The sequence below is a fragment of the Nothobranchius furzeri genome, chromosome 10, assembly GCF_043380555.1.
Source record: "Nothobranchius furzeri strain GRZ-AD chromosome 10, NfurGRZ-RIMD1, whole genome shotgun sequence".
Classification (NCBI taxonomy): domain Eukaryota; kingdom Metazoa; phylum Chordata; class Actinopteri; order Cyprinodontiformes; family Nothobranchiidae; genus Nothobranchius; species Nothobranchius furzeri.
The window spans coordinates 61,070,832-61,356,046 of NC_091750.1; the positions used below are offsets into that span (position 1 = coordinate 61,070,832).

The following is a 285,215-nucleotide window of genomic DNA, read 5'->3' on the forward strand; positions in this document are numbered from 1 at the left end:
AGTTCTTGATGGAGCAGATTTATTCCTTTTGACTAAATAAATGAACTTGCTTCCAGTTTAAACCAAGAATTAGTCCTTTTTTCAGTATTTGATACTTAAGGATGACTATGTGTTGTGTTGGCCCACTGAGGGAATGTGCCCATGTTGAACATGCTGTATCCCCAGGTGTTGATGCCTAAATTAATGCAGAGGATCCCGATGATGTTCAGCATGAAGCCGGTTTTCACCTAAAGAAACAGATCTGGTCAAAAAGGAGAATCCTGGGAACCAAGACTCACGTGGAAATGGTCTGCATGCACCTCACCATGTCTACGACTTTGAGGTTTCCAAAGGAGAAGGCGATGGCGTTGGGCGGTGTTGCCACGGGCAGCATGAACGCTAGAGAGGCAGCGATTGTGCAAGGCAGCATCACGTAAAGAGGGTGTATCTGGATAGCTGTGGCCTAAGACACCAAACGCAACATGTGAAAACTGTGTGTGTGTGTGTGTGTGTGTGTGTGTGTGTGTGTGTGTGTGTGTGTGTGTGTGTGTTGCACTGGATTTAGTTTACCATTGAACCCAGTATGGGTAGGAACAGCGTGGTGGTGGCCGTGTTGCTGGAGCATTCTGTGAAGGTCGCGACGAGCAGGGAGAGCAGAATCGAGATGGCAAATGGGGGAATACTCTGCAGGGGTGTCAAACTATTCCCCAGCCATTCGGACAACTTTGACTCCTTCAATCAGACAATAAAGTTTATGCATTTACTGAAAGTCCAGATATTTGAAAACCAGAATTATTAAACTTGATTTTAAAATCCGGGGAAGAGTTCACCTCACTGCCAGCAGCCAGAGCGAAGCCTCCTCCCAGGAGCAGGATGATGTTCCAGGGCATCCGCTCATGGACGACCTTCCAGTTCAGAAGAGTCGGAGGAGCCTTCACCACCTTTCCTGTGAGAGCCAGAAAAAAATATAAACATAAACGTTTTTGCATATTTTTTTAAAATGTATGGATTAAGATGAGGGAGTTCATGTTAATTGTCCCACCTGCCTCATTGTGTCCGTAGCTGCCGCATGTTGGCAGCCGTGAGGGGATGACGAAGAAAAGACTTGACATAAAGATGGCGACAGTTCCATCTGAAACAAACCTAAAAGACACATCTTTATGTAATTTAAATATAATAATTTAAATGAATCTGTCTAAAGGTGCATGAAGTAAGAATGACTACTGAATTTAGTTCTGAGCAACTGTTGCCAGTTGCAGATCAGAAAATTCTAGATGAAAGTCATGCAGAGTAAACACTACAGATAAATGCATTTCACTGCAATATTGAATTGTTGGCAAATGAAAAGGCAGCTTGAGATATTTTTAGAGCCAACAAAGTTAGCCTTGTTAGTTCAACATTAGCCTTCACGTAAAAATATGCCAGGGCTTCTCAAAGGAGTGGTTGCAGTGGTCTCTGGTAAGAATGAATGCCTTGTAAGTTTTACTAGGTGGTTTTAGCAGGTTTTAGTGTCTTATTTCTGGATATTTGGACATCTCTCTTTGATTGGATAATGCAATGTGACTTTACCTCTGACTTGCAACATGGATGTTTTATTTCCACAAATAGCACAAGCCTGGAGGAGCTTCTGCCATGTGGTGGTGGTGCTAATGCTAATGATTAGCTTAAACTAGCCAAGACATACTCTGCTGTCTCTCAGATGTTAAAACAATAACAGCCTTCCCTGTCGTGAGTCAAGATTGGTGAGTCCATGAATGCTAATTCACAGTGTGACACCACCTATCTTCTATCAGAAGCTAATGCAGGAGACAGGTGTAGGAGACTGTTTTCATGTTCAGATTTGGCAACCCTGCAGGCTCCCATATGATTGGCTCTAGAACCGGGAAGTATGGAGACGGGTCAGATTTTGAAGAAAGACCACATCCCTCTTCAGCTTTATTAAAAGGAGAAATGTTGGTAACCACACAGCCGACTGAGAAGGAAATCAGTTCCTTCTGAAAGGATTGAGATATTAGACTTTTTTGTGATGTCTTCACTGTAAAATTCTTACTTATTGCACCTTTAAGTATTTTGATCAGTCCCGTAATCATGAGGAATAAAAGCATTCATTTAAATGGAGCATGGTACAGAGTCAGATGAAGAAAAATACTGTAAGTTGATCATAATAAAACCTATGTACAGTCGAATGACAGAAAGACTTACGGGCCCTCCTTGTTGAAGAGCACCGTCGCCCAGCCGGGGATGAAGCCCGGCTCCCTGGTGAACCAAAGTATCACGAGCAGGACAAAGATGGTGAGAACAGCTCCCTCAGCAAACTTCATGCCGCCCAGCTTCCTGTACTCCGCTCTCATCACAGCGTAGGCCTCCTTCGCTCTATCACTGTTCACGCCGCAGCCGAAGGTCTTCTTCAGACTGACACAAAAAAAATCTCGTTTTCCACATCAGTAAAACAAAACAAAGCAAAAACAAACAAACATTTGAAACGTGCTGCTGATGTACAATTTTCTTACTTGAAGCCAAGAAACATGAACTGGAGCCAGAACCAGGAGATCACCAGCATAAGCACCATGTTGGGAAAAGCAAAGCCGAACCAGCTGGCAAAGTTGATGACATCGCCGTTTCCTGGGTAGAGCCTTGAGAGAGCAACATAAACTGTGAATAAAGGGGCAGATGTAAAAGTGTTTGCTCTGAGTTGATTATTGATGTCTTACTTGTCCATTTGACCCTTCAGGATGAGGTTAGGGGTTGTGCCGGTGAGTGTGGCCGTGCCTCCGATGCTAGCAGAGTAACACACACTCAGGCTCATCCCTTTAGTTAGGAGGTCATACTTGGCCTCCATAGCTTTCCTCCTGAGCTCCTGTGAGAACCCAAGATTCTCCTCATTCTCACCTGGAAGGCAGCACAAAAAAAGACTGTCAATAAAAATTGACATTTACATAAATTTAAGCTAACACTTTACTCACCGACACCATTTTCCTGCTGAAGTTTTTGGTCTAGCTTCTTTTCATCAGACACATCCTCCTTGCTTTCTCTCGTGTCCATCTCAAAAGCAAGGTTTACTGCTATTGCAGACTGGAGGTCTCGTTCTTCTGCTTGAGTCTCGGTTGCTTTCAGTTGCTGGAGGACGGCGTGAGCGATGGGCAGCATCATGGCCGTGGTGGCCGTGTTGCTGATCCACATGGACAGGAAGGATGACACGATCATGAATCCCATCATCAGCCTGTGAGAGAGGAGCAGAAAGGTTCAAACGGATAGAATCCTGCTGCCTATTGTTGCTTCAAATTTTACATTTCCCTTCTCTAATGCGGAAAGATGTCTCTCTTACAGGGATGGATGAACGCCAACCAGCAGCAGAACTCTGAGAGCGATGCGTTTATGAAGGTTCCAGTGCTCCACTGCGATGGCCACCAACAGGCCGCCGATGAACAGCATGTTTGAGTCTTTCAGGTACTCGATGCTGACCTGAAACACGTCGCATTTATTATTTTAATGTTACATGACCTGTGAACCTGGTCAAATTAATAATCCTACAAGCAATAAAAGTTAAAGCAATGAGTCAGCAGGTTTGTCTTAAACAATAAAAGCGATCAGACTCCAAATCAGATTAGGACTTCTAGTAGTCTGCTCTTCATCAGTCCAGACAGCACTGAGTTTCTTTAATTGTGTGTTTATCTCGGCTCTGCTGAGCTCTTGGACCTAAGGTTCAAAGATGTTCAATCTTTGTAATGAATCAAAAGGGTCAATTTTCACCATCGAATTGCACGCCAGAGCTGCAAAGTCAAGGTTTCGCCAGCTGGAGGATCCAGACGCACAAATCAACCCTCTGCTCACTTATTGTTCTTCAACACAGACATAAATAAACTGTCAAGGTCTCCCACTAAAGCCTTATCTCTCTGCTAAAAGTCAGACTGCTGGATTCCTCACTCTGAATAAAAGTGAATCCACACAAATTGTACAAGGCTTTACAGTTTATGGGTTAAATAATCATACGTGATGAATGAACAAGATGCTTAAATCAAATATTTGAATAACCTGTGCTTAAATCAATGAATTTGAAATGAATATTATTCTTACAATGATCCATTTATATCACAAATCACTATGTGTTTGATTTAACAAGTTAATCATTGTTTACACTCATACACATTACAATAAATAAATACGTTATTAAGGTTAAAAACATTTTTGTATCTGAAGGAAGGCGTGGCTTTCTGAGGAATGTTTTGGTAAAGCCTTCCAGACACGGCACATTCTGATTTGCCAGAATGGCCGGAAATCATGACAAAGTAGTTTAATAAAACAGGAATTACTTCCCGAGTAATTCAGTTTCTAGCAAAGTTCCGAACCGGCCAATTCGGAACAAGCATCCTTGAGAAATCTCTTTTGACATACAGTCAAAACCTGTTTGCACACTGCAAGCTGACACAGCCAGACGTCTCCCTACGAGCCACATCCACTTTGGATGCAAGCAAGCATTCCAGCTACTGTTGTGATCTGGAGACATCACATGACTGGACGGGTCGTATCGGAGTTCAATCTACGAAATCCCAGTGCCGTGAGGTCCACCCAACTTCTGACAGTCCAGATCTGCTGTGGGTCTCTGCCAGGGTTTGTAGACACAACAGATTGCGTCTGATGCTGTTTTATTTATAATCAGCTCTCTAGTTTATGGCGGACAACAAATTCTTTTACACCCAGATTTCACAATTTCTTTTCAGATACAAAGATTCTGATAAACATCTAGCTTACATCACACCACCTCACACATCACATTCCATCAACGCATGTCCAATGCATCACATCTCATTATTCATATCTTGTCACGTATAACCATTAGTTTAGAAAAGAATAAAATTCCTTTCAACTATATACTTGACTCTGTCTGAATTAATACAGTGTGTGTTTATGGTCCCTGAACAAGCAAAGAACCCTATGCTCTTCTGATTAAACATTCAAAGATCAATCAGGTTGATATTTCATATTTATATGGAATAGTCACATCTTATTGGTCATAATTAATTTGCAGTCATCACTCTATAAAGTGTATCTTATTAAATAATCGTTTGTCAGTTTATAACCTTTCCTGTTTGATCGTTGACGCCTGACACAAAGATATCCAAAAAAAGAAAAGAAAAAAAAAAAAGAAAAAAAAAAAAGGGACTTTACATCTCCAGCCTTCATGATGCCCATCATGGGGAAAAGTACGACTGGAAGCAGGGCGGTCACAGCCAGAGGCATGCACTCCGTGCACCAGAAAAGAGCCATGAGAATGATCACATAGCCGCATCTCGCCTCCTGTAAATACATACACACATATATATATATACACACCAGACACACACACACACACACACACACAGAGAGCTTGAGGTTATTACCGGTATTTAGGTCTCAGTTAATGGTGCCTTTTTAACTAAGACTTGGTTTTCCCACCAAATTTACACCACAATCATGACTGTAGAAATAATCAATGGACCCTCTGAACCATCACCTGATTTCTGAATAGCTTATTTAAAGCCCAAATGGCGGTTCCCCCAACCACCATCTTGGCTGCGTCATGTCTCGTCACTCCGGCAAAACACAACAATGGAGCTGAGAACAGGGCTGTGAGGGTGGGGGCAAATGACTGACACCCAACAAACTCTGAGATCACATAGCTATGAGCTAACCTAGCTAGCCAAAGCTAACGGTGGTTGGCAAGCACTTTGAGCACAAAAACTTCAGTTGAGTGACTCTCCCACCCTTTGCTGGAGCAAGCAAATGCTAGTGCTAGAACTGATGGCTAATTGGTCACATGTCAGTCAAAAAGACATGCCCCTTATTATTCATAATATCAAGCTTTAATTACATTTAAACAGATAAGTTACAAGAAAATTAACCCCCCTCCAACTTGTCATGACAATGAACTTGACCCATTTAAACCTAAATTTGACATTTTAACACCAGAGTCAATGGGAACTTCCTCCTTTCTGCAAGTTCGTCACATTTGCCTCACTTTAAGCAGGCAGAGTTTGCCGTGGATCACAATGCAAACATTTGTTTAAATAATCACCACTGAATTTCTTGTAGTTATCTGAGGTTATTTTGATCAACAGGCTTTCTGAAAGTCTTTTAACATGTTTTGAAGTTTTTTTTTTTACTTTGGACTTTGACAGTTTTATACGCCCATTTCCAGTTTGAATCTTGATTATGTTCAGGGAAATGTTTTATTTGCTTGTTAAGTCACTTAACTTTGAACCATGAATCATTCAGATATAAAAGGCTCCCAAATTCAAATAATGAACTAGTGACACAACAGAAATGAGCTTATTTGACTTGACTTTATGAAAATGAGAAACAACCTTTCAATTAGATTTTTTTTTTTTACAGATCATCACATACTGCTTTTCCTCCCAGCTGCGGACATTTTCTCTCTTTAGACATAACTTTTACTGCCATAAACATCAATATATGATGTCTGGTAGCTTTTTCAAACAGCGGCCAGCTCCAGATTTCACATCTGGTCCTGTCTGTTCCCTTTGCTGATTGGTTCTTTTTTCCGGGGTCCCATCTTTTTCTTTTTCTGATTGGATTTTTGTTTCTGTCAATTTTCGTAGTCGTTCTTGTTCGTCAACCAAAATGTCGGTCAATATTCATCATAATTTAGTCTTTATTGGCGTGTATACTTTTGTTTTCATTTTGTTTTAGTCCAAAAAGAAAGTATTTTTGTTTAGGATAAAATAAATATGATATAAAATGACATACGCTTGCCTTGCATTTTACTTTTCTTCATGGTGGCACAGGAGTTAAGTGCTTGCCCGTAATCGGAAGGTTGCAGGTTCCAGCCCCGCTCAGTCTGTCACTGTCGTTGTGTCCTTGGGCAAGACACTTAACCCACGTTGCCTGCTGGTGGTGGTCGGAGGGACCGGTGGCGCCTGTGCTCGGCAGCCTCGCCTCTGTCAGTGCGCCCCAGGGCAGCTGTGGCTACATTGTAGCTCATCACCACCAGTATATGAATGTGTTTGTGAATGGGTGAATGACTGATTGTGTTGTAAAGCGCCTTGGGGGGTTCCAGGACTCTGGAAGGCGCTATATCAAATACAGGCCATTTACCATTTACCATTAAATAGTCAAACACCTCTGTTTTCTTTAAAATTGCCCAACTGCTACTAGTTTTCACACCCTGCTCAGACACGTGTTTCCTGTGGTGAAATGTCCCTCCAACTTTTCTCCCGACATCTAAATACAGATCAAGTCTTACTTCAATTCCTCTTTACCTCCCGTTTTTATGTTGTTTTTCTTCCGTTTAAACAAAAAAAAAAACAAAAAAAAAAAACACAGTTCAAATTGGACCTGGCTTCCCCCAAACAAAGGCACAGAAGCAAAGACAGACATTTACCACAAAGTCCAAACTGTTTTCATGTCCTTCTGTCTTATCTGTCTTTCGCTAAAAGGCCATAAGACTTTGCACATGCAGATAGTAGCAACACTTGATCATAAAACAGATTGTTGTGCTCTTGTGTCATAAGATAGTATTTGATATCCCACAGTAAAAAAAACTCAAAAATCCCAACTAAACTTTCCACTTGTAAAGCCTGCTGGTGTTTGGGGAGTCTGCTTTGTGGCTTTCAATAGATAAAATAGTCATGTGCAGAAGTTTTAGACTTTTTCTTCTAAAGAGTGAAAAGTTCTATTTTTAGGTTAAAGTATATTGAAATGTGGCTGCTTTCATAACGTATAAAGAATATAAAGAATTAAGAAAAGTAGGCATTAACATCTATCTAACAGATTATACGTGGTCTGAAAAAGCAGTAAAAATCCAACCAAAGGGCTGGAACTAAAGCGGAAAGGTTCACTGTAAACAACGTGAACAGGTTGTTTATGTGCAACAGGCTGCTGGGAACAAAGTGCATAAATTGTAAAATAAATAAGTTCTCTTAAAGTTGTTTAAATTTAAGGAGTAATATACATTTACTTACACATAATGTATAGGAATAACTGCATTTAAGCGAATAGGTTTAGTGGAACCAGTTGACATAAATTGGTTAAGTTTATTCAACAATTCATATTTAGAGTGTGTAAGGTGATGAAGGAGCTATTCCACCGAAGGTTATTTACCCTCTCTCCTCAGATGTCTCTGACACAGAACGAATCTGCATGAGACTGCCTCAAGGTCATGCATCTGCTTCTAAAACTTCTCCTTTCCAGCTCAAGAGAAGAATGAAGACAAAGAACTCTTTCTATTTTTAACAAAGCTAATCAAACAAAGTGTTAGTCAATAATAAGATGTTAACCAATCTGTGAAATGACAATGTTATGATTAGTAAGTTTTAATAAGTAATATGACTTTAATCTAGCTGCACAAGACATCCTGATCCACGTAATGTAAACACATGTCACATTTTATCTTTCTCATCCAATCGGAACCTTCCTTTCTGAAGTGTGGCGTAGTCTCTGTGGTATTTATAAATCTGTCAAACTTTGATTCAACCATAAACCATAAATAAGACCGGTCTATTCATCGATTTTAGAAACACATTTTATATCTGAATTTTTCCTAGAAAGCTTCACAAACAAAAACCCATTTCTTTGAAAACGATCAGTTATTAAAATTAGCAGATAAAGTCCCAAAGCATTATGGACACATTAAATGATTATGAAAGGATTTAGCTCATAATCTTTAGCTCGTTAAACAAAAACAAATGAGTTTGATGTAAATTGTCTACGCTGTCATAAACTATTGAATCTTTACTTGCAGCATTTGCATAAATGATGCATTTTTTATCCTATTTTTGCTGAGTAAAGAATTTAAATCTGCAGTAATAATTTACATGACGGCATAATTAGAAAATAAAATAATTTTTAACCAGTTAAAGGGTTGTTTTCATTAATCTTTACTGCTTCTGCAAGCAGAACTGTCCATAATAAACACAACATTTTCTGAAAAGTTGTCCAGCTTTTTAAAAATTCCTCAATAAAATAAAAAGGATGAGTGATGCATTCCTTTTTTAGACCTTCAAATTTCTTTAAAAGTCAGAGAAAATATATATTTGTAGTGGACATAAACACAGAGCAACTATTTACACTAAAACTTGATTCCAACAGTTCAAACACACACACACACACACACACACACACACACACACACACACACACACACACACACACTCACCGAAGTAGGGAAGACCAGTGGCAGGGGGAGAAAAGCCAGAGGAGTGATGACGATGATTAGGTAGTTTCTGTGATACCACAACCACTTTATAAAGCTCCACATGATGCTCTCACAGCTAAAACCCCCTGATCAAAACAACCGCTGATCCAGATGACCACTGGTCCAGTATCAGGAGGAGGTGGAAGAAGACCTGGCAACAGATCTGCTCCTCAGGCGGCTGCTGGGCTGAAGAGGCTCACACAAATCTGATCTGGTGTCTAAATCTCCGTTAGCAGATCAAACATTAACTCAACCCCAAGGAGTCCGGCACAGAGTTGGGAGAAGGTGAGGAGAAGGATCAGCGCTGTGGGAAAGAAGGAGGAGCTGACAGGTGAGAAGGCTGATAGTTGAACAGGTTAATCAGGTGGAGGAGTCCAGCTCCTTCAGGTGAAACCATAGGTCGAGGGTTGGGGGTGGAGGGTTTCATGCGCACACACTACTTCTTGTAGTTTTTGTGCATTTTTTTTTTTTTTTTTTTTTTTTTTTTTTTTACAAATGTGTGACATCAAATCTTCTTTCTGGTTTGTGGCACTGAAAAACAAAGCTGAACATGTTATCCTGTGCAGAACTGAGCAATAAAACACAAAAAGTTTAATGAGAGCTTTAAAATGTTAGAAACCTAGTGGTTTAATTACAACATAACAGTCTGATTTTTAACAAACTTCTCCAACTCCAACAAGCTCTTGAAATGTAAAGCATTTCAAGCACGTTTGTTTTTGCTTCAAGCATTTTAGTCTCACTTTGGGTTACTAGTTAGCCCAGCCAACTCTTACTCAGCACAGACAAAGAAAAAGCCTGGTAGTGGTGTTACCCTGCCATCATCCTTGGGGCCAGCTCGACTCCACGTCATTCAATAAATAATAGTTAACTCAATTTTTTGCTAATTTGATGGGAAAAACTGAGCAAGAGTAACATTTTTATTGCTTAAAGAGCAAGTCACCCCCTACCAGAGTATCACTCCACTCCCACTTTCTGTTTGAAAAATGCAATAAATGCCTAGCAGACCAAGAGGGCGGAGCCGCTAACAAATACACATGCACACAGGCTCACAGCGGCATTGTGACAACATATGGTACCAGCTAACATTCTAGTGTACCTCTTAGCCAATAGCGATGTCAGATTTAAATTCAAATGCAGTGCAGAGTTTTCACATCTTAGGTGTGTTCTTGCTGTGTCTTTCTAAAACCATGCTTTCGTTCTTTTTTAAACACACACACACATGACAATGGCACAACGCTGACAGTTTTAGGCAGAAAATAAAAATTTTAACTAAAATGCACTAAAGTAAAAAACTATTAATTACACGTGTCTGCAGCACGCTTAGACACTCATTTATATAGTTTATCAGAAAAAAAAGTTGATTCGGGGGTGACTTGCTCTTTAATGTGTGTTTTAATCCTTTAAGCAGACAAAAGATTGTTTTAAAAATAGAAAATAAAATGGACAATTTTCTAATTAGTGGACTAAAAAGGTCTGCTTGTGTGGCACCCTGAACTAAAAAACACGCTTGTTATTTCATTAGTTAGGCCCCATCTCTAGATAATGTGGAGCATGTGCAGGAATGCATGGATCCTACAGGTCGGGCGGGGCAAGCCCATTTAGAGCTTTTAAAGTTAATGACAGCCAGGGAGGATAATGACAATGTTATGTGAGGCTCCAGGTAGCTCCTCCCCATGTCAGACGGCCAGAAGCATGGTGAGAAGTGTACAGGTCAGTCACAGGTACTGATCCCCCTCGCTTCAGTCATAAAACATCACCGTAATTAAAAATATAAATGATGTTAAACCACTGACTGAATATTTGTTCTGATCCTACAGACTTCCAGGCTCTCCTTTGGTCGTGACATCAACGAATCCAGGGGCGGATCTAGGATTTAACTGAGAATGGGGCCATAAAGGGGCCACGAAATTCATAGAAGAGCCAAGTATTAATCCAACATCTTTATACGAGATTTCATGCTGGAAATTCCTATTTGGCTCATTAGCGCCACTAATGTTTGGACTTGGATTTGCATCCACCTATTATCTTGCAAAGTGATAGGAAAGGGCCTCTTCAGGGGGCCAATCAGGTTTCAGCATGGAGCCAGTGCCCCTGTGGCTCCGCCCATAGAACTGCCAAATATGGGGGGTGGGGGGGTGGGTGGGGGGGGGGGGGGTCCTGTCTTGTCATCAAAAAGAAATGAAAAAATAAATCAAACAAGTAGTTTTTTATTGACTAATTTATCTGAAGCCAGATTATCAGTGTACTCTTTGAGTTTGGAAGGAATTTATTTTTCTTTTGGACATCCACAAATCTCACTGGCTACTTTTTAAAATTTAAGAACGTATTTCCTCTTTTAGATCAATAGTTATAAAACACAATTTCGACTATTTTAAGAAGCTAATAGAAAAAAATCTATTTTATGTTTTACTGTGTCCCGTTTAAAACAAAACACTCAAAGGTTTGATCGTTGCTGGAGTGTGGAAGCTGACCTCTTCTCACCAGCAGGGCAGCTGAGCTGTTTATTCATTAATAATTGCTGTAAAAATGTCAGACCGATAAAAAGCATGCGTTTTTAAAGAGCACATAATCGTTTAACCATCAGAAGTCTAGTTCTGACAAAAAAAGGGCAAAATGATTTTATTATAACATAAAGACGAACGAAAAAGCACGCCTTGACTTAAACTGTTTTAAACAATGCAGGACTCCATTTGGACGAGGGTCCTGTGTGTGTTTTTAGTTGTTTATTTATACCAGAGATCAATAAAATGATTACCTAACACTAAAACTGAGGTTCTTGTTGCTCTTTTTAGGGCTGCACGATATTAGGAAAACCTGCAATATGCAATAACAGTGATTAATATTGCGATGATGATAGTATTTGCGATAAATAAAAACAACTCAAGAACAAAAATAATTAAAACCAAAGAAATAAATAAATGACAAAAAATGATAAAAATGAGAAAAGCAAAAGATGTGAGGAAAGGGAAAAAGAAAACAAACAAGCAAAGGAAATCAGTGGATCTGGGAAAAGCGGAAAGAGCAGAGCAAAGCTAACTCAGGTGTTTGCTAACCCACCCACTTGGCCAAATGGGTGAAGAGCTCTATTTGATTTGTTAAAAAAAACATCATGCTTCCATTTGATGGACAAACATTTAAGCTAACCATTCATTGCAATATTTATCTGTTCTTTGCGATATGCATATTGTGCATTGCTGACATCGAGATAACGATATATTTGCGATATATTGTGCAGCCCTATACTCTTTCTTTTTTATTCTGACAAAAGCTTTAAACACAAAACCAGCAGCACATAACAGACACAGTTGTTTTTGCACGATTTCACCTAAACAGACAATGTTTGCTCTGTCAGGATGTTTCTGGGACAAACGGGACGGCGATCAAACATCCCAGCTTAATGATTATCACAGCTGAGCATCGACCAATCAGGAGAGGGGACGCCTGGTGGTCAGTAGATTCTAAAAATAAATATATTGATCGCTGATGCTGCAACAAAAAGTAAGGAACTTCAGTTATTCCAGCATTACTGAGTGGGACTGAACTGATTATAACATTTCTAGAATAGTTTAGTTTTTGTATAAAGGGGTTGGTTTGGTTGAGAACTAAAATGAAGCCAGCAGTGGTTCTGCTGGGCCTTGTCCTGCTGGTGGACACCACTTTTGGAGCAGAAGGTAAGTTTGTGAGGTGATTTTTTTTCCAGTTATTAAATATAGATGAAAAACCTCAGAACTAAGTTGGTTTGAATATTAAGATTGTGTTTTATGTGTTTTAAAAGGCATCAGTTTTATTTTTGTGTACATTTTTGCAAATACAGATATGAACTAGATTCATGTAAACTGTTATTAAAACAATTTCTTATTCTTTAGTGCAAATCAGAGTTTGTAAACTGATGTTGCACAGATCAAAGAAAAGCTCATTTACTGAAATAACATTGTTCTGAAATACTTTTGTTCCTTTTTAGCTATTTTACAGCAATATGCTGCAATATTTGTGCATTTATCTTCTGCAGTAGCTGTAGAATTTTTTTCACTTTGTAATAAAAAACTATCTTTGAACTTGAAAAATATTTAACTTTGAAAGGGTTTGAGTCTTTCCTGATATTTACCTTTGAATTGCTTCATTCTTTCCTTCCAAAGATACCATCCTCTTTCAGAATTGCACCAAATGCTTGCAAATTACACAAACTATTTAAAGTGTATTTATATCTAACAATCCAATAGGATTAAATACCAAGGAACACGAAATGAACCAACCTAGCGGTAGCCAGTGGGGCTCAATGAACAGAGGGGTGACGTGTGCTCGTTTTGGCTGATTGAAGACCAGACGCGCTGCTGTGTTCTGGACCATTTGAAGAGGTCTCGCAGTACAGGCTGGAAGATCAGTTAGAAGGGCTTTGCAGTAATCAAGGCGGGAGAGGACAGTGGATTGCACCAGGAGCTGGGTGGCATGTTGTGTTAGGTCTGCAAACTCTGCAAATGAAGTCAAAAGTTTTATTTTTGATGGACTTAAACTTTGATTGAAAGTCGTGTTTTTTGTTGCTCACTGGGTAAAGTCTGATCAGATGTGACCTCTGGCGCTGACACAAACAAACGGTTTCTACAGAATCCTGCGAGGGTCGCTGCGGCTCCTTTGACCCCCAGGTGAAATGCCAGTGTGATTCCATGTGTGTGTACTACGGAAGCTGCTGTTGGGACTTTTCCACCATCTGTCCCAAAAAAAGTCAGTATGGAATATTTTACTCATTCCTGTCCTGTTTTAAAAGACTTATTCAGTTGAGGTATCATCTTTGTTCTGCACAGTTTCTCGAGGAGACACGTTTGAGGAGGTGGAGGATGTGATGGACGTAGAGCCGAGTTCTAATACCACCCTCAAACCTACTGTCAACACTGTTGCACCGACGGCTCCTTCCCCTTCAGCACCACCACCTAGCACCACCCTTGGTTGGACTCCACCCACTGACCCAGATGCTGCCAGCTGCAGTGGTCGACCTTTTGATGCGTTTCTGCAGCTGAAGAACGGGTCCATCTATGCATTTAGAGGTAAGGGTGGAACTTCCAGAGTAAATTTGATTTCTCTTTTCTGTGTATTTGATGTTTGGAGATGATCTAAATGTGTTCAACACTGAATAAAAAAAAATCATATATCTGATTTAAATCACTCTAAACTCTGAGTTTTCATGCAGGCTAAACATGAAAATAGTCTCCTACACCTATCTCCTGCATTAGCTTCTGATGGAAAACAGACGATGAAACTCTAGGATTTGAAAAGCCTGACAGATCTACTTCACACTGTCACCTAAATTCATGGATTCACACATGTTTACTCGTGACAGGGAAGGCTGTTGTTGGTTTAGCGTCCAACAAACAGCAGAGAATGTCTTGGCTAGTAGAAGCTAACCGTTAGCATTAGCAACTCCACGACAGTGATGGAGTCGCGTTGCTGTCATCCAATCCGAGGCAAGAAGTCCAAATATCAGGAAATAAGACCTGCTGTCTGAAGCTCGGCTGTGATGTGGATCACTTCTAGTTCCTGGAAATAGTTCATCTGTGTTTTTTGCCCCCCAGCTTGCAAGGCATTCATTCCTACTAGCAACCACTGCAAATATGGTTAAACGAGTGCTCCACACCTTTAGAAGGACAGGTTTTCAGGAAAATCAATAGAAAGCAGACTGTTGTTAAGCTTGATCTAAAAAGTGAATTGATCTCATTTGCAAAGAGAATACACCTGGAATTTTTTTTTATTTTCATTTTTAAAAAGTTTTACAAATAAAACATTTAATTAAACCCAATTACTTTCTCTACAGGAGAATTTTTTTTCGAGTTAGATGACAAGTCTGTACTTCCCGGTTATCCTAAACTCATCCAGGATGTGTGGGGAATCTCCGGACCCATCAGTGCTGCGTTCACACGCATTAACTGCCAGGGAAAATCCTACATCTTTAAGGTGGGAAATTCATCCCCTCTGCAGTGAAAGTGTATGACTCCTCAGTTTAACGGGTACTGGCATTGTCCGTTTACACATTAATATCAGTGCAATATTCAGTATGTATTCAATACTTGTGCAATGCCTGGTGTATAATTTGTTCCTTTTGTTTTCTTAAGGGTAAAAGGTACTGGAGGTTTGACGGTGATGTTTTGGATGAGGACTATCCGAGAGACATTTCCATCGGATTCGAGGGCATTCCGGATGACGTGGATGCAGCGTTTGCTGTACCAGCTCCAAGTCACAGAGGAAAGGAGAAAGCCTACTTTTTTAAAGGTATTTGCTGAGGTTTTAATGGCAACATGTAGATTTGTGTTATTTTATTGCATAATAAAATCAGCGTTTATGGAAAAATCACAACAAAGTCAAATGATTTTTTTTTCTTGAAGTCTGGAGGTTTTTTTTCTCTAATTTTGTAAAATGTCCTCAGCTGTTTGTGTTCGTCTCTTCCTCCAGGAGACAAATATTACCAGTACGAGTTCAAGAACCAGCCGTCTCATGAGCAGTGCATTCAGATGACCAGATCCTCCCCGTCGGTGCTGTTCACCAGATACACAGACCTGTTCTGTGACCAGACCTTTGAGGATATTTTTACAGAGCTCTTTGGGGGTTCATGTAAGGCCCAGGTTTTTATTTCATTATTTTAAACCTGCGAATGTAAACATTTTCTTTCTCATCCTTCAGCTAGCAGTCATTCTACTGGCCACCGATTCATCAGCACTGACTGGTATGGCATCAGAGGCCCTGTAGACGCCACCATGGTGGGAAAAGTTTACATCAGCACCAAACCAACAGCATCACCCCCACTTGCAAGGAGAAGGAGCAAGCACAGAAAGAGGCCTAATAAAAGGCGAGGCTTTCATCGGAGAAGGTATAGCCGCCACGTGTTTGATGACTTGTGGCCCTACAGTAGCTGGTTTGACCTTAGCAACGAGTACAGCGACCTGATGGAAGAAACTGCCATGCAGGACCAGAGAAACTCCCCGGTCCAAAACGTTTACTTTTTCATCAGAGGTATGAAATCTTGTTTATTTTATCCAAACATCAGGCCGATTGTTCATTTTGTCTTGTTTTCTGTTTGTGACGGCAGATAAGTACTACAGGGTGGCTTTGCAGACAAAGCAAGTGGATGCTGCTGATCCCCCTTACCCAAGATCCATTGCAAAATACTGGCTGGGGTGTGAACATGAGGAGACACTTAATTCTTCCAGGGCAGAGAAATGATAGATCAGCTAAAGATAAAAAAAAACTCGTTCTAACTCTCAAATATGAGCTTCTAAGTATTGTAATAAAATGTTCTAATACATATTTTAGTTCATGATAAATGTTCCATAGGAAGATGTGCTACTTTCTACCTGTGAGTGATTTTGTTTAACACACATAACTGTGCATAAAGCTAAATAAACTTTCACTACCCTATATTACTCATGAGTAAATTTGTGTTGATCCGTTGAGTCAGACGAGCAGAGAAACGCGTGCTGCCCCCTGCTGGACAAAATAGAAGCAGTTTCCTACCTACAAAAGAAAATCCTGCTGGAAGTGTTGCTTTAGGCATCATGAGCGTTAACATAATTTTTATACAGTGTGCTCTACTTACACATTAAAATGAAGCAAAAAGGAAAATATAAAAGCACAATGGAACATCAAAAGGCACCGCTGGGATTCGAACCCAGGATCTCCTGTTTACTAGACAGGCGCTTTAACCAACTAAGCCACGGCGCCATATGTGAAAACGGCCTGAATTTGTTTATATATAAAAAGAAATACTACGCTCGAACGTTTTTTATTTTTTACATAGTATACAATAATTAGAAACATAGATACCTATATCTAACACCTTTTATGAATTAAACTTCAAAATCAACATTATAGCGAATTTATTAAATGACAGTTTTAGCTGAAAAGGTAATTATTCATTCCAGCACAAATGTCCAACTCTATCATGGGGTCGCCTAGTAAATCCTGGAGGCACACATCTGACAGATGATCCAGAGAGTCCTGGCTGTTGCTGAAGACGTAGTGGTCGAGCTGATTCTGGATCTCTCCGGACTTCGTGAGAGCTGCAGGAGCCCTGAGTTTGTCCTCGGGGAGCCACGCATCACGGGCGCATCCCAGGATAGCCTCCAGCTCCCTGCAATCCCAGTCATCGAGCTCCCTGTGCGGTGTGTGCACGTTTTCCTTAACACCGAAAGAGTCTGAGGTTAGGATGTAATTATCTTGGGACGCAGGCGGGGGCACAGGCGTGTACTGGGTGTCCAGGATGGATGAGAGTCTGGAGGACTGAGGTAGACTTGGAGCAGGGTATCCTGAAGGAGAAGAAAGTGCAGGAGATCTGCAGTGGGAAGTCGGAGTGAGGAGCGGACTGGAGCTAACTGCAGGAAGTCTTGGTTTCTTGCTCTTGAACTGGCGGGCTCGTCGATTTTGAAACCAAACCTGTTGAAAAGAAACGTTTACTTTTTTGTTCCACTAAACATCCAGTGGCTAATAATTCACCTGGAACACGACATACCTGAATTTTAGACTCCGGTAGACCAATTATGGAAGCGAGACGCTCCTTCATTTTTATATCGGGGTACTGTGTAGCAGAGAAGACCTTCTCCAGGTGGCTCAGCTGCGCCTTGGTGAAGGTGGTGCGCTTCCGGCGGCGCGACGTGCCCGAGCGGGTCCTGAAGGCACCATCATGGTGCGCTGCAAAGGGATAATGTTGTTTTAATTTTCTGGCTGATATTAAAAATATATTGAAATATATTGAAACCACATCTCTGAAATGATGCTGCCGCATTTCACTCACCTCTGCTGGACTCATGCTGTGCGTAATCATCGTCCTGCATCATGTATGGATGCACAGGCCAGTGCTGTCTTTGGTAGGTGGTCATCTCGGAAACAACACCAGCACATCCAGTAAAATCCAACCCACACTCCATCCTTCACAGAGCTGTAAAGCTGATCCCAGATGCGCCTTCTAGGCTCCATGACACGACACCCAAAGGTTTTATACTTTTTAACTCCGCCCTCCCAACACACCTTGAGTGTCCTTTATACCCGGTGGCTCCCTTTGGTGCATTATTGTTAATAGTTGTGAGATATCAGAACTTGTTCTGCAGGCGCAAACATAGATTAATGTATTTTTTCTCGGTTTTATATCGTTTATTTTCTATTGACATAAGTCTCAAATAACTGCAATATGTGCAAAATTTCTCATCTGAGATGTCACGTGAGGCCCTAGAATAAAACCTTGGCCTCAATGATTGTCATGGATGAGCAACGCCCACCAGACCACCAGGGTCATGACTCCAGATGACTGTCACATGACATTAGGACGACGCTCTGATACTTTGAATGAATGGACCCAAAAGAAATGTCGAAACCAGGTCACATGCCATCAGGACCAAATCCCTCACGTGACCTCTGTAATCCCAAAACGCAATCCGAAAGAAAATCATCAATATGGAGATTATATTTAGGTGAAGCAAATGTTTTATTCTGTTACTTTGTATTTACACTTGCAAAAACAGTCAATAAAGTTTGCCTAAAACAGTTTTTGTATTTCTGTAAATTTGGCTTTTAAAAAATTCCATCCACTAGATGGCAATGTTGCACCCTTGATCAACTCAAACTGAAAACGTTTGTTGTAAAGCAAACATGATAACTGGTGCAACTCTAATGTAGATTAGTGTTGTTAAAATAGATACTAATTCTGATTACACTTTAATTTATTAGAATACGTTTCTTCAGGTTTTTTTTATTTTAGGCTGTTTAGATCAAAGAACAAGCACAACAGGTTTCTATAGAAATTCATCGCAGATTTTCTTTGATTTTTTTTTCTCATTTTAGGACCCTAGTCAGAATGTGTAAATTTGTTCGAAATCTTTTGAAGTCCGCTCTCACCATGCATTTAAACCAGTATATATATTTTACATATTCTCTCTTGTTTTATTATTTTTATTATTATTTTGTTTTTTGGCAAATTTCTGTCACGATGAGAGGATGGTTTGGACCCAAAACGCAAATACCCAGGATGACACGAGGCAGGAGTTGATATAAAGAAAATCCTTTTATTTTAGGATGAGTCCAAATTAAAAATAAATCCAAAAAGGCAGGGAGCCAAAAACCAAAGATCCAGGAACAGGAGAAAAAGCTCACTTAGAGCACAGACTGGGAGCGAGACCGGAAACTTACACAGAACACCAAAACACCGCTGACAAACAACAATGGACGGACAAGACACTGAGACAAGACAGGGCTTAAATAAACTGGGGCATGATGGGAGGCAGATGAGTTGCAGGTGTGTGGGGAGAGGACCAGGTGAAAGCAATACTTAATCAGGGAGGGAACTCACATGACCTAAGAAAAAACCTAAAAACAAGAAAAGCTACTACGTAACTAATATTCTAAAGGGAAGGAGAACTACAAAGACTGGTGGGACAAAACATATAAAAGAAACTAATAAAATGAAAAGCTGAAACTATAAACACTGCAGAGGGATGACTGTCTGCAGAGGGGTGACTGGAGAAGACTAAAGGAACACAGGACCTGAGAGATATATTTGGAAGGCTGAAGACCAGGGGACAAATGAGGAACACTGACACATAAATGAGATGCAGACAAAGGACACATGAGGGCGCTATGAAACACAAAAGGAGAACCTGGAGTGGGAACTGGAGGGGCTGGGGAACAAAGGGACACAGAACATGACACTTTCTGTCTTTTTCATGATTGTTCTCCAATCTTCAGATGGTGACATCTTGGCTAACATCGAGAAAACTTCTCCAATATTAGATTCTGAGCTTTTGAAGACATTTTGCTGGTTTATTTAAGTATTTGATGGATTATTAGATAATTGTTCCACTATTTATGATAAAATCACCCATAATGTTGATTTTATAATTCTGGAGTCTTTTTCTGTCATCTCCATCGTAATCTGAGTAATTTACCATAAAACATGTTACACTTTGCTTTACATGTGAATAATTTCCGTCATCCATCGTAAACTGAGGTGTTTATACAGACACACACTAATCCACTTTGTCTACACACCACTAATGATGCTCTACAGTTTCTTACAACACCCTTCTGTTTAATGTACACACTGATTATAACCTCAAAGATATTTGTGCTTAATCTGATTCACAAGTGAACAAAGCAGGTTACCTCTCACCTTCAGACAGTTTTGTGAGGGTGTCTCTGAATAACTCCAGACACATCACTACTTAGATGGAAACTACTAAACAGGGCTAATTGCACCACAATCTAGCCTGATGCTAATTCAGCATTGGAAAGTGAAAGAAGAAACATCAATCTTTGTTTTTCTGTCAAGTATTTTTTGTGCACAAAATTACACAAAAATATTCAGACATTTATAAGTTTTCAGGATAATCAGTGTCATCAACGTACAGCTTTAAATTAATTTCTGTCACACTAATAAACAGGCCTATGCCTTGTAGTGGAACTCAGCAGGGAAATAGAATGACGATTTATAATTTTATTCTTTTTTTTAACAAATGTGGCAAAAATGAAAGTTTAAGACTCTGATCATGCTGTTAAACCTAGCCCTAACCCATCATGCTAATGCTAGGGTATTATAGCATTTACACATTTTCATAATGCTAATATATGTTTTCTTTTGCTATTTGTAAATATGTAGATAACCATGTAATGTAAAATACATTTTGCATAAACTACAATAACATTTTTGAAATGAGATTGGCATAACAGACTTGGGTATGTCAATCCTATCAGAGCTAATCTCTGCTTCTCCAAACGGAGACTGTTCAACAGGTAAGACATTGGTAATGAATATTTAATAGAAATTCGCTTGGAAATATCTAAAATGTCCCTTTAAAGTTAAGCGTAGCTGGCTAGGAGGGGAATATTTAAACTGGTGAACGCATCTGGACACAACACCCCTTGTGTGGGCGGGGTCTAACGGGGGAGAAGAAGGAGGACCGTTCCTGACCTGTTCCTCCGCTGTCAGTGTACAGCTCCTCCGCAGCGTTCAGTCTCACCATCCAGACGGATTTGGACCTGAAACATTTGTTTGAACTTATAAAGGTAGGACTCAAATAAACAGTTTTCATCTCTGTGGTTAGTTGTGCCTCCAAAAGTCCGGCAGACACTCATTCGGCTTCTCGGTGTAGCTTTAAAAACTAGCCGACACTGTTGTTAGCTTAAACAAAGCAACTTAATATTATCCAAACACAATACACAATGGCATAAAAGCAGCCCATCGTGGTTTATAAAACGTTGGGCGTGTGTAATTTAAAATAATTAAGATCCGCTATGACGCGAAGCGTCAGCCGGATGTCGATCTGCAGCTTTTAGCCCGACGTTATGAAGAGTTCATTGCACTCATATTACTGGAGTCCTTTTATGTCGCAAAACAAAGAAAAGTACGGAAAACAAAGCAGCATCTCGCTAGACCAGCTAAAGCAAATTAAATCGGCTTTAATGGTTTCATTTGGGCCTAGGGTTTAACTAAATAACTGGAAACTGTTCATTATTACACTTTAATACAGTTGATATAGATTTTTTATATTGATTTTTGACATATTTAATAGTTTACTATCCATGACTTATTAGAACAGTGTTAATTATTGTAACACCTTCCTCAGCAGTTACACACAGGATGAAGATACTACTTTCTTTTTTAAGCTCTGCACTTATGTTTTGGTGTTTTTGTGTACACTAAATACCTTTCCATCCTCCAGGCTGTTCCACGTGACCTTTAATGAAAGGCAGTGAAGTGTCTTTTTCTTTGCAGTCATACAAACAGTTGTTCAGCGTTTTCCTGTTGGACTCATGATGGACATTAATGATCACAAAGGCTTTCAGCTGCAGAAAACCTACAATGACTTCCTGTATGACCTTAAGATTGCACACTTGACCAAGCTCTTTATCTTTTTGTTCTCAGAGGGGAAAAATGCCCTTGAATTCTAATAATTTGTACAAGGTTGGTCCGACTGTTGGAATTTACGGATTCTACTTGTAGAAACATAATAAAAATGTCACTTTATTTGCATAAAGAGAAAATAGACGTGTTTATTTGTGTTTTAATTTGCATAAAGCTTTTTTATAATCTTCAAGAAATGCAAACTTCTCATCTTAAGCTGAGCTGATTTGTTGCAGATGGCAACTGTAATGATTAATTTTTATATCTGATTTTTTTTTCTTTTGCAGGAATTTGCACCATGCTGCTTGTGGCAGAACATAAAAGCTAACTTGTTCTGCTTCCAAAATCTTTTTAAAGCTATGTTTTGTTTTCATATAATATTTAAAGAAATAAGACAGAACAAATCCTCACGTTTTTTTTTTGTTTCCTTGATTGTGTACAGGATGTCTCGGGAGCAGCAGCTCGTGGCTCAAGCCAGGAAAGCCTTTGAGTCTGGCAGGTCCAGACCTCTGGAGTACCGGATCTACCAACTAAAGAACCTGAAGCGTTTATTCACAGAAAGGCAGAAGGAGATTGCAGATGCTATCAATAAAGACCTAAACAGGGTGAGTTTTAGGTCTAAATTGAAATATGTATAAAACAATCTATTGGATTTCCTTCATGAAAGATTTATTAAAATTTTTAATAATTTAATCCATAAAAATATGCTGAAGAATAAATAAATTAGGTAATTTTAAGCTGGAAATTGGTTAAAATCAAATCATACTCCTTCAGTACCTTCTATCCAGATGTAATGGTTAGCTTTAGCTAACAGCAGGTCCAACATTGCTGTCTCCATTCAGAGCGAAGTGGGAACTCAGATGTTTGAGACTCTGGGTCTGGAGGGAGAGATTAACCTGATCATCAGGAAGCTGAAGGAATGGGCGGCGCCGCGGCCCGTCGAGAAGAACCTGATGACGCTCTCGGACACCGTCTACATCCAGCCAGAGCCTCTGGGGGTGGTGCTGATCATCGGGGCCTGGAACTACCCCTGGGCCGTCACCATCCAGCCGCTCATCGGAGCCATCGCAGCCGGTACTATAGCCTTCTGTATCATCACGGGGGAAGGTCGAAGGTCAGGAAGTGATGCTTCATGCTTCAGGTTTTGAGGTCTTCTCCCCACCAAAGATATGTGATTCTTTAAAAATGGGCTCCATGTAAGAAATCCCACTGATATTTATTGTGCAAATTGAAGAAACCTGCTAGATTCAATAAGTTTTCTCGTCTCGTGATCAGAACAAATCCACTTTCTCTTAAGTATCTGGCTGCATGCTTCAGATTGTGATTAGTGGGTCAAAGGTCATGCTTGTAGCTTTATGCCACAGTCATTAGACATTGCACAGTAAAAATGTGTTTTTTGCACATTTCTGAAACGCAACATTCTCGTTCCTGGTGTTCCTGTAGACACAGATACCTCCAAATGTAAACGTTCACTCAATAACTCATCTGCAGAGAGATCAGAGAAAGATTAACTTCTGTTTTATCATGCGTGGTAAACATCAATCAATTGATCAGTACGTCCGACGTTCGGAAAGCGAAAAAGTTGGCAAACAAGGACACAGATAGATAAAATGTAGTTATAAAACATAAAGACAGTTTCATGTGTAGGTTGTCATATCTGCTCAGCTAGTAGGTTACAAGAGCCCATGGCATCAGAGTTTTAAGATTAAAAAGACTTCAGCTTCCTAACAGTTTCAGGTAAACAGTCGACGCGTCTAGATTCCCTAAAAGGCAGCTGGTGAGACTGGGGGTAAGGTAGGACCAGGAGAAGAACCTGGCAGCATGACCTTTACCACTGAAGAACATCAGAAACCTGACAAATCCAAGCCAGCTGATTCAGCGGGACTTCAGGGATTTAAAAAGGAGCACAAGGTTCATCGCTTTTGTCAGACACTGAGGCGAGCTGGGCTTTAGCAACTCCATTTGAGGGGAGGCGTTCACCTTTTGCAACAGGAGCATTTTCATCTGAAACAGTCATACAATATGCAATTCTTAAGTTCATTAGAGCTTTGAGGCTTGCCGTGGATGCTCTATTATTAAATCCTGCAGAGAACCAGGGGAACAAGGCCTGCAGCACGTGAAGCAAGCGTTTGCTCCTCGTGGACTTTGTGACTCCAGCTCAGTGTGCCAGAAGTCACCGATAAACTCTTGCATGCCACAGATCATAAATTAAAAGTGGAGGTCAGAAGTCAGTCTTCAGTTGTTTGGAAGTGGTAGATTTATAAGTTTTAGTGGTTTAGGCAGTTTGTTCGTTTTGGTGTTTATTTGTGAGGTTTTTATCAGAACAACATTATTTTTCTTATTTATCTCATTCGTATAACTAATGGTTTACGTCTTGCTGCTGATTCTGGTCTCATTTCATTCTCATTCTACTTGACGGGCTGCGCAGTGGCGCAGCGGTTAGAGCTGTTGCCTTGCAGCGAGAAGGTCCTGGATTCGCTTCCCAGCCTGGGATCTTTCTGCAAGGAGTTTGCATGTTCTCCCTGTGCATGCGTGGGTTCTCTCCGGGTCCTCCCGCTTCCTCCCACGGTCCAAAAACATGACTGTTAGGTTGATTGGTCTGTCTTAATTGTCCTTAGGTGTGATTGTGTGTGTGTGTGTGTGTGTGTGTGTGTGTGTGTGTGTGTGTGTGTGTGTGTGTGTGTGCATGGTTGTTTGTCCTGTGTGTCTCTGTGTTGCCCTGCGATGGGATGGCTCTCTGTCCAGGGTGTACCCCGCCTGATTGCCCGTCGACTGCTGGAGATAGGCCTTTGACATCATTTCTCACTCGATCCTCCTAAATAGACTCTCTTCTCTTGGTATCACTCACACCCCCCTCCGCTGGTTCCAGTCATATCTCACTGGCCACACTCAGTTCATTCAGTTAAAATCTTTTTTTTCAAACCATCCCCAGTCACCTCAGGTGTGCCCCAGGGCTCTGTCCTGGGTCCTCTTCTGTTTATAATCTATCTCCTACCCCTCGGGAATATCTTCCGTAAATTTGGCATACAATTCCATTGCTATGCGGATGACACCCAGCTCTACATGTCTAGTAAGCCCCAATCCACCCTTCCACCGTCCACCCTTACCCTCTGCCTCTCAGAAATTAAAAAATGGTTCACCTCCAACTTCCTTAAACTTAATGATAGTAAAACTGAACTTCTCCTGGGTGTCATCCTCGACAGCTCTCTCTCGTTTCAGGCTCATGTCAATAATATAACTCGGTCTGCATACTTTCACCTCCGATCCATAAATCATCTCCGCCCCTCCCTTACGTCTAACGCTACAGCCATCCTAGTCAATAGCCTTGTTACCTCCCGCCTTGATTACTGTAATTCGCTTCTGTATGGTCTCCCTAGCAAACTCACTCATAAACTCCAACTTGTTCAGAATTCAGCAGCACGTATTATTAGTAGAACTGACACTTTCCACCACATCACCCCGGTCCTCCAGCAGCTTCATTGGCTTCCCATAAAATTCAGGTCCATTTTCAAAATTCTACTCCATACATTCAAAGCCATCCATTCCATATCTCCTCCATACATTACCAGCCTCATTACCACTGCTACACCCTGCCATTCTCTCAGATCTTCCTCCTCCATCCATCTGGTAATTCCCTCATTCCACCTCAGCACCGTGGGTAGTAGGGCTTTCAGCTGCTCTGCTCCCCGTCTCTGGGACTCTCTCCCTCCTGACATTAGAAACACCGATAGCTTCAACCTCTTCAAAACCAAACTCAAAACCCATTTGTTCCCAACCGCTTACTGTTTGTGATTTAATCTGTTTTATTCTGTTTACTTGTCCTTTAGTTGTTTTATCTGTATTTTTATTGTGTACTGCGTTCCTTCTCCTGTAAAGTGACCGTGGGTGACCTGAAAGGCCCTTTTAAATAAAATGTATTATTATTATTATTATTATTAGCTGCTTTGTGTCAAAGTTTATCAAACAAATCTAAAAGCCCTTCTCTCCTCAGCAGCCACACATCACAGTGTTTTATTTAATAATCGCCTTCTCCTAAACGTGTTGCTCATCCGCCTGTGCAGGTAACGCGGCCGTGGTGAAGCCCTCGGAGGTCTGCGTTCACACGGCCAAGGTCATGGAAAACCTGCTGCCGCTTTACATCGACAAAGTAAGGAGGAAGCGTAACGCAACAGGTTTAATAAGTACCAGTGATTCGATAATAAAATGCACCATATAAAACAGATTTTATAGCTCATCCTGCAGTTTAAATGATCAATAATTAAATCAGTGACACTAATATCGCAATTCTCCACATTTATTAACAAGTCAGTCAACAGTCATACAGAAAACCTGCCATACACCCTGCTGAAGCCACACCTGCTACAGTTGGTATAAAACGATGAAAAAAATACAGAATATTATCTTTTTTTCGTAAAAAAAAAATAATAAAGAAGTTAAACAACTTTGATGCAGGAGCTAATTCCTCTAGAGAGCTGATTTTCCTCATGTTTTTGTTTAAATGATAACATTCAAATGATTTAGCAGTGACTTTTTATTTAGTAAATGGATCCTAAACCAAAATCTGATGGATTTCAGTGGATGAAACTATCTGAATCCTATATAATGCTTCAGTAAAATATCCAGTTGCACGTCATTTCAATGGCTTTTACACATCCTGTATCTTCACTTAGATGTCAGGGGACAGAACATATTTCATTACACAGAGGATAAAAAACTTTGCCAAAGGGAACTATTCTGGATCTACACTTTAAATAAACTTCAACCATTAGTGAGCTATTAAAAAATAATCAAACCACTAAGATTGTATTGTTTGTCTTATTTATTTAGACACAAGTCTGGTAATAAATCAGAGAAATGAGTTTATTTACACCAGTTTTGGATGTAAAGGCTTAACAGGCCGAGCTTTTTATGTTTCCTCTGTTACAAAAACAAAAGCAAGAAACCAAACTGTTCAGCTGATATTTTAGATGAAAACTTGAATCTGCTTCAGAGATATTTGACCCTTTTGCGTCGTTTAGGAGCTCTACCCCGTCGTGACCGGAGGAGTCCCAGAGACTCAGGAGCTGCTGCGACAGAGATTCGATCACATCTTCTACACCGGCAACAGCACGGTGGGCAAAATCATCATGGAGGCTGCAGCCAAACACCTGACGCCCGTCACTCTGGAGCTGGGCGGCAAAAGCCCCTGCTACATCGACAAGACTTGTGATTTAAGCATAGCCTGCAGGTTCTGAGACCCGTTTATGAGGACTCTTTCTGATTCCAGTTTGTTTACTGCCGCTGCTGCTAACCTTCATGCTGATGTGCAGACGCATCGCCTGGGGAAAATACACCAACTGTGGCCAGACCTGCATCGCCCCAGACTACATCCTCTGTGAGCCCAGCATTCAGGACCGGGTCATCGAGGAGGTCAAGAAGTCCATTAAGGTTCTGCAAACTTCACTCAGATTGGCCACAAACAGAAAGTCAGAAAGAGTTTTATTTTATATCCGGGGTTGTTTTCACAGGGGTTCTACACGGCGGACCCAAAGACGTGTCCTGACTATGGACGCATCATCAACCAGCGGCATTTCAAGCGGATCCTGACCCTCCTTGAGGACAGCACGGTAGCTGCAGGAGGAGAAAACGACGAGTCCGGCTGCTACATCGGTAAAAACATCTGCCAACCATTCGGCTTTTCACGCGAAAACCAGGCGCCATCTTGTTCAAAGCTTCTCGTTTTACGTTTAGCGCCGACGGTCCTGCGGGATGTGAAGCCTGAGGCGAAGGTGATGCAGGAGGAGATATTTGGACCTCTGCTCCCCATCCTGCCCATCAGCGGCCTGGATGAAGCCATCAAGTTCATCAACAAAGGAGAGAAACCTTTGGCTTTGTACGTCTTCTCCTCAGATGAGAAGGTGAGCAGACGGCACGCGTGCAGAGCCAACAGTTGGAGCCCATCCAGCGCTCAGATTCATGCTTTTTCTCTCTGAAGGTGATAAACAGAATGAGAGACGAGACCTCCAGTGGAGGATTTCTGGCCAACGACTGTCTTGTTCACTTTTCTATCAGCTCTCTGCCTTTCGGAGGAGTCGGTGAGTGCACAGAGACAGAACTGTAGTGTTATACTGCCCTCTAGTGTCAAAACCTGGCAAAAAATAAAAACGCTTCACTGTTTTTGGTTTTCGTATCATGCAGATAGAAGCAGGAGTCTTAAAGCCCGGACAAACCAAAGGTCACTTTCTATAAAACATCTTCTTTTCTCTGAACAGGAAACAGCGGTATGGGCTGCTACCACGGCAAGTTCAGCTTCGACCAGCTGAGCCACCTGCGTGGCTGTCTCGTCAAAAAGCTGAAGATGGAGGGGGTGAACAACATGCGCTATCCTCCTCACACACCCAAGAAGCTGGGCTGGGCTCGCTTCTTCATCCTGAAGACCGCCGATTTGGGCTGGGTGGGTCGGATGATGCTTCTGGCTGTTCTGGCGGCGGTGGCTGCTGTCGTGCTACAGGTGAGAGAGAAGGTCGTTTAACCAAATGGAGGAAAGGTCAGAGGAATAAAACAAAGTAATTAAGACTAACTGGCCTCTAAAACAAAGTAGGATCACATGTGTGTGATAGATGCGTGGGGAGTTAAGCAAAACAATAAAGAAGGTTAACTAAATGTGTTTATATCTTCCAGAAATACCTCCGGTGAACTTTCGGCACCACACGTCCAGTTTGTCGTCATCTTCGTTCGGCCTGACGGGAGGAAGAAGCCGTACTAATCCAACAATCACTCAAAAAAGTAAAATCAGCCTCTTCAGTATTCCAGAGGTGATCGTTGTCTGTTGCCTTAATCCATTAAATATTTCTGTATCTAGAGTGTCACGGAGCTGAGCGCAGGAAAAGAAACACTTTATTCTAACGCTCTTATACATTTCTACTCACACAGTTTTGTTGTGGTTAACCTGTTAGCTCAGGTTTACATAAGAAGCACGTTTCATACAAACCTAGAACCGTAGTTCTAATTAAGTGACTGAATCTGTTATTTCCTTTTAAAATTACTTTAGATTTTTATGTTGAAGGAACAATGAATGTTTACAAAAGAGGCTGCAGAGAGGATTTTAGATTTAGCCACCGCTCGTTTGAAACTTTTCATTTCTTCAGTCAGTTTTCCTCTTTTCCTCAAATTCATTTCAAAACCAAACATGATCATGTGAAGGATTTTGTTTTATAAATAATACTTTTGTGGTATTATGGAATGTTTAGTGTACGTTTAATCTAAGGTAAAAATATGTATTTTATCCTACCTTTAACATTTCAAAGTCTTGTAACTAATAATTATGTGTATGCATTTTTTAAATTATTAGCAAAAGAAATTAATTCCTAATTGTGTGAGTTTGTGCTTTTTTTCATTATCATATGTAATCATTTGGATTTTTTTCCATTGCCACCAAAATCTTCCCCTGAAGTATGAATTATTTTTCTTAATTAGTTTAAATCCAGATGTCTGAGGGACTATTTAAACACAGATGAGTTATTAATACGACCATTTTCATTTTGGGATGGATTGGATAAAGCTAATAGTTGCTTTTGAAAGCAAAGCTATAAAGAACATGAACTACATTGCAGTCCTGAGATGGTGGCAATGTTTATGGGAACTGAGACTTAAGAAAAAGCTCCGGTAAAAAAAAAAAATCTAACTGAAAACAATTCTGCACCACCAGACCAGGGGCACCCTAAGTGGGGGCCATGCCCCACCTCTGGAAAATCCCTTTAATAAATTACATTCATGCTGTCACAAACCATACTTCCATCTTTAATTAAAACATAAATGTTAAAGCCAAAAATACATTTAACAAATAATTCATTCAATTTGGGGTGGCACTGACCATCGGAGTCAAAAGTACTCATGTTGTTGGGCCTTTGGAGTGAAAGAGGTTATAGAGCGGGCAGAAGTGGACCGGCAATCTGAGTTCTGGAGAATCCAAGAACGACCGGTGTTCTACTCCAAGCCGGTGGATGAATGCACCCCCACCCTCCTCGCGGGTTGGAAATCCCCGTCGGAGATCGAGCTGACTGCAGCAGCGATCAGACTCCTCCAACCCGCTCGGTGTTTGCCAATGATCTATATTTCTGTTTGGATATATGTCCAGCTCCATCCTCCTGCCTGTCGGAGCATCAGGGGCGTGTCCAGGGGGTGGCCTGGGGTAGCACATGCCACCCTTGGAATCTAATTGGCCATCCCAGGTGCCACCACACTAATTTACCTTTAAATGGGCTTTTCATTGTCCACAAAAGGCTTGGAGGTAAAACAAAAAAAAGCATAACAATTGATGCCACCCATGCACAAAGTTGTGCCTCACCTGGGCCACCCCATTTTAAAAGATCTGGACACGCTACTGCAGTGCATTTAACCACTGGCTGTTCAGGTGCTGCTGCTGTCATTGCGGGAACGTGCAGTGTTGGATAAATCGTCTCTTTTTGTGTCTCCTCTGTGCTGCCGGGGCTGAATGCGCTGTGCTTCTCACGGCAGCGATGCACCTTTAGCGCAAAATGCGGACCTTCATGGAGCGCGTGTGCGACGTATCGGGAGTGGCTGCGCTGGCACTGTCTGTGGATGGCTGATGTTGGAGGGACAGATATTTTTTTAGAACTCGGAGATTTCGACTTATAAATGACCCGAAAAACTACCAGTGCGCACCGCCTAGAAAAAAAGTATTAAAAAAAAGGTATGCCGAGAGGTCAGAGAGTTTAAAGGGGCGGTGCATGTTGCTGCAAACCGAACCCACTTAAAGCACCGCTTTCAGTCCATATATTCAGAAGCATTCTGGTATAAATATATAATAATTTCCTGAACGGCATGCATACATACGTACATATATATATATATATATATATATATATATATATATATATATATATATATATATATATAATATATGTAACACTGGTTATTTTTTAACTAGGGGGGCAAAGACTTTTTCACACAGGGCAGTGTAGGTTTGGATTTTGTTCTCTCCCTAAATAATAAAAACCATCATTTCAAAACTGCATTTTGTGTTTACTTGTGTTATCTTTGACTAATTGTTAAATGTGTTTGATGATCAGAAACATTTTGTGTGACAAACATGCAAAAGAATAAGAAATCAGGAAGGGGGCAAATAGTTTTTCACACCACTGTTTATATGAGGGATGCACAGATATGAGTTTTTTGGGCTGATACCCAAGTCCGATATTAATATCAGAGTTATGGGCGATAACCAATATTTGCCAAGACCGATTTATGCTTCAGAAATCAGCTAATTTGTATAGACTGACATTATGCAAGCTGAATTTTTGAATATTTTGCTTTATTTCTATTAAGTGGAATTTGCACCACATTGTATACACACACATTTACACTTCTGAGATGATTACTATCATTGTCACAGGACTGAACAATGACACATCAACCCCCCCACCACCACCACCCCCCAATAAAAAACATACCGGCACACAAATGGAAACAAGATGAAAGAAATACTGGTTGTTTATGTCGTCCCAGTTTTACTTATCAGACCGATGCTGCACTGCACCAGGTGTCTGTATTTTCTGTTTCACAAGCTCCACGTGTGCTCAACGTCGGGTTTTTTATTTTATTTTTTTTTCTAGCACACACACATTCACACCCACCTTAATCTCCCACCTGACAGTCCCCATTCCACCCTCAAACGCTGCTCTCGTTGGCGGGTGAAGACGCCTGACATTTAGTCCACCAGGATCCTCTCTGCTGCTCCCAATCATGGGCTCCTCTCTCTACCTCCTGGCTTTGAGTATTCTGCTTTCTTTCTGCACAGGTAGGAAACACACAGACACACATTCTTGATCATTATTTTTATTTTTTTTAAGTGACAAGCATTGCTATAACAACTCATAAATGTGATTTATAATACATAAAAGTGACTTAAAACAACATAAAGGAAGAAGAAATGTTGTCAACCTGAAAAATAACAAAGAAAGACAGAACCACTGACAATAGCTCTAATTATGTCAAATTACTAATCAATAATCCACAAGGAAAAAAAAACCTGCAATGCTATTAAGGCTCTTTGTCCGGGACACATGGAAAACTCAAAAAAACCTTTAAGAATTATAAATCAAGCAGATTTTTAAGGGTTTACAATTATTTATGAGAAAATTACTTCTAAAAGTAATTATTTGCATGATAATATTTTTGTAAATTCACTATCAGAAAAAGAAATTATTAAAATGTCAGAATATATTTGTACATTAATGCCGTTTTCTGTGCCTCATTATGTGAAGGCCTGAGTGTAACACAGGTGTGTGAGCCAGGTGGAGTAAAGCCACCCTCCACCTGTGCATTGTTCTCACCTGGTGAGAACTGTTGTCCTCTTTCAAAGAACGGCATTGTGGGAAACAGCTGGGTTAATCTGGACTCCTGTATTAGCTAAATGGTTGGAGGGTCACGCACGTCAGCAACACAATGACTTCATCAGCACCTGATGGAGGAGCACGCTTAATGCCTCGTTCTGATCCACTTTACGCCAAACACAATCAGTGTCATCAACCGCTCCACCGCAGAGAGGAGAAACCTGTTTTACCTCACCGTCACAAATAAAGTACAAAATAAACTTCCTTAGCTCTATTTTACTTAAAAAAAAACACGCCAGTTTATTTCATTACCCGCTCGGGTAGCCCATGAAATCATCTGACATGTTTGAGATGTTTAGCTGAGTAAACCAACAAAGTAACTGAAGTATAACTGGAATTAATTTGATGCCTCTTTAATTTCTCTTGAGCTTTCTAAGAGTTTTATATCAAATTTAGCAGGAAAGGATTTATTTTTTAAGGTGTCGGACACTGGTTTTATCGACACATTAGCACCGGTCGCTAATAGGAATGAATGCCTTGTATGTCATTCTCGGGGGGCACAAACGCCGGTGCACCATTTCCAGGAAGTAGAAGTGAAGCTTAGCTTCAGGCGGAACGTTTTGTTGTCTTGTTTCCTGACTTCTCGCCTCAGACTAGATAGCAGCCACATGACTCTACCACTGACTTGCAACGTTGATGTTTTATCTCCATAAATAACACAAGCCTGGAGGGGTTCTGTTGAGTGGTGGAGTTGCTAATGCTAATGGTTAGCTTCTACTAGTTGAGATGTTCTCTGCTGTTTCCTGGACGCTTAACCAACAACAACCTTCCCGTTGTGAGTCAAGATGAGTGAATCCAAGGGACAGTGCGAGGTAGAACTGTCAGGCTTTTCAAATCCTAGATTTTCATCATCAATTTTCAATCAGAAGCTAACGCAGGAGACAGGAGTGGACTATTTTCATGTTCAGCCTGCATGAAAAACTCAGAGTGATTGATTAAAATCAGAAATCTGATTTAAAAAAATGTTTTGTCAGTGTTGAACACGTTGAGATTGTCTCCAAACCTCACAGCGACAGAAAAGAGAAATCAAATTACTCTGGTTCCATTCATACCTCTAAATGCATATGGCAGAAATGCATTGATGCAGAAACGCATCAAAAGGTCGACCACTGCAGTTGGCAGCATCAAGTGAATGATTATAATCAGAAATAATCATTTAAAAAATTAGGAGTTGGATCCAGCAGGATTGTACACTTACAGTAGAAGATGGAACCAAAGAAAAGTTGGAGGAAACTTTTTCATTAGCCATTTAGCTTTCCAGAATCAGCATTTTACCCCTTTTCCAATTTATTTATTCAGTATGTTTAAAGTTAAACACCCCAAAAAATATTAAATCAAACATAAAAACAAAACATACAATAAAGTGGACAAGCAAAAACGGGATGAACCCATAAAAACCCTGATGAGACCCAAATTGTGGAGCTTAACTAAAGCATAACAAGGACTTTGATTAATTCTCATTTATTAATTAAATTTGAATATTAATGTCATTTATATTAATGTTGAGACATAAAATGGGTTTTATGCATGCATGAATGTAGGTGATAAGAAAATCACGTATCAAGAGAGTTTGAATGTAATGATGCAGATTTTTTTTAGAGGGGCAAATAACATAAGATATGCTCTCTGCTCCTTTTCATTCACCTTGTTTGTGTTGACATGTATATTCAGATTATTTATTTCCTTTGGAATGAATTCAATGAAATAAATAAATAAAGTAAAGTGTGCTTTCCTCCAGCTGAGTGGTGTTACCGGAAGCAGAACCGTGATGACTCGTGTAAAGGTAAGGTCAAGTGAAAACGCCTCGCTGTGGTAGAAAGACAAAAGGAATGTAAGTGAGGAGTCACCTGGAATAGCCAGAGAGAAGAAAACATGTTTGTGTTTTTAAGACCCAAGCCGCTGGGCAGTACAGTTCCCCAGATGTGGAGGGTTACGCCAGTCCCCCATTAACATCATCACACAGAAAGTGCAGGTCGAAAGATCGCTGCCTCTCTTCGACTTCTTTGGACACACAGAGACCGTCAACATCACTGTGAAAAATAAAGGACATTCTGGTAATAAAAGCAAAAAAAATCTGATCTCTTCCACATCAAATCAGGTCTGACTGATTTTTGTCTCTTACAGCTCACTTCATCCTGCCGCAGTCGGTGTCTCTGGCTGGAGGAGGTCTGTCGGGTCACTACAGAGCTGCACAGTTTCACTTCCACTGGGGGGGGAGTGGCAGACCAGGATCAGAGCACACCATCGATGGAGAGAGGTTTCCTATGGAGGTACTGTTTGTAAAAACTTCTCCAAACGCACGGAGCAACAGGCACAAAACTCTAACCATTACAATCATTTATAGCATTTATTAAGTGTTTCCTATAAGAGAAGTTAACTAAAGTCCTCAAGTTTTCTCCTGCATATCTGATCCTTTCTGTTTTCTCAGCTGCACATTGTCCACATCAAGGAGCCGTACGACTCTCTGGCAGAAGCAGAACATGATACAGCTGGCATCGCTCTGCTCGCCTTCCTGTTTGAGGTACTGCACATTTCCAAAATCACAATTCCACTGCACAAACAGAATATAAATGATGGAGAAGGACTGTGCAGTCACATTTTATGATTTAGTGGAGGCTCGTCCACAGGGGGCAGCACTAGGGCACCGCCCTCCTTGATGTGAAGGGAGGAAAACATCTAAAAAGTAAATAAATAATACAACATGTATACATATTTGTTGTAAATGTGTCAGTTTTCTTAATTGTGCATGCAATGTGAACTATTTACACATTCTTTTTACCAGTTTTCTGTCATTAAAGAGCGAATTTCCTCCAACAAACTCGTTAATGCCACTCCCGGGGTGCTGGAAAAAGTTCCTCTGAATAGCAAATTATATTTGGTTGCTAGGGAGAACTGGAGAACTTTTGGCCAATCAGCATCACTGAATTACTGCCTCTGGGGCGCTAGGGGTCAGAACCCCTAGCTAGCATTCTAGGTGTTGGATCTTCTTTCCTTTCTCTCTCATTAGCCCTTTTTATACGACACATCAATGCCGGCAAATCAGCGTAATACTGCCACCGTGGTGTGTCTCACAAACACGCCGCGGCGGCATGGCGTTGTGGGAATTTTGTGGTATTTGTGCCACCACGCTTGGTAGTGATATTGTCACAATGCTGATCTTTGAATGCAGATTACGCCTTGGCACAATAGAGGGAGGTATCATGATCATGTGGGGAGTTGACAACTATAGTGTATGAGAGTAAACACGGGTGTAAGTTTCGCATTTGTGAACAGAATCAGCTGAGATGATAAAATGGGGCGATGCGGCGCCACATTACTGCCACGGTCTAATAAAACGACCTAAGGCTCCCTATCATTTGCATTGCGGCAAATTGGCGGCATTGTTTTGTAAAAGAGGTTAATCTCTCTCTCTCTCTATCAGTCACTCCCTCCCTCATCATACACACTGACTGTCGATTAAATCAGACCTGTGGCTGCTGCAGTAAAATGTGTTTATTTGTTGTTATTTTATGTGATTATAATGTTTAAAAAGGGACATCTAATCCAATTTCTTAGATTGTAATAGCACCACCTACTGGTGGAGTAGGGTATGACACGGTGAGGTGTGCAGGCTTTGGGTAGTTGAGACACAGAGACATGGACTGCAGTTGCTCTTCTTAAAGGCATACACCGTAGGATTGTTTACATTTTTGAGTATTATTTTCTAATTTATCCATAAATGTGATAGTTTTTCAGTAAAAGTGTTTATTTGGAGGAGAAAAATAGTATTTTTCCAACTGTTTAACTGATTAAATATAATGGACTGAGGAGGGAAACATTTTCACCCACGGCCCCACCGATACTTTTTTCACCAGCCAGCACTGGGTTTCTTTCTCACAGGAAACGGCAGATGATCATCCTCATTTGGACACAATAATAGCTGCTCTGGGCCGAGTGCCAAACAATGGTGAATGCACTGTTTTTATTTTGAAGAATCAGGAGGATGGCTTAAATAGTTTTGGATTTTTAATGAACAGTTCCTTCATTTTTTCTGGTGTCCTAATTTGATGCTGTGTGAAGGCAGCAGCACGGTGATCCTCGACTTCAGGCTCAGGGACATCATCCCAGCAGCTAGAGACCTTCACAGTTACTACCGCTACGTGGGCTCCATGACAACTCCAGGATGTGAGCAGGCTGTTGCCTGGACCGTGTTTCACACGATGCTGTCCATCAGTAGTCAACAGGTACCAATTATAGTTTCAGCTTTTATTTTGGTCAAAACGTAGGTCCAGCAAATGACTTCTAATTACAAAAGCAGTTTGTTTGATATGTTTAACACATTTAAGACCTTTTGTTTGCTTTTAAAGTTAAATCTTTAAGTAACTGATCAGTCTGAGTAAGTCAAACTCATTTTCTTTGTCCTCAACAGCTCAGTGCAATAGTTGAACAGTGTCGATTTTGGACAGGACAGCCCATGAGGGACCTCTACAGACCTACTCAGCCTCTGGATGGCAGAGTTGTGTACAGCTCAAAGTCCGCCACAGCTCAGAAGAGGGCCAATCACGTGTGGCTCGGTGCTCTCTCAGTGCTGCTCATGGCCATGCAATGCAGTTAATGCACTGCATGAGGAGGATTTCCGTGTGCAGTTGGCGTGTCATTGTAAAAACGCGAGAATTAGAGAAGAAAAAAACAAATAGGTGATTTTTATAAAGTTACATTGTGGAAAAAATGACATGCTGCCATTGCTGCTCACTCATCAGTATGAGAGAGTTGTATTAGTGATTAGAGAAGCTTAACCTGGTGTCAGAAAGTCTTCAGGCACTTATTTTACTTAACAATTCTACTTAAACAAAACCAAATAATCAAAGAAACACGTTACCAGAATCAACATCTGCAGCATTTATACCCATCTGGTGTCCCAGGTATCCTTGGTGTCATCTACACAAATCCCCTTCATTATATACAAACAGATGCAGATTAGAGGTTATGTTGTTGCCTAAAAATGCTAATAAAAGGATTACATAAGAATTTCACAGTTAAATAATCACAAAACACGTCTCAGTCATGTTGGAAAGAAAGTGACAAAGTAACACACTTCCTCAGCTGGCCGGGGGGTTGCCAGTTATTCTCCTTTTAAAAAGGCCAAAGAAGGATGTAGTCTTTGTTTTCAATCTGTCCCACCTCCACACTTCCTGGTTCCAGAGCCAATTATATGTAAGCCTGCAACGTTTCCAAGGCCCAGTCCCAACACTAGCACTTCCACACTTGCGCCCTTCAATTGCGTGATCCCGGCTAGGGGTGCGAGTGTGTAGGGTGTCCCGATTCATAAGTGCGGAAGTTGTTCACGTCCTTTTTGCACCTTTGATCCGCACTTCACTCAAGTCTGCATCGATGTGGACTTGGGTTCAAGTGTATTACCCACAATCCATTGCTGCAGGAGAAAAGGCTCGAGTGCCTTTGCTGAAAGTATCTATTTTCAAATGACAGTAGTTTATTTTAGGATGATTAATTGATGCTATAGAGCTCCGGACGTCACGTGACTCTCAGATCGTAGATGCCTGGACGTAATTTGGTGTGTGTGTGTGTGCGTGGGGGGGGGGGGGGGGGGGGGGGGGTGTCCTAAAACGGTTGCTATAAATGTTGAGATTGACCCTTTTAAATTTTTCCCAAATAATTGATAGTTTTTGTGGGAGCAGATGTAATTAGCACTTTCATCAAAAACTTCTTCCATCCTTGATAAAATAAATCATAAATAGGTTGGTTAAAAAAGAAAAGGCTGCTGTTTTTTTTCATATTTCAAGCTTTTAAGGGTTTTAATAGGGTCCACTACTGTAGCCACTGAAGTGTAGATATACATACGTTTGAGGGAAAATATGTTGTACTCTACCAGATTGACAACTTTTTCTCTGCTTCTCTGTTTCTTTGTTGCACTGATTTGTAATTTGTAATCTAGATATATGAATGCATGGAAGTCGTTTTTTGGGGGAAGGGGGGACATGCCCCTCCCACTTTTTGCAAAGTAAATGTTTGTCCCCTGCACTTTTTACCGTCCAAAAACAATAATATGTTATATTAAATAGACACTGGTTGAGCACTAGGACCAAGCGGAAAACAACCACTTGTGTTGAAGCCCGTTTCCCATTAGAACCGTCCATAAGCTCATCTATTGGCTCTGCTGATACTCGCTAGCGTGTGATTGGCCGTTCCTTCCACCTGTGCACTTGACAGTTCTGCATTTCTGACATTGCATAAAAGAGCTAGCCTAGTGAACTAGACCAAATTCTTGCTTTGCAAAGAATGGTGTAGGCATGCTCCATTGGAACCTCAGCAGCTCCTACCAGGACTCTGGCTAGCCAATTACAGCTCTCTAGAGGGGTTTCAAACACATAAAGAGCTGTGATTGGTCCATATTGGTGGGCCAATCATAGTGCTCTTTCTGCTTAGTGAACAAATCACAGAGCTTTATCCGCTTTGTGGACCAATCAGGGCACTCTATGTGCCTGGTGGGTGGGATGATGCAACAGAGTGAAACAAGAGTATGTCACATTCATTGTCCAATGGAATGCGGAGATCATTTGAAAGACAACGGTAGAACCCGCCCCACAACCGAGAGCCGTCAATGGAGCGTGGCCAGACTAAATAATACATTTATTTAGTCTGGCTTGCCAGGCTATAAAAGAGCCTCTATGCTGTATTTTTGCATACTTACTGTAAAGATCCCCCCCGCTCCTCATGCCGGTTGTCCCCCCCTTCTAAAGTCAAAACTATGTCCATGTATGAATGAGAGATAACATGTGAAGTATTAGAGTAACAGAATAAGAGCAAACACCAGAAGCCTGTTTCTTTGTAGAATGAAAAAGACACATTTTACATTAAAAGACATTATTCTATGAATTGCAGCTTTTTTATTTGCAACTTTAATTCTCCTAAATAGGACCTGATTGCATGTTTAGTCCTTTCTCACCGAAGAAATGCTCTTTTGTTCCTCTAAATGGCATGATGTTTGTTTACGTAGTTAAAATGGTTTGATTATGGATTATGTGGAGAGACAATCTGTGGATTATAAAAGAAGGAACATTGGTTTCATGGTGCAAATCATTCAAACTCAGCAGTAAAGTGTAACAGCAACTTTATTTTGTCACCTGCTGAACACTGATCAGACAGGACGGTTAAGCGAGACGGCACACATTTTTGAAAATCAAAGCCGTGTCTGGATGTAACAGTTTACTTTGACCTAAACCTGACAGCAGTAGCTGGGATTAAAGTCACTGTGTTTGCTTTGTCAGCCAGATCCTCAGGTGTTCCACCTGCGCAGCGACGCTACTCTTGGCTGTACCTCCGGGGGCTCTGTACTGCTCCACGCTGCTCCTGTAGTCCCACACTGAGGAAACGTCGCCTCCAAACAGAGGGCTAGAGCCAAAAAAACACAAAAAGGAAAAAAAAAAATTAGAGGCGATTCAAAATCCTGAGATCAGGGAGAAACTTTTGAATATCAAAAGTAAAATTAGATGCTACAACAGCTGACGGAAACATGAGAGTTCCACCTAACAGCAGTCAGGTCCTCCACAGTGAGCTGATTCAGGCTGATGTGTTGAGATTCAGCTGCAAACACAGCTTTACCAGAGACTCCATGAGCCTCTCTAAAGGGAACCTGCAATTAGAAAGCAGCGATGATTTCACATATTTGCTTCAGTCCCACACTTCCTGTTACACCTCTGGATCTATTTCTTTATTTCGGCGTCTGCTACACATGGATAGCCAGCGCCTCTAACTCACCCCCTTCCTCACAAGGTAGTAGGCCAGATCAGTGGCCAACATGTCGGGACTCAGGGCAGCTTCCATCACGCTCTGGTTGATCTAAAACACCAGGAATGAAACTGAGCTACTGATTCTAATGTTCCCTTAAAAAACAGAAATACAGACTATTTTTGTCAAAATACTTCAGCGTTTTTACTTTGACACAAGATTTTATTCCAGTAATCCTAACAATCTCATACTTCTGGTTTTCATTTTGATCATCAAACTAAACAAACAGGATATACAAATCCACGCATAAAACTATCAGTGATTTAGGTCTCTGACCTTAAGAGTGGACATGACTCCAGTTGTCACCTGCAGCACAGCCTGGACAGTATCGAAACAGTCAAACATGGCCTCCTTATCCTCCTGAACAGGAACGGAGAGGAGAAATAGAACAGAAAGTCAGGAATATTAGATTTCTTTTTTCATGATGTGAGATAACACACAGTGGAGGCGTCCTATCAAACCTGCAGGTCCTTGTTATAAGTGCTGGGCAGGCCTTTGAGTGTCATCATGAACCCCGAACACTAAAATATAAAATAATTAAATGTGAAATTATCATTAATATTATTGTTGTGATGGTAGGTATGAAGAAAAAATGTTTGTAACATTTTGCTGCTATAATTATGAGCTACCGTCGAGGTAAAAACGTTAAATTAGCCCTTTAATAAACATATGTTAAGCAGAAATACAACAAAAACTAGTCCTAAATCTTACTTTGCCAAAGACACGACCTGCTTTACTCCTGATCAGCTCCAGGCTGTCAGCGTTCTTCTTCTGAGGCATCAAACTGCTGCCTGTGCTACAAACAGATGAGACTAGCAGCGTCACACAGGAGGAAGAGCTTTATGAAGCACACAGAGCAACACACACCTCAGCATTACATTTAATACATAACTTATGAAATGAGCTATTTTTATTTCTGACTGTGTTGCTTTGCTCATCAAACTGAAAAGATGTTTATTGTGAAATAATAACCTGTTGGAATGAAGGCGACTTTGAAACAGATTTCCTTCTCAGCCAGCTGGGCGACTGCCAGTTTTTCTCCTTTTAAAGTAGTAACAGTTTAGCTTTTAAGCCGGGCGTACACTGTGCGGCTTTTTCACTCGTAGCACTCAGCTTCAGCTCAAACTGTACGACTTCCTCGCAGAGCAGATCTCACGAGTCGTGTGCTCACACTGTACGACCCAGTTCTCGCATGCGACCTGACTGCTCACACTGTACGTCTGGTAGCAACACGTCGGCCCTAAAAATGTGCTAAAAATAGCAGTTTTTACTCAACACGTCAGACTTTTTTGTCTTGCCTGTTGTCCTTCGGGAGTGCTGCTGGAGGACACACAGGGATTTATGGGGGTTAGATGAGGAAAACGAAATAAAGAAAGTGAATCTGTGTTTTGTGATCAGTTTAATTTGACATGAACACGACAAACACGCTTTCTTGACAATCTTTGTGAGTAAAAAAAACGTGTAGAAACAAAAACGAACAGCGTGTGTTATTAGGGAAATAGCGAGCGACCGGCGTTGATGCAGGATTGCGCGCGCATGCGCCGTGAGCGGTTCTGATACTTTTTTGGATCGTAGCTGCTCGCAGCTGCTCGCAGCGCCGCTTCAACAGTGCGATACCCTCACGAGGGACGAGCGAAATATTAAACGCACCAGAAGTCCCTGCGACCTCACGACTGCTGATCGGCGGCTGGTCACGTGGTGTTAATCGCCTCTCGTAACCCCCTGTACACTACACGACCGCTCGGCGCAAAACTCGCCCCGATATCGTGGCTTCTCGCACGACTGGAAAATCGGCTCAAAAAAGTGAAAAAGTCGCACAGTGTACGCCCGGCTTAACAGTGATCAGTTAGAAACTTGCTCAGTTTCATTTTTGACACCACTCTGCTGCCCTCTGCTGGCCAAAAACTGCACTTGATAGTTTTGTGGAGCGGGTAGGTGCCCTACAGAAATCTCGGACTGATGGTGACCTGACTTTTTTTACTGCTGGACTTGTAAGTATTAATATTTTATGTCCAACAGTGTGGATCCTTTTACTTTGTGGTTAATTTTAGCATAGTTGGTTCATGTTAGTGTTAGCTCATTGTTAGCACTAGCTACAGCAGGGTTGTTTTACGACAGTTGTTATTCCACTTTCAACCAGTAAGGCAGAGGAGCAGGAAACTTTAAAAAGGCCAAAGAGGGATCTAGGCCCAATCCCAATATTAGCACTGCACCCTGCGGTCTTCAGCAAAGTGCACGTGGAGAAAGTGTGCAGTAAGGCTTTGAGTGCGTGGTACACACGTGTGCAAATAATTGCCAAATTGAGATAGGGAGCATTGCTTAATCAACCGCAACACATGCTGGGATGCTGGTCACTCTGATACATTGGAAAATAAACCTTTATTAACAACTGTAGACAAATATATATATATTTGAAATAAATATATGTTAATTGCTGCTTTGTCTAAAAGTTTCAGAGCATCAACTAACTGTCTTAAAATGAACTACTTTCATTAGAAAATATATTTTTTCAGAAAAAGGCATTTGAGCCTTTTCTCATTCAGCAATGGATTGTGGGTAATACCGTTCGCTAAAGTCAGCATTGATGCACATGAAATGCAGATCAAGCGTGCAAGGGGGCGTGATCAACTTCCGCACTTGAGCATCGGGACAACCGACGCACTCATACCCCTGGTCGGGATCACGCAATTGAACAGCGTAAGTGTGGAAGTGTGAGTAATAGGATTGGGCCGTAGTGTTTAGTTACAATCTGTCCCGCCACCAGACTTCCTGATTCCAGAGCCAATCATATGCGAGCCCCCAAGGTTGTAAAGTCTGCGCCAGCAAACGCTGCTGTTTACACCAACCGGAAAAAAGCTAGAATGTTGTGGAAACGAATGGAAGCTAGTAAAAAGAGTGTCGCAGAAGCTACTTTTTCAATAACAAACAACTTGATGTTACAGTAAAACATTTTATCTACTCATCAACTTACTGTGTATGACTCATCATCACTTGTTATCTAGAACCTTCTGGCACTGATCCATAACTGGCAACCGTAGCTAAGCGTGGACTTATTGGTTTTGATACACAGACTGCAGTACCACAAACTGACCACAGGATGTCATTTATTATGCACCTTCAGTTGAGTTTATAATAAATCTTATTCTTGTTTTTCATCATTTTCTCTCGAGTAGTGGTCATGTGACCATGACCTTTGAAAGGACGACCCATCCACCTTTATAAAACACAATTCAGAGGCACAACAACAAAAAACCTTTACCTGTAGGCATCAGAGAGAGAAATGAAGGAGAACTCCTTGGTGCTGTACAGCATGAGGTCCTCGGCCATCTTACTGAGGTGGATCAAACACAAAGAAGCCCAGAACAAAAACTCCACTTAAAAACAAACAAGACATAGCTCAAATTAAAACACAAATAGAAAAGCACATCATGCATTTCATGATAATCTGAAATGTGTAATCTGCATACCAATAAAGTCTCTTTGGCCTGTGGCGTCCATGCTGTTCAGGCTGATGCCATCAAATCCTAACTCTATAGATCCAGTGAAGGATGAAAAAGTGCAGATTGTTAAAAATAATCTATGTCGTGAATTTAAAAATATTGCAGGTCAAATGCAAAAATAAAAACAAAACCTTTGCGTAAAAGCTCCCTATCGATGTCGAAGGGGGTTCCCGCGATGGCTCCGCTGAAAGAAACAGAAATACTTCTGGTTACTTAATCAGGTCCGTGTGAAAGCTGCACTCACACAAGCGGATTTATTATCAGTGAGTCGTGGAGGATGGCTGCTTATACTGAGCCAGGATTCTCTGGAGGTTTCTTCCTGTTAAAAGGGAGTTTTCCTCTCCACTGTCGCTTTTTGCTTGCTTAGTATGAGGATTGCTGTAAAGTCACTGACACTAGTCAGTGACTTGATGCAATTTGCTGGGTTCCTTATATAGGAAACATTATTTCTGATTGGCTTAATGAACTGACCTGAATTGGAATGTTTATTATGTGAAGTGCGTTGAGACGACTCTTGTCGTGATTTGGCGCTATAAACTTGAATAGAATTGAACTGAATTACAGCGCACCTGCCCAGAGGCAAGACGTTCACTCGCTTCTTGATCTCCAAAAGCCGCTCCACATCTCTGCTTAATGCAACAGCATGACTGACGAAAGAAAAACCCAAAAGACTGGCGTGAAAAACTCAGAAACATTAAAAAAAGTGATAAACTCTGTGGTTTTCATCACCTCAGAATCCAGTGGCTCCATCTGATTGGCTGAGCCCTCTGCATGTGAGTGTAACCAGGAAAAAGGACGTCAATCTCTCTGTGAGTCAAACACAAGACAGAAAATGAGACGAGAACTTGTGTTTTTATCCATCAGAGTGTGTTTAACACCTTACACTGCCGCCCGCTCCACCATGGTAGATATGAGCTGCAGGGAGTTGTCTGTGAGGGTTTTGATCGCATCTCGTAGCCACAACCTCATGTCAGTCACCACCTGATTAACCAAATAAAACAGCAAAGGCTCAAAACTCTATCAGCTGCTTGTTTAGTATCGCAGATACGAACCTGATCGTTCCTGCTCCTGCCCGTGTGCAGCTTCCCTGCAGGAGCTCTAATCAGCTCCTGCAAACACAAGTAGCATTTTTATAAAATAGTCAGTACACTAACTGCATGTTTTGCTCGTGAAACTCACTTTAAGTCTGCGTTCATTGGCAGTGTGAATGTCCTCATCTTCCGGTTTGATCAAAAAAACTCCTGTAGACCACTCCTCGAAAATCTGCAGGGTTATCAGGTTTATTTATTTCTTCAGTGCATTTGCTTTCCCTCACCAGCTGCACTGACACACATCAGGAAATAGAGGGCATGTTGAAAACTGGTTTGAATGGATCTGTAACTGGAGCTGCTGCAGCTGACACCTGTCATGTGATGCAACTATTGTGCATGACACACTCAGCAGGAAATAGGAATCCTCCGCCATGGCACATTTTCAGCTGTCGTGCATTAACCAGAGCCCACAGTGCACATAAACAAACTTCTGCAGCAGACCAACAAACAGAGCTTCAGATATTCCAGTTGTTTACTGAATACGCTCACCTGATCCATGCCAGTCAGGATTTGCTCCATTTCCTTTGTGCTGACCAGCTGAGCCTTTTCCAGAGCTTTCGCGTAGGCTTTGCTCCCTCGGATGTCAGCATCCCACATTCTCTGGTCAAAAGGGATGGAGGCGTTGAACTTCTTCATGATCGGATCTGTGTCTCCGGCAAAACGACCTCCCCAGAGTTTAGCCCCCTGTGACAAAAAACAGGAAAATAAATGAAAAAATGAGAATGAATAAGTTCAAACAAACACTACCCCGGGCGGTTTTTGGCTGCGCGTTTGTCGTCCGGTTGACGGCTAAAATCAAAACAACACCACTGAAACTAAACCCTATACCTCTGCGCCGGCCATGGTGATCGACAGGCGTTTCTATCTGGTGGTAAATTTAGTCCGAGTGGATTTTAGAAGCCGACAAGCAGCGAGAACGAAGCGGCGGTGGCAGGATTTCGCTTTTATCGGAGCAGAGACGTGAAAGCATCTTCTGTTGCTACGTGGTCCGTATCCGTATCCGGAAGTCTTTTGGTGTTGTGCAGAATAAAGCAACCCCGCCGTCAGAAGGTTCCCCAGCTAGTAAAAAGCAAGGTTTGGATTTTAAAATAGATAAAAATCAAAATAAACAGGTTAACTTTGGATTTCTAATCCGTAAGAACAAACTACTGTTATCAAACGCAAGTTCGTGTACTGAGATCCTGTTAACGACAGGGGGTACCTTTTTCGGCATAACACCAGCGGAAACTAATTTGGGTTTTTCCAAGTGTTTCTCTAATAAATCGTTATTTATTTAATTTCTTTTATTATTTATTTGTAGTGTTACTATTTTATCTAAATCTTTATCCTAACTGTTCTTTTTGTGTCTTATTGTTCTAGTAATGGTTTGTTTAGGTAGATCATTTCAAATATTTCTAGTAATTATTTACTCATTTTTGGAATGGTGTTTACAGAAAGATATTTTATACACGTTTCTGGACTCTTGCAATAACTTTTCTCAATAAACAATTGCCATTTTCATGTAGGCCTACTGTACAAAAGAAGGAAAGTTACAGACAGTGATCGTTTTGACAAATTTCTGAAGTTTTACATTAAAACACAAATAATTGTTAAAACACACTAAAAGGCCCACCAAAAACAAATTGTAATAGAAAAATGTGTATTATATGGAAGCCCAGTCCTGCCACTCAGATAAAAAAAAATATCTCAAAATTATGACTTAGCTATCTCATAATAATGAGATACTCTCATTATGACTTAGTCATAATAATGAGATACTATCTCATTATGACTTAGTCATAATAATGAGATACTATCTCATAATAATGAGATAGCTAAGTCATAATTGAGATACTGTCATAATAATGAGATACTATCTCAAAATGAGATAGCTAAGTCATAATAATGAGATAATACATTGTTTTTTTATCTGAGTGGCAGGAATGGGCTTCCATAGTATTATGTATTTACATTTTAATACTTTTTTTTGGTGGGGTGGGGGGACTAAAGTTTTCTTTTCAGAACGAGCTCTAAGCATTACGATAATAATAGTGTTTAAAAATGCTCTTGTAAATATTTTTCCCAATTTTGGTTCTTTAGTTTTCCCAACATTCAGAAACAAAGGAGAATTACATTTTTCTTGATCAAAAGTACGAAAATATCACTAAAAGCATAATAAAGCTCAGTTCCCAAGACAAAAAACAGTTCACAAAAACGTCAAATACCATTATTTATTGTTTGATACAATATCTATTTTCCTGAGAATGAGTCATAATAAACATTTTGGATGGATCGAATGAAAAATCTGAAAAAAATATTCACACAGAAATCATTTAAATTAAGCACCTGAACAGTGCTGTGATGCTAAAATACCCTGACTCTGTTTAGGTTTTAAATTCTCAAGAAAACCTTTTCAGAAAGTCCTGATATGTTTGTCTGTGAACAGATGCAGCAGGAACAAAATGACCACCAGGATGAATAAGGACTTGAGAATCCTGAAAGCAGGGGAGAAGCTCCCTACTCATGCTGTCAGGTATCACTTTGTCCTCCAGTCCAAACACATGCAGGGATGGGGTTTGAAGGGGAGTGTCGTAGAATCTTTGGTGCTCCTTGCAGGCGCTGCGGAAACCAGCAACAAGAACAGCAAAGCGGAAGCTGAACTCTGGTTCTAGTTTTTTCTCCTGAAGGGCGCAGAGCATAGCCACAAACGCTGCTCCCTGACTGAAGCCTAGGATGCCGTCAAATGGGCCTTGGACCTTCACTGCTTCCCTCACAGCTGCCACGCTCTCATCAAGGCCAAGACTCTCCTCACACTGCTGCTGAGCATTGAAACTCTTAGCCTGGATGTCAGAAAACCACCAGCCCCTCAGATCCTTGTCGCTTCCAGACCCCGAAACGGAATCGTTTTCTTTGTTTGGAACCTCTTGGGACACAGAAAAAGGGAGGGTTTATTATGATGGGTGAAATTATTAACAATCCAAAGAAAGACAACACAGACACAATAAAAATGTCACGTTTCTTTTTAACATTTTTTTTTTAGAAATAAAATTTCCAGCTTTAATCTGAATACAAACTCGTCATTATCACAGAAAACAGAAACCTTTCTAAATATATACTTAAAAGTTATTTTGGATTAGCTTCGTTCATCATTAGCTTGATACGCCTTTCAAAACTTTATGGAAAAATAACCTTTCACTGATACACAATTAGCCAATTTAACACTTTCGCAGGACTTTGGTTTCCTTGTCTTAAATGGAAAGTCATTTGTAGAACAAACGTTTTGCTTTTATTTTTTAGCTTTCCTATTCTAAAGGCCTACCTCCAGCGCTCTCTTGCTGCACAGACAGCGGTGCGTTCACATAAACCAGCTCCACTTGTTTCTTCAGAAGCTTCCTCAGAGCTCCGGTCTTTTCACCGAACGAGTTTCCGTTCTGACGGTAACCGTGAACACACAGAAGCCGGAGAGGAGCCATAAGCTAACTAAGGTAGTTTCCGCTGGATTTCAGGTGAATTTTACTGTTAAATTAAGACCAATAAATCGGTATCACGCAGATACAACTTGAACTAGTCAGTCTGATACGAAATGAATCCGACTACCAATGAAAGTGACTCGTTAAGTTCCTGAAATAGATGAAAAAGTCAAACTAAATATGAACCGGAAGTAATAGAAGTAGTTTCCGTAAATATTTTCAACATAAACTTACATACCGGTAAACAATATACGAAAATTAAGTAAATATGATTTAATTTACTCACACAACACCCAAAAAATATTCTGGCAAAATAACCAAATAAAACAATATTACCTTACATTAATGATATGTTATATCCATAAAATATGTGAGAAATTGAAATTTATTCAATCTGTTACTGAAAAGAAAAAAGAAGAAAGAGAAGTCTGACTTTTTTCACAAAATTATGACTTTTTTAAAATCAGAATTCTGACTTTATTGTCAGATTCCTTTGGAAGCCCATTCCCACCACTCAGATAAAAAAAATCTATATCTCATAATCATGACTTAGCTATCTCATTATAATGAAACACTATCTCATAATTATGACTTAATATGTCATTATTATGATTTAGTATCCCATAATTATGACTTACCTATCTCATTATTATGACTTAGTATCTCATAATTATGACTTAGTATATCATAATTATTAGTCAAATTCTAGGACTCAGCTGGCCTCCACGGACTTCTCAACCGGCAGCACACAACTTCTGGTCGCACCGAGTGGTCAGAATGGCTATTTGTACGCGTTTGCTGCAAGACCACAGGGCACAAAATGACTGCGACAGGCTCAGCAGGGCTTGAACCTGCAACCCTGCAATTACGGGGGCAGAAAATTACCTTTTCTGCTACTGTCATGCAGATTTCCACATGGATACAGTTTGTTTTGGTCCCCAACTCCTGGGGTCAATAAAAACAGTCTTTGATCATAGTTCAATTCTAAAAATGTTGGAAACACACACACACACACACACACACACACACACACACACACGGAGCTGACTGTCTCAGCTGTTATTTTCGTTAAGGAGTGTGCACGTACAGCATGCGCGCCTCGTGCACGAGCTTACTATTGAAGCTATGGTTACGCTTTTGGCCTGAGGGGGCAATCACGAGCATAAAAATTCAAAACTCCATAAAGTCCCTTCAATGAATCACCTAATTTTGCTCTTTTCAAATTTCTTTGTTATTTCTTTACGACTCATCCCAACTTACCCAAATTATGTGTCTACAATCCTTTTTATAAAGATGCTGGAATGCTAATAACAAAACCAGGTGTAAATAAAAACTTTGAAAACTTTCATAAGATGTTGACAAAAGATAAGATTAAAAAGTAAATATAAATACTTAGAAACTGTGACTTACAGCCGTCCACACGGGGGCAATGTTGGACCATGAGTAATGAATTTGTAGTAACAGGCTCAGCCGAGAAGGCTGAAGACCAAAACAATACAAATCCATCCAGATGGACAAATAATAAAAAAGTGGGCATGAAAAAAATCTGAATAAATTACCTTATAAAATAGTGACACATTTCCCAGATCAGCATGAAGAGAAGCAAAGGATCCAGTCGTTCAGAGGTCAGAGAGGTCAAAACGGCCTTTGAGCCAAGTCCTAGAGCTGATGAACTGTCTTGGTGTCATCTGCAGTGACATTATTACCAACCAATGTCCTTCTGCTGTGTGGTTCTTAACGTCTGTGGGCATGTAAAAGAAGACGAGTGTGACAAATGTCCTGTCTGCCCTGGATCCCCACCGTATCTGGCCACGTAGGGCAAACGTCTTTGTGCTTATTCACCAAGTTTAAAGTCAAGTGTAACCTTCTGTTCAAAGAGACATCACAGTTCTTATCAAGACAAGCGTGTGAGGCAAAGACACGGCGATAAGAGGCTGTTTTGTTGTCTCCATGTTGACAGCTGACAGATGTTATCATGGGTTAGGACACAGGTGACAGATGAGGCTGCAGAAGTTTTAGACCTGTCATTTTGTGTTGCAGAAAATCTCAGCATCCTGACGCGAGACACCATTATCTCTCTTTTGTTAAATATTGTCTCAGACAGCTTTCTGATATGGCGGCGATTCATGCATCCGCTGGATAAACCCGCTCCCCTGTCATCTAAAGCATGCAATAATAGCTGTTTGCGGGGAAAAGAGCTGCAGATGCACGGCAGCAGAAACCTCCTTCACTCACAAAATACTTAAATAAATATGTTTTTGGTTATTAGGAATGCAGTCTTTCCTACACGTGAGACTATTCGTTTTATTTAAGCAAACCACATTAAACTCATACAAGATGACTGTGTTTGCCTTTGTTTTCTTTTGACTTGCAGTGAAATTTGAGAGCAGTTATTTATTCTAAGCTCATGACTCATGATTCCAGCTGTTTAATGTTTTAAAAAGTTTGTTGAAGCAAAGGCATGTCAGATGTGCATTGTATTATTTATGTCACACTTTTTTTAATTAACTTACAGGGAAATTAGACAAAATAAAGTAACAAAAGCTAGTGAAACCCCCCTAAAAGAGAAATAATTTAATTATAGAGCTTCAACTGGGTTTAGCATAAATTGAACACGGAAATTTTATTGCTTGATGTGTCGATGTTTAGTTATTTTTTTATCATTTTAGTTGTTGTTTTTATTCTGTGCACCTTATTGTTTAATTTAGCATTTCCCCCTAACTTTTTCAGCTGATGGAACATCAACCACCGAAGCAGGCACATATGAAATCAGGTCAACAGTCCCTCATTTGTCTCCTCACAGTTCAAATTCTCATTTAATTTAGGTTTTTTCATCCTTTTTTCGTACACGATTGCTTATACCATTGCTGTAAGTGTTTTATAATTGTTATGATTCTCCAAGTGAAATGTTTTATTCTATATTTATTGTACAATAACCATATTCTGATGTAACACCCCCAGCAGGTCCCTGAGGTCCACTGACCAAATTCTACTGGTTGTGCAGCACCAGGCTAAAGACCAAAGGTGACAAATCATTTGCTGCTGTGATCCCCAGACTCTGGAACTCTCTCCCCCTGAGCCTGAGATCAGTGGACTCAGTGGTCTCCTTTAAAAAGCAGCTGAAGACTCATCTGTTCAAGCTGGCTTTTGCATGACCTACGTCACCACCTTCTCCTTGTTCTGTTCTTATTCTGCCTTTCCTGCGATCCACCGATTTTCCTCTTTGCTAATCATTCTTTCTCTGCCTTTCCTTACATATTTATTTTTCTCCATTTAAACACATTTTTAATCATTTTAGAAATCTTTTTACACTTGAATTTTTTTGTTTTGTTTTTGTGAAGCGCCTTGTGATTTTTATCTGGAGAGGTGCCGTATAAAAGATCGTCTTCTTCATCTTCTTTTAAATAAATGCTGGTTGTATGTAATGTGTTTTAGGTTTGTGATTCTAATGTTTTTCTCCACTATTTATTTCTATTCTCATTACTTTGTGACCAATAGCTGCAATACTCTATTATTAGAGAATATCACCTTGCTTGGTCTTAGGATGATTAATTAGAAGGTTCTAGGATTCTTTTAATTATTAAGGGATCGTCACACTTCACTTTGATTCAAGAACTAGTCAGTGTTTGCAAACAAATAAGAATCTATTTTACAAACAATTTTAAGCCTTGACAAATGGTTTAAACTATTATTTACTGTGAGTGGATGCGAACTAAGAGATGGGTGTCTGGAACTAGGTGTGACTATAGTATTTCAGAGTCAAAATCTCCGCATCTCAGAGAGAGGTGAGTTCTGGAAAATAAAAGAAATTGGTTTGCATCTGAGCTGTAAGCTGTTCTTATCAAACTGCACACAGACGCTATCACTGTGTTCTACGTACCCAAGTGGAGGCGCCCTTACGTATTTGAAACGTCGGGGGTTGGAGATCCCGAGTACAGAAGCCCATAGACTAACTCGACCAGGTCGGTCCAGGATTGCTAACACAGGTGGACTGGATGAAACCAAGCGTCTCAAAACCACTCTGAAGCAGTGTTGCAAAATCAGCTTTGTTCTGCAGGAAAAATCTTTCGTTGTTCTCGGCTTTGCAGGTGCAAAGGTTTAAGGGTTTTGACAGCGTGTCAAACTCCTTCCTTTGAGTTAGAGATCTGCTAAGAGGTGGCTGGCCTCCGCTTGCTCTCCGAACTCTCGTTCTGTCGGATGTTCGGACTGAACAGAGGAGAAGCAGAGCGGCTGGTTTATATAGCCTGCTGTTGATCTATTACCAAAGTTAGCAAGAATTCTCAGAACGCACACTCTGTGATGCAGAGCTGCTGGTCTGCGAAACAAGGTTAGTTTATGTGTAATGCTTCTTAATTTAGCCTTACGTCTTGTCTGGTGTGAGTGATCTAATCCAGTAACTTAGCATCACTGAACAGATTCATGAAACATTTCATCATTTATAATTATACATCGCAATATTTAGTGATTATTAATTGTAAGATCTTCTTTTCTTCAAGGATTATTCTGAAATATAAAATAATTACTTATATTATGAAATCTTCTTTTCCTCTGGGAATAAAAGTTTATCTAACAGAGTTCTGTGCAGAACCTTGGGGAAAGGAATGCTACCGTCATCTTTCATTATCTGATGAAGCTTCAGTTCAGCTGATGAAGTTATCTGATTAAAGAGCCTGCGTGCAGACATTCCATCTCCTGTCAGGGTAAAATACAGCAGAACGTGTGTAGCCAGGGTTATTTGCTCTGGCCGTGCATATTAACTGTGGGGTCTCAAAATCAGTCCATTTGGTGACGTTACATATTTCATAATTGTTGAAATATATAAAAACTTCACTTTCTCGCCATAAATGGCATCAGAACAGAGAGAGAGAGTGATTGCAGTAACCAAATTTGACCACTGGATGTCACTATTACTCCATTCTTACACACTGCACCTTTAAAATGAAATAGCTAATGAATAAAATCAGCTTTATAGTAAAATTCTTCATGGCTTCGTTCTTTCTTTTCCACTTATCTAAATTCAGGTAGCTGAGGTAACAGCTCCATGGGGGAAACCCAAACCTCCCTATTCCCAGTAAAACTCTCTAGCTCCTCTTGGGGGAACCTAGTGTGCTTCCAGGCTAGAGAGAACACATAATCCTTCCAGCAAGTTTTCTCCCAGTGGGAAACTGATGGAAAAAAATGTATGAAAAAATAAAGAGAACCACACACGTCTTTTTCAGAGACCTTGTCCACTTCAGCTGACTCCTTTTGATAGCTGTGCAAAGACCTAGTTTGGACGTACTACAGACGTGGTCTGGACCAACGGACTCAATATAGGCATGATCTGCACGTCCATGCGGTGTTGACTGTTTGCAGGGGGGAGTAGCAGCTCTGGGTTCCTCATGTTATCTCCAAGGCTGAGCCTGGTTGTCCCAGAGAGGACGTTTGTTTCACTTGTGTCTGGGATTTAGCTCATTCAGTCATGACTAAGCAAGGTCTGCAATTACAGACTAGTAATGTTTGTCATTTGGATAATAAATACAACAATACTACAAAAAGAATCACAAAAATGTGAGTTACACTTAGAAAAGAAACACGAAACAAAGTGATCATCAAGAGTTTAATTATGTACTTTAAACTACAGAAATAAAATCTACTAAGTTTTCATATTAAAATGGAATAAAGTTCAAAACAATTCTGACCTGGAAAATAATTTATATGTTTGTCCACAAAATTTAAAGTGCAGATGGAAAACCCACACCAACTATGAAACTCTAGTTTCATTTTCCACTTTAATGAGTTATTTAGATTTGAAGTCGAAAAGTGTGTCACAGAGCAGAATGAAACCCAAACACCTCATTTGTATTTATTCTAACTTGCTGTAACTCACTAAGTAAAGGGAAGCTCACTTTTTTACTCTTGCATTTAAAAACATAAGTTTGACAAGTTCCTTTGAACTTCCAAAGCTCCTGCCACTCCTAAATCTAAATTTCCACATCCTGTTAAAAAAATAGTATTTTTTAAAACTCACATAGGACACAACTGACCCTATTATGCTATTTATGTGATTTACCTCATTCTAAGAGCTCTATCACTTTAACAAGGCTAGTACTTTCATCATAACTGTGTTTTTTCTAAGGCTAGACTGCTACTTTTCATACTATAGTAATATTATGGTACTACCAGTGGCGTCCCAAGGGGTGGCTACTGCCCCCTGAAAAGTTACTGGCCACCCCACTGTCCACCACGAGCCAAAACTTCCTTCACTTGAAAAAATCCCATTTATGTTCACATCAACCATAAACGTACACAAATTTATATGCAATAAATAATGAATAAATTAATTAATTAATACAAAAAACAAAAACAAATGTTGATGTTGCTAAAAAAAAGCATAAATGCCAGTAGTTTTTTGGATGCTTTTGTTAATACAGCAACCGGTGAATTAATCTGTTCTAAAACAAAAAAAAAAAAAAAAAAAAACAACAATTAATTATAATTACAAATAATTGGTTCGGGCATATGATTAGGATGCCTCCTGGAAGCCTCCCTGGTGAGGTTTTCCGGGCCCGTCCAACCGGTAGGAGACCTAAAGGGAGACCCAGAACATGTTGGAGAGACTGCCTCTCGCCTCGCCAGGGAACGCCTTAGGATTCCCCTGGAAGAGCTGGCCCAAGTGGCTGGGGAGAGGGAAGTCTGGATCTCTTGACTTAGGCTGTTGCCCCCGCGACCCGACTCCAGATAAGCGAAAGAGAATGGATGGATGGATGAATAATTAAAACAGCTGAAATGCTTATTTTTCCCGAAATGTGTCAGTTTTTCAAATTTGAAGTAAATGTCTTAGATGCACGTGGGTTTTGACTGACATGAATGAACATGCAACTCAGCTAAATGCGACCAGAGTTAGCACAATGACCAGTTTTATGGGCCACCCTATAATTTTCACTGGCACCCCATGAACATTTTCTAGGGACACCACTGGGTGCTACAAGAAGTAAGGGCCTATCACAGAAAGTCAACTTTAAAGGGACACATAAGCAGGTTCTAGTAAAAACTTAACTTTTATATTGAATACATTATTGTAAAAATCCCTTTCACTCTGACGGATTACTTGTCCCACCAAATTAGTTCAACATTCGCAAATCCATAATTAGAATCACAGCCAGACAGGGCTTCAGAACTTCAGCTACGTTGTGTCACCTTAAATAACTCCTCTGTCCTTTGTCCTCTGGGTGCTAACAGTAAGTATGAATAGGCATTCGCTGTATGTATAAAGTGACAGATCATTGGACAGATTTCTCTCCCCTGCCGGCACCTGGAGTCCTGTGAGCGTCTACATGGGCTAGTGATCAGCCAGCTGGGACCTGGTTCTGAGACACGGATGACAAGTTGCTTAATTGCACGGTTTCAGGTCCTGCTTCAAGGCCGCTCCTGGATGACAGCCTATCTCCAGTCCTTCTTTCTTCTTTATCTTTCATTCTAAACATTTCCCTGTCCTTTTCTATTTATATAAAGTTGTTTTATATAGCTGTCACGTAGAGGCTATGCTAGTTAGACACACTGAAGTTCTTCTGTTGCTGAGAGAGCAGACGCACAAGTGCTGTTGTGTCATGATGCACATGCCAATTAGGGAGAGTTAGACAACACACCCGGGGGACAAGACTGCTGTTGACGTTCTCCTCCACTGATGAGGAGCCATGTGTCGGTCCCTGAGGGGGAGAAAAGAAGAAGGGAGCAAGGGAGAGTAAAAAGAGGGAGTGGTGATAAAAAGGTAGGAAAGAAGAACGAAAACAGGGAGTTCCCGTACTTAGGTGTAGCATGGCCCTTTGCTGTCATGGTGATTTATGGTTAACAGAAATATTATAATATTGCTGCTGCAAATCACAGAAAGAGGAAGAAGAGGTAAAGTGAGTAAGGAAGTTCAGGGTGTGTGTGCAGGTTGTGCTTGTGTGCTTTTATGACTAACAAATGAAACAGGAGGGCAAAATATTCATAAGACAACAACAGTTGTATTTATAGTGATATTAAGATGAACAAAAATACACAATGTCTCTGATTTACAAAGAGCACCTATACAGCCCCCTGTTGTTGCAGTCTCCCACATAAGAAGCATTAGTGTTTTAATGCATTTGATCTTTTACTTAAATCCAATGCTGTAAATGCAGAAACATCTTTAATGGATGTTTGTAGCGATGACTCAAGAGTGTCCTTTTTGCATTAGAGCTTAGTTTGTTTTATATACAAGATATAAAAAGTAGATGGGAATTGAAATACCATTTGTTCACCAAAAAACACAAAAAAAGCCAAGACCTCCTTGAAGGAATGCACATAACTCACCTCTTTTTAGATTTAAATGAAGGTCATAGTTGAGAAATGTCAATGTCAAAGTCATTTATTGTCATTTCTACCACATGTGCAAGACATACAGAGAAACGAAATTGAGTTTCAGTACACACAATTCAGAGATCAGACATACATGGACAAGACACATGACAAGAATTGGTGACTGCGGTCATTCGCAACATGAGTCGCGCTACCTTAATAGATGAAAAGGAATTACATGAGGATAGGTTGGTGGAGGGGAAAAGAAAGGCATACCAGAGTTACACCCGACAGGGCATAGCTGTACTATGCAAAAAGACACCTCAAACATATAAGCACAAACTTCAACATTCACAACATGAGACTCCGTTGGGGGGGGGGGGGGGGGGGGGGGCTGGGATCCTGTTTTTTCCAGGGCCAGCAGCCATGTGCGGCGCTCAGCCAGCTGTGTCCACAGGAGGGAGAGAGATCTTGGGAGGGGCGCAGAGCACATTCCTGCAGGTTGATGGCCTCGCTGTGAAGTCCACAATCTGGCGGCGGGAGGTAGAACGGGTTCCACAGCATCTGTCTGCATTCCTTCCTTCGTGGGGGATGATTATTTGCAGCTTCAGCTTCAAGGCTGCATGGCGTCAGATAAGGATAACAAGACTGTGTTTGGGTCAGGCAGAGATAATTTTCCCTCTGCCTTCAGTCTGTAACTGGTCATTCCAGTCCTTCAGTGAAGCCGATTCGGGTTATTAAACATCTCCACACCGTCCGGTGACCCTCTCCGAGATGACATCCATTTTGCGCACTAACACCGGTAACGCAGCTAAGACATTGTCCAGCTTACGATTCACCTCGAGTAACGTCCCAGTCTGTGAGGTCTCCGCCCGGACGGTGCCGTCCATGGGTGCGGGTCGCCCTCCAATCGCTCCCGTCATCCCAATTTTACGGAAAACCAGATATCCTCCCACTCCAATCAGAAGAAATCCAGTGATCAGCAGGCCAAATATCCACATATCTTTGACGTCCTCAATGGACAGCTGAGAGAGACAGATGACCTTCCACACCTTCCAGAAAAAGAGCATATATCCTGCTGCGTGTGTCCCGCCTCCTCCGTTCTCATCGTAGAAAAAATCGTATCAATCGCGTTGAATGATCAATTAGTTAAATCCATTTCTGAAAAACAGTGATTCCCAGAGGAAATGCAGAGAAACGCTCTGTAGACAAACAGGACAAAAAGAGCCTTGGGAAAAAAAGATAAGAGAGCAAAATATGGCATCATCAAGTACCTGGTCATATCTTAAAATAGTGTTATGCATATGCAGTAATACAAGATCTTATGTACACTATAAGTATGTGATGGGGAGACTCTCTTTTCTCCCCAACCATTACGTGAAACTTTAGGTCAACATCTGTGAATTAAAGTTTTAACCTTTTCTGTGTTTGCTGGAGTTGATTATCTTGGATCCTAAAGTTAATTAATTGTAGACAAACATCCCCTGGTTAAACTTTTAAAGTTTCATTAGTACATTGAGTGGTTCATGGAGGAGTTTGTTAACAGATAGATTTGAATCCAAAAGGATGAAGCCAAAGCCAGAAGCTAACATATGAAACAATGTGGAGCACCGTTTGGGAATTATTAATTCAACAAATTGAAATATCTACTCAGAGCCAGTTCAAGGTATGCAGGAGTTAAGTGCCTGCTTGGTGCCTCCACACCACCAGGGGGACCCCAAGAGCACCAAGATACCTTGAGAAAAAAAAGTTTTTATAACTTTAAATAATACAAACTTGTCATGATCATGCCCTGACCTCTGTGTTTTCCTGTCTCCCTGCAGCAGCAGTCATCTAGCTGATTAATTCCACCTGCTCAGTGCGAGATCGTCTGCTGCCCTGTTACATTTTCAATGCACAACAGCAATAACTTACAAAGAGAACAAAAAGGTTTTATAGTAAAGCTTATATTTACCCTTCAAAATAAAACATCTTTCTTTGCTCTACTGTGGAGTTAGACCAGGGGTCGGCAATCCGCGGCTCTGGAGCCGCATGCGGCTCTTCCATCCATCTGATGCGGCTCTCTCTGCTTGTAAAATAATGAATGGATATTTAAATAAAATGCTTTATATTTTACTGCATTAATTTTACATCTGTATGCCAATTCTAAATGTAAAGATTATCTGCGTAAACCTGAACAGTTCCAACCCGGTCTACTGTGAGACCGGGTAGACGCGTCACGCTTGTGTGTAATCATATCTGCGCTTTCTGAGCTGAAGAGGATGTGAGATTCTAGGATTCTCCTCAGACAGGCTCCTGGATGTGTTGCCACATTGGAGACAGGAACAAGCGCTATTCAGCCAAAGTTTCATAATCAGGGAACATTTTCTAAGTGACAAGACTCGCTTCAGTCGGAGGAATCTTCCTGCATGCGCTCTGGTTCCGCGACGCGCTCCAAGCCCCTCTCCACATCTTCAGCTCGCTGCGTACCTTATGTAGTACACGCTGACAGCGAGCTGCGCTGAGCAGTGTCCAGCTCAGATGTTCAGATGGGAATCTTTTCTTGAGTGATTTAGCTACATCTGCGATGTGCGTAACAAATAAAATGTCAGTTCGTCTGCATGCGTCGGGGTAATTCTTTCTATTCTTTCTCCGTCAAAATAAATAGTCAAATATGGGAACTATCCGGTCAACACAAGCCCTGCTTTTAACTGTTCTGTTTTCTTGTGAAAATTGTTGCAAAGAGATATAATTTAACTTGATTAACACCAGAGCCAGGCGCACCGCGCCGTCATCTCTGTCACTGTAAATGAGGGAAAAACAAAATGATCGGATCCTTTTCTGACCTTCCCCACCTACAAAGTTTAATTACAACAATCAAACGTGACAGAGCCTGGATTTGTATTCTGAACAGTCTAAACATGTTTTAAAAAGAAACGTATGACAAAAGTGGCACCTGCTCAGTAAAACCACCAACAGGGTGAAAAATATCAAAATATTGTAGGCAGAGACGGGCTACAACTTCTGGATCCATTTTATATAAATCATTTTATTAATTATCGTCTTATGAAAGATAACTTTGACGTACACGAGCGACCGGTACCGGCTGCTGTCACCTGTTGTGATTGGTTAAAGCAGCTCTCTGCTGTCTGAGGGTAGGCCCCGCCCACAACGCCGCAGCTGCTGTGGCTCCCAGTGTTTTCTTTACTGTGGGAAACGGGTAATAATGGCTCTTTGATGGGAACAGGTTGCCGACCCCTGAGTTGGACTGTCACCTAAAGGTCAAACCACCTGCCTGAGCTGCCTTCCTCTCAGCTGCTGCTCATATTTGCTACCAGCAGTCACACACGACTAATTCCTCTCATGTGCGACATCTATAGCTTTGCCTCCTGTCGTTACTGATAGATTATTGGTGATGAGCGAGGAGGAAGTTCGACGCACACATCTCCTGATAATGACATGCAAAGTTAGACAGTGGAGGGATGTGTGTTGCAGGAGGAGTGAAGCGAGATGAAATGAAAGAAGGAAGAGAAGAGATTAGCAACAGCTATTAGCGGCTTCCAAAGTTATCACACTCATTAGCTTTATCAGATCAGGCTTGATGGTTATAAAACAAAAGGAGAGGAAGACAAGCCTCCATCCTACTTTTTTCCTCCCTGCTGCTTTTCTTCCCCCAGTTTATTACAAAAAAAAAGATAAAACGGTGGGAAACCGTGCTGGAGTTTTATACAAAATAATAAAATAATATTTTCCTTCATCATTGAGGTGTTTTATTGGTCAGAGTGTCAGGTTCACACTGCTGAGGACTCTTCCCTACGGGAAACAGCTTCACGTGGTTCAGCAAGACTTTTCATTTGGTACTTGTTGTCATCCTGAACCACGATGAAGAAGAGTTCATTTTGCACAATGTAAAACAAAAGAAATCAGCCTCTCCAAATCCGAGACCATGGGCTTGAGTTGGAAAAGTGTAGAATCCCTTCTCCAGATCAGGGATGAGGTCCTGCCTCATCTGTGAGGCAGAACCACAGCCGCTACCTGGAGGCTGGGTTGTTGCTATCTGCTCCACACACTGCAGCAGGTGTATGGCAAGCCGTTGTAGCATGCAATTGACAAATGCTTCTATATTTGAATCAATTTAGACTGGATTATGTTGCCAACTCGTACATAAATATATACAGGTGCTGGCCAGTAAATTAGAATATCATCAAAAGGTTGAAAATATTTCAGTAATTCCATTCAAAACGTGAAACTTGTACATTATATTCATGCAATGCACACAGACCAATGTATTTCCGATGTTCATTACATTTAAATTTGATATTCATAAGTGACAACTAATGAAAACTCCAAATTTGGTATCTCAAAAAATTAGAATATTCTGAAAAGGCTGAATATAGAAGACACCTGCTGCCACTCTAATCAGCTGATTTACTCAAAACACCTGCAAAGGCCTTTAAAAGGTCCCTCAGTCTTGTTTTGAAGGCACCACAATCATGGGGAAGACTTCTGACTTAACAGCTGTCCAAAAGACAATCATTGACACCTTGCACAAGGAGGGCAAGACACAAAAGGTGATTGCTAAAGAAGCTGGCTGTTCGCAGAGCTCTGTGTCCAAGCACATTAACAGACAGGCGAAGGGACGGAAAAAATGTGGTAGAAAAAAGTGTACAAGCTCTAGGGATAACCGCACCCTGCAGAGAATTGTGACGACAAACCCATTCAAAAATGTGGGGGAGATCCACAAAGAGTGGACTGCAGCTGGAGTCAGCGCTTCAAGAACCACCACGAGGAGACTCATGAAAGACATGGGATTCAGGTGTCGCATTCCGTGTGTCAAGCCACTCTTGAACATGAAACAGCGCAAGAAGCGTCTCGCCTGGGCCAAGGACAAAAAGGACTGGACTGATGCTGAGTGGTCCAAAGTTATGTTTTCTGATGAAAGCAAGTTCTGCATTTCCTTTGGAAATCAAGGACCCAGAGTCTGGAGGAAGAGCGGAGAAGCACAGAATCCACGTTGCATGAGGTCCAGTGTAAAGTTTCCACCGTCAGTGATGGTGTGGGGTGCCATGTCATCTGCCGGTGTTGGCCCACTCTGTTTCCTGAGGTCCAGGGTCAATGCAGCCGTCTACCAGGAAGTTTTAGAGCACTTCATGCTTCCTGCTGCTGACCAACTTTATGGGGATGCAGACTTCACCTTTCAACAGGACTTGGCACCTGCACACAGTGCCAAAACCACCAGCACCTGGTTCAAGGACCATGGTATCCCTGTCCTTGATTGGCCAGCAAACTCGCCTGACCTTAACCCCATAGAAAATCTATGGGGTATTGTGAAGCGGAGGATGCAATACGCTAGACCCAACAATGCAGAGGAGCTGAAGACGACTATCAGAGCAACCTGGGCTCTCATAACACCTGAGCAGTGCCACAGACTGATCGAGTCCATGCCACGCCGCATTACTGCAGTTATTGAGGCAAAAGGAGCCCCGACTAAGTATTGAGTGCTATACATGCACATTCTTTTCATGTTCATTCTTTTCAGTTGGCCAACATTAGAGAAACAAACATTTTTTCATTGGCCTTTAGAATATTCTAATTTTCTGAGATACCAGATTTGATGTTTTCATTGGTTGTCACCTATAAATATCAAAATTAAACGTAATAAACATCGGAAATACATTGGTCTGTGTGCATTGCATGAATATAATGTACAAGTTTCACGTTTTGAATGGAATTACTGAAATATTTTCAACCTTTTGATGATATTCTAATTTACTGGCCAGCACCTGTATGCCACCATTTCATTGTTACCAGTAGAAACTAAACATTATTAGCATTTCTAGCAGCTTCATGAAATAATTACATTCTACTGATCAAATATGGATATATTTAGATATGTTATTTTGACTAGAATTACTGATAATAATACAAACATCAAATGTTAATGAAATTTAAGTCAAATTTTGTTCCATAATATATTTATTAGCTAGAAATTTCAGTTGGGAAAGAGGGAACCAGACAACACGAGTTTAATACATTTTGTAATTTTGTTGTTTTATTTTCACATTTTTAGCAGCAGACCAGTCTTGTTTCAATTGAAATGTTGTCAGATAGAATACTCGAGTAATATTCAATATAATACTCCAAATACTAAAATATTCAATTGCTCCAGCCCTCATCTATGGTCACAAGCTTTGGGTAGCAATAGAGTCTTGGATCTCCTTTAGAGATACAATGAGACGCTCAGGCATCTGGGAGGGGCTCAGAGTAGACCTGCTGCTCCTTCACATCGAGAGGAGCCAGTTGAGGTGGCTTAGACATTTGGTTAGGATGCCTACTATACGCTTCCCCGGTGAGGTTTTCTGGACACATCCAACCGGGAGGAGACCTAAAGGAAGACCCAGGACATGCTGGAGGGACTATGTTTCTCGTGTGGCCAGGGAACACCTTGGCATCCCCCCGGAGGAGCTGGCTTGAGTGGCTGAGGGGAGGAAAGTTTGACCTATTCTGCTTAGGCTGCTGCCCCCATGACTTGAACCTGGATACGCAGAAGACGATTGATGGACAGATGAAAAACTCACACCCAGTGGAATATTGCATTGATATCTTCACGTCGGATCATATAGACCTAACCTATGCATAAAACTATAAAATAAAACATTTGCTGTTAGGATCTTTCAGATGATAACTTTCATGAGTAAAACAATCAAAACACATTTTTAATAAACCTTTTCAGAATTTTTTAGTTGTGGTCTGAAAGTATAGGACTTTTTAAAACAGACTTTTCAGCAGTGAGTCTTGTTCTTGTCATTAGTGAGTTTGGTACAGAGAAGTGAAAATTATTTATTGTTAAGTCAACAGTTTCCAATATTCAGCAAAATTGTTCTTTCTAATCAACCTTAAAATGCATTATTTGTGTTGGATCTTCATGGCACAATAGAAGATAATCCCATTTTATTGCTAAGTGTATTTATTTGTAAAACACACTTATGTAACATGTTAATCATGTGGACGCTCATTCCCCCCCACCTCCTCCTTCAATATAATTGAGTGCTGTGATCATTCCTGTTTTGTAATTTTGTCAGTGAAGTGAGGAATCCAGAGCAGCTTTCTATTGGGAGAACGTTGCTGTGCACGGTGTGAATGCACACATGTAGCTGAATTGGTTTTCATGAATAATTTTAAATTTATCCAGCAGTGCAGAAAACACACTGGGACAAGCAAAAAAATGGAAAGGGAAGAAAGCTGGAAACAGAAGTGTTTGCTGGAATTAAGCTACATATGTTTTTACACTCCAATCCACTGGTTTTCATACTGGTGAGTTTTATTTCCCAGCAGTTACTACTAGATAAAATGTTCTTTCCAGAAAATGAGCGTATATTTGGCAAGAGATTTCTGTGCTCTGGTTTCCTCCCACAAACCTAAAGACATGCAAGTTTGAGTGAGTGAGTGAGCGAGTGAGTGAGTGGTTGTGTGCAGTGGTGCCCCCAAAATATTTTCATGGGGGACCAGTGAAAATTTTATGGGGGCACCAAATTGGTTCTTGTGGTGAGTCTAGAAGAATTTAGCCTTTAGCTGTGTGTATTGCATGTTGTTTCATTCTTTTGCCATTAAAACGATATGCAGCCAATTCATTAACCTAAAATCTTTGAAACGAATAAATTATTTTCAACGTTTATTGTTTTGGCATTTTAGAACAGTTTAATTAGCCTGTTCCCATCTGAACTTCTTCTTCTTCTGGCTCTTGGAGAGTACAGACACTTTTTTTCTCCTCTCCCTCCCTCCTCATCTCAAGGCTCTTTGTCCTGTCTTTGTGTGCACGGCGCTTTCTGCATTTTTTCTGGAAACTGGAAATTATTGCCCTTGAAGCCTGTGAGGCTGAAGTAAAACCTCCCCTCTCAGAAGAAATGTGGAATGCTACCGTCACTATGGAAACTCTTTCTCCCTATCCCAGCCTGGGCGGGACTGTGACCGGTGAAGGCTGTGGAACCGTATCTAGTAGTCAATGTGCCCTCTAACCCATTATCTTCCCCCCCCTGTCCAAACAAAGGTGATGAGCGCTGCTCCATGCGGCTGCACGCACTGAAGTGAGGAGAGTCCAAACCCTACCTCCCCACCTAGTGGACACTTATGTTGTGTATCGTCTGAAGTCTGTGTGCATATCTGTCTGAGGTGTTTTTTGCATAGCAGAGCTACCCTCTCTGTTGAGGGTAACTCTGAAGTGCCCTTTTTCCCCCTCCCCTCGACTCTATCCTCATATAAACCCTCTTGATCTACGTATTACGGTAGCGTGACACGGGCTGCGAATGACCACAGTCACCAATTCTTGTCATGTTTATTGTAGTGGAGGCAAATTGATATTTTATCTGTTATGACCATGAAGATGTAATATTCTATATAAATTGTAGTGGAATGAAATGTCTGTTTTCTGACCTAAAGGTCATGCCTGCTCTGCTCAAGCTGGGCAGACACAGTCTCCCTCAACAAACTAATCTCTCAAGGTCTCATGCCTCTCATTCTAAACTGTTTCACTTTCTTTCCAGCTCAAGACCAAGACAGAAGACTCTACTCTTCTTTTTAATAAATAATTAAACAACGTCTGTTAGTCCCAATAATAATGTGAGCCCAATGTAAATCAATCTGTGAAATGACAATGTTAATTACTTGAATTATAATACTGTAATCAGTAGTATTTGTATAATGGGCTCGACACACGGGAGGCAACAAACGACCGCGATCAGCGAAATTTGTCACAGTCGCTTTTATTACCTGACACAGGGGAGGCGATCCGTGGCAGCGGCCAGCGGATTTGCCGTCTACGCGTTCTGTTCCATGGCAAAATCTAAACTTCCGTTATTTTGTTTGGCTGTGTCAGGTTGGAGGGAATTAAGGTTATTTAAGCAGTTCAGAGTTTAAAAAAGTGGTAGATATGATGTTTCACAAGGTGCTGCTAGAGTTATGTGAAATCTTACTTCTGATTTTACTATATAAACAGAATAATAATCAACTTCTCCTTCATGTTTGCTCGGAGATGTGCGGAGCATCCTGTCTGCTCATTGGTCAGTGAATGAAACCTCCGTTGATTGGTCCTCGTCCGAGCGACAGCGATGAAAAGTTGAAAATATTTCAACTTTCTGAGATCGCGTCGCTGGGTCGCCTGTGCACGACATGTGCACAAGCGCAAAATTTCACATGCACGTTTTTCGCGTTTCGCTTAGTAGGAGGGAGACCCACGATTATCGCTTTGTCGTGCATGTCTCATTGAAAATGAATGGAGGAGAGGCGATGTCGCCTCCCGTGTGTCGAGCCCATAAGAATTATAACTTGGTACAGATGCACTAGACACTCCTCCTATGACACAAGTAATGTTAAGATCACATGACACATTCCTTGTGTCTCTCCAATCAGAGCTTTCCTTTCTGATGAGTGGCGTGGTCTGTGCGGTGTTTATACAAACCCCTTTTGGTTGTCAAATCGTGTTTCGACCATAAATCAAAACATCTAAATTATAAAACTAATCCCCATGTCACCCATAACTCAGTGTTCAAATGTTCTAGAGTTTTGAGCTGGCCACTTTTTAACCACAAAGAACCTTGACAAGCTGGATAATAAAACCTGTTGCAAGCTACACCTGAAGCAACGCTCCTTCAGAGTAAAGCTGAACTCACTGACCCTTCAGGGTCCCGCTGACATTGTCAACCACCTGTCGCTTACCTGGAGGCATTCCAAGACTAGTCTGTCGTACCGTATGCTGTTTCATAGGCTCCGGAACCAAGAGGGGGGTCAGAGGACCTGGCATTCTGGATCTAAAACGGAGGTCTCCGCCAAGGGTATGTAGAGCGGCAATATGGCATCTGAATGTGGTTTTGAAACTCCGACTGTAGTTTAGAGCAAAACATTTGCTCCCACACAGAATTAACGCTTCTCCGAAAACGAGAGTTCTGATAACAACATTCCACATCCATCTTGCCTCATTCACACCTAGATCCATTCATCACACAGAGTGTTTAGAGTTAGGTAGCCTTGTTTTAAATTGTTTAGAAATAAATCTTAAACTTTAAAACTCTCTCTCTCTCTCTCTCTCTCTCTCTCTCTCTCTCTCTCTCTCTCTCTCTCTCTCTCTCTCTCTCTCTCTCTCTCTCTCTCTCTCTCTCTCTTGTCTCTGGGTTAATACAAAGTGTTATCTAATCTCTGCAATAAAAAGTTCCGATCTTCTGGTAAAAGAAATTTTCCAAGATCCATCAGATTGATTTCAAATTTCCTATGGAATCTCACATTTTATGGTTCATTACGTAAGATGTAACTAACGAATCATTACAAAATATAAAATATTAACCTGCGAGGTTTTTATTGTAATTTATCAGAAGATTCTAGGATTTAATTCAGAAGATCTAGGTTCTTTGCTTTTTCAGTGATCAACCACACTTCGTGTTACTTCAAGAAAGAGTCAAGTATATAAAAGTAAGAATTTATTTTACAAACAATTTTAAACATGACAAATTGGTTAACTATTATTTACTGTGAATGGATGGAGCTAAAGCTAATGCCAGGAATCTATGTGTGAATGCGATATCAGTCAGAGCTTCCTTATCAAAATAAGCTGAGTTCTGGTGAAAAGAATTTGGTTTGCTTTAAGCTATAAGTGGTTATCATCAAAAGAACTTTCAGACGCAATCTGTCATGTCTACTTTACCCGTTTCAGAGAGAGACCCTCTTGGTGGATCTGAAGGTCACAGGGGTCGGCTGACCACTGGCACCGGAGGGCTGTAGAATACCGAGGTACCGATCTTCATTCCAGAGATGTCTCGGGTCACAACAGTCAGGATGGAACCATGCATCTGGGACTCTTAAGGAGTCTAACCCCAAAATTCCACTATCTCCGCTACGCTGCGCTCCGCTCCGGCATGAACTCCGCAGCAAAAACGGTCCCGTTGTAGTCAATCAGAGCTGTTCCACTACTGCAGCCGTGCGGCGCAGTGCGCCGCCCGCCGTTCCGCCATCCGGCAAAAATAGGATCGATTCTATTTTTGCCGGACGCCGGAGCACCTCCGCAGTCAATGGACAGAAATCACAACCGCCCAAGAGGAAAGGGAGCAAGCACAACTTCCGTTATTTCACAATAAATCGATAAACAAAAAGCGTTTTTTTTTTTGTTTCGTATGCACAGGTTTAACAACTTTTAACAACTATCAATGGCGGTTGAACTTTAAATGCACAAAAATAAGCCATAAATACAGTTTCCACTATCAAAGTAGTCACACTTTGTTGATCCAAACACTGCTGATCTCTCAACACAAATGATGGGCAGATTAAACAGTTCATTTCGATGCTTCTCCCACACAACAGGTGTTTGGATCTAACTTCCACGTTTATTGCTCGGACTGTATCGCAAGATCTCGAAAATCCTGCGCATGCCTGTTTGCGCACCTCAGGTCTCCACACCGGAGTGGAGCCGTTGTAGAGCGGGTACAGTATAATTTGAGTTCAGAAGCGAGTGGCTGCGGAGGGCGGGGGCGGAGCGGAGATAGTGGAATTTTGGGGTGACGATATCAGCTTTGTTCTGCAGGAACTGTTTGCTCATCAGCTTTGCAGGTGCAAAAAGGTTTTGACGACGTGTCAAAATCTTGGATGGTTGCAGAATTTTTGCTACAGATGGGACCTTGGGAAGAAAGTTGTTTATCTTTCAGATTTGCAGAACCTGAATCCCAGCTGGTGTGAAGGCTCATTTAAAGGGAGCACATGCAATGTTGTGTCTCCTTTCTGACCAGATGTTGAATAGATGATGAAAGGTCAGGCTGCACCTAAACTGACCATTGCTAGACGCTACAGTATCTACGTATGTCTGATCTCAGAATTGTGTGTACTGTAACTCTAATTTCCCTCTGGGATTAATAAAGTGTTTTTGAATTGAACTGAATTGAATTGAACAAAGCATCCACTAAAAGTATTAGTCTTTATACTTATTTTTGAAAGTGATGAGAATCAGCAATTTATTTATTCATTTATTTAATTAGTTTTACATCTGAGTCTTGAACAAAGAAGATGAATGAATGGTTGTAGTGAACATACTTTTTTAAATTAAAGTAAGGGAGGTCTTTCTGGGGTGTGGGGCTTTGGCCACGCCTGGCCACCCCTTTGGGGCGCCACTGGTTGTATGTATTTGTCTGCTCCTGGGATGGAGTGGAGTCGAGTCCAGGGTGCCCTATTAAATTAGCGATTAAAGATAACGAATGAGGGAGTCATAATTATGAAGATCAAGTCAAAGTCCAAAATATTTGTGAAGGACATAAAAAAATGCTAAAACTAAATGCTTTAAAGTAGTAGAATAAACAAACATAAATGACAATAAAACAGAGCAAGATTAAAAAAACAATAAAGCAAAACAGAAATTTAAACTGAGGTTTCAAAGAAAATATGTGCTGGAGGCATTTTTGAATAGATAAAACAAAACAACAACAACAAAAAAACTGTCTGCCTAATATTAGAAAGCTACTTTTTCTAAAAGTTTGAGAGCCATGACAGGAAAAGTCCTGTCTCCTCCTATAGCTAAATATATTTAACTCTGCCATACTGGCTGTCTTGTAATTTACTGTTTCAGTATTAGTATTTATTCTTTGTTATTTAATCTTCTTTCTGCAATCTAACAGCCTTTCTGAACAGAACAATGACCCAGAGACAGAAGCTACCACCAAAAAAAAGTGAAGTGGTCCTGGAGTCGAACGTTTCCTTTTTATTTTCCCATCGAGGCTCAACAACTCAATCATTTCTCTTTTTCTCTAGAAAGCACTCATTCACATGATCATCTGCCAACATTAGCAGCAGGGGCATATCCTTGACGACAACCTCTCGATCGATTGTAACGAAAAACTCGGGGAGGAAAAGAGGTGATGCAGAAAGTTAATCAGCATCTGTTTCAACAGTGATTCGCTCCCAGCAGAGGCCAAAAGTTTAGATCTTCTCCTTAACAAACTCAGAAAATCATGTCTACAAACATCTGAACTGTGTATAAATTCCTGATTTGAGTAAATTTACATTTTCAGTCTCTGATCTGCTCCTAAAGCGCTTTAAACACTTGTGTTGTTGTGATATTTTGAATTAAATTTGCTTTAGTTGTAGCCAGTACAACTGATGCCTGTGTTATCAGCCCAGGTGAAGGGGTGATTTCACATTTAGTTTTTTGAGTGACAAGAAATCTTCAGATACATATTATGGCTTCTTATTCTCAAATGCCAAAATAGCATAAAAAGGAGTCCAGAGGCATTTTTAGTCATGAGTCAAACGCCTGAAATTGTCACAAACAATTTTCTATAGAGGCTCCTTTTGAACTGGAATTGTCTGATTTAATTCTTCTAAGAGACAATGCAGCTGTCAGTGACAGGAACAGGGAGGAGGATGACAACAGAGAGGAACAGAAGGACTCCCATAAGCCTCGAGAGGGTTTGGGGTTGTTTTCCCGCTGGAGGTTATTCTCCACCGGATTCCATTAGGAAAGCTTTTTGTATTTATCTGTACTTACAATCCACTCTTGGCAGAAAACACAGTGTTGATTACATTAAACGTGATACTGATCTGATGCCAGTGCCTTTGGGCCAATACAACTGACAAAAAATAAAAGTAAAGACATTGTGGTTTTGGCTCGTTCGGCACTCCCCTCCTCACGCCTAACAACTTAAAGTCTGCACACACATTTGTGTGTTGTGATTTCTTCTTACTTCACATCTAGTTAACTCATCATAATGGCTCTTTATTCCCTCCTCGTCTGAAGGAGTGACTGATGAGATGGGGTTTGACTCTAAGCCCTTCCATGCGTTTTATGCTTATCAATGTTTGGGTAAAATTATTAAAACAACACATGTTCCATGTTATTCCAAATAACCAAATGTTCATGTTAAAGGCTGATAAGTGCTGATTTTAAGTGATGTGAGACAGAAATTCAAAACTATCAATATGGATATATATAAGAAAACAATGATCGTAGCATCTGCAACGTCCAGAAATGGTCAGTTTTAACCTACAGTACATATTGACCTACATACCACTGGTCATCTGCAGACATACATCCCATCTACTAAGTTGGATTTTACACTCTACCTTCCTACAAGCCCAGAAGGATACTGCAACCTTGTTGACATTTCAGGAGGAACACGATGTCAGCCTGTGTTCCCAAACAAAGCCTTATTTGATAACACCGCTGGAGTGCCCACTCTCTGAATAAAGTGAACGTTTTTATGAGATTAAATTAACAAATGCTATATGGACAATAATAATGTTCTGATTAATCTGTGCTTGAATTACTGAAATGAAATGAATGATTACATTGAATGACTTATATATGTGGTAATCAGCAGTGCTGATGTGACAAGGCAATCACCAACTGCACTCAAACACAAGGACAAATTAAAGTTAAGTTAAACTCACGACACACAGATATTTCTTTACCCCAAATCAGAGCATCCGGTATCTCAAGAAGGCGTGATGTTCTGAGGTTTTCTTGGTAATATCCCTTAATATGGCACACTCCAACTGGACAAGAATTCATAATATGAGAATATTAAAACAGAGCTCACGAGACGGTGATTCAGTTCTAGAGAATGCTCGGAACGGCCGTCCGGATCGAAACCTCTTTAACCCAGATCATTTTTGGCAAGCTGCCAAAACCCTGCTAAAAGCTGCCTACCGCTGACACAGCAAACGGTTTCCTGCAGAGCAAAGCTGATATTGTTCCGACTCCCTAAGAGTCCTTCTAGATGCAAACGGTTCCATCCATCTGTTGTGACCCGGAAAACATCTCTGGACTGGAGAGTCAGTGCTACGGTTTTCCTAAACCTCGGTGCCAGAGGTCATCCGACCTCTCTGAGCTTCGGATCCACGAAGAGGGTCTTCCAAAGGGTGAGGTAGACACACAGATAGCATCTGATGTCTTTTTGATAAGAATCAACTCCACAGCTTAACGTAAACCAAATTATTCCCCTTTACACCCAGAACTCAGTTCTTCTAGATACGAAAGTTCTGATAACATCATATTCACACATAGGCACCATACATCACATTCCATCCACCTAGATCCATCCATTCACAGTAATATTAGTTAACTTGTCATGTTTTTAATTGTTTGGAAAATAAATTCTTGCTTTTTAAACACCTGACTCTTTCCTTGAATCAACACGAAGTGTTCAACAATCCCTGAAAAAAAAAATCCTAGAATCTTCCGATTAAACATCCAAAGACCAAGCAGGTTGATATTCTGTATTTATATAGAGTATCACAGCTTATTGGTCATAAGTAGAGGTAATATATTAAGCTTTTAAAGCACTACATTTACCACTCTACACATCATTGTTGACTTTTTAATCTTCCATTGAGTTTTCTGAGTTTTAACCTCCACACCTATTTAAAGGCCAAGTCCACAAGACCAGTTTTCATTGTTCTTTTTCGAACACGATCTGTCACTCAGAGTTTAACATGCAGGCTGGATGTGAAAATAGTCTTCTACCCCAGTTTCCTGCATGAGATACAGATAAAAATTAGATGGGGAAATGCTCAAATTAGTAAAAGCTAGTGACATTAGCACATCATAGTGTGAAATTAGCACCCACGGACTCATTCAGCTTGACTCACATTGGGAAAGGCTGTTGTTGGGTTTAGCGAAGAACGTCTCGGCTAGTGAAAGCTAATCATTAGCATTAGCAACTTCACAACACAGCAGAACTCCTTCAGGCTTGTGTTATTTGTGGAGATAAAACATCCGTGTTGTCAAGCTGATTCAGTATAGTCCGAATATAAGAAAAAAACACTCAGCATTCAGCTGTTTTCTTCTCCTCTCTGCTTTGGCTTCTTGTTCCTGAAACAGGAGCGCCAGAGCTTTTGACTCATAAGGCATTCTGTTATTCTAGAGACCACTGCAAATGTGTTGAAAAATGAGTGAACTTGGTCCTTAAAAATCATAATTTGAGGTTAACTTGTGAATTCAAGTAGAAACAAACATGGGACAACAACATTTATTTGTAAAATGAATCTCTGAACAAGCAGCTGCAAGGTAATAACCACATGCATAAACAAATAACACCTGGAAGAAATATTTATGAAGGACAATGTACCGTTTTTTTTTACATGAATGAGGCAGTGCTCAAGGCCAGAACTGAACCTGAGGAAATTAGAGAAACTGCTAAAAAAAGGCCTAAATAAATCTAAAAAGAAACAAAACAAAAGAAAATATGAAAGAAATGAATTCAAAATACATAAACTAAACTGCAGCTATGTAATAATAAGACATTTGACTTAATTTTACCCCCTTAAGATGCCCCAGTTTTTGCAAATTCTGATTCTGCACAGCTTTTGTGTATAGTTTTTACCAGCATTTTAGCCACAAGCAAGAAGAAAGGAAACTTTCAAAAAGCCAAAGAACACCTGGAGAAAACTCAGCTAAACTCTGTAAGTCTGAGGTTAAAATGAAGGTTGTATTTTAATGGATTCCCTTTTCTATCATCAACACTTTTTATGTTAATGCTGATTTATTACTTTCAACAAATCCCAGTAATGATAGTCAGTGCAAAAATAAAAAGCCATTCAACCCCTTTTAGGATTCAGGTTTGCGGTGCGTGTGCCCCAGTTTGTTGTCTACAACCACTTAAAACCGCTGGTGCTTGTTTCAGTGTGTGGGCAGGAGTGTGTTTATCTCTATGTGCGCTCTCCAAGGTGAAGGCCAGTGGGCTCCCCCACAGGGACCAACAGACACATATTGCGCTGAAGCTCCAAAGTAAACACACCACTTGTCTTTGTCTCTCCATCTCGCTCCCTCTCCCTGTATCTCATTTTCCCAAACCCGCTTAAACAAGACGGACAGGTATAAAGTACAACAGGGAGAGAGAGATAAATGACGAGACGAGCCAAAGATAGGGATTGGGGAGATAAAATACCTCCTTCAGTTGGCGGGCAGTCTCAGAAGATCAAATGCGGTGTGTGGGAAGGCCTTAGCTAAAATGTAGTAAGGAAACTATTGAGCAGCTGCTTAACCATGCAAGGCGTGAAGCTGCAATAAAGACTTTTGTTATTAGTCTTTGGTGTAGTTGAGTTTTTTTTTTGGCTATTGCTACATGCAGGAAGTGACTGCAAGTACAGAAACTGAAGAGTAATTGAAGAACACACTCAGGCTGGAGTCCGCAGCGAGGACACAGTGAATTGTGGGCGAACGCAACTACAAATTTGCTGTGGTTAACAACACGGAGGTCGATAGGCCTCATCATGTTACCCTTCAGAAGCAAAAAGGGTGAGATGGGAGATGGACTGCTTGAGCTGGAGTGCTGAATTGGATAATACTGAATGTGTGTGTCTGTGTGCGCCGCTGCAAATAAAGGAAGTGGAAAAGATGGCCGAGCACACGGAGAGAACAGGGAGCAGACCTTTAGGATGAAAAGGTCGCCCAAATAGCTCCAATTTTCAGACTAATCAGAGAGGGATGGGTTGGACACTAATCGGCTGGTCAAGAAGGTTGTGAAAGGTCACTGAAAGGTTATGGAGGTCAAAATGGTCTGCCACAGATCACATGTCCATCATCTTTGGGTATGACCTATCTCTGGTAGATACGCAGCAGAATGAGACAGTGCATTTTGTCAAGATGCTAAATTTACTGAAGAAAGCCACAGCTGATAGGGACAAAAGATGAATTAGACTCTTAATAAGAAACAACTGATGAGGTGAGTCATTTAGACGACTGCAGGGATGTTAAAATGACAGGTGGAAAGGTGAGTGAAACTTTAAAAATGCTTGGGGGCAAATAGTCTTGAACGATTAAAATGCTATTAATCGAGATTAATTCATTACAAAGCCTCAGATGAATTAGATAAAAAGTCCCACCCTAAAGCAAATCATGATATGATATAATATTACATAACATTATATTATATTATCCATCCATTGTCTGAGCCCGCTACGTCCACGCAGGGTCACGGGGGGGCTGGTGCCTATCTCCAGCGGTCAACGGGCAATCAGGCTGGGTACACCCTGGACAGAGAGCCAGTCCATCGCAGGGCAACACAGAGACACACAGGACAAACAATCATGCACACACACACACACACACACACACACACACACACACACACACACACACACACACACACACACACACACACACACACACACACACACACACACACACACACACACACACACACACACACACCTAAGGACACTTTAGACAGACCAATTAACCTAACAGTCATGTTTTTGGACTGTGGGAGGAAACCAGAGTACCCGGAGAGAACCCACACATGCACAGGGAGAACATGCAAACTCCATGCAGAAAGAAGCAAACCCAGGACCTTCTTGCTGCAAGGCAACAGCTCTAACCACTGCGCCACTGCGCAGCCCCTATATTATATTATACTATATTATATTATATTATATTATATTATATTATATTATAACTGATCTCTATTTCTTTTTCTGCTTTTTTATCGCACCAAATCACAAGTCGTCTCAAGGCACTTCACAAAGTAAACATTCCATTACGGTTCAGTTCATTAAGCCATTCAGTAAATAGTTTCCAATATACGGAACCCAGAAAATTGCATCAAGTCACTGACAGGCGTCAGTTCTCATACTAAGCAGGCATGTGAGTATGTGATAAACATGCAGTTTTACACAGATGGCGTTGGAACGTACAAGAGTAAATGTAAAAGCTGATGGTTCTCAATCAGCAACTTTATTTATTATGTACAAATATGAGCCAGGCGTGTTCAAACACAATTTCAATCTCGGTAGGCTGCAGTGATCATAATAACAAAAGTACCTAAATCAGGCCAAAGATTTATATTGAAAAGGACCTTTAGAAAATTTAAAGAAAATGAATTTTTAGAGGACGTGAAAAATGTAGATTGGAAAAGAGTAACTCAGGAGTGTGACCCAAATAGTGCAGTGGAGGTTTTCAATCAGTTAATAGAAAAGCTTTTAGATAAACATGCTCCTATAAGGAAGCTAGCTGTAAGAAGTAGCTCGACCCCCTGGCTAGACCAAGAATTGAAGGAGTTTATGATTCAAAGAAACACAATTAAAGTGAACGGAATTAAATAAGGTGATACGGCATTGTGGAATAAATATCGCAAATTGAGAAATTATGTTACCAACCTAAATAAAAGTAAGAAGAGAATTTATTATCAAAATTAAATTAAAGAGGCAAAAATGGATAATGCATGTATATGGGGTACATTAAATTAACTATTGGGAAAGAAAGCTAAAACAATTCCACCATTTTTTAGAAGTCAGTGGGGTCTTTATTACAAAATCCAAACATATCGCCACACATTTAAGCAAAAATCTTTAAGGACAAAATTCAAAACTGGAAATCTTCTATGAACCAACGATAATGACATTTCATGTAGAATAATAAAAAGGATGATGAGGAGCAAAGGATGTACATTTAAATTAGAAAAAATTACTGATCAGACTGTTAAGAAAATTTTGCAAACAAGTAAAGATACTCAATCAGGCATTGATAATATTGAGGTGAGGCTCTTGAAGTTAGCAGCCGACTTTACTGTTTCCCCGGTTTCGTATGTAATTAATTTAAGTTTGGAGTAAAGTGTATTTCCTTCACAATGGAAAAAAGCAAAAATTATTCTGCTGGTTAAAAACAATAAAGAGCCATTTTCAGGTCAAAATAGTAGACCAGTCAGTTTATTACCTGCCTAAAGTAAAATCACGGAGAAGGTAGTTTATGAACAAATACAGAATTATTTCTTGGTGAATGGGTTAAATACAATATATCAACATGTACATAAAAGGGAGCAGTCTACCACCACGGCATTAACTCAGATCACAGATGATTGGTTGCAAGAAATTGACAATAAAAACCTAGTTGGTAATGTGCTGCTTGATTTAAGTGCAGCTTTTGATGTTTTAGACCATAATTTGCTTCATTAAAAATTAAGGTGTTATGGATTGGAATCTTCTTCTGTAAAATTGATTGAAAGTTATCTCTGTGATCGGGAGTATACAGTTTATTTTAATGGCAGCTAGTCTGAGGCTGAAAGGATGTGCTGTGGAGTGCCCCAAGGTAGTTATTTAGGATCTTTGTTGTTTTCCATTTTTATGAATGACTTGCCTATGGTGTTGGACCATGCCACCATGGCAATTTATGCGGATGATATTACATTATACGCACCCGCGAAAACAGCATTTCAACTTAATATTGTTCTAAATAAGGAACTAGAATCTGTTGGTAGATGGATCACAGCAAACAACTTGATAATGAACGCAAATAAGACTAAATCTAAATCTAAATCTAGACATTTTTTAAAAAGAATCCAATTTTAAGTTTGATCTTAGATGGTACTATTATTTAACAGGTTGATGAGTTTAAGTTATTGGGTGTTATTGTTGATAATAAACTATCTTGGGTGAATCATATTAACTATATTTTGAAAAAATAGGAAGAAGTATGGCTATTATTAGACACTGCAGGAAATTCATTCCATTTCAATTAATAAAGCTATTAGTTCAGTAATTGGTACTTTCTCATTTAGATTGTGCCTCTGTGGTTTGGTCCAACACCAATGAAAATAATCTAGATAAGTTACAAATTGCCCAAAACAAGGCTGTGCGCAGGGTATTGGGGAGTCCATACAGAACCAGCGTAAATCTGTTGCACAATAATTTGACCTGGCTAAGAGTAAGAGAGAGATTGGAGTTTTCATTAACAACATTTATTAGAAATAACATTACGACAAAAACCCCAGATGTAATTTATTGTACCTTGTCTTTTTTTGTGGATAAACACAATTATTCCACAAGACAAAGAATGCACGGACGATGTGTGTTACCTGCGTGCAGAACAAATATGCAGAAAACTGTGGTTTATCATGCAGTGGTGCTATGGAATGCACTACCAGGATTTCTGTTGAGGGGAAGTGATAAAAATGTTTTCAGAAAAAACTCCAAATAGTTTTATTTTCCCAAAGATAATGTCAAGCTAAACATCTTTGGAAGTGAGCTGTATTTCAAGGTTTAAGAATGTATTTTGGTATGTTTGGGCTTTTGAGAATTGAATTGTGATTTTTCTATACTGCAATTTTATGTTGAAATTAGTTGTGTGTGTGTGTGTGTGCGTGTGTGTGTGTGTGTGTGTGTGTGTGTGTGTGTGTGTGTGTGTGCGTGCGTGTGTGTGTGTGTGTGTGTATAGACATGTATGAACGATGTGCACAATACGTGTATGTATATAAAATGTAATGATTGTATGAGATGAGACGAGACCCCAGGAAGAATAGCGGCTGTATGTCAGCAGCTAATGGGGATCTAAACAAACAAACAAACAAACAAACAAACAAACATGTAGCAACAGTGGCGAGTAAAACTCCCTTTTAACCAAAAAAGAAAAATAACACCAGAGGATCCTGGCTCTGTATGAGCAGCCATCTCACACAACTTACTGGGGATTGAGAAGACAGATCAGACACACGCACACACCCACACCCGCACCTCCACACAAACAGATAACCCCCCACCCCCCCACAGAAAATAGAGAAAATAAAGGTAACAGCTAGCTGGAAATCATGCAATTAGAGAGAAGTGGTAGAATACAGTAGTAGAGTGTGAAAAGTGGTCAGTATGTCCTCCAGCAGTCTAAAGATATAGCAGCAAAACTACTGAGATAACTCTGGATAATCTAGCCTTTTAGATGGAGGCATGTTGGAGGCAGGGCAAGGGAGAGCCGACTTTACCGACTGTATTCTCAGCTGTGCATTCCACTTCCCTCTACACCCCCATCCAGATCTGGGATAACATCAGAATTGAACCATAGGCCCTATCAAATAAAAATGTTTCAAGCCCAGTCTCAAAAGTAGACAAGGTCTCTGCCTCACGGACTAAAGCTAGGAGCTGCTTCCACAAGAGAGGAGCCTGATAGCTAAAAGATCTGCCTCCCATCCTATTTTTAGACATTCTTGATATGGAACAATCAGATCACCTATGTATGATGGAGCTAGATTATTAAGAGTTTTATATGTGAGAAGGAGGATCTGAAAATCTATTCAGAATTTAACAGGCAGCCATTGTATGGAAGCTAATAAAGGAGAGATGTGAACTCCCCTTTTTATTATTCATACTTTATTATTCATACAGCTCTATACGGGAGTTGAGGTTTTATTCATTTTTCAGAGAAGTACTATAACTAGAGAAATACACAAATTATAGTTTATGGTTACTTAGTCAACACATCTGTTTGCTGATGTCATAATCAAATAAATTACATCTCAGCCTAACGTGCACTTATAGAAAAAAAATCTGCACACATTCATCAGCTGCTTTGTGTCCCCATTAACTGCACTCTAATTTGAAATGTTCAAAGAAACAACAAATCATTAATGCATTAAAATGAAAAGGAAGCCTCAGGCTTAATAAGATTAGAGAACCGACGTGACCGTAGGAGAATAAAAACACCAAAGGAAAATTACATCTGTTCTCAATATTTGTGTGCTTTCCCAAGCTCTCAGCATGAAGCCCTCTTAAGTCCAGCTCAGGGTTAATTTTCCCAAAAGTTTATGGCTGTTTGAACAAACGTAATCAATTTTTTCTGCATCTGAACTAAACACAAACGAACTGCATGCTCGAAAACAGCACATTTGCCAGTAATAACATTATTATTTTCCCGCTACAGTTATTTTCTCCTTGACACAAGTGTTGTTTGTCCACTTTAAGCTCATTTGGCTTTGAGGCACTTTTTCAAAACTGTCGAAAGGTTGATAGAAAGATTCAAGCGGCTCTGAAGTGTTATTTTGCAAAGAATAGAAGATTTATCATTTGCATTTAGAGACAGATAGTATTTCTGCCAGTTAGACGTTTATGCTCCACTGTTGAATGGTTTATTACGTGTGGGGGTACTTTATGTCCTCAGTGTTCCAATAGTTAACAAAACCACATATTTTATAAACATTTATTAAATATGCTATGGCTGCAAATAACAAAATATTGCAGGAAAAATGTGTTATTGGTAGTTAAAGGGGAACTAGGTAGTACTGGCCTAGCACCTTCTAGTGTCGGTTTGTAAAACCAAAAGCAAAACTCATCTCCTTGCTGTGTGTTTGTCTCGTTAACACATTAATCTACCGGCTGAATGTCTCCCCAGCCTTCATTAGTGTCTAGTGTCACACATATTTTTGTGCTCTAGGACACCGTTGAGCTTTTGTGTTGAGCATTAGTTTGTTATTATCATAATTCACCAACCACCTTTTACCATTTAAAAACATTAAAAGGATTACAAAAGCTGATGTTATTCACATAAAAATGTCCACAGATAAATACAACTGTTAGAAAACCAAAAGGATTCAATCAAACATTAGAAAATCACAGCAAACCTAATTTATGCCGTATGACAACAACAATATTGACATGTTTGTTTAGTCTGCGTGTGGAATTAGGAATTGAAATTATTTTTGAGCTTAACTGTCAATCGTGATTCACGTTTAGAGTTTAACCCTATTGCTTAATTGAGCTCTGTGATGTAACTGGAGTTTACAAAGTGTTTTGTTGGCTTGTTTGATCAGTGACAACAGGTGTGCTAAAGACCCAAGGTACCACGTCACGTCTCAGCCTGATAAATGAAAGTCTAATCAACACTTGTTACAGGTAGGCTGGTGCTCATGGGGGTTTCACCAGGTGGAGCCTGATAACAGCGTTAGCTAAGTACAGGTGAAGATAACAACCATACGTTGTGTTTCAGAGGCTAACATGGTGCTAAAAGGAAAACGTGTGAGAAAGAAAAATCTAACAGAAATTAGATGTTGCTTTATTGGTTTCGGATATGTTTATATCTGAAAAAAAAAATTCACTAAAACACCAATTCATTTTGTGTGCTTGTTTCTCTCTTTTTTTTGTATACTGATATGTGTTTCCAAATTTTAAATCTGCATAATTGATGTAATCTGAGGTTTGGTGGATTAGCAAACTCTGAAGTAAACTGAATGTTCAATATTTCCAGAAGGGCCTGATCCAAAGCTGTATGTTAGATTTTCAGAATTTTTTTAAAAGCCAGTTTTACTCATATTTTTATCACATTTGCAGTGCTCTCTGTAGTAGGAATAAATGCCTTGTAATTTGTGCTCTGGGGCGGAAAAAGCTTCGGTGAGCCTGTTTGAGGATGGACACGAGTGGATTTGGAATCTTATTTCCTCATTTGATCATCTCATTTCTGATTGGATAACAGTAACCTGACTCTACCACTGACTCTGTATGTGTTGCAATGTTGATATTTTATCTCCATAAATAACACAACTCTGGAGGTGTTCTGCTGTGTGGTGGAGTTGCTGATACTAACAGTTAGCTTCTACTAGCTGTGACGTTCTCTGGTGCTTCATCAACAACAACCTTCCCCGTCGCGAGCCATGATGGGAGAGTCCACGAATGTTAGGTGACAGTGTGATGTAGATCTGTGAGGCTTTTAAAACGTTTCACCGCCTATTTTCTATCAGAAGCTAATGCAGGAGATAGGTGTAGGAGCCCATTTCATGAGCAGCCTGCATGAAAAACTCAGAGTGACCCATTATAATTAGAAATAATAATTTTAAAAAGTTTTATTATTTTTTTTGTGTGAAGCTGCTCTTTAAACATTTCAACGTGATCTATTTGAGCCCATGCTGGAGCTGTGATAATAATTTAGACTGGGATTTTCTGTCTCCTGTGTAGAAAGGCATCTCCAGATGAATTCATGACCTCATTCTGCTGATAGTGTTCAGAGTTTAGATGGAATTTCATTTTATTACAGTTTGATTAAGCTTAAAACTATTATAAACTGGTAATGGATGGTGAAAGTAACCTAAATCATTTCAGTCCATTACAGCTTTAAATCTTGTTGCTAATGTTCCAGTTAAAATCCATTTAATCCAACCCATCTTAATTGTAATCTAATTTATTACGGGTTAAATAAATCTGAATTTACAAATGTCATTTTGCTGTAAACAAAGGTTTATTAGATCTATATTTACAGGTTGCGTTTCTTCACATCAGCTGAGAAAAGAGGGACTTGGGCTTTAAAATGAAGCTAAAATCAGCCACTATGTGAATAAAGTACTGTAATTTGACCATATTTTCCATTGAAACCGGTGGTTCTTCATGAATCAGCTAACCTCAGCCAAAGAGAACCAACCTGTTCCTGTGTGGTTCAGTCAGTGCTGATGTAACTCAGATTTCTTGGTTAAAACATTCGTCAGGGATTGTATATCAGCTTTATTATTATACTTGATATCTTTTATTCCTGGAAATGAAGGCTTAATCTAATATCACAGCTTATTTTTTTCTTGAGTCATTGGAGTAATTCTGCCAACCAGGTGTTCATAACAAATAATTTACTCATTAATCACACCTTGTTTCTTGAATTTGAAGGTGATCTTGCAAATTTTGACTGTTCAGTTCAGGCCAAATGAAATTTTTCTACCCAATTTAGCAGATTTACACAACACAGTCAGTCAGTCTTATTCTGCATTCGGGCCACACCTTTGCAACTTTGCTTTCTTATTCACAAGAAACAGCTGCGTTTTGAACCCTATTCCCCCATTAATGAACGATAATGCTATTAAACCTACTTAAATTTGAAGTTGAGAGACACTGAGCCAGGATGAGAGAAAACAAGAGGAAAGGTAAGAAGAGAAGGGCTTTAAATGGATTGTAATTGAAGGTTTCTGTAATATTGTTTAGAGACCACAGAGAAGAAATTGAATTCTGGGAAGAAAAAAAGTCCGGGGGGGGGGGGGGGGGGGATTTTATTATGAGGGCTTTTTCTATAATTGGACCATGAACATATCTTCCTGTCATACCAATAAAAGAGAAACTCTTTTGTAGAGACAGCGGGAGGAGAGAGAGATGCTGTGGCATTCATCAGACACATCTCACTGCGGGAGGGAGGGGGGGCTGAAGCCTCGGTGCTCTCCGGTAACGGAGACAGAAGACGGAACTGACTCATGCTTCAGACCTGCAGCTGAAAACCCGACAGGAGCACGGTGATCAGGACGTAACTGAACTTTTCTTTTTATTTGGGCTTTTGGACAACATATTTGTACGTGATTGAAATAAAGTCATGTATCTTGTTAATTCATAAACACCAGATGGCGATGAGCTGAAATCTTACTCCGAGTGTGTTGGGACGGGACCAGCTTATTTCCATCAATTTTTTGGTCTATTTCATTAAAAAAAAAATAAAAAGAGAGAGATTGCGGACAACTTCGTTGGCATTGGTGGATGATTTTGCTATTATTTTCACCAAACGGATCCTCTACTTCCTCCCCCATATCACCTCTGTTCTATTTTATTTTGGAGGGGACACCGATTTCTTTTACTGAGCAGAAATCAGCCACCGAGGGGACCAGAAGCAATCAAAACAACCGAATCCAGAGCTGCTCGGGACGCAGGATGCTACTTCAGCTCGGATAGACAGACGGTCCTCAGCCGCTGCCAGGATGTTCCGGAGAGGTGAGTAGGGTGTGTTTTGGAGCTTTGTAGCGCTCGAGCGAGAGTTCTCCCAAGTGTTTATTAAAATTTTTTGGGGGGTTATTAGTATTTTTTTAATTTTTGGATCAATTGTGTCAAACATGCCGCTGCCCTGTGAGAATTTAGCCTCCAACCAGCCGTCCTTTATCCGCTCCGGCTGCCTTAACACTGAAAAGGAGATTAAATATTTATTCACTTCATGTAAACTTATTCTTAAAATAGCGAGGCGCTGCCGCACTGCAGTTTGCACAGAGACTTGCTGTCCGCACGAGGAAGGCGGCGCGTGCAGCTCACACGAGCGCGTGAGTGGCGGAGATGTGAAAAAAATAGGGCGCGCGTGGATGAAACAGGCGATGAGAGAGAGGAGAGGGAAAGAAAAAAGTTCGTTATTTAAGTTATTTCAGTTTGTTTGCGCCATTTGGGAGATTCTGGTGTCCGCGCACAGATGTGGCTGTCGGTGTGCGCACGCGCGCGCTCTAGTTTGTGGTTAAATTGGCGTGACAGAAGGAGGAGATCAGCCTAGCAGCAGTAATAGCAGCAGAAGGGTATTTGGCCTCTGCTTTTAAAGAGAGTGTTGGGAGATGGTGCTCTCCCAGAGAGCCATGAGAGATTAAAACTATTGGAAGAGTAGCCCGAGGCACAGCGGCGCGCGCTCAAACCCTGCTGTTGACTCAGACACCCAGTCGTTTAATGGTGAGGAAAAAAAAGTTTTTACCACAATGACCTTGTCTTTGCACTTGGTTTGAAGGCAAATGGACAATATCAATTATAAAAGCCCCAAACACCCAAAATGTTCCGTCACCTAACTTCCAGGGGCGACTCTAGGATGTGACCTTTAGAGGTCCTCAGCCCCCAGCAGCTGATGGCACCCCTCTAAGTTCTATCCAGTTTGAATATAATATTTTTTTAAACAGCTGACCAGGCAAAAGGTAATTGTGAACTTTAATTAATCAGCAATTTAACTGGACATGTTTGTTAGTAATGATTAAAGAATGAGTCACAACAAATCCCTTAAACCCCTAAATTAATCTCTTTCCTATCAATGTGAAAACAAATGTTAAGTTTCACCTCATTATAATAAAATAAAAATAATAAAAATTAAGAAGATTAACTTTTATCAATCTAATGTACATAAAATTATGATAAACATGGGCCCCCCTCAGGGGTGGGCAGTTATTTTTCTTAAGGGGCCCCATAAGTAACTTTTATACTGTTATATCAAAGCATAAACGTGATGATGAACAGAAAATTTGTTTCATCTGCTGCTGATAGACAGTGGATGTAGTGGTTGCTTTCAAAATAAAAGCTTGTTTTAAAGTCAAAACATCATATTTGAAGAAATTTATGTTTAATTTTGGCATGCAATGATTCAAAGTTGACTGGTTTGTGGGCCATTTTGGCCTGTCATTATTGTTCCATCTTTGAAAACATTTTGCTTCTTTAATGCTAAATGGAGCCGGGTTGTAATTTAGGAGTGCCAAAGCTGCATCTAAAATGTCCTTAAACAGAATTATTTTAGGGTTACTTTCTGAAACATGATCAGCGTGTTATGAACACAGACAAGTAGAGTATTCAGGCTTATTTATTTTATCCAAATTTAGCACCAAGAGGTTTAGTGTGAAACTTTTGTCCCAAACTAACCAAATCAATGCTGGATTTTGATTAAAAGGAAAGATAAAGGGAGATGAAGCAGGTCTAATTACCTATGTCCCAAAATACTCCACTGATTAAGCAAATAAAGTAAAAATAAAAAAACAAGATGTATTTTTGTGGTATGGAGTGGTGACTCATCTGCCAACAACTCCTCCCTCCAAAAAAGCAGAGCAAAGAAAAAATACTGTAGGTATGCTAACGGCAGCTTGTCAGAGAACTGTTTTGTGGTGATTGTATAGAGCACGGTGGCTGAACCCACAGAACAAAAACCTTCTTTAATAGAGATACTGGAAGTCTGTCATTTGTCATTTCAGTGTGGCTCAAAGCAGAGCAGCGACACGCGAGTGCCCGTCCTGATCTTTAGCCTGCCCTGACGGCTCGTGTCAGGGCACAAGCTGGGCGATTTTCTCATTAGGAACAGGACATAATGGGCTTGACAAGGAGCTGATTAATGTTGTCATATATGTTTGTGTGTGTGTGTGTGTGTGTGTGTGTGTGTGTGTTTGCGAATGACAGCGGGGACTTGTGAGCTTCTGGGAGACATCCTTCTGTTTTAATCTTCCAGCAATTCTAGATGGATAGCACCCTCCCACCCGTACACCCGCACACACAGCAAAAATCACCCGGTGTTGAAGGCTTATGCGTTGCTTTGTTTCTCCTCCCACAAATGTGTCACTGTCAGTCACGATAATGGAATTCAGAGTAATTCAGCCTGAGATAGTTATCTTTATCTGCCACTTTTACCTGCAACATTTCAACACCAGCGAGATTAAACAAGAGCCAGAAAGTGGAGAGAAGGGGGATAAGTGTTTTTGTGTAATGAAAACTCTTTCTGTCATCGACTTCTTGTATGCTTCTTGTTCTTTCTCCATCTCTGTGCTCGGCCAGCTCCTCCTGCCAGCTCCAGAGAGGTCTGGCAGCCTGGTTTGGGTAGCTCCTGGAGCTCTGTTTCCAAACTTGTTTGGAGCTGGATTTGTTTCCCTCACTTGACTTTCCCCCCGTTTCCCAACATTAAAGATGTCTCTTTATTTACTGTTTTACATGATGACAATATCTGGGCAAAAGCAGCAAAAATTGCTTTATTAAATCTAAGGTTTAGTACATACAAGCATGATAACATGATCATAGCCAGGTTGTAAAATGAGGAATAATAACTTCATAATTTTTGAATTAAAAAGGTCAAAATGCAAACATCAGGGTCTTTACTAGCATTTAAATCCATATTTTAACCTTGTGTATGACGGCAAAGTCCTGTTGTTCTAAACAAGCCCAAATCATCATCATTCCAACTCCATGCTTCACAGCTCGGGTAGGTGTTCTGCGTTGCACCACCCCACTAGTCTTTGGATTCAGATCAAGTTTTATGCCTATCTTTGTTTCCAATTGCACTGTTGTGATTTTTTTATACCAGGAAATTCTTGGATTTTTCTTATTGTTGGTAACAATTTGAAATGTTTTCAACTGATTGCATTGTTTACTGTAGACCAATGGACTCCTTTGGAGATGGTTTCATGACCCTTCCTAGGGAGCTGAGCAGCAACATTTGTTTCATTGAGGTTATTGTTATCAGCAAATAGTCAAAAACTCGTCTTGATATAGGGAGCCTAAGACCCTTTCCGGTCGGTTCGTGGGTCCCCGGAAGAATGATAAAATGAATGCAAGTCAACGGGACTGAAAGAGCTGTTTTCTAATTTGCTTTGGGTTACGCCCTGGACCGCACATATGTTCTACTTCAATTTAAATGAAAAGGAATGATGTGTGTTTTGACCACGCCAGTCACGTACTTTGAGATTTATCAGCTTGTAGGGCTACACGATATTAGGAAAAGCTGCGATATTCGATAACAGTGCTTAATATTGCGATATCGATATTACTCACGATAAATGAACAAATACTAAAGTATGCAGTGTTGATGTCATCCGGCGTGTGATGTCTGCTCTGGGTTCAAAGCAAACAAAAACTAATGCATGAATTCCATTACAACATAACATTTTCATTGCAAAAATATGCAGCTGCACCTGCTACTGTATTAGCAGCAAAACAACAAACTGCATGCATGCAGTTTCTCAGTGACTTTAAAACATCCCCTCCACCATAAAAATTTTTCTGATGCTCCAAATACAGAAAAACATCCCTTACCAGGGTTATTTGAATAAATAAAAAAATCTGAAAATAAGTTTGAATGTTAAATAATAGTTAACATCACTTAAATGCAACAGCAAATTCTCTCATTGCTACTGAGCATTTTCTCCACTTATGTGGTTATGATATAAGGCCGTTGCTGTAATTGGGAAGTGAACTGTGATGGGCCAAACTAGGAGAATATTAAGATTTTCTGAGGGAAAGAAAAAAACAATTGTCTACCTTTCAGAAGAGGAACTGGCAAAAAAAAATTACATGGAAAATATGTGAAAACGTTTGTTTTTAACCCCAAATTGAACAAGTTTACCTAGATCTTAAAAAGCAGCTCAGATGATGAAACTGCAACTATGATTCTGATAACAAGCTAACAAATTGAACTAGCTCCTCTAAGATAACCGGCTAGCAGAGCTTCTGACTGACAGTTTATGTGCAGCAGCAAATCAACTATCCTGATTAAAAAGGTTATAAAAGCTCATAAATGAAAAATCACTTTGATGTGTGGGGGAACTTTTCCAGGCCCTCTTTAGCAGGGTGGGACTGGGAGGAGAGTGCTGTAGCCTTTTAACCATCACCACCTGGTGGAACACTAGCGACATGAAGGTGGGTTGGTTCACCGGCACGTATCGGAGTCAGTTCGGTAAAAATGATTAACGACACCGAGTGGACTCACGTTCACGTTTGAAAGCAGCGCTGATTCCAGAAACATCAGCACAAAGTGTGTTCGTTGCTCTGAGCCAGCATGACGAACAAGGGAACAGCGCCGCAAACTCTGTTCGGGTGTTGCTTTCCAAAAGAGTCTATGTAGGGGGCGGGCGTATTACGTGAACGGAACCATCTGATTGGCCACATATCAGAAGAGCTACATTTGATTGGTCAAATAATACTTCCGCGTAAAAAACAGAGCTGGTTTACAAAAAGCTGATGTATGACACAGATGGAAATGTTTGAACCAAAAATTTATCGCTGTTTTTGCCGTGTTTTGCGATGGGCCTATCGCACGTCCTGTTATCGCGATGACGCTAATTTTTCGATATATTGTGCAGCCCTATCAGCTTGTAAAAGTTCATAATTAGCATGACTACAAATCAGACGTCTTATATGACATCACCACATAATCCCCTCTCCCCTCCTCTTGCGTAGCTGCTACTTATCACATGGCCAGATTTATAGTGGTTACTACCTCCGGAATGAAGGATTTGAAGTTTGCTGAACATGCAGCCGTTGTTCCTCAGTTTTTCTCTGTCTGGTTTAGTGACGTCACTTTGGTGATGTGCATTTGTAGTCCTGGACTTATTTTTACACAAAACCTAAAATAATGTTCCCCCCATTCAAAAATAAGTGCTTTCTTGATATCAAAATGTGTCTTTAAAATTCACGGACATTATGTGAAATCCATGGCACATAACAAGCGGAATTAGAAAATTGCATTTTTCGACCCATTGACTTGCATTAATTTTTCCGTTAGTCCGAGGACCCATGGTCCAGAAGTAGATGGGCGTGACTTGGGCTCCCTATAACATGCTGATTATTAGTAAAGTAGAAGTTGATTTATTTAGCTCCTGTTAATGTTGTTTATTGCAATAGTTGCAGTCACTGCGTGTACTTCACATTTTACACACACAGTTATCCAGTTTTTTTTTTAATTAATGAAGTCACAAACAGTAATATGTCTAAGGTTGCATTCTCCTGATTTTTAAGAATGTGTAAGAACCTGATTATTTGTACTTCTACAATTGAAAGTGTGTGTGTTTTTATCAAGAATCTGGCGATACGATATATATCGTATTAAAGGTGAGATGATACGATATATTGCGATACTAAAAGTCAGACGACATTTGGAATTTAGAAAGACAACATTTAATTGGAAAACTCAGACCAGACGCTTCCGAGACACATCCAGTGTTATTGTGAAATCTCTTTGTTCCATTATAATGAAGACGGTAAAAATTTCTGCTAACAGTCAGAGTTTGAAAAGCACAAAACCCTAAAAATTACATTAAATGCTTGCATGTAAATTCTCAACACAACATTGTGCATCTAAATATTGATATAGTGTCATAACATGAAATATTGCAATAATTCAGTGTATCCATATTTTCTTGAATCCTTAATTGAAAGAGTGCATCTTTTTAGCACCATGACTGTATAATTTAACGTACTAGCACAACTGCATATCTACATTGCTTGATTATAAAAAGTCAGAACGTTATGTAAAAAACATTATTACTCGTGTAGCAACTCAACAAATTCTGGTAGTATTTGATTTAAAAGGCAAATGCTGAAATTTCATTTTTTTTAAATCATTTTCTTGAACCAGTACAGGGCCGTTGCTAGCTATTTTGGTGCCCTAAGCACAAAGGCTACGTGGTGCCCCCCCCCCCTCGCAGAAAAAACAACACAATAACACAGTATGTGCAAGCGCTTCGCCTTAAATTCTCTTTAATTCTCTTGTATGCACAAACTGCTTATTATTTCCAAAAAGTAGGATTGATATTTACATAATATAAAATACTCAACGCAGGAACTCCATATTGTTATTATTTAGAACTATGTAACAGGTCCGCACACCACAAGCACCGGTTGTGGCACATGTGTTTCTCCAATGTAATTTTCAGATGCTTTTTCAGATCCAGGACTCACTCTGCCTTCAGAAGTGCTGTCTGTGGGCTGTGCTCGGTCTGTAGGTGTGCTTGTACCTTGTAATGTTTATGTTTATTTATTTAGCAGATGCTTTTATCCAAAGCGACTTACAATTTATAACCTATAGGGCATGTTGTGGTCTCCTGGTCAGGGCTGGGTGATGTTGTAGAAGGTTCAGACGTGATGGCTGACAACTGATCTTGAGCTCTTGAACTGCTGGTGGATGGCTGATCTGAACTTTTGGCTTGAGCTCCTCCTTGAATGTACTTGTTCATTGAGCCTGCATTCAGACACAAAAAGATAATTTGTCATATTCATTCTATAATAAGATAAAAGTTTTAAACCATGGTAAAAATACTGCAATAGATTATTTATAAGTTTATATTGGCTTATAAATCACTGGCATGTGAATTTTCTTTTTTTTTCTAAATGACTTGGACATGTCTTTAACCCTCCCACTGTCTTTATGGGCGACCCTGCGAGGAAAGTGGACCATTGAGCAGGATTGATGGTTTATCCCTTGAGGTCCTTGTGGCAGGGGTGAGGTGGTGCCCTGCCACATGGACCCAAGGGATAAACCATCAACCCTGCTCAATGGTCAATTTTCCACGCGGGCTCACTCCCATTAGGACAGTGGGAGGGTTAAAACCACAACAACAAGAATTACTAAAAGCCTTTAATCTAAAAAAAGATGTTTGCGCCGTTGCCAGACGCCATTTTTGTCTAGCTAAAAAATTCCAGCATTTCACGGTGCAGTCGGCATTTCCACCTTTTTTCTGATTGGTTATTTTTGAGCTCGCTAGTCCTACCCCTCATGTGCCTTTCAGACTAGTTCTCCGTGTTGAATTAAACAGAGAACGAGTCTGGCAGGCAAGGCTAGATAGTTTTAGGAAAAACATCTAAAAGTTTGGAGAATTCAGCGCTAGAAGTCCAGAGTTGTACCCGTAAACTTCCACAAAACAAACCAAAGGATGTAAAACCTAAAAGAGTGACAGTTGCTCAGTTCTGAGTTTCTTTTTTCAATAACGACTAAGTCGTTTTATGAATATTTATTCACATTAGCATTTCAGATAATGATTTCCCTGGGAAGTTAATGTCACACTGAATCTTCCTCTTTGTTTATCACGTCTGTGCATTACATTTAAATGACGACTGTGACTCCGAGGTGCACAGATGTTGATCCAGTTACCTTTCACCACATGAATTATCTTTGCTTGATGTGCCTCCTACAGATTAGAGCCTTTAGCATCTGATCCGTGCAAGACTTGAGGACAAAAAAGGGAAATCATTTTGCAAAGATTTGATGTATGAAAGTCAACTAAATGAAAAAAAAAAAGGATATCTGTGAAATTGGATATGCGCTGATCACTTTGTACAATGAACCCAACAAACTGGAGTAGAGTTAGAAAGCTGTGAAACATGGAGCTTTGTCAATGGACTCAGTGCAGATGCGAGTCAGGTGACTCTATGTGTTTATGCGTTCATCTGCAACACGCTTCAGGAGTGAGTTATGTCACGTTTTACCCGTCTTGTTGCATTCTTTCTGGTTTCCCACATTTCTAACTCAATGGACTTAGATTATCTGTTATTATGAGTAACTCACGTGCCTTCAGTTTGATTCAGAAACTAAATTTTGCATTGTCAAAAGACAAACTGTTGTACTCAGGCAAAACTAATAGAATTATGGTAGGCTAATTTACACAAGATCTATGTGACTGCTGGTATTTTTATGGAAGGAAAATTGAATTTACAAAAGTTTGTTAGCAAATAAATAATAACTGAATGATCGTATAAAGAACTTTCAAGGCCCAGTGTGTGATATTTTTACCAGTTTACTATCAAATGCTGTGTTTCCAGTTCACAAACTCGTCCTTTCTCACTAATACTTCTCACCAACATCAATTCGAAATATTCCTCTCAACTTGAAATTATACATTTTCATATACATAAACTGAGGTCAACGCTCCATGGTCCCCCACCATCTTAAAATACAGTAGCTGTTTAGGGACATACAAGCTCCACGGTACCCATTTGGACTATGGCTGTAACCTGAAAGAACCAGCAGAGGCCAGCAGTGCGCCCTGGAAGCATGAAGTCTGCTAATTCAACTAAGAAATAGAAAAGAATAGCTACACCGTTGCTGTACTTGTTAGTTTGAATAACAAACTATTAAATCAAAAGACACACAAAATTTGTCAGTTCGTCATCATGTCCAACACAAGGAAGCTGCATATGTTCAGACCCCCGCCCGCTATTATCTGGACGCCAGCCTCCGATTAGTGTCTCTCATTCCCAAACTCACCTCAAGTTGTTCATTTGTTTTTTCCTAGTACCAGAACTCCCGACCCGGTCCTAACGTGTCCGTTCCAAAGTACTTCTACTCAAGTCTCAAATTCAAATAAAAAAAAAACTTTAATCATCCCCGAGGGGCAATTATTTCAGTACAGAAGAATTGGTACTGTGGTCATTCGCAACAAGAGTCACGCTACCGTTAATTAGATGAAAAGGGGATCACATGACAATAAATTGGGGGAGGGGAAAAAAGGCACACCAGAGTTACTCCCAGCAGGGCGTAGCTTTACTATGCAAAAAAAAAAACCCCGCCTCAAACATATAAGCACGAACATCAACAATTCACAACATGAGACACAGAGAGGAAGGCGGCGGGGGTGGGGGGTTCTGGGATCCTGTTTCCCCAGCGAGAGCAGCCCTATAGCGCTCAGCCACTGTAGCCACAGGTGGGAGGGAGATCTTGGGAGGAGCGCAGAGCACATTGACACCTGCAGGTTGATGACCTGTACCTGTACCTTTTGTGGCTGTGAAGGCAAATTTAGAGGTTACATAAGTCGCCATGTCTTTGTAAACAACTTGGAAGTGCTGCTAAGTCTAGGTACTTCTGCAAACCTACACTAGTAACATAATCACAGACTGACTGTGACCTGGCTTTGTTGCTACTGGACTTGTAAGAAATAATATTTTTTGTCCAACAGTGGGGGACTTTTTACTTTGTGGTTTATTCTAGTATTAGTGTTAGCTCGTTGTTGGCGCTAGCTATAGCAGGCTGCTGCAGGGCTGTTTACCACAGTTGGAATTCCACTTTTAACTAGTAGGGTGGAGGAGCAGGAAACTGGCTACTGTTGCTTTAAATGCTAAAGGCTTTTTCTTAACTCAGGTGTAAATTAACTTTAAATAAATTCAGACTTGGAAACTTTCTGGCAGAATTAAATTTCTACTGAGAGTCATCCAAATTAAATGTTTTAGATCTTACTCCACATCTGGATCGGTTTCATTTAATGTGTTTTTGAATCACACTGTCAGATCCGTGCCAGTGCATCTGATGGGGATGTGTCAAAAGACAAATGTCACATCCCTGCTTCCTCCCTCAGCGCTGACAGCTGCATTGGCACACATACATTACGCCTGCAGGCTGTTGTCAAATCTACAGTCAAACAAGCTGCTGTTGCTCTTTTGTGTTGCTCTGAGTGTGTTTACTGGCATCTACGAGCGCCTTGGTGGATGATAATAACATAAGGATTTGTGACAGAATATTTATGAGGGTCATGAAACACCAAATGGCGGAGTAATTGAGAGCTGAGATTGATCCAAATTTGCTCCTGCAGCACCGGCATCCCGAGGCAACGGACAGCTTTTACAAACTGAGAACTAATGCGGAAAATAAGGAACCTTGTGTAAAATCTGTGGACGTATCTCATCAGGGAACTTAATCCTCTGGATTTAGATGACTGATCTAGACTTCATTTGATAATCAATTATCTTTTATGTGAGTCAGATCAGAGAAAAGGTTGGAATGGATCACCACACACACACTCAGCTAGCGTCCATGTGCCGGCTGTGCATATCAATGACCTTTGCGACTGCTCCTCCTGCTTCATCTCAAGGTTACTCATTCTTTCCTCTGTCTGCTGAATCCCCGGCTCAGCACGCTCCACCTGCTTCATCCTGGCTTTTATTCAGTTGCACAACAGTTTTCAGCAAACCTGTGTTGCGTTCACAATAGATACAACACGTGTAAAAATGTTAACATAATTACGGGGACTTATGCGTTACGGCTCCAAGCCCTCGCAAACACCTTGGGGAAAAAAATTAATGAGCAGAACCTGTTTTGATGCTAAATAAACAAACTGAAAGTGCTACAAATGAAGTTGTACAGAGCTTGAAATGACATTTCATAATGGCCCTGTGGTGTTTCATTAATTTCCTGCCAAGAAACGTTTTATCTCACCTTTATTTTTACACGCAATAATGAGGGATCATATGAGGATTTTGTATTCCGTGAAATCTCCTAATTTGGTGTGTAATCTGTTACTCAGGGATTAGATTGTGTTATTAAGTGAATGCACAACAGTGCTGTCCAAAGTTTCCATTTGAGTTTGACGAGAGCAAAAGCCTGATCGGTTCTGACACAATTAGGACATTACTCATTGGACACACTGTGTGTTTTGAAGATTAGAGAAATGCTGTTGGGAATTATTTTTAGTTTAAACCATTTAATCCTAAAACAAAACCTATTTACCTTCATCTCCTGCAATTCAATAGTTTTTTGGTATTTTATAAAAACCTTTTTTTCACTTAGATTATTGTATTATTACCGGTAGATGTTTGGAAACATCTTGCAGTATGTTGGAAAATTATTAAAGGGATAGTTTTCATGTTTTTAAATCATTTTCCTGAGATGCGTTAAGTGACAGTGTGACATAGATCTGTCAGGATTTTCTAACCCTAAAGTTTCACCGTCATCAGAAGCTGATGCAGTCGACAGGTGTCAGAGACTATTTTCATGTTCAGCCTGCATGCTAAACTCACAGTAAATAATTATAATCAGAAATAATAATTAGAACATGGCTTTTCAGTGTTCAACACCTTAAAGAACCAACCCCTGCAAATGAGGTCAATCTAATACATTTAGACTCTAACATGATACCTCCTTATTTTCAGATTGAATGGCAGAAAACTTTTTATGTTTTCCATCCGTCTTTTTGCCCATTTATCCAATGCTGGGTTGCTATGGTAACAGGCCCACGAGGAAAACCTCGACATCCCCCTTCCCAGTGACACTCACCAGCTCCTCCTTAGGGATCCAAGACGTTCCCACGTCAGAGAGAATATATAATTCCTCATGAGAGTTCTTTGTAAATCCAGGTGGATCAGAGGGAGTGGAACGGGACGCCTGAACCACCTCTGCTGATTCAAGGAAGAGGAATAGTGGCTCTGCAGAGCTCCACATCTCATAACCATGGTCAGACCCATAAATCAAGAGTTTTTCCTTTTCATTCTGCTTTTTCCTCCACGCCCTCATTACTGCAAATGAAGCCTCTATTCCTCTGTCCATCTCTCACACCATCCTACCATCACTCATTAACATGACATCAAAATACTTAAACTCCTCTAGGCTAAAGTCACTCCTAGCCTCAGACTGAGGAGCTGATTTATGTCCCGTTTGCTTCTTTGTGCACACGGAAGGTCATGACTTAAAGACGCCAACAGAAACACGACATCTGCAGACAGCAGAGATGAAACCCTGTCCCCAGGCACCCCCAACAGGGCTGGAGACACAGGAGAGTATTAGAACACTACTGATTAATGAAGTGCCAAAAATACATGAAATAAGGATTTGTTTGGGACCTCTTACAGTGTATGACTCTTAGTTTGGTCTTATTTTGTTTAAACATTGTTTAAATGTTTATCATTTCTTCCAGGGTGGTGGTCCCCCCTATCTGGCCACACTCCTGAACAGACACTCCCCATCACGCGCTCTGCGCTCCTCTGACCAAGGCCTGCTCGCTGTCCCTCGTTCTAGGTGTCATACTCGTGGGGACCGGGCTTTCTCAGTCCTAGCACTGTCACTCTGGAACCAGTTGCCACCCTCAGTCAGGCTATCCTCATCTCTGCCAGTCTTTAAGAGTCGCCTAAAAACACACCTCCTCCGCTTGGCTTTTCCAGAACATGTTTGATTTTGGCCCTCTTTTATGTCAAATTTATTTCACAGTTTTCATTGGTACACTCTATCCATTGTTTTACACATTTGTCCTGTACCAGAATGTTTCACCTATTTTGTAATTTGTATTTTGTAATTTGAATTGCTTTTATTTTTGATTTATTCAATATATTTACCTTCAACTGAACCATGTTCAGCGCTTTGGGCTTCCTGACAGGGTTGCGGAAGGCGCTTTATAAATAAAGCTTTGATTGATTGATTGATATTTTATACCCTTTGATTCAATAGTTTGTTTAGGTTTTCCTCTTGTGTTGGTTTAGTTTCCTAAGTTTTGGGGAAGCTTTGTCTCAGTTCTTATTTTCCGTTATTTGCTTTAGAAGATCAGGATCTCTTTGCTTTCCAGATTCATCGTTAGTTTTGAAACCAGAATTTTCATTCCATCAAAGCGTTTCATCATTTTGTCCTTCGGCAGCCTCGCCTCCATCAGCGCGCTCCGGGGCAGCTGTGGCTACACTGTAGCTCATCCCCACCAGCGTGTGAATGCGTGGATGACTGATTGTGTTGTAAAGTGCCTTGGGGGGTTGTATAACCCTAAGAAGGCCAGCCTTGACTTCTCGCACAACCTTTAAATCTAAACTTATCAGGTTACAGTTGACTGCTGCTCCCAGAATGCTCTTATTTACACACTTTCACACACATATATTCACTTACCCAGCTCTCTTCACAGCTGCGCTTGAGCTCTTCTTCCACCCAATAAATCATCACCCAACATAAAAAAATAAAAAACTTTTGCAACACGCAACCTGGATCTGGAGACATATAAATTGAGTTTTTTTTTTGCCTGGATGGGGTTTGTATCCAGGCTGCATTTTGGAGAAATGCTCTTTTCATCACAATATGTGGAGCTCATTAGTGCATGTTTGGGTGGTTCAGGCTATGATTCTACCTTCTTTAACCAACAGATTTGTCTGATCTGCTGTTACCTTAGACTAGACTCATCCCTGTCATATAGCATCTACAGTTGCTGTTCTGTATACATACGGTTGACTAATTTGTGTTTGCCTCAAGAGCTGGCTGAACAGCCAGTAGGAAGATGCTGTGGGAATAGATTGCCCAATTAAATGAGACATCACCCCCTATCAGGAATCTTGCGGACGCCTTTGATTGCAGGTTCACTTAGCAACAGCTGGGGCAGGCTGTGCTTTTAGTGTGTGTGTGTGTGTGTGTGTGTGTGTGTGTGTGTGTGTGTGTGTGTGAGAGAGAGAGAGATAGAGTGAGAGAGGGAGAAGGTGAGAGAGAATTGGAGACAGAGAGATACAGAGAGAGAGAGAGAGAGAGAGAGAGAGTGAGAGAGAGAACTGGAGAAAGAGAGATACAGAGAGAGAGAGAGAGAGAGAGAGAGAGAGAGAGAGAGAGAGAGAGAGAGGGAGAAGGTGAGAGAGAGAATTGGAGAAAGAGAGATACAGAGAGAGAGAGAGAGAGGGAGAGAGAGAGAGAGAGGGTGAGAGAGAGAATTGGAGAAAGAGAGATACAGAGAGAGAGAGAGAGAGAGAGAGAGAGAGAGAGAGAGGGTGAGAGAGAGAATTGGAGAAAGAGAGATACAGAGAGAGAGAGAGAGAGAGAGAGAGAGAGAGAGAGAGAGAGAGAGAGAGAGAGAGAGAGAGAGAGGTGAGAGAGAGAATTGGAGAAAGAGAGATACAGAGAGAGAGAGAGGGTGAGAGAGAGATACAGAGAGAGAGAGAGAGAGAGAGAGAGAGAGAGAGAGAGAGAGAGAGAGAGAGGAGAGAGAGAGGGTGAGAGAGATTTGGAGAAAGAGAGATACAGAGAGAGAGAGAGAGAGAGGGAGAGGGTGAGAGAGAGAGGGTGAGAGAGAGAATTGGAGAAAGAGAGATACAGAGAGAGAGAGAGAGAGAGAGAAAGAAAGAGGGAGAGAAATATAAAGAAAGAAAGAAAGTGCGAGAAAAAAAAAAGAGAGATAGAAATAAAAAGAGAGCAAGAGAGGAGAGGGATAAAGAAAAAGAGAGAGAGGGAGTGTAGTGTGAGTCTGCATATATAAGCACAAAATTAATTTTTGATAAATAAGTTAAAATGTTTTTGATCATGTACTCCAACATGCATGCACTGTTGGGATTTTGTGTGTGTGTGTTTGTGTGTGTGCATGTGTGTGTGCGTGCGTGCGTGCGTGTGTGTGTGTGTGTGTGTGTGTGTGTGTGTGTGCGCACGCGCGCGTGCCTCAGGAATCTTTAGAGTAAATGTCAGAGCCGGTCCCCTAGAGAGGAGCTGTACCGTAGACCGAACAGATGCTGGTGTAGACGTGCAGAAGAAAATCAGAACGGAGCAAATAAAGTGTGAGACGCAGACAGAAAACAGTCGCAGGAAAGGAAGGGAGTGATTATTTGGAACCAGACTTCAGCTGGAGGGCAGAGGAATGCACTCTGAAGGAGGAAGAGAGCCAGTGGCAGGTGAAGATGGCGGAGCTGATGGGAGCTGATAGTGTGGGTGTGCGCTTCAATCTCTGCCTCTCCAGTTCAGGAACTTTGGTATTTTCTTGTCACCACAGGGGAAAGAGACAGTTGGATGAAGCAGTCGCTCGCAGCAGCATCCGCATCTGCTGATTAAAGTGAACGAGCCGCAGACATTTTTTGTCTGAAAAAGTGACGAGAGAGGATGGATTCAAATTTTATGTCTGTGTTCTGCTATAAAGGCAGCCTGGCTAAGGTTAAAAATAAAACTGGTGGCAGCTTGGCTGTTTAAAGTTTAAAAATACACTCACCGTCAGCTCGAGCTGGCTGAAAAACAAGTTACTGAATGCTGTCGTTGTTCTGGAAGTTCACTGAATGCAAACAGGTGAATAAAAGCTGCACTAATACCTGGTAGTTTGATCTACCTGCATGTAATCAAGCTTACTTAAAGGTGATTGGTCAATACTACTCAGGCAATTAGATTTTGAATATTGTAACATGCATAGATACATTAAGAAAGACATTAAAGACCAAGTTCCCTTGTTTTTTCATTGCATGTTCTGTTGTCTCTAGTGTGAATGAATGAATGTCTTGTGAGTCGATTTCTGTAGGGAAAAAAAGCTCTGGCGCTCCTGCTTCAGAAAATACAAGGAGAGGGGAGCAGAAGACAGCCGGATTTGGAGTCTTATTTACTAATATGTGGAAATCTCACCTCTGACTGGCTAACGACTCTACCACTGACTCTGTTTGCGTAGCAAAATTGATGTTTTATCTCCACAAACAACACAAGCCTGAAGGAGTTGTACTGTGTGGTAGGGCTCTCGCGGTTGAGGAATTCCCCCTGCGGTGATTCAGGGTGGCTTAATATTGCGGTGTGCGATATTATTGCAGCATTTTCTTTTTATTGCAATACTATCTAAACATAATGTTTACACATTTAAAAAAAGGTTAAAAATTGCCGTTCCTTCTTTTATAACACTTTACCGAATGCAGATCAAAGGGCAGTAACAACACAGATCGCAGTAACGTTTGTTTCTCCGACAGTCGGAGTCCGACTGAACTTAAAAACAACAAAATTCAGGAGAAGGTTAAACTTTTAAATGCAAATTTGGCTGCAGCATCTAACAAATAAGAAACAAGTCCCCATTTTGTTTAGTTGTTTAAAATCAAGCATAAAAAATTACATGTACCGGGCGCGGGGCACTATCATTTCACTTTCACACACACGAATGACGGTGCTTTATAGCTCGGTCACGTCCTTGTTACCCACAAGGAAAACCAGCATGTTAACCATATATGGTTTGAGAGAGGATCTGAGAGGGGTGGCAACATTTGCAGCAACACTGAAAACCCTCTCGGATGGTGCGCTCGTTGCACTAAAAGCTGCGAGTTGTGAAGCGCGTTCCATCCGCGAGCCGCATCACCGCGCGGAAAATGAATGCGTCAAGCATAAACCAAGCTTAAATCAGGCTTTACACACACGTACTTGCGTGCGACTCTGGCGAGCAAAGGGAATCTCTCCCGGTTGTTGCTCCACCATGTCAGGGGGGTTTCTTTAGGGTGGATGCATTCCTCCTGCAGGTAGCGAGTGAGCTCCAGCTCAGCTCAAACTCTCTTCGGGACGGTTGCAGAAGCAGTGCTTGTCCGGGACTTCAGCAGGTCTCCGAGCGTTTATTTATTTATTTATTTTTGCCGCTGCAGCTCTGTCTCGACCAAGGACTCTGGCTGCGCAGCAGCTGACGTACTGAAAACCAAAGTGCTCCCAAAGGAGCAAAGTAACGTTTCGTTTTGATACCAGTGCAGCCATCTTTCTCAACATGCATCATTGAGTTGAATCAAGTTCAGTAATCGCGGTGGCCCATGATGCAGCGCGGTGGGTTTCTTCATATTGCGATATTTCATTTTTGCGTTTACCGTGACAGCCCTACTGTGTGGTGGAGTTGTTAATGCTAACGGTTAGCTTCTACTAGCCGGGACGTTCTCAGCTGTTTCCTGGACACAAAACCAACAACCTTCCCCATTGTGAGTCAAGATGGGTGAGTCCATGAATGCTGAGTAACCCTGATGTAGATCTGCTGGGTAAAAAAAGGTACAAATAAAAATAAAACATTTCTACTTCCTGTCCTCTGTCCCTCCCCCGCCTCACATCTCCTCTCCTTCCATCTCTTCCCCTCAGTGGGAGACTCTGGCTTGCTCTGTACCTGTTGAATAATTGATGGATGTTTTTGGTTTTTGATAAGGCGTTTGGGGTCCGCAGCTCTCAGCAGGATGGGTTCGCTGCAGATCACACAGCTCGGCCCGTCCTTCTCGCCTCCCTGCTCTCCGCTCCGTCACCCTCTATTTTCTTTATCTTGTCTTACTCTGCTCCACATGCCAGTTATTCTGATATTCACCAAGCACATTCTCTCTAACATGTTTTCATGCACGTCTGTGCTGTAGCCAACAGCTCCAGCTCCAGGTTTCACTCCTGATAAGCCCGTTACTCATCTCCTTCGTCTGTTTACAAAGAACCACGTGAACATAAATAAATTAAGTATGCTGGATATTGTCATGGAAACAGAACTTGTGGAAACATAAATGAACAGTACAAGCTGTTTAACATGCTCAGATGAGCTGGATTCAGCACCCTCACTAGCTTTGTGGAAGCTGTTGCACAGATTTTGAGCCTCACTTCGGTTTTTGGTGCTTCTAAAGTTTTCAGTTTCACTGATTTGTCCGTGAAGACTTTGAGAGTTGTTGATTCACATGACTGGATTAAAGTTCGGCCTTATGAGGCGGGGAGTCGCTTGTTGATGGTTGGGGACAAATCTTGAGGTGTTCTGCTGAGAAAAAAGCTGGATCTGAAATCAGCATGTTGCAAACGCTGACGCCTGTGGCACACCGGAGCCGGGCCCGCCGCGCCTCCGTGCCATTTTAAATAGAAGCCATTATAGTTAATGAGAGTGGGCACACGGGGAGCGCCGCGTCACGTCGCGTCCCAGAAGTGCCGCGCCTAGGCCTATTTACAACGTTGTGGATTACTTTACAGCAGACATTGCGACGCGGAACGGCTTTACGGCACAAACTCAACCGCCGGCACAAACCCAGATGCAGTTTTGATAACTTTAAAGTACTATTGATCTTAAAATAACCAAATAAACAGCATACTTTCCCATTTTTCATAAATTTGAGTCCCACTAAACACGACAGCAAGTCTGATCACATACAAACAATAGAGTCACTTCCCGCTTTCTGTTCTCAAGTCCCACGCGATGTTGTGACTATCGCGCAACTTTCCAAGAAGCGCTCAGCGACGCGGCGTGTCCTGTGTGACCACTTGACTTCAAAATTTCGGGTGCGACACTGCAAGGCGCGTCCGGCTCGGGTGTGCCCCAGGCGTGAAACAGAAGGAAAAAAAACAAGGCAAATAAATCTATCTCGTACTCTCTTTTGAATTCACATCTTCCATCAACTTTTTGCAGCTTCGAATGACAAAGAGGTTTAAGATCTTGTGCCTGTGTCGGCTGTTGGAGTCCAGTGAACTCATAGTCATGTTCTAGAAACAAGTTAGAAAGGATCTGAGCTTTGTGACATGGTGCATTATCCTGCTGGACGTAGCCATCAGAACATGGTACACTTTGGTCATCAAAGTCGTGATATGGTCGGCAAAAATACTCAGGTAAGCTGTGGTGTTTAAACCTGTTTGAAACTGTGCCAGTGCTTTTAACTGGTGCGGGAGGGATAGCAGGGCCATTTTAATCTGTGAAGCACTTTGAGGTGCACTTTTGTAGGAAAGTGCTTTATAAATTAAGTTTGATTGATTGCTTGCTTGCTTGATTGATTGATTCAGAGTCATCAGGCCAGGAAACATGTTTTTTTCATATGGTCCAGATCTGGTGATCCTGTATGAACTGTAGCCTTGATTTCCTGTTCTTAGCTAACAGGAGTGACTCCTGGTGAGGTCTTCTGCAGCTGGAGTCCTCCTAGAACAGCCGATGTTGTTCAGAGATGATTTTCTGTTGACCTTGGTAGGAACCAGTGGTTATTTTAGCCGTTCCTCTCTATCATCCAGAACCAGTCCGCCCATTTTTTTCTGACCTTTGACATTAAAAAGACATTTCAGTCCATACAACTGACACTCACTGTTTTTCGCACTTTCTCTGTAAACCCCAGAGATGGTTGTGGGTGAAAATCCCTGGAATTTCTCAAACACTCACAGCAGCGCATCTAACGCCAACAGTGAAGTCTCTTAATGTGTGTGAATTTCACCGCATCAAGATACAAATACAATACACACTTATCCGTGAAATTCTGTGACTCCATCCATCTTATTCTGTCACTTCTCTAGTCACTTCTAATACGCCTGTGTCCTGATTTCAGTGAAGCAGGATGGGAGCTCAACTTTGATCCACCACTGATAAGACTCTGAGCCGACATCAGAGGTTTTTACGGAGCCAAGTTGGCATCTGTTTGGTGTTGTTGTCCAGTGCAACTCGAACCAGCAACACTTTTGTAAGTCTGCAGAATGTGTGTAAGGACACACACAACACTTTGTTTAAAGTGGATGGAATTTATGTTTTTAATAATTTTATTGTATTTTTTACCAAAACAGTCAAACTAATGTGTAAAACAGCTATGTAGGGGCTAGGGGTGGGAATTGATACGTTTTTATCAATATAAATGGCGTTGTTGATTCTGTCCATCAATCCAATTGCTTATCAATTCCAGAGTAGTTCAATAGGTGGCAAAAAACTAACTGCACACGGCTCCTGCATTATAACTGTCAGTGTCTTTATGATAAATAATCAGTTGCACCTGTATCGGATGGGATCATCTTTCCAAATGTCCACCTTTATGCTCCCTGTGAAGGCAGCCGTCTTCTGTTTGGTGCAGCGTTGCTGAACAGTAGCTTTTGTAGTAGTAGTAGTAAATCTCACCACAGGTCAGACCTTTGTCACTGGAGTCTGCTAGAGTGGAGGTGTGTATAGAAGGTAAATGATGCTAACATAGGCTGTGTTAGCTGATTGGTTACCTGCAGGATTAACAGGAGAGGACGTGCGAACGCCACCGTTGCTGCTGTGTTGAAATTCACTGGTCCGGAGCAAGTCAAAACCCATCAACAACTTGAAGTTATTGCATATTTTGTGCCAAAGTTACAAAGATGTTTTTTTTTTCAAATTGCTTCTTTTACTAATTTAGTGAATTCAATAAATGCTCAAATTTTACACGCACAAAAAAAAACTGCAGATGAGTTTACCACACTGAAACACCAGATTTAACACTAAAGCATTAAATTTTTAATACACGATCCATATCCTCCTTGGATTTAAAGCTCACACTGTGTGATCCATCCATGAAGTAAGCCTTTTTATCCAGTAACGTAATGGCTAAAAGTCGTTTTTCATGTATTATGGATGGTGTTTTGTCTGAACCACAGTAAATCTCAAACTCTGTGCTCCAGTATTCAGAAACGCATTAATTAATTAGCAAACATGCACAGAAACTAGGTTGAAACCTTTTCTCTTCAGCCAGTCCCTTAGCTCCTGATGCTTTCTGCTCCTTTCAGAGTTTCCTGTGCAGCAGAAAGTGCTCTGTGTCTGCACTGGCTCTCAACCAGAATGTGAGGGACTGAGGGAGACGGGTTAAAGAGGGAGAAGAGTTCATCAAGCCCCTGACAACAAGCCAATTCCTCCTGATTTACCACATCAATCCCCTTCTGTCCTGCTGTGTTACAACACACACACACGCACACACTCAGAAGCTGAGTTTTACCACGTTTTCTGTCTCACTCCGTACTGCAGTAAAGACAGCAGCAGCAGTAGCAGGTCTTACATAACTGCATCACTGCATTAACGAGCCCATCTGCTGTGTACTGGTGCTCACGCTTAGCTGTGGTGGTGTTTAAACGGTACCACCTAATAACCTGGTACCCCTCTTCTAAACTAAATCAGCCCAACCAGGGGAAACAGGACCAAATATCTCTTGATTGGTTTAATTCTTTAATTGTTTGGACACACCGTAATAACTGCAAGAGACTAGTTGATCAATAGCTGGTTGAACAAAGGGATGTTTCAGTCTTTATCACGCATTTTTCATAAATAGCTGGGAAAATGTTCACTCTGCAGGTAATTTTTAGGCTGAAATTTATATTTTAACAAGGTTTGTTCACAATAAATTAAAAAAAGTGCGCAAACTCCACCTGCCAAAATTGAAGTCAGCGCTACAACAATTGCAGTTCCCCCCTTATCCACTAGGAACTGGCACCAAAAAGGAGCATGTTGTCTTAATTCTCATTTAAACTGTGGGACGCAGGAGCCACCGCCAAGGACAAACAAAGACTGCAATGGGTAGTGCGCTCAGCGAAGAAAGTAATCGGATGCAGCCTTCCTTCCATACATGACCTGTACAACTCCAGGGTTCTGAGACGTGCAGGTCGGATAACAGCTGACCCCTCTCACCCTGGCCATGGGCTGTTTAAAACCCGACCTTCAGGGAGGAGGTTCAGGTCCTTCCAGACTAGAACCTTACGCCACAAACAGCTTCTTCCTCTCTGATGTAAGGCTCCTGAACAACCAATGAATAGCCAATTATTTGCTGATTATTTGATGTGTCCTAATGTAAATACTGCCTGACCTGACTTTGACTTGAATGTACGTTTGCACCTTGCCACAGAAACAAATTCCTAGTAGATAAGCCTCTCACCTACATGGCAATAAATCCCATTCTGATTCTGGAAGCCAGTTAGCCATGCGAGCGGGCTACCCTGTGGTCCCTGAAGCCCTTCTTGCTAGCTTCTTGGACTAGCGAAGTTAGCTTGTAGCTGCATTGGTTTAATTTGTTCCAACCCTGTTCCAAACTTAACAGCCCTACCCTCAGCCCCTCCTCTTTTGCCATTTTTGGACTGTCTGGGCTTGACTCGTCAAAAAATCAGTGGTGGGAATCCTCCATTTCTGGCTTCAGCTTGCCCCCTGGTGGAGCTATGGGTGGGCAATGTCTATATTTTTATATGTTGATGTTTAAAATGCATAGCACTTTTAGGGTCATGGCTGGTAGCAAATACACATTATTTCTGCCAAATTAACAGTTTAACACAAAATTGACAGCAGTGCATCATATTATATTGTTTTTACAAGAATAATGATATAAACTTTGATGTGTGTGATTTAAAAAACCATCATTATGAAGTGTCCCTGGGTATTTGAGTCACACTGCCATCATCCACAGCAAATCATAAACAATAAAAATAGCATTTGCTTTTTCACTTTTGCACTTGATAAATGCTGCCACCTTCAAGCTGCAGCTATTGTCATAAATATTGCAGTTGCAACTTTTTTATTTTTTATTTTTTATTCTTTATATAACCAGGAAGGTCCCATTGAGATTAAACACCTCATTTTCAAGGGAGTCCTGGCCAAGAGGCAGCAAAGGTTAGTTACAAATTTTACACAGACATGTTATGTACAAAATTACAGGAGTTGAACACTTTGCTTGAAATATTGTGATATAATTTTAAGGGAATCTTTCTTGACCATAATGTCAGCAGCAATGACTAGCCATTAGCTTTTCAATCTTGAAGACTTAGAAAGCGTTCTACAAATAAACTAGCAATTATGTTGAATTTGCACAAATTCATAATTCAGAATGTTTCGAAAAATCTCTTAAAGCCACATAGGAAACAAAGATGCTAAACTGTACAAACTTGTACCCCAGCATGAAAATTAGCCAATCATCAATCTAATTATCTCTTTGCTCAGAACAAACGTGGACTTACTTGAGTTCAGTGAGTTCACCCTGGCATGTTTTCTTTATAAAGACATTAAATAATTATGCTGACTTAATCTAAAAATGATATGACTTAAAAAAGCCAGCAAATAAGCACAACGGCCCACCACGCAGACACAGTGACGTGCAGCACGGGAGGGTGGCAATTAGAGGAAGTGCTTTGTGGGAGTCTTTGTTTGACGTGTGCTGCAGAGTGACAAGAGGAAGTAAAGATTGAGTGATGCGAGAGAACAGCAGACGCGGGATGTGTGAGAAAGCATTGTTTGTTCGCTGCCATCTCTTGTTTGTGTCTTCGGCATGAGTCTCATTATAACACTAAAGCATGATGCTCGTGCAAGTGCATAACTGTCTTACATAACATTCAGATGCTCAGCTAAGGACAGTGTACGGGGCACTGAAAGCAAGACATCAAAAATCTTCATAAATAGAATTAATTAAAAAACAATTTTGTTTTTTATTTGAAACAAAAACAAAAAAACTAACTACCACTTAATTACTAATTACTGAAGATGCTGACTAAGATAATCCTTGAAGATTTTCCCTTTTGTTTAGCAACACTTTCTTTTTTTAATGCCCATAATCTTTCAAATAGACGATTGTGGTCTTGAAAGGAGCACCGTATTTATGGCATGTTTACAGTTGAGAAGTACATTTGGGGTAGAATTATAGAGAGCTTATTAGACGCGGATGTTCACTCACCGCTACACCGTGTGCTGGGAGAGTCAGCATTAAATAGAGTGAGCTTTAAATAAAACTGACAACGTGGAGTAGCTATTGCTGATTGAGCTACTTTTTTTGGGTTGCGCTGCTGTCCCGTGTAAGTGGTGTTTATGGGGTATCTGTCACTACACCTTGGTGTAGAAAATGGAATACCTGGAAAGATAATTGGCCCACATATACGTGCACTTTAGCAACTTCCTTTGTTAAAAGTGGCTAAAACTTTTTATTTTGCTCACAGTTCACAATATAAACTTGCAGAGATGACTTTGCCATGTTCGTACACACTGACCTGGCATAGAGCTGCCCCATTGTATGCTTGGGCTATGCCCTTGCACTGTCGAAGAAGTTAGTATGGTCTGTTCAGCTGTGCTCATTAAGTCTGATGCAGATTTTATACTGCAGACAAAACTTCAGCGCTGTGAAAGATTTTTGGCGATAGAATCCGGGTCGTACATTAAAGACATTGTAATATTACCACAAGTTCAGAGTAACCGTTTTTTAAATTGGATTGCTGCTTCTCTCTTCTGCACACAAATGATATCCTACCTGTTTCCATGGCTCTACTTCTTTGAAGCAGAATGGCGGTGCTGTTGACGAAGTTAAAGCAAGCGACATTCTGACCAATCACAGGCTTTAGGTCTTCGTGGCTTTTGACGAATAGTTAGAAATGTGGGCATCTACTCCATCCGTCCTTGCAAGCCTGTTGGAGAGCCCTTACAATGACGGATAATGACGTGTCTCCGTCCTGACGCAGACAAAGAAGTATAAACTAGCCTTTAGTTCTGAGCAGACTGATGCGCTAACAGCTAGTTACGATGCTTTAAATGACCAAAAAGATTACCAAAGGCTGTGTCAATAAAACTCTAATTTAAAAATATATAATCACAGTTAACACAACACTGAATGCATTCATCACTGTTTATTCCATGTTATGCCGTTATTTTAAAGTGTGTAAGTATAGCAGCTAGCTGTTAAATTAATGGCGCCTGGGAAACTTACTGAAGGTACACTGAACTTTTTTAAATAAATTTTTTAATTTTGTTTCCAGGTAGCAGATATAACAGTCTTTATGAGAAAGCAACCATGAAATCCTTAATTGTAGGGGTGTGCATTGAGGAGAATCTGCCGATACGATATATTTTTGTACAGAGGAGATTATACGATATATTGTGATGCAATAAAACCCAGAGAATATTTACCATTTTTAAGACAGAGTTTTATTGGAAAACTCAGGTAAGACACTTCCAAGACACATCCGGTGATTTAGCAAAATGTAGTTGCTCCATCAGAATGAAGGTGGTAAAACCTGCTGCCACCTAGCAGTCAGATTTTGAATTGCACCACACAAAAGAAATTCAGTAATTTTTTGCCTGTCAATTCTCAATAAAAAAGCTACGCTGCTATTAAATGATGATTCTGTATCATCAAACGAAATCTTGTGATGATTCAGCGTATCAGTATTTTCCTACATCTCTACATAATTGACTCGTATTGCATTTCAGTGCACACAGAAACTCGTCGTCGTCTTCCTCCGCTTATCCGGGTCCGGGTCGCGGGGGCAGCATCCCAACTAGGGAGCTCCAGACCGTCCTCTCCCCTGCCTTCTCCACCAGCTCCTCCGGCAGGACCCCAAGGCGTTCCCGGACCAGATTGGAGATGTAGCCTCTCCAACGTGTCCTGGGTCGACCCGGGGGCCTCCTGCTGGCAGGACATGCCCGAAACACCTACCCAGGGAGGCGTCCAGGAGGCATCCTGACCAGATGCCCAAACCACCTCAGCTGACTCCTTTCGATCCAGAGGCGCAGCGGTTCTACTCCGAGTCCCTCCCGAATATCCGAGCTCCTCACCCTATCTCTAAGGCTGAGCCCGGCCACCCTACAGAGGAAACTCATTTTGGCCGCTTGTATCCTTGTTATGGCTCAGGGCCATTTGGGGTTTCCCCTGTGTGTGTGTGTGTGTGTGTGTGTGTGTGTGTGTGTGTGTGTGTGTGTGAGAGAGAGAGGAGATGCAGCACCTGGCTCTAATCTCACTAGATTGCCTCCCAGTTAGACTCTCCCAGCTGATCCTGATGACCAGCTCTGCCAGCAGCATAAAAGTCAGCCAGCCCTCAGTTCAGGGAGCAGCAGGCCGGGGAGGTTCTCTCTGGTGTGCTGGCTCCTCAGCAGCTTTTGGTTTTGTTAAGTTAAAGTATAATGTGACAACTTTGGTGGGAGCTTAGGAAACTCTCTGTGTTTAACCGTTAGCCTTTTTAGGGGTAAAGGAAACTTTACCCCTTCGCTTGTTTTAAATAAGACATCACTTGGAAATTAGGAAATTATGTGATGGTCTTTCGTAGTTTTGGTATTAATTTGGTTTAGATGAGAGTTTAGTTGTTACTCGTTTAGCGTTGCTGCTGATGTGTCTTGTTAATCTATGTTTTGTGTTTATATTTATGTAAATGTTATTTTGTTACTTTTACCACGAGAACATGCGTCCTCAATTGTTACCCCAGGCCCCCTAGACAGCCTGGATCGTAACAATCCTCGATCTCGTTCTTTCGGTCATTACCCAAAGCTCATGACTATAGGTGAGGATTGGGACGTAGATCGACCGGCACAGAGAAACTATGCCATGTTTTCAAACCAATGTACCACCCATTTTTAATAACATGACTAAATGAGTCCAATGTTTGGTGATGGAAATATTATAAATTAATTGTTGTTGACCCTTTAATGACTGCATTAAAGGGTCAGAACTTGGAAAAACTATCCAAGCTTGGCAGCTTCTGCTTTGGCTGTAGAAAATCCTCCCGGTTAGGAGCCATAAAGGTCAGAGTACGAGAGTAGATACACAAATTACAAATCACTCAGTTTTCTGCAGTTTCAACAGCAAAGCAATAAAACATTAAAAGAAAAAACATTGTGTTGTTTGTTAATCAGAATCTTGAGTTTCGTGTCTTTAACCGGATCTGTCCTAATCTTCTTAAGCTGTCAACATGACCTAAAACTATCTGATGGACAAGTGTGCAGTAAAACTGCCACCAAGCCTACGAGAAGCTTGTAAACAACAGTAAGCTTAGCTCAGTTCATCAAGCTCTTAACCGAGTTAAGAGCGCCATCATCCCAGCTCACTTTAAGTACTGCTCTGAGAAAAGATGCATACTTCAGTTGTTTCTGTTCACGCTCGAGCCGCTCCAGCCCTTCATGTGGAAGGTGTGACCTCAACATGAACCGCAGCAGGACACTTTTTAGGCTGTTTTTCATCCAAATGCACAAAGTCACAGAGGGAGCCACTAACCAAATAGTCAATGTCAATGCAGCCGCACAGTAAGAGACGTCCGTGTAACGAAGAAGTTCATAAAAGGTGTGCGTGCAAGAAGCCGTGTGTGGAAAAAGCTCTAATGCCGAGTGGGCGAGCGAGGAAAGTAGCAGCACTCGGGATCCTAACTGGACAGATTTTTACACCTTGGATTGCTCATGTCGTTTCAGTATATGACCTAAAAGAGGGGCAGCAGATACCTATTTATTACAGTATTTTTCGATTGCTAAAACTCAAAAAGCAAAAATGAGGCACAATTTTCACAACCTCTACTTCAGTTCCCAATCGCCTGACTCAGTTTATCACTACTTAAGATTTCCTTATCATATCTTTTCCTCCTTTACACTCTGATGTCAATTTCACATTACCTTGCTGTCAAAACACAACACAATTTTCAGGTATTACACACACTTCTCACATACATTCTCAAAGCTTCAATCAACAACACAAATATTCAAATCTCTAAACTTTCGGGTCTGGCGAGCAATTTGCAATCAGGGACTGCAGCATAAAAGTAAGTTTCCACAAGGCTACCCAGGTGTATGAGTGGTTTCAGGACCACCCACGGTTTTCCATTTTATACCTTCTACCTTATTCCCCCTTCCTCAATCCCACTGAGGAGTTTTTCTCAGCCTGGAGGTGGAAGGTGTACGAAAGGAATCCACAGAGCCAGGTCCTACCGCTTCAAGCCATGGAGGAGGCTTGTAGAGATGTGGCCTTTGAGGTCTGTCAGGGCTTCATGAGGCACTCGAGGCGGTACTTCCAGCGCTGTTTGGACCAGGAGGACATCACCTGTGATGTTGATGAGGCCCTCTGGCCAGACAGAGACTGGAGGCATGATGCCCCATGATTATGCTTGAATGGGAGAGGGGGTGGGGGGTTAACTGTAAAAATAAAATGTTTTGTCTCAACATTTGTGTGATGTCTAATGTTTGTCTCAGAGAAAAGTGGGCACTGTTATACATTCAGTGTGTAATTCATCATGTTCCATTTAGACAATTGTGTTTTCAGTTTTGCTCTTCAGTGTTCTTTCCATGCTTGGTAGTGTTCACCCAAAGGCTACTTGTGTTTACAGTTTTTCTCAATTGTTTACACACATTTTCTGAAAGCATGCCTCATATTCTCAGAACTACAAATCCAAAAAAACACACACAACGGGCAAAACCCCCTCACTTACAGTAACCTGCAGAATGAAACTTCACATTCAAAACAATGTTATTTCTCCTCAAAATGTGATTTTGTTGTCAAATGACACACAAACCATCATATGAATAGACATTTATAAGAACCAGCAGAACACTTATGTGCTCAATGTAAAACACTATGATGAATGGAAAACTCGTCTTCTCCACTCATCATAATGACTAAAGCCGTTTTAGTTCAGTGTTACACCCACTACAGACAGTATATACATACATGTGTTGTCAAATATTTCAGAATATGGCTTTTACACTCTGAACACACAAATACATGATTACAGTTTTTCTCAATTGTTTACACACATTTTCTGGTACTTGAGACACAATGACCACAACATGTAACCAGTTCACCAACCCCCTTAACCAATTCTGCTAAACTACAAGCACAATTCCTGCTTTGAACTCAAATTGCAAATCTAAAACACACTTTTTTCAAAACACTACACACAATTCTCTGCTGTTTTTCCCGCAAAACATTGCACACAATGTACATCCCATTCCCAACCAACACCAAGTTGCACACATAAACTACATACAGCAGAAGAATTTACTGTATGCAGTTACAGTAAAAAATAAAACTATGCTGCATCCTCTCTTCTGTTGCGGTCTGGCCACAGCTCCTCATCCACATCACAAGCAATGTTGTCCCTGGCCTAGCATGGCGATTCCAGCCATGAAAAGAATCAGCTGCTATGTCTCCACATGCGTCCTCCATAGCTTGGAGAAGAGGCATACGGGTTTGTGGCTGTCGGTCATACACCTTCCATCTCCATGCAGAAAAAAAATCCTCAATGGAATTGAGACATGGAGAACATGGAGGGAGATAAACAACTAAAAAGCGTGGGTGGCCAGTGAACCAGTTATGAACCACAGCAGCCCTGTGGAAACTTACGTTGTCCCAAATGACAACGTACCTGGGCTGTTCTGGGCCATCTACCTGATCTGGTGGAATGAGTGTGTTGTGTAGGGCATCCAGGAATGTGATCAGATGAGCGGAGTTGTAGGGGCCAAGGGTAGCATGGTGATGCACACATTGTGATGTTCCCTTACTCCCGCTCCTCTGGCTCTGCCTCTGTTTCCAATGTTGGCATCCATTGCTCCCAAACAGAAGAGCTCACCTTTTGCCCTTTTATGCTAAAGCTCTGATTGCTGATTGTAAAACTGTGTGACGGGTGTTTGCCCTTGTGATGAGTCAGTGTGCACATTTGAATAGCAGTGTGTTCCTTATGAAAACAAGATATTTTCTGAATGAACATTGTGCCAGCAGCAGAGAATTGTGTGTAGTGTTTTGAAAAAAGTGTGTTTTAGATTTGCAATTTGAGTTCAAAGCAGGAATTGTGCTTGTAGTTTAGCAGAATTGGTTAAGAGGGTTGGTGAATTGGTTACATGTTGTGGTCATTGTGTCTCAAGTACCAGAAAATGTGTGTAAACAATTGAGAAAAACTGTAAGCAATGAATGGTGTGTGTGTGTCATGTGAAAATGTGGCTGTGTTTACCAAATGAAAACACGTGTTCCATTTTGGGAACATGTTACGATATGTGATGGCAGGGTTTTGTTGCGAAGGGAAGCCACGGTTTAGGAATTTGTGTGTTATGTTTGGGGTTTTGTGTGTGCCGTTTTGAAAAACGCGTTTTAGCAATCGAAAAAACTGTAATACAGCTAATCCCCAAAAGCCTGCATGACCCAAGTTGTTGTTATGATAACGACAGTGCTACTGCCCCAGAAAGGATCTGGCAACGACACTGCAGCACAGCTGTCATGAAGATGGGCTGCCTGCCCAACCACACCAGCTGTGCCCACCCAGCCATCACTTAATCACCCGAAAAGGAAGGATGGAGGCTGGGGAGGGTGGGTTACGAGGGGTGAGATTAAAGAAACAAGGAAGAGTTGGAAGTGGTTCGCCACGGGCAAAAGTGCAGAAAATAGGCAGAAAACGAGAAAAAATGGAGAAAGGTGTGTGCGTGCATGTGTTTTTTTTTGGGGGGGGGGCTACATTTGAGGAATGGATGTAGGATGGGCAAATGGCATCATTTCTAGATGGATGAATATGTTGTAAAAAGGTGATCGTTGCAAAAAGGGTGACAGTGAGGAGACTGATAACTCCAGTAGACAAAAGGCGAGGAGACAATTTGTAAAAAAGGAACTTGACAGCTGAGGTGAAGGAAAACGGCCCCACTCTGAAGTTATGATGAAAAACATGGCGGGTGCTATGTGAAAGAGCTGGACTGGGAAGGAGGAGATGGTGAAGTCAAACATGCTTCAGGTCGATTTCTCAGCTGGTCAGATCAATGCGACTGCAATAAGTCTTGTAATAGCAAGAGGAATATGCAACCACACAAAAGCAGCGCACTGTATTTAACAGCCTGTTACTTCTGACCGACTTTCATCTCATGCCCTGCTTCTGTAAAAACAACCTGCCTTCAGGTCTGAGTGTAACCTGAGGAGGGGGGTGAATGCGCCCTGACCTTTCGTATAAAGAAAACATTGTTATTGTGCTTTTCAATCTTTGTTGCTACCAGCAAAATCACCTACATTTAAGAGAAAACTACAGCAAGGCTTTGTTTAAAAAAGAAAAACAGTTTCCTAAAAATGTCAGTTATGATGGATGTTTACTTTTTATAGTGGAAGTGCAAAATAAACAATTGTCTGGGTCCTTTTTGACTGACATTTAATAATATATACCACTTTAACCTAATATTCTGTTGTTTTTATGTTGAAGTTATACACCATTGGTAGATAACCTCTGTTAAAGGACACAGCAGTTACATCTACCAGGACTGATAAGCTAATGGCCAGGTTGAGTGTAGACAGGGATACGTCTTAAAACAGCTAAAATCTTCATTGTTTCACAGCAGTTTATTATAAATATTATAACCCTTTACGAGGCTGACCGTTTCACATTCCAAGGGTATTTTATAGTGGGCACACACTTGTGCTGTGGTCTCTATTATAAATGAATGCCTTGTGATTAATTTTCTGTGTTAACAAAGCTCGGGTGATCTTATTTCAGGATGCAGAAGTTAGTTGGAGGAGTAGGGGTGGAAACAGCAGGATTTGGAGTCTTACTCGTTAATATTTATAATAAGTAAAGATCTGGCCTCTGATTGGTTAACGTCACTTCAACTCTTTCACTGGCTCCGTTCTCTCTTTTTTTCTTTGGTAATAAATTCAAAGTCAATGTTTTATTGCCATAAATAAAATAAGCTGGAACATTTTTCACCATGTTGTGGAGTTGATATTGCTAATGTTAGCTTCTTCTAGCTGAGACGTGCTCTACTCTCTCCTGGCTGCAAAATCAACAACAACTGTCCGCGGTTGCAACCCAAGGTGGGAGAGTCCATAAATGCTAATGTCTTGTTTTTTCATGCAGCTAATGCAGGAAATTGGGATAGAAACCTATTTTTTCATTCCACATGCGTGTGAAACTTAGAGCGATGGATTGTATTTCAAGAACAAGTATTATACATTTCCCAGTTAACCTCTACTTCAACACGTCTTATAAACATGCACCAGAAGGGCCACATTTAGCAGCTGTTGTTAAAGGAGTTGTTTACTTGTTTAACCAATACATTTGCAGTGGTCTTCAGTAGGAATGAATTCCTTGTAAGTCATTCCCGGGAGGAAAAAAATCAACCGGTGCGCCATTTCTCTGACCTGAAATTTGTCCATGTCACAGCTGAGACTTATTTCCTGATATCTGGACATCTCACCTCGGACTTGATAACGGCGACGTGACTTTACCACCGACTTACTATGTGGATGTTTTATCTCTACAAATAACACACGTTTGAAGGAATTCTGTCGTGTGGTGAAGTTGCTAATGCTAACGGTTAGCTTTTACTAAACGAGATGTTCTCTGCTGATTCCCAGTCGTGAATCAAGATGGGTGAGTGCATGATTGTTAAGAGACAGTGTGACATAAATCTGTCAAGATTTTTAAATCCTAGAGTTTCACTGACTATTTTCTATCACAAGCTAATGCAGGGGATAGGTGTAGGAGACTATTTTCATGTTCAGCCTGCATGAAAAACTCAAGAGTAAATAAGTATGTCATGTAAAATTGATGGGATTGCATGAAGCACACTGAAAATGTAGAGTTTGATGCATGCTGATCTAAATTGAAACACCTACATTAGTTTGTGATCCAGCCAGGAGGAGAGATTTTATTTATAACTTTCACACAGAAACACACTTTAAATTAGAAGAAAAATGTATTTAGTATATATTATGTGTTGATTTATACCTCCATCTTTTAAAAAGCACATTTCTGTTTAAATTTTTTTTGTGCTTTCGGCATGAATGCATCTAAATATCCACCATACTTCTCTTTGTTGCTCCTCTCTCTGAATATGTGTGACTAACGCCATTCAGCCGCTGACTCTTAGAGCAAATCATCCATCTCCAGGGCAGATTTGTGCTGCGCCGCACACGGTTTAGGGCTGAGAAGATGACTTTATTTGTCTACATTGTTAAGGCAGGTTGTGCTTTATTGTAACGCTTGAGGACAATCAATGTGAATAGTGAATTACTGAGCCCAAATGCACCACACTGCCAAGATACAATCTAATTACCAGTAGTTAAAACTGACTCGTCCACTTAACCCAATCACTCAATAAATATGGATCTGAGGATGTGTGGTCCTGGAAAACTCCACTGTTGTGTTGAAGCGAATCAGTGTCACCTGCAATTATTGATTTAGTTTGGAAACACAGATTTGGACAACTTGCAGGATGAACTGAAACGATGCACAAAGTTGTGTTCCTTTGAGTGGCAACAGAAAATAACAGTGTATTTTCCTCATTATGGAAGTCAAAGCACAATAAGGCAATTCCTGTGTTGGGAAAGCAGAAGGTTCATCTGTTGTTTCATTGGTGGTCAGCGCAGGAGCGGGAAAAAAGCAGGTCCATGCAGAAAACCAAAAACACAAACAATGAAAAAAAAATCAAGGTGAAATGTGTAATTGAACTTTTTATCATATGAATAAGGAAATAATAGTAAAATGACACCCTTGTGAATGTGAGAAGAGCACTAAAGCCTGATTTATGCTTCTCCGTCTGCGTCAGTGCGGAGACACGCAACGCCATGATCCGTCCTTGCGCAGGGATCCGGCAGGTACGCAAGTACGTACGGAGTCGAGCCCACTTTTTTAAACATCTGTCGAACGAGACGGATTACGCAAGCTTGTGATTGGTCAGTAAGGGCGTCAGTTTGTTTTCAGAATTGCTGGGGACAATAACCATACACTTGAGTGGGGTTTAAAAATTGCTGGGGACAATAAAGGCAGGCTTTTTTGAAAGTGGGGGGGACACAGCTGCCAATCACAAATTTTGCCGGGGACATGTCCCCGGCGTCCCCGGTTAAAATGACGCCTACAGGTCAGGACGCCGCTGTTGTTTACAGCACCGCCATTGCAAAGAGAGCCGAGGATAACTAGCGTCAGACACGGAGACGCTTGAAGAATGCCTCGCGAAAAAACTCTTAAAAATATGAACGTTTAATTCTCCTGTGACTGGAGGAGTGAAAAGATGCGCAGCAAGCGTTTTATTTGTGGACGGAAATGACAGGAAACGTGGATTTAGAGGTGGGGAGCGCATGAAGAGGTGGGAGAATGAGAGACAAATATGTCCGTGTTAAAAGTTTCTTATATACACAAAAAACACAATATAAACACACGATCTTGGACCGATACATGACAGGATACCACAGAACAGCGCTACGCCCTCTGTTGTCCTGCCGGGCAATTGCTTTGCAACACTCTCCAGGAGACGGAGAAGTATGAGAGCAAAACGCTTCCGTCAATCCGAGCGTATTCGTCCCTTGCGGAGCTGACGGAGAAGCATAAACCAGGCTTAAGTGCTCATTTCTGTTTTCTGGTCTCTGCCCGCTCTTACCTGCCCCATCTCTTCCCATCCGTCTCCCCCGTCGGTCCGAGGGAGCTTACGCTCGGCTGCCGATTGAGACAGCTACATCTTCAGCGATTGTCATCTCACAAGCTTTCCCCCAGTAGTCCTCATAGGGAATGTTTTTTCATGTTGTCACATGGGAATGAGAACCACAACACGAGGGCGTTATTTTCATCCGGATCAGCCGGAGTAATTATCTCACATGCGTGAGTGCACACGGACCTAATGGGTCTCGTATGTTTCCATGGCAGGAGGGAAATGGAGCATTGTTAAAATGGTCGAGCTACAAATTGATAGACTTAACTCCTCTTTAATCTTCCTGAGGTGTCACCAGAGCAGAGGGTAACATCACTTAATCCACTTCTTCAGTCCTCCCGTACTGCCACGGTTGCTTTCTGCTGATAACAATTTCATCTCAGCTAAAGCAGATGAATTAGCTTAAATGTGATATGGATACATGGTGGCACAGTGGTTAGCACTGTTGCCTCGCAGCACGAAGGTCACAGGTTCGAAACTCGGCTGCGGCCTTTCTGCGTGGAGTTGCGTGTTCTCCCCATGCATGCGTGGGTTTCCTCCGGGTCCTCCGGTTTCCCCCACAGATCACAACATGCCCTATAGGTTATAAATTGTAAGTCGCTTTGGATAAAAGCGTCTGCTAAATAAATAAACATAGTAAACATAAACATAAACATGACCCTCTGTTCTACTCCAAATGCCCCATGTTGCTTAGCCAGTGATGGAGCGCAGACTTCTCTTTAAGTGTTAGCATGGTGATACCCTCAGGACCCGGACTCAGTCAGCCAGGCCAGAGCAAAGCTAAGTCCTCGCTCTGCTCAAATCAAAGGGCACGGGCCGTCCTCGCCAATCTCTCTCAGAGAGAGGAGAGGATAAAGGAGTGGTAGGGGGAGACCAAAAGCAGCCGGACTGTCATATGCTCCCTTTATCATGGGGAATTTTACAGTTCAGACGTGTGATTCTGAAGGGAATGACCAGAGATGGGCTGTTTGAGTTCAAAAGCAGAGCTTCCTCATCGTTTTCCAAGATGCCAGTGTGTGGGCAGAAAGTGTGTGTGTGTGTGTGTGTGTGTGTGTGTGTGTGTTTTGTGCCCATGTTAGCACTCTGCAGTAAAAAAAATCCCATTTCATCAATCTGACAGCTTATTGTTTATCAATCCCTCTTTGTTCCAGCTGATTCATGCACCGCTGTTGCTGTCTGCTCAGTCCTGCATTTTTAATTGAATGCTTCTCCACAGGGGCAGAAAAATAAGGTGATTGATTTATCAATTCTGGGGAACAAAGTTGTTTGCAGGTTGTTGCAATATTTTCGGATGTCAGCGATGCCATTTAAAATGCCAACTCACCCTTTGATGAACGTTTCAGCCCTTTTCCTTTCAGCTGAATGTGTTAGGTCGGGCGCACAGGAGTGTGTTGACCAAAGGAGGATGTCTGTGAGCTGGACAGCAATATTATAGCAGCATCAACCAGGATTCGTTACAAAAGTTGGAGCACAAACACCAGTTTGGTGCATTAATGGAACATGTTGTCCAGGGATTATTTAAATTCTGTTTTAATAATGAGATGGCCTCACCTCGTGATAAGCTCCTTATCTGTCTGCGAACATCGGTTCGTTTTGAATGAGCCGGCGATATCTGCTTTTACTTGTTTGTGTGTGTGTGTGTGTGTGTGTGTGTGTGTGTGTGTGTGTGTGTGTGTGTGTGTGTGTGCTCACGTAACGCCACAGGTTTGTGTGTGTGTGTGTGTGTGTGTGTGTGTGTGTGTGTGTGTGTGTGTGTGTGTGCTCACGTAACGCCACAGGAACCAAAGTAATTTGCAGAAGCCTTCCTCCTGAGGATCGTGGCTTCATGTAAACACTGACAACCAGATTTAGGAGCAAGTGTGAACTAATTTCATCTAGATTTTATGATTATTGCACTTACAGCTTTTCAGTCTTTATCCATTTTCCTTCCTGGCTCGATCTGGTTCAGGGTCATGGGTCATGTGATGTGTGGTAGTTGAAGTAAATCCAAATGCAGCAGAGGAAAGGTGGGGTGATTAATGAGTTGAAGCAGGTGAGATGATTGCAGGTGTGAAACACGTGTGACTAGAGCTCACAATTCTTTTAGCACGATTGACAGTTTTGCACATATGATGCTGAAATAAGCCGTCTGATAATCATTTAAAAAAGTGTGGATTAATTCACAATTAGTAATTAAATATTGGATAAATTTAGATAATTACAAATATTCATAAACACATAGAGGTTCCTTGTCCTTAAAGGGAGAATTAGCAGCTTTGGCTTGCTTTTAACACCCGTGTCCAGTTAGTAAAACCAAAAGTGAAACTTACCTCCTCGCTGTGTGTTTGTCTTTTCAACACTTTAATCTAACAGCTGAAATGTCTCCTAAGCCTTCATTAGTGTCTACAGGAGTGATTCATCACTAAAGCAAACAAATCAGCTGTGTTCATGATCTGAAACGTGCAGGAATCGTGATGGAAGCAGACTCAGGCGTTGGCATGTCAGCTCCTACAAGAGGTGGCCTGCAACTCTGAAGTTGCAAGTGCAATATTCTGGCCACAGAGGGCGGTAGGGGTCTGAGTGACATTTTATTAACCCTGTAAAGAGTCATTCTAGCACATACTGGCTCAAGAAAATGATTTAAAAAGAAGAAAATTTGCATTGTATACCTTTAAAATATTCATTTGTGGCTTTTTAAAGGTCTCGTTCACTCTTTAATAAATCTGCATTGGTCTCTTGGTAATCGACTCCTTGTGAGTTGTTCTCTGTGGTCAAAAAGCTCTGGCACAGCATTTTTCAGGAAGTAGAAGTTATTCATTTGAATGGAGGACCGAAAATGGCAGAATTTTGTGTCTTAAATATTAATATTCATGACATGCAAACATCTCACCTCTGATTGGTTAACAGTAACGCAACTCTTCCTCTGTCTTCATTCGCTCTTCATACTTGGGTAAAAAATACACCATTGATGTTTTATCTCTACAAATAACTCAATCCTGAACTGTTCCACCATGTTGTGGAGTTGCTAAGGCTAACTGTTAGCTTCTACAAGCCGAGATGCACCTGTCTCTCTGCTGATTCAACACAGCCAAGGTGGTTCGGGCCATGAAAACTTATTTTCCCTGTGACGTAGAAGAGACTGGCTTTTTTGGACTCGATAGGTTTCCCGTCTGTTTCCTTTCTGCGACTAATGCTAATGAGGGTTAAAGAAAATGTTCACGTTTAGCATGCCTATGCAACTCAGAGTGACGGATCATATTTCTAACAGATCAAGTATTAGATCATTTTCCAGTGAAGTTATCAATATAATTACAATGTTTTTTAGATGCTTGTTTATATCAGTGCTCATAACAATTCTCAAAAACAGACCATAAAACACGGACAAGAGCAAATAAGCTTCTTCCTGTAATTACCAAACGCAGCACAAACAGGCTACGCTGCAGAATCTCACACACTGGATGTGTGCTCAGATAGACTCAGGTGATGTTTTACAACAATCCACAACATCACAGCTGTATCCCCCCACCCCCCACCCCCCCAAAGTTAGTTATCTTCTCAGAACATAGGCTGTAAAATTGGTTTCACCCCAAGAAGCAGAAAATGAAGTCTAAACTGTGGGACTGCCATATTTTGCCATTTCTCAAAAGTGAGGTTGTTTTAAGTCTCCCCATAGATTCATGGCTTTTCTTTGGCACCCTGGCCACGCAAGGGAGGAGACTGCAGAGACGCCACTACATGGTCTTAATATCTGGGAGTGTGAGTTCAGGAAGACAAAGAGAGAATGGGACATTCCACTCATGCTGAAAGTGTGAAACAAGTTCTGCATTGCAGGACCCTGAACCGGATATTAGATTAGATGAACGGACTGGCACCTTGTCATGTGTTTTATGCTAGAAGGAGAACATTTGAGTTCAGAGTTGAAACTCTGAAAGTCATATTTCTGACGAACGTTGTCATTTGTAATCAACAAACATTTAGTTGAAACTGAAATATTCTGCACATCTGCCTGTTTGTTCCTAATTAAATAATTCACACAATAATGCTGTTGAATCTTTATCAGTCGGCTTTTCGTGGTGTCGGTATTCACATAAGGCAGTGCAATGCATTGTTATCAAGTCAAATCACAGTTTGCTCGAGTGTGAGCTTCAGCACCTGACTTCTGATACAAAAATAGCATTCAAACTCACTAGCAGTAGATGAAATGGGTGTTATATATATTTTTAATTTATCTATTAAAAATAAAAACAAACTAAGAAAAATAACATATGAGGTCTCACTGTTTTCCTTTTACGGTCAACAAAAAATTGTAAAATGAGGTTGGTTAATTTATTCATCTAAATTAGGGCAGTCAAGCTGGTTCTTTGAAGTGGGTTTTTGTGAAAGGGTTATCAACAGTGAATTCTTACCTGACAGCTGTTTTCACAGCCTCAGTTGGGAAATTAGTTTTGATTGAATTGAAGAGCTAACGGCTAGTCACAACAGGAAGTTCCCAGAAAAATTCCTGTTTTAATAAACTTCCTTCAGAGCTACAGGTTCATAGTTAAAAAAGTAACTTAACGTTTACTCAAAATATAAAATTCATACACTTATATTTTTAATATAATACCAAATGTATGATTTAGTGAAAAAGCATAATAAAGTGTACATATATTTTAATTTTTTTGGACAAATACCTTCCTTAGTTGAAATAAATGCACTTGGAGCAAATGGGAACCCATCCAAGATGGCAGCTCGCTACTACGCAAGCTCCTATAAGCAGCCATGTTGTGCCTACATCTATGATTTTTTTTTCAACCTGTCTTGTCCTGGCAGTTGAAGTCAGAACCGTTTTACTCTACAACAAGAGGAATGTGGGATATTCGTCTTGTTGCGTCTTAGCCTTCATCATGTTTGTGGCGTGTTAGACTGCATTCGCTTATGCCAGAGTCGACAGGCTAACAAGTAAAGACAGAGAGGGGGAAATGGAGGGACAACACAACAAATAGAAAACAGACAACAAACACACAGCAGGAACAAAACAGTGGGGTCATCTTAATAAAAGAAACCTGCAAGAAGAAATGGAAGAGAAACTGTTAAATTTTATTGTCCATATTTGTAGTGATGTGCTTGCACGCACGTGTGCACGTGCATCTATATTTTATAGAATATGTTCATGTGTGTGTGTTTGTGTGCAATTCTTAGCTGTGTGTGTGTGTGTGTGTGTTTGTGTGTGTGTGTGTGAGAGAGAGAGAGAGAGAGAGAGAGAGAGAGAGAGAGAGAGAGAGAGAGAGAGAGAGAGAGAGAGAGAGAGAGAGAGAGAGAGAATGGCTATGTGTTTGAAAGTGAATTTGTCACGTGTTGCTTTGTTTTAGTGTGTGTGATGAGGGAGGGGCTACCCGCAGCAGCCCAGGACCCACCACTGCCAGAGCCACGCATGCCTCAGTGTGTCTACATATATGACGTGTGTGTGATGCTCAGGCAGCTTAGCACACCAACCTAGCTTGAATGCTAACTCGATCTGCATTAAGCTGATGCCAGCTCGTAAACTTCAGGCTAACTGTAGAAGAGGGGAACAAATTCTAATTTTTGTGTATTAGAGCTAAGTGATTAGGGTAGCATCAACCTTATGCTTGATTGGATTATTGTGTTTATTATGTTGCCTGTTGTAGCATTAGCTGGGCTACAAGAGTCAGTTTCCTAGCCTGACCAGCCATGCTTCCCATAAGGAAGCATGGGGCTGTTGTGGTTTGTCTATTCAAATGACCCCACCCCCTGAGAATTCTAACTGAGCCAATCAGCACTGAGCAGTGTACGTCACTCACCGCAACGCTCAGTTTGTCATAAACAATAAAGATGGCGTCTGAAGCGGAGTTCGCTGCGGCATCACGCTGACCCAAGCTTTAGCAGATCTGGGCAGTTCCCTTTATTTAATCACTTGGATGCATTGAGACATTTGTGCATATTGTGATAAAATGCTAAAATAATAAATCCAAAGTCCCAATTCATCAGATGCAGTGTGCAAATCGTTTGCTATTTACTAAAAGGACACTTGGTAATTGAATGTAAATTTTATTCATGGAGTCCATTAAATATCTTGATTTTAAGGCTTTTATGTCTAACGCCGGTGTGACTTTTAAAATCTGATAATGTATGATGCTTCCTGTCCCACACGTGCTTATCACGGTAATCACAATAGGCTATTTTTCTCGCTGCATCTTGCAGAAACATAAAGTCAGCCAACCGAAGTGCTGCCCTAATTGCAGAGTACCCTGTGTTACCACTAAATATTAAATCTGCCGAAGTATTCTCAGCAAAGACGTGTTCGCTGTGCTGGCCTCTATTCCAGAATGCGCAGGACCCAGAAAAGTTCTTCATTATTTTTAGTCTTTCAAACTGTCTCAGAGTGTGTGTCGGCACACACTTTGCAGACAGATGGCAGTGCGCTGGTTTCACTGGATGGAGTTCATTCCACCAAGTGTGTTCACTGACTGTGTCACCGGGGTATCTGGGATAAATCAATCAATCGTTCTTCATCTACTTGGAGGCTGTAAGGATGTCTACGAACTGGCATTATGCATTATGGACGGAGCAATTAGGGAACGGAGAAGGAGCCCCGGGTGGGAATGAGAGTCTGAGGAAGAAGATTGAAATAGGGAAGGACGAGTGCACGCGGAGACAATGCATAAAGTCAGATTGATGATGTTGAACAAAGAAGAGATGGAAAAAGAATTATTTCTATAGATAAAAAAGAAGCTAACCTATTAGGAAAACAGAAGTAGGTTGCTGCAAATGAGCAGTTTTACAGTGAAGAGTGCACTGGAGCAGAGAGGGAATTTTTTGCTCTTAAATGAGCTTGAGATAGAAGTCGTCGCTTTTCCAGCAGGAGGGGTGGTGTGTGTGTGTGTGTGTTGGGGGGGGGGGGGGGGGGGGTACAGTGAGGAGGATGCTGTTGTTTTAGATTATATAAGCACAGTTGGCACCTTCAGCTGCAGCAGAACGATTACAGCTTAAATCCATAACATCTGCTGCTCTTTTGTAGGGGAAAGCAGGATGATAGAAAATACCCCTAGAAGAGGGATTATTGCCAGGGTTAGATCAGGCCAGACGTTTGTCCATTCTATCTGTGCCACCTGTACTCGGGATTCGGATCGTCCCTTTTATTCACACCTGATCCCCTGAAGAGAGGGTGGAAACAAAAGGAGACAGAGACGACGAGACAGAGTTGTGAAAAACTCTGACAGATGGGGGAAAAAAAGCATCTAGACCCTCACGGCTGTGCGTGTGTGAGTGCAGAGGTTTGGCCTCATTAGGAGCTTGTTTGGGTTGGGCAGGGCACGACTGCCGTGAGAGGGAGGATCAAGAGGGAGCTAAGAGGAAGTTTGAAGTGCAGAATGCATTGAAGTCAGAATGAGAGCTACTTTCTGTAAAGACGGCAAGAGGGAGGGCATCAAAGAAATCTAAGAAACACAAAGCTAATGGATGCACTTATATGTGCTGGGCTATTCACTCAGACTTGGCTGGAAAAGATCATCCAACAGAGATCCAGAGGAAATTATTAAGTATTAATTAGGATGTTTCCAGTCAGTTTATTTATCTGCTTTTACATCAGAAGCACATCAGCTTATGTATGCGTGTAGGTTTGGAGTTTCATAAAAGACGTTTGGATTTTCAAGCCGTCTGGTGTTTTTTTAAATGTGTCAAAGTGCAAGGGAGTACAGTAACATCAGCTCTTTTCACTGGCTGTGATTTTCAAGGTCTAGGCATAAACCCAGCTTCAGAAGTTTCATCAGAATGTGTTCATTTCAATCCCGTCCATGTAATTTTTGTAATGGATCTATAAGTTGATACCAATGGGAAGGCTTTGGATCACCCACAGCAATAATTACTGTTAAGTCAGTAGAAAAAATAAGATTTGACATGAATGTTAAAGAGGAGCCCTGATGAGAGAAAATACAAAAAAATGAACCAACATGACACAGAAATCTGGTTTGAAATAACTTTTTAAGGTTTATTTAATCCAATAATAATCTCAGTTTTGTACACATTCAGTCACGACAAAGTTACCTTCAGCAAGGGTAAATGGTCAGGTTTTACAGTCAGATAAATACAAAGTTTAACAGAAAAATCTTTGTTTAGGATTTTTATTTTAAATTCTCACTCGAAAACCGTAGTCTGTGCATCAGAACCAAAGGTCTTCCAACACTAGTTTTATTAGATGGTTGTGCTTGGTCTATAAATGTAGTAAAATCAAATTCAAGGGCAGTTATTTTTGTCACAGAAGCTGAGCAGAATTCTTAAAAATCCTGCAAGAGAAGAGAGAGAAAAAGAATTGGGATCAGAAACGATGAGGTGTAAAAAGGAAATGGGTCTGCTGCGGCTTTGATGTTCTCACACAGTATTTCTGACACTCATGCTGCAATGGGACTGAGGACATTTTTCCGTTTATTAAATCTATGAATGTGTATGAATATAGAGAGCTTGCCTGGTTAACACTGAGGAAAGCAGAAAAGCAGCGTGTAGAGTTCAGCGAGGAGCTCCGGTTTGGCTGAAGGTTTTCCTTACGAGGGTCTGAGTTGCTTCAGAGGTGAAATGTTTTAGACCTGAGCAGCGCTGGAATGCAATATTTAGTTTTGCTTCAACAAGCCACAAATCCAACTCTTTCATTTGCAAAATTCGGTCCTTTCACATTTATTCCTCCCCACGGTCTGCTTCCTTTTGCACACCCTGCTGAATACAACACTAGAAATGCGCTGTAACATAAAGGCGTGCAGCAAGACTGCAACATGAAAGGAGATGCTGGAGTGGCTTGTGTGTTCAGATGAAGTTCAAGGAAGTGTGTGTTTGCCGTAAAACTAAAGGTTGTCACCATGGAGCAGCATGAACACGTATTCATGTATACCTGTTGGTTTACTACTGATAAATATTAAAAAGTGCAACGTGAAGAAAACTGCAAAGTCTTGAAGCTACACACATTTGAGTCCGGTAAAATTGAAGACACACCTTTTACATTTTTTCTCACAGAACATAGTAGCAGTGCTGTGATTGTCAGCAAGTCTGTCCAGTTATAGAAAAGCTTTTTCCTCCACAAACTTCTCTTCTTTGCATTTTAATGAGGGTTAACAAGGTCCTTTACTCATATTTTTAATACATCTGCAGTGGTCTATAGTGGGAATTAATAGAAAAAAAGCTCTGGTGCAACTGTTTCAGTACAGAGAATTCAGCCAGAGGAGAGAGTAGCTTCAGATGACAGGATCTGGAGTCTTACTTCCTGATATTTAGACATCTCACCTCTGACTGGCTAACAGCTATCTACCACTGACTCTGCTGATGTTTTATCTCCACAAATAACACAAACCTGGAGGAGCGCTGCCATGTGGTGGAGTTGCTAATGCTAATGGTCTGTTTGTTTCCTGGACGCTAAACCAACAACAGCCTTTCCCATCGTGAGTCAAGGTGGGTTTGTCCAAGAACATTAAGTGACAGTAGGACGTAGATCTGTCAGGATTTTCAAATCCCAGAGTTTCACCGCCTCTTTTCTATCAGAAGCTAATGGAGGAGATAGGTGTGGGACATAATTTTCGCAATGTGTCATGTTCTGTGTCCCTCTGTCCCCAGCCTCCTACTGTTCTCACTCCAGGTTCTCCTCTTGTGTCCCGTTATTATCCCCAGCCCTCTCTAGACTTCCCTCAGGTGTCCTAATCACTCTCTGATAATTCCTAGTCAATCTTATTTTAGTCCTTCTCATCCATCTAGTAATTAGTTGTTTATTTTTGCCCTCAGTCTTTATGTTTAGTTTTATCCGTGCTTTACAGGTTAAGGTTTATCTGCCATCCTGCTTGTTTCGTTCCCCTCATTTAAGTTATTATATGCACCTGCCTTCCCTCCAGATCTCACTCCTCACACCTGTCAACTGTTCCCCTGATCACCTCCCTCTGCGTTAAAAAACCCTGTCTTGTCCTTCAGTGTTTGCCTGTCCATCGTTCTGTTCCCTCCCGAGTTTTGCCGGAGTCCGTGCTCAGTTGTGAGCTTCTGTTTTGCTTTTTGACAGCTGGATCAAGCCTCATCCTTTAAATAAAATATTTACTTATTTACATCTGCTCCTGTCTTGTGTGTTCTGCGTTTTTGGGCCTAAACCTCCTGCTCAGTGTGACACAGTGAGCCTGCATGTTAAACTCGGAGTACTTTTAAATCATCACATAACTGGAAATCAAAAAGTTTTAAATGATCTGAAGTTGTGTGAACGGGAGCTAAAATGGTGTTTGGATGAACTTTAAAGGGACTTTACGGACTTTTGAATTTTTACGCTCGCGATTGCCCCCCTCAGGCCAAAAGCGTAACGGCAGCTTCAATAGTAGGCTCGTGCACGAGGCACGCATGCTGTACGTGCACACTCCTTAACGAAAATAGCAGCTGAGACAGTCCCTTGTGTGTGTGTGTGTGTGTGTGTTTGTGTGTGTGTGTGTGTGTGTGTGTGTGGCCCGGAGGACAGAGGACAGGAGAACGAGCAGCTAATTAATTAAATAATTTGGTTCTGTACCTTTCTCTTCAGCACAGCCGTCAAAGGTTTATGATGGGTCAGTCCTCCTGCATGCTCAGATCATTCCCTTCCCTTGCTTGAAAAATTGTTCCAAAATGAAAGTTGAACCCACATCTTTTTTATCTGTGAATTCAATGTCGTTTGGCGAGTCTCAAATAAAAATTTGGGCATCTTACTGTAAAAATATACCATTAGTGTAAAAAATAAAATCTAAATGAACTATGTTCACATACAGAATCGCACCCAGGTCTTCTGCATAGGAGTCAGACAAGGTGAGCTACACTCTAGTAACATTCACAGTATCTGTAACTTTTATATCCTTGATGACACTTGAAACAACGTCAATCCAAAGAACGTTTCGGAGCGGAAATGGCTATTTTGTTGCTAATTTGCAGGAAATATCTAGAAGAAAGTTCTACAGAAAGTAGCTAAGGGTCCTCAGAAATGTAGCTAGCTTTGTCACTAGGCGTTAGGAACAGCGACAAAGTGGCACTGACTCTCTCTCTGCTGCTAAAGCTACGGATAGCAAATGCTACGGGCTATGCCTGAGCGTGAACGCGCATGGAGCAGCCTGCTCGACCCGAGCAGCTCTCTCTTCCTGTGATTTGACAGAAAAACAGGCAATCGCAGTAAAAATGCCAGGGCTCATTCTACAGGACCAGGGCATTGCAGGAGAATGTATGAAGAAGAAATGTATTATTTCTATACATGTTTTGGCTGTAAAACTTCCATAATGCCCCTTTAAGTTAAAAAACAATCACCTATTATAGATGACAGGAATGGTTATAAATCAGGAATAATAAAATTAAGCCTTGCCGCTGGTTTATTAAGTTAGTATTTGCTTTTCCAGAGGTCTATTTTTTGCATCAATGTGACCTCAAACGCATTCTGTAGTCAGTCTGACTAGCAAGTTGCAACACTTCACAGGTCTGCTTAAAGTTTCACGTTGCTCAGTGATGGGCGAGTAGTAGGGATGTCACAGCATGCTGGCAAAGTTAGGCAACAAAGTGATGTCATGGAACCGCGTGCATCTATCTCAGCATTGCAAAACTATTTTGTCGGGAAGGAAATGCATTCAGAGCATGGTAACCACATGAAAAATGTAAATCTAAGAAAAAAACTTCAGCTGATTACAAAAATGAAAAAAAAAGAGAGTATTCAACAGAATTCATAATTAAAGACAAGTTATCACAGAAAGTCTGGCTGTTAATGACAATTTAATTTTATAATCACTCGAAAGCCTTAAAATCACCATTTAAAGATGGCAGATTGCATCTTACCCACCCTGGAAAGTCTACGATTAACAGCAGCGTATCGATGCTGAGCTGTAATTACCCCAAAACTCTGTTCTACTGCTGATACCACAGAGACTTCACATGAGCTCTGTGCATATTTGGCTGAGGATAGTTTAGAAAACCTGCATGATGCCAGTGAATCACCATTCTGTTGTTCACAACCTGCAGAGATATTTGTCAGCCTTAGTTGCACCAGTTGAAGTTACTTGCAGAACTTACGTGTCTTCCAGCCTTTTCCGTCATCCTACTGCCACCGTGCTCAGCACATGAATTTTTATCAGTTTGTACGAGTGAGCATGTGTTCATGTACACAAATGCTTAACTCAATTCAGCTCTCTGCAGCTGACTGAATCCTGCTTATGTAACACCGCTTCATATTTCATATTCTTCTTTCTCAGCCCGTGCAGCTGACATGAAATCTTTTGCCAATAGAAGATGAAGATGTGCCTGAAATCTGACAGACGTGCTGAGGGGGAAAGCAAGGGAGGCAGCTGAAGTGACTCAGGCCTAGTCCACACTTAGCCGGGGTTTTTTTTTTAAACGAATATCCGCCCCTCCAAAAACTTGCATCCACACCACCTCATTTAAAAAAAAACTCTGTCCACACGTACCCGGATAAATACGTTGTTAAGGACATGCCAGACCTGTAGGCGGGAGTACTTCCCCCGTTCTTAACCTCGTCCTTCGTCTGTGGTCTTCCGCAAGGAGCAGTAATTCCGCTTGCAAAAACAAACAAGCAAAAAGCGCTTGGACAATTGATAAAGCGAGCGCAGCTCTGAGGGCATCCATGCTGTCGGCTAGTGTAAACACAGGTCGCACACGTGATGTCAGCATTTTTTTGTCGCGGAAAGTGACGTTGCGGACCTTAAAACTCCGGTTTTGTCTGTCCACACGCACACACCCAAAACGGAGAAAACGCAGATCTTCACTTTGGCCGGAGTTTTTAAAAAGATCCGTTTTCGTGTGGATGACAGATCCCCGGCTACGTGTGGACAGGGCCTAAGTAAAATACCCAGGCATGCACACAGACCAGGGTCAAAAGCACATTTTAAGAAACTTTTCATGGCTTGCCACGACTTTCTGAGATTCCAATTTTGGCACTGTCGTTTCTCTGGAGAGAAAAGCATTTTAGACATTCTTTTTTGTGACTGCTCGACTGATACAGCTCCACACACGGGGTGAGGTTTTAATAAATGCTCACTTGCCTTGTTTTGTTGCACATTTTAAGTGAAAATGTGTCTTTGTTATGTGGCATAATCTGCGTAATCCTGTAAGGACACTAACAGAAACATCATTCTTGCGGGAGTATTGTCCAGCTGTCACATTTACAAGGATCAACACCCCTCAAACCTGATTTTTCCCAGTCTCCCAGTCTCTTTTCATAACATCAGAAAAATGCGTTTTTTTCTCATTTGAGTCCTGTGTCTAAAAAACAAAACAAAAGACAAACACAGCTTATTAATGCTCTAATATTGGCTGTTTAAAAGCCTTTGTGTGTGACGTTTCTCATCATCGCCTGGAGCTTCACGTTAAATCATTTAACCATGTGCAGCACACACAAACCCTGAGACGTACTCTAATCCTTTATTGTCCAGTCCACATTTCCTTTCACAGGGCCACAGGAGGAAAGCTTTTATGGAAAAGAGGGCGATGCACGCATTCACACACACATCCCCATCTCCGTATGCAAGCTCTTTCCTTCACAGTTGTGTCCCAAATGAAAATGTGCCAATTATGAATTGGATTCTGCAGAGATTTTTATAGCAATCACTGTATGCAAATTCTTAATTTGTTAGAAATAAATAAACACCCTGAAAATCAAAAAGGATCATGTGCTTACCCCATCTTGTTATTGTCTTACACACCCCGTCACAATCACAGAGCAGTGACAACACCAGCATGAGAGCACTGATGAACTATGAGAAGTGGCACCAATAAAAAAGAAAAATAAATCCCAAATGGAAACGATGACAGCTGTGGCAGCACGTCTGATGGTTGCAGGATTCTCATTTGTAAGCAGCCTGCACACGAGCTAATGTGTGAAGCCTGGACAGACATGCCTGTTCGCGGGTGCTTTATGTCAACTCCGCATGGGACAAATTGTCACAGATTAACATTTATTGCAATGGACTCAGACATTTTGCAGGAAACCAACTCATTTCAGTGTTTATTACTAAATAATTTAAAAGGAAATGGCGAATCAGGTGCAATTTGAGAATATCTCAGAAATGTAATTTTTAACACACAAGTGCTAAAAACTGATAAGCTACGTCTGTTTATTTTTAATTAGAATCAGACGAGTTTATGTCCTATTTAACTTTTGATATTTGATGAAGTAAATATATATATTGCATAGACTTGTGCCTGACTTGGCCTCATTTTGTGCTTGATAACTACAAACTGTTACAGTGCATGAGGTATTGCACATGCAGGTTGAAGCTAGAAACAAACCAGTCACCTGCTGTTGCAGCTTGCTCCATTTTTTTGTCCATCACTATAAATATATTTTTATATATATTTCCATTACTCCTGACAAATTATGATAAATGGTCTGTATTTGTGTAGCGCTTTCTTAGGGTTATAGAACCCCCGAGGCGCTTCACAACACAATCAGTCATTCATCCATTCACACGCTGGTGGGAATGAGCTACGGTGTAGCCACGCTGGGGAGGTGACAGAGGTGAGGCCTGCCGAACACAGGCGCCACCGGCAGGCAAGGCAGGTTAAGTGTCTTGCCCAACGCCTTGCCCAAGGACACATCAACAACATTATATGGCCAGAGCAAACCTACAACCTTCTGACTACTGGACAACCCGCTCTACCTCCTGAGCTACTGCTGTCAATTATGTCAGGTTTTCTTTCATGACAACTAAACTTCCTGTTTCCATCTTCTCTGTAAATACCAAAATCCCAGAATATGACCACAACAAACTGGTTTGTCAGAATTCAAATTGTTTTTATGGAGTTTTTAGCTTCACGGAACAAAAAAGGTTATTTTGTGGTTTCTAGACTTTTGAAAAGTCAGTTTCTGACACCGTTCTCCACGTTGGATATGTTTTTAATGACTTGTCAGAGAGAGAGAATGGGGATCCCTCAGGGTGGATGCAGTTTAGAGTGGCACTTCATCTCCCCCTTCAGGGGGTGAGAGCTGTCAGTCAGTCGTGCACGATGGTCAAAAAAGATAAACTCTTCAAACTTTTTCCCAGGTTGAAAAAGACAAATTCAGCGGTGCATTTTGGATGTTTCCGTGAGCAAAACACACTGATGGCCCATGTTTGGGCACCAGAGGAGACAGCATACTTTTAAAATTTTGCATTTCTGTGGAAAAACTCAGAGATTCGGGTTCATTTATGAGAAATGGGAGGATGTAATGTGCGAATAAAGCACAAATAAAAAAATAAACAAATATCATTAAGAATCAGAACCATTGTGATGTATCCATCTTATTCCTATCCCAGCTCATGTAGAAACGATTAGACGAGCAATTATCTAGTGAGACACTGGGAGTAGCGCATGGCCGTTGGCTTGCATGGTGAGGTTTCATTTTTCATAAAAGTTTATTTTCAGGAAATAAATCACAAATTTATTATCAAAATCTCTTACCGAGAAAAATTTCCCCACCTCAATACATTTGATAATAAAATAGTGAAAATATGTGTGTAGGTTGGCAACGTTAAAGTCCCGTTAAGAAGCTGTACCGCCTTGAGTCACGTAAATGTGACTCAATGTAATACAAGTAACAGCACCATCTAGTGGACAACTTTGGTTTCTGCGCATACTTGTAGTTATCGTCCATTTATCGTTACCGAGGTGAAATCCTCAATATATCATGTTATTGACTTTAGGCCATATCGCCCAGCCCTTTTAAAAGTGATATGTGTCTGAAAAATGAATGTACACAGTTCGGGAAAATGCTGCGCTGTTCGCAGTTGCTCTAACAACTAGAGAGAACTAAATCTGTGGCGACATGAGCGATGTTTGGAACATGTACCATGGACTGAGAGAGTGTGGCTGCATTCCACTTTCACTGCACATCAGTGCATGAGGACCTACAGTAGTCTTTCCCTGTCTGACTGCATTCTCAACCTGAAATAAAAATATTTCATAAATACATACACAGATTTTAACCCTAAATTATAGTACTAGTATATGCTTTTGACAAGAAGACAAATCATTAAAATAGAGCTCAATGTTTAACATTATACATAATGTGTTGACATTTGTGAATAAACCTTAGCGATAGTTGCATTGCTGTTATCCAATCCAAGGTGAGATGTCCAAATGTCAGGAAATTAAGACCTGCCGTCGAAATCTCAGCTGTGATGTGGCTCACCTCTAGGTCCTGAAAATGGTGCACCAGTGTTTTTGTTCTCCTGAGTATGGCTTGCAAGGCAATCATTCCTGACAGAGACCACTGCAAATGTATTGATTAAAGGAGCTTCCCACACCTTTATGGAATACTGTCGAAGTTCCAAATTGAATCTTGCCGAGTCAAAAGTCAACACAAACCCATTTCCAATAGCTGATGGCCTACTGTTTCATAGCTGTAACAGCCTTGTGACAACACCCACCTGTAAGCACCATTACAAATTATGCTAATCCATTTTTAAAGCAGGTCAGGAGCACAATTTGGCTCAAATGTCGATTTATGTATTAACTAATTACCACTTACTGCTGTTGTTATGCACACTGGTAGTTTCAGCAATGAATGGAAATCACTTAACCAAAGATCCAAATGTACAAAAACATTAATATTACTAATATAATTCAAACTGAGACTTTTTTTTTCTGCGGTGGATGAAAAGTAAGTCTTGGGCGAAAACAACAGAGGAGCATCTGTGCTTGTTGGTGGCTGGTTTAAGCGTGGGAAGTGTTAAGATTTCTGTTTAACTTTCTCAAGCGTCATAGTTCTGCTAAAATATTCAACATTTAGAACTCATAAATATCTTATTTTTCTGCATCTGTTGCTTTAAAAGCTTCACCTCAAATGGCAGAGGCTTACGCCCATGTCCTTTCAGGAATAGTACGTTTAAAATTCAAATGTCTCAGTCAAGATTGAGAGGAACAATATGGGTAACAACAAACTGGGCTGTAACAATAATCAGTAAAGTCAGAACATGCTGGGATGGGCTTTAAAGATACATAAAAACATATTGCAAGTACTTGTGAAAGCTCTATGATGATGATAATGACCATGATAGATCTTTTTCTGCCTAGGGGCATGCACAAGGCCAGAACCAACAATAGAAAAATTTCATAACGACCTTCATATTCCATAAAGAGAGTTTTATATGCTGGGAAAACAGAGTGACACAGTGTGAAGTGCACAAATCACACCGGTAGATCAGTGGAGCTCGATGTTCCATTTCATCACCGCAGCCAAACGAAACATTTCTGCCATAATGAGTTTGCAAAACAAATTTAGGAAGCATCCGCTCAACAGCTGCTATTCTTTACTAGTTTTTAAAAACATTTTTTTTTGCTCCAAATCAACGGTGCATGAAGCAGAAATTCTCAAAACAATCAGCTTCTTATTCAGTGCCCACCCGGAAACTCAGAAGCCAATATTCGTCACATGCTGAACTTGCTAATTCATGGTTGTATTGTCTGATTTCACAGGGAAGCAACTCAGGCTTTTAAAGATAATCTTCAAAGTGAAAAAAAAATGGTTTGATATCATTTAAAGGAAAGAGTACGGGACCTGGATTTAGAGCTCATTAATGTCCTATAATCTGGGATGTCCTGTTAATCAGTTATACAGGTGTCAAGAAGAGCTGAACGGTCTCCGCGACTCGGTGTGGCAGTTTTCATCATCAGTTATTAGAAACGGGACCTGGAGGCCACTTTTATTCAAATGTAATCAAAGTGTTGCTTCAATTTATTCACAGGATTCTTGGGAGACAACGCCTCCTGGACGTTCTAGTTTGTGTCCGAATCACCTGTTTAGTTTGGCACTTTTACATCATCAGGTAGACTCTGCTCTGCTTCTGTGTGGCAATATGAACTTTTAACTGGTGAAACTGGGAGTGTTTTTTTGTATTTACAGACAAAAAAAATTCTATGCCTCATTCTGTAAAAGATCTACAGAAAAAAAAACAACATTTTAATATGTTTTATTGTTTCTTAACTTGTTTTAGGACATTAAAATGAATAAATGCGAAGTCCAAATTACGGGGGAGCTAAACTGACACACCCAGGGGGAGCCCAAAATGTATGCATGGTTCTCTCGCATTTGTTTAAAAACCTCCACCAATTACACGTTTCTGACCGAAAGCAGCTACTGGACCTTCCGCTTGCCGTTCTCGTCCGACTGCCGCACGTCGCTGGGTCGTCCATTAATTATGCACTCGCGTGACTCGTGTGAGAGTTTTTTCGCTCATTAATATCAGAGAAGGAGAAACAGCCAGCTGCTACCACTTCAACTTCAACAGTCCCAAAAAGAAAAACACCATTTGAAGTCACGTACAACGTAAGATGTTTGGACCTGGAAAACGGGGACTGGTGTTTAGCACTATGCAGTTTCGTCCGGCGTCGTGGGTTTGCGTATACTGTATATGTGACGCAAGTCGGACAGATGGGAGCAGCATTTAGAGTCTGCACAAACAACCAGAAACAAAGAGAGCCCCAGGAGACACTGACAAAACTTTATTTTTTCAATGCTGCTTGATGTATTTTCCCTCTTTGCTGTTTTCTTTTAAATTTTGTTCAGAGTTTTATGTCAACAAATGCTTGAAAAATTGAATAGCTGAGCAGCATGCTGGAGCGTATCTACAGAAACAGAGTGCTCTCATCCACCACATCAGCATCCTACGGTACTTTAGAAAAGGCAGCTGCTGCAGGTGCAGACAAGTGGCGTGATAGCAGACACCCTACGGAATGTCTTTATGAGGCAAATGTAGAGTTTATTCACTTTTTTTGCTAAAGTTACTTACATTTCTAACAGATATCCCAGCAGTAGCCCCCATTTTTTAATGTAAAGAACCAAACACTTACCTCAGGGAAGAAAGCTACAGAGACTCATCATCACGTTGAAGTCGACCAATCTTGACACAACAGCGGGATGAAACTGAAGTCTGTGCATAAGTGAAAGCTAAGAAGTGAGCATCATATAATTACCTGAGAAACCAGCAGAGCTTAAAGTGGATGAAGCTTTTCCTCCACCGCCACCGTCAGTGAAATGTTGATTGTGAGAGCCGCTCTGTTGTGTGCTCCTGTCAGACGCTTGAGCTCCCTTGATCCTGTGTTCATGGTGCTGCATGCCAAGCAACACGGAGAACATCCTATGGATTCTGCAGAACCCTAAAGCGTTGGGTTGCTTCACAACATGGCAAGGCCCCGCTGAAAATTCACCCTTTGTGGCAGGGATGGTTACAGGGATGATTGCAGGGTAAATCTCCTTTTGTTTTCCGCTGCTCCTGCTGTGGAAGACGACTGAACTGTGAAGAAGTCTGTTAAGTCTTGATAAGTTTTTGAAATCACATGCGAGTTAAAAGTAGAAGTTCGTGACCACCTACATGCACAGGCCTCTTCATGGGTCCCTGATCTAAATAAAAAATGGGATTTTTTATTTCTCAAGTCCTACATTTGCATTTTTTTGCATCCACATTTTCCTTTTTTACAGAAACAAATGAATCATCTACAGTCTTTATGTCTGAATCAGTCTTTCCATTCCTGAAGATAAAATAAAAACGAGATTATACCGTGCAGAAAGAATCCTCCAGTGCTCAGGTGAACATGATTATCCAACACAGTCTTGGCACAATGCAAACCGCATGAACTAAAATAATTCTGATTTTTAATTATGCATTTTCTACTTATGAAGGCAAAAGCACAATTACTCATCAACGTAGCAGAATGTTGCTCATGATTCATGTGTGTTTTGTAACTGTCTCTTGCTGTTAAGTCGGTCATTAATATGCATCGTGACAACAATTGTGAGACATCGGTTCCGTTTTTGAGCAGCGCTGGTTCATACCCATTCAGGTTGGTGATATGTGTTGATGATTTTCAGTCTCCTTCTTCAGCATTTACTTTCTTCTGCTCCTTTCAAATCACCAACAAAATTCTGCAAAACCCAAATCTGGGCTTTACTGGAACCAAAATACTGGAATACTTCTCAGTCTTCAAGAATGTCTGAAGGGGTGTTCTTTCCTCTTTCCAACTCAACATGCTGAATATGCAACCAGTTTGCCCTTTCCCCCTCTATAATAGTACCTAATGTGAATATATATCTTTGTGCCAGAATGTTTCACTGAACAGTCGTCTCTAAATGTGAAGGTAAAATGTACTTCTCAAGTCTTTAATCTTTAAGACATTAAAGCAGCCCCAGACCATAACCCCAAATCCACACTGGAGGCATCAGCGGTGCAGAACAGCAGCGGGACTGTTTGTTTGCATGTATAATGGCGCGCCAATCTACACCGAGCGATGTCTCAGATGCAGCGCGGCTTCTCCGCCGTCCTCACTGGGCTCGTGAGATAAAAAAATCCCTTAAGACTTTCAGGTCACGGTTTGCCATTCACCATTAAACTAAAATGAAGAAGGAGATCGTGTTTGATATCCCTGTTTCATGTCATTTATAATGTTGTGCCTCTCCACTTCCACCATCAATAAAAAATACATCATTGCACTTCGCAAAAGATGCTGGGAGTGAAAAAGCTGTTAGGCCACATGTGTTGATCTAATCTACATAAGAAATCGGATCTCTGCAATGGTCTTTTACTTTGAAAATTAACAGAAAATTTACACGGATATTGTGTGTGATTTCCTGTTTATCCCTATGTTAACGAAAATCGATGCATCCCAAAAGTGACTCGTGGCAAAAATAGAATCCAATCCTATCTTTAGCGGGTTAGGGTCAGGGTGGTTAGGGTTAGGATTAGCTGCTTCTGAAGCAGGGTTGGGGTTAGGTTGCACCTCTACGACCATGCTTTGCAGCTGGTATGATGTTCTAAAACTATGTTTTTTTTTGTGCACTGACCAAGTCTGGTCTGGTTTTACTCTGCCTCTATGCTCTCATGCATCACTCTTGTGGAAACGTCTGTGTGATTATTCCCTATCAGACTATGGTCAAAAGGACCAGCTGGTAATTCCAACTCTTTCTTTAGGCAGAAAGAAAAAATATTTAAGCTTATATAAAGTCATGTAGATTTCACCTCTTTCAGTAAAAAGTACCTAACGATCCTGGAAATATGATGCAGCCATGGGTACCCTTTGTGTCTCTCAGGCTTACTAGTGTGTAAACACTGATTGCTGACTCGTCTTAACTGTTGTGCTTCTGTCATAAATTGAAAATATGAATTTTAAGCCTTATTGTGATCATAGGTCTTTGTTTTCATAAATTAAGAAGAAGGTTGTTTAATAAAAGTAATTTTTTTTTGCAATTAACATCGAGTCTTTGCTGCAAATGCAGACAAACTGACAGTTGTACTACAAAATACTAGCAAAACATTTGAAATTCCTTGTTCGATTCACCCTAAACCTGTTAGTGATAAAGACAAAGAAAATGTATTGTTGGTGTCCTGCACTCGCAGACCAAATAAAAGGCAAATAATATATGTAAAACACGTAAAAACATGTAAGATTTTCAGTCTTTTAAAAAGGAAATAAGATGGAATTTGAGGAGACGTTTTAAAGGCTTTTCCATGGGATGAACTTGCTTTTTTTTTTTTACAGGGATTCATTTGTAAATCACCGTATTCTTACCAGACCCCCTGAGGAAAAGAAAAAAGATTTGCTTATTGTTGCATCACCTGCTAGTTTGACCTTCACCGAGCAGAATGATGTATGCACATCGCTCTCACATTCATCATTTACATGGGGGTAGGCGGTGTTCCCTTTTATCACTGGAAATTTCATTTAAACTTGTTCGCATACAAACATGTTTTTCCTTTAGAGGAAAATTGGAGTTTAATATCCAAATTCAATAAGTAAGATGTATAAAATCAGCTTCACTTGACAGCCACAGACCTTCGATGTTAGAGAAATAAGGTTTAAGACACAAGTTAGTTAAATATGACTCTTTTTTTGTATTTCTGTTATCTTGTGTGATATTTTAGGTACGCCATGTGATTTTTAAGTGAATTTTATAACTCCCTTGCCTAATTGATGTACTAATTTTGAATGATTGTCATAGGATCGGCTCTACATCTTTTTTTAATGGGAAAACAAGTAAAAATGTCACTCTTTTATTTATTTTTTCTATATCACGCACTCCGTCAAGTAAAAGAGAAAAGTTTCCTTGAGCTAGACATTGAAGCTGGAGACGTTTTTTATTAAAAAGCAAAGTCTTGTCTATTATTGCAAGTGAATGAAACCAAACAGTCCGTGTTGGGTCTATATCGCATCTGTTTCCTGTACAGAACCCTGTGGCGTGTGGTCCTCAGGGAATCCCTGTGGCCCACTTGTCTGCACAGTCAGTTAGCCTCTAATTCTGATGTTTCATTTCTGCTCATGTGCCACTCCAGCCGCCAGTTACAAAGAAAAATTAAGTGAAAATTTGGACAGTTAAAATCTTACTTGTAGATTAAATGACATAATTTTAGAGAATTACAGGCTAGTCCTGACAGGATTGACAGGCTAACAGTTAACATCCCCAACCAACATCAATGAAGTTGAAATAAATGCTTATTTCAAACAACTTATATCCATTTACACCATCTAATCTAACACCAGGCTCTTTGGAGCTTCCAACAACATACTCCACTGTTTCCATGCTGCATAAAGACACCGTATTTATCACTGGTAACACCGCTGTAAGCACTGACCTTCTTAAATCTGCCCCAATCCACTTGATCAGTACCTTCATTGGTCACTTTGGGACTTCCTGGGACAAAAATATTAAATTTTACACACTTTGAAAGTAGTTCTACCAAAAATATGGTCATTGAAACAGCTGGTTTATCTTTAAACTTATTGAATGAATGTGACATTATAGCTAAAGGCAGCCTAGCTTTTAGACAATACATTCTGCTGACATTTATGATTCAGTGACCTTCTTGTGTTAAAGTAAAGTCAGTTATAAAGTTTGGCGTTCAGATTTGTAACTCCATTAAGACAAGAGGAGCAAATATTAATTCAGTTTGATGGTTGGTTTGGTTGGTTCCATGAATCTGTCTGAAAATTAAGAAAAAAGGTTTTCTCAGCTTTCAGACATTTGCATCCATCTTTTCATTTACGCAGGGTTGCAAGAGGGGTGCGTAGTGTTTGTCTCAGCAGAAAACAGTTGAGAGTTGATGTACATCCAGCACCATCTGCCAGTCCATCACAAAGACACATCACTAACAACTGTACATCATCACACTGCCCCCGTTTGTTACCCACTCTTTGTGAAAAACTTTGCATAAAAATGCAGTGGTCCTGATGAATTTCTGCCTGATGCTGTTGTAGCGTGGATACTCTACATACTAGGATATAACGCTGTTTGCTATCAGCTTTGTTAGACCCTGAGAATGATCAAGCAAATTAGCATATGAAGCTTATATCATGTATAAATATCCAGGATACTTATTTAATCGATAGAAGTTCATACACCAACCTGCTTGGTCTATATTTTATCCAAAGATTAATATTTAATTTAAGATAATTAAATTTAATAGCAAAAGTTTATTTTTTTAAACGAGAAGTTAGGAATCTTTGCTTATTCAATAACCAAGAATATTTATACCATTCTGTGTTTCATTTCATAGAAATTATTACTAACAATTTTAAACTTGACAATTTGAAACGACAAATAAAAATGACAATTCATGGATGACAGTTTAAATGACAATTTACCAGCTTTGATATTAAACTTGATATCAAAAGCTTTACCTGTAACTGGATAGAAAGCTAAAATGAAATGAGAGCTTGGATGTGTGAATGGATTCTCAGAAGGTTTCTTTCAGAGAGAGGAACTCGTTCTGGGTGAATGCTTGTTGTGCAGCTAACTCGGTCGTCACTTAGAGAGAACAGCATCAGACACAATCTGTGTGGTACCTCACCCGTTCAGACAACCCTTGTGCAGATCCGGAGGTCAAGGGAGGATGTTGTCAGCCTCAGGGTACTCGGTCCGGTAGTGAAGACTCGAGTAAAACTGACTCTCTTGTGCAAAGATGTCGCAGGGTACACAGTGTCGAGCGTCTGGCTTAATTCTGAAGGAGTTTGGCGTTTTAACTTAACTCTCAAGATCAATAACTCTGAAGGAGTTCTGAGTCAGCTGGTTACAGGTGCGTTTATTCGAAGCTATTCTATCGGCGTGACAGAACAGCAGGTGGAGGCTTCAGGGCGGCCGACCCTTATCCTCAGGATGGTGGTTGGTTCATGAACTGAAGTTACAGCTGCGGAAGATTTAGTTTTAACAAAACCACAGAACACGCCCTCTCAAAGCTAGAAAGCTTTGATTATGGGGAAAAACATGTGAGAGCAGTTTAACTTTTACCCTGGATAAGCCGTCTGCGTTGGATGGATAAAGTGGAGGATTACCTTCTGGTTTACTGAACCACATCCCTTGATTATAAACAATTGTTATTAACCAAAGAATAATAAGTCATTCCATTAATTGAATGAATTTATAATGAACCATGATGATTATTGTTGATGATTATAATAAACAGTAATGAAGTCAAAGAGTTTTTGCAATTATTATTTAAAATTATTATTGGACTTGAAGTGTCCATCAGCCTGGGATGAAACAGCAGCAGATGAAGATGATTTTCAGCAGACATCATGGCTCCTCGCTTGTTTAATCTGTGTGGCAAAGTTACAGTCGACCCAGCTTGACCCGGCTGGGAAAATGTGACCTTTGTCACAAATTAGAGGCCCTTCATGACACTACACTGTTTAGTTACACTGACTATTGGAAGGTCATTTTCTGGCCAGCAGGACTTTAAAACAAAGTGTCACTAATCAGCCTAAAACACAAAGTCCGTACATGTGTGGTAATTAGTTTAGTAAACAAACAACTGCACAAATTTGTTCACACAGGTTACCGATGATGAAAACAGCTGCTAACTGTGTAGCTTTTAAGAATAGAAAAGAGTTTTTAGGAGACAGATCATTTCTTAGATGCTTGGTGGTGAATGAAGACCAGAAATGTACCATGAGCAATTAGCGTTGATAATGAATAAATAAATAAATATATAAATGCTCTGTATTTTAATTTATACTAAAGTTGTTGCAAAGATATTTTTTGTTCCCTATATTTCAATGTGCCACCTCTCTAATTCTCACTTATATGTTAAAAACTGAAGACTTTACCCTAAAAAAAAAATTCTGCTCAACTGTTCAGGACCATGGACAGCGAACAAGAAAGACATTAAAGTGAAGCCTGGTTTATATTTCTCCGTGAGCTTCGCAATGGAGAGATGCACACAGAGTGTTGGAAAGGTTTTCACATTCAAACTTCTGTTCAGGCAGTGGAGTGTTGCAAAGCAGTTTCCTGCAACCATAACACTCATGTATCTGTTCCCCAATAGTGTATTTGCTAATGTGTTTATAGATTTCAGAAACTTTATAACACGGACAAATTTATCCTTCATTCTCCTCCACCTTTTCATGCAGTCCCCACCTCCAAACCCACATTTTCTGTCGTTTTCATCCACATTTGCTCCATATGTTGTACTCTTTCACTCACGGGTGAATACATGTAATTGTTTTCTGACTTTTTCTGTGATGCGTTCTTCAATCTGTTCTGGGTCTGCTGCTAAATGTCTGTTTACTTTTAACGGAGCTACAGTGGTGCTGGTGAGAAATATACAGGAAGCGGCGTTGTGACCATTCACAAGCTTGCGTTGCGTTCTCTGTCACTTTCGACTTTTTGTTTAAAATTTTGGGCATGTCTCCGTCACCCTCAGTGAGCCTGTCGGAAAGCCCTTGCGCCAACGCATAATGGCGTTGCATGTCTCCGCACCAACGCAGACGGAGAAGTATGAATCAGGCTTAAGGGTTATCAAACTTTCCAAGACATGGGCCAAAATGATCAAGTGAATGGTCCTCACGGGTCACAAAGATATATATTTTTAAATGCAGGGGCGTGTCCAGGGAGTGGCCTGGGGTAGCACATGCCACCCTTGGAATCTGATTGGCCACCCCAGGTGCCACCACACTAATTTACCTTTAAATAGGCTTTTCATTGTCCACAAAAGTCTTGGGGGTAAAACAAAAAAAGCATAACCATTGGTGCCACCCATGCACAAAGTTGTGTCTCACCTGGGCCACCCCATTTTAAAAGATCTGGACACGCCACTGTTTAAATGCTAAATTGACTAATTTATTTTTCATATTTACTTTTCAAAAATTGGGGGCCGTAAATAATGAATGTGAGGGCCACAAATAGCCCCATGGCCGCATTTTGAACCTGCCTGCATCAATGGATAAGGTGTCATGAAAATGAACGAGGAAAACATTTTAAACCATGTTAAAAGCAAGTTATTGAATGATCACAGCTATGCTGGAAATCAGCCTGGAACTTCTTGGAAAAGGCTCCTGGTCACTGGAAAATGCTGTCTGTGTCACTCTACACTTCTGGTGTCCTCAGGGACAGAGATAAACCAGGTGGAACTGCTGCGTGTGAGATCCCAGAAACTGTTGAGCAATACCACAAAACAATTCTCTGCCACATCATTATATATATATACAGTCGCGGGGTGGGGGTGGGGGTCTGGTGCCTATCTCCAGTGATCAATGGGCAATCACGCAGGGTACACCCTGGACAGAGAGCCGGTCCATATATATATATATATATATATATATATGTACATAGATATAAATATAAAACCATAGGATGCTATTCGTGTGCACATATTTAAAAAACTTTGCTCTAAATGATTCATATCAGGAAGTAGATAAACAGTGACACTGGCTGTGGTCCCAGTTTAATTCATCTTTATTTAAAACATCTTTTCTTTGCTTAAACACTTTTAGCTCTCGTCAGTTCAGTTCATGTGACTGTTTGTTTGTAGGAAAGCCGTGCCTCACTAATACTTGTTTTTCATGCATTCTCCCCATTATTTTCTCCTATCATTACTTCTTCTTTTCTGTTTTCGTCCCATCCCGCCATTTGATCTCCCCGCTGCCCATCAGCATTTAGCACACAGGTAGACTCATTATTCCGCAGGGCCAGCTGGTAATTAGTTGTATTTTAACAAGCTGGGGGATCACTCCCAGTCCCTCCCCTCCTCACCTCTCCTTTTCTCGTCCCCCTTTGACCGTCCTCCCGTCCCAGCTTCTCTCTTGTGTTTCATTTTTGGCTGAAATCAGATATCAGATAAACACTCCAGATTAACGAGCTATTGTGGCCGAGTGTCTTCATCCTCCTCTGATAGTTTCATTATCATGCAGCCGTTGTGCATCCACATTTGAAAATTCTGCTCGTAGGATGGTATCACTTCTGTTTGTCTCACCCGAGCCACTCCACACTGTTTACTTGATGTCGTGCTACCTTTCTCTTTCAACCCGATCTAATCTTATCACCCTGTAACATTCTACCATTTGGCTTCATCATTTATCTCTCTTTCCCCCTCCACCTCCCTAAGGATTCTCTATCATCCCGCTTGCTATGCGGCTCACACACACCTGTCTAATTACGCTGGAATAAGAAAAGAGAGAGATGGAAAAAGAAAGGACACATCCCGCTTTCAACTCTTCCGAGCCTTCTTTCCCTTGCTTTCTCTTATTAAGTCCATCCTCTGTCTTTACACGCAGACACACACACACAAAGATGAAGGCTAAAGCAAACACACTTTGAGTCGTGCTCTGAGCACATATTGTCCAGATGGGCGAGGAAGCTGACAACGTGAGCAGTTGTCATCAGCGGATTCGGGCAACGGTGGAAACGAGAAAACAGAAAAGAAGAAGAGTCATGCTCGGCATTTCGTTTGAAACCTCGCACGCACCGACAACCGGGAAAGTACTCAAAACCATTTGAAGCATGCACATATTCACTTTTTTCTTTATATTCATGTCACACAAACTCCTTGTGCAACCCACAGCCAGCTGGAGGGGTCCCGCTGAGTTCTCAGCTCTCTTTGCTGACCTTTCTGCACAGAAAAGCAGTAAGAACAAACTCTGGCTGCTAGAGTTCACATGACGGTGGATGTAGATCTGTGTCAAACCTGTCCCTGTTTCCTCTTTTGAGTTTAACAGGCTTTAGCCGAGCAGCTCGGTTACCTCGGCCTTTGTTTCACACGGGAGACCTCAATTAATTTAGGATTCTTGGTCGGGGCTGGTTGCCATGCCAATTGGTGATCAAATCACACCGGCGCTTTTATAACCTCTGTTCCTCTCATTGCTGCCGTTACGCTACATTTAGCCCAACAGGCGGCTGTTATTGTGTTTCTCAGCCTCTGTTTGCTATGAGCAGACGACATGCCCTCCTAATAATGCTGCTCATTTATTTTCACCAGGGAGGATGCGTACTGTAAGTGAAACCAACCAACTGCTAAGTAGAAAACGGAGAGATAAAAACAAGTCATTTTCCTCTCCTACCCATGTTGTAGTTCTCTTAGATAAACAAAAGAAAGTAACTGTGAACAGGAATACTGGTAGGAGTCTCCTTTGGGTATAATTTATTTTTATCAACACAAAATCGAGAGCCTAATTGTTTTTTTATGCAGTTTGGAGTTGATGGAAGCCAAGGTTGGAGTTCTAAATACTAATTCTTACAATCGGCCCAATGACTGAGCTACAGAGTTGATATTTACACTAGTTATAACAGGCTCAGACTGCTTAGAGGAGTGTGTATTTGACTGTAAGACGTTTTTTTTTTGTTTCAGGTAGAAACGGGTACAGGTGCAGTTGAACTTAAAGAGACATTGTGTAGTTTTTACCATTAATCTCTGGAAACATCCATTGAAATGTTGAAAATTAATAAAATGGTGCCCAGTTGTTGAAGAATGTTGGCTGCTTTGTATCATATACAACCATAAAAATTGGGTCTAAAATACATGAGAGCGGGTCTAAGTCTCTGGACAACGCCATATTAGACACCACATTTCCTGCTACGGAAACCCGTGAGTACAAAATGCATTTACTGAATTTACTGAAAAGTGGTTACAAAACTTTTGCCTTTCATCAGCGTTGTTTTTTTTTTTACACATTTACCTCTTTGCTCATTGCCATGTAAACTATTACCTTAAAGTGAGGTTTCAGCATGTTTTGTTGGACGGTTGCCTCAATTTTGAGAATAAAATTTGACCCAGAATGTGAAGTTTTTGTGTTACAAACATAATTTTACAACTTAACAATAAGTCCTGTGTCTGCAAAAATTAAAGAATTGTGGTTTGATTGTCTTTAAAAAAATAATTTATACTCATCAGCACAGGCAATGTCCAAATCCAGGGTCTGAAGTGGAGGAAAGTGATTTTGATGATGAGTTTTAAATGTTAGTAGGTTAATATCTGGTGTGTAAACAAGCTCGTATAATGGGTCCTGCATGTCTTCATGTATCCATCCATCCATTTTCAGCCGCTTATCCAGAGTTGGGTCGCTGGGGCAGCAGCCTAAGCTGAGAGGCTCAGACTTCCCTCTCCCCAGCTACTTGGGCCAGCTCCTCCGGGGGAATCCCAAGGCGTTCCCTGGCCAGCCGAGAGACATAGTCCCTCCAGCGTGCCCTTCCCTCCCAGTTGGACGTGCTCAGAAAACCTCACCAAGGAGGCGTCCAGGAGGAATCCTGACTAGATCTTCATCTAATGTTTAGTTTTAACTTCAGTTCGGCCACATCACCATTGCTAGGTGACAGAACATACGCTCAGGTAGGGGCTGGAATAAATCTGGAGGTTAGCCCGTCCAAATTCAGAGCCGCACAAGTCGAGGAAGCATCTATGTGGACAGGGTAGGACGGGTCATCACAAGAATGCTACCCTTGGATTTGGATGTGCTAACTGTACAATTAAACTAGCAATTAAAGGTATTTCAATATGAACATAACTGTTCCAACCCGTTTTGTTGTTAAAAGCCAAAAGCTCCCAAACTAAATTGGACGATAAAAGTCTGCAAAGGCTGAACCTCTTTATACAAATATGCAAATTAAAAAAAAATCTGTAAAACTGGAACTTTAATTAAATGTAATCACTGGAAGCAGATCCTGGATCACTAGCATGCATTTCCTTGAGAGTGTGTTTGTGTTTTATCATCGTTAATGCCACTATAATGAATATGGTTTGGTCTTACTGCACTGTAAAAAAAGACAGTAGAATTAACAGGAAAATTTTGTAAAATCTCAACAAAAAAAAGTTGTGGAGCACAATACAGTGTTATGGTGTTTATTTTACAGCATGATGTTGTATAATGTTGAACAGACAATTATTGTAATTTTTAAAATAAAAAAATGTGAATACTATTGTATTTTCATGTGAAAAACACAGATTTGTACAATTTGTACAGAGAAAAGTTGTAACTTTAGAAACAACATAAATTGTTTTTTTTACGTTTCTATGATGTAAAAAATACACAATTTATATTGTTTTTAAAGATACAACATTTCTCTGTACAGTATTGTGATTATTAAATTATGAATTTAGTGTTTGGCTGATTGACTGGATGTCAAATTTTATAGGCAGCACATTTGTTTCTCCATGAAAATCAGACCAAAACAAACCAGCAAGTTTCAAAGCCCAGATTTCTAATGTTTCGGATTCTCTGTATCATCTTTACAAACTTTTTCTATTTCATCAATATTTCTTACCAACATCTATTCTAAGTGTTCCTGTTACCATGAAATTTTACATTTTCAGTAATAATTTATAAAAATAAATACATTTTTAACAATTGCAGTTCCCCCCCTCATCTGCTGGTTCCAGATATCAAGTTCCTATTGAGTCCCATGTTAAAAATGCCAAATACACAGCAGAAAATAATGTTTACAGGTACAAAAAAATACCTTACCCAATGACAGTGATGGACTGAGTGGATTGAGCCTGCAATTGTCTGATCATGGGGCAGACACCTAACGCTTCTGCCACGTAACCAGAAGTAGATGGGTTTGACTTAGGCTCCCCATTTTCCAGGAGTGACAAGACAGATGACAAGGCCATGATGGCAGTGGTGGGACTGGCCCACTGGGCTTCAGTTCATCTCTTCAGAAACCCACCAGTGATGGCACAGATTATTAGTCATTGTGTGACCCAGGATTTTAGGGGCTCCAACAGAATGCGTATAGTGGTTGTAAAAATATATACAATTTGAACAGATAAAGATTTCATGCATTCAAGTTTTGCCTTATTTCCTTGTCCCAAGTGCATTAAATAAAACACATTTATCAAAAAGGCTATAGCAAATAATCACGTTTCACTTTATCCTTAGTCGATGATATAAGATACATTTTATAATGCAGAAAATCAAAGTGAAGCAATTGTCTTTGCAAAACTGAAAGTAAATAAATGAATATATGAGGAAATAAATAAATAAATGAGGAACTAAAACTAAAAATAGAAAGAAATAAACTAATAAATAGATTAAACAAAGTTCTAACAAAACATTTAATTATAAATACATTTATGTCAATGACATAAATTTATTTATATAATTAAACAATGACATAATGCCATTGTTTAATTATTTCCAATAGTATTTTCTCATTTATTTGTTTTTGTTCTATTTTTCATTTTTGACAGCATCAGCCTTCCGTACAACATGCCGTCACAAACGGAGACAACACCCAACTCAACTGGAACATTATACTGAGTTGTTTGCTACAATCTCAAAATTTCCCCCACTGTGGCCAATATAGGTGCAAGGCTATAGTGATTTGTAACGTATGTAGCTCATGGCAGAGGACACTTCACTTCCAGCTCTCCGTTCTGCCCTCGTTCTCGCGTGACTTCCGTTTGGACGAAGTTTGAATTAACGGCTCTGACTCTGGCTGAATTCCGCCGGAAAATTTTCTCCCGAGGACCCACAGGACCACGTCAACGTCAAGTGTCTGTAAGCTAACTTTCATTTCCTTAAAATGTAAAAAGCACAGTGGTTTGTTTTTAGGGGATTTTTTTTCTTTTTTGTTTCATCGTGCAGCAAAGCTAGTTAGCTTAGCTTTACCGGAGCTGTCGCACTTTGAAGTTTTCTAGCATTGTTTAAACATGCTTGTCTGCACGTTTTGCAGTAAAACTTTACAGTCACTCAGGGGCTATGTGTTGCACTGCAGAGTGCACAGAAACGAACCTAATTGTTTATTCAAATGCCTCGGCACTGAATGCAAACGGACATTTTGTACATATGCAGCATTTAAAACTCATTTTTACCGAGTTCACAACGTGCTTTCACATCCTGAATCAGCTAAAGCCGTTGTTGAAAACTTGAAGTGCGCCATTTCGTTGTGTGGGCGCCAAAGTCAAACCGTGCAAGAACTTGTTGCTCATTTAAAGGAGCATATAATGGAGGGACGGCCCGTTGCGTGCCCAGTAAAAGGCTGTAAAAAGCATTTTACTGTTAAATCGTCATTCACAGCTCATATGTCCCGTAAACATAGAGGCTTTACTGCGCTCAATATTGATGCTTTGTACAAGGAAAGCACATTTCAGATTTGTAGTGAGGCAGAAGAAGATGGGCCAGGCGAGAGCCCAAATGGCACACTGACAAATGAATTGTCTCCAAATTTCAGTGAGGCTTTCCTCAGAAATTTGTGTCATTTCTACCTAAAACTTCAAGGACAGCTGCTTCTACCAGCATCCTCAATACAGACCATCGTTGAAGAGATGCAAAACGTACATGAGCTGGGAATGGATTACACTTTGGGTAAACTGAAGTCACTTTTAAAAGATGACATTTGTCTAGCAGATTATGTTATTGCTAAAGTATGTGACTGCGTGAAAGATTCAGATCTTTTTTCTGTTTGTCATCGAGGACCACTAAGAACAACATATTCAAGAGCACATACATTCAAAAAAGTGTTCAAATACACAGAACCAAAACAAATTAATTTAGGGAATGATGAAAACATGACTCAGAGATTTTACTACTACATACCCATTAAACAGACACTAAGTATACTTTTAGAATCAGAATTATGGAAGAATTCAGTGTTACAACAGTCCAGTGAAACAAACTCTGATGTTTTCTATGACATAAGTGATGGACAAAACTTTCAGTGCAACCAGTTCTTCACTGAAAATCCTGGGTGCCTGAAACTCATTCTGTATCAAGATGCCTTCGAAATTGTAAATCCTCTTGGTTCAGCTAAAAAGAAACACAAAGTTGTTGCTGTTTATCTATCTGTGGCTAACTTACCTGTTCATGTCCGGTCAAGCACTGATCACATGTTTCTTGTTTCATTGTGTGCAGAGAAAGATTTAAAACAGTTTGGAACTGCTAAGATTTTTTCAGAACTTCTCATGGATTTAAGAGATTTAGAGGAAAACGGCATTGTTGCAGGTGAAGAAACTATCAAAGGAGCACTCTTCTGTATCGCTGGTGACAATTTGGGATCACACAGCATCGGCGGGTTTACTGAAAACTTTAGTACCTCTAAGTACTTTTGTAGGTACTGTGAAATCACACGTAAAGACTTTGAAAATGATCCAAATGCTTGTGGTCCACAGCGCACCCCTGAAGCTTACAACTCTGCTGTCCTTCATCTACAAACTGGAAGCAATCAAGACGTCAAAGGAGTCAAGGTAAACTCTGAGTTTAACTCACTAAAGTCTTTTCATGTCTGTGAACCTGGCCTTCCACCTTGCTTAGGCCATGACTTATTTGAGGGCATCTTGTCATATGATGTAGCACTGTACTTGAAATATTTTGTAAAAACAAAGAAATGGTTTACTTATTCCATGTTGAACCGGCGAATCAAACAGTTCAAGTACAAAGGATCAGATGCTCTCACAAAGCCATGCTCAGTCAACTCTGAGGCAAACAGGCTTTCAGGTCAGGCTGTTCAAAACTGGAACCTGTTGAGACTTTTGCCTGTGATCATTGGTGACAAGATACAAAATCCACAAGATGATGTTTGGCAGACAACTCTCCAACTCAAAGACATTGTTGATTTGGTTTGTGCACAAAAAATGTCTCTGCCACAAGTTGCCTATCTTGACATAATAATCCAAGAATATTTGGAAGCTCGAAAATCTTTATTCCCTGAAACTTCTCTTAAACCAAAACATCATTTCTTACGGCACTATCCAGCACTAATTTTGAAATTTGGCCCTTTAATTAGGTTGTGGACAATGCGTTTTGAGAGTAAACATGGCTACTTTAAGAGATGTGCAAGGCATTTAAAAAACTTCAAAAACATATGCCTAACACTGTCAGAAAGACATCAGATGTTTCAGGCATACATTTCAGCGGGCAGAAGCTGCAATCGGCTGCTGCAGGTCAACGACAGTTGTGTTTTTTACTCCAACCTGTACAGCGATGCAATAAAACAGGCAGTAAAAGACCTTGGATTTTCAGAAAACAATACAAGTGTTTCCACAGAAATCCAGTATAAGGGAACATTGTACAAAAAGGGGCAGTTCCTAGTATCAAAATATGATGAGTCTATGGAGTTTGGACAACTTGTTTTAATCCTCATTCGAAATGAAAATGCAGTATATTTTGTTGTGGATGTACAAACAGGTGTCTATCATTCTGAACACCACCTCTATTCAGTAACAAAACAGAGTCCAAGCACTTTGTGTCTTAACATAAATGACTTGGTTGACTTTTACCCTTTGACATCTTATGAGGTAAATGGACAACAATTTATTCCTCTGAAACACAGTGTGTTTTCAAAATAGAAAAGTCTTTGAGTACTATGATGGAAATCCCACTGCAAAGCAAAACAGGGAAAGAAAAGGTTGATAAAAACCTAAGGATGTACATAACTAAAAAGTGTGAGACAGATATGATATATTTGACATTAAGTGGAAGGCTTTTTGATCTGTACATAGTTCACTATATGTTTAATTACAATTATCGTCGTCTCTCTTAAAATCTTATCTATTTTATTCCAGAAATGGCAGAACAAACATTTCTACGTGGTGCTATCAATGACGTATTGCCTGACCTCGCAGAGGTTTCAAAAGAAATCCTCGAAGAAACTTTAAAGTCAATTGGAGTGGAAACTTACAACGACTTCCAATTTATTGCCGAGGATGACTTGCTATCAGCGTTGAGGCCAGTACAAGCCAGAAAAGCCCTTGCTGCTTGGAAATCCAGATGTAAGTTAAATGTCTTACTAGAAACATTAGCTGCCCAAAAAAAAAATTACACAATCACTTGCAAACATGATATTCATAGTCAGTTCTGATAGCTTGTATGTGTTTGTGTTTTATATTTGCTCCTAAGACCAGGATCGTGAAAGCAGCAGGTCTCCAGTTTGTACTTCACCAGAAACTCCTGCATCTCTGCATTCTTCTTCCCCACTGAGCGTGTCATCAAACTCCAACAGCAACCAGACATCTGAAATCGACTGGGTGGATACCTTTGAGATACCATGGAGAAAGTTTCCAGAGGAACTGATGCAGTCATTGGAGAGAGGAAAACGGCCAAGTCCAAAAATGAGGAGGGAGATGGTCAGGATTGTGGTATCAGAAATGATGAAAAAAAGTTCTTCCATAGGTAAAAGAAGTTCAACAGAAGTAGCAAAAAAGATGGTGGCAAAATATCCAAAATCTCTACAAGACGTCATCGAGGGTGATGTCATTGGCCCTGGCTATCATTCTCTGGTCAAACAACTGCAATATCGACTAGAGAACGTGAAGCGATCTGCAGTTCCCAAAATAAGAAAGCGAAAGCACTGCTCTGAAAACTCAGACACTGATGAAATTACTCCAGAACAGCGAGCTTCTGTTCAAGACACTTATGGATGCATCAACTGGGATGTAAAATTCCTGCCACTTGGAGAAACCCCTGAAAGCCAGCAGCTGAAGAAGGAAAAGCTTAAGACAATGTGTCCCCAAAAGGAGGCAAATCCTGAGGAAATAAAGCAATTAATGAAGGCAACTTTCTACACACAGCGCAAAGATGTTAACCAGGGGAAAAGCATCCGAGAGATCTTGAAAGAGTGGCCACTTTTATTTGAAGAAGTTGGCATGGCTGTCCACTACAAAGGACTAACTGGGCTTGGACTGAAGGAAACATTCATGCGGAACATGGATCTGAAGGGAAAACGACTGCTAAACTACATGAACACTGTTTGTGTGAACAAGAACAAACGGTTTTTCCAGGCTCAAACAAAGCTGAAGATGATAAGAGGAGAACTGGATGGCTCTTCCGAAGATGTTAAAGAGATGGTGCTCCTACTTCTTCACTACTTTGATGAAAAGGAAGAAGCAATGTTTTTCTATGTGGAGGACACATGTCTGGCTGAAGAAGTACAGATGGAAAATGTCCCCATGACACCTACCGTCATTGTGTGTGGTAAGTTCAGAATATTTTGTTGTTATTTTTTTTCTGGTTGTTTTTTTGTCTTGTTTTCTTTAATCTGTCTTGCATATCTTGTTTGTGCTTTGACAATGTTCTTATGTTTTTCCTCTGTACTTGATATTTGTGTTCTGTCATTTTCTTTATATTTTCTTTTTTTTTAATTATTATTTTGTCTAACCTTACTATGCCATTGTTTTTCTTTGTACTATTCTCTCTATTTTTTTATATAAATATTATTGTTGTATCAGAAGTCTTAATTTTCTCTTGTTTTCTCTTTAGGGCGATCCTGCTATTATGCTAAACGGTTCATGTTGAGTGTGGATCAAGAAGTTGGGCACAACAACATCTCCTGCTTCATCTCTGCATTTTGCATGATGTTTGGGAGCTACTACTGCCTGAACATTCATTACCCATCAGGTCTAGCGTGCACACTGGAGTTTCTGCAGAGGTATGTTTTTAGATGTGATTTACAAAAAAAAGGTATTGCAGAAGAATGCACCATGTCTTTGTTTTGCTTATAGTTTGAAGAGCAGGTATACGGAGAAACATTTTTTTATGGTTAGTTTTGAAATATGATTGGTCACAGAGTTTTTCATGCAGGCTGAAAGTGAAAATAGTGTTCTACCTCGATCTTGTGCTTTTGCTTCTGATAGAAAATAGACAAAGGAAAATGCTCAGATTAGAAAAGCCAGTCAGATCTTCATCACATTGAAAATTTACATTCATGGACTCAACCTTTCTTTTCTCACAAGAAGGGCGGCTGTTGTTGGTTTAGCATCCACAAGTGAGCTGAGCACATCTTGACTAGTAGAAGCTAACAGTTAGCATTAGCAACTCCACAACACAACTCCTTAAGGCTTGTGTTCTTTGTAGAGATAAAGCACCAACAATGCAGAGCTAGCACAATTATTATGATGTACGTCTCCAAATTCTGCTGTTTTCTTCACCCGATTCCTGTTGCCAACTCCTATGCTATGTCTCTTGGCTGGCCATGGAGCGCCTTCTCCATCATGAGCCAAGATGGCCAAGTCCATGAATGCTAACTTTATAACGTGATGTGCAGTTGTCTGAATTTTCTAATCCTAGTGTTCCCGGTCTATTTTTCATTAACAGCTAATGCAGGAGATACTAGTAGACCATTTTCATGTTCGGCCCTAATGTTAAACTCAGTGACCAGTCATAATACAAAGAAAGGTACAAAACTATTTGTCTGTGAACTTGGTCTTTAAATCTAAAGTTCAGTGCTTTGTGAATCAAATGTTGATGTAGTTTTATGTTTGTCTTCCTTGTCTTAAGGTGTTTCTTCTCTATCAACCCGGAAAAGGGCACCAAAGTGGAAGAAACCGGCAAATCCAGACTGCATGTGAACCCCCGAGTCCTCACCTTGATTCAAGAACTTTCAGATCATGAGTGGCGTGATGTCTGAAACTGGACTAAAGTCAGTGAGTTTTCCAACCATGACTGAGACTGTTGTAAAGAAGTAACCACATAAGAGTTTAGACTGCATACAAGTGTTCACCATTTCTCTATTTTTGTTTTTGCTTTATAGCAAATGCATTCTGATTTTGTGCTAGTACCTTTGTTGTTCTAGAAAGTTGCATTCTGAAATTATTGGTATGTTAAAGCTCTTGCTTTATGACAGCAGAGTATTTTTTTTTTGTCCTTTGTAAAAAAAAAAAAAAAAAAGAAAAATAATGTGTACCCCAAGGTCATCACCTTGATTCAAGAACTTTCAGATCACAAGTGGTGTGATGTCTGCAACTGGACAAAAGTCGAAAAAGAAAAAAAAAGTTTTCAAACTATGAGACTGTTGCGAAGTAACGTCATAAAAATGTACACTGCATTCAAGTGTTCGCAGTTTCTCCATTGTTGTACTTGCTTTGTAGCAAATCCATACTGATTTTTAGTGGTAGTATGTTTACTGTTCTAGAAAGTTGCATTCTGAAATTATTAGTGTTAAAGCTCTTCATGACAGCAGAGTATTTTTTTTCCTTTGTAAGAAAATTGTGGACCTTAAAACTTTTCCACATATTTTTACAGTTGGTTAAATTAGGCTCAAAATAAAAGTTTGAAAGGTGTTCAAGTGTACGTTTTTTATTTTTTTCATTAGTGATTCTCTATATAAAGCCTCATTTTTCTTTAAAGTTGCGTTTAGGTGGTGAACGTTTGTTGGCTATCATAGTTTGTTTAGAAATATTATTACATATGCCTAACTAAATATTACTAAAAAGAAAAAGATTGTAAGCAAATTTAAATAAAAATTTCAGGAAGTATTTAAAATTTTGCACTGGCATTTTTACAGGTCTATTGTTATGCAAGGTCTTTTTCAGTAAGATTGAATTTAATTTAATGTACAACAAAACAAACATTATTGTAAATCCAACTGGAAAAAGGCATAAAATAACAGCATGATCAGGTTAATTCATCAGAAAAACATTGTGTAATTCACCTGTAAAAAAAATTCCGTTGTTTTTACAAAATAATTTTGGCAGCTGTGGTTGCCAGAAAAATTCTGTAAAAAACACTTTGAACATGTAAACAGTTTTACTGAACGTACAGTAATTACAACATTGTTTACTTGTAAAATGTACATATAGTCTCATTAATTTATACACATTTTGAGTGTGATTTTTATAAGGGATATTTTGTTAAAAATACAGTAAAAAATGTTTATTTTATCAAAATATCCATTATGAAATCACACTCAAAATGTGTATTAAATAATGAGACAATATGTAAATTTTACAAGTAAACAATGTTGTAATTACTGTATGTTCAGTAAAACTGTTTACATGTTCAAAGTATTTTTTACAGAATTTTTCTGGCAACCACAGCTGCCAAAATTATTTTGTAAAAACAACGGATTTTTTTTTACAGTGTGGTGATACTGGTGACAGAAGCCACTGGTGTGTGTGTGTGTGTGTGTGTGTGTGTGTGTGTGTGTGTGTGTGTGTGTGTGTGTGTGTGTGTGTGTGTGAGTGTGTGTTTGATTTTAGATTTAGAGAGCAGAGGAGTGAAGATGGAGGTTAGGGTTGGACTAATGGCCGTTAAAGGCTCCAGTGTTTATCTTGTCCTTGTCAAAATGAAATATAATCCCCTCACCTCCACCCTCACCCCCCACCCCCTGGTGTCTGTGGCAGTGGCCGTGTGTTATTGCTGTGGGTCTCGGTCGTCTGCTCGCCTCTGGAAACCAGATTTGTGTGTAGCCACCGCAGCGGATCATTGGGAAATTTAATTACCCATCTGAAAGCTCTTTCAATCAGACAGATTACCCGCTCTGTGTTTGTATGTGTGTGTGTGTGTGCATCAGAGTGTTTGTGTGTTTGCAGGTGTACACGGTCAACACGTCTGCGTGTGTTAGCACAAGCTGCCCACTGATCACCACCCCTGGGAGCCCAGATAGGCAGAAAGTGAACTGAAACACAGTTTTTTTCTTTTTCTTTCTCCTAAAAGACCTTTTTTCTCCACAAGTGAGAGTAAGATTAATGGAGGTTGTATTTGATTGATTTTCATCATGCAGAGACAAGTTTCCCACAAAGAAAATCAAAAGAGAACCGAACCTTTGATATTAGATGGTTCAGTATTTTTTATTAGCATAGCATGATTTTTGTGCTTCTCCATAAAAGCTACAGGTTTTCAATTTTCAGCAAATAAAATGGCCTGATTCACTTCAAATGTGCAGTTACAGATAAAAATCGAACCCTTTTTTTATTGAGTTCTTAATATTTGATTCATTATACAGCATTGTGCTATTTAACCATTCCTTTTCCATTATTTGAGCTTTTATTTTGTTTGTAAAGGACCAAACCTTTCACGTTGATGGCCAAAGTCAGGTTAAAAGTCTTCACAAGCCACAAAAACACAATTAGTTCATGTATTTTTTTTTTGTTTAGATTTGTTTTACTTGTTGTTCTTAAAATAAGTATCATACTGGTAAAAATTAAAACATAAAATTTCTATTAGGACCAAACAAATTCACTCCAACGGCCACAAATGGCCCCCCAGCCACACTTTGGGCATGCAATCAGATTACATCTAATGACCAAGGAAGAGAAGATCTAACCGAGCCAAAACTGTTGGGACAGTTTGTGTCTGGAACCCATCTCAAACTGGTTTTAGTGGGTCTGAACGTGAGAGAAAAGTGAGACAGCGTGGTGACAAAATTGCAGTCGAATTAGTGTTAAAATTAGAAAACCCATCCATCCATTTTCTTCTACTTATACGGAGTCAGGTCGCGAGGGCAGTAGCCTAAGTCGAGAGGCCCAGACTTCCCTCTCCCCAGCTACTTAGGCCAGCTCTTTCAGGGGAATCCCAAGACGTTCCCCGGCCAGGTGAGAGACGATAGTCCCTCCAACGTGTCCTGGGTCTCCCTTTAGGTCTCCTCCCGGTTGGACGTACCCGGGAATCTTCACCAGGGAGGCTTCCAGGAGGCATCCTGACCAAATGCCTGAGCCACCTCAACATGGCTCCTCTCGATGACTAGAAAACATTTTGGCTAAATTGAAATGAGAAAATCATCATCACAGTTGCTTTTTGTTTTCATTTACATGAAATACATCTTAAGACCCATAATATATTAAACTTCTCACAGATGTTCTGTAATTCAGAGGGATTTCAATTGGACATTTTGTGACTGAACAGACATCGGCAGACACAAAGCAACGACATGCTGGATTTAAGTCAAGTTGTGTGATTGTTTGTAGGGATGCTCGATATTGGCTTTTTACCGATATCCGATACAGATATAAACTAAAACTGAAACATGCTGTGTCCCTTCTCATTAAAAAAGAACTAAAACATTTTAGATGACTAACATCACATTTCTCCTATCATGCTTAAATGTTAAACACTTTTAGTGCAAAAAGAAAAACGACTTAAATTTAAGTTAGTACTTGGAAAAGTGCCACATTTATTTTGTCTTCAACAGCACTGAATCTCATCCTCCCAAAGTGTGAGATGTGTGTATTAGTTAGTAATGCCATTTTTATTTGTCTGTATGTTGCAGTTATGGAGATCAAACATTTCTAAAGATCTTCAGATAAGAAAAGCAACCTTTAGGTGAAGATTTTTGTTTTTGTTTAGTCATGTGTTAGCTGGATAGCTACATGTAGCTACGTGCTGCGAGGACAGCAGGTCCTCACTACACAGGGCAAATTTCTTTCTCAAAATGTGTCAAATAAATTAAAATTTCTCAAAAACCTTTCCTCTGATTTGTAATATTTTGACATTTTTAGAAAGAGGAAAAGTAGCGGAAGAGTTTGATTTATTATACCTGTATGGTATGTAAATGTTGGGTAATTAAAAGCCTGATACCGATATTTTCATTTTAATGCCAACATTGGTCGATATTAATGGTAGACTGATAATATCAGACATCACAAATCTTTTGTCGTTAATGCAGAAATCCAGAGATTTTTCTCAGAGGCAGAAAAATGTGTTGCACCTTTAAACACCTCTCCTTACTTCTGTGATTATGGCTAGCCAAGCACCAGCGCTAAAACACACAGTGTCACAGTTATTATCCCCACTTTATGCTGTTGAAGGCTTACTTGTCCATAAGAAATGTCCCCAACTCTGCATAAGTCTAGGTACTTCCACAAATGTGCACACACACTCAGTGACTGACGTGTCTAATGGTATGTTGCTAACGCTGAACAAAGCTCAATTCAAATGTCATGGGGCTCTGGGACAGGAGATGGCCTTACCCAAAAACATGTATGTAATTTTTTACATTATTTCACAGTACAGAGGAAGAATATCACTTACAGATGTCTACAAAAATTATACATAATTTAGGAAACCCCAGGATTGCTGCTTTAACAGCAATCATTTCTATTAAAAATGAACCCATTGTAAATTACAATAGACTCTTTCGAGATCTCAGTGTGATTTTTTGCACAATAAAATCCTTTGAAGCAAAGCATTTCAAATATCACAGCTTTACAAGATAAGTGTGTGTGTGTGTGTGTGTGTGTGTGTGTGTGTGTGTGTGTGTGTGTGTGTGTGTGTGTGTGTGTGTGTGTGGTTTTATAGATCATTCAAAAGATGTCTCTATGGGTTTATACTCACTTTTTATCATAATAAGCCTTCGTCACACTCACCCAGCTGGTTTCTGTGAATCCCCTGAATTTACCATGACTCATATTTGCACCATTATGTGGTCGCACAAATCAAGCTTAATTAAATTATTAGCCAATACGAGGCTAATATTTACCTAAGGTCAGGTTGCACACCTGGTTTCAGGTGTTTAGACCTTTCTGATATCTGTCAATGTTTTATTTTTAAATTTTTTGGCAGTGATGTTTTACAAGTGAACACCGTGAACGGATGGATAACAAAATAAGGGGGAATCAAAAATTATACTGAAGTTTCTGCTAGTGGAGCTGAAAACCATCAGCAAATGTCTCTAAAATGACATCTGGTGATGTAGAGAGGTAGCAACATCCTCTTCTGAGTCTCTTAATTAAAACAACTCATTTTATCTGTACACTCCTATTAAAAAATCAGCATTGTAGTTTCACAATCAACAGTGTGTGGAATTGAGTTAAAAAGTCTTTTCTCTGTCAGATAAAACCTGACTGAGTCTAATGAGCCTCCGCGCTGCATCAAATCTTCAGAAACACCGGCGTACGGTTCACAGAGATCAGTCGGAGGTTGACAAAGTTTTAGTTTTGATAACTTTCATAAAATATTGTACTGCACCTTCATTCTGTCTATTACTGTACTGAAGAGAAAGTAATTTTTTTTCTTGAGCTTTTTGATGGTTTTGGTATCATTATTCTGAGTTTGGGTTGAACTATATGCAGTGCTGTTTTTATCCCAGTGGTTTTATCAAACGCTGTGGAACAGCACTCTGTGTAAATTGTTAGTCTGAAAAACAAACAAGTCTGGAAAGGAAAGAACAGCTGATTAAAACTACCATCTAGAAATAACATCCTGCACAAGAGTTGGTATAACATGGTTCAGTAAAAGATTTTAGGGTGAGATTGATAGTTTTGAACATTGGTAACAGGTTCAGAGTGAGTCACTACCTATTGTACCAGATAATATAATAATGGCTGCCTGGTTCTGTTTCAGAATGAGCAGAATAATAATAAAGTTTGTTTCCCACAAAACATCAAACTCTTTTCCCTTCTTCTGCTGCAAAACCCCTTAATCAGATAAATGATAAAACACATCTTGATAATACAGATCATCAGGTGAAATGAAACCAGCAAAATCTGATATGATCATATTCACACTGCAATTGTACTTTATGCAATCAGCAATGATTTGTGGTCTTTGAGGGCTGCCATACTGCACGTTTTAAGCCCGGTTCACACAGCAAGAGTTTTAAACAGTTGATTCTCAAATCATGAGAGACAAATAACCGTTTTGGTCTTACTGTGTGCAGCAAATCCTAAGCACTACACACAAATGCCTTTCACTGAGGGGCATTCCCCATAATCCCCGGACGGGGAGCGTGCTGCCGTCACCTCGCTTTCTGATTGGCTACACTACACATCACATTCAACAGACAGAACGTTTGTGTGTCCCTAACAGTCAGACCAAGACAATCCAACATGTTTGAAAATCTGGATTTATCCTCTGAAAGGTCTGGAGCGCTCATAACACACCACACAAGGTATCTGTTAAGATTATCCCAAGAGCTGTTATTGTAATCATGTGCAACTTTAAGTTTGAGAATCATCAAAAATGCAGACCAGGATTGAACACACCTGTTTCAGAAGTTTCCCTTGTTCAACACCCGTGATTTGAATTTATGGCTGATTAACAGGCTTGTGCTGAAGTTGAGGACATGCTTGAGAAGGTAAAGGCAATAAACCAAATGCTTTGGAGCTGGAAAGCATGCAGGGCAGCAGGATCCCAGAGCCAGGACTGGGTAGACACTATTTAGGACTATGATTATAAGGGCAGCCAGTATTCTCATGCTTATTAATGCCTATAAAATGAAAATTGGCAAACTATGAAAATAGAAATTACCTAATTTTTGTTGCTGTTTTAATAAAATCAGCAAAATAAAAAAAAATTGAGGCACAAATCCAGAACTTGGCAGCTCTGAAGAGTATCTGCACCACTTGCTTCATCGCAGCAGCACCTATACATGCAGTATGCTCACGTGAAGAGAAGGGGATGGAGTGGACAAGCTGCATGACAATATGAAACAACTTTGGCTTCGTCACTGGTTGGATTACTTACAGAAGAAATTCAGGAATATCACTTGTCTTTGCTGCGTCTGCCTGATCTACTGTTGCTCGGCAGCCCTCCGCTGCCTTGGGCGCCGCACACAGAAACAGTGCAGATCAAAGAGGAAGCTAATGCGCAGTGTTGCAACAAGATTTTAAACAAGATTGTTCACGACTTCTCATTTGACAGAATACCATCATCTCATGACACAGCGAGAAACACATTCATCCTCACCACACGATTTCCAAAAGGATCAATTGGAGCGTGAGGCCGACGCGGGAGGTAGAGGACAAAAGTAGAACAGAAAACAGGGTTTTTGAAATACAGAAGAAGTAAAGGGTAAGAACTTCAACAAGAGTCTTAACGTGTTGGGAGACTAATTCTCAAGATTCTGCCAACAAGTGTTCCCGTTTGAAAAAGGCAATATGAAAGCTCTCAAAGTTAATGAAGATCATTGTGAATAATTTGATGCCAAATTTAGAAGCTCCCCATGTTTTTCTCCAGAAAGCTCCCAAACTCAGAGGAAAACTTACTGCAGTCTGGGAACAACGACGCTTCATGCAAAAGACTCTCCATCAGAGATGCCTTGGAAAAGAAAATCTTGGAAGATCAAAGAACTCCATTCACTTTCGTTTTGTACACACGTTTTTTATTTAGCTCTTGAACAACCTCAATTAGAAAAATCAAAAACAACAAAGTTTAGATTTTTCTTCTTTTAAAGCCGTTCTCTGGAATTTTTTCATAAATAATTATCTTGAGCTGTGTGCTAAAATGATTCTTTACAGGGCCACATAGCCCTATCGTCCCCTGTGGCCAGAATATTCCACTTGCAACTTCAGACTGGCGGGCCAGTCTACTGTCTTGCAATTTGGATGTTTTTACCTCCAATCCAACCCCCTTAATGCTGAGTGTCAAGCAGGGAGGCTTTGGGTCCTATTTTTTAAGTCTTTGGTATGACCCGATCAGGAATCAAACCCCGATCTCCCAGTCCCAGGACGGACACGTGACCACTGAGCTGGTAATGAAGAGCAGAGTAAACATTTTTGTTATTGGCAGCCGAAGCTAGCTGTAGCACTTTGGTTTCAATGCTTTTGTTCTGAATTTCATATTGTTTCAGATGTCACCTCTTACATTTTACTACAGCATATTGTAAAAAATGTGTAAAGTTTTAAATGCGGAACACTGCAAAAAACACTTTTTGTGTGATTATTCTTGATTATAATCAGTCACTCTGAGTTTTTCATGCAGGCTGAACATGAAAATAGTCTCCTACTCCTATCTGCTGCATTAGATTCTGGTAGTAAATAGATGACGAAAAGCTAAAATTGAAAAGCCTGAATAGATCTAGGTGAAGCTGTTGCTTAGTCTCTACCAATCTTGGCTTGCAAGAGGAAAAGGCTGTTGTTGTTTTAACGTCCAGGAATCATCAGAGGATGTCTCGACTAGCAGAAGCTAACCGTTAGCATTGGCAACACTACCCCACAAAAGAAGCTCCTTCCGGCTTGTGTTATTTGCGGAGATAAAACTTCCACGTTGCATGGCAGTGGTAGAGTTGCATTGCTGTTATCCAAACTGAGGCGAGATGTCCAAATATCAGGAAATAGGACACCAAAACCTGCCGTCTGAAGCTCAGCTGTGGTGTTTCACCGGTACCCCGCCCCCCAGAGTAAAACGTACAAGGCATTCATTTCTACTAGAGACCTCTTCAAATATATTGATTAAACAAGTGTTCAACATCTTCAGGATAGCAGAAATTTGATTTTTAACCGACTGTACCGTGACTAGCCTTTAGCTCATCAATCCAGACGATCATCTTTTTGTCAGGGAAAGTCATAATCCTTCATAACTTACTCTATGAACTTATTTCATAGGAGTTATGTGATTTAAATGATAAAGATTTAGTGATGAAGGCTGCATTCCTTTTCTGCAGCTCTACGTTCTTTTCTATGCTCACAAACTGCGCTTCTAAATGAAATGCAGCCTTCAGTGATGCATTTCTGATCAAAATGCCTGTCATGAATAAAGGTCAATTGATGTCCATTCAAGTATGCAAAAGAAAAGTCATTGTAGAAATAGAAAACAGTCTGACGTGAAGCTTACGGAGGCATTAAAGCTGCATGACGAGGAAGACGTTAAAAGAGCTTTAATCATTCATGAAGATTACTCATCTGCTCTCTAGTCGACATCAGTTTCTACAACACTTTTTATTGTCACATTCCAGGTTACTTCCAAATCAAATCAAAACATCTCATAAAGGTGGCACAGGTGGTGGTACTGTTGCCTCGTAACAAAAGTTTAAACTGGAATCCCAGCTGCAGCGCTTCTGTGTGGAGTTTGCATGCTCTCCACATGCATGTGTGGGGTTTCTCTACAGTTTCCTCCCAGAAACAGGCCTGTTAGGGTAAATTGTAAGTTACTTTGGATAAAAGTGTCTACTCTGCTAAATGAACAGCCTTCCATAAGAGAAAACAGAGAAACGAATACTTTGGAAAAGAATAATAAAGAGTTTCTATTGTTGTGTTGCATGGTGCAAGAGGCAACACTGCTTCTTCCAGCTGCCTGCAGGCTGCAGCTTTCAGCAGCAGAGTTGTGTCCTTTAACTGAAATCAGAATGCAAAAATCTTCTCAGACTTAGGTGCTTTTGCTGTATGAAACATGTTTATTCGTGCTTAAACCTCCCTTCAGCTTGCACGTAAATGAATTAATAATTTGTCTGAAAGCCCTTCTCCAACATAAAAGCCACTATTCTACCTTGTATTTTCTCACAAAAATGTGCGTATTTCTAATATTTCCAAACACAGCTGTATTTTCTCTGTTTCTAAATTTTTGACTTCACATTTTTCTCCTGTCAGTGTTCAGCATTGCCATCTGCCTGCTGTACTTTTGGAGCTGTTAGCATTCTAAGTGGAACCCTGTGTTGGCGTGATGACATAACCGTATGCACATATTTATTATTTTACTATAATTACCACTGCTGCTGTTCCTTCACATCTCACTTCACATTTTAGTCACAAGAATCACATTATGTTCACATCTGTGTGTTCCTTCTGTCCATTTCTCTGATGTACAGTCTTATTTAACAAATGGAGTTGGATGTACAGTAGAAATGAGTCACATCAGTCCTTGTTTCTGTCTGTAACTTTCTTCAGCTGAGAGTTTTAGCCTTTGATCTACTGGCTTCCTGCTCTGCTTTTCCACCTTCCACTCTCATTTTTACTTACTTTTTTCTGCATCTGTTTAAAATGCTGTGAGTTTCTGTTTAATATTACTTCTTCAAGTGCAGCAAACACCACTGGAGCTCCTATGTTCATAACTGAGAGTGAAATTTTGCTCTGGATGAACAGGCCTGGTGCTTATCAGGGGACATGCAGACATGAAATCCATGCTTGAAATTGCCTCTCCTTTGCATTTGTCTTTAAATAACTTTGCTGCTCTTCTTAATGGTTTCAACATCCCCCAGTGCAAAAGGCAATGTGCATTTGATGCATTTAAAGCTGGGGTATGTAGTTTAAAAACAGGGATGTGTATTTTTGAAAATCTGACGATACAATACATATCACGATACAGGGGAGACGATACAATATACCATACCATACCATACCATTTTATTTATAAAGCGCATTCAACATGGCATTACAACCAGACAAGGCGCTGTACATTAAAAGATTACAGTTAAATTAACACGTTCAGAATGACATTTAAAGCATAGTTTATAAGAAAAAAAAAATGAAAACAAGAAAATACTCGAACTAACAGTCGTAAAACACTAAAAACGCAAAGGAATGTGAAACAACAGATAAAAACATATGAAAGAACCACAGTAATACAGATGTTAATTATTGTGCATTCTATTGTAGAAAGAATGCAGATGTCGAAAGTGGTCCATGATTATGTATTATATGCAAGGTTGAAGTAGTGAGTTTTCATGCGAGATTTAAAAATGCTAATTGTTGGTGCTTGCCTCACTAGTAGTGGTAATGCATTCCACGGCTTGGGAGCACAGACAGAGAAAGCCCTTTCTCCACGGCTTTTCAGACGTGCGTTTGGAAGAGCTAGGAGGAGCTTATCCTCAGACCTGAGAGCACGAGGCGGATTGTAGTAATGGACGAGTTGACACAGATATGGAGGAGCTTGACTGTTCAGGGATTTATAAGTGAGCAGCATGATTTTGAAATTGATATATCACGATATATTGCGATACATTCAGTCAGACGTTACAAACAATTTTTTTTACTGAATTTATTGTAAGGATGTTCAATAAACAGTCAAATCTGATACGTAACATGTTTAACATGAGGTATCTGAACCGTGATGGAGGGATTTACATTTCAATGGTGGAAACAAAACCCGTCGCACACTGCTGCCAACTAGCGGGTGGCGATTGAATTGCACAAAACGAAAAGAAAATGCACAAATGTTTGCATGTAAATTCTTTCAAGAATTAGATACATGGCTTTTGAATATCGATGTAATAATCACAGGAAAGAATATCACGATATATTGCCCTATCGATATTTCCGATACACGGCTTTTGAATATCGATATAATATTGCTGGAAAAAATATCGCGATATATTTCCATATCAATATTTTCTTACATCCCTATTTAAAAATGTAAAGTAACTAAAACATGCTTCAATGTGACTATCTGAACATGTTTTAGGGTTAGTAGATATTTGATCAGAATGTACTTTTTGTGATTTTTTTGTGAATTTATAATTCCCCTAAATTCCTCATCAGAAGTAATAATTTACACAGGCCTAGAGCATTGACAATTAGATTTGTGGGTTATGGTGACACAACAGGTAGCCTAAGACTTCGCCTTTTCCGGTCGGCTCATGGGTCCTCAGAAGAACGCAAAATGAATGTAAGTCATCGGAGCTAAAGAGCTGTTTTCTAATCCGCTTTGCCTAATCTCTGGGATCGCACACATGTTGTAATTCAGCTTAAATAAAGAGTAATGATGTGTGTTTCGACCATGCCAGTCACGCCAGCTTGACAAAAAAATCAGACATCGGCTTGTCGCATACATGATGTCACCACAGAATCTCCTCTCCCCTAACGTAGCTGCCACTTACCACAGGGCCAGCTTTATGGTGGTTCTTTCCTCCTGAAGGAAGGATTTGAATTTCGATAAACTTACAGCCATTTTCCCTCTGTCTTTCTCTGGGTGTTCCTCGATGTCAAGGTGCCTTGCCTTGCGAGGCGATGTCTTGCAAGGCCAGGCGCCTTGCTTACAAGGACACTGTCCTTCCTTGGTCAAAGAAAACGATTAAATGGAACAGACTTGCATCACGTGACTGCGGCTTCCACGGCGGTCATGTAACGTCACGAGACACGGGAGATAACGTTATATTTTATATGCATTAGTTTCAATATAAATATATAAAGAGCCTTTTACTTTTGAAATTGTGTATATGTTTATTAAATTAAAAATATAAGCAAGTTACTACCCGCTAGCCACCGAAGCTGCAACTACTAAGCAACTAACATAGATAACTTCTTTGGATCTAAAAAAAAACATTTTAAATTAGCTGACTTACTTTTAAACTTGAAAATTGTCCCCGAAGTAGCTGCCGGCTTCTGATCCGCCGTCTTTTAGAAAATACCGCGGTATATTGTGAGTAATTTTTGACCAAGGCAAGGCTACAAGACACCTCCCGTGTATCCTTGCTCAGCTAGCTAAACGGCTAAAAAACGGCGAACACATGCCTTGGTAGAACATAAACATTGGAACCTGCCTTGGCGGCTCCTGATGACGTATCTCCTAGGCAACTGGGGTGGGGCCAAGACATCAAGGCAAGGTTCCTTGGCATTGAGAAACACCCTCTGTGTCTGGTTTAATGATGTCACTTTCGTGAAGCACATTTGTAGTCCTGGACATATTTTCACACAAAACCTAAAATAGTGTTTCCCCCCGTTCAAAAATACTGTAACCATGTTCTTGGTATCAAAATGTGTCTTTAAAATTCACAGAAATCTCATGTGATATCCGTGGCACATAACAAGCAGAATTAGAAAATTGCTCTTTTAGCTCCATTGACTTGCATTCATTTTATGTTCTTTCGGGGACCCATGAGCCGGAAGTAGATGGGCATGACTTAGGTTCCTAGCCTGGCAAGCCAGACTAAATAAATGTATTATTTAGTCTGGCCATGCTCCATTAACGGCTCTCGGTTGTGGGGCGGGTTCTACCGTTGTCTTTCAAATGATCTCCGCATTCCACTGGACAAAGAATGTGACATACTCTTGTTTCACTCTGTTGCATCATCCCACCCACCAGGCATATAGAGTGCCCTGATTGGCCCACAAAGCGGATAAAGCTCTGTGATTTGTTCACTAAGCAGATAGAGCACTATGATTGGCCCACCATCATGGACCAATCACAGCTCTTTATGTGTTTGAAACCCCTCTAGAGAGCTGTGATTGGCTAGCCAGAGTCCTGGTAGGAACTGCGGAGGTTCCAATGGAGCATGCCTAGACCAAACTTTGCAAAGCAAGAATTTGGTCTAGTTCACTAGGCTATTAGGTTCCCTATGACAAACAGTCCGCTTAGCACACCAACCTAGCTTGAATGCTAACTTGACCTGCGTTGAATTGTTGCGAGTCTGTAAATGTCAAGCTAACTGTGGAAGAGGAGGGAGGGAAATGAGAGGGGATTTATCTGTTGTGTGTTGGAGCTAAGTTATTAGCATAGCAGTCAACCTTACTATTGTTTTAGCCTGTTGTAGCATTAGCGTGTGCCTGGATTCCTGCCAGTTTTAGATGTTTCTCTGCTTCAACTCTGCAGATTTGATTGCAATTGGTGATTAGCAGCTCCTGCAGAACCCGATGATGGCTGAGGAGATAATTTAGCTTTTAGAATCAGGTGTGTCAGAGCAGGAACCTATTGAAAACATTCCTATCTGTTAGTGCTACGAGGCGATGGGACTTGACTTTCAGCTCCTTCAAGAAGGGTAAGGGGAGCAGAGCCAGGAGCTATCGCTGTTCAGATTTCAACATCCTGACAAAAGGATTTCCGAGAAATTGTCAATTATTACGAATACCTTTATTTGTCCCTCAATGGGGAAATTGCATTATTGCAACAGCTTAGTACAGAAGAATAGCAGCAGGAGCACACAAAAGATATCACACACGAGTAGAATTGGAAGTTAGGATGATTATTGCACATAGTAACGAGAGTAGAAGTAAATATTGGATGTATTGAACGGTAATGACATTTGAAGTGGTATTTACAGATGTATGGATTTCATATTAGCAGTGTCCATTATAGAGTCTAACAGCAGCAGGAAGGAAAGATCTGCGGTATCTTTCCTTCACACAGCTAGAGTGGATCAGTCTCTGAAGCTGTTCTCCAGATCAGACAGGAAGTCCTGCAGGGGGTGTGACTCATGGTGCAGCATGGATCTGTGTTTTGCCAGGACCCCCTTGTCCCCCACTTTCCATACAGAGTCCAGAGGACAGCCCAGGACAGCCCTGGACTTCTTGATCACCCTGTCCAGCTTGTTAGGGTGAAGGAACAGCAGGCTGGTGTCTTCGCCGATCCACCGCCATCTCCTTTGTTATTCCCTTTTGTAAGATTATTCAGGTCATTTGAATACCATTTGCATCAGAATTGAGACATTGTAAGATTTTTTTTGTTCTTAAGAGCATGATTTTGTGTGTCAGAAATCAGTTCAATTTTTTATTCAAACACAACCCAGCCCCTTTTTAGAGTTTGAAAACTCTAAAAATGCTTCTCAAACCGCTGCGTTCACTGAACCTCAGAAATACAAAATCCAGATTTTTTGTGCTTGCCAATTGCTTTGTTGTTATCCTGAAATTAAAACCGATGGCTTTGGAGTTGAATAAACATTATGGGCAATGGAAATCCCTGTTGGAAACAGTCTAAGACTTGGTAGTTCAGACGAAAGTTTTCGAGTCAAACTTGCTTTACGGTCCTGCTTTCTTTGTTATTCATGCTGTTAGGTTGTGTATTTATGTCTTACCAGCTGTTCTCGGCCGCCTACATATTTCCTGCAGTAAAAACCCTTAGAAGAAATTATTAGCTTCTGTCCACTGAAGCACACGAGAACGTCCAACCTGAAAGCTTTGCTGACCTGCTGACGCTAAAGCAGACGTTTAAACTCTGCTAATGTTAACTCCCCGTTTGCATTAGTTCTGGATGCACACAGACGCAGTTCACCAAGTATGACCCGAGCATGTGGGTCGATGTTGTGGAGGTGTTTAACACCATTTCAAAAAGACGTTTCTGAAATGCTCACAGTGAAGCATAATTATCATAATCTCCTTCTGTGTCACTGGATGAAGACTGAAACTTGGGATTATGCTGGTTCTGTATGAGTACTTTACAGCCCAGTGCATCACATCAACATTAATGACTCAAGTGCTTGTTGTGGCATCTTTTCTCAGGGCGATATACCACAAACAAAGCAGAAATTAATGAAAACATCTTATTAAAGATATGTGGTTATGTGGCCTCTACTAACTGGATTTGACGCCATATAGTTGACCGCTTGATATAATGTTCACTATGCAATACTGTGCATATATTTACATATTTAACATGCTTAGGGTAGAAGTTTTATTGCAGCTTTATGCTGGTATCTCTTTGCACAGAAACTTGTGTCACTTGTAGACAATAATTATATTTCTGGGATTTCTAGAGCCAAAAGGGAAGCTGGAGGTCGAGTGAATTCAGACACTAAACTCTGACTGAACTGTTTTAGTTAACCCTAACCCTTTGATTTGTCTGAATACCAGAAATCTGATCAGAAGGAGGTAATTCCATGACTTTGCATTTCCACCATGATGTAACAGAGATCTAAGGTTTTAAATCTGTCATCTTTAACTAATAAAGCAGGAATCTGGAATATTTATTTCAAAGGGGACCACCTAGGGGTTGAAAATGTTTTGCATATTTAAGCCCTCTCCTTGCTTCAGTGAAAGGCCAAAAATGTTTTGCAACACAAATTATGCCTTATATTTCAATAAGTATCATTGTCACGATTACCGTCCTCCAGCCATCCACTTTGCACCAGACATTACCTGAACTCCACTTCCCAGCATTCCCCAATCCAGCTTCCTATTTCAGGAAGTCCTTCACAACAGTCCATGCTCAGTCATCGTAGCTTCTAAGCTCTGTCCGTGGTCTAGGCGTTTTCCACTTGTATCGGATCCTACTGCGCCTCGCTCGGTAGCATTTTTACTTTAACCTTATTTTTACGTTTCAGCGGCTCAATTCTTCACGCTGTTGCGCCCAGAGCGTTCATGCTCACCCCGTCTAGTGGCTCCCTGGTCGTTACCGCCTATCCAGTTAAGTTCGGACGACTACAGCTCAACCCGTTTTGTCGCCACGGCTCGTCACTCACGCCGGTGTCGTTACTAAATCTGCTTGGGCTGCCAGATCGGCTCGGGGTCCTGCGCCTGCTGACGTCACATTTTGACCAATCCACCTGGCTTTCACACATAAGTTTTGGAAAGACATCAGCAGTTATGTTAATAAATTCTTGTTTGTTACCACCTAAACATTTTCTTTATAATTGTAATTTGTTAATAAAACACCATTTTATCTTTGTTTTGTAAAGAATGTGAAACTACATAAAACCAACATCAGAATGCCCAAAAAAGACAACAGTTCTTAAATGTTTCTATAAATTTGGAATTCGTCTGTAGGGCTGAAACGATTCCTCGAGTACCTCGAATAATTCGAGTACAAAAAATCCTCGAGTCAAATTCTCTGCCTCGAGGATTCGTTTAATTCATATTTAATTAATTCGTGGCTTTGCAGTCGCCCGTGGTCATGTTTCACCCGGACTGAAATAAGTGACGCACATGCCCACTGGACTGCACACGAGAGTAGCGAATGTAACTTAACTTTCTCTTAAGCCATGGCGGACAACGTGGACCCCGGTGGAGTGCGAAAAAGACAGAAAATGTCAAGATGTGGGACCATTTTTCACGTCGTTAGGTGGAAAACGTAGTCCAGTGAAAATACTGTAAAATGGATTTAGCCTACCACAACACCACATCCTCCGTGCTGCAGCACCTGTAAATGTCACTTCTGCATGCGGACTCGGAGCCTCTACAAGATAATGCTTTTTAGCCTGTTTTTCTATATATTCTGCGGACACTGTGCGACTTTTTCGTTTGTAGCACTCAGTTTCAGCTCACACCGTACGTCTGGTAGCAACACGTCGGACTTAAAATGTGCTTAAAAATAGCAGTTTTTACACAACACGTCGGAGTTTTTATTGTGTTGTTATTGATATTTGTTGTCCCTCAGGATTGCTGCAGGAGGACATGGGTATTTATGAGAGGAAAACGAAAGAAAGTAAATAAATGTTTTGTGATCAGTATAATTTGACAAAACCACGGCAAACATGCTTTCTCGACAATCCTTGTTATTGTGTGAGAAAAAAAGTGTTGAAATTAAAACGGACGTGTGTTAATAGGGAACAGCCGGCGAGCTGTTTGCGCATGCACCGTGAGCGGTTCTAGTTCTGTTTGGGCCGCAGCCGCTCGCAGCGCTACTTCAACAGTTATCCTCCTAGTTTTTGTCTGGCTTGCAGGCTAGCAGATTCTCGCACGAGGGGAAAATCGGCTCAGGTTGTGTACTTATTTTTTGCACAGCCATTTGTTTACTGTGAAGTAAAGTTGAAGTGCTGAAGTTTTGCAAACTAATTTTGAATAAAACTTGAAGAGTAACTGGCAATTGCTTGCTCATTTTAACAGGTCTTTCATAATTATAACATGCTATTTGATATAATGGTTTACAAATACAAAAGGGTAATTTATTAGAGTACTCGATTAATCGAAAAAAATATTCGATAGAGTACTCGATTACAAAAATATTCGATAGCTGCAGCCCTATTCGTCTGTATATTTCCTTAGATGTTATGTATATCCATTCATTCATTCAAAATGTTTCTTGCTGTCTTTTTAATAAAGTACTTAGTTTTTATTTTGCCCCATTTCATCAAAATCAAGAGTTTTTGAGGGTTACCATTTATCAGTTGATATCTTTGCATTTATCTAACATTTCCTTTGGAAATTCAAATATATTTTCCCCCGAAAAGTGTTGATTTTTGGACTACAGGACTCAACCGTAAATTTGTTCAGACCAACCAAAAATTTCATTGTCAACGTGCCAAAGTTACTTATACGAAGGTGGTATCGTAACTTCTGTAAGTCTTACGTTCAGCCAATCATCTACTGTGACGTATTTAGCAGACGCAGGACCCCGAGCCGATCTGGTATCGACACCGGGCAATTCCAGAGCTCCCATGCTGCTCTACCCATCTGCAACATCCAAACATTATGCCCGCTCCTTTAACTTTCTTGTTCCGGTGTTCCAAGATTAACTGCGTGTTAGATGTCACCCATCGCTGGGTTCTCTGCGTTTTGGGTCTTGTTACACGCTACACTCTTCCTCACTGCTCACTATGTTGAGCAAAGGTGAGGAGCGTGACAATCACCAAGCTACACTTCTAATAAAACTACAGAGCCTGGACTCCAAACACAGCTAAACATACAATTAAATTAATCATGTGAAGTTGCTCTTAATGATGAAAACAACGGAAGAAAAAAAATCTGCTTTTTTAAAGTTATGTTCCCTAATTGGCAGAAAGCCACAAGCGGCAATTTTGTCAATATTATAATGTATATACAGCAGGAGGAACAAGCGTACACGCAACATTCCTCTTGTAACCCTTAGCAGAACTTCCCCAGAACTCTACACTACACCTCTATTTATATTAGCAGTGCTGCCACCTAGTGTTCAGTTCAGTACACAACATTTACAATGTTTCATGTTTATTTACCCTTCACCAATAACACAAACTACTATTTACACATCCCAACACATCCAACAGTGGTTACCTTCATAATGAAACTAAAGTGATCAGATAGACCTTGTGGTTACAGAAATATACTCATTAATGTCACCTGCGCCTCACTAACATTATTTTTGATAAAAAATAATAGCTTGGGCGCAGATTGACTTGAATAATTACAATGCGAAAAATGGTGGTTCAAAAATAAAATCTTTGGAGGACGTTTGGGTGCTTATTGGTAAGTTCAGTCTGTGGGCTTTTCTTTTGGTTAGTCTTTGAGTAGAAGCAGGAAGTTACAGGCAGCTGTGAAGGCAGCTGTAACTGTTCCACAGTTTGCTGTGTCTTCACAGCTTTGTAAATAGCTTTGAAAGCACGGCACAGTCTAGGTACTTCCAAAAATTACATCTGTACGCAAGCAGATGTCTAACTCTATTGGCTAATCAAATTGTATGGGGCTCTATTGGACAGGCTTTTGTTTTAAAAAGAAAATAATTGACGTATTACATACAAAAAAGCAATTGTAAAGGGCAAAACTCCACATTTTTGCATTAAGCCCATAATGAGTTTCATTTTTATATATTCCTCTGCTTCTTATTCTCAACCCTCTTCCATCCCTCCTCTCACAACCTTGACCATTCAGAAACCTACAAAAACATCACATTTCATTTGCTGTTTTTTTGTATTATCATCACGTCCCTAAAACCCTGATGCTCATACATTCATTTTTATCCCTGATGCTTTCAAATACTTGCATACAAATACTTGATCACAACACGCCCTATAGGTTATGAATTGTAAGTCGCTTTAGATAAAAGCGTCTGCCAAATAAATAAACATAAACATAAATACTTGTCCAGATAAGGGATAAACTAAAAGTGATTATGTTTTTTAAAAGGATGATTCCTGTTGGGCATTATCTGAATGCTTACCTAAATGCACCAGTATGATGTGTTTGTTTTTATCACTAATCTTACTTCAATACTACTAATTTACATCATTCATATCTCTTTTTGGCTTCGTAATTTACCTGAATCAGTTTGTTTCACGTTTCCAACCTGAAGTGAAGGCGATAGTGTGCATTGAAACGCGCTTACATGTGACTTTTGGCAGATTTCATTGTTTTTCTGTGCACCAGGTCTAGAGCTCATCCTGCTTTTCGGGTCTTTGTCACAGAAAGGCTGCTCAAAATTACACAGGCATGTGCTAGATTACACATGGAAAATATGCATGTTTGTGTACAAAATGTGGAGACCTTTTGTAAATAAAAATAGTTGATTTGTGACATTTTTTCTACTGTCATCACTTGCGAGTGATCCTCTGGGCACCCTCTCTATTTTTATCCTGCTCTAATTTCTGTCTCTACCTGGCTAAAGGTAGACGACATGCTGTTCTAAATCCTATTTCCCTCCATCCTTGATAACCTCTTACCTCGGCTCAGCCAGGGAAAAGCCTTATGATCCATGCAGGCTAACATTTCTAATACCCCAGAGAGACGTACAGACCTCGATATAAGAGCCTGCCCTCTACACTTGACTGACTACAAGCTTGACCATTTACCATGAAGATGATCCTGTGACCCTGAAGTAACACATCTACTCTTTGACGGCGTTGGTCAATTGCAAGTATTGATGTCTGTCTTTAGCTGATGACTTTGATAACGGAGGGTCTGTGTGCAAAGTACTTTGGAAAAGGGAGTTTAGAAACTCAACTCCTCCCCCAGATTAGATGGTCTGTCACATTGTGCTGTGTTGGGCAAAACTGCAACACTTTTAGTGGTGGCAACCCACTGACCTTTTCACTAATGGCTCACAAACAACTCCCATTTATTTTTAATTATCCTGTTCGATGTGTGTTGATGTGCAGAGAGGTCGGTACGGCAGGATTGGAATTTTGTCTTTCACCGAATTTACAGAAAATGTTTTCTGCGCGTTTTGGGGTTTTCAAAGGTGTAGAACACTCTTTTACTCAGTACATTTGCAGTGGTCTGTAATAGAACTGAATACCTTGTAAGTCGTACTCTGGAGAAACAAAGCTCTGGTGCACCATTTTCAGGAACTAGAAGTGAGCCACATCAAAGGAGCACTTCAGATGACAGGATTTGGAGTCTAATTTTCAGATTTATTTTCTCGGACTGGATAACAGCAACACAACTCTGCCACTCACTCTCTTTTTCAACATGGATGTTTTATCTCCACAAATAACACAAGCCTGAAGGAGTTCAGCTGTGTGGTGTAGTTGCTAATGCTAACAGTCAGCTTCTACTAGCTGAGATGTCCTTTGCCGTTTCCTGGACGCTAAACCAACAACAACCCTCCCCGTTGTGAGTCAAGATGGGTGAGTCTATGAACGTTAAGTTACAGTGTGATGTCATGTTTAGCCTGCATGAATAACTACAGTTTTAACCAGAGATTAGATTTAAAAACATTTTGTTTCTTCTCTAATTAGGATGTTGAGGTTAGGGTTGGCTAATCAAACTCTATCACGTAAATCTCATAGTTGGGTACATTGTCAGAGCAACCACGTATGAATTTTGTAGAACTCAGGTTCCCGGGCTACTTCTGCATAAAACCAGGCCTCTCTCACTTGTTCTACAAAGAGAACCAAACATGCACTTTGTCAAATATGAAAGGTGTACCTGGTGGTTCATTTGTGCATGAGGACGACTGGATGCTTGACAGAAGTTTTTCATTTGGCAGGTGAGAGGATAATTAATCCTTAACTCCTGGAAGGCGTTTGAAAATGCCAAACAGTGAGCTATAAAAGCAGAACTAAACCGTTGTGTCAAACAAGACATTTGAACAGGTGTGAGCTCACTGGGAACCTTTTATCACACAAACAGTTGCCTATCTGTAGTTTGTTAGCTTTTTTTCCTGCTCAGTGTCAATTCTACTGAAACTGCAGTTATAAATAAAATGTTCATCTGTGAAAGGGAGAGTAGTAAAACAACACAAGGGCGACATTTACATGGTGGCATTGCAAAAATGAGAATTGGTTGCAGCTGCTGCACTTCTTATAAAGACAGCAACATGAACTGAACCTAGAGGTCTGTTTAGACTTAGAGGGATGGTATGTACATCCAGTGTACTTGTCTGTTAAAATGCAATTTGTTTGTTTCTGTTATTTTCTTGAGCTACTGGCAGCAGCTTAGAGTCAGACACTACAATGCATTTTGAATAAATCCGACAGGATTTTAAAAACAACTTACAAATCCCTCAATTTGGTGCCTGAATGAATTTGAGCAGGGCAGCACAAAATGTACATCATCAGGACGAAACAGGCCAAAGCATCTGTTTCCGTTCGGCTCACAAATCCAGATAATGATGCTGATGCCTCATTAGATTCACCAGCAATACTGCAAAAAAAGACAACTTTTTATTCATCATATTTGATTGACAATGATCATTTATGCCAACTGTCTTGCTTTTCACAAAAAGCCACCAACACAGATCCTGTGGGTTGAATAATCAGTGATAAAACCCAATGCAGCAGTATGGGCAGGAGTTAGATAAAATGTTTAGAAGTAAAGTTTATTAGAAATGTCAGTTATTAATTTTATTTTATTTTTCTACTAACTGAAATGCTGCACAGACATGTATAGATGCAAATATTTATGACTTTATACCTTAAGTAGATATAATAAATTTAACTCATTTCAAAATAAAAGGCTTCCTTCAAAATCAGATATAGGTTTTGAGAATATCCATGCATTTTAAACGGGGGTATGCAAAAATCACCTTTTGCAATATTTTGTGCTGCCATGTGAGTGTCTACTGCTTCTATAAGCACTCATCATTTTATTTCAGAGTCAGGTTTTAGGAATTATGTGCCTAAAACAAGCCTTTTCAAAAGTCCTCATTTGTGATGTCACAATAGAGGAAATTAGAGTAAAACCACCACCGCAGCAGGTGCAGCGGCTTAGAGCAGCGGCTTAGAGCAGCCTCTCCCGGCTATCGCTGTATTTCAGCTAATAGCAGCCTGAGCAGGGATGGGTGGGCATGGCTAGCTCCAACTTATTTTCTTACAGTGACAGAGCCCTGAAACGGCTCATTCTAGGAGGTACTAAAAATGTCAAGAATAAAACTGCTAAAATCACTTTATGTGAGAGGGATTTTGTGCAGAAAACTTCATAAACAACTTTTGTAAATACCATAAAACTGTTATAACATAGAAAATCTCATAATTTGTCTCCTACAAAGACTGGATTGTACAAAGGAATCTAAACTGCCTGAAAATTTCCGACAATAAAATAAAAACAAATATTTGGTTTCTTCAATTCAGGAAAATTTGCAACAAAGTGGGAACTTTACACCATTTGAAGTCACAGACAACAAAAGACATTTGGATGTAGAAAATGGCGACTGGTGTTTAGCTCTCTTTTGTGTTCTCTGGAATGTGGGTTTCCAGTTCCGGTGGACGCGATGGGGAAGATATAGGGAAGGGGTTAGAGTTCCGTGACCGTGTTAGCATTTAAAACCTAGCTTGTTTGCAGATTTGCTATAACAGCTTGTAAATGACCACGTTAATATTTTGTAAAGTAGTTCGTAAAGTTATGAGCGACTGTTATATTGTTGGAGCGGATGCTCTTACTTTGAAAGTCACAGAGCGACAAGATGCCGTAAATCAAGTGGCGTAAACTATATAGCCGAAGCGCGAGATATGCACAGAGAGAAGGTATGCTCTATGGTTAATGGACGGGAATGGGAAAAAGAACGGCTATTAAGGTGCAATACTGCGTTTAAAGCAGTTTCTTAGCACCTGGTTGATGAGGGAACAAGGTTTGTAACAAAGTTTGTCCTGTAGATATGCACTTTGTTGTTATACAGAGCATGTAGCTGCTGACCGCTGCTAAGCATAAAGGCTAAGTTTTTTACCCGCTAGAAGGTGCTAACCTATCTTGTCATGTCTAGGCAGCGATGCAACGATTTCACTGTTATATGCAATAATTGACAAGTTTCAGTGTTATTTGTTATGAAAGGTAAAGAAAATTAATTTGTGATTAATAAATAAGTCAAAAGGGTTCAAGCAGGGGTGTCAAACTCAAACTCACACGGGGCCGAAATGAAACTCTGGGACGGAGTCGAGGGCCAAACTTAATATTTTTTGAAAAAGTGACGGCAAATTTGCACATTTTCTTTACCAATATATATGCAATTTTGAACTTTTAAATTTGGAAACAAACTTATTTTTGCATTAACACTGAATGTGGAATAACCAAATTACACACGAGCAAGTCCGTTTTAAATAAAAGGCATCGTATTCATTACTTGTGGTATAATCAGCATTTTAAAAATCTATTCCAGATTTGTTTTCTTGTTTATTCATTTTTCTTATTTTTTATTCCTTTTTTTCTCCTGTAATAAGTGTCATCGCTGCTGTGACGTCTAGCTTTCCCCACTGAGGAACAATTAAGGGATTTTCTATTCTATTCATCTATCTGCAGCCTTTCCACTTCTTTTTTTACTGTAGGTTAAATCTTTTCTCACGGGCCAACAACAAAATAAAAATATCATTTTATCTTAAATGAAAATGCAACATCTCACCTGTTAACTTTCATGTTTTGGAGCAGAAAAAGAGCATAAAACCAACATATTTAAAGCTCAGTTTGCTCCACTGGTTTACTGTGATGCTCACCTGTTCCAGCCAGATACCTGCATCATGGGGTTGATCTGAGCCGAGGAGGAGACTCCTGTTGTTTTGTTCATCTTCATCATAATAATGACAGCATTAGATGACAACAGGTGCTCACATAGGTTTGTGCTGATGAACATGTCTGAGCAGCTTGACCACGTTGTTGTGTGTCGGGGAGGAAACACAACGATAGCAGCCACAGAGTCATGCTGATTTGAGCGTGTCGCTGTTCGCTGGAGTTATATCGGCTCTGTCTGGACGTTAGTTGGAAAACTTTCTCTCTCAGTCGTGAACACATTACGGAGCGGCTAGAATCTCCGTTTCTGGGCTTCAACGTCAGAAAACAGCTGAGTGAAATTGGCGCTGAGTGAGAGGAGTGTTTAGTTTGTCCGAGACAGCGGAGCTGCAGACACCCAGCAGAGGGCGCTGGGAAAAACACAAAGGAGGGGGCGCGTCGGCTCCGCGCTGACGCTGCAAAGCATCATGGGAGTTGAAGTCTTTGCGGTAAAATCGGCCAGCGGGCCAGTTTTAATATATTTTTGATATTTATCTCGCGGGCCACATAAAAGTGCTCCACGGGCCGCATCTGGCCCGCGGGCCTTGAGTCTGACATATGTGGGTTAAAGGTAACACACTGTTTGATTTACTAATAGTCTTTTATTCCGTATGTTGTAGCTCTTACGGTGTGTTCACATGCACGGCTATTTAATGAAAGGATTGTGAACCATCAGTTTGAGAGACCATCTTTTCTACCGGGGATGCTACACAGCTTTAATTCTGATGCAATATTTTCTTCAGTGCACCAACATTTTCAAAGTCTCTGCTTGATTTATCACACTGACCCCGTCACCGTCCCACTTTCCTGCCCTCCCTGCTTCTGCAACTTGTCAAATAGATAATCAATAACCTCGTTTGGATTTGTTCCTCTGCATGCTTGGTAACGGTTAGGGCTGCCAGAGCTCTGAGCACACCTCATTAACCACTGGCTGCAGTCGTTTTGGTTTCACATTGCAGCCTCAGCCTCCCCAGTCAACACTTCGACTAATGCACCTGACACACGAGGAAATGACACTTATATTTCATCCCTGGTGCCCCTGAATGCAGGAATACTCATCACACTTGGACTCACTCAACTCTAATTTTGGTCGCAGATTGTATTTATGTTGTCTGCTGGGTCATGATCAAGCATAAAATGGTGCGCGCATAGATGTTCAATGTCAAATCAGTCAAGCTGAAAGTCAGTTTTCCATTACATGGATGCCTAAAACCAACATAAAAGCAACTCACAGACGATCCCATCAGCAGTTCAGCGTTTAAGCACCTCGCTGTGTGAGTCTGAGACCTCCATGAGGTTATTGAAAACACACGTGTGTTGTTTCAGTAATAAACTGGCAGGGGATAAACATCACCTCACATGTTATCCCGCATTGTTTTGAGCTCTGCTATTGGTCCGAAAGGCCGGCATCCTATTAAAAAGGAAAGCATTTATTCATCAGGGAAAATGTGGGATGTTTTATGTTCTCAGCTGTGAATGTGGAATGGAAAAATTCCAAATCTCTGTGGTGTTAATGGTTTGTTTACACAGCATATTGCACATTCACAGATCTAAAACTCCTGCAACGCAGACAGGCATGGAAAATGTTAGCAGACAGATGAGTACAAACAATGCACACGGAAACAGCCAATTACAAACCAGAGTAAGCAGAATGGAACAAATAATAAGCAACTGGAGATTATAATTATTATCCCCGTTATCAGGGATGAGTTGTGTGGACTTTTTGTGTTTGCTCCTTTTTTATCCTTTTTTCCATGAAACATGGAATCTCCAACAGAAGACATGTTCATTTTAAACTTCATGTTTTCAGAACTCAAACATGTTTGAGATCTCTTTGTTGCTCCTAATTTCTTTTCTCCTTTAACTCATGCTCTGTGTTCTCCTTCATTAGAAAAAAGCTCCCATACTGGTGTATTTGACTGGTTTAGCAGCTCGGAGTGTGTGTAGCCGTGGCATCATGTAGAGACAAAGCTCCTATTTCAGAGTTTTGAGGAGAACTGCTCAGAAAAAAAGTCACTTTCGTACATTTAGGAACACAGATGAATATCGGGGGGTTTATTCTAGTCTTTTTGCACTAATTGGTTTAATATTGACTCTAAATAGGTCTCGACTTTATTCTGTTACCCTAACTAACCAATGTGACTTGATGCATGTCTTTGAAAAGATTCCATTTCCAGAGTAATATAATTTACACACATGGTTTTGTACCTCGGCACTAAAACCCTTCGCATCAGGATATTTGTTAGATCATGTTACAGTAATGTCAGACTATTTTCTGGAAATGGAATTGGACAAAGAGCATATAGAGGCATGCATCTTTTATTTTATTATTTTTTGAGAAAATGATTTGATGACGAGTGTTTCCTCCTAAGAGAAAAGCTGCTCCTCTTTGAGAATTGTTGAATGTGATTTAAGAGTATCTGGAGACCACCCCAGCTTCATAAGGACTGACAGCTGTTGAGTAGTGAGATACTGTTTAATAAATGTTCTCAGACTGAGTTTAAAGGGACTTTATGGAGTTTTGAATTTTTATGCTCGCGATTGCCCCCTCAGGCCAAAAGCGTAACGGCAGCTCCAATAGTAGGCTCGTGCACGAGGCGCGCATGCTGTACGTGCACACTCCTTAATGAAAATAACAGCTGAGACAGTCCCTTGCGTGTGTGTGTGTGTGTGTGTGTGTGTGTGTGTGTGTGTGTGTGTGTGTGGGGCCCGCAGGACAGAGGACAGGAGAATGTGCAGCTAATTAATTAAATAATTTGGTTCTGTACCTTTCTCTTCAGCACAGCCGACAAAGGTTTATGACGGGTCAGTCCTCCTGCATGCTCAGATCATCCCTTCCCTTGCTTGAAAAATTGTTCCAAAATGAAAGTTGAACCCACATCTTTTTTATCTGTGAATTCAGTGCCGTTTGGCGAGTTTCAAATAAAAATTTGGGCATCTTACTGTAAAAAAAAGACCATTAATGTAAAAAAGAAACTCTAAATAAACTATGTTCACATCCAGAATCAAACCCAGATCCTCTGCACGTAAGTCCAACATCTTACTAGGCGAGCTATAGTGCCAATGACATCCATTGTATCTGTAACATTTATATTGTTGATGACAGCTGAAACAACGTTCAAACAACAGTTTGGAGGGTTATGTCTGAGCGTGAAAGCGCATGAAGCAGCCTGCTCGACCCGAGCAGCTCTCTTTTTCTGTGATTTTACAGAAAAATGGGCAATCACAGTAAAAATGCCAGGGCTCATTCTGCAGGACCAGGGCATTGCAGGAGAATGTATGAAGAAGAAATGTATTATTTCTATACATGTTTTGGCTGTCAAACTTCCATAATGCCCCTTTAAAGATGGAAAAAAAAATGTCATCATGCCTTGTTGTACAATGAACAACCAAAACACAGCCAATAAAGGTGAAGTTAAAGCCCGACTAGTTGTCACAAACACTTGTGTGTGTGAAATTTGTTCTCCGTATTTGACCCGTAGCCTGGGGGAGTGGTGAGCTGCAGACACAGCCGTGCTAGGGACCCATTTGGTGGTTTAATCCCGAAATCCAACCCCTTAATTCTAATTGTCAAGCGAGGATGTACCAGGTCCCATTTATTCAAATTCTTTGACATGACCTGACTGAGATTTGAAACCCGATCTCGCAGCCCCAGAGCAGACACTCTACCACTAGACCACTGAGCTTGTCCTTCAATGTCAGCCAAGCTAGAATTTGCTCAGGAGTGACCGTTGGTGGGAGGTGAAAATAATCTTTCAAACCAAAAAACAAAAATTTTCTCTTTTCTGAGGACACCCTGGTGGCTCCATTCCTTAAATCATGTTTTCAGATAATTGGACATCCAGTATAAATATTAAAGTGATGCTACAGCTAGCTGAGCTTAATAAGGTTAGTATTTGACTACTACTACTAATAATCTCAGTATTTTTGCCCATTTTAAGGTTAAATTGACGTATTCTTGAATTTCTGTTGAGTTTTATTTATGAGTTTGATCATTGTGTGCTATTTGGTCTAATTAATGGACACATCCATAACATCAGTTTTCTCATTTGATGGTGGAGAATAACACACACACACACACACACACACACACACACACACACACGCACACGCACACACACACGCACACACACACACACACACACACACACACACACACACACACACACACACACACACACACACACACACACACACACACACACACAGACAGAATGAAGCTATAATGATCTAAAAAGGGTCTACACGTATAGGGTAGGGAGCCTAAATCACCCTCATCTATGTCCGACTCATGGCTCCCTGGAAATAAGAAAAAAATGAATGGAAGTCAACGGGGATGTAAAAGTTAATTTTAATTGAATCAAATCACACATACCTTGTACTTCGATTTAAATAAAAGAATAACGATGTGTGTTTTAACTATAATACATAAATTGGGATTTGTTATCTTGTAAAAATGTTTAATTAAAATGACTTCAAATCAGACATTGACTTGCATTCATTTTTTCTCTTTTCCGGGAGACAGGCTCCCTAATATAACAAATGCTACTCTTTGAATGACCAGACTAGTGCTGGCTTTGAGGGTCCAAGTCTGTGTTTTATGCACAATTTCTCAGCTTTTTGATATAAAAAAATTAAGTTAACTGAACTACTGAATGATGGTCTTTGTTGGACTATGTCAAAGTTAAAATGTGTGCTGATCAACCCTCACATGGGAATCAATGTGTATCCTTACCCTAAATCTACTGACAGTGTAATCATCCTACCATTCTTTATGGGATGGATGCATGTGAGCCTGTATGGTGACACTAGTGCAACGTTGCCTCTCTGCAAGCGTATCCTGGTTTTACTTGCTGCTCGGGTCTTTCTGTGGGGAGTTTGTTTGATCCTCCTGTGTGTGTGTGTGTGTGTGTGTGTGTGTGTGTGTGTGTGTGTGCGCTGTGCTGTGCTGGCAGCCGGTCCACCACCTCTCGCCCAAGCACCACTGGAGACAAACACCAGCTTCCCATGGGTACAGAAATCAGATGTAGTGTGTGTATCCCTCACATCGTGTGGTGTCTAGTTTTCTATGTGGGCTCATTTTGGCATTTTTATTTGTTAAAAATGAGGATTGCACAGATTTGGAGACGGTTGAGTCTCTGGTTCAAACGACTTTCTGTGCTTCTTTAGCACCACTTATTAAAAATAACTAAAGCAGCATAAATTAGATGGAAACTGATCAGGAGTCAGCAAACACAGTTCTGTTCTGGCGGACCACATCATAAACGTTTACCCCTGACATGCCAAACACAGCAGGCTTATTTCAGCAGAATTGTGCATTTTAAGCATTATTTCTATCCTCGGATGAGTTCCTGATTTTTTCCTTTTTTTCATCTGCAGAGTGTTCTGTGCCTAAGCAGAGCATATTTATCAGTTGGCTAACTAGCAAAGCTCCTCTGATCTGCTTTTACCGTGCATCCTATTCCCCTATATAATCCCGCCACATTACCCATTACATTAAACATACCTCAAGTGGTCACTGTATAAAGGTAGTGATGAAATAAAATCCTCTGATTATTTTTGGCACACAGATGAAAAGAAAAGCATGGATGAAACACAAAGAGACGATAGAGACAGGACGCAAAAGATGAAGGGGGGGGGGCACAAATGGGTTCATAGAGAAAATAATTCTTGTTTAGATTTTCATGACAGACAAAGCAAAGGAAAAGAGGTTGAAGAAAAAGGAGGAAAAGAGAGTAAAGGACGACGTTAGGAAAAGATGAATATTTCATCAAGCTTGTGAAGGCTTGGAGCACAGTAGGGGAGAGACAGCCAAGGTGAGGAAAGTGAAGGTTAAAAAAAGAATCCTTCTACCAGCTGTTCCTGAGTTTTTATTTGTTTATTTAAATTAAAGTATTTTAAAATCATAGAAGTAAATAAAAACCTAAACTAAAGAGACACTATGCAACTTTTTCTTATTTCTAAATCATTTTCTTGAGCCAGTATGTGATAAAAAAGACCCTTTACAAGGTTAATGAAATGTCACTCAGACTTATGTTTATTATGTTTATTTATTTAGCAGACGCTTTTATCCAAAGTGACTTACAATTTATAACCTATAGGGCATGTTGTGGTCTGTGGGGGAAACCTGAGTACCCGGAGGAAACCCACACATGCATGGGGAGAACACGCAACTCCACGCAGAAAGGCCGCAGCCGAGTTTCCAACCTGCAACCTTCATGCTGCGAGGCAACAGTGCTAACCACTGCGCCACCATGCAGCTTTGACTCCGGAGTGAACAGGACGTGCTACATTTATCAGTGAGCTTCATGTCTAGCCTAGAATCTAGACCACCGGCTTGTTGCGTCTTCTTTGACGATGTATGGCGGATTCACTGACATATGCAGCGGTCTAATCACAGCGCTATATTGGTGGGCAGGATGTTACTACGAATGAGCGATAAAAACAACAAAAACAAAGATGGTGACATCTTGTTTGAAACAGCTTTGGCATCAACTTTGGACTATTCAGACTTTGGCTTTTCTTTGTGTCAAGAGCAGATAGAGGTACTTAAGTACTTTACTTAGAAAAAAGATGTATTTGTGTCTTCTTCAACAGAGTATGGTGGACTCCCCATTGAGTGACATCTGTAGCGTGAGTACGTCACGCTGTACATTGTCCAACAGAATGCATGGACAGTACAACCGTAAATCCTGCCCCACGACTGAAAGCCATCAACGGACCATGTCCAGACTACATGCTCACATATAGGATGGCTTTCCAGGCCATGTCAGCAACACACTGCACCGCTACACACGTGAGAACAGGAAACAGGACTTACGATGTATCGGCCAATAGTGGACAATTTTGGAAGGTTTTCAAGGGTTTCTGATGTTGGACTGTGAACAGAAGACTTGTAGACAATCCATTTTATTGCAGGGCATTTATTGGACCCTTGTGGAGATAAAAAGACAGTTTGTTTGAGATGTCTCCATTCTGGCAATGAAATGATGCTTTGAACCGTGAGTTAGAGATTATTTTGCCTTTGCAGATGGTTTGATAAAAGTGTTACTGCACCTACAGATGTGGTTTGTATTGTGTTGCAATAACAGATGCTAATTCGACCCAGTAGAAATGACGATAAAGTCCCATTAGTCACCATCATCATCAGATGACAATTATGACCACTGCCTTACAACAGTGATACAAATGTCTATTTAGCTTAATCCGTTAATTAACGTGAGGTAGGAAACATAACATGTCATGAACTCCTGATCCGTTCTGCTGTTCTACTTTTTATGATGAATGTTTAGGAGCCTTAGCATCTCTAAACGGGTCTTTCATCGGAGCAGAACAAAAACAAAGAAGAAAAACTGGAATGTAAGTGAGATGTTTATGTGAACACATCTCACTTTGAAATTGATGTATCAGAAATACTTCGGAACATTTTTCAAGGAGATGGACACCATTTTGCTCTTTGCTTCACTTTGACTAGTCGTTAGCACATCAATCTAGTCAGAACTCGTCTCTGTCTCTCCAAACTGAGGCTAATTGGATTTCAGTCATAAATAATCCATCAATCACCAGTGACCTCCTCTAAACAAGTGTTTGATCCTCTGCAGCAGCACACTAGTGCTTCTGTGCTTTGCTGCTGCAGACAACAGTCATAAATCACGCATTTACCGCAAGAGATTCACTGAAAACTCAAATAAAAGTTGTTAAATTTCCATCAGCAGGAACTTGTTCTAGTGTCTCAAACAATTCTGGCCTCAGGCTCATTTAACCGTGGATACAAACAAACAAAACACGTTGTTTCATATATTTTATGTTTCAAACAACTTTTTTTTGTTGTGCAACTGGATGCAAACAAGGGGTTTTATTTTTATCCACTAAAGAATTTATGAAGGATTTATTCAAGATCTTCTGTCTCCTGTTTTTCCTCAACCCTTTTTATTTTTTTGTGCCTGGTCTCACATTCAGCTCTCACCGCCACTTCTATCCTCACAGTTTCCCTCTCTCTTTTTTTACTCGTCATTCCTTATGAAAAATGGTTGCCTCTTCACAGTTCTGCTCAGTCTGGCAGTTTTATTTTGGTTTCCACACACACGGATGGTTGCCTGCATCCACACTTCCTTGTTCTGGCCTGAATCTCCTCATCCTCAACTCTTTAATTACCTTTTCCCCCTCCATCAGTTGGTCAGTTCAGCCTTGGCTCACCAGTCTTCTGTCCTTTGTTTATTTTATTTTCTCGCTCCGTCTGTCTTTTATCCGTTGGCCATTTAGCAGGAATTTTCTCGTTAGAGGAAGGGAACACTTTGGCAGTAGCCCGTGTGCCGGGGTTCATCAGTGCTGGAGAGCAAGGACTCAAGCCTGAGAGGTTGCGTGGGGGTTACTGCAACTATGGAACTATAATTACCTCAGCTGTCAGTCAAACAGCAGAGTGTCCACACCTGGTGACACACACACACACACACACACACACACACACACACACACACACACACACACACACACACACACACACACACACACACACACACACACACACACACACACACACACACACATCAGACATGTGGAGGATTGTGTCTTTGAATCAGATACATTTGCAAACTTCAGACCACATTCCTGCTGAGGGCCGTTTGTTTCTAGTCAAGGCTGAAGTATAATGTTTTCAGTGTGCAGCATGTAAATGAGGGTTAATATTTGCGTGCGCGACGCAGGAAAGTATCTGCTTGATTTCTGTTTTTCATAACGAGGGTCTCAGTGGGACAATTTCGTCTGCTGAGTCATGCAAGATTGCTCTTAGTAACTAAAGGTCACGTAGTCAGATTCCTACTTTGCATGTGATATGGTCGCTTGAGGAAACTGTTAAATTAATTAAAGGTTTGGATGATGAGGCTGAGAGAATTTTTTAATGAAACTTTACGATGAGAGGGGTGCAAAAAACATCCAGCCAGTGATTCTGTATTTGGGCTGAGAGAGAGATTTTAAAAGTAGTCTGGTAAAAAAAAAATAGCAAAAAGACAAAGATACAGACTGCAAAATATGTCATCAGTAATTATAAACATTGACTATTAATGCATAAAATGCAAATAAAAAAATAAAAATAAATAAATAAATAAGACATTTTCATTGTTGTTTGGCTCAAACACCAATTTCAGCTGCCGTTGCACTCGAGTGAAAAGCGTATCAATTACCTTTTTTCATCCAGGAACAGTCTCCAGCTGTGGCAAAAGCCTCGAATTTTTGTTTACATTTCACCAATGAATGCACAAGCATTTACTGGAATCTTTAGCTTGAACGTGCCTCGTGGGAAAATGAGAGTTGTTATGTGTGTGCTGCAGCATGAGCCTGTTGTAAACAGCAGACGTAAGCTGGACACCTTCGGGTTTGAATTTGAGTTTGGAAACAGATGATCAGTCAGAGTTATTGATCTGACGCCAGCTGCTGTAATCCTGAACTAATATGAGATGTTTAATGTTTGCTGAAGATGACAGCAAAGCTCTGGTGGCTGTAGGAGGAAGAGAATGAGGCCCAAATACCATGAGCAGACGCACATATGTGTCATGTAATGTAAATGTGTCATGTAATGTAACACAGGCAGATGTTTAAAAACAGTCAAAGTTCTTTATTTAACTCAAGTTCAGGAATCCTTACCCAGATTTATCAAGTCTACAGTTTTTTTTTTGTCTTGTAAGATATTTTTATAAGCTTTTACTTACATGCTCATACATTTAGTCAGTTTAAAAGTAAAATGCACTCAGATAATGACAAAATAATTTTTATTTCAGTGATGATTTTAATTAAAAGGTGACTTTATGACTTTTTTCTTAAGTTATAGTTCTGTGGTCAATAGAAAACATGTAAATGAAGCTCTTTGCACAAAATCCCTCTCACATGGAGTGGTTTCAGCTGTTTTATTTGTGACATTTTCAATACCATCCAGAATGAGTCCTTTCAGGGCTCTATCGCTTTAAGAAAACAAGCTGGAGCTGGCCCCGCCCACTCTTCTCCTGCTCAGCCTGCTCTAAGCTGAGATCACACATTCTCACACCCAAACGTCAAAAAATGACGCTGGGTGACCAAGTATTTGTTTCCGACGCGTCGGGAGTCGGGAGGCGACGCGCTGAGCCTGAGCATCGGTTTCCAACGCCCACGGTAAAACTCACATTTCACTGACATTTAACCTCTAACCTCTTGCTATTTGACCTTCCCCTTAACCCTGTTGTTCGTTCTAAAGTTCCTATTAACCGTGTTGGAGATAAAAGTTACAACTAGAAACAAAGATGCACGTGAGCCTGCATGGTGACACAAGTGCACTGTTGCCTGTCGCGGGTTACGGTCAAGATGGGGGGTGAGGGGAATGTTAAATAGCAAGAGGGTAAAGGTCAGAATTCTGTGAAATCTCCATCTTACCACAGCAGTCGGAAAACGACGCTCTGGCCCAACGCGCCGGCTCCCGACGCGTTGGGCGTCGGAAATAAACTCTTGGTTACCCAGCATTATTTTTTGAGTGTGAGAAGGTGTTGGCTGAGAAGCTCCTGTATCTGGGAGGGGCTTGGAGTAGATCCGCTGCCCCTCCGGCAGCTCTTGCACATGAGTGGTAGTTATATTCTGTTTTCCCCATTTGTGACATCACAAACAGCAACTTTTTGAAGCAGTTTGTTTTAGTCACATAACTCCAATAACTCAGATGCACAAGTTTTTTCATGTTTGGGAATCCAGTAGATAATGAGCACAGCAACACAAGATGCAAAAAGAGAGTTCCTGTACAATATGTACTTTAAAAAAAAAACAATTTTTTTTTGTCTTTTGAAGTGTCTGAAAGGCAGTCATTCTCTTCTACAGACATATTTACAATAAATATGTATTGATTTCGAAATCAAAATAGAAAACAGACTACGATGGAATTTTCTAAGTGAGCTGATTTCTTTTACATAAGATTTGTCAGAGATAAGCATCCCCTGGACCATGATCAGCATTAGTTACCATGGTGATAACATCCCAGTCAGGGGTAAACTCGCCTTGTGTTTCTGAAAAGCCAGCGTTGAACCTAGAGCCATCTTGCGAAGCCGCAACATGCCCCTGCTCTCAGCCTAATGCAGTAATCAAAAGACAAAGTAGTTTTTGGCTCATTTTAAATGAAGTTTTGGCCTTTTAAACCAGGAAGACAGAAACGGCTCCGCTTGGATTGCTGCTAACGTGGCTCTGCTGGTGCTGAGTGTGGATTCAGTGTTAAATATTTCAGCTGATGTTCTCTCAGGCATTTGCTGTACCGAGAAAACGAGAGACTATTGATGTGTAACAACTAAAAGATGAATGAGGCGAGATCAAGCTAAACCAAAATAGCAATAAAATTAAGACAACAACTCTTTCTGGTCTTTACACTTTTTGCACTGAAGGCTGATCATAATGCTTTCACAGAGAGTGAAGAGTGTGAGTCGGAAAAACTTGAATGTTTCAGACTGAAGTGGAAAAGCTGAGCATGTCTCAGGGTGCTAAGTGATCCCAGCTGACTCAAGAGTCAGCGCAAAAAAATGAAAAAGTTTTCACCTCTGCTGTATTTGTTTTAATCTCATTCTGTGTTTTTTTATCTCTTATCTAATTTTCTCCCCTCTGAACTGCGTTTACGCTCGCTGTCTCAGGCTGCGGATGTTTGCTCAGTTTCAGAAGCTAAACCCAACAACACGGACAAACCAAATATTTGAAAACTGTCTTCTCCACTTTTGTTTATTTCTTTACTGCTTGGCTGTGCTGCAAGGTGCATTCAGCCTCAAACACTGTCACAAACCACAGAGAAGGGGTGCAGACTCGTGGCTATTACTCCGTGCTGTAATATGCTCGGCACCGTGTTTTGATTCGCACAATGAACTCACCAGAGATGCACCGCAGGACTTCTGAGCAACACTGGGAGAGGCACGGCGGGAAGGGAAGCTTAGGAGCGCATGGACATTCAGCAGCTACTGTAGAACAACACATCATGCAGATTCTGCATCCTGTTTGTTGCCAAGTGTAGTAAATGAAGCGCAGCTGCTTTTACACATCAGGTGCAAATGTTTACAAAAGAGAAATACAAAAATAAACCTCTGAAACATGTGACCAGACTCAAAACATCCCCTTGTTCTATTTTGTTTACATAAAAATCAGCAACAATAAAGTCCAGGCTTTTACTTTTCTCACATTGCTAGAAACCACATGTTCATCCTCATTACTCTGCAATTACAGTTCCCACACTGCTGCAACATTAAAACATGGCATAAAACTGTCCCACAGACTGGGATGGGCCATGGTCTCTGGTAGGTGTGACTAAATAGTTGATTGTTTCTAATGCGTCCAAAGGAACCTGCTGTAACACAGGAATGAGCAGAAAATTGTATTTATTTATTTCAATATATATAGAATTTCTCTGGTTTCTGAGCCTCCACATTATGGGTCAGTAAAAGTGTGATGTCTTCTCACTTCTCTTGCAGCTTTGAGTGCAGCCGTCATGTTTATTTTGAAATGTTTGCATCAGAATTAATCTCAGCTAAAGCTGAAATATATCAGGGACTACTGCAACATCAGCTGACCTTAGATCAGAGTTTAGAGTTCAAGGAGTTGTATGTGATGTGATGGCTGCGGGTGATTTAATTCCATAATAAACATCAGTGTAATCTGTTAGTTACAGATGGAGCATTCTCATGATTATAATTAAAATTACTTATTTTTTTTGCAAATAAGCTACACTATATGTTAATATTTAGTTTATACTTTGCATGTTTTTCATGAGCACAACTATGTTGCCCCTCAGTTCCTCTTTGCAAAAAGACAGAAACACTTTACTTCCCAAAGCAAGATTTTATTATTATAATTTTTTTTAATGTAAGTATTGCAAAAAAAAAAAAAAAAAGGGAGAAGCAAAGCAAATTGGGCACCAACGTGCATAAAAACTACAGGAGCTGCCACATGTTGTACTTTTTAAAACTAATTTGGTAATGTGGAATTTTAGTCATCAAATAAATATTTACAACAAAACATATAATAATAATAATAATAATAATAATAATAATAATAATAATAATAATAATAATAATAATAATAACAATAATAAAGGACGCAGCAAGGTAAGAACTATGTGAATCAACACAAGTCAAGGGAAGAGTTGATTTGAGTTTATCTTTTTTGTTTGTAGTTAGGATGTTTTCATGTTTGGGACTTATATTGCACTAAAACCAGCCACTACAGGGCGACTGGTTTCAATCAATCAATCAATCAAACAATCAATCAATCAACCAACCAACCAACCAACCAATCAATCAATCAATCAATCAATCAATCAATCAACCAATCAATCAATCAATCAATCAATCAATCAATCAATACTTTATTAATCCCAGCCTCAGTATCTGCTACATCACTACAGCTGTGCCCAAACTCAGGGGCAGCATCCTTGTAAGAACCCAGCCCACCTGGTCCGCGTAGGGCGGGTCCTTCCTCATCCGAAAGACCAAACGTGAGTGGCTGTGAATTTGGACAATCTAGCCTTCTTTTAATCTCCTTGATGATGCTGAACAGAAGTAAAAACTAAACTTAGTGAGCCTGGCAAGCCATCCTATATATGTCAGTATATAGTCTGGCAGTTCCCTTAAACAGAATCTACCATTGTCTTTCAAACTGTCTCCACATGCTATTGGACAACGAGCAATGTAATGTACTCACCGCTATGGATGTCAGTCAATGGAGCAGTCCGCTATCCACTGTTGAAAAATACACATACACCCTTTTTCTAAATAAACTTAAGCACCTGGGGCCTCATTTATCAAGCTTGCTTACGCACAAAACGGGGTTTGAAAACTGCGTAAGCAACTTTCCACACAAACTTTGGGATTTATGAAAGAAAACTTAGAGGAAAAATGTGCGCAACTTTAAGTTGACTAAGGACCTGGCTTACGCACATTTTGGACATGGAGAGCACCTGCAGTGCTGCTGCTGAGAAGGATAAAATTATGAATTCCTGCAGCATTATCACTTGTCCTGCTTCGTTTTCACACAGAACAAGACCCCCCACATGCATGCACACTCACACACAGCCTGAAGGGCAGAATACGGAATGCAGGATATCAGCAGGGGGACAGATTAAGACAGAATGTCATGCATCTGTGACGGTGTGTGTCCTGTCACTGTGACCCGATTGATCATGCGCCCTGGCTACTTGTACAGGGGAGATCTCCGTTTGGGTGACTGGTTAGTGCTTGTGACTTTCACCTGGGAGTCTGGGGATCGAATCCTGATCAGATCTTTTTTTTTATATCCGCCACAGATCTCTCTGAAGAACTCAGCATTGGCGGCTTCAGCAACGCTGTGCCAACGCTGGATTTTCTCTTATTTGTTTTGCAAAAGCACTTCCTTTCATTTCTCTACCTCACCCACAAGTACCTCAACTTCTGCTTTGGTGAAATAGCGCTTCCTTGATCTGCGGTTGAGATCGAAATGCTGCAACAAGCCGGCTTATGTATATGTATGAGATCCACAAGGCACTTTGCATTGACTATTTATGGCAGTAAGTGGGCGTGGTGAGGGTGGGATGTGACTAAAAAGCAGCTGAGAACCATTCTAGATAGTTTCTGATTTATGAAGCGGAGATCGTGTGCAGCTGTGCGTACTCCATGTTTGATAGATCACAAATCTACTTGGTGTAGTACTTTTTTTGCTGAGCTTAAGTACGATTTTAGTAAGGATTCTATGCAATGTTTGATAAATGAGACCCCTGCTCTTGACTCAAAGAAAAGCCCAAGTCTAAATAGTCCAAAGTCCCAAGTCTAAATAGTCCTAAGTCCCAAGTCTAAATAGTCCAAAGTCCCAAATCTAAATAGTACAAAGTCCCAAGTCTAAATAGTACAAAGTCCCAAGTCTAAATAGTCCAAAGTCCCAAGTCTAAATAGTCCAAAGTCCCAAATCTAAATAGTACAAAGTCCCAAGTCTAAATAGTACAAAGTCCCAAGTCTAAATAGTCCTAAGTCCCAAATCTAAATAGTACAAAGTCCCAAGTCTAAATAGTACAAAGTCCCAAGTCTAAATAGTCCTAAGTCCCAAGTCTAAATAGTACAAAGTCCCAAGTCTAAATAGTCCTAAGTCCCAAGTCTAAATAGTCCAAAGTCCCAAATCTAAATAGTACAAAGTCCCAAGTCTAAATAGTACAAAGTCCCAAGTCTAAATAGTCCTAAGTCCCAAGTCTAAATAGTCCAAAGTCCCAAATCTAAATAGTACAAAGTCCCAAGTCTAAATAGTACAAAGTCCCAAGTCTAAATAGTCCTAAGTTGATTCCAAACCTGTTCTAAACAATCTGTCGCCATCGTTGTTTCGTTCAGTGCCACCAAACTGGCAGAATACTGGTCTGGGCTGGTGAGGCTCCAATAGAGCGTGTCTAGACAGATATGTGGAGCAAAGCCATTTAGCTTCTTCTACTGTTTGTCTAGATTTCTAGACTAATATATGAAATGGCAATACAAACAGAAATACAGGAATGCAGTGTGGTTGACAAAGATTCTTTTCATTATTTTTGACAAAAAAACCTGCATTTGCAAACAAAAAAGCACCAAAGTTAAAGGTAACGACTAGTGATTTATTAATGTATTGTGCATCTCATGGATCAAGACATTGATAAAAAAATCAAAATCTTAACACTACTACATTTCAAAGAGTATTTTGTTACTGTGCCCTGTTACCCAAAACACTGAAGACAAAAGACAGATGTTAGATGGCGAGTCGAGAAAAGGGGCCTCAACTTTCCATTTGTGTAGACACATCCAACCCAATGAAAGTGAAAGCAATAATGAATCAGAATTTTTACATCGGTGTTGAAGTTCTGACTCATTACATGACTCATGGGGTGTTTCAAATGCGCAGATTAATCCAATTTTTCCGAGGATAATGATTGTCATCTCCAAATGGCAAATCACAAGTTGCAGCAGAGCAGAAACAGGCCTCAAATGCTTCACACACACACACGTTTATCCCTGCTTACACTCGTCTCTACTTTATATTCTCGTGAAAAAAATAACTCCCACCCTCTCCATTCGTCCTGTTTTATGACGCTGGTCCTGTAATCGGACTTTTTTTTTTTTTTTTGCAAAGCCGAGAGAAGAGTGAGAGCGTTTCCAGGAGATTTGAGAAGCCCATAAAGTAAAGCGGCTCTCTTCCAAAGGCAGCTAAGAGGCTCAGGGGAGGATGGCAGTCGCTGTCTTATTCCAGAACATATGCCTCAAAGCAGTGACACGATGTCACAGAGAGAAGAGAGTGCACACGACAAGTGGAGAAAGTGCAAAAAAATAATAATAATAATAAGAAGAAGAAATAGAACAACAAAATAAAGGAAGAAGAAAATAACGAAAAAAAAGTTTGTTAACTTGTCATCCTTTGTAGATCGACTATTATTCATTCAGGCTGCGTGCATGGCTGGACTCCCACTTTCATCTCTACTCTCCATGTGCGTCTGTTTCTGTCTCTAGGCAGAAAATTCTCTGAGCAGTATTTTAGGATCTCCACAAGGGCAGCTCAGCTGTGTGTTGTGAAGCATAGCTCTCTGCAGATCCCACAATTCATATGCTTTAGAATGAGTTCCCAATGAAAATGAAGATTTTCACCCAAAATGTCACAGATTTGAGATATTTTCACCCTAAAATATAATTGTTGATTATTATATAAAGTCACTCTTTTGCTCAGTTGCAATAACATCCTGTCCACTGAACAAATAGAGTGGTGTGATTGGTCCACCAAACTGATAGAATGCTGTAATTGGCCCAGCAAACCAACAGGGAGCTGTGATGAGCCAACCAAAGCAATAGAGGGCTGTGACTGGCTCATCAAACCAAAACAACACTATGAATGACCCACCAAACTGACGGAAGGCTGTCATTGGTGCACCAAACTGAGAAAGTGCTGTAATTAGCCTACCAAACCGATATAGGGCTGTGATTGGCCCACCAAACCAAAATAGGGCTGTGATTGGCCCACCAAACCGATAGAACGCTGTGATTGGCCCAACAAACAGAGAGAATGCTATGATTGGCCGACCAAATCGATATAGGTCTGTGATTGGCCCAGCAAACTGATAGAACGCTGTGATTGGCCCACCAAACCAAGAGAACACTATGAATGGCCCAACAAACTGAGAGAATGCTGTGATTGGCCGACCAAATCGATATAGGTCTGTGATTGGCCCATTAAACCAATAGAATGCTATGATTGGCCCACCAAACTGATATAGGGCTGTGATTAGTGAGACGCAAAACTGGTCTGACCCGCTGAGGCTCAAACGGAGCATGGCTAAAGCAACTTCTGCTATGGACTGTCTAGATTTCAAGGTTAGAATTTTTAATTATTCTAGAAATTTGGGCTTGATTTTGTACAAAATATAATTGCAATTATTCTTATGTTAAGAGAGTTTAATAATCTCTCTTATTAAATCCATCTAGCTTAGATCCACCAAAAACATTTCAGGGTAATAAAGTTTCGACAAAAGCCATGTTTTCACTGTAGGGGTTCCAGGAAATTTCTAGAAGAGGGGAAGGTGACAGTGAAAATGTGATGGCTCTGTCATGTCCGTCGATCCTTTCTGGACTTCGCAGAACGTCAGCATATTGTGACCCTTTTAGCCATGCCCATGACGTCACTGATAAGCACCAAAAGGCATCCACAAACATTACTAACATTAGAAAAGTTTAATTCTGTCAAAGCATGCTGATATTGAATCCATTTGCAGGATGGGAGAACGGCTGTGTGATGTAAATCGTGATGTTCAGTTACCAGAAAAGGTGTTGTTTTTTACAGTTCTCAGCAGAAGACCACAAAGTGACCAAAACTAGGGCGTTAAAGTAGCATCAATGCTGCTTGTTTACTTTTCCTTCTTTAACGATTTACCAACAACTCTTCCAATTTTACAACTGCTGGTTGTTTGGCGACATCTGCTGATGTCGTTTCCTCCCAAGTTAAAACCAATCAGCATATGTTAACCACAAGTCTAACCCAAGCCCAGCAACTCTACCGGGCATTGGATTGGACAGAAAAACAGCTAAAACAATCTTTTTTTCTATGTACAGTTTTAATAAACAAATCCCTCTTGGTCAGAGTCACTGAAGAGCCACATGTTGCAAAGTCCTGCTTTATTGTTTTTATTGCAAACATCTGGCACATTCAAATAAAACCGTGATGTTTCGGCATTACTGCAAGTGAAAGTGAGTCAGTTTTAAATCTGTGACAGCTGACCTGCCTCTGATTCAGTAACATTTAGAAGGTTAATTAAAAGTGCCTTCATATGACATCCATGCCAAATCCTCTTTCACACGTGACCGTGTCTTCATGTTCTCACATCACCTTTCACGACAGAATGACTTCACATAATCAGTTCTACCAGTTTGAGGTTCATTTTAAAATAGCATTAAAATAGGTTGGTTTCAGGTTAAATGGACGTTCTGTTGCTTGTATGCCACAAATCTACATCCTTCACCTACACAATGTTCATAAACGTTTGCAGAATGTGAAACTGAAACAAACCTTTGTGTATATTTGTGAAGGCAGCCTTAACAGAGATTCTGTTTGAGTATAGGCTCAACAATTTAAACAAAAATAAGCTCAATGGCTTATTTTGTAGCCAGTTTTAAGAAAACTGTCATTCAGATCAATTTAAATTCTGCTTCTTGCCATCTTCATTAATCGTGACTTTCATTATCAGACTCCCTTTTATTTTTCCTTCACCTTATTTTATTTGATTCTGTGTGTGATCCAGAGGTATGACCAAGTCACTGCTTTGCAAGTCACAAGTCTTTCCAGTCAAGTCTTGAGTCAAGTCCAAGTCAAAGACAACCAAGTCTAAGTCAAGCCCAAAGTTAATTATGTGGAAGTGGAAGTCAAGTCCAAGTCCTTAACTTCAAATTTTCAAGTGATAATCAAGTCATCTGTCCAACTTCAATTTAATGACAATTATAATAAATAAATCCCAGAAATAAAGCTTCTTAAAGCTTCGTTTATTTGTTCAAACAAGCAGAAAGTGCAGCTGAAGTTGATTATAAATAAAGTGCTGCTGCATTTGGCAGTAAATCAAACCCAGAACGAAGAATGGTTTATGATTTTTGTCCATGTCGTGGCACTTTTGTGCTAAAATATCAAATATGCTCAAATTATCATCAAGTCAACAGATGCAAGTTGATTCAAGTCGCAAGTCACCGGCATTCAAGTTCGAGTCAAGTTGTAAGCCTTTATAAATTTTATCAAGTCAAGTCAGAAGTCATTAAAATAATGACTCAAGTCTGACTCAAGTCCAAGTCATGTGACTCGTGTCCACACCTCTGGGGTGATCTTATGATCTCGCACCACCACTGTATCTTACTGGTTCTTCTACACACTCATTTCTGTGTTTTTGAGACGCGACCAGCTGGAATCAACAGTCCTCTAACCAGGAAGTATTTCCCATTTCTGGTGATCCTGTGTGAGTTGTAGCTTCAGTATCCTGTTCGTAGCTGACTTGAGTGTACCTGCTGTAGTCCATCTGTTTTCAACATATTGTGGTTCAAAGATGTTGCCTTTCTATCCGTTAAAACCACCCTTCCTATTCTCCTCTGACCTCTGACATCAACCAGGCATTTTCATCCACACAACTTCTGCTCGCTTCATAGATTCTCTTCAAAGTCTTAGAAATGCTTGTGGTCGGAAATCCCAGTAGATCAGCAGTTTCTGAAAAACACAAACCTACACATCTGATATCATAATTTAAATGTTTTTTCTGATTATAAGCGGTCACTGAGTTTTTCTTACAGGCTGAACATGAAAACAGTCTCATACACCTATCTCCTGCATTAGTTTCTGATAGAAAACAGACGGTGAAACTCGAGGATTTGAAAATCCTCACAGATCTGTGTCACGCTGTCGATTAGCATTCATGGACTCCCCCATTTTGACTCACAATGGAGAAGGCTGTTGTTGCTTTAATGTTCGGGAATCAGCAGAGAACGTCTCGGCTAGTTTTAGCTAACAGTTAGCATTAGCAACTTCACCATGTGGCAGAGCTCCTTTAAATTTGTGTTTTTTGTGGAGATAAAAAATCCACGTTGCAAGTCAGTGGTAGAGTTGTGATGCTGTTATCTAGCCAGAGGAGAGATGTCCAAAAATAAAAAAATAAGACTCCAAAACCTGCTGTCTGAAGTTCAGAAGGGCAACTTTTAGGTCCGCAAAATGGTGCAGTGGTATATTTTGCCCATCCCCTCGCCCCCCAGCCAGGAGAACGACTTACAAGGCCTTCATTCCTACTAGAGACCACTGCAAATGAACTGATTAAACAAGTTAACAACTCGTTATAAAAAACTCAAAAACAACCATGTTTTCAACATTAATCTTACAATTTTCCAGATGAATCATAAAGATTAAGAGTGAATCAGATTAATAACCCTCTTTAATGTTTGGCCAAGTCTTTCTTCTCACATATTTACATTATCTGAGAGCTCCTGCTGTGTGGTGAAGCATATGCAGCGTGGGTTTTAAAACAGCACTGCTTTGGATGAAAAAAAAACATAAAGAATGTTTGCAATACTGATTCTGTTAGACCTTTTAAATATATTCATTAAAGGTAGTGAATGGTTCAAAGCGTGTAAATAAAAATTCAAGAAAAGAAATATTTAGTTATAGCAATCAAAGCAACCCTTTAAGACTCAAACACAATGTCATACTTTGCTCCGACTCTTAAAGGTGTGTTAATCAATGTCTTATGAGTCGTTAAAAAAGCTGTGATGCTCCTGTTCTGAGGTGCAGAAGTTAGCTGGTGCCGAGTTGGGCTGAAAACAACAGGACTGCTCAATATTATTAATGATATGCACACACCCAGGGGCGGGGTTAGGCCCGGCTACTTGGGCTCAAGCCCCGAATGTTTTATGAAAAGCCCCTGATCTAAATCGCGGAAGTAACATGCAGTACCAAAGTCCAACAGAGAGGGAGCAGCTGGCAGTAGTTTGTATACAGCCTGCCTGAGCCTCCACCACTGAAGAAGAAGCCCTTCAGCAGCCGGCTTCTTCTACAGTCTCTGCCTAAAACGCATGAGTGAAGATGGACATAAGGACATTTTTAGACCAAAAGTACCACGACAGAACCCCAGCTTTAATGATGCTAGTGTTGACTCAGGTTTGTGAGTCTTATTTGAAAATATTTGTGGTGCTGCTGGTTTGCCTAAAGTTAGCTTACTATCAGGTAAAGTGATGGAGAAAGAAAGGGAATATTTACTATCATCTCACACTAAACACTAACAGGAACAATACTCTGCCCTGAATACTTAATATGTAGCTTCAGATTAAAAATTATGTAGTACAAGACAAATATATTTGATGTTGACTAGTGCATGTCACGTGTGTGTGTGTGTGCGTGCGCACGCGTGTGTGTGTGTGTTAAAACCCGGATCTTCTTCAGTCCTAAATCCGCCCCTGCACACACCGCCCTTCTGATTGGCTAACACATTCAGCCATGTTGCAAATTCACTGCCACAAAGACACTCTTTGCTTTCTTTCTCTTCGCTGCAATTTTTTAAAAACCTTCCTTTGGGCGAGCTTGAGCCAAGATGGGCGGGGCCATGAAGGCAAATTTACAGTGTGACGTAGATATGTAGGGATTTTTAAATCCGAGAATTTCTTCATCTGCTTTTCTATCAGAAGCTAACAGGAGATAGATGTAGGAGACTGTTTTCATGTTCAGCCTGCATAAAAAAACTCAGTGATTGATTATAACCAAAAAAATGTTTTCAGTCAACCAAACATTTAATACGGCTGATCACCAGCTCTAAAAATTTACTACCTTTTAGGTTTAATCATGAAATGACACAACGATTTCCAACCAAACACCTGACAACAGGTGAGGATTTTTACTTTGACCAATTAGATTCTAAAACAAGATGAAGATTTCTGTTTTCTCGACTTTCATAAGAACAGATTTCTTCCATCTTCAAACAATGACTTATATTGCATGTACTTTAATTAAAACTCAGAAAAATCTAAAGCATCTGTTGAACTTTGTTCACTGTTAGTGTGTTACTGTAATTAGTGAAAAACAACCATTTTGGTCACATAGCCAAGAGTTAAGCGCACTGTTAGCTTGCACCAGCTACTGCCGGTGACATCTGCTAGTGACAGCTGTCATTTCAGCCAACAACTGCTGCTGATGGCTTATTTTGTTTCATTCAGTGTGAATAAACTGCACAGATGTACCAAGCAAAAAACAAAATGTCAGACATGACTGCATAACAGGCCGCGTCTAGTCTGAATCAGTAATTGGTTTAATTGGAAAACAGCCCGCAATGGTTGTTGTAAATGTTAATGTAATGTGCAGTCTGTTTAGTTTTAGCAAAACGCATTTGCAAATATGACACTCAGTTCTTGTTTTTCTTTATTTTTTTTAAGTTCCAGGTCTGCCCTACGCCTGTCGCTGATTACTCATAGTGCATGTTTGTGTGTCTCAGCGTTCCTTCTCTCAGCTGAGAATAGCACGGGTCAATTGCTTAGTTGTTAAATGTTGTGAGGGCAATCCTTCAGGTCTTCTGGGATGGGATGTAAACACCAGCTGAACACAAGAGGCAGTTTTATGTGCTTTCAACATGTGTCTGTGTGTTATGCATCAAACTCATCTCTATTTTTAAGGCTAACCAGAATGTTTTAGATAAAGCATCACTCCAAACTAGTGCGAGCAACAGAATCAGTGAGCAAAGAAACTGATCTAAATAACAAAAATAAAACCTGCTGTTATCGTTGAGCTTGAGTGTCATGCCGTACCTTCATGAAAAAATCCAACGTCAGGTGGAAGACTCAAAACATGGCATCTCCTTCTAAGCATTTGTAGGTAAATGTATGAATTTATGGGTGTTCTTGTTTGATATATCCCTTTTTTCTCTGTATGTGTTCGTGTCTGCAATACTAGCAGGCTAAGAATGGTAATAAAAAGCATTTCAGGGAATTTGTGTGGGTTTGTGCTTCTTAGCCTTGCACAAGCTCATTTATGGTTTTGGAGTCGTTTGTTTTTAAAATCTACTTTACTTCAAAGGAGACACATGGAGAGCTGGAGGCCTTCTAGCATATGGTCTCTAATTGAAGGAGAGACAAAAAGGAAGATAAAGAGAAAAAAATTGTGTGTGTGTGTGTGTGTGTGTGTGTGTGTGTGTGTGTGTGTGTGTGTGTGTGTGTGTGTATGTGTGTGTGTGTGTGTGTGTGTGTGTGCTACATTGTGGGGACAGTCTTTCACGTTTAACCTGTAACTTGGGGACATTTTGAAATTGTGGGAACATTGTGCCAGTCTCCTGCTGTGAAAATCATACTTGGTTTGAGAGCTGAGGTGTGAATTAACTTCTAGTTAAAGTTACAGTCCGGTGTTTTTTTAATCCAACTGCACCATCTAGAGGCTGATAAATGTATTGCACCTTAAGCTGTTTTCATCACTTTTGTATTTACAACTAAAAGCAACACCTCTCATTCGAAAACATATGCCTCTATGGAGCCGACAGAGCTAAAACATATTACTTTACAGTTATTATTCCCAGGCTGTGCTGTTAATTCATATGGACTTACTTATCCGTGAGAAATGTTGCCTATCTACATTGGTCTAGCTACATCCTCAAACGCTCGTGCACGCTCTGTAATCTGACATTTGTACGTAAGCAGATGTCAAACTTTATTGGCTAATGCTGAACAGCGGTAAACAAAATAATCGGCGTATTGCCAACATTATGACTGTACAGTTCCCCCCCCCCCCCCCCCCCCCCCCCCCCCCGGGGATTGCTGTAGGAGGAGGACACACAAGGATTTATGGGGGTTGGAGGAGGAAGACTAAAGAAAGAAAGTAAATAGATGTTTTAAAGTTTTAATTTGACATAAACAAGGCAAACACGCTTTCTTTGTGTGCGAAAAAAGTGTAAAATTGAATAAGGTGTGTTAATAGCATTTCTGGTACTTTATGGGTCACAGCTGCTTGCAAATCTCTACCCAATACGGTGGATTGAAAAGGTCGTACAGTGTACTCCCGGCTTTAGGCACAATGCAGTCACAATTATATGAAGTCATTGGCTGGTTCCCATAAGTATAGCAATACAAACACGTATGTGTGTGTGTGTGTGTGTGTGTGTGTGTGTGTGTGTGTGTGTGTGTGTGTGTGTGTGTGTGTGTGTATGTGTGTGTGTGTGTGTGTGTGTGTGTGTGTGTGTGTGTGTGTGTGTGTGTGTGTTGGGGGGGGTAATCACTGTCACATATGCTGCCATCAGGATAGGAATACAGACACAAATACACACCTATGCTGCTGCCGTTCCCCATCAGCACTCCTCTAGCTGGAGGAAAAACAATAAAAACCCAGCAAAGCTCCTCGTCTGGCATCAAAATGCGAATTCAAAGCCTCACTGCATGGGTCAAATCCAATTCAAACACAAAGGCACAGTTTGGAAGATGGGGGGAAATGAGGGAGAGTAGGAGCTGGAGGCAGGTTGGGAGGAAGGGATGGATATATTGAAGGATCAGATGAATGTGGTTATGCAGCCGTGGTGGGGTCAGACTGAGTGGGAGGGGGGCTGAGGAAAGAGGATTAATTAGTATTCATAATTCATTTCCTTCTGCTGTGAAACATTTGTGTGGGTGGAGCTGTAATGGTCAGCATGCCTGGATTTGAAATTTGATAAATATCAACAAGTGACATCAGCTGATATTTACACATCAGCACCAAATGCCACAGGATGGGTGATAATGTTTTTGCCTGTTTAGAAAAATATCTTGTGAAAAACTGGAGGAATTTCAGTGAAACTCTCAGAAGATAAACAATTTGTGCACATTTAAAAGTGATTACCTTTTGGAATCAGCGTGATTGAAGATGTCTGCTACAGCTAATCACGAAGACGACAAACGTAATCTGGAAACTAGACAAATTATTTCAGTGCATTTATTTTTACAGGTGTCAAATGGAGCATTTATGGCGATGGGATTTGTGTATTGTGGGCAGAGTATCAGGATGTTTGTGTGTGTGTGTGTGTGTGTGTGTGTGTCCACATTTTAGTGTGTTCCTGAGTTTTTCAATGGTTTCCTGTTTGGAGGTTTTTGTGTGTGTGTGGCCTTGAGGAAGAAAACTAGAGCGTATCCAGGGTTGTGATGAGTGCAGCGGCCCCCTGTGCCAAAAGAGATCAGGGACATGCTGCACTCAGGCTAATTTCGCTCTTCCGTACTCGCATTCATGGACTCGCATGTGCCCAAAAAAATTCTTTAATTTACTTATAAATCTTGAATCACCCTATTGAAGAACCCAAGAGAGTCCTTGGGTTTGTTTGGGAAAATTAGAAAGCGATCAAGATTTGGAAGTGTTCAAAGATTTTCCGTTTTTTAGCCTTTGACCAGTTGTTGACATGTGGATAAATGAGGAATTTTTACATTCAGTCGGCACCAACATGTGAACTTCATTTTGTATTTAACATATTTTTGATGTATTGATTTGAAGACAGATTGTAGGACATTATCCATCATCCATCCATCCATTCATTTTCATCCACTTACTCGGGGTCAGGTTGCAGGGGCAGCAGCCTAAGCAGAGAGGTCCAGACCTCCCTCTCCCTAGTCACCTGGACCAGCTCCTCTGAGGGAACACCAAAGCATCTGCTGGCCAGCTGAGGACATAGTCCCTCCAGTGTGTCCTGGGTCTTCCTTTAGGTCTCCTCCCAGTTGGACGTGCCTGGGAGGTGTCCAGGAGGCATCCTAACTAGATGCCCAAGCCACATCAACTGTCTCCTTTCGATGTGGAGGAGCAGCGGATCTACTCCGAGCCCGTCCTGGATGACCGAGCTTCTCACCCTATCTCTAAAGGAGGTCCCAGCCACTCTGCAGAGAAAACGCGTTTTGACCACAATGTCACTAACCAAAGCTTGTGACCATAGGGCACACTAATGAAGCTTTAAATGCGTATCTGTCAAGTCTCCTGTTTTGACCAGGAAACCCCTCTTTCTCACTGTCGTCCCATAATTTTATTTTCCTGGAAATCTCCCTTATATTCAGTCACGGACACACACCCCACACACGCACCCCACCTTACACTCTCAGAGAGACCAGAAGGACCCTCCGCTTACACTCCTCGCTCCGTCCAACTGAAACACTTTGTTTGATGTATTTTTGTTTAAGATTGTTAATTTTCATCCCAAAAAATTATAATGATTAAGTAGACTATTACAGGTGGGTTACATAGTTAAAACATTTTCGTCAACTTCATCAACAACAAAACATAAGGCATAGAAAAAAACACTATAATAAAAAGGTTGCAATCCATGTATTATTTGGGGTACATTTTTTAACAAAAACATTTGCACACCTAATGCTGCCGTCTCACAGTCCAACAGTAAGGTGTATACTTAGTGATTTCATGGCACATAGTGAGCATAAATCTCCTCTGCAGAGATTATGATTGTATTGCAGGGATTTTTTCAAAGGTTTCTCCAAAATTTTTGCTACATTTGGAGATATTTTTCTAGCTGTGACTGAATCATCGCTCCAATCTGTTGAAGTCGCTATGAACTACGGCTTCACAGGTGCCTTGCAGCATGTGGGAAGAGTTTCTGAGCCACTTTTTAATCTTACAGATTGGGAGGACTTTGAGCAGAATCAAGAGGATCAAAATCACAAAGTGGTTAAGAAATAAATGGGCCACAACCTTCGTGAAGCCACAGACAGCTGCATTTTTTTAAAGGCAGCTTTATTTATACAGCACATTTCATACACAGAGGCAATTCAATGTGCCCATCCATTAGCAAGAAAAACAAGAACATTAAAATAAATGTGACAGAAAATATCATTTAAAAATTAAAAAGAAACTAAGTTAAAAGGTCTCAAATACAATGCAGAACATGCAGCATACGAACTTTTATTCTTCTTTTATTCTCAACCTTCTATTTTAAGGCTGATGAAACCATGAAGGTTTTCAATTTTGATTTAAACGTTTCTAGAGTTGGGGCACATTTGAGGTCATGAGGAGGCTGATTCCATCTGAGTGCAGCATAGTAGCTAAAAGCAGCTTCACCCTGTTTGGTTCTGACCCGAGGTTCTACAACCTGACTGCTTTCCACGGATCTCAGAGCACTGCTGGGAGTGTATAGAAGAAGGAGATCCAACATGTATTCTGTCTCCATACTAATGAGTGATTTATAAACTAGTAGAAGTACTTTGAAATTGATTTTGTAGTTTACTGGTAACCAGTGTAGAGATTTAACCCTCTCAGGCTCATAATAAGTTTTGATAAAAGGACGAACAACTAAGTCATTCAGGGGTACTTCTGAGTAAAAAAAAAATGCTCATGAAATACGTATGTGGAGTAACTAGGTGGGTAGGTTTTAATGTTGCAAATCTGCAACGCCTGCCTCCAGAGGGTTAAGAACAGGAGTGATGTGCTCGGTTCTCTTGGTTTTTGTTAAGACTCTAGCATCAGCATTCTGAATAAGCTGCAGTTGCTTCACAGCTTTTTTTGGGAAGGCCAGTCAAAAGATGATTGCAATAGTCCAACCTGCTGTAGATGAATGCATGAATGAGTTTCTCTAGACCTTGTCTGGGCATGAGACCCCTGAGTCATGCCATCTGATGAAGATGATAAAACGCTGATTAGTTATAGCCTTAATGTGACCAGTGAAGCTCATATCTGCATCAATTATGACACCAAGATTTCAAACCTGGGTCTTTATTTTTATTCCTCTGGAGCCAAGCTGAGCAATAACCTCCATCTTGTCCTCCTTATTTCCAAAGAAATATACTTCAGACTTGTCTTTGATTAACTGGAGGAAGTTTGATTGCATCAAGTGACTGACTTGCTCCAAACACTGACAGAGTGAATCTAGGAGACCACAGTCACTAGGTGATAGAGTTAGGTAGATCTGGACATCATCTGCATAACTATGATATGTAATGTTGTTATGTTGACCTGACCCAGGGGGAGCATGTATAGATTGGCGAGCAGAGGTCCAAGAATTGAGCCTTGGGGGATCCCACATGTCATGATGATCAGCTTTGATTTGTGATCACCAACACAAACAACATAACCCATCTTCAAGATACGACTGGAACCAATTATGGAATGTACCTGATAGTCCCACCCAGGTTATGAGCCTGTCAAGAAGGATGTTGTGGTCCACAGTAGTGAGATCAAGCATCATCAGGACAGATGTTTTGCCTGAATCTATATTTTGATGAATATCACTTAATACTTGAATAAGTGCAGTCACAGTGCTGTGGTGTTGTCTTAACTCTGACTGGAAACTATCTAACCTATAGGTTATACATTGTAGGTCACTTTGATAAAAGCGTCTGCCAAATAAATAAACATAAACATAAACATCTAGCAGGTTGTTTGTCCCTAAAAAGTGGTTCAGCTGGATCATAACAGCTTTTTCAATAATTTTCCTAATGAAAGGGAGATTAGAGATTAGTCTGTAGTTATTCATCACTAAGGAATCTAATTTCCTTTTCTTTAATAGAGGTTTAACAGCAGCAGTTTTCAGTGATTTGGGAAAAATACCTGACATTGAGGAAGGTTTAACAATTTTCAGTACATCAGCTTTTAAGCAGCTAAAAACATTTTTGAAGAAGCTAGTTGGCAGGTTGTCCTGACAGCAGATAGATGAGTGTAAGGCCTTAACTATGTTCTCCAGTGTTTTAGCATTAATCACACTGAAAGCTGGCATTCTAGCCAGATTGTTGCTGTGTGGCTGTAGCTGTGGTCTGGTTGTGTTAGTTGACGTGGAGGAATAAATGGTTTATCTGTTTATGATTTTCTCATTGCAAAAGGATGCAAACTCCTTAGGCTTAGTTTGGGATATGAAATCAGGGTTTACCTGTGTTGGGAGATTAGTTAACCTCTCAAGAGTAGCAAACAGGACACGGGAGTTGTTAATATGGTCACTAATGACAGTAGAAAAAGGCTTGTCTCGCCTTATTTAATTTAGAGTTGTAAGTGTGCAGTTGCATTCGGAAGGTTTCATAGTGATCTGGTAGGTAACTTTTTCTGAGTTGACGCTCAGCTTTCCTGCATGCTCTTGTCTGGTTAGTAGCTGATTTAGTGAGTGTTGTCTTTTGTGAATATTCTAAACTTAATGACATAGGCTCAAGTTGAACCTCCAGAGTATCCAGATTTCATGACAGACTAAAGGTGTGGTTGACTGAAAACCCAATTTTTGAAATGTTTTTTTCTGATTCTAATCAGTCACTCAGAGATTTTCAAGCAGGCTGAGCATGAAAATAGTCTCCTACACCTGTCTCCTGCATTAGCTTCTGATAGAAAACAGACGGTGAGACTCTAGGATTTAAAAAGCCTGACAGATCTAAATCACACTGTACTTTAGCATTCATGGACTCACCCATCTTTACTCACGACAGGGAAGGCTGTTGTTAATTTAACGCCTGGGAAACAAAAGCAAACATCTCGGCTAGTTTAAGCTAACCATTAGCATTAGAAACTTCACCACACGGCAGAAGGTTCTCCAGGCTTGTGGTTTTTGTGGAGATTAAACTTTCTCGTTGCAAGTCAGTGGTAGAGTCGTGTTGCTGTTATGCAGCCTGGGGCGATGTCCAAAAATCAGGAAATAAAACTCCAAAACCAAGCTCTGCTGTGATTTGGGAAACTTTTAGGTGCAAGAAGTGATGCACCGGTATATTTTGTCCCCCAAGAACGACTTACATTCCTACTAGAGAACACTGCAAATGTATTGATTAAACAAATCAACTCCTTTAACAGCTGCTAAATTTGCATTAATAGACTCTCCCACCTTGGGTTGCAATCGCGGAAGGCTGTTGTTGATTTTGCAGCCAGGAGAGAGTAGAGCACATTTTAGTATTGATTAAAGGGGACTAACACCATGGGTGGAGACGTCCTGTTAGAAAAAATTAAAGGAAAAAAGTTGTTGCCTTGAGGACCGACAGAGCAGTCAAAGAGATAAAGAGCAAACTCACCGCTCAGGAGAAGAGCAGACACAGAAACTCACTGAAAGAAGAAGGATTCACCACGAACACTAGGGGAAAGGGGAGAAGGTGTTTTTTAAGGAGGTGAGCGGCTCCGAGCTCCAACATGTCATATCAGCAGGTGAGTGGTTGAGCCGGTTGGAGGTGCAGCCGAGACTCAGCAGGAGTCCAGTGCAGTGCAGTCACATAGTACGGTACAGACGCCACCCTGCAGCTGTACAGCAATCAGCTGTGGCTGATTCTAAATCAACGTGGAGCAGAGCTTCAACCTGAAGATGGAGATATAATTACAATTTTGGGCTGAAATATTATATTTTAAGTACATTGCACTAAACTCCAAAATAATGATTACACATGTCTACAGCACTATTAGACACTCACCTATACAGGTTATCAGAAAAAAAAGTTGATTTAGGTGGAACTAACATTTTAAACGAGTGAGTGAAACACGTTTTGTTTCGTCATCCATCTTTGTTTAGCTGCTCCTCCTCGTGTTTTCTCGTTCTGCTTTCCTTTTCCTTCCTTTTCTAAATGCTATTCCTGTCTTTCCACCTGAACTCGTTTTCCTCAAGCTGATTGGTTTAAAAGAATAAAAAACATCAACAAGTAAAGTCAGATGAAAGGAAAACATGGCACTTTGTAACACTAATAGTATGCTAATGATTTTATACCAGCTGAAACAATGTGACAGCCAGGATTTAGATGGAAGCGCTTGATCCAGAAATTTCATTCCTGCTCGTGTTGCTGTGCTCAAGTCAATCATTTTGTCGCTTTAGGTTTCAGATTTGTCAGCAGCCGTATAATGCAGTTTGGAACTGATTGCCTCAGGCTCTGCCAGTGTTGGAGTGGTTAAATTAATACTCTAATGGGAGCGTGTTTAATGAGAAACCCGCTGCTGATCTCCCTTGCTTGCTTTGTCCAATCGGGCTGAAAAAGGCCGATGCCTGCTTGTGACTGGCTCCGTTAAAGATGAGCATGCCGCAGTGACGTATTATCCCATCAAACAACCTGGTGACAGACGGTCTCTCAGACGTGTCGCTGTGCTGAAAGCACACACTTCACGTAACTTTATGATTATTTGGATTAGCAACCTTTCATCTAGTTTGGCTTCCTTCACCGTCTTCTTTTATTTGAATCCGCGTGTGTCTGATTTACAAGTGTAATCCCAGAGCATGACAGAAAATTCTTCCTCCAAGAAGCTCCAGAGTAAACCTGAGAAAGTCAATATGAGAGAGTTACGTAATAATAGGTCCTGATGTACTTTTAATATCTTTTGTAATGTAGACAGATGGGAGTCTAAATGAACGAGGAAGAGGAGAGCGGAGGAGGCCGGCGAGGGGTGATTCATGCCTACATAGTGCAGAGCGGAGAGCGAGGGAATGAGTTAGTCAGAAGAAGGAAGGGGTATTTTCCACACGATGGGAGAGCTGGACAAACAGCTACTAAGAGACGAAGGTCACCCTCATGCTGCACTTTTGCTTCCTCTTCTCATTGGCTTGCTGGACAGGCTCATTCCTCACATTTTCCACAGAGCATTCCAGATCCAGAGATGGCCTGACATGAAGGGAGCTGTGTCTCCTCTGCCACAGCTTGGGTGGAGTGTGTGTAGAAGTACACATGTTTAAAACTGCACATAGATAAGGTGTATTCCTGCAAAACAGATTCCAGCTGCCAAATCAGCGTCAATCAGCTGGGAAATTTCTCCCTTGGGTCTTTGACTGGAGTGGTTGTTCCTCCACCGGGGGTGCTCATCTGTGTGTGTGTGTGTGTGTGTGTGTGTGTGTGTGTGTGTGTGTGTGTGTGTGTGTGTGTGTGTGTGTGTGTGTGTGTGTGTGTGTGTGCATCATAATGTGAGTTTGTGTGCTCAGGGTGGCTGTGTTGAAGGCATCCAGTTGTCATAGGGGTGATCGCACGCTGGGTGACCTTGTTGGTCTTCTTGTGTATGTTTTATATATATATATATATATTTTTTTTTTTATAGAACAGGAGCTTCTCTTGCAAAGCAAGCAGCTCGACAATTCAGATCATAAAAGTGAACAGAAATGCAGCGCAGTGACATAAATGTGCAAATGACTCTACGCCAGAGTGCCTCTAAGTCATTCAGAGATAAAAGAAACAAATTATTTACTTTTCTTCAGGCTATGTTGAATAAATTTTGTTTTTTCCAGTTTTCAGCTAAATTATAATCAGACTGAAGCGGCTCGAGTTGTGTTTGGCTTCCTGCTTGTGCGAAAGTGTGTGTTCCTCCTGAGGGTGCCACACCCCCTCATCCGATCCATATGCTTCCAGTTGACACGTCTTCCTCCTGTTCTGGCAAGTCCGAGACCGGCTAACACCCTGGCCGTGTGTCATTCCTCATATCACACCTCTAGGTTGACTTTAAATAGGAGAGGCTGTGCATCATTTAATTATGCATCTGTCATAAGTGAGTGAGAGTGTGTGTGTGTTTAGGACAAAAGCAGTTTTTCTGAGTATAATTAGAGCCTGATTAGTGTTGAGATTGGCTTAGCCTTTCAAATGACCCAATTACTGCATGTAAATAGGGTAGAGGTTATTTTTGCTCTCATCTTAATCTCTCTCTCTCTCTCTCTCTCTCTCTCTCTCTCTCTCTGTCACACACACACACACAGACACACCACATGCACTCATAGAGATGCTTGTGTGTCCACTTTAATGGGCCACCATGTTACATGGTGAACACATGTCACAATAGCAAGCTGGAGGATGAGAGGATCCTCTGGAGACACCCAGACCACTGAAACTGTCAGACAGAGGGAAATGGACCACCCTGACCACCACTTATTAAAAAGTACCTTTCACAAAAGCTTGAAAGCAGCACTTGCTGAATTTGTTAAACAAATTAGATTCATCTAATGAGCTTGAAAAAGCATTCCTAAGGTGTGTTCAAGAGCATTTAAGGGTCCATATTATGCATTGTAGATATATTATTGTATAGCATAAATAAAATGGGAGATTTGGTTATAAAAGCTGTAAGATAACCTTTGTAGTATTTTGTTCACTTTTTTGGAAGAACAGCTATTGTCATGGATTTTATAAATATGTTTATCGATAACCCATTTCCCTTAGTCAGAGAGAAAAGGGAGACAATGAACAAGTCAAACAGTTATAACTGTGGCAGATGCACGAGGCAAAATGCACCGAACATCCGGTCACAGAGTTTATTGTGTGTGCGTGTGTGTGTATGTGTGTGTGTGTGTGTGTGTGTGTGTGTGTGTGTGTGTGCGTGTGTGTGTATGTGTGTGTGTGTGTGTGTGTGTGTGTGTGTGTGTGTGTGTGTGTGCGCGCGCGCGCGTGTGCATGTGCGTGTGTGTGGGTGAGTCTGAATGAGTGAGCATGCAGAGAGGCACAGAGCAATACATTTACATTCAGTTGATTGAGTCCATGATCAAGAATTAATAAACATAAGTACCTATTTGTGCTCAAAGACCGTAATATAGGGAAGATTTATACAACCAATAAATTAATTAATAGAAATCTGCTCTTTAAAGAAATTCTCACAAAAAATAAAATAAAATAAAACATAAAAAAAACAAGTGCAGACCAGGCTCCGCTTTTGGAAAGCATGGAGGATATTACACATAATAATTTCATAATATTCACATTATTGCTTTGTGCATGATTGTCCCTTGGAGTGCTATGGATAAACTCCACTGTCCTGTGTGTGGATCCATGACTGCAACGCGTACCAAACACAGCGCTCTTGAAATGCACCAAGATGGAGCCAAAGGGTCACTCCATGCTAAAACCGCCCTGATGGTTGAACCCCAATCACGAGGTCCATGTGGGCCTCACATTATAAGTATGCTGCCACCACACGGTCCATACAGGACCTTGATTCGCTGGTCCATCACAACATCACAGGGACTGAATTTAAGACTCTGGAAAGTCCAACCACACGCTGGCTGATTTCTTTACCCCAAAGTAGGATCTTCTTTCTGTGTGAAGGGGACTTTAATGCTCGTGTTTTGCAAATGGAGCATTTATGAGATTCAGTACGACCCCCTTCATTGACCACCTTGGATCAAGATAAATTAGGTCTTAAGTAGAAAATTAGAGTGTTTGAACTGAGTTGGACCCATTGTCTTGACATTTCTCTACTGCTTGTTAAAATCCTAATCATACACTCAACAAGCACTCATGTCAGATGAGTGCTAACCATTGTTTACTTTGTTCACTCCTGCTCCATCAGATTTTCTTAATTGTGTCCTTTCTTTCCATACCTAAGGGTCTTAAAGCCAAAACCAATCCCTAGCTCAGCAGCACACATTTATAGGAGAGCCAAAATGAATAGTTCAATAAGGAATAAATTAAAATAAAATAAAAAACTGAGTGGTTTTAACATGGAGGGACTGCTGAAGGAGCTTTTGCCCTCATGAATAAGGCTCCTCAATCAGAACATGGCCCGCTACAACAACTAAAACTAGCTCAGGTAAATTCACATGAAATATCTTTGAAACGTTTTCGATATGATCAGAAAAGCCCTGTCAAAAGATCATCAATGTGGTGGCTTGATCAATAAAGTCAGTTGTTGAGCCTTTAGCAGTCTGTAAAGCTGTGAAGATACGCTGTTCAGGTTTCACATTTTCCATTTTGCTTTTAAGTCCCTAACATAAAATTCACTCCTTTATTTGTATAATGTTTTAAGACTTTTAAATTAAAATCATCAGCTCCTCTTGATGTGGGGTACCCCAGGGAGTTATTCTTAGTCCTTTGCATTTTAAGTTTTCTTTTAAATGCATTTATTTTAAATCCTATCTAACTGCTTAGCAGATTATTATGACTTCAAAATAAAGTCACATATTATTAGTGTCTTGTGTGGTGGATATTAGAAGTTAGAGCAGGGATGTTCAATATTGTTTATCTATTTATTTATTTTACCAAAATCCAATATACTAATACAGTCTAACTCTTAATTTCCAATACAGATATAAACTCAAGCAAACATGTGCTGAGTCCCCCTCTCACAAGAAAAAAAAAGGACTAAAATCGATTTAGATTACTAAAATCCCACATCATACTTAGACTTTAAACATTATACATGCAACTGCAATATGGTTCTTTTTTTTAACACAGCAAGTGTTCTTTTTACCTTGTTTTTACTGATGTTTCAACTACTACTGTAGCCTGTAAAAAAGAACCATTATGCAGTTAGATAAAACACAGTGTGAACGGACGTACAAAAGACTACACATTCAAAGCCCTAACCATTTGAATTTAGGTTGGATAATTGAAAAAGTGCTATTTTTAATTTGTCTCCAACAGCCAAGGAATCACATTCTCCTCAGATAATCCTGCCAAACGTCCACTACAGATGGTAATTTTCTACTTATTTAAAAGTTGTTCAAAACTGAAAAAAATATCTCTAAAACTACTTTGGATCTGTCATGTTTTGACACTTTGAGTGAGAGGAGAAGTAGCTGAAGGGTGTGATGTATTGACCCTTTGCACGTGACATCACGCCACTCATGAGACCGCCGCCTTCGCCATGATGGACGACAAAAAGACCGTTTACACCCGTTGAAACTCAAGTGAAGCTAGTCAAAACAAGCCAGTTTGTAGCCTTTTATCGCTTTTATTTAGTTGATTTGACAGTAAAATGGTTGTAGCTTGCTGCGTGGTTGGCTGCACTAAGAGACAAGGATGTAAACTCAACTCGTATAGTTTTTTTAATAACTTTGATGGAGACTGAGGACGGAGATGAACTGCAGCGATCAATCAAGCAGACTAGTAGCCCTCAGATTTGCAGCGAACATGTTTTTACCGGGTAAGATTAACGTTCATTTATCTCACGAGGAACACAGGGACAGGGATAAATGTGATGTGTTTATACTAGTTAATGATAATCCTGATGGATGGGTATTTCACCACGGAGGATGTGCACCATCCACTGTAGTGTAAAGCGAGATAATTATTAACAATATTAAAGCTCCAATGTATGATTATGTGTGTTAAAATTACGTTATTTATTTATTTGAGCGTCGGGTGGCCCACCATGGTGGACCCACGTGATTAGGTGACGTCGGTGCAAAGGTTCATGGTTTGTAAAGGCTGTGTCATTAAAAGAGTAAAAGTTGATATTGATCATTTACAATGTCACATTTTGATGCCAATAGGGGTTGATATTGTTGGAAATCACCAGGCTGGATCCAAATGCATGAAGGCAAAAGGCAAGTTCAGAAAAAATAACAGACCTTTAATTACTACATTCAGTTTAAAACAATCAGAAACTGGCTATAGTATTAGGTGTGTACTGGAGGAGGGTGACTACTGAATGAAAGGCAGGTGAGCTAATTAAAGATGAAACACACCTGAGCATATGGAGGAGCCATATAGACACATACCAGAATAATATGTGTAACATATAAGAGTAACATTCAAATGAAAATTCAGACAGGAGAAAACACATAAACCTAAACATGGTTATTAACTACAAGCCATGCTGGACTGGTTTGAGGATATAAAGTAAGATGAAAAACATTCTCTCCATCTGAATGAGCAAAAACTCGCTGAGTTGTCCTTTACTGACCTTCTGACCTTCAAACTTCCATCAGTTCACTGGAAAGTTTTAAATCACCTTTTCCAAATAAACCTTAGGTATTTTTTTTCACCTAACCTTTACTGGTGACAGTTACATGAATGCTACACCTTTTTCAGAGTCTGCTTCTTTATTTGTCAGGCAATCTTTTCACTAGTTTTCACTAAAGCCTCTCATCCGTCGTCTTGTACCAGCTTCCAGTTTTAATCTGCAGCTTATTTCATGATTTCTCTGTTTTTTTAATTATTAAACAGGGAATCTTTTCCTTTCCTCTCAGTTCTTTTAACTTCACACTCCAGAGGGGTCACTGAGGTCCAGTGAACAGCTCCTTTCTGCTACAGCGAAGAGCCGATTAAAAGCACTGAACACAAGTTTGCACTTTAACTGGGACTCCATGCTCGTTCACATTAGGATCTTATAAACTTTCTGCATTTTCGGAAAGAGTTAGACAATTTTTGTGATATTTAAAATGGACCTTTTTCAGTTTATGACATACTTGTTTGAATATTGTTAGTAAAAGAGCCAATATCTCCCCTCCCCCTGCCACACCTGGTGTGGGGTGCGGTGCCTTGGTCTGCCTGAGTGTTCGTGGCAACCGGGTCTGGAGGTTTAAGATTTTTGGCGTCTGCCTGATCAATCCCGGTGGCTGCCTGGTGGGGTCTGGGTCCCTGGGCTCTGCTGGGTCCCCGGCGGGGGTGGTCGCCCCTGGGTCCCGGGTCGCTGTGTCCCGGGCTCGGTCAGCGAGCGGGTGGGAGGCTGTGGGCGGGCCTGTTGGCTTGCTGCTCATATCTCCCAGGACTCTGCCGGCTGCTGGTTGTGGCGCCTCTCGGGGTGGGGGGGTGGGGGGGTGGGGGTGGGGGGGCTTTCTGGTTGCAGTCTCCTTGGGGTTCCTGTGTTCTGGGGCAGAGCCTGGATCTCTGGGACTTGGAGCTCCCCTCGTCTCCTACACATCTTTGGGGGGCAGATATGTGGTCCCTCACACTCTCTATTGGACGCTCCTATAGAGAAGCCTTACATAAACAGGCGTGTGTACACACACATGTGCTCACATGGTGCTCTCATAAGTATGGGCTTGGAGCCAATAAATAAAAGCACTTTTATCAAGTTTTATTCAGGTTTTACACTCATAAAGCAGCTCAGAGATAAAAAAATAAAACAATTTTTAATCAAAGTGACATTTCTCACAGTATTTTGTTTGAAACAGTAAAATGTGTTCCATTTTTCTCTAGAACAACCTCAACCTCTGTGATCTGAACTGAAATAGAAACAAAGACAATGCAAGCTGCATCAGATAAAAGGAACCCATCATTAGTTCAGATTTACCCCGTTAGCGAGTCATTTGCTAATAAACTGGAGTGTTTTGGTTTGGGGACGCAGGAGTGAGAGAAAAGTTTGAAACATTACAAAATTCCTTCACCCAAACCAATCAGTGATGCAGAGCTGGTGGCATTGACCTGATTTGCCTCCAATATGAAGATGGATGTAATGCTTATGTTGTATATTACATGAGAGGGGAGGATTATTTGCTGCAGATTTTTTTTCCCAGCAGTGTCATTGAAGCAATGGCACCATTTAAATCTCTCATTAACTCTGCTCGAGATTTATCTTCATTTGAATGAGCAATGCTAAATGATCTTAGGGATTATGCTAAGCTAAATCAAGCGCTAACAAGAGAGGAGCAGCAGCATCTATATTGAGAGTGCCTGAACCAGCAGCTCTCCCTCTTTTTTAGGCCCATCGCTCTTTCTGCCATCTTGTCATTTTTTGGGATTTCAACCCTTATTTTCATCTTTTTTTAGTCTTGGTGTTTCTTAAGCCCTAAAGCTGTTGCTAATTGCTGCAGAGTGTCTTTGCCTGCAGCTCGTCTGCATGTGGGCTCTTGTTCACCTGAAGAACACGCACGTTTCACGTTTTACCAAATGCCCTCTTTCCTGCGGTTGTGTTGACGTGTTATTTGTAATCTCTCGGCAGCAGTTTATCTGAGTCACCTCGGAGAAGGTCACAGAATTAGCTGGCAATTCGAAGGAAGTCACAGTTGTGCTGTGTGTTGAGCCGGCAGACGTTCACACACCTACCTGTATAATGGCCCAGGCTTCACGCTAGATCCCTGTCATCCCATCATCTTTTTTTAGCTAGTCTCACCAGCTCCGCTCCTTTCTCCCTCCCACACCGCTGCATTGTGCCTCTCTCCTCCTGCCTCAACTTTCATGCATTAAGAGTTCCTCATTCCCTTTGAGCACAGTATTGCCTGTTCCTGTTTTCTCTCCCTCACTGCTTTTCCTTCCTTCTCTTACTTTCTCCTTGTGCTTGCCAGTATGAGTGGCAGGTGTCTCCTGCAGATGCCAAGCTGTTCTTGGAAGGCAGTTGTGACGATAGCCTGACAAGCAGCGTGTGTCCTTGTGCTGTTTATTTTTCTCTCTCTCTGTGTGTGTGTGTGTGTGTGTGTGTGTGTGTGTGTGTGTGTGTGTGTGTGTGTGTGTGTTTGCATAATGACTGGCGTGGAGGAATAAGAACGAAAGAAAGTGAAAGAAATGGTTCTTGTAATTGAACCCTGGCTGTGCTTGATGACGCTTTCGGCAAATATCTAACCGGGGAGGCTAAGACGAGAATTTAGACAAACAAGCAAACTGACTCACAGATGTAGCGAGCAAGAGGCTGAGAGAGTTTTGCTTAAAGAAAAAAAAAACTTGCTGGAATACACGCTTACTGGTATTAAGTGGACCCAGCTCATCAAGGACAAAAAGGACGTTGTTATTTATGTGAGGGTTCAATCAAACCGGGATTTTGATGAAACAAACATATTTTTAAATGGATACTTTGCAAATTTTTCATATTTTTAAATAATTTTCTTGACCTTGATGTGCTAAAAATGACCCTTTACGGGTATAATGAAAGGCCACCCAGCCCCTGTCACCCCATGGCCAGAATATTCCACTTGGAACTTCAGAATGGTGGGCTACTCTGTTGGGACTTAGAAAAAATAGAGCTGACATACCTGGCGCTGCAGTCTGGTTCTAGCATGTTTCCTGCATGTTATAGGTCATGAGCACAGCAGTTTTGTTTGATTTTGTAATGAGTCACTCCTGTAGACATGAAGGAAGACTGGGAAACATTTCAGCTGTTAGATTAAGATGTTAAAAAGGGGAATGCACAGCGAGGAGATGGTTTTAGTTCTACAAACAAACACTAGGGGGTGCTAAAAGGATGCCAAAACTGCCTAGATTCCCTTTAAAATGAAGGAATCACCATGTATGTCACAGGCTACAAAATAATGCAATGAAAACATTCAGAAACTACAAATATTCAGACAAAACAGATTCTAGTTTGAATTTGATGGGCATACAGACTCTTTACTAATAAGCTGCATACCGTTTTGACCTGTTTCCACAAACGGAACATCCGGGTGATGAGTACTTGAACTGGGGTATAGGGAGCCTAAGTCATACTCAACTACTTCTGGAACATGGGTCTTTGGAAGAAAGAAAATAATAATGCAAGTCAACGGGGCTAAAACACTCTTTTCCATTCCCATTTGATATGTGCCATGGATTTCACATAATGGCTATGAATTTTAAAAACACATTCTGAAGCCAAGAAAGCGCTTATTTTTGAATGGGGCAAAAGTTATTTTGGGTTTTGTGTTAAAATACGTTCAAGACTACAAATCACGAAATCAACGTCATTGAACCAGACATGGAGAAAGGGAGAGTTGAGATTCTGTGGTGGCGTCATATCTGCGACGTGCCGACGTCTGATTTGTAGTCATGGCAATAACAAATTTTTACAAATGGATACATCTCAAAGAGATTCAGGGCGTGATGCAAAGCGAATAAGAAAATTGCTTTTATAGCTCCGTTCACTTCCAGTCATTTTGTTCGTTCTTCCGGGGACCCATGAACTGACCAGAAAGGGAGGAGACTAAGACTCCCTATGTACTCTGAAATGGCCTGGTAGAGTCATTGGGTGGAACTTGAAGTTAACTCGTGCTGATTGGTTGTAACTCAGTAGGAAATGGAATCGGCAGATATCGCCAAACTACTGGCATTTGTAAAATTAGAAGATTACAAGATTTTAAAATCACACAACTGCTCTGTCCCCTGAACAAATTAAATTATGGCGTCCTTTGACAGGATAAAACTTTTTAAATTCATGATCATGTCCGGTGATGCCTTCTGGTGTTGATCAGTGAAGTCACTTTCCTGAAGGGCTGATTTTGTGTGGAGACACATCGGCTGAGAGGACAGAGCCATCATATTTACACATCACCTTTACCCCTCCCAGAAGTTTACCTGGAACTCCCTTAGTGGAAATGTGCCTTTTGTTTAGTAAATTAACAGCAGCATTTTAAAAAAAACAACATCAAACAATATAGCATTGTACCTGATGGTGTTCTCAGAAATCCCGGCTGAGTCAATGATTTTTCTAACAGCATGTCCAAGGTACTTTCATAGCATGACCGCTCTAGATCTCAGCTGCCCTCAAGTTGAAATGATGAGGCCGTTGTTTTGCTGTTGCATCACACATGTGCACCTCTTCAAGATTTGTATTGAAACATGACACGATCTAAAGAGAACGATCCAAATGCAGAACCCAGAATCAGAAGGCATGCAGGTAGTGATGTCCAACCAGGAGCACTGTTTCAACAGGAGGATTAAAATTTGACAGAACCAAAACCGAGCACAGAACTGGTCTAAAGGGAAGGCAGGATTGACAAGTAGAATGACAAAATCTGGCAAAGGATGTATTTATTCACTGAGGGAAGAAAAGAGACAACTAATAATCAGGGATTGAGATCATATGTGACAGGAAGGCAAACAAACTAAAATGAACAAAGGAAAGGATACAAAGAAATCAGGAACTTTTAACATTTTTTTATTGTTTTATTGTTTTAGTTTGGAACCGTTCTTTGTTGTATTTTTTTTATTGATTTTATGACTTGACTATTTTATGCTTTTGTTGTTTTATTTTGTACAGTGCTTTAGTTGATTGTAACGCCATGTTGAAAGCAATTTTATAAATAAAATTGTATGGTAGGAAATAAAGTCTGGCAGTAAAAAAGACTGCCAAGAAACTTCATCAAAGCCCAGACTAATCAAAATCAAGGCTGAGCAGTTTTTCAAATTTCAGTTTCAGTTAGACTAAAACTTAACCATGAAATTATTCTTTTCTTCCTAACCACATGCATTTCTCCCCCTATTTAAGGCTAAACTCAAAAGCATCATGAGGTGTATCTAAAGGTTAGTGACATTTCTTAGAATGCAGAACGAGGGCAAAGCACAACGGTTGTTTGACACATTAAAAAAAATTACACCTGCATTTTTTTAAAATATGATCCTCACACGCTCTCTGGAGCAGCACCCAACAATATGAGTCCATATGATTCTATTTTCAAAAATGAACACTCCTAAGAAACACTGACTGGGCATACGGATTCAAGAAGCAGCTTTTCTCTGCTTATATAGCAGCGCTGTCTTTCTATTTCATCTTCATGTTCCCGATAATTAAGCAGAAATGTAGGTTTAGGTAATCTGTGTCAACATGTGTTTTTAACGAATAAATCCTGTTTTATGAATTCATAAATGCTTTATTCTAAATTGACGTAAATCTGTGACTATTTAAAATGATAATATATATAAGTTTGTTTCATAATAAGTTTCAATAGCCACAAAAGTCTGCCACCAAATGACATAAATTAGTGAATAATTCATGTAAAATGTGAACTCTAGGTTGTGTTTTACACTCAATTTGAAACCTGAGAAATAATTGACTTCTATATTTGCCAATTACATATTTACTTGAATAATCATTATTTATGTACAGGATTTTTATTTTTTATTTTATATTAAAAATAAACAGGATATCACCACTTGACTTTTATGCCATTACATATGTCTGAGCCTGGGTTATACGCCATCTGCATTTCCTGATTCAGAAAATTCCACACTGTTCAGATAGACACAGACTTGGCCACCATGAACTCCTTTGATGATGAAGTGTTTTGCACAAAAACAGTTTTCTGGCAGGCATGTTAGGTGTGTTGGAGTTGTAGGTGAAGTTAACATATTTTATGTGTTGCTTGGCAGCTTGTAACCATCATGGCTGGACTCTGTGTTTTTCTGTCTGGACCAACGAGTCGGCTCAGTGTTGGAGGTTTTAAGCTCCGTTAGCTGACCAATGAGATCGGGAAACAAACATGAAATTAAAGCAACAACATTTTATTTTAAATTTCACTTTCCAGATTATTTTCTTCTCAAGATAGTTTAGGACAATTTAGGATGAAAATGTCCCAAAGAAATCCATCTGAACATGACCAAAAAAAGATCTTTTAAGCAGTGCTTGAAGTGGTTAAAGATTATGTGTCGGTACTTCCCTTAAGAACATAACAGACCGCGGAGGTGGGGGTCGTCGAGTGAACCTTTCTCAAAAGGGGTGGGAGCGGGACTGCAGACGGCTGTTTAGCTGAACACTGACAGATTTCTTTCCATAATTTTGCTTTTAAAAAGTCCCAGAAAACTGAGAAGTAAAATGTAAAAGTGCCATTAGTCGTACCAGCGAATACTGGCCCACTTAAAGCACTGCTTTTAACCCTCCCACTGTCTTTATGGGTGACTCCACTTGGCAGGGGTGAGGAGTGGGCACCACCTCACCCCTGCCACGTGGACCTCAAGGGATAAACCATCAATCATGCTCAATGGTCAACTTTCCCCGCAGGATCACACCCATTAGAACAGTGGGAGGGTTAAACAATTCGAATGACAGAGACATTCTTAACCATATATTATTTTTAATTTCTCATTCACTCAGAAACTTCGTAGTACTAGTTGTTTTTGAATTACGATTGGTCACTCAGAGTTAGTGTCACGATCTGGAGAGAGAGATGAGCGCACGTCCAGCGCAGCCACAGAGAGTGGTGTTTTGGTCGACCCAAATGCGGGAGCTGGGGAGAAAGTCTGTGAGCTGAGGAGAGATTCCAACTCATTTGCTAAGGAGCAAGGCTGAGTGAGGAGCTCGAGGAGAGAACGCTGAGGCGTCAATGACTGAGCATCTGATAGTTGAGTGGGAGATGATTAAGTAGGCTGATGAGATGATGAGATGAGTGGTAACAGGTGTGATGTGAGGGAGGAGGCGCTGCTACCTGAATGTACGCCCCCCCACGGCCAGCTCCAGAAGGCCCAGCACATCCCGCCAGGAAATCCATGATGAGGGAAGGATCCAGAATGGACTTGGCGGGTTCCCACGACCGTTCTACAGGTTCGTAACCCTCCCAGTCCACCAGGTGTTGCCAGCTCCGGCCCCACTGGCGGGCGTCCAGAATGCGATGCACCGCGTACGCAGGCTTGCCGTTGATCACACGAGGAGCCAGGGGCCTCACCGAAGGCGGTGACAAAGGGGACGTGAGCTGCTGCTTGAGCTGGGAAACATGGAACACGGGATGGATCCTTAGAGAAGCAGGGAGATGGAGACAGTAGGCCACCGGATTGATGCGACTAATCACCTCGTAAGGTCCAATGAAGCGGGGGTTGAGTTTGGTTGAGTCCGTGCGGAGCCGGAGGTGGGTGGTAGAGAGCCAAACTTGGGCCACAGGCTGGAACACTGGACCACAACGGTGGCGAGTGCTGCTGGGCATATTGGTTGTTTGCCCTGTTAATGGCAGCCTGTGCACGGATCCATGCCTGACGACATAGGCGAACTAGGTCATGTGCTGCTGGGACGCCCACCTCAGGCTCCTGATGAAAAAAACAGAGGAGGGTTGCAGCCATTACACACTTCAAAAGGAGACAGAGAGGTAGCAGAAGAGACATGGCGATTGTGTGAGAGCTCAGTCCAGAGAAGGTACTTAGGCCACAGGGTTGGTTGTGAGGAAATGAAGTAGCGCAGGAACCGGCCCAGTTGTTGGTTGGCTCGTTCCGTCTGGCCTTTGGTCTGGGGGTGGTAGCCAGAGGAAAGGCTTGAGGTGGCACCCACCAGACGACAGAAAGCCTTCCAGAATCGGGCGGAGAACTGAGGTCCCCTGTCAGTGACGATGTCCAACAGGAAGCCGTGCAGGCGCACGACGTGCCCCAGGAACAGTTTGTTTAGCAGTAGGAAGGCCCTGGAGTGCAACAAGGTGGACAGCTTTGGAAAACCGGTCCACAATGGTGAGTATAGTGTCCAGGCCATCCACCATGGGGAGACCGGTGACGAAATCCAGACCCACATGCGACCAAGGACGTTTGGGAACGGGCAAGGGCAGCAGTTCTCCAGTGGCGGGCGGATTGGAGGATTTGGACCTGGCACAGACCTCACAGGCAGCAACAAACTCCTCTACATCCTTGGCCATAGAGGTCCACCACAGGGACCGCAGGAGCAGTTGTAGGGTGCGAGTTGGTCCAGGGTGCCCGGAGAAGGGAGAAGAGTGAGCCCACACCAGGGCCTCTGATCTGTGGGTAGAAGGAACATATAGGCGAATAGTAGGTGTTTCGGGGGGGCAGGTTTAGAGCCCTGCACTGAAGCCCTAGGCCCTCGGGTCGGTCCGGCCCGACCGCCCTCGGGTCGGGCTTCGGGCCAACGACTGTGTAATTACCTCGGACACGGGCCGGGCTGGGCGCCTTTATTTTTAATCGAATTCATTAAAGAAAATTGAAACACTTAAACCAGGGGTCGGCAACCTGTTCCCACCAAAGAGCCATTATTACCCATTTCCCACAGTAAACACTGGGAACCACAGCAGCCGCGGCGTTGTGGGCGGGGCCTACCCTCAGACAGCAGAGCGCTGCTCACAACAGGTGACAGCAGCCAGTACCGGTCGCTCGTGTACGTCAAAGTTATCTTTCATAAAAAGATAATCAATAAAACGATTTATATAAAATGGATCCAGAAGTTGTAGCCCGTCTCTGCCTACAATATTTTGATATTTTCACCCTGTTGGTGGTTTTACTGAGCAGATGCCACTTTTGTCATACGTTTCTTTTTAAAACATGTTTAGACTGTTCAAAATACAAATCCAGGCTCTGTCACATTTGATTGTTGTAATTAAACTTTGTAGGTGGGGAAGGTCAGAAAAGGATCAGATCAATTTGTTTTTCCCTCATTTACAGTGACAGAGATAACGGTGCAGTGCGCCTGGCTCTGGTGTTAATCAAGTTAAATTATATCTATTTTCACAAGAAAACAAAACAGTTAAAAGCAGGGCTTGTGTTGTGTTGACCGGATAGTTCCCGTATTTGACAGTTTATTTTGACAGAGAAAGAATAGAAAGAATTACCGCGACGCATGCAGACGAACTGACACTTTATTCGTTTTGCACATCGCAGATGTTGCTAAATCACTCAAGAAAAGATTCCCATCTGAACATCTGAGCTGGACACTGCTCAGCGCAGCTCGCTGTCAGCGTGTACTACATAAGGTCCACAGCGAGCTGAAGATGTGGAGAGGGGCTTGGAGCATGTCGCAGAACCAGAGCGCATGCAGGAAGATTCCTCCCACTGAATTCAGAATCTGATGCGGCTCTCTGTGCTTGTAAAATAATGAATGGATATTTAAATAAAATGCTTTATATTTTACTGAATTAATTTTATATCTGTAAGTCAATTCTATGCAAAGATTGTCTGCGTAAACCTGAACAGGCCCAACCCGGTCTTACTGTGAGACCGGGTTGACGGGTCACGCTTGTGTGTAATCATAGGCGCTTTCTGAGCTGAAGAGGATATGAGATTCTGGGCTTCTCCTCAGACAGCTCCTGGATGTGTCGCCACATTGGAGACAGGAACAAGCACTATTCAGCCAAAGTTTCATAATCAGGGAACATTTTCTAAGTGACAAGTCTCTCTGAGAGACAGGGTTTGGAAGACACTCGCTTCAGGAACCTTCCCGCATGCGCTCTGGTTCTGCGACGTGCTCCAAGCCAATCTCCACAACTTCAGCTCGCTGTGCACATATGCGCTGACAGCGAGCTGCGCTGAACAGTGTCCAGCTCAGATGTTCAGATGGGATACTTTTCTTGGGTGATTTAGCTACATCTGCGATGTGCGTAGAATAAAATGTCAGTTCGTCTGCATGCGTTGGGGTAATTCTTTCTATTCTTTCTCCGTCAAATACGGGAACTATTCGGTCAACACAAGCCCTGCTTTTGACTGTTTTGTTTTCTTGTGAAACACGGGCTCAGATTTTAGGCCCGTGCAGGGCTCTAGGCAGGTTCCCCAAGGAGAGCTGCTCTGATAGAGTCCTCCAAGGGCAAACGTAGAGGGGCCAAGAACCGGTTGGCAGGGAGTGTATGGGCTGGATCAGGGTCTGTGGGATCTGACGTGTGCTGTCGAGAGAGGGCATCATCCTTAGCATTCTTAGCTCCAGGGCGGTAGGCTAGGTAGAAGTTGAAAGGTTCGAAGAACAGAGCCAAGCGGGCTTGGCGGGGCTTGAGCTGTTTAGTGGTCTGAAGGTGGATAAGGTTCTGATAATCAGTCCATATAAGAAAAGGCTCGGCGGTTCCCAGAAGCCAGTGATGCCATTCTTCCAGTGCCCGCTTTACGGCCAGAAGTTCCCGGTCGCTGACTCCGTACCGTTGTTGGGTTGGAGAGAACTTCCGGGAGAAATAGCAGCAAGGGTGGAGCTTGTTATCAGACCCCGTTGGGACAGGACCGCTCCCGTTCCCACCTCGGAGGCCTCCACCTCAACCACAAATGGCTTGTCAGGGTAGGGGTGAAGAAGGATGGGCGCAGTGGTGAACAGGGTTCTCAGACACTGGAAGGCCTGGAGGTGTAACTTCCGCTGGGTCGGCCATCAGGGGCTCAGTCATTCTGTCATGATCTGGAGAGAGAGATGAGCGTGCGTCCAGCGCAGCCACGGAGAGTGGTGTTTTGGTCGACACAAATGCGGGAGCTGGGGAGAAAGTCCATGAGCTGAGGAGAGATTCCAGCTGATTTGCTAAGGAGCATGGCTGAGTGAGGAGCTCGAGGAGAGAACGTCGAGGCGTCAATGACTGAGCATCCGATAGGTGAGTGGGATATGATTAAGTAGGCTGATGAGATGATGAGATGAGTGGTAACAGGTGTGAGTGGTATGAGGGAGGAGGCGCTGCTACCTGACAGTTAGATATGCATACTAAGCATAATTTTCTTCATCTGCCATTGCCAGCATTAGTCACAGAAAGGAAATAGACAAGATAACGAGAGCCAGGAAAAGCCCATCTCTTCTACGTCACAGGCAAAATTAGCCTTCATGGCCCCTCCCACCTTGGCTTGCAACCGCACGAAGAAGAGAGCAGAGTGCGTCTCGGCTAGTTGATGCCAACCATTAGCCATTTCACAACATTGCAGAACACGTTTAGGCTTGTGTTATCTGTGGAGAGAAAGTATCAATGTTGCATGTTCTGCCCTAGAAAATATGTTTTACAGTATTCTGGGTTTTGTTGTTGAAGGCAGAGGAAGAGTCCATTGCTGTTAGCCAATGAAAGGCAAGAAGTTTGCATACCATGCATACATATGTGTGAAACGTCCACCCCCCAGTCCTTCAACAAACTTCTAGTCCCTGAAACAGGAGCGCCAGAGCTTTTCCCCATAAAAAACGACTCACAGGGCATTGATTCATACTAGAGACCACAGTGCACTGTTAGGCTTTTGTCACAGCCTGTTTGGTTTTTCTCGTACTTTAGAAAGATGAGGTACACCAAGTATTTGTTGCTTGTTTTCTTCAGTTCAGTTGTGATGATCCCAGCGCAGAGTCCATTCTAACCTGTGCCCTGTATTGGTAACTCCATGTCTAACATTAATTGAATCCCAATACAGAAAAGACTGGGAAAAGATTAGCTAGCACAGAAAACAAACAGCTAAAGGTTATAGCTAACATCGCTATAAATACTAGTGATTAAGATTTGTTGAGACAAAGTACTGAAAGGGATTTCAATAAGGTCTGGTCTCCAGTTAACACAATAATGTCTACACAGAAAAGGTTTTTCTGAGATGGATGCAGAGGAGCTCGTCTAATCGGAGGCTTTGACCTCACCTGTGAGATGAAATGGAAATGTGCCTTCGAGCCAGATAAGAACAGCGAGCAAAAGTGTCCAACCTCACTAATGCAAATCCCTGCAGCCAGGCTCAACGTTTTTATGAAAAGCTTTCCCAGAAGTGGGAAAGCTGTTAGAGCAGCAGATTATTTTTCCTCCAAGTGTATTTTTTGTGGGCAGTTTGAAGCTTTGTGGACAGACATTTGAGAAACTAAAGTAACTGAGTGTATAAAAGACTCCGCAAAGGGGCTAAACTGAACAAACCCTTTTCTTTTGTGAAGTCTTAATTCTTTTAAGAAGTGAGAATTTAGTTCATGCTCTCTGTTTTTAACAAGGTGCCTGGTGCTTAAACTGGGCGATGAAACTCTTAGATTCATTTATACTTTGCACAAATCAGCGGGAGCTAACCCTGAGTCAAATTTAACACCTTAGAAAAGACACTATAAAGAATTAAATGTGAGCGTTTTTTTCTATAGCTCAAAGCTCTCTACTGAGAGTTTATCCTTACATATGAATTTGTTCAGTGTCAGCCGTATGTCGTGGCTAACTGTGCCATTAATAAGGTTTGAAATCCAAAATAGCACATTTTAAAAAGTGATGGAATCAAGTCTTTTGATGTTTAAAAATATGTAAAAAAGGGAAGGAATAACCATATGTTTCTAGAATCTAACAGTTTTTGCAGATTTGCAGCTGTCATCAATAACTCTTGTTTAAAGGCATACTATGCAACCTTTTCATATTTTAAATAGTTTCCCTGAACCAGCATGTGCTAAAATAACCCTTTACATCGGTGGTCCTCAATTGGCGGCCCGCGGGCCACGTCCAGCCCGTGAGCCCTCTCTTTGTGGCCCCCAAACCCCGTGAGCATCCCCCCCACCCCCCACCCACCAAAGGCCGCCCGGGAGGTGTAGGATAGATAGAGCTGAGAAAAATAATCAAATAATCAATGCATCGAGATGCGGGCATTCTGCATCATAGAAGAGTACTATAATCAGTTATAGTGGAATGTAATTTTGTTATTTTAACGGCGGCACCAGTGTAGCATCCAAATCTGTCAGAGCGGTGTTCTCCACATTTACCGGGTAGGAAACGTTGGTCTGCCTTCATGCGGTACTGCAGGGCTGAGCGCTGGAGTTGTAACCTGAGACCGATCCCGAACCGAATCAGCCCGATCGGTTCTGTTGGATTTGGTCTGTAAATTGTGTTAATTGAGCGGGTTGTCGCGTGGCGCGCTCCGCTCGCTCGATCAGTGACAGAGAGGGAGAGAGAGAGAGAGAGAGAGAGAGAGAGAGAGAGAGAGAGAGAGAGAGAGAGAGAGAGAGATTGTCTGCTTACACAAGAGAGGATCGGAGGACGCTCCTCCAAACACGCGTTATTATTTTCATAATTTTTTTTTTTCCATTAGTTGTCACACACACAGTTTGTGTGCGAAATGTATTCTCCGCATTTGACCCATCCCCCGGGAGCGGTGAGCTGCAGACAAGCCGCGCTCGGGAACTATTTGGTGGTTTAACCCCCCCAACCCCTTAATGCTGAGTGTCAAGCAGGGAGGCATTGGGTCCCATTTTTTCAAAGTCTTTGGTATGACCCCACCAGGAGTCGAACCCCTGATCTCCCAGTCTCAGGGCGGACACTCTACCACTAGACCACTGAGAAAGGTATAATTTCATTTCATTATTGTTTCTCCTGGAAGCGCTCAGTCAGACCGAGTGCTGTGGTGTCGGGAGATCCGGTCTTGGGGTGGGAGCGGGGTCAGTGAAGGCGGCTGCAGCGTAATCATGTGTCTCTTATTTGGGGACACGGAGAAGTTAAAAGGAGAGAGAAATAGAAGATAGAAGTTTTTGTTCTACTGTATTCTTTTGTTTCAAGATGATAAACTGATGTTAAATTCAGCTTAAAGAGAAACTGGGAGGAAACTTTGGTTCATTTTAAGTTACAGGAGATCTTGTCTCCTATCTGCTTCTCCAAAGACAGCATGGACATGAGGGTTACATGGTGAGGGTCACACAGGACAGGTTAGTGCAGTCACAGCCGAGCTGAAGGGGGACAGGTGTTGTCCATCCATATATTGCAAGTTTGTGTGTTATGTGCATTACAGCCAGCGATCCTAACAACAACAGCAGTAGCAGCAGCAGCCCCCCCCCCCACTTTTGCTTTGACCACAGACACTAGGAGGTTCTAAAAGCAAGCAAAACTGTCTAGTGTCCCTTTAAAAGAAATGCTGGTAATACTTTACAACAAGGGTCCCTTTATTAATGTTACTAAGTGCATTATTAACCATTAATAAACTATTAAATAAAGTATTAACAGCTTTTTAACCATATTAAGTAATGCATTACTAAGCAGAAACCCTCCCCGTCCTTTTGTCCTAACCTTAAGGACACTTAATAGTTAACAATAACAGTAATGTTAATAAAGGGACTTTTTGTTTATTAAAGCTTAATAATGCCCTAAGTAAAGTTAATAAAGGGACCCTTGTTGTAAAGTATTACAGAAATGCTTTTTCAATGAGCACATTACCTTCAAATGGCAAGCACTCAAACAGCGGAGAGTGTGATCAAAAAATGGCAGAAAGGTGGCAGACATGATTTGGAAGAACAGACGGAGAGAGGATGGTTTTTATGGAGAGCTGAGTGATGAGAGTAAAAAATGAAAGACTGCAGGGGTAAACAAAAGGCAACAAGGGACCAAAAGCAATTGGAAATGCAAACTAATGCCAGGAGCACTAGTATGAGCATGTGTCAAGGAGACAAATTGAGTAAAAAATGCTTGCTGGTTCATTTATTATTGTACTGTATCCAGTTTCTATGTGAGGCTTAACCATAAAATTTAGGCTAACAATAACCAGATAAGTGTTATTGACAATAAAACACACTACAGTCCAGTCAAGTGCTTCCAAGTGTTTCTCAGTATGAAACTGGAAGACATTTGTAAACAAAAACATACAGTTCACACGTTAAAACACCTAATTAACAGGCACAGCAGGTGGGCCACTGCCTGGAGATGAGGCTGCAGAGGAAGAGCCGGATCGCTGAGAATCACAAAGCAAACGTGGCGACACAGATGATCTGATAATGTAGAGGAGGAGAGGGGAGAAAATGGAAAGAACAGAGATAACATCATCATGGTGCCCCACAGGACTGAATACCTGCTGTGTGTTACAGCTTAGAGCAGTGAGAATTGACCAGTCAGGTTCAGAGGCTCTAGAAGAATCCATGTGAAAAAGAGAAAAGAAGGAGACCAGGGAATAAAAGAGGAAAAATGAGTGTTTGTGAAATTATTTTATTTGCTTTAACCTTTTTATCAATATTTAAATACATGAATGTGACTAATTAAAATGAATTCCGGGAGCATTTGCTTGTTTTATTTATTATGTAGTAAAACAAATGTCATGGCTGCGTTCCAGATCATGTCTGCCATTTGCAACAGAGCCAACGATGCTAAATACAGCTTGTGTGTCTGTTATTTGAATATCTCAGAAAACACTGAACAGATTTCCTGGAACGTCCTCAATGGATGTTGATCTGTAACTGAATATCACGGCTAACTTTAATTAGCCTTGCAGGTATTTCCTGATCAAAAGAGTTTGTTTGACATAACTTGTTAGCAGATTTGTCATTTAAATATTAAATTAAATAAATTGTACGTATAAAAATGCTTAAATGTGATTATCTGACTCTGTTCCTATGGCAGTAGAACAATAGATAATCTATTATAATTTATATGTGCCCCAAGTCCCTCCCCTGCCCTCTACAGAGGGCAGGGGAGGGACTGTATACAGTAGGCCGAATCATTAGGTGAGCCTAGAGCATTGACCAATAGAGTTGTGTATCCGCAAGAGGATCTGTCAATCTACAAAAATGAGCCCCAGTTCCCAGCATGCACTGCAGGGATGCAGATGTCTCAGTCAGCTTAGCACACTAACCTAGCTTGAATGCTAACTCAACCTGCATTGTCAGTCTGTAAACTTCAAACAAACTTTGGAAGAGGAGGGTGGGGAACGAAAGGGGATTTATTTGTTTGTGCATTAGAGCCACGTGATCAGTGTGAAACACGATGCACTACATCGCACTATTGTTTTAGCCTGTTGCAGCATTAGCAGGACTGTGCTACAGGCACGAGTGCCGGATTCCTGGTTTTAGATGTTTAGATGTTCAGAAACATGCCCAAAACACGCCATAGCGGCCCTCTGATAGCGCTGCAACGCTATTTGTGTGTGTGTGTGTGTGTGTGTGTGTGTGTGTGTGTGTGTGTGTGTGTGTGTGTGAGTGTGCAAGATGTGGCTTTCAGATCCTTCCAGAAGAAGACGGGGAGCCTCTCTTTGATGACCACCATACGGACCACAGATTTAAGTTAAAATATAATTTCTTTAAATGATCATAATCATCATACCTCATGTCAGTTATTTCAAATAATTGACATATCAATTGTTAAGGTTTTGGTGGCCTAAGGATCAGGTCTCTGCTTTTGATAAATGATGTGGTCCTGTTGGCTTCATCAAAATGTGATCTCCAGCTATCGCTGGAGCAGTTCGCAGCCGAGTGTGAAACAGCTGGGATGAGAATCAGTTCCTCTAAATCCAAGACCATGTTCTTGACTCAGAAAAAGGGTAGAACACCTTCTCCGGGTCAGGGATGAGGTCCTGCCCCAAGTGGAGGAGTTTAAGTATCTCGGGGTCTTGTTCACGAGTGAGGGAAAGATGGGGCACAAGATTGGCTGCCGCGTCTGCAGTGATGCGGGCGTTGTACTGATCTGCTGTGGTGGAGAGAGCTGAGCCAGAAGGCGAAGCTCTCGATTTACGGGTCGATCTACTTTCCCTCCCTCATCTATGGTCACGAGCTTTGGGTAGTGACCGAAAGAATGAGATCACGGATACAACTGGCTGAAATGAGTTTTATCCGCAGGGTGGCTGGGCTCTCTCTTGGATGAGAAGCTCAGTCATCCCGGAGGGGCTCGAAGAAGATCTGCTGCTCCTCCACATCGAAAGGAGCCAGTTGAGGTGGCTCTGGCATCTGGTTAGGGTTCCTCTTGGACGCCTTCCTGGTGAGGTTTTCCAAGCAGATCCAGGACATGATGGACGGACTATGTCTCTCAGCTGGCCAGGAAACGTCTTGGGATTCCCTGGGCCTCACTGGTTAGGCTGCTGCCCCGTGACCCGACCCCGCATAAGCGGAGGAAGATGGATGATGGATGATGGATGGACATGTCAATGAACAATCACATAAATTAAATTTAATACAAAAATAAAGGCTTGAGAAAAATCTAGAAAAAATTAAATAGTTGTTGCAAAACCACCCGTGTCATGATGTCACATTATTAAAGTTCGGCACCATGTGAATTTGGTGTTTGTTTAAAAAAGACTGGCGACATTGATGGTTTCCTGGATTATTGTATTTTTTTTTTCTCTTCCTTTAAAAAGGTCACGCTTGTCAGATGTAACGTGCAGGGGTATCCTGCTGTTGTGTCCTTGGGCAAGACACTTCACCCAACTTGCCTGTGTTAGTGGTGGTCAGAGAGGCCGACGGCGCCAAATGGCAGCCTTGCCTCTGTCAGACCGCCCCAGGGCGGCTGTGGCTACAAGTAGCTTACCATCACTAGCAGTGTGTGAATGTGAGAGTGTGTGAAAAGCGTCTTTGGGTGTCTAGAAAAGCGCTATATAAGTTCAATGCATTATTATTATTATTATTATTATTATTATGAAAGGAATCGGACATGCTGGCCAAACAGACTCACGCGTGTTACATTAGCAGTCACATCAGGTCACACGTACACCGGATAATACTCCTGTGTCCTCTGGTGACATTTTACAACTGAACATCGCTGCCTTGGTACAACCTGACATCTGTCAGTCACATCTGTCCACTTCACCGGCACGTGTCTTCCCATATGCACAAGGATGTTTGCTGATATTACGCAATTCTCTGCTCTTTATTCTTAAAAAACATTACCAATGAGAGTTTGTGATATTGGATTTTCTCTGGTTCTGTTCAGAAATGCCTCCCAGGATCAGTGAGTCTCCACCCTTAGCCTTTTCAGCTTCCCATGTTTTTTTTCTACTATTTTATTTTCTCTCTATTTCTTTCTAGCCCCGAGACGCATCAAACACTGAGATGATCTGAGCCAGGAATCAGAAATTGAATAAAGTCAAATAAATAAACAAACTGGATTCATTTGAGGTGAATTCCCCCTCACAGACGTTTCTCCCTCCCCCTTCGCCTCCTCCCCATTTCTTGGTTTTCCCTCATTGTGGGAACAAATTACAGGTGTGCTGCGTGTTCGCTGGTAAGCAGGAGGAACATCGATTTTCTGTCACCTTTAGAGGATAACCAAAGGATATAACACCATGCATGATAGGTTGCTGTGTGTGTCTGTGGGCGCCGCGTGTTGGCAGGACGCTTGCAGGGAACACCAAAAATAAAGATGTGTGCAAAACTCTGATAACAACACTGCCAAAATGATTTTATGTTTTAAAGTGTTTTCATGTTTGTTTTAGTTTTTAAAAGCTTTTCTGTGATTTAAGACATGCTTTCTCACTCTTTTCATTCCCGCTCTCTCAGGTTATGGCGGTGTGGAGTTGCTGTTGGTGCTGTGGGGCCTGGATCTCTCTCTGCCATGCCCCCGCGACTGCATCTGCTACACTTCACCTAGCACCGTTTCCTGTCAGGCCCACAACTTCCATGCGGTGCCCGAGGGCATCCCGGCTCAGAGTGAGCGTGTCTTCTTGCAGAACAACAAGATCCAGCGCTTGCTTCGAGGCCACTTCTCACCCACCACCACTATGTTGTGGCTGTACTCCAACAACATCTCCTACATACAACCGTCCACCTTCCACGGCTTTGACCGGCTGGAGGAGCTTGACCTGGGGGACAACAAGCACCTAAAGGCCATCGCGTCAGACACCTTCCTGGGTTTGGGTCGGCTACATGCTCTGCACCTGTACCACTGTGGTCTAGTCAGCCTGCCACCAGGGATCTTTGCACATCTAAATAATCTCCAATATCTTTACCTGCAGGTAAGTGGCCGACTTTCATCTGCTGTTTATTGCATCTGTGTAAATGATGATGCTGTTTGCATCCTAATGTTCATTCAGTCTGCTTATTGGCAATGAATTTGACACAATGCAATTAAAAGTATATAAAAAAGAGAAAGTACTACCTTACATAGGCCCAGAGGTGCAAAGCATGATAACAAACAAGAACAAGACCGTGATACAATGACATCGGGTAGCACAATGGCAAAAATAATAACAACTTGTGGCATTTTTGCACCAGTAGTATCAAACTAATCCCAATGAGCAGTAGTAGATTTATCAAATCAAATCAAATCAACTTTATTTGGATAGCACTTTTCTTACAAAAAAAATGCAACTCAAAGTGCTTCACACATTAAAATGGCTCCGTTGATCCCATTTTCCCAACCCAGCCCCCCTTCCCAAGTATAAAACAATTGACAATCACACTTCCCCTCCCGCAACCAATTTCCAAGTTGAACATACACTCACCCACACACTTGCACACTCGCACACACACACACACACACACACACACACACACACACACACACACACACACACACACACACACACACACACACACACACACACACACACACACACACACACACGCACACACTCATACACTTGCACACACACACACACACACACACTCACACACTCATACACTTGCACACACACGCACGTGAACACCAAAGTAAACAATAGGCTGAGTTCAGATGGGTCATCAGTGGAGCCATCTGCCTCGACAGCAACAGATCCACGGCAGCAGCCGAGACACCGGCCCATGACGCCCAGGGAGGGAGGGCGGAGACCCCCCACCACTGTCCGGGCACTACCCGAGGAGCGCCCTGGCCGCCGCCGCCGACCACCGGCCCCAAGGCAGAGGGCTCCGCAGTGGAAACACTGGAGGATTAAAATATATAATATGTAAAATAACAAAGCTAATATGGATAGAAAGTAACTGACTAAAAGGGATTATAAAGATAGTAAAAGAAAGCAAAATCATATAAAAACACTAAGATGTCAATAAAATTAAGTAAAAGAGATACATAGGTATATATATATATATATATATATATATATATATATATATATATATATATATATATATAAACAAATACGACAAGCGATACAGGTAAACAGACTAGATAAATAGTAATCTGTTAAAAGCTAAGCTAAAAAGGTGGGCCTTGAGCCTATTCTTAAAAGCCTGGACATTCCCTTCGGCCCTGAGGTCCTCCGGCAGCCCGTTCCAAAGGCGAGGGCGGCAATACATAAAGGACGCCTCACCGTGGGTGTGTGTCTTCACTTTAGGGATAACTAGGAGACGGCTGCTAGAGGAGCGCAGAGACCACGAGGGTTTATATAGTTAAAGCAGTTCTGAAAGATACGAAGGCTCGAGACCATTAAGACACTTAAAAACCATTAAAAGAACCTTAAAATCGATCCTGAAACATACGGGGAGCCAGTGCAGTGATTCTAAAACCGGAGTGATGTGCTCCCTCTTCCTGGTCTTCATCAGAATTTATGAATCTCTGCATCAATTTATGTGATATTTCCATCCCTGCCCCAACGTTAAACAAATCCTGAAACAGAAATACGCATAAAAAGATTCCACAAATCTTTTTGTGACCTCTAACTCAGCTCAGCATATATTCTACCCCTCTGAGAGATTACAGATAATCCAATTGACTAGCAAAGTCCATCTTTCCTGGAATTTACAGTGTAGTGCATGTATCATGCCAGGCAATGGTGGATCCATGTGGCACATTGTGTCAAGTTGTCGTGGAAATATCTAAATATCAATGACCAGCATTAGCCTTGGTTAGCATTAGCAACTCCACCACATGGCAGAACTCCTCCAGGCTTGTGTTATTTGTGGAGATAAAACATCAAAGTTGCAAGTCAGTGACAGAGTCGTGTTGCTGTTGTCTAATCTGGGGTGATATGTCCAATTATCAGGAAATAGGAGTCCAAAACTTGTCGTCTGAAGCTACTTTCTCCTGACTTGTTCTTACTGATTAAGGTGCATCTGAGCAGCCCCCCCCCCCCCCCCCCCCGAATACGATTTACAAGGCTTTCATTCCTACTAGAGACCACAGCAAATGATTGTTCATCACCTTTAAATATACAAAGCAGCAGAAGTTTAAAAGTTTTGTCAGAACCATAAAGAAAATGATAAATGTGCTGCAATTTGTTTGAATTTTTTTTCTTTCTTTTTTTTTTTAGGACAACCAGTTAGAGTTTCTAGAAGATGACCTGTTCATTGACCTGGTGAACCTCAGTCATCTCTTCCTGCATGGAAACCGACTGTGGAGCCTTCGCCAGAACACTTTCCGAGGCCTGGGGGTCTTGGATCGACTCCTTCTCCATCAGAACGTAATCCAGTGGGTTGATCGCCAGGCTTTCCATGACCTGACACGTCTCACCACCCTCTACCTGTTTAATAACTCCCTCACTGAGCTGTCTGGGTCCACCCTGAGTCTGCTGCCGGCCCTGGAATACCTGCGTCTCAACAGCAACCCCTGGGAGTGCGACTGCAAGGCCCTTTCGCTTTGGGACTGGCTACGGAGGTTCAGAGGCTCCACTTCCTCTCTAGTCTGTGTTTCACCACCAGAGCTGTCAGGCAGGGACATGAAAACGCTGAAGAAGGAGGAGCTACCCAGTTGCTTGTCCAGCAAGGGTCACGGACATGGCACCTCAGGTGGAGAGATGGAACACGGGGAGTCTTTAAACCACCTAAATCGCCACAGGAACCACCACAACCATCATCAGAGGCCATATCTCCCACACGGAGACCAATACAGTTTACCCTCACCCTCACCCCTGCCACGGCCACCCAAGGGAAGCCGCAAAAACTGCACCCGTCGGGGTCGCAAGGCAAAAGGGGGGCTCAATGAGGTGCAGGTTCTCCTGGAAGGGAGTGACAAAGACTATTCTCCAGATGGTGGCAAATATGGAATGTCTGCGACTTCAAGGAGGAGAAACAAGTGCATTCCCAGAACTTCTGTTGGTCCACCAAGCGGGGTCCAGAGGGCTAATAACAAAGCAGGGTCCCACTCAGCAGGTTTCATTTCATGTTTCTCATCAGCTCTGCTTCTGTCTGTATATTTTGTGATCCTGCGCTGACACAGAAGATGGACTTGTTTGTGCTCGTGGTGCAACTTTACTGTTCATTCTCCTGAAACACCCTGTCCCGGCATTTTAAGGAGGCACAAATGGATAACCGAGCGGGGAAACGACTGTCTACTCAGAACTTTTACAGGGATCCACGCGACAGGCTGACGTCAGGGAGAAAACGAATCCCATTGTTTTCATGATGTCAGTGAGAAAAACAACAGGGAACCTTTTTTTTTTGCCTCTTCGGCGTCAGTCGCCTCACTGAGTTTATGCACTCATAAAACTGCACAGCCTCATGAAATAATGAGTTAATATTTCATAAAAAAACAGCGAGAGTTAACCCTCTTGATTCAGTAACACTCTGCAAGCACAGCCCCGATCCGTCACTCACACTGAGACAGCTGTCTATAGCTGTCGGTCTGTTCGCTCAATAGCACCTTAAGATCTTGAAACAAAGTACTGCAGACACAAAGCGGCAGTGAAATATGTCATCGTGAAGAGTTTTAGCGATAATAGCTGTAATCACTATCAATCTGCTGAAAAATTGGCTTTACTCCCACGTTCCACTGTGGTTTTAATGCAAGGCTGTATCCTTGGCATCCTAAAAGAATGCCACTGAAATTGTGACACAACAATGTAACTGCCAGTTCTTTAAACCAGTTCTGTTGAACACTACCATTTATCCTCGCCTTTGCATCCCAACCAAAAAGCCATTCAGAACCAGCCGATCGCTGTAAAAGCCAACCGGTCGCATTGAGCGGACATGAGTGAGTGAAGATTTCTGTGAATCTGTTTGTACAAATGTGGGTGTAACTAAAAAATAAAAGTGAAATAGAAACACTAAAGCCATGTGGGTGGGTTGAAGCAAGACAGCAAGAGTGCCTAATGGGAGCCATTTTCCAATAAAAGCTCATTTAGGCAGGAGAATTTTTCATTCACTTCTCAACCTGCTTGGGAAATGTCGACTTTGTTTCTGCAGGCTCCGGCCCGACTCACGAAACTTCAGATTCACTCTAACAGATATGCACTTTCCTCTGTAATCCTGCAGAGGCTATGTACCATTCAAACTCAATCCGAAACAAAGGTTTCATGAACTGGGAAGTGACTCAGAAGAGGCAAAACAAGCTGAAAAACCACTAAAAGCCTCTCTCTTCCTCTTTTTTTGTGTATTTTCTGATCCACAAGAGACGAATTGTTGAGCCTGATTGGGGAGTTGGATTATATTGCTGCTAGGTCTAAAGAGAGAATGGCTCGTGGGGGGTGGGGGGGCATCCTCATGAATCATATGGACAGAGAGGACTGAGGGGTCGCGGCGCCTCTCTTTAACTGGAGCAGTTGGAGCATGCTCATCACAGCCCTCTTCAAACTCCTAATCCCACTTAATCCAGGGTCTTCTAATCCCAGAGCCAAGAAGCACAGACACTCTCTCTCAACTTTGTCTTTAGATGTCTTTTTCATTTCCTTTCAGCACAATTTACCCAAAGTCTTAATTTCCAATAAGTGAATCTTGTACAAATGCAAACAGGTAATCTGGACACCTGAACTCATCAGGATTATGGTTTATATTCTTCATACAGTCATAAAATGTGGGTTTAACACAGCGACTTATGCTAAAATGCCAACAATCACAACAGGCTGAGGAAAAAAAGCACAAAAACGTTGCGTCTGGTTTGCGGACTACCTAAAAATGAGCTGGAATTGTACAGCAGGGACCCCGTAACCTGATGGTGTGTGTTTCCTGCTGGGTCCCGCCTTTCTTTTCCCCGTGTCTATCTATCTAAAATATCAGCAACATTCAGAAGCCCGTCACTGGTGTTGTTGTCCCGACAAGTAGGGTTAGAGATCCTAACCGGTGAACTTGTTTGTGCTGCTGTAAAACCAAGAGGTGATGTAAATTGTGTCTGTTTGTTCCTGTGAGAATGACTTTTGTAAGAAAAAAAAAAAACAGGTAAAAAGGGGAGGAAGAACAAGAAAACCTGGGGAAGCTGGCTCGGTTTTGTTTCAGTGGTTCCCATGAAAAATGAACTCAGAGCTCGAAGCTGGAACTTCCATATTTTTTAATATTCCTGTATTTGTTTTTGTTTATTGCCTGTTTCTTTTTCTTTTTTTTTTTTTTTGCTGACTTATTCAAGATAATCAGCACCTTGCACTGCCCTCCCTCCATCTTCCTCCTTCCCTCATCTGTCCACTTCTTCTCCTTCCCTGCACAGTTCTGCATCTTTTCCCCCTCTCCTCTCTTTTGTTGTGCAGCCCAAACGTTTTCTATGTGGTTATCGGACATTTCCAGACTGAAAAGCTGTTTATAAATAACATTAAACAGATTGTGTCCTCAACGGCTGCTTGTTTGTTTGCCTCCCTTTTGTTAATGGAAGCATGCACATCTGTCTGTGTGTGGTTAATAGACATACCTCCAAATGAGCCCCGAGTGAGACACAGTGAAAAGGGGAAAAAATGGTCAAAAAGTAACAGATGGATGGAAAAAAGGAGGGTAATTCAATACATCCATTTATCTGCTGCAGGGAGAGGAACACACCCACATTTAACCAGGATGTATTTTGCCCCCGTCATGTCCTAGTTTTAGTCGCACACTCAGCAACCTTGTATAAAATATGCATCAAAGTGTCTGTCAACACACACACACACACACCTGTCGAGGTGTCTCAGCCACGAGGACGGGGGAAAGTGTATGGTGTAAGGTCAAGGTGAGGTCACCCAGAGCGCTTCTGTGTGCGTTGTCTGCTGTGATTGTTTTCACAAGGTTTGTATTCATGTGTGTGCTTGTGTACGCCCACTGTGTGTGTGTGTGTGTGGAGAGGTGGTGCTCTGAGAAGGTATCACCGCTCTGTTTGTAAAACAAAGCTGACAACGGGGAGAGAAAGAGAATGAGTAAGGATTTTAAAGGCGGACCAGTGGAGATATCTGGAAAAGAAATCCATGATGGAGTTATCAGCGCCAAACAGACCAGCAGCAGCAGCCGGAGGGGAGAAGACAGAACACGGGAGAGAGGCCGCAGTAACAGCATCCTTCCCTGGTTGTATCCTGATGGGTGCACGTCCCAAATCAGGCCTGGGTGTGCAGTTCACAAGAGTTCATCCAGCATACAGGCATCACGCACAGTGAAGATCTCTGTTCAAAATGGTGCTCAGAGCTTTGCTGTCAGTGAGTTCAGGGAGATTCATAAAATATGCAACGGACTCTGAGACACGAGTCTCACGGGCAAAGGGAGGGATTCAAAATAAATCTGTCATGGAGCAATGTTTGTACATCAAGTGTTTTGATTCAAATTGCATGTATCTGTTCAGAGCCAACATTAAACAACAATTCTCTGCAGTGACTTTAGTGCATCTCTGAAGTGGAGGCCGGGGTTTGCGCTGATAAAGCTAAATGTTTGCTGTGAATTCCCTGAGCAGTAAAAATGCAAAATTCTGTTTTTAATATATTATTTTAGAAAGTGAACGTCAACATGATCCTGTTCACATCTGAATACTGATGTGGCTGTTGCAGATTATGTCTGCCATAGCTCAACAGTGCTCTCCCTGTGTGATTTGAGTCCCTGTCCTGTATTTGTTATACGTGTACACAATAAGGCTGAGAAGAAGGAAAGTGGCCAAAAAGGTTAAAACATACAAGATTTCCAGAAAAACAGGGCAGAAGGGATATAGAAGAGAAACAAAGGAACTGAGTAGAACCTGACAAAAGGGAATAAACTAAGAAGTTCAAATATTTAGAGAGTGATTATTGGACGGTGAGCTGATGGAAAGGTGTGTGAGAGCTTAACAGCCATTTCATCCAACATGTACAGGTGCTGGTCATAAAATTAGAATATCATGACAAAGTTGATTTTGTTTCAGGAATTTCACTGAAATAGTGAACTTTTATATTAGATTCAGTTATTACACACAGACTTATTTCTTTTAATGTTGATGATTATAACTGACAACTAATGAAAATCCCAAATTCAGCATCTCAGAATATTAGAACATCAATTAAGACCAATGCAAGAAAAGGGTTTTTAGAAATATTGGTCAACTGAAAAGTATGAGCATGAAAACTATGAGCACGTACAACACTCAGTATTTAGTTGGGGCTCCTTTGGTCTGGATTACTGCAGCAACGCGGCGTGGCATGGAGTCCATCAGTCTGTGGCACTGCTCAGGTGTTATGAAAGCCCATGTTGCTCTGATAGTGGCCTTCAGCTCTAATGAATTGTTGGGTCTAGCGTATTGCATCTTCCGCTTCTTAATACCACTTAGATGTTCTATGGGGTTCAGGTCAGGTGAGGTTGCTGGCCAATCAAGAACAGGGATACCGTGGTCCTTAAACCAGGTCCAGCACTGTGTGGGTCAAGTCCTGTTGGAAAATGAAAATCTGCATCTCCATAAAGTTGGTCAGCAGCAGCAAGCATGAAGTGCTCTAAAACTTCCTGGTGGACGGCTGCGTTGACCTTGGACCCCAGAGAACACAATGCATCAACACCAGCAGATGACATGGCACTCCAAACCATCACTGACTGTGGAAACTTTACGCTGGATCTCAAGTAACATGGATTTTGCCCCTCTTTTCTCTTCCTCCAGACTCTGGGTCCTTGATTTACAAAGAAAATGTAAAATGTCCTTTGATCACAGAACATAACTTTGGACCTCTCAGCAGCAGGCCAGTCCTTTTGTCCTCAGCCAAGGCGAGACACTTCTGAAGCTGTCTCTTGTTCGAGAGGGGCTTGACAGCTGAAACCCATGTCTTGCATACATCTGTGTATGGTGGATCTTGAAGCACTGACTCTAGCTGCAGTCCACTCTTTGTGAATCTCCATATTTTTAATGGGTTTTGTTTCACAATCCTCTCCAGAGTGTGGTTATCCCTACTGCTTGTGCACTTTTTTTCTACCATATCTTGTCCTTCCCTTTTCCTTTCTATTAATGTGCTTTGACACAGAGCTCTGTGAACAGCCAGACTCATTAGCAATGACCTGTTGTGTCTTGCCCTCCTTGTGCAAGGTGTCAGTGGTCCTCTTCTGGACAACTGTCAAATCAGCAGTCTTCTCCATGATTGTGTAGTCTACAGAACTAGACTGATAAACCATTTAAAGGCTTTGCAAGTGTTTTGAGTTAAATAGCTGATTAGCGTGTGGCACCAGGGGTCTTCATTTTTGAATGTTTTCACAATATTCTGAAATAGGGAATTTGGGATGTTCAGTAGTTGTCAGTTATAATCAGCAAAACTTGAGAAATATACTGTTACGGAAATGTTATGATTATTACTTCTTGATCATTGATTCAATAACTTGACTGTAATATGTATTTCTCTATGCCTAAATGCATGCTCATTTATTCAGACACACACACACACACACATTTTCTTATCTTATGTTATAAATAAACTGAGAATTCAGGAGCTAAGGGCAGTAGACTTGTAGCTTCTGCCTCCTCATTGCAATCTGGATACTTGTCTGTCATTGGTTAATTTTTCTCTGGTTGCAGGCACTGGGTTGTTGATAAAAATCCTTGACATATACATTTTAAGTATATTAATCTGTGTGTAATGAATGAATCTAATATACATGTTTCACTTTTTAAAGAGAATTCCTGAAATAAATCAACTTTGTCACGATATTCTAATTTTATGACCAGCACATGTTTACTGTTGCAGCTGCAGCAAGCGGAGAAAGCCACAAATGCATGTTGAGGATTTGCAAACTCTGCACAGACAGGATTTAAACCATCAACCTTCAAGCCTGGCAATGGTGCTACCAACTGCACCCCAAGCCTTCAAAGGAAAACCTAAATTAAAATTTTAAACCTATTTATGTAAATAAAAACATTAAAAGAAAAAAATAAAGCTGCAGCAAAAATGAAAAAAAAAGAGAAACAGAGAAAACAGAGTTTAGGTAAAAAGTGGAAAAAGAAAGGTTAGAAAACAGGAGGAAAAAAGCAGATGAATTTGGTATTTGATTTAAGGATGAAAAAGAAAACTGAGTAAAGAGGAAAAGAACAACAAAGTGGAGAGGGGAGGAAGCGAGCTACTAATGATATGTGATTGAAGGGGAAAGAATAAATACATAAAAGAAGAGCATAAAGAAAAAGACATAAAGAGAAGGTGACAGGAGAAAAAACATATCAAAAGACATGAAAGACTCTGTTAAAGTCAGTGAGATAAAAGTGAGAGTTTACAGAAAGAAAAATGCACAGGGAAAGTGAGAAATTATCCAGAGACGCATGTATGGAGTCTCTGTGATGAAACAGGAGAACAGCTCATCCGTTCCCTAAGCCGAGTATCTGAAATAGCCGCATGTGAATATTTATATATGCCTGTGTTCCCTTCCAAAGGCAAAGAGGCCAGGCAAAATTGATTTCTCTGCGTGAATCCCACAAGAGTTGAGACTCAGCAAAGGAAACAGCGAGAAAGTGAGAAAAGGGTGTTTTAAAATGAAATAAATGAAGTTTTTGTGAAAGAGGCGGAAACTTCAAACTTGGACACTGTTTAATGTTGCAATGTTCAACTGATGCATACATTTGTCGCCCTTTCCCTCCCCGTTATGAAGAATGCAGGAGGAATATTTCAGCTATATGATTTTATTATCATTCACATCACCACCCAAGCATGTGCACCAGATCCCATTCCTCACAGCGCCTTCCGGTAAGCACCATTTAACACCAGCCATCTCATGGCTGCCGTAACTCCTACCAGGCTACATTACACTCATTACGGGCGAATATCTGCTTCAGATTATAAAACTCAACAGAAGCCAAAAAAACATGAAACCGTGAGCCTACATATTTACAGCTGGAGCTTTAGGTGAGGACGTTTATCATCCACCTGTGAGTAGATATATCTCCCACCAGTAGCCGGTTTTCTACCTATTATTATTATTACCATGTGCTTCCAACAAAAAGAGGAAAATGTGCTACCGTTAACACTTCTTTTATAGACCCCTGAGCCCAACTCCAAGAATGAGTGGTCCACATGTTTTTGCATGATGACGCCTCTACTGTTGCTAATGTTGCTAATGCTACTCTTGTACACTCATGACTCCCGGGGTGTATTTTCATCGACTCGACTGCAGATCAGAGTTGTAGATTTTCTGGCTCTACTTGAAGACTGTCTGAGGCAGAATTTGGCCATGAGGGCGGTCCATAAGCTCTCACTAGGCCGGTCACACTGGACGACCACAGACCTGCAAATCACCCTCACATCAGCTGTTTCTCAGCACAATTCTAATAACAATGAAAGATTTGTCTACAACAAATGAAAACTGCAGTGTGTACCAGACTGAACAGTTAATTTTTTAGATATCAAGCTAACACTGGAATGGTGATAGCTGAAAGTCAATCACAACACACAATCCAAGCAGGCAGCACATCTTACACAACATATTTGATCCAAAACTCACCAATAACCCAAAGACACTGACACAGATAAAAAGTGTGTGGCTGAGTTTTGATCAGTTAAACCCGCGTTTATCAGATCTGGGTGAAAAGCACCTTGTGGCTGTGCTGAGACTTTACAGTCAACACCATCATCAATATGTTTAATGAGTGCAGAGCAGATGGATGAACTTTTGCCCCTCACCGGCTCTAAACTGACCAGACAATAAACAACTCACAAGGTTAGTGGATACGCCGGGTGGAGTGTTTACATAGGATGTCATTGTCGGAGGACAGGCTTTTACATGAACGGCCTTGTCAGTCTTGGAGATTTTTTTCTCAGATGGACATTTGGCAGAAAACTGGAGGCTTGGAGAAGTGCCTCGTGATTTCCTGAGTGGACTGAAGACTGTTCAGTGGAGAGTCTGTAAGAAGCTGGAACTTTATCAAGGTTATTTAAACCATTAAAAAACTGGCTTTGGCTGGTTACCACTTGTCCTTGTCCGATCTCTTCTATGGTGGCACGAAGCTTGATGCAAAGAAGTAGAATTCCTTATTATTCCTCATCAGGTGTCTTCGGAGCTGGCTCATGAAGACTGAACATCAGCCTTCACGTGTCTGCTTTTATTATGACTAAACGAGTATTCCCACTATAGGAGAAACACACACACGCACGCACACACACACACACACACACACACACACACACACACACACACACACACACACACACACACACACACACACACACACACACACACACACACACACACACACACACACACACACACACACACACACACACACACACACACACACACATTCTCCTGCAAACGACAGAGTTGAGACTTAGCTGTGCTCCCATACAATACCTCCAGAACCAGGCTCTGAATGCAACGTGTCAAAAAACTCCCTAAATGAAACTTGCAAACAGAAAAAGGCGTTCCATCCATGGCACTACGCAGTTAAGATAGCTTCTATTTAGCTGCTCAGGCCAAAAGGAGCATTTCTTGTGCAGAGGGGGTCATGTGAAGCTGGGTGAGCAGTTTGATGGGTGGGTTGTGACCCAATCATTTGGAAGGGGGGCCGATGCCTGATTACATGAGGTTTTTCCAGGATTTTAGGCTTAAGAGGCAATTAGAATGCTTCCTTGTTTCGACTAAATGTTAAATTTATTGGTCGCTGTCAGTATTTAAAAATAATTTTCAAAAAATATGGCAAATAAATTATGTTCCACCAAAAATTCTCACACAACACCTGTATGAAATACTGAGAAAAATGATGGCTAGTTTTTTTTAACAACATCCAGTCATAAAATTCACAGATAAAAGTGTAAATTATGCTCCATTAACATTTAAAGCTTTAGGTATAAAATGATGATGAAAAATCAGCGATACGTGTGAATGAGACGCTGCTGCTGCTCAATGGAGTCAATCATCAGGAGGTCATGCAATAAAACGCTTAACCTGGAAAACACTCATTTCTCCACAAGTGTCAGTGAAACCAAACAGCAGCTGAAATACGCACACACACACACACACACACACACACACACACACACACACATGCATGCACCATTATGATAACTTTTGACAGGAATATTTAAATGACAGGTGACTTCTTCAAATGAAAAAAATTACAAAATTTTCCATACCGTATGTCAACCCTTTAAACAAGTTTTGCTCTTTTTCTTCAATTTTTACTAAAGAGTCTAATAGAAATGAAGAGAAATACAACTATCAATTCAATATTTACTAATGTTTGTGGGTTTAGATAAAATTTCATGTGAAAACCTTAATAAATGTTTAGATTAGTACAAACAAAATTAGAAACACAAAAGTGGCTTGAATGATGCTAGTTTTAAAGGTGTGGGAAACATACATTTGCAGTGGTCTCTGGTAGGAATGAATGCCTTGCAAGCAGAATTCAGGGGGAGAAAAGCCCAGAGAAGCCTGGATCAGCAGGGACAAGTCTGCTGCAGAAGATAGTGGCAGCAGACAGATGGGTCTGTAGCTTTATTCAAGGCTGCCAACTGTCACGCATTGAGTGTGAGACACACACATTACATCCTCTTTACACACTCTCACGCCACTCCTCCGATATCTCACGCTGAAGAATCAAATAAAATACCACATACTCTGTTTGCTCTGCAGCATGGATGTTTTATCCACAAATAACACAAGCCTAGAGGTGCTTAGAAAGGTGTAGGAGACTATTTTCATGTTCAGCCTGCATGAAAAACTCAAAGTGGCTGATTATAATCAGAACAAATAAAGCTGCCTTGCCTTGACCATTAGTATGATAGAGACATAGCTGCATAATCAGACTTAACAGTGAGAGAGAAAAGAAATAATTAAAAACACGTTGAAAGTCTCAAATCAGACAGCCCAAAATACAATTTATTTACATAAAGTCGAGTCAAATGTATGATAAACTGGCTCCCTTGTACCCATGTAGGGTTTGGTTACCCCACACACCAGTGTGTGTTCTGTGTTTTCTAATGAGCTGAATGCAACGGCGTGCTGCCTTATCGTGTGCTGCAGCATGGCTGGCATTGCATTTTCCTGCAAGACTAACTAACTAAATGTAATTTAGCATGCGTTTGCTGTAAATGACAATTAAAAAAGAAAAAGATTAAAAAGACGCCTGCAGTCACAGTCTACATTATTACAAGTGAAGCATTTTATAAAAGGGGTACAAAATTTTAATTAAAACAAAAAAATGATAATAATGCAAACTCCACTCAGAATTATTTTTAAGATTGTTCCTACAGGAGAGACATGGAACACACTCGTGTAGATACAGAGCAGATGCCTCAGATATGCACTCAAATGCCAGCATTTAACACTAAGTTTCAGCATGCTCAGCTCAGCAGAGATCAGGATGAGGATAAACATTTTCTGATCCATTAGATACAGCAGCAGGCTGCGAAAGGACCCTGTGGACTCCACATATAAGAGCTGGAGGCTGGTGTTGGATAGCTGATACGCAGAAACATGTTTGTAATATTCAACGCACAGAAGGAACATGGAAACACCACAAGAGCATAAAATCTTTAAAATATCAGGCAGTGATAAGAAGATGACCATCAGTACATGGAAACATGCAGACTGACAATGTCTGCAGCTCCAGCTGAACAGTAGCAGCTAAGATCCAATTATGATAAGAGGGACAGTAAAGAAAGATGTCTTATGAAGTCATTATGTTCAGCAGAAATATGCAGCTGAGTCTGCCTGGTTTGGAACAATGTGGAGAAATGTTCATGTGTTCATATTTTCTGAGTGACAATATAAAGAAACAGAAATGTGCAAATTTATACAAAAAATACTTAATGTTGTACAAAAAAATAAAAATATTTCACCTAAAATTGCTCAACTAACCAAAGTTTTTATTTATAAACTGAGCTCATGCATCAAACCATTTAAAAGAATTAAAATGTAAAGATCAAACGCTTTGATATAAATGAGATTTTGCAATAATTAAATTTGTTGAAAAGACATTAATGCCAATATCACAAACCCATGAACCTCCTCACACACACACACACACACACACACACACACACACACACACACACACACACACACACACACACACACACACACACACACACACACCTAAACTGTCACTGCATAATGCACCTATGTTTCGTTGGTAATTTGTAACCTATGTATTTTATTAGCCTATGGAGACCCTTTATATGTTATGTCTTGTGTGCAATGTTGCTGGTACACAATCTTCAATTTAGGTGCTCTTTGAGCAATTACCATACCATACCAAGTTTATTTGTATAGCACATTTAAACACGGCATGAGAGCCGACCAAAGTGCTCAACAAAAACAATCAAAAATAAAAACTAAAACCATTAAAATTGAGTAATCCAACTCGAAAAGAAAAGGACAAAGAGAATAAGTTAGACTGAATTAAAAGCCAATGAATAAAAGTGAGTTTTTAAACGAGACTTAAAAAGGGAAAGAGAGGAAGAGAGTCTGATCAGGAGGGGCAAGTGGTTCCAGAGCTTCGGTGCACAAACTGAAAAGGCGCGCTCCCCGCGGGATTTACAGCGGGAGCTAGGGACATGTAGGAGGTGCTGGTCGGCTGATCGGAGGGATCTCGAAGGGACATAAGGGTGAATGAGCTCAGACAAGTAGCCAGGTGCTAAGTTATTGAGAGATTTAAACACAAAAACCAGGATCTTAAACTCTATCCGGAGATGGATGGGGAGCCAATGGAGATTTGCTAAAACTGGTGTGATGTGTTCTCGCTGCCTGGTGCCAGTCAGGAATTGAGCTGCTGCGTTCTGCACTAGGTGAAGGCGAGCGAGAGTGAGGAGGAGATACCATATAGCACTGACTTAGAGTAATCGAGACGGCAAGTAATAAATGCATGGACAACTGAATGGAGATGACGCCTTTCTAAAATGGGCTTAACTTTAGAGAGACGCCTCAGGTGGTAATAACAGGTCTTAACTACCTGGTTGACATGAATGTCCATTTTTAATTTAGCATCCATCACAACCCCTAAGATTGTGACATGGGTTTTCAACCCACTTGTGATAAAAGGAAGGGTCAGTTGGGGACTTTGAGAAGTCTTGGGGCTGAAAATGATGGCCTCGGTCTTGGCATCGTTCAGCAAAAGAAAGTTTTCTGACAGCCTGCTCTTCACATCATTGCAGCATTCAACAAGGGGCTGTAAGGAGTCATTAGGCTTCACAGAGGCATATAATTGGCAATTGTCTGCATATAAATGGAAGTCAGTGTGGTGTTTTTTAAAAATGTCACCCAGGGGCAAAATATATAAATTAAAGTCGTTCAATAAGTCGTTCGCTCCGCTCAGAGAGTCACCATATGCTTCTAGTCCCCGCAACTAGGCTCTAAACAAGAGGAGACTGGGCTTTTTCGGTAGCAGGCACACAATTATGGAACGATCTTCCATTATCTGTGCGACTCTCCACGTCAGTAGAGGTCTGAAGACCCATTACTATAATCTGGCTTTAAAATCTGTGTGTTAACCGATGTTTTTGTATTTTGCTGTTTTCAAATTTTTTTATTGGGTTCCTATATATTCTTTGTTTTTATCTTTTTAGTTTAGTCTTGTGCAGCACCTTGGTGACATGATATATGTCTGTAAGGTGCTTGTATAAATAAAGGTGATGATGATGATGATGATGATGATGATGATGATGATGATGATGATGAAATAAAAGGGGTCCAATAATAGAGCCCTGAGGAACACCACAAGTCAAAGCTGCAGAGGGGGAGGCAGCACTACCCATCATAACATTAAAGCTGCGGTCACAGAAGTAGGACCTAAACCAATCTAAGGCAGTCCCCTGAATGCCGACCAGCTGGTTCAGCCGAGTCAGCAGAATAGCGTGATCAACCATGTCGAAAGCAGCCGATAGATCCAACAAAACCAGCAATACAGTAGAACCAGAGTCAAGGGTTAATAAAATGCCAATAAAACACGAAGATGAGCTGACTCAGTGCTATGGAGGGATCGGAAGCCTGACTGGAAGGGATCCATTAAACCATGATCATCATGGTAAGAAATAATTTGGTTAAAAACAGCACGCTCTAGTAGTTTTGACAGAAATGGAAGCTTGGAGATTGGGCAAAAATTACTCATAACAGAGGTGTCAAGGCCAGGCTTCTTCAGAACGGGTTGAACTACTGCATGTTTAAAAGCAAGGGGTACACCATCAGTGGATAAGCTGTTGTTAATAATGTTCAGCAAAAGGGGGCCAGTGACAAAATATCTCTTTTAGGAGGTGTGGAGGGATAGGGTCAACAGGAGAACCTGACGGCTTCAAGGCAGACAGGAGGTTCCCAAGAGAGGACAAAGAAAGTAAGTCAAAGTTGTCAAGAAACCGATGCAGGATTGGTTCAGGAAAACTAGTGACATAGGGAGAAGAAATCTGAGCCCGGATGCTAGCAATTTTTCCTAGAAAAAATTTCAAAAATTGAGTGCATTGAGCATCTCAGGTAGTGAGAGAGTGGTGGTCACTGACTGAAAGAACAGCATTTAGGGTCTGATACAAGACACGCTGGTTGCCAAAGGATGCAGTAATAATATTTGAATAGAATATATTACGGGCATCTCTAACTACTTTCTGGTAACGAGCCCAAGTATCGATCATTATTTGGTAGGAAATCTGGAGCTTATCATTTTTCCATCTACGCTCGGCTCTTCTGCACTCACGCCTGACAGATCAGGTAGTTGTATTGATCCAGGGATCCGACCAAACTTTAGAGTGTCTAGTTCTCATAGGGGCTATCTGATCCAGCACAGTAAGGCAGGAAGATTGAAAAAAGTGCAACAAATCATCAGTGCTGGAAAACACCGGCAAAGTGGAAACAAGATCAGTGAACAAAGTACAGAATTCTGTTGCAGTAGATGGAATAAAAGATTGGGCTCTGTGAGCAGGCATTAAATTAATTAAAGAGGCATTGGATCTATGAAGGCGAAACAAAACTGGGAAATGATCTGAAATATGGACAGCATCAACAAACAGGTCAGTGATCTTCAAGCCATGAGTGAGAACCAAGTCCAAGATGTGAGAGCGTTCATGTGTTGGCATATTAACCAACTGAGCCAGGCCAAAAGAGTCAATAACATTTAAAAATTCTCCCACAAGAGGCTTCTCAGGGCAGCAAACATGAATATTAAAATCACCTAAGATAAGAACACGGTCATAGTGTGAACAAATATCAGATAAAATATCAGAAAACTGGGTTATAAAGTCTTTGCTGTATTTGGGAGGACGGTACAGCAAGGCACAGAGAACGGGAGGTGAAGAACACAGTTCAAAGGCAGCTAACTCAAAGCTGGTAAAATCAGGGAAGGTAATGGGTCAATGCAATAGACCGTTTGAAGATGGTCAAAAGACCACCACCATGACCAGTTGTTCTTGGATTATTAAAATATGCGCAGTCAGCAGGTAAAGTTTCAGTAATAGTGGCTAAATCATCAGGAGCAATCCAAGATTCCGTTATGAGAAGGAAATCCAGGTTATTGTCAATAAAATAATCCTTAATAATGAACGATTTATTCCCAAGAGAGCGAGTGTTCATCAGGGCAAACCTGTACGGCGGTACTGGATCCAACCTGGGTGTATGAGAAGAGGAGATGTGCTTCAGATCCCGAAGGTTTGAGAAATCCACACCACGGTGGCACCAGCAGGGAGACGGAGCAGGGTGAGACGAGGACGCAGCACAGAGGCCAGAGGCAGAGCCGGGAGCGGAGAAGAGCCGCCGGTCCACAGAATCCAGGTAACACCTCACAGAGCGGCATCGAGCCAGCACACCCATTTGAGACTGCATGAACTCCGAGGAGCGTACCAGCTCAGCTCGCACACGGACCAGGCAGCCACCACGCTTACCATGCCGCTTTTTGAACCTCAACGGGCCGGGGACTCTCCACAGAGTGGCTGGAATAGTGCAGCGCAGCATTTGCAGGGTCTCGCGATGGTAGTGGTGGTAATCCTGGCCAGGGAGCCAAGGCGAACGAAGATCCAGGAGGTTGGCACGGTCATAAGTCAGGATAGCAGTCCCAACATTAACCACATAACATAGGAACAGCGAAAAAGTTAAAAAAAAAATAGAGATCAGCAGACGGCTTGCCGAACACGCTGGCGCCATCTTACCATAACATTTATTCTCTATTCTAAACAAAAAGCAACTTTTAAAATGATTTGATTGCATTAGTTCAGATTTTTTGAAGAAGTCTGCTTAGCACACAATAGAAGAAGAAGAAGAAGAAGAAGAAGAAGAAGAAGAAGAAGAAGAAGAAGATAAAGAAGAAGAAGATAAAGAAGAAGAAGAAGAAGAAGAAGAAGGTGGAACTGGAGCAACCAAAACAACTACCAGAGTTACTGATTATTTCACTGCCTTAGCTTCTCAAAGAAAATTTAAGCCATTTAAAAGTCCTTCTGCAAAACCCAGAGTGAGACGCTGAGTGGAATTTACATCGAGAACTCTTTAAAGATGGCGAGACCTTTGTGATCTACAAGGACTCAAAACTGATGAAGAGCTGGCAACGCTTCTTTTGGACAGCTAAATACTAATTAAATCATTTTATTTTAAATTTGTGTAATCAGATGTGTGTTTCGTTCACACTGGCTAATATGGGTTAGCTTAATTGGTAACTCAACCTCCACTGAATCAAGGTCAATCTGTAAACTTCAAGCTAACTGAGGAAGAGGAGGGAGGGGAATGAAAAGGGATTCATCTTTTATTTATTTTAGCTAAGTGACTAGCGTAGCATTATACGCTACATCGGACTAGCTCACTCTGCTGACTCCCACTTTCGCTGTGAGTGCACATAGGAGGCATGGCTTTAAGATCCTTCCAGAAGGAGGCAGGGGCAGGAGTTACAGTCATTCAAGTGTCAAAATCTCATTTTTCTCTCCTTGATGACATCTCGCTACAAATCCCAAATTTAAGAGAATAAAATTAAGTCAAGTTAAAGTCCCATTACTCATCATCACTCACAGGTGTAATTACATTTCTGCATTTGTCCCCATGGGGAGCAGTGAGCTGCAGCTGCGCTCGGGAACTATTTGATGGTTTAAGCCCCCAGTCTAACCCCTTAAAGCTCAGTGTCAAACAAAGAGGCACTGGGTCCCCTTTTGTCAGTCTTTGATATAACCCAACCAGGATTTGAACCCCAACCTCCCAATACCAGGGTGGACACTCTACCACTAGGGCACTCTCCATGATAAAGCTGGACTACAGAGCAATAAAAACAAAAAGTCATAAACGAATTAAACATAGCAGCTTAATTTACCACTCATGACCTCCATACCTATGATAGATGTATGGGACCTGAAAATGTTCCCGTGTCAAAGGAGACCGTGACGAGTTGACAGATATGAGACAAACGTTCAATTTCTATTCTGCTCTGCTCGTGTTTGCTCCCCCTCCAGAGCTTTGAGGACATCATCTGCAGATTCGACCCTCCACCTCACTGAGGTGCAGATCTGTGGTGTAGTTCTGCACATCTACAACCTGAGTCCCAGGTTGATGTGAGTTATGACCGTTTATAGACTGTCTGACAATATGTGGACCCCAGCAGCTGTTTTAGCAGAACACTGCTGTTTTTGCAATAAAGGAAAATATTGGAACTGGATTTTCATCCCAACAGCTGCCAGCTGATGTTTTCTTGCAAATTTGGCTCATGTTTGTTACTTTTTGTGTTTTAAAATGCATAAGAAAATATGTGCTACAGTTTAATTTGCTTACAGACACTGTTCACTCTTGGAGGAAGTTTGTTTTTGAGTTTAAAATCATGATTTTTAATTTGTTTTATTAAATCACCATGTAGCGCCATCCTGATGCACATGTCAATCGTCATAATCTCCTAACTAAGCATGTTCAAACAGCTATTTACAAAAAGTAAGGTATTGTTTCCATAGCAACATGCTTTAGACGTATTATTTTAAAGAGGAACTACTTGTTATTTCAACAAATGCGCTGCTGTTTCTTGTACTGTATGAATGAATGCCTTGTGAGTTGTTCTCTGGAAAAAAATCTCTGGCACTCCTGTTTCAGGAAGAAGTTTGTCAGAAGGGGGACAGAAAATAACAGGATCTGGAGCCTCACTCATTCGTATTCATGATACTCCGACTCTGATTGGCTAACAGCAATGCGACTCTTCCACTGCCTCCGTGTTGTAGAGTTTCTAATGCTAATGGTTAGCTTCTACTAGCCAAGACATGCTCTGCTCTCTCCTGGAGGCTAACTCAACACAGCCTTCCCTGGTCACAAGTCAAGATAGCTGAGTCCGTGCATGCACTGTGCACATGTGCAAATTCAGAGTGACGCCCTTCCGCCTTTGCAGGCGTTCAGGACAAGTCGAAAACATGGCGGGAGGTAAACTAATGTGGTCCATAAGGGGGCACAAAAACATAAGTCAACGGACAAAGCTAGAAAATAAGAAAATAAAAAGGGAGGGAAAAGACGTGTGGACAAGATGGCGTTTGTTCACACTTTTGTTTTCTGGGAAAGACAACTCTGCGCATGATCAACCTATTTATTCTGATTTAATGATTGGTTCATGTAAACTCACTGCATCATCGGATAATTTCGGATCAACCAAGATTTGAATCGGAGAGGGGAAATTTGGCGCATGTAAGCGTAGCTACTGAGCTGAGAACAAACATCGACTGTTTTGTAGGTCAAGGGTCATCGAGTCACATGTGGCCCGCCAGTCCCATTTGAAGAGGGTCTTTGTAACTTTGACCAAAAATGTCTCAAATCTATAAGACAAAAATATTTTATGGTATTTTATCACTTTTAACATTCAAATGTTTGCAGTAACCTCAGGAAGTTTCTCAGCTTGGCTGACACTACTAGTATAAAAGCTTATGTTCCATAATTTTGGTGCCAAAAGTAAGTGAAAGCAGTTTAAGTTCATCAGTGGACCACATTTACTCTTCCTGTAACTTCCTGACTCATGAAGTGAATTCACTCAAAATCTATTAGAAAACTTGATTTTTTTTACATTTTTGATCCAAACTGCAGTGAAAGCAGAAGGTCATTTTACACATCTGCTGAATTTCACAAACGACTGACGCAATAAAATATGACAGTGACATCATTCAGCAATGAAGAATCAAAAATAAACAACAACCTGGAGTCGTATTTTTTAGGACATTTCGAAGTGACAATGTTTTATTTAGCTGGTCAACTTCTTTTATTAATTTTCACTAATATTAATAAAAACTGACTTCTCGGTTTAAGTTTCTTTGTGTGTGAATGTCGTGTGGAGGGAAATCTCTGGGTTCAACAGCAGATGTCAGCACCATGTTTGGAATTTCTGTCTTAAAAGAGTCATGATTTACTAGTTTGGTTGGTTTAATTCCCCCTCAGCTCCACAGTCATGCACTCTGCACACCTGCTTCTCATCAGTTAATCTGCTCACCTGTTCTCACTCAGTAATACCATCCCACCATTTAAAAGCTCCCTGGTTCATAGATCACTGGTCAGATCCTCTTGTTTCATCTGTGGTAGCACCATTTCTCATGGTCTGTTGATGTGTTCACTTCACTAGAGCAGTTCATTTTAGTTCCTGGTTTTTGCAGGGTTTTTTTTTTTTTTGAGTACACCAGCCTGTCCAACAATCAGAATAACAAAATCAGGAACTTTTCTTTTCCACAGTGTGCAGCTGTTAGCGATGGAGAGTTCATGAAGTTCAGCAGAGCAATGCACAACAAATCTATTCTGACCTAAGGACATACAATACAGACCATCCTTAAAATAAAACCGACTTTTGTCTGGCCACAGACGCCAGATGATGTTTGGCTGTAATCCTCTTAGCCTGGAGAGCAGGTTCAGACTCCACACGGCTCAATTTTGATCAATTTCCTCAGAATCCAAAGGCAGTGGCATATACATGGCCTCTCTCTTAACCCTGAAAATGAAGCCGTGTCACAGACATCACATACTCAAGAGCATATTTTGGTTCAAAACAATTTATTTCAAGCACGCTTTGCATCATTTGTTTCAGCTGCATCTGCCACTGTGTCCTTGCCTTTGGTGCACAGGGATTTCATCATCCCACATGACTGGTAGTTTGCTGTGGATGACTGACAACATTTGGCTTTATGTAACATTCATTAGCAGAGCATCAGTGAACCCACTTATCGTATAGGTCCTTGTGACGGACTCTATATGGCTATAAACAATGGTAATTATTGGTTATTCGTTTATTGAACTAACTGGATGTGTTTCCTGCATTATCCACTGCAGTCCAGCTCTTGGTGGAGGTGTTAGAGACAGCATGAGGATAGATGTTGGTCATTATTTGACTGAAAGAAAAAGGAGCATTTCCTAATAGTAGTTTATATTCCTGGGAATGCTTTCAATAAATATGCTGGTTTCCTTATCTAATCAAGTGTTTGGAAAATGAAAAGAGAACAATAACTTAAGAGTAGGTGGCGTTTTCTACAAGCTGTGTTCAGAGCGAGAGAGAGAGAGAGAGAGTGAGAGAGAACCTGATGTCATGTTGTCCTTATTATGATCAGTGGCAGATTTAGCAATTTGGGGGCCCACGGGGAACACAGACATGGGGCCTCTTACACAAAATTTTCAACAATCTTACCTTTACTGGATTTGCAAAACTCTCCTCTCTTCTGACATGAGTAATTTTCCCCTTTTATTAGCCTCGACTTCCCTCTCCCCAGCCACTTGGGCCCTCTCCTCCAGGGAATCCTAAGGTGCTCCCTGGCCAGCTGAGAAGTCGAACATGTCCTGGATCTACCCTTCGGTCTCCTCCTGGTTGGACATACCTGGAAAACTTCACCAGGGAGGTGTCCAGGAGACATCCTTACTTGATCCCTGAGCAAACGCAACTGGTTCCTCTCAATGTGAAGGAGCAACAGATCTACTTTAAGCCCCTCCCGGATGACTGAGGTTCTTACCCTCTCTCTAAGAACCTGTGGAGAACTCTTACGTTGTCCGCTTGTATCAGCGATCTCATTCTGTCACTTCCCAAAGTTCGTGACCATAGGTGAGAGTTGGAACATAGATCGATCAGTAAATCGAGAGCTTTGCCTTCCAGCTCAGCTCTCATCACCACGACAGACCAGTAAATCAGAATCACCGTCATTGTTTTATAACAATGAAATTTGAACAGCTGCTCCTTAAAATGGCACCTTTTTAAAATGTCAGAAATACACAATAAAAACATGCAAGTAGTGCACAAATGTTAACAATAAAATATAGATGTGGCGACACACGAGGGAGCTATAGATGGTGTGCTCCAAACACACTGTAACCTTTTACTTTGTTCAGGGAGCAGCCAACAGTTGTCAACAACACCACCTTGAGAATTTCACCCAAGGAAGTATCAGAAGGAATATAGGTTCATTCCACTACATGATGCATGAGACGTGGTTCCAAAAGTTACAACTGATTTGTTTTAAAAAAATATATATATATATATATATATTCATATGGTTAAAACTGTCTTTGATTAAAAACAGGACAACAAGACACAGGGAACAACTTGCAGGACTGAGACTAGGGATGGGTACCTTTGACATTTGAATCGATTCGGTACTAATTCCCAGTACCTAGGAATCGATACCAGTACTTAACGGTACCAATTTTAGATACTTTGGAATGTTTAATAATTTAATTCTCTTTTATAATTAAATATAAATTTTTCTCAATATATAACCATATTTGATATATATCACAATAAATAACATACAACAGTTTGTATTTTAACATCGTCCTTGTAGTTTTACAAGCTGATAATTAAACTGAAGCGAACATATTTCCTGTGAACTAAATTTACTGTGTATCTTCATTCCTTTTGCCATCCTTTTTCATTTGATTTTTCCTACTGGGAAGTTAGAATTTCCGACGAGAAAGCGAATGCACCATTAGCTGTTAACAATGGTGGCAATGGCAGCTAACATATCAAGCTAACGTTATCTTAAACAGTTTATTTAATTGCTGGAGCAGATTAAAACGATGCCTCACACTTAGATTGTTGTCGCTGGTTTCATCTTCAGCCAATCACCCGTCGCAATTAGTAAAGTGAAGCCAAACTTTAGAGCGCGTTCATGTTCTTCTAGTCGGAAATGCAGAGTTCCGAGGAGAAAGCGAACGCACCATTAGCGGAACGGAAGCTAACATATCAAGCTAACATTATCTCTCGTCTCTCGTCTTCCTCCGCTTATCCGGGTCCGGGTCGCGGGGGCAGCATCCCAACTAGGGAGCTCCAGGCCGTCCTCTCCCCGGCCTTGTCCACCAGCTCCTCCGGCAGGACCCCAAGGCGTTCCCGGACCAGATTGGAGATGTAACCTCTCCAACGTGTCCTGGGTCGACCCGGGGGCCTTCTGCCGGCAGGACATGCCCGAAACACCTCCCCGGGGAGGCGTCCAGGAGGCATCCTGACCAGATGCCCAAACCACCTCAACTGGCTCCTTTCGATCCGGAGGAGCAGCGGTTCTACTCCGAGTCCCTCCCGAATGTCCGAGCTCCTCACCCTATCTCTAAGGCTGAGCCCGGCCACCCTACGGAGGAAACTCATTTCGGCCGCTTGTATCCGCGATCTCGTTCTTTCGGTCATTACCCAAAGCTCATGACCATAGGTGAGGATTGGGACGTAGATCGACCGGTAAATCGAGAGCCTGGCTTTCTGGCTCAGCTCCCTCTTCCCCACGACAGATCGGCTCAGCGTCTGCATCACTGCAGACGCCGAACCAATCCGCCTGTCGATCTCCCGATCCCTCCTACCCTCACTCGTGAACAAGACCCCGAGATACTTAAACTCCTCCACTTGAGGTAGGACCTCTCCCCCGACCCGGAGGTGGCAAGCCACCCTTTTCCGGTCGAGAACCATGGTCTCAGATTTGGAGGTGCTGATCCTCATCCCAGCCGCTTCACATTCGGCCGCGAACCTACCCAGCAAGAGCTGAAGGTCAGAGCTGGATGAAGCTAGGAGGACCACATCATCCGCAAAAAGCAGAGACGAGATTCTCCTGCCACCAAACTCGACACACTCCACACCACGGCTGCGTCTAGAAATTCTGTCCATAAAAGTGATGAACAGAACCGGTGACAAAGGGCAGCCCTGGCGGAGTCCAACCCTCACTGGGAACAGGTCCGACTTACTACCGGCTATGCGGACCAAACTCACGCTCCTCTGGTAAAGGGACTGAATGGCCCTTAACAGAAAGCCACCCACCCCATACTCCTGGAGCGTCCCCCACAGGGTGCCCCTGGGGACACGGTCATAAGCCTTCTCCAAATCCACAAAACACATGTGGATTGGTTGGGCAAACTCCCATGCCCCCTCCATCACCCTTGCAAGGGTATAGAGCTGGTCCACAGTTCCACGGCCAGGACGAAAACCACATTGCTCCTCCTCTATCTGAGATTCAACTATCGATCGGACCCTCCTCTCCAGTACCTTGGCGTAGACCTTTCCAGGGAGGCTGAGGAGTGTGATCCCCCTATAGTTGGAACACACCCTCAGGTCACCCTTCTTAAAGATGGGGACCACCACCCCGGTCTGCCACTCCCTAGGAACTGCCCCCGATGACCACGCAATGTTGTAGAGACGTGTCAACCATGACAGCCCTACAACATCCATAGCCTTGAGATACCCAGGACGAACCTCATCCGCCCCCGGGGCTCCGCCGCTGTGTAGTTGTTTGACTACCTCAGCAACTTCTGCCCCCGAGATCGGACAGTCCATCCCCAGGCCTCCCAGCTCTGGTTCCTCCTCGGAATGCGCATTGGTGGGATTGAGGAGCTCCTCAAAGTATTCCTTCCACCGTCCGACTATAGCCTCAGTTGACGTCAGCAGCTCCCCATCCCCACTGTAAACAGTGTGAGCGAGTTGCTGCCTTCCTCTCCTGAGGCGCCGGACAGTTTGCCAGAACCTCTTTGGAGCCGATCGATAGTCTTTCTCCATGGCCTCACCAAACTCCTCCCACGCCCGAGATTTTGCCTCGGCAACTGCCACTGCTGCACCCCGCTTGGCTATCCGGTACCTGTCTGCTGCCTCCGGAGACCCACAGACCAGCCACGCCCTGTAGGCCTCCTTCTTCAGCCTGACGGCTCCCCGAACCTCTGGTGTCCACCAGCGGGTACGGGGGTTGCCACCACGACTGGCACCGGCCACCTTACGGCCACAGCTAGCAACAGCCGCCTCGACAATCGCAGAGTGGAACAAGGCCCACTCGGACTCAATGTCCCCCACTGCTCTCGGGACGTGGTCAAAGCTCTGCCGGAGGTGGGAGTTGAAGACCGTCTTGACAGGTTCTTCTGCCAGGCGTTCCCAGCAGACCCTCACTATGCGTTTGGGTCTGCCAGGTCTGCGCGGCATGTTCCCTTGCCATCTGATCCAACTCACCACCAGGTGGTGATCAGTTGACAGCTCCGCCCCTCTCTTCACTCGGGTGTCCAAAACATACGGCCGCAGGTCAGATGATACGACTACAAAATCTATCATCGACCTGTGACCTAGGCTGCCCTGGTACCAAGTGTACCGGTGGGCATCCTTATGTTCGAACATGGTGTTCGTTATGGCCAAACTGCGGCTTGCACAGAAGTCCAATAACAAAACACCGCTCGAGTTCAGATTAGGTGGGCCGTTCCTCCCAATCACACCCCCCCAGGTCAAGCTGTCATTGCCCACGTGAGCATTGAAGTCCCCCAGCAGGACAATGGAGTCCCCTGATGGAGCACTATCTAGCACTCGTCCCAGGGACTCCAAAAAGGGTGGGTACTCTGAACTGATATTTGGCCCATAAGCACAAACAACAGTCAGGACCCGTTCCCCGACCCGAAGGCGCAAGGAAGCTACCCTCTTGTCCCCCGGGGTAAACCCCAACACACAGGCAGAGAGTCTCGGAGCTAACAAAAAGCCAACCCCAGCCCTCCGCCTCTCACCCGGAGCAACTCCAGCAAAGTAGTGTGTCCAACCCCTCTCCAGGTCTCGGGTTCCAGAGCCAATGCAATGTGTCGAGGTGAGTCCGACTATATCTAGCCGGTACCGCTCAACCTCTGCCACAAGCTCCGGCTCCTTCCCCGCCAGCGAGGTGACGTTCCATGTCCCAAAAACTAGTTTTCTTGTCCGGGGATTGGACCGCCAAGGCTCCCGCCTTGGTCTGCCACCCGATTCGCATTGCACCGGACCCTTCATGTTCCTCCTGCGGGTGGTGGGTCCACAGTTGGACGAGCCCATGTATCCGGTTCGGGCTGGGCCCGGCCGGGCCCCATGGGCGAAAGCCCGGCCACCAGGCGCTCGCTCACGGGCCCCAACCCCAGGCCTGGCTCCAGGGTGGGACCCCGGTAACCCTCCGGGCCGGGTACTCCGACTCTTCATTTTAACCGCCATGAAAGATCCTTCGAACCGTTCTTTGTCTCACCCTTCACCTAAGACCAATTTGTCATGGGAGACCCTACCAGGGGCACTAAGTGCCCCAGACAACATAGCTCCTAGGATCATTAGGGCACTCAAACTCCTCCACCACGATAAGGTGACGGTTCAAGGAGGAGCTAACATTATCTTAAACATTTTATTTACCTACCAGAGCAGATTAAGATGAGGATGTCTCACTTAGATCATTGTCGCTGGTTTCATCATCACCCAGTTACCAATCACATTCAGTGAAGCGGACCCAAGCTTTAGCGTGCGTTCTTTCTACCATGATGCTCTGTTTACAACACGCTCGCAGCGACCGACGACATAACGTTCTTGCGCATGCGCAGCTGTCTAGGCAAGTTCTCGTTATGAAGGATGGATACTGAAACGAGGCACCGTTTCATGAATCGGTGCTCAGTCCGTACTGTGGAATTCGGTCAGTACCTTAAAAAATATCGAATTCGGTACCCATCGCTAACTGAGACTAGCTGTAGGAGGGAAAGACACACGGGATGAATCCCAAAAAGAAACAAGTGCAATGAAATATAATAAAAGTCACCCCAGGCAACATTCACGCCAACATGAGAGATCCCAGCACACGCACAAATGGGACTGCCACCACCTCCTGTCCCAGCATGGACAAAAGAAAAGGGGAATTACAAACGAACAATCTGAAAACTGAACGAAGAAAATAACTAAAACGAAACAGCAGCGCCACCTGCCAGACCACAATCTAAGAGAAAGCAGGGAAAAGGCACAAGTCAACAACTTATATTTCTGACCAAGTCTGGAAAAGGTGAGGCCCGTACCTACCGGTCCGCCCGCTAGTATTATCTAGGCCGCAAGGAAGCTTCCCCGCGCGGCAGCGCACAGGTGTTCAACACCTGTCCGAGTTTTAACACAGAGCTTGAGTTGGATTAGTTCAACTCACATGCTGTCCCCTGCAGGAGCTACATACCTCTTCTCCAATACTCAGTTCACTCTGGGATGAGCGGTAGCATCACGCCCAGTACAAAATAAAAAAATGCCCAAGCTGTTGAGTGCACAACACAGTTTGAGTACGAATTTCCTTAAAACTAATTGATTAGCCAGTAGAGTACATACCACCAAAGCAGAGCCGATCACCTACTGAGGCGCAGTTTGAATACAGCAGCTGACGCCAGAATGAAGTGTTTCCTTAGCATGCTCCAACAGTGAGCAGAGCTCCCTTTTATACCCACAGCGCCCTCATGAGTACGGAAGCCGGTATGCGCCAACCCACCTAATTTGGAGCAGGCTTGTTTCATCCTGCTACATAGGTAACATTAAAAGTAAAACAATCTTTTATATAGCGCCTCTCAAGATAAAAATCACGAGGCACTTCACAAAAACTAAAATTTAAACAAACATTTTTTTTAAATATGTTAAGATAACAAAAAAAAGTTTATGTAAGAAAAGGAGAAAATGAATAGGAAAGAGGGAAATTGGTGAATCCCGAGAATAGGTAGAGCAGAATAAGGAGAGGGTGGTGATGAAGGTCATGCAAAAGCCAGCTTGAACAAGTGAGTCTTTAGCTGCTTTTTGAAGGAGAAAGCTAAAAGTTAAAAATGGCTAACACAAGAGTAATCATTGAGAACCGGCTTATTGCAGGTTGTTGAGTGGTTATCTATGAAATTTAACTTTATTTAATGGGGTTACCTATCAACGCTCCATCGGAACCTCCAAAGTCCCAGCCAGTATTGTAGCTGGCCAATCACAGTGCGTTTAATTTTTAGAAAAACTATGTATGTCTTTTTCCCTGCTCCGTATGGCAGACCGCTCTATTGACTGTCATCCGTAGCTGTCACGTTGAGAGCTCGGAGGAGGTTTGGACCCAAAATGCAGACACCCAGAACGAAATGAGGCAGGAGTGGATGTAAATGAAAACATGCCTTTAATAGGAAGGAGAACAAAAATTTCCAAAAGGGCAGGAAGCCAAAACCTTAAAACCTGGAGAATGAAAGCTCACTTAAGAGCACAAAACCTAGAGACCTATTGACGAGAAACAAAACAACGCTGACACAAAACAATGGACCGACAAAAGATTGAGACACAGACAGGGTTTTATACACTGGGGAGGATGAGAGGGAGATGAACTGCAGGTGTGTGGGGAGAGAGCGACCAGGAGAACTGAGTTACCAATCAGGGAGGAAACTAGCATGACCTAAGAATAAAACTTAAAGACAAGAAGAACAGGAATCATAACTAATAATCTAAGGGGGGAGAAAAACCTCAAACACCGATGTGAAAAACACACTAGAGAGACTAATAATATGAACAGCTGTAGCTAAAGGAAAATGACCTAAGAGAAAAGCCCAAAGACCAGAAGGGCAGACAACATGACTAATATTCTAAGGGGGGGGGGGGGGCTGAAACTAAATGAAAAACACTACAGAAAGAGAAACTACAGGTGTTAGGTATTTTATATGCACCATGGTCCTTTACCTGAAATAACACACCTTACACAATTAGAAACAGAGGAAAGAGAGAAGGCACAAACCCCCTCCAGAGTTTTCCATCGTCTCTCTCTCCCATACACTTAGCCTGGCGGGTGGCCAAGCAAAGCCTGGCAGGCCGCCAGGCTTATAAAGCGCTGGAGGAAACCCTGATAGACCATTTGAAAGACAACTGTAGATCACGCCCCATAACTGACAGCAGTCAATGAACTGGCCAGACTATATATTCACATATATAGGATGGCTTGCCAGGCTATGCAGTTATTGCTGTTGGGGGAAAAAAACTGTCCCTTTGTTTGATTGTCCATGTTTTGTGTGACCTGTAACACCATCCAAATGGGAGAAGCTCAAACTGATGGTTGCTGGGGTGTGAGGAGTCTGCATCACCGCAGATGAAGCACCAATCTGCCAATCGATCTCTTGCTTCATTTTGTCCTTAAAAAGACCTTGAGACACCTAAACTCCTCCACTTGCAGCAGGACCTCATTTCTGACCTGGAGAAACCATTCTTACATCTTTGTTAACTCAAGACCATTGTCTCAGATTTAGAAGAGCTGATTTTCATCCTAGCTGCTTCACACTCAGCTGCAAACCACTAGTTGGAAATCACATTCTGATGAAGCCAACGGGGCCAAACCATCTGCAAAAAGAACAGATCTCCTCAACACCTTGGCTGCACCTTGAAATCCTGTCCATAAAAGTTATGAACAGAATCAACGAGAATGGGTAGCCCTGGCACCGCTCGACTTCCTGCCGCCAATGTTGACCAAACTCTGGCACCGGTCATTCAGTGCCCTAACAGCCCGTATCAAGGGGCTTGGTACCCCATACTACCGGAATACCCCCACATGGGCTTCCCAAGGGACATGATCAAACTGCATTCCAATTTCACAAAACAAGTGTAGACCTGTTGGACGAACTCCTATGTACCCCAGGACCCAGCTATGGGTAAAGAGCTCGTCCGGTGTCTCGTGGCCCTGACAAAAACCATGTTGCTCCACCTAAATAAGAGGTATGACTATCCAGTAGACCCTCCTCTCCAGAACCCTTGACTAGACCTTACCAGGGAGGCTTAGGAGTGTTATACCCTTGCAGTTGAAATACACTCTGTGGTCCCTCCTTTTAGATGTCTAAATTTCTTGCTCAACCCAATTTTTGGAAGCAGCAGGAAACACCTCATGCATTTAGACTTCTTGTGTTCTCAAACCTTAAAATTTACACGAGTTTGAATGGGATTTGTGCACCTTAGCTTTCATTCCTCTACCCGAAACACTGATGAATAATTAAAGGATTTATCAATTACTTTTCCATAAAACACCTCAAATGGCATCCAGTGCTTGTTGCCCCTCATCGTCTCTGTGTTTCTAGCCAGACGAAGCTGTCAGCAGATTATGTGGGAGGACAGCGAGCTGACATGATTTGTCAGTTTTCACTCCCTGCCTCCCTCAGCAGCCTTCTCCAACACACACTCAGATCCTTTCGAGCAGGGAAAGCCCGTCACCCTTACAGTCTCTAACTAAATGAACAACAAAAGCTTTGAGGACATAAACACACTGATTCATCTCTTGATGTCCTTAAGTAATGAAAATAGAAAAAATGCTGGAAGTGTTGCAGGGGTGTAAGAAATTTTATCTGGTGCTCTCACTGGTGCTCTTCAGCCAAAGGATCCACATAAATGTTGGCAAAAGGAGATCTGAGGCACTCAGGAGATACAAAAATAAAAAGCCTTTATTAGTACATTGTTTAAATAGTTAAAAACATAAATGCCGACGCATTTCAGCCCACAGGGCCTTCGTCAGGGCTCAAAATGTTTGTAGGTTCTCTCACTTTCATGTTAAGAAGGCTAATCAGTGACACCTGCTGAAGTTGGACAGGTAGACAGCATCATGATTGGATGACCAGTATAACACACAAACTTTTAACATCTAAACAATCCTATTGTAAGGATGAATACTTACAAATATTAAATTACATTTAGAGAATTTGAGAAAAAATTACAAGTAAATATGGTACAAAAACGGTAAGAAAACATAAAATTACAAATAAGTAGCTAAATCTAATTCTCCATTAAGACCTGGGAAATTAGTATTTTTTAGTGTATAAATCCAAAATGATTCTCTTTGCAAGAGTTTAAGCCCATCTCCTCCTCTAATTGAATGTTTTACATGTTCAATCCCTGTGATCTTAAGAGAGTTACAGCTTCCATGATTTGTATCTTTATAATGCACTGCCATAGGATATAGAGGATTACCAGATCTGATTGCTTGTTTGTGCTCTGCAAGTCTTGCTTTTAACTTACGTTTAGTTCTCCCAATATAGAAGCAACCACATGGGCATTCTAGTCTGTAGACCACGAACAAAGTATTACAATTGATGAATGTATTAATGTAAAAAGTACGTCCTGTGAAAACATCAGCAAAACAATTAGTATTAGTCATTTTGTCACAGTGAACACAATTTCCACATTTATAGTTGCCTTTTCTAGTTGATAACCAGGTTTTTTGTTGCTGTGGAGGAAGGTGACTTTGAACAAGCTGATCATTTAATGTTGGGGCTCGTCTGAAGCTGATAGTAGGAGTATATAAGTATACTAGGAGTATTCCTAAGAATACTGTCGCTTTTCAGTATGTCCCAGTTTTTTGTAATGATTTTTTTTATCTTGTTGGCTTGATCACTGAATTGGGTCACAAAATAAACACCATCTGATCTTTGTTGGTTCTTCTCTTTAGGAACCAATAGTTGTTCTCTTGGCAGGCTTTTAGTTCTTTGCTGGTATCCTCTTGTTGTAAATCTCTGGCCCATACCTGTAGCTTTTTTTTTCAAATTCTTCTTCTGTGTCACGAATACGTCTAAGTCTTTGAAACTGACCAGTAGGGATGTTGTTTATTAACCATGATGGATGGAAACTGTCTGCTCTGAGGATTGCATTACGGTCAGTCGGTTTTCTAAAGATGGAAGTGTGTAAATTTCCATTATCATATTTTGAGATTTTTATGCCTATGAAATTCATTTCAAATGAGGAGAAATTGTTAGTAATGTTCAGATATGAATGGAATTGAAGTAGTTCTGATTCTGAACCAGACCACAGCAGAATAATGTCATGGGCTGAAAAGGCGTCGACATTTATGTTTTAACTATTTAAGCCATGTACTAATAAAGGCTTCTTATTTTTGTCTCCTGAGTGCCTCAGATCTCCTTTTGCCAACACTGATTCATCTGTTTCTCTCTATTTGCTTTTTTCCTCTCCCCCTCTACTCATCAGCACCGTTCCTTCCAGCTTTTCATCTCTCCATCAAACCGTCTCTGCTTCTCGTTCCCTCCCTCATCCTGTCGACTTTTGTCATCCTCACCCACTCCCCTAACTCTGTCACCTCTACTTATGTCTCACATCTCTGTCTCCACCTCCTTCTCCTCTGCTGCCAGATGCCTATGATTCACATTGAAAGTGTTTATCCCTCCTGCTGTTCCTCTCCTTCCTCCCACCATCACGCTCCTCGTGGTTTCTCCTTCTCTTTCAGCTCTACACTCGGCTTTTTCTCCTCTTCATGTCTTCTCCCACTGCTTCTCTGCCTCCTCCTGTGACTCTTAGATAACTGTCTTTGCCAGTGACACTTTCAACACCATAAGAGCAATAGACATGGGGGGGGGGGGGTAGCAGCCCATTCGCACCACTGTATCACTCCCTCATCATCCTTCTGCGTGGATTCCAACCTTCGTCTTCTTCAGCAGAACCTTTCTAAGATTCGTTACTTTCTTCCCAGAGAACTTTAGATCCAAACGATACTTCAGAAATTTACGCTTTTCAGGAGTGTTAAAAAAAACTACTTTCAGGAAATATTTATTTAGCTCTGCATTACGTTGATTTAAACCCTGTTCAGCTCCATTAAACAGTTTTATAAGAACATCTGTTATTGACTGATATTAACGTTAAAATGGAATATCAGAAATTATCGGTACTTGTTTTTACTCTTGAAATGACCCAACTTTTCCAACCCATGCACGTTTTATGCATCAAACTCTTTAGCTACTTATCTCACTCAAAACGTCTAAGTAAGATGAAGCTGAGGTTTAGTTTCCGAGATATTGTTGTTTGTTGCTTTGGCACAATTGGCTTAACTTAACTTGAAGTTGTACACATAAACTTTTTGCATGATGGGAGATACGTTCCAGCGCTTGGTCCTTTTCTAAACAGCGCAGGAAAGATTTGTCTTTACCTTTGAAACTGACAAGTATCGGCTAACACTGTAGCCTTCCTCAGAGCACCGCCGATGTTGGGGGCGTCGTGTCCTTCTCCGTTTAGAAAAGAACCAGGCGATGGAATTTGACTGATCACACAGAACGAACGTACAAAGATGTTCACAGGAGATTTGTAATTTTAGTTACCTAAAATGAAGTAGTAGTTGTTTAGAGGGAGGGTATATCTCCGTATTAGAAATTCAAAGTTCGACTATATCTGTATAACAGTAAAAAGCCAATATTCGACAACATAAATGATAAAATCTCTAGTTTATATCTATGTTATTACTGCTGGAATTGCAAAGAACTTTTTTATCATGTTCACGGACTTGTACTTGAGTGAAAAGGGAACTGGCAGTTTTGGCTTGCTTAAGCACTAGTGTCCGTTTGTAGGACTGTGTGTGCATTTGTATTTTTAACACCTTAATCTAACGGCTGACACTTCTCCCCAGCTTCATTCAGGTCTACAGGAGTAATTTATCACTAAATTAAACAAATCAACTGTGTTAATGATCTAAAACATGCAGGAAAAGTGCTGGAAGCAGCCTGCAGCGCCAGGTATGTCAGCTCATATTTTCCGTTGTCCCAACAGAGCGACCCGCCCGTCTGAAGTTACAAGTGGAATATTCTGGCCACGGGGGATGATAGGGGCTGGGTGATCTTTCATTAAACCTGTGAAGCATGGGTGGCAGACTCCGGTTCTCGAGGGCCGCTATCACAAATGTTTTATTGTTTTCACTGTTTCAACACACCTGATTTCAATCAGCAGGTGATTCGTAGGCTTCTGGAGAGCTTGATGAGTGGTGCGCAGGTGAATCAACTGTGTTGGAACAGGGAAACAACAAAATATCCAGGATATCGGCCCTCGAGGACTGGAGTATGATACCCCTGCTGTAAAGGGTCATTTTAGCACAAAATGGCTCAAAAATAGGATTTTAAAATATGAAAAATTTCCAAAGTATCCTTTTAAATGGACTACAAAAAGTCTAAATCAGAGCTCTAATGGTTATAAATGAGTTACATGGTTTAAAAATTCATTTTAGAATCAATCTGTGGATTAAGATCTCATCCAGATACAGAAAACTAATTTAAATATGGGGTAAAGTAGAGGATAATATTAATAAGAATATAGCTTTGCCAAACATGACATCACACATGACATCATTGCTGTACTGCTGGTCTTTCAGCTCTCTTTATATGTTCAATATGACTCAGGTTGCAGATTTTTCCGAGCTGTATTTCCAGCCAGGATTGGCTCCACATTCCCAGCAGTTTCTTGCCCCCTTGCTTCAGCGTTTTTGTTGGAAATGGGCTTGATCCACGCTGCCACTCCTCAGATTCTATTTAAGCTCATTATTTAGGTCGGTGTATATTTACTATCTTCAAACCGTGCTAATTAATATAAAAACACTAAATTTTTACAATTTCTTTGTTTACAAAACAATTTTACAAAAAAAAAAGTCAATATCTTGCAATTTTCATGAATAAAATGTATTTTAAAATGATTAAATTAATAACTTAAAAGAAAACTGAAAACACTCAGTGTTATGACAGTAGTTAGAAAACTGTAAGGAACAAACTCAGGGAGCAAATCAAAGAAGAACATGAAGCCAAAATCAGAATAATTTAATCCATAACAAGACCCAAAAACTAGTGGTGCCCCAAAGTGTGGCTCATGTGGGGGTGGTAGGCACCAATCTAAATTCTAAAATGTTGTGCTGAACAGTCCTTTACTAACTTGAAGTACACATCTGGTTTGAGATGATAAGAGAAAACATTTTACGACAGACTCCATCTGAAATAACGTTATCACACAAAGGTGCAGCGTTTTGTTAGAGCTGAAGAAAGTGACTCGTCACAAGAATATGATCAGACTCATTCGTTGTGACAACTGAAAGGTAGGATACCAAATCTCATTTTCAATCACAAAAACAGTTCAAGAAAACACTACCTTGGTTTGCAGAACTTTTCCAAACTTCCAACAGGGTCACACTGCTCCTCAACGAGGAGGTTTATCACTTGTGTGCGTCTCCGCAAGAATAGACTTGAATATTGGACCTCGGAGTAATGATGTGAGCAACCTTTACATGCCTGAAAGGTGGTAAAAGGAACAAACATGTACTAATGATCATTCTAAACATAACTAAAATACCAGGAGTCTTGCTGACAGGGACAAGGAAAGGTTTTGGTTTTAAACACAATTCCGTATACTTGGTCAATCTTGAACCTTGGCCCAGATGTGAAGGCAGCATTAGTTTTCCTGCTTTTGCACACCGGAGTGATTAATGGGCTACTGCAGAACTTGATGAGCTGATGAACAGATGAATCAATAGTGTTGGAGCAGAGGAACAACTAAAACATGCAGGATAGTGGCCCTCAAGGGCCAGGGTTCCCCACCACTTCTCTAGACCAGTGGTTCCTAACCTTTTTTCCTTTCCTGTGTCCAAGACAAGCCTGGCCTTCCAACCCTAATTCCAAGTCACGTACACACATTAAGTGATTAATTACAATTTTTTTTTTGCAACAAATAAATACCAGTTGTAGGTGTTTTGTCTTTTTCTTGTTGTTTTTCTCCTTGTTTTACACTTAGGGTATGTTTCTATGATTTTATAAATGTAATGTTTACAAATTAATATTAGTAACCTCAGCAAACACAAAATGGTGAGGACCCCCTGTGATCTCTACTTGAGGGGTTGAAGGCCAATATTCTAGGATCCAGTTGAATTAATTTTAAATATTGTGAATATGTTACAAACCCTGATGTTGTTGAGCATTGTGGTAGAGGGGTAACATAAAAACTGGTGCGGAGAAAGGGGGAGTGTAAATAAAATGTATTTTTATTAACACAGGGGTTAACACAAATGCTCAGTCCTTGACTGGAAAAATGTCAAAATGAAAATGCACTCGAATATAACTAAACGAAGGCGACGGAGAAAATTCAAAACACCTGAGACAAAAGGCCCCAGGGAAGAAAACACGAGAATATCTGTAACTAACGAAAAATATGCCAGAGCTAACTAACTAAAACAAATCTCGATGGCTATAACTATTCTAAATATTATTACAACTAACAAAACAAAGCGAGCTCTAAGGCTGAAAAGGAAACTGAAATTCAAGCACTAGATCAGACGAAAAATGGATCCCTAAACGAAAACGGCTATAATTAAGAAAAGGATTTAACGAAAAAACTATCTATCCTAAACACTGAAATTATCAAAGTTCTTATCCAAATGTATCAAAGCTCGAAACCGTTTGCTACCAACAATGATCCAAGGACCGAGGAGAGAAGAACAGGGGTTTAGGCTGTGGTTCTCTCCCAGAGAACTGAAAGCTGCAGTCCTTTAAGCCATCCGTCCTCATTAGTTGATGGTTTGCAGCTGGGACACTGAAGGCGGGCAGAGGTGGAGGCCAGCCTGACGGAGGACCTGTCCAAGGTTCTGAACGGCATGGAGGGAGCAGGACTGGGCCATTCAAGGTGCGGGAGCCCAGGATTCGTAACAGAATACATTAAAGAACCATGTCTGGATGCTAAAAACCAACAGGGTATTTGAATTGGTTTTATCCAAACATAATCGAATTCACTCTTTCCAGATGGTGCAATTTATCTGGATAGCTTTTTAGTCTTTCAACATGTAAGATGGAGAAGAAAACGTTGACAAATAGAACATTATCCCAGTGAAATATAAATACTCTAAATTTCTGCTTAGGAAAGGTAACAAAGCATTTTTACTTTGGTACTTGTCACTTTTGGCTCTGGACACACACACACACACACCTCCTTTTCTTCATGGTATGTGACTTCTGTGCAGCTATTGTATGAAACTTAAAGCTTTGACAGATGCACCACATTGATTTTTGGTATTTCCTACAATTCAGAATGAGTTCAAGCCTATGTCTCTCTCACACACACACCCATACACACACATTTAAACACACTTGGGTGAGCCAGGCAGACAGAGAGCAAGCTCTGGTTGTAGCAGATTGGAAGGGTTTACAGCAGACAAATACAGCTGGCCAGGCTTCCACACTCCACTAAACCATTTGTTCTGCAAAACACACATATCCTCAAAGCTGTTGGTGTAAAGAACACACACACACACACACACACACACACACACACACACACACACACACACACACACACACACACACACACACACACACACACACACACACACACACACAAGAAATGTTTGCAAACATATGTCTCCCTTACCAGCAATTCCTGTTGATTCAGTCATGCACCATCTTGTATAGTTTAAAAATGCATAAGATAATAAAACTAAAAGGAAAATTCATTTAATTTACAACAAATTTTATATTTTAATATGCATTTGACAATGCAAATGCGCGTTTACAATAATTTTCTCATTACTCTTTAATTTCATCACAATTTTCAGTTGCAACCATTATTTAGGGAAAACCAAAAAACAAAAAACAAAAAAAAAACAAAAAACAAAAAAAGAAACATCAAAATGTGCAAAAAAGTAAGTAATATCACCATTTGCATTTTGGTGGCTGATGGTGGAAAAATGTAAACTAAATGCACAAACTAACAACTCAGCTCTGTTTACATGACACATTTACGCAAGTTGCGTTGATCAAAGCGCTACTCAAAGGAACATCATAAAACATTAAACATTTCTTTATAGCACTGAAACTACAATCCACAAAGCAATAATGAAAAAAGGGAGAACAACACATTAAACTGAGGGGGAAAAGCCAATCAACATGACTTTTTAAAATATTTTTAAAAAGGGGAGAACTCTGGATCTCTGGGAGCAGGTCTGTGGTCCCTCATACTCACTATTGAACACTACTAAAATAAAAACCTTACAAGCACGTGTACGCACACAGGTGCTCACATGGTGTGCTCACAAGAATGGACTTGGGTGTTTTAGACACATAACCTAAGGCTGTGGTTGGCACTAAATGCACTATGAATCATAAGCCTACTGTGTGCTTTTCTGCAAAAATAGTTACCGTTGTATATCCTCTTGTTTTTGGAGCAGTGGTATTTTGGTTCTGTTGTATTTTTGTGTGTGTCCTATTTTTTTCTCTTGTTCTACAGGTCTAGAAACGGATTGTTGTACATCCTTTATTGTTGATTTTGTTAACTTTTCTTCTCACAACCTCTTCTTTTCCTTCCCTCTCCTTCCTTTCTCTTTCTCTTTCTCTTTCTTTTTATTTCTGTTTAAACAACCAAAATTATTTCCAATATTTCTAAAAGTCTTGGTATCTGGAGAGGCCCTATAACTGAAGCTATACTGTGAAGCTATACCTGTGAGAGTAAAACTGTAAGGCTTGTCTTCGGCACTTACTTATGATTGCTTTACAGCCGGACAGGACACAGGAAAAAAAAATAATTTTAAATTTACCAGAGGTAGCTATAGAGGGGAGGACGGTTCCACATTTTAGGAGTCAGTATAGCAAAAGCTCAATCTCCTCTACGCACCACTCTCATCCTTGGGATCACTAGAAGGGTTTTGCAGATTTTATACATTTCTGATGGACTCACCCATCGTGAATCATGACGGGCAAGGCTGTTGTTGGTTTAGCATCCAGGAAATGGCATTGAACATCTCGGCTAACAGAAGCTAACCGTTAGCGTTAGCAACTCAACCACACTAAAGAAGTTACTCCAGGCTTGTGTTATTTGTGGAGATAAAACATCCACATTGTAGGGCAAACCAAGTCAGTGGTCGAGTGGCATCGCTGTTAGCCAGTCCGAGGCGAGATGTCCAAATATCAGGAAGTAAGACTCTAAATACTGCTGTCTGCTGCCACTCTCTGCTGCAGCACACTTGTCCGTGTTGATCCAGGTGCTTCTGGGCTTTTTTTCTCCCAGAGCACAACTTGCAAGGCATTCATTCCTACCAGAGGTGTGACCAAGTCACTGCTTTGCAAGTCACAAGTCTTTTCAGTCAAGTCTCGAGTCAAGTCCAAGTCAAAGACAACCAAGTCCATGTCGAGTCCAAAGTCAATGATGTGAAAGTCCAAGTCAAGTCCAAGTCCTTAACTTTGGATTTTCAAGTCATGATCAAGTCATCTGTCAAACTTCTATTTAATGACATTGCTAATAAATAAATCCCAGAAATAAAGCTTTTTAAAGCTTCATTTATTTGCTCAAACAAGCAGAAAGTGCAACTGAAACTGAATATAAACAAAGTGCTGCTGCATTTAGCAGTAAATCAAACCCAGAGCGAAGAATGGTTTATGATTTTTGTCCAAGTCATGCCACTTTTGTGCTAAAATATCAAATATGCTCAAGTCATCATCAAGTCAACAGATGCAAGTCGATTCAAGTCACAAGTCATTGGCATTCAAGTCCGAGTCAAGTCGTAAGTCTTTATAGATTTTATCAAGTCAAGTCAGAAATCATTAAAATAATTATTTGAGTCTGACTCGAGTCCAAGTCATGGCTCGAGTCCACACCTCTGATTCCTACTAGAGACAACTGCAAATGTATTGATTAAATAAGTGCTCAACACCTCCAAAGTTTTAGCACAATGACTTTTTACTTTCTAAGATACCCCACAAAAAATAAAAATACAATTTTTAAAGACTACTACAAAATAAATCCTTGAAATGAAGCTGGAATGAGAATGAAAACAGTCCGGTCCAAATGCTGGCTGCTTGACTGTCAGCATGCAGTCTAAAGTCCTTCTGCACAGGCCAAATCAGTGTTTCAAGCTCTAATAAAGACTCCTCTATTTTTGGCTTTAGAAACAACTGACAGAAAACTGACCTGAAGCCCTCAAGTTTTTCTTTCACTCTACAAAATGTCGTCCATTATAGCAGAGCAGAACCATGCTGTGTGAAGTGAGGCTCCATCTGGCTACATCTTAGTCCTCATTATTCCTGCCTGCCCACTGGCCCAGCACCACACAAGCAGCTATTTACAGATGACAACTAACTTACTCTACAGGGTGGAAAACTTTTACCCTTGCTTGCTTCTCTGGAATGAAGCACCCCCCCCCCCCCCCCCCCCCCCCCACACACACACACACACACACACACACACAAAATATACAGTATCACTCAGGCATAAATTTTTCAATACTTTTTTGCGTTCCAGTAGAAATACACACCATCTTTGTCTCTAGTGAATAATTCCTGACAGATAGTCCTGCTTCCTCATACATTCTAGCCTACATTATCTTTGCGTCCTACTTCTGCCTAAAACTTCCAGATGTTTCAGCTACCGCCACCCAGCTAAATGACACACTCAGACATCCTTATCTAACAATGTGCGTTTGGCTATGAGGCACATACCCTGATACTTCCTCTTAGCTATTTATAATGATTTGTTTGAACTAGTGGAAGGAACTGTTGACGTGTGCACCGTAACTCTCCAAATGAAGCGTTAGATAAAAACAATCTGACTCATAGCTAAAGTAGTTTTTGTTAGATTTAAAGATTTGTTTACTTTAGATGGATATTTCAGTCAGATAAACACAGGTTTGCCATAATTTTACATTTGTCTTCTGTCCTAAGCCAAGAATGGAGAAACATCTCGGAGAAGTGCAACTTCTCACAGTCTGCGTGAAAACGATTAGTTGTTACTTTGTGTTCTGTTTGCTCGCATCAAAATGGCCAAAAATGCTTCCGTTCACTCTGCTCCTTCTGCATGGAGCAGGCTGCAGGAAAACTGGAAATTAGCCAAGTTTATCAACTTGAAAACATTTATAACCAGACTGAGAGTCCTTGGGACGGATTCCCTGTGTTGTAACTGCCTTCTGTAATTTTGTACATAACATGAATGTGTAACTGAAACATTTTGTAACAGTAACTTTTGCTGCCTCTTGGCCAGGACTCCCTTGAAAATTAGGTTTTTAATGTCAACGGGACCTTCATGGTTAAATAAAGAATAACCAGAGGAGAAGCCAAAAGGAGACTTCAAACCACCAAAATACATAACATCATTTGGTCGATCCTCGTTCTCATTTAGAGGACCTCGGATTTGTAACAATCTACCATCAGCAATATAGCTGTTAACACATTTTACAACTTTTAACTCCTAGGTGAAAAAAATGGCTGAAACAAAAACAAACTTGTGAAAACGGATAATTTTTATCAGCTGAACTAATTTATTTCTATTAATTGTATTTGTGCGTGCACGAGTGCGCGTGTGCAGTGAAATGTGGCACCTTCCTACCGGGTAGGTGGGGCAAAAAAGTATTTAGTCCGCCACCGATTGTGCAAGTTCTCCCACTTAAAATGAAGACAGTTGTCAGCAATTTACATCATAGGTACACTTCAACTGTGAGAGACAGAATGTGAAAAAAAATCCATGAATTCACATGGCAGGATTTTTAAAGAATTTATTTGTAAATCAGGGTGGAAAATAAGTATTTGGTCAATAACAAAAATTCAACTCAATACTTTGTGACATAACCTTTGTTGGCAATAACAGAGGTCAAACGATTACTATAGGTCTTTACCAGGTTTACACATACAGTAGCTGGTATTTTGGCCCATTCCTCCATGCAGATCTTCGAGAGCAGTGATGTTTTGGGGCTGTTGCCGAGCAACACAGACTTTCAACTCCCTCCACAGATTTTCTATGGGGTTGAGGTCTGGAGACTGGCTAGGCCAGTCCAGGACTTTCAAATGCTTCTTACGGAGCCACTCCTTTGTTGCCCGGGCGGTGTGTTTAGGATCATTGTCGTGTTGGAAGACCCAGCCACGTTTCATCTTCAAAGCTCTCACTGATGGAAGGAGGTTTTGGCTCAGAATCTCACGATACATGGCCCCATTCATTCTGTCCTTAACACGGATCTGTCGTCCTGTCCCCTTAGCAGAAAAACAGCCCCAAAGCATGATGTCCCCACCCCCATGCTTCACAGTAGGTATGGTGTTCTTGGGATGCAACTCAGTATTCTTCTTCCTCCAAACACGACGAGTTGAGTTTATACCAAAAAGTTCTACTTTGGTTTTATCTGACCACATGACATTCTCCCAATCCTCTGCTGTATCATCCATGTGCTCTCTGGCAAACTTCAGACGGGCCTGGACATGCACTGGCTTCAGCAGCGGAACACGTCTGGCACTGCAGGATTTGATTCCCTGCCGTTGTAGTGTGTTACTGATGGTGACCTTTGTTACTGTGGTCCCAGCTCTCTGCAGGTCATTCACCAGGTCCCCCCGTGTGGTTCTGGGATTCTTGCTCACCGTTCTCATGATCATTTTGACCCCACGGGATGAGCACTTGCGTGGAGCCCCAGATCGAGGGAGATTATCAGTGGTCTTGGATGTCTTCCATTTTCTGATAATTACTCCCACAGTTAATTTTTTCACACCAAGCTGCTTGCCTATTGTAGATGCACTCTTCCCAGTCTGGTGCAGGTCTACAATTCTTTTCCTGGTGTCCTTCGAAAGCTCTTTGGTCTTGGCCATAGTGGAGTTTGGAGTCTAACTGTTTAAGGCTGTGGACAGGTGTCTTTTATACAGATGATGAGTTCAAACAGGTGCCATTAATACAGGTAACGAGTGGAGGACAGAAAAGCTTTTATTTGTAAAGCGCTTTCCATCATCCACGAGCGGGACCCAAAGCGCTGAACACAGCACAAGTAAAACGTAGAAAACAAAACATCAATAAGACTAAGATCAAAAAGAAAAAATCTAAAATAACAAACAAAAATAAAAAACGATTAAAATCTGTTAAAACCAGTCACCGAACAGATTAGGTTATGGTCGGACAATAAAAATGAGTCAGACCCAACCCAGCATACAGGGTTACAGTAATCTAGCCTTGATATCACAATGGCATGGAGTAATCGTCCCAAGTGCGTCCTTGACAGCAACGGCTTAATTTTAGCTAGGCAACGCTAATGAAAAAAGCAAGAGCATGCAGCCAGGTTGATATGGGTGTCAGATTTTAATCCAGAGTCAATCCTAACCCCAAGGCTAGTGACAAATGGTTTCTGACATGGTGAGAGAATATCCAGGTCAGATATTGCGCCATGGTCTGACCTATAGATCTCGGGTGAAAGATGATGAGCTCCAATTTATGATCATTAACATGCAGGTAGTTAGCAGCTAACCATGACTTGACTTCATTAACGCATTTAACCAGAGTCGTAACAGAGGCACCATTCCCAGGACATAGTGGTGAGTAGATCTGGCAGTCATCAGCATAAAGATGAAACTCAACACCATGACCAAAGAAGATGGGCCCCAGCGGAAGCAAATAAATGGCAAATAGGAGTGGATTTATTGAACAACATGGTCACACCATTTATGAGTGTGTAAGATTAAAATAATGGGAAATCTGAAGAAAAAAAGGATGGATGAGAGGCTGTTCATGTCTGACATCATCTGCAACGACACAATGAAATTTCAGCTGTATTTACTGGCCATGAAAACCTCACCTGCTAGTCGTCAGAACCCACAGGTTCTACTGTGGCCTGGTTACCAAACACACCAGAACACCCCCAGAGACCTGGTTTCTGTGCCTGCAGCAGGTCAGGCTTGTTGGGCACTTGTATTACCACTTTTACCAGTTAGAACTCCAGAGATGGATGTTTGACTCCATTCATAATCCTGTGTTGAACACGTTTTCTGACAACCTGTTTAGCACAAACGGCAAGAAAATGTTCAACTTCTCTCTAAATCATTTTGAACTATGTGAACTCTTCAAAATCTCTTCATGTGGAGTATTAACACTTTGACACCACAAAAGTTGTACAATCCTCTGCAGCTTCCTTTTTAATAATATACCCCACCACCTGCTGAGATCAGAAAATGAATGTTCACCTGGAAATACCTGTGTCACCGTTGCTGTGTTTGACCTAGAGTAAAAAAAAAGAAGTTTTTCAGATGCTGGTATACATGGATGCCACCTTTTTTAATAACCACACTGATCAATCGCCTTTTTTTTTGGCCCTGACTGGCAGCACAGAATAAAAAGCACTCCCTCCTCTTCAGTCCTCTGCCTGCTTCCTTCTCTGAAACGTGCGGGGAAGGAATGGACGGGTGAACAATATAATTTTTGAGTGATGTCCTCCTGCAGTCTTCAGACAACATAATAAGCCTGTTCTCCAGAACACCCTCTGCTACAAGAGTATCAGTAATGAAATACGGTATTATTCCTCTGTGAAACAGCCCTTCAAAAGCACAATAACCTTCCCTCCAATTAAAGCCCAACAGCACACTGGCAGAGAGGAACTTCTTTGTGTGGAAATAAGCTGCTGCAACTCGTGAACTGGCACAAAAAGAAGAACAGCTGTGTTTTTAAAAATCACCTTCATAGAGAAAAAGAAAAAAAACATAAAACCTCCTTGTGAATGAGTTGAACATTTCATTAGATCCTAAGTGAAACGGAATGCCTGAATAAGGTGAACTCATTAGCAGGAGGCGCCAGATGAATGAGACAGCGGGAAAAGAGGGAGAGAGCGTTTTTAATTAGTCTGTTGACAAAGCGAACAGAAAGAATAGCTGTTGTTGGGCTGCTGGATCCTAGAAACACACACACACACACACACACAAAATCTCGACGGATGATGCAGGTTAAATGCAGGTTCTGTTGGAGAGTAAAGATAGTCTGATTATTTAGTATCTGTAAAACCTCAAATTACAGAATACATAATGAATTTTGGCTTCTTCTTTTTTTTACAGTAATGAAACCAGCAAGTTTGATTCATTTCTGGGCTTTAAAGAAGAAAATCAGTTTGTTTATTTTAGAATAAAACATTAAGAGAGACTTTTATTCACAAATTACAGATGCAAAAGTAAGAAATTAGAGACAGAAAATGACTGAACACATTTGAAGCTTTAAAAGAAGACATATTATGACTTTTTATAATGGCTGTATGGTCGATACAAAACATGCTCGTAAAGTTTTTGCACAAAATCCATCTAATAAAAAGTAATTGAAGCTGTTTTGTTCTCGACATTGTCATCATCTTCCAGAATGAGTCATTTCGTGGCTCTGTCACTAGAAAACATGCTGAAGCTGGCCACGCCCACTCCCACCCGACTCAGGCCGCTGTTGCTGAGTTTCACATGACATGGGGCCCACATCACCAAATTCAGATGGGGAACAGGAAGTACCCACTGCTGCACAGAGCCCTATTTAATCTGTCGACTGCATCAAAAAAATAATAATTCTGTGCTGTCTACGGTTGTACCAACCACTCTACTGAAGACAAAAACTATTTTTTTCGTGTCCAGAATGTAGTGCACCACAAAGAACTTATTTAAATAAGACCTACTGAAAGAAAACAGAAAAACGAAGATCTTTAAATCTCACTAAAGACAGGAGGTGCGGAAACGGACAATGCTAGAGTTTGCAGCGATCACTCTAACACAGTGCTTAATTTGAGCCGGATCTTGCCGGAACAAGATCCGGGAACTGTCTTATTTTGAAAGGACCGTTCTGGCAACTGTCTGCTAGGATCCAGCAACTCGCGCGACCAACTTGTGCTTTACGCAGGGTTGGGCAGCAGTAGCTCAACAGGTTGAGCGGGTTGTCCAGTAATCGGAAGGTTGCAGGTTCGATCCCGGCTCCGGACAGAGAATTCTGCTGTTGTGTCCTTGGGCAAGACACTTAACCCACCTTGCCTGCTGGTGGTGGTCGGAGGGTCTGGTGGCGCCTGTGCTCAGCAGCCTCGCCTCTGTCAGTACGCCCCAGGGCAGCTGTGGCTACATCGTAGCTCATCCCCACCAGTGTATGAATGTATGTGTGAATGGATGAATGATACACTGTAGTGTAAAGCGCTTTGGAGTCCTTACTCTGAGAGGCGCTATACAAGTGTGGGTCATTTATTATTATCATTTATCATTCAAATTACGGGTGAGCTAAAGGGATCCCGGCTCACCCTAAAGGATGACAGGCTCCCCTGGAAACCCTCAGTTTACACACCCAGGGGGAGCCCGAAAACGATTCTGGTTCTACTTATATTACATTAGCTATGTCGACTTTCCGGGGATTATTTAGAGCTGAGAGGCGCAGAGCTTTTAAGTGCTCCAGACAGCTGCGTACTGAGCACGGCCACAGTAACATTCTCAAAGTGTCGCACCCTCAAAAACAAATTTAACACGTGATCGTTTGTGTCGGCTCATATCCTTTCATGCTTACTGTATTTTCTTTGTGCCTGATGTGTTTTACTGCTGCGGAGTGGAGCGCATCACCTGTTTTGTCCTCCGGTTACTTCACCTTACCGGTGCAGTCGGCGCACAGCGCACACTCCGCTATATTTGCGGTTGGTAGATCTTTTTGAACTGCAGTTCAAAGGTAACTCATAAGGTGAATATATATGAAGCCAGGTAGCAACTACTATTGTTCAAAGAAATGTATGTTAACTTTGAAAACGTGGGCACAATTTTTAATTGTCAAAAACTCCAGCAAATCAACCGGCACTGGATTTCCACAGTTACAATTTCCATAACATCATCTTCCATCATTAGCTGCGTTTTCATGTGCCTAATTTCCTCAATCCGATTGAAATCTTGGTTGATCGGAATTTCCGAATCTCTGTTCACATGGACACGAACTGAAATGATCCGATCATGCCGTGCGTACATACGCACCAAGCATTTAATCCGATTAAATAGGTTGAGCATGCGCAGAGTTGCCTTTCACGAAAGAAAAATTGTAAACAAACGCCATGAAACGAAAAGAAAAATGTAAAAACAGAAATAACTATTCTTCCTGCTTTCCTGATCCATTTATTCAATTTAATATTTTTATTTAGCTCATAGAAGTTACGTTTTCTTCAGTGAATAACTGCAGATATATGCTTTGCTGCATTTTATTGTTGATTAAAATAAGGGAGGGTTATGTCTGCCTCTTGATCAGCTGGTCCGCAGGTCTGAATTGACAGCTGTTGCGCTGCGCTGTGGCACAGAGGGGGGGTGGGGGGGGGGGGGTTAGCCTCATGTTTTATTACTGAGCTCTGTTGTGGCTTATTATTAATAACATGTGACGATCAGCTGAAACTGTTGAGAAAAATCTGTTCAAACAAAATAACAGAAGATGTTCAGAAAGTTTAGAAGCCTGTGTTCATCATTAACGAACCGCATCTCAGGTCATCTGCGTTTACGTGCTTTTAACGAACACGGACTTTACTGTCGTCCAGAGTATTTAACCGAGGACGTTTTCCTACCCAACATCAGCCTCCAATCAGGTCTGTAAAACCCAGATTATCCTGTGTTCTTTACAAGCGTGTCTCCATCACCTGCTGCAGAAGCTGCTGTGTTCAAAGCTGACAGAAACGGGGATCCGTGCGCTGCAACCCCCACGATAAACCTGCGTATTTCCAGTAAAGATTTGAACATCTTTGTCGAATGATTTGTGCAATAATCAGATTTTTATTTTACTTCCACAAAATGCAAGTTCTGAATTAAATATTACTGAAACGGGACGGCTTGTTGTCGGATTTAAAAGCCGCCGCTTGTTAATTACACCGTCATTTTTGAAGTCAGGCAGTCCAAATGACAGCGGAGAGGCCCGCTGGCTGTTGCACACATGCGCAGTGGGCATTGTTTTACCCCAACAATCCGAATGGCTGTGCACATGCACGTCAATCGGAATGAAGAACGGAATAAACCACCTCTCTCAATCGGATTGAAATTTCAATCCGATCGGGCCGAATCGGATCAGAATATTCTGATTGACATGTTTACATGCAGAATTTTCAATCTGAATGGGCATTCAATCCGATTAAATATGCGCATGTAAACGTGGCTATTGTTATTTCCTTAACTAGTTTACATTTTAGATCTGATTTAATGTACAGGGCAACCCCACCACCTGTTTTTTTTTTCATTTACAAAATAAAGTTCATACCCTTCCATTTGTACTTCATCCTTCATATCATCTTTGAGCCGAGTCTCTGTTATAGCAATCACACTAAATTTGTTTTTGAATTTATTTAAATAATCTTTGATAATTAATAACTTAGGAAATAAGCTTCTACTATTAATGTGGATAAGTGACATTGCGTCCTTAGTCATTCTCCCACAGTTCAATTGTTCTTCTCCAATATAATCACAACTTATGTTTAATTCATATAAATTTCCATCTATTTTATTGTCAATATCATATATTTTATCATCTGTATCCATTTCAGTTGAGTGATTTTTGCCAGTTTGAATCAAGACCAATATCAAACCGAGTTAACCATGTTGTTTTTACAGTATCCAAAACAAGTTTGGATGCATACATTCTGATGATCTTAACCATAGTTTGTAAACTTTTTTCTATACTCATTTATCACTTGTATTTTTCTTGTTCTGTTAGTTCCTTAATGATCAGAATCTTTGCCTGCTCCGGAGACCCATTCAGTTTAATGAATACCTTACAGTTTGAAGTCCATGTTGACTGTATTTTCTTTTGCTTTCTCAGAAGTCTCGCTTGCCTTGCAATGTCTGCATTTTTCTTGATTAGGTGTTCATTTATATATACATTGGTTCCCTTCAGCTTCCTTCCTTGTTTAAGCAGTTCTTTCTTGTGTTTTCAGTTCATAAATCTGATAAGGATTGCAGGTTTCTGATTTTTATTTTTACGTGGAAGAGGATGACATCCCTCTATGTTCTTGGCCTCTAGATGCATCCCTTTGCTACCAAGGAAGTCCATTCCCTGCCTTTCTAAGTTGATTAATTCTTGTTCAGGTGGTTCTCCACTCTCTGTAGCTGTTGCTCTTGCATAAGTTTGGTGTGTTGTTTCAAGTCCTGTCACTATTACGTCATTTATTCTTGAATATTGTTCCAGTTCTGACTCTTTCTTCCAGTAAGGTGATTGTCCTGTCCTTTTCCTCATTTTTTCTTCTTAGGACTTTAACCTCCTCCACTAATTCCATTATCGCTTTCTGTTGTTTAGAGACAGTTGTAATTTCCTCTGAATAAAGCTCAGTGATTTCTTTATCTCTTCCAGTTCCTCCTCAGCCACATTGTTTCTTTTTGGAGGCATTGTTACTGACTCACCCCAGTAGAGCCTGGTCTGGTAGCTGGAGCAGAGCTGAAGCAGAGCCTGTAGCTGGAACAGAGCCTCATCTGGTAGCTCGGGGCTGCCAACTTTTGAACATTTCAAAGAGTGAGACGGGGTCATGGGGTTGGGAGCGGACAATTCCCCGACCGTTTGGGGGGGGGGGGGGGGGGGGGGGGGGGGCTTGTAGTAGAGCCACCACTTTTCCTCCAGCAGAAGCTGTCTTACACGCGAGAGCCATTTCTTTTCTAATTTACCCGTCTCTGACATCACAAACGGGGACTTTTTGAAACAGCTTTTTTTTAGACCTGTCCTAAAACAGAAGTCGTTTTTTTTTTTCATGTGTTTTTAGAGGCAGTGGAGACCCACATGGAAGCATAAAATGTTGAGTTTTGCACAATATGTCCCCTTTAAAAGTAATTTATAAACCAAAGAACTCCTGTTCTTCAGAGGTAACATCCGAGTGCTGTTGAAGCATGTTTCAATCTCATTTTTTATTTCATGGTCTTCAGGTTTAGTTATGAATCTAATATCTTAAGACTTTCTTTATTTGTTGGATTTTTCTGCCTTTGTTTTATATATTTTAGTCTGATTTCTGGTTTATTTCAGTTTCTCAGCTCTCACAACAGGTGTTACCTTCTTAATCACCACACCTGTCTCATGTTTGTTTCTTCAGAGCACATTCACAAACCTGAGGTGTCAGTATGCCTAGTCAAATTGTCTTGGTTTGATTATTCTCTCCATACTTGCACAACCATTTTCCTGACAGTTCCTTTTTCGTGTGTGTGTCTAGTTTGGCTTGAATTCTCTGCTCTGGCAGCACTTTGAGTCAAAATTTTCCTGAGTGTTCTTTGACAAGATTCTGTCTGCTAAATCCTGGATTCTGACAACTCGCTGCAACAGAAGGATTTCATCTGTTATGGATTAGCCTGCAGGGACAGAAGGTTTATTAAGTCTGTCACAAACCACCTCTGGCTCCCCAGACCTGAATCACGATCCTCTTTTGTCTAAATTCAGGCTTACTAGATTTTCCACAAGTGACTCAGCATCTTTAGGAATCTGGTTCAGGAAGCTGTTGGAAAAGAAGGAGAACATCATTTCTGAGGATTACTGTTGCTCCTAGTTCACTAAGT

General features: G+C 41.1%; 9 protein-coding genes and 1 non-coding gene across 10 annotated transcripts in view; 5 read left to right on the forward strand and 5 right to left on the reverse strand.

Moving 5' to 3' along the window:
* slc13a2 (solute carrier family 13 member 2) overlaps positions 1-9,355 on the reverse strand; it is an 11,906-nt gene extending 2,551 nt beyond the window's left edge. The window contains exons 1-12 of the mRNA XM_015961564.3: positions 9,131-9,355; positions 5,146-5,274; positions 3,305-3,441; positions 2,943-3,199; positions 2,691-2,868; positions 2,490-2,612; positions 2,182-2,391; positions 1,022-1,122; positions 810-925; positions 550-711; positions 305-442; positions 1-227 (exon numbers count right to left, since the gene is read on the reverse strand). The exon at positions 1-227 is cut by the window's left edge and continues 2,551 nt beyond it. Coding sequence (XP_015817050.1) covers positions 96-227; positions 305-442; positions 550-711; positions 810-925; positions 1,022-1,122; positions 2,182-2,391; positions 2,490-2,612; positions 2,691-2,868; positions 2,943-3,199; positions 3,305-3,441; positions 5,146-5,274; positions 9,131-9,232 — 1,785 coding nt within the window. The 5' untranslated portion in view covers positions 9,233-9,355 and the 3' untranslated portion in view covers positions 1-95. The remainder of the gene's footprint in view (positions 228-304; positions 443-549; positions 712-809; positions 926-1,021; positions 1,123-2,181; positions 2,392-2,489; positions 2,613-2,690; positions 2,869-2,942; positions 3,200-3,304; positions 3,442-5,145; positions 5,275-9,130) is intronic.
* Positions 9,356-12,664: 3,309 nt separating this feature from the next.
* vtnb (vitronectin b) lies at positions 12,665-16,575 on the forward strand. The gene is made up of 8 exons (XM_015961565.3): positions 12,665-12,840; positions 13,772-13,888; positions 13,969-14,208; positions 14,973-15,112; positions 15,271-15,427; positions 15,608-15,766; positions 15,836-16,165; positions 16,242-16,575. Exons 1-8 carry the CDS (start codon positions 12,777-12,779, stop codon positions 16,373-16,375), a joined length of 1,341 nt encoding a protein of 446 aa, XP_015817051.3. The 5' UTR covers positions 12,665-12,776; the 3' UTR covers positions 16,376-16,575.
* Positions 16,576-16,799: 224 nt separating this feature from the next.
* On the reverse strand, positions 16,800-16,873 carry trnat-agu (transfer RNA threonine (anticodon AGU)). The gene has a single exon. It is a non-coding gene; the product is annotated as a tRNA-Thr (tRNA).
* Positions 16,874-16,912: 39 nt separating this feature from the next.
* On the reverse strand, positions 16,913-18,363 carry LOC129152451 (homeobox protein OTX-like). The gene is made up of 3 exons (XM_054730788.2): positions 17,943-18,363; positions 17,661-17,839; positions 16,913-17,584 (listed from the first exon to the last, which is right to left on the reverse strand). The coding sequence occupies exons 1-3, from the start codon at positions 18,073-18,075 to the stop codon at positions 17,045-17,047; spliced, it is 852 nt and encodes a 283-aa protein (XP_054586763.2). The 5' UTR covers positions 18,076-18,363; the 3' UTR covers positions 16,913-17,044.
* Positions 18,364-21,064: 2,701 nt separating this feature from the next.
* On the forward strand, positions 21,065-29,390 carry aldh3a2b (aldehyde dehydrogenase 3 family, member A2b). Its single transcript, XM_015961567.3, has 11 exons — positions 21,065-21,202; positions 22,483-22,645; positions 22,883-23,114; positions 26,102-26,187; positions 27,059-27,267; positions 27,350-27,467; positions 27,548-27,689; positions 27,771-27,937; positions 28,015-28,114; positions 28,292-28,530; positions 28,701-29,390. The coding sequence occupies exons 2-11, from the start codon at positions 22,484-22,486 to the stop codon at positions 28,713-28,715; spliced, it is 1,470 nt and encodes a 489-aa protein (XP_015817053.1). The 5' UTR covers positions 21,065-21,202; position 22,483; the 3' UTR covers positions 28,716-29,390.
* A 1,594-nt stretch (positions 29,391-30,984) lies between these two features.
* On the forward strand, positions 30,985-37,980 carry ca4c (carbonic anhydrase IV c). The gene is made up of 8 exons (XM_054730789.2): positions 30,985-31,839; positions 34,173-34,217; positions 34,324-34,488; positions 34,559-34,704; positions 34,863-34,955; positions 36,314-36,380; positions 36,494-36,657; positions 36,843-37,980. Exons 1-8 carry the CDS (start codon positions 31,785-31,787, stop codon positions 37,026-37,028), a joined length of 921 nt encoding a protein of 306 aa, XP_054586764.2. The 5' UTR covers positions 30,985-31,784; the 3' UTR covers positions 37,029-37,980.
* A 1,545-nt stretch (positions 37,981-39,525) lies between these two features.
* Positions 39,526-45,813, reverse strand: asl (argininosuccinate lyase). The gene is made up of 16 exons (XM_015961568.3): positions 45,639-45,813; positions 45,300-45,494; positions 44,899-44,982; positions 44,772-44,828; positions 44,603-44,700; positions 44,449-44,526; positions 44,289-44,366; positions 43,851-43,903; positions 43,687-43,749; positions 43,479-43,593; positions 40,931-41,015; positions 40,681-40,740; positions 40,496-40,579; positions 40,190-40,270; positions 39,958-40,064; positions 39,526-39,823 (listed from the first exon to the last, which is right to left on the reverse strand). Exons 1-16 carry the CDS (start codon positions 45,651-45,653, stop codon positions 39,679-39,681), a joined length of 1,398 nt encoding a protein of 465 aa, XP_015817054.3. The 5' UTR covers positions 45,654-45,813; the 3' UTR covers positions 39,526-39,678.
* Positions 45,814-47,006: 1,193 nt separating this feature from the next.
* Positions 47,007-48,441, reverse strand: ovca2 (OVCA2 serine hydrolase domain containing). The gene is made up of 2 exons (XM_015961569.3): positions 48,109-48,441; positions 47,007-47,712 (listed from the first exon to the last, which is right to left on the reverse strand). Exons 1-2 carry the CDS (start codon positions 48,260-48,262, stop codon positions 47,189-47,191), a joined length of 678 nt encoding a protein of 225 aa, XP_015817055.1. The 5' UTR covers positions 48,263-48,441; the 3' UTR covers positions 47,007-47,188.
* A 33,972-nt stretch (positions 48,442-82,413) lies between these two features.
* LOC107386906 (reticulon-4 receptor-like 1) lies at positions 82,414-239,529 on the forward strand. The gene is made up of 3 exons (XM_015961570.3): positions 82,414-82,990; positions 233,619-234,073; positions 236,306-239,529. The coding sequence occupies exons 1-3, from the start codon at positions 82,978-82,980 to the stop codon at positions 237,203-237,205; spliced, it is 1,368 nt and encodes a 455-aa protein (XP_015817056.1). The 5' UTR covers positions 82,414-82,977; the 3' UTR covers positions 237,206-239,529.
* LOC129160084 (uncharacterized) lies at positions 148,423-154,961 on the forward strand. Its single transcript, XM_070555852.1, has 6 exons — positions 148,423-148,467; positions 150,078-150,152; positions 151,470-151,676; positions 151,804-152,877; positions 153,163-153,331; positions 154,180-154,961. Exons 3-6 carry the CDS (start codon positions 151,472-151,474, stop codon positions 154,307-154,309), a joined length of 1,578 nt encoding a protein of 525 aa, XP_070411953.1. The 5' UTR covers positions 148,423-148,467; positions 150,078-150,152; positions 151,470-151,471; the 3' UTR covers positions 154,310-154,961.
* Positions 239,530-285,215: the final 45,686 nt, after the last annotated feature.

Coding starts and splice junctions, on each gene's coding strand:
- ca4c (XM_054730789.2), top strand. CDS start 31,785: ATGGGCTCCTCTCTCTACCTCCTGGCTTTGAGTATTCTGCTTTCTTTC. Junction 34,218..34,323: donor CCGTGATGACTCGTGTAAAG/GTAAGGTCAAGT, acceptor TGTGTTTTTAAG/ACCCAAGCCGCTGGGCAGTA. Junction 36,381..36,493: donor GGGCCGAGTGCCAAACAATG/GTGAATGCACTG, acceptor TGCTGTGTGAAG/GCAGCAGCACGGTGATCCTC.
- aldh3a2b (XM_015961567.3), top strand. CDS start 22,484: ATGTCTCGGGAGCAGCAGCTCGTGGCTCAAGCCAGGAAAGCCTTTGAG. Junction 22,646..22,882: donor TCAATAAAGACCTAAACAGG/GTGAGTTTTAGG, acceptor GTCTCCATTCAG/AGCGAAGTGGGAACTCAGAT. Junction 27,468..27,547: donor AGGTCAAGAAGTCCATTAAG/GTTCTGCAAACT, acceptor TTGTTTTCACAG/GGGTTCTACACGGCGGACCC.
- asl (XM_015961568.3), bottom strand. Junction 43,904..44,288: donor AACGTCTTGCCTCTGGGCAG/GTGCGCTGTAAT, acceptor TGTTTCTTTCAG/CGGAGCCATCGCGGGAACCC. Junction 40,065..40,189: donor ACTACCTTGTGAGGAAGGGG/GTGAGTTAGAGG, acceptor TTCTAATTGCAG/GTTCCCTTTAGAGAGGCTCA.
- LOC129152451 (XM_054730788.2), bottom strand. CDS start 18,075: ATGGAGTGTGGGTTGGATTTTACTGGATGTGCTGGTGTTGTTTCCGAG. Junction 17,840..17,942: donor ACAGCATGAGTCCAGCAGAG/GTGAGTGAAATG, acceptor ATCCCTTTGCAG/CGCACCATGATGGTGCCTTC. Junction 17,585..17,660: donor TACCGGAGTCTAAAATTCAG/GTATGTCGTGTT, acceptor TCTTTTCAACAG/GTTTGGTTTCAAAATCGACG.
- LOC107386906 (XM_015961570.3), top strand. Junction 234,074..236,305: donor TCCAATATCTTTACCTGCAG/GTAAGTGGCCGA, acceptor TTTTTTTTTTAG/GACAACCAGTTAGAGTTTCT.
- LOC129160084 (XM_070555852.1), top strand. CDS start 151,472: ATGGCAGAACAAACATTTCTACGTGGTGCTATCAATGACGTATTGCCT. Junction 151,677..151,803: donor TGCTGCTTGGAAATCCAGAT/GTAAGTTAAATG, acceptor TTTGCTCCTAAG/ACCAGGATCGTGAAAGCAGC. Junction 153,332..154,179: donor ACACTGGAGTTTCTGCAGAG/GTATGTTTTTAG, acceptor CCTTGTCTTAAG/GTGTTTCTTCTCTATCAACC.
- vtnb (XM_015961565.3), top strand. CDS start 12,777: ATGAAGCCAGCAGTGGTTCTGCTGGGCCTTGTCCTGCTGGTGGACACC. Junction 13,889..13,968: donor CACCATCTGTCCCAAAAAAA/GTCAGTATGGAA, acceptor TGTTCTGCACAG/TTTCTCGAGGAGACACGTTT. Junction 16,166..16,241: donor CGTTTACTTTTTCATCAGAG/GTATGAAATCTT, acceptor TTGTGACGGCAG/ATAAGTACTACAGGGTGGCT.
- ovca2 (XM_015961569.3), bottom strand. CDS start 48,262: ATGGCTCCTCTCCGGCTTCTGTGTGTTCACGGTTACCGTCAGAACGGA. Junction 47,713..48,108: donor GCAGCAAGAGAGCGCTGGAG/GTAGGCCTTTAG, acceptor CTGTGTCCCAAG/AGGTTCCAAACAAAGAAAAC.